Source organism: Andrographis paniculata, unplaced genomic scaffold (genome assembly GCF_009805555.1).
Source record: "Andrographis paniculata isolate CXL003 unplaced genomic scaffold, ASM980555v1 Contig15END, whole genome shotgun sequence".
NCBI lineage: Eukaryota > Viridiplantae > Streptophyta > Magnoliopsida > Lamiales > Acanthaceae > Andrographis > Andrographis paniculata.
Window position 1 is genome coordinate 723,605 of NW_026137435.1, and position 280,312 is coordinate 1,003,916.

At 31.8% G+C, this 280,312-nt stretch overlaps 39 protein-coding genes and 1 pseudogene across 77 annotated transcripts in view; 21 read left to right on the plus strand and 19 right to left on the minus strand.

The window, feature by feature from the left end:
- Positions 1 to 10,429: 10,429 nt before the first annotated feature.
- On the minus strand, positions 10,430 to 15,792 carry LOC127260179 (protein N-terminal asparagine amidohydrolase). Of its 2 annotated transcripts, none has more exons than XM_051287891.1 (9): positions 15,117 to 15,261; positions 14,482 to 14,667; positions 13,297 to 13,361; positions 13,114 to 13,213; positions 12,983 to 13,021; positions 12,714 to 12,896; positions 11,760 to 11,938; positions 11,496 to 11,615; positions 10,430 to 10,845 (listed from the first exon to the last, which is right to left on the minus strand). In XM_051287891.1, the coding sequence occupies exons 1-9, from the start codon at positions 15,132 to 15,134 to the stop codon at positions 10,728 to 10,730; spliced, it is 1,008 nt and encodes a 335-aa protein (XP_051143848.1). In that variant the 5' UTR covers positions 15,135 to 15,261; the 3' UTR covers positions 10,430 to 10,727. The 2 variants fall into 2 exon arrangements, with proteins under 2 accessions (XP_051143848.1, XP_051143840.1); XM_051287883.1 differs by lacking the exon at positions 15,117 to 15,261 and adding an exon at positions 15,671 to 15,792 and having other exon boundaries at positions 10,435 to 10,845.
- Positions 15,793 to 16,642: 850 nt separating this feature from the next.
- On the plus strand, positions 16,643 to 17,404 carry LOC127262927 (kiwellin-1-like). The gene has a single exon (XM_051291799.1). It carries the CDS (start codon positions 16,643 to 16,645, stop codon positions 17,210 to 17,212), a length of 570 nt encoding a protein of 189 aa, XP_051147756.1. The 3' UTR covers positions 17,213 to 17,404.
- A 1,550-nt stretch (positions 17,405 to 18,954) lies between these two features.
- LOC127260833 (protein EMSY-LIKE 3-like) lies at positions 18,955 to 23,019 on the minus strand. 2 transcript variants are annotated; one of them, XM_051288811.1, is made up of 10 exons: positions 22,737 to 23,019; positions 21,697 to 21,908; positions 21,490 to 21,599; positions 21,118 to 21,367; positions 20,818 to 21,030; positions 20,669 to 20,737; positions 19,845 to 20,087; positions 19,708 to 19,776; positions 19,558 to 19,612; positions 18,955 to 19,344 (listed from the first exon to the last, which is right to left on the minus strand). In XM_051288811.1, exons 1-10 carry the CDS (start codon positions 22,762 to 22,764, stop codon positions 19,298 to 19,300), a joined length of 1,296 nt encoding a protein of 431 aa, XP_051144768.1. In that variant the 5' UTR covers positions 22,765 to 23,019; the 3' UTR covers positions 18,955 to 19,297. The 2 variants fall into 2 exon arrangements, with proteins under 2 accessions (XP_051144768.1, XP_051144759.1); XM_051288802.1 differs by having other exon boundaries at positions 19,549 to 19,612; positions 22,737 to 23,018.
- Positions 23,020 to 24,174: 1,155 nt separating this feature from the next.
- Positions 24,175 to 30,403, plus strand: LOC127260826 (uncharacterized). The gene is made up of 8 exons (XM_051288791.1): positions 24,175 to 24,408; positions 27,044 to 27,541; positions 27,943 to 28,108; positions 28,202 to 28,252; positions 28,346 to 28,528; positions 28,672 to 28,771; positions 28,915 to 29,687; positions 29,773 to 30,403. Exons 2-8 carry the CDS (start codon positions 27,078 to 27,080, stop codon positions 30,157 to 30,159), a joined length of 2,124 nt encoding a protein of 707 aa, XP_051144748.1. The 5' UTR covers positions 24,175 to 24,408; positions 27,044 to 27,077; the 3' UTR covers positions 30,160 to 30,403.
- A 2,156-nt stretch (positions 30,404 to 32,559) lies between these two features.
- LOC127262395 (uncharacterized) lies at positions 32,560 to 34,050 on the minus strand. Its single transcript, XM_051291052.1, has one exon. The coding sequence runs from the start codon at positions 33,966 to 33,968 to the stop codon at positions 32,625 to 32,627; it is 1,344 nt and encodes a 447-aa protein (XP_051147009.1). The 5' UTR covers positions 33,969 to 34,050; the 3' UTR covers positions 32,560 to 32,624.
- Positions 34,051 to 36,746: 2,696 nt separating this feature from the next.
- Positions 36,747 to 51,495, minus strand: LOC127263429 (callose synthase 1-like). The gene is made up of 42 exons (XM_051292444.1): positions 51,266 to 51,495; positions 50,287 to 50,529; positions 49,996 to 50,096; positions 49,700 to 49,821; positions 49,523 to 49,616; positions 49,280 to 49,390; positions 49,073 to 49,189; positions 48,564 to 48,653; positions 48,384 to 48,475; positions 48,102 to 48,228; positions 47,558 to 47,695; positions 47,399 to 47,475; positions 47,235 to 47,328; positions 46,305 to 46,430; positions 46,096 to 46,210; positions 45,688 to 46,022; positions 45,512 to 45,564; positions 45,374 to 45,434; positions 45,198 to 45,279; positions 45,048 to 45,097; positions 44,872 to 44,958; positions 44,666 to 44,797; positions 44,501 to 44,595; positions 44,308 to 44,392; positions 44,076 to 44,236; positions 43,866 to 43,989; positions 43,689 to 43,786; positions 43,274 to 43,400; positions 43,023 to 43,174; positions 42,823 to 42,932; positions 42,613 to 42,735; positions 42,244 to 42,312; positions 41,963 to 42,152; positions 41,344 to 41,614; positions 41,153 to 41,268; positions 40,997 to 41,080; positions 40,313 to 40,425; positions 40,007 to 40,236; positions 39,121 to 39,918; positions 38,983 to 39,033; positions 37,229 to 37,414; positions 36,747 to 37,141 (listed from the first exon to the last, which is right to left on the minus strand). The coding sequence occupies exons 2-42, from the start codon at positions 50,468 to 50,470 to the stop codon at positions 36,893 to 36,895; spliced, it is 5,820 nt and encodes a 1,939-aa protein (XP_051148401.1). The 5' UTR covers positions 50,471 to 50,529; positions 51,266 to 51,495; the 3' UTR covers positions 36,747 to 36,892.
- A 5,333-nt stretch (positions 51,496 to 56,828) lies between these two features.
- On the minus strand, positions 56,829 to 63,918 carry LOC127261857 (citrate synthase, mitochondrial). 3 transcript variants are annotated; one of them, XM_051290289.1, is made up of 20 exons: positions 63,777 to 63,918; positions 63,480 to 63,551; positions 63,272 to 63,334; positions 62,828 to 62,869; positions 61,977 to 62,042; positions 61,799 to 61,864; positions 61,603 to 61,716; positions 61,328 to 61,391; positions 60,824 to 60,906; positions 60,192 to 60,241; positions 60,034 to 60,111; positions 59,763 to 59,891; positions 59,634 to 59,676; positions 59,355 to 59,441; positions 58,915 to 59,016; positions 58,493 to 58,600; positions 58,342 to 58,392; positions 57,955 to 58,028; positions 57,310 to 57,361; positions 56,829 to 57,226 (listed from the first exon to the last, which is right to left on the minus strand). In XM_051290289.1, exons 2-20 carry the CDS (start codon positions 63,528 to 63,530, stop codon positions 57,131 to 57,133), a joined length of 1,419 nt encoding a protein of 472 aa, XP_051146246.1. In that variant the 5' UTR covers positions 63,531 to 63,551; positions 63,777 to 63,918; the 3' UTR covers positions 56,829 to 57,130. The 3 variants fall into 3 exon arrangements, with proteins under 3 accessions (XP_051146246.1, XP_051146254.1, XP_051146238.1); XM_051290297.1 differs by having other exon boundaries at positions 63,480 to 63,661; positions 63,777 to 63,904; XM_051290281.1 differs by having other exon boundaries at positions 63,703 to 63,892.
- Positions 63,919 to 69,412: 5,494 nt separating this feature from the next.
- Positions 69,413 to 70,400, minus strand: LOC127262669 (VQ motif-containing protein 25-like). The gene has a single exon (XM_051291472.1). The coding sequence runs from the start codon at positions 69,998 to 70,000 to the stop codon at positions 69,542 to 69,544; it is 459 nt and encodes a 152-aa protein (XP_051147429.1). The 5' UTR covers positions 70,001 to 70,400; the 3' UTR covers positions 69,413 to 69,541.
- Positions 70,401 to 77,492: 7,092 nt separating this feature from the next.
- LOC127262373 (uncharacterized) lies at positions 77,493 to 78,161 on the minus strand. Its single transcript, XM_051291027.1, has one exon. It carries the CDS (start codon positions 77,906 to 77,908, stop codon positions 77,633 to 77,635), a length of 276 nt encoding a protein of 91 aa, XP_051146984.1. The 5' UTR covers positions 77,909 to 78,161; the 3' UTR covers positions 77,493 to 77,632.
- A 2,835-nt stretch (positions 78,162 to 80,996) lies between these two features.
- On the plus strand, positions 80,997 to 83,371 carry LOC127262157 (B3 domain-containing protein Os06g0112300-like). The gene is made up of 4 exons (XM_051290699.1): positions 80,997 to 81,143; positions 81,643 to 81,825; positions 81,954 to 82,012; positions 82,788 to 83,371. Exons 1-4 carry the CDS (start codon positions 81,072 to 81,074, stop codon positions 83,035 to 83,037), a joined length of 564 nt encoding a protein of 187 aa, XP_051146656.1. The 5' UTR covers positions 80,997 to 81,071; the 3' UTR covers positions 83,038 to 83,371.
- A 2,464-nt stretch (positions 83,372 to 85,835) lies between these two features.
- Positions 85,836 to 88,040, minus strand: LOC127263138 (E3 ubiquitin-protein ligase RZF1-like). Of its 2 annotated transcripts, XR_007841377.1 has the most exons (3): positions 87,031 to 88,040; positions 86,526 to 86,577; positions 85,836 to 86,028 (listed from the first exon to the last, which is right to left on the minus strand). XR_007841377.1 is itself a non-coding variant. In XM_051292120.1 (2 exons), the coding sequence occupies exon 1, from the start codon at positions 87,959 to 87,961 to the stop codon at positions 87,059 to 87,061; it is 903 nt and encodes a 300-aa protein (XP_051148077.1). In that variant the 5' UTR covers positions 87,962 to 88,040; the 3' UTR covers positions 85,836 to 86,028; positions 87,031 to 87,058. The 2 variants fall into 2 exon arrangements, 1 of the variants encoding a protein (XP_051148077.1); XM_051292120.1 differs by lacking the exon at positions 86,526 to 86,577.
- A 5,388-nt stretch (positions 88,041 to 93,428) lies between these two features.
- Positions 93,429 to 94,092, minus strand: LOC127260303 (uncharacterized). Its single transcript, XM_051288025.1, has one exon. It carries the CDS (start codon positions 94,046 to 94,048, stop codon positions 93,614 to 93,616), a length of 435 nt encoding a protein of 144 aa, XP_051143982.1. The 5' UTR covers positions 94,049 to 94,092; the 3' UTR covers positions 93,429 to 93,613.
- A 2,368-nt stretch (positions 94,093 to 96,460) lies between these two features.
- LOC127262265 (uncharacterized) lies at positions 96,461 to 97,277 on the minus strand. Its single transcript, XM_051290881.1, has one exon. The coding sequence runs from the start codon at positions 97,186 to 97,188 to the stop codon at positions 96,823 to 96,825; it is 366 nt and encodes a 121-aa protein (XP_051146838.1). The 5' UTR covers positions 97,189 to 97,277; the 3' UTR covers positions 96,461 to 96,822.
- An 11,023-nt stretch (positions 97,278 to 108,300) lies between these two features.
- LOC127262833 (non-specific lipid transfer protein GPI-anchored 13-like) lies at positions 108,301 to 109,124 on the plus strand. The gene is made up of 3 exons (XM_051291668.1): positions 108,301 to 108,641; positions 108,724 to 108,837; positions 108,921 to 109,124. The coding sequence occupies exons 1-3, from the start codon at positions 108,311 to 108,313 to the stop codon at positions 109,067 to 109,069; spliced, it is 594 nt and encodes a 197-aa protein (XP_051147625.1). The 5' UTR covers positions 108,301 to 108,310; the 3' UTR covers positions 109,070 to 109,124.
- A 1,049-nt stretch (positions 109,125 to 110,173) lies between these two features.
- On the plus strand, positions 110,174 to 114,377 carry LOC127261672 (GTP-binding protein BRASSINAZOLE INSENSITIVE PALE GREEN 2, chloroplastic). Of its 3 annotated transcripts, none has more exons than XM_051289971.1 (6): positions 110,174 to 110,493; positions 110,734 to 110,853; positions 110,961 to 111,118; positions 111,189 to 112,483; positions 112,759 to 112,926; positions 113,331 to 114,377. In XM_051289971.1, the coding sequence occupies exons 2-6, from the start codon at positions 110,786 to 110,788 to the stop codon at positions 113,658 to 113,660; spliced, it is 2,019 nt and encodes a 672-aa protein (XP_051145928.1). In that variant the 5' UTR covers positions 110,174 to 110,493; positions 110,734 to 110,785; the 3' UTR covers positions 113,661 to 114,377. The 3 variants fall into 3 exon arrangements, with proteins under 3 accessions (XP_051145928.1, XP_051145939.1, XP_051145935.1); XM_051289982.1 differs by having other exon boundaries at positions 110,179 to 110,493; positions 110,793 to 110,853; XM_051289978.1 differs by having other exon boundaries at positions 110,180 to 110,493; positions 110,793 to 110,880.
- A 366-nt stretch (positions 114,378 to 114,743) lies between these two features.
- LOC127261690 (uncharacterized) lies at positions 114,744 to 118,432 on the plus strand. Of its 4 annotated transcripts, none has more exons than XM_051289999.1 (12): positions 114,749 to 115,063; positions 115,374 to 115,562; positions 115,673 to 115,742; positions 115,822 to 116,018; positions 116,086 to 116,161; positions 116,248 to 116,331; positions 116,419 to 116,498; positions 116,566 to 116,752; positions 116,843 to 116,893; positions 116,991 to 117,149; positions 117,234 to 117,366; positions 118,116 to 118,432. In XM_051289999.1, exons 2-12 carry the CDS (start codon positions 115,402 to 115,404, stop codon positions 118,286 to 118,288), a joined length of 1,371 nt encoding a protein of 456 aa, XP_051145956.1. In that variant the 5' UTR covers positions 114,749 to 115,063; positions 115,374 to 115,401; the 3' UTR covers positions 118,289 to 118,432. The 4 variants fall into 4 exon arrangements, with proteins under 4 accessions (XP_051145960.1, XP_051145956.1, XP_051145951.1 ...); XM_051289994.1 differs by having other exon boundaries at positions 114,750 to 115,063; positions 115,382 to 115,562; XM_051289990.1 differs by having other exon boundaries at positions 114,750 to 115,063; positions 115,400 to 115,562.
- A 2,766-nt stretch (positions 118,433 to 121,198) lies between these two features.
- Positions 121,199 to 126,518, plus strand: LOC127262064 (serine/threonine-protein phosphatase PP2A-2 catalytic subunit). The gene is made up of 11 exons (XM_051290570.1): positions 121,199 to 121,552; positions 122,745 to 122,801; positions 123,104 to 123,187; positions 123,929 to 124,000; positions 124,194 to 124,265; positions 124,575 to 124,615; positions 125,035 to 125,101; positions 125,298 to 125,492; positions 125,582 to 125,668; positions 125,758 to 125,865; positions 125,962 to 126,518. Exons 1-11 carry the CDS (start codon positions 121,460 to 121,462, stop codon positions 126,025 to 126,027), a joined length of 942 nt encoding a protein of 313 aa, XP_051146527.1. The 5' UTR covers positions 121,199 to 121,459; the 3' UTR covers positions 126,028 to 126,518.
- Positions 126,519 to 128,294: 1,776 nt separating this feature from the next.
- Positions 128,295 to 132,525, minus strand: LOC127262937 (uncharacterized). The gene is made up of 7 exons (XM_051291806.1): positions 132,005 to 132,525; positions 131,848 to 131,934; positions 131,467 to 131,742; positions 130,539 to 130,703; positions 130,232 to 130,285; positions 129,932 to 130,078; positions 128,295 to 128,941 (listed from the first exon to the last, which is right to left on the minus strand). The coding sequence occupies exons 1-7, from the start codon at positions 132,164 to 132,166 to the stop codon at positions 128,564 to 128,566; spliced, it is 1,269 nt and encodes a 422-aa protein (XP_051147763.1). The 5' UTR covers positions 132,167 to 132,525; the 3' UTR covers positions 128,295 to 128,563.
- A 6,147-nt stretch (positions 132,526 to 138,672) lies between these two features.
- On the minus strand, positions 138,673 to 143,466 carry LOC127262222 (RNA polymerase sigma factor sigB-like). Of its 2 annotated transcripts, none has more exons than XM_051290823.1 (7): positions 143,118 to 143,466; positions 142,038 to 142,327; positions 141,079 to 141,690; positions 140,352 to 140,582; positions 140,145 to 140,285; positions 139,302 to 139,502; positions 138,673 to 139,213 (listed from the first exon to the last, which is right to left on the minus strand). In XM_051290823.1, exons 2-7 carry the CDS (start codon positions 142,137 to 142,139, stop codon positions 138,929 to 138,931), a joined length of 1,572 nt encoding a protein of 523 aa, XP_051146780.1. In that variant the 5' UTR covers positions 142,140 to 142,327; positions 143,118 to 143,466; the 3' UTR covers positions 138,673 to 138,928. The 2 variants fall into 2 exon arrangements, with proteins under 2 accessions (XP_051146780.1, XP_051146771.1); XM_051290814.1 differs by having other exon boundaries at positions 143,096 to 143,466.
- A 1,675-nt stretch (positions 143,467 to 145,141) lies between these two features.
- Positions 145,142 to 150,683, minus strand: LOC127262032 (uncharacterized). Its single transcript, XM_051290517.1, has 7 exons — positions 150,348 to 150,683; positions 150,078 to 150,250; positions 149,924 to 149,976; positions 147,102 to 147,216; positions 146,801 to 146,923; positions 145,580 to 145,730; positions 145,142 to 145,496 (listed from the first exon to the last, which is right to left on the minus strand). Exons 1-7 carry the CDS (start codon positions 150,666 to 150,668, stop codon positions 145,311 to 145,313), a joined length of 1,122 nt encoding a protein of 373 aa, XP_051146474.1. The 5' UTR covers positions 150,669 to 150,683; the 3' UTR covers positions 145,142 to 145,310.
- Positions 150,684 to 152,915: 2,232 nt separating this feature from the next.
- LOC127262053 (glycine-rich protein A3-like) lies at positions 152,916 to 156,207 on the plus strand. The gene is made up of 3 exons (XM_051290559.1): positions 152,916 to 153,079; positions 154,576 to 154,877; positions 155,657 to 156,207. Exons 2-3 carry the CDS (start codon positions 154,586 to 154,588, stop codon positions 155,875 to 155,877), a joined length of 513 nt encoding a protein of 170 aa, XP_051146516.1. The 5' UTR covers positions 152,916 to 153,079; positions 154,576 to 154,585; the 3' UTR covers positions 155,878 to 156,207.
- On the minus strand, positions 155,942 to 160,449 carry LOC127262020 (pentatricopeptide repeat-containing protein At5g14080). Of its 3 annotated transcripts, none has more exons than XR_007841053.1 (4): positions 160,132 to 160,447; positions 157,417 to 159,199; positions 156,987 to 157,346; positions 155,942 to 156,898 (listed from the first exon to the last, which is right to left on the minus strand). XR_007841053.1 is itself a non-coding variant. In XM_051290495.1 (4 exons), exons 2-4 carry the CDS (start codon positions 159,071 to 159,073, stop codon positions 156,788 to 156,790), a joined length of 2,004 nt encoding a protein of 667 aa, XP_051146452.1. In that variant the 5' UTR covers positions 159,074 to 159,199; positions 160,132 to 160,449; the 3' UTR covers positions 155,942 to 156,787. The 3 variants fall into 3 exon arrangements, 1 of the variants encoding a protein (XP_051146452.1); XR_007841052.1 differs by having other exon boundaries at positions 155,942 to 156,889; positions 160,132 to 160,446; XM_051290495.1 differs by having other exon boundaries at positions 155,942 to 156,889; positions 157,102 to 157,346; positions 160,132 to 160,449.
- A 629-nt stretch (positions 160,450 to 161,078) lies between these two features.
- LOC127260497 (uncharacterized) lies at positions 161,079 to 162,677 on the minus strand. Its single transcript, XM_051288228.1, has one exon. The coding sequence runs from the start codon at positions 162,675 to 162,677 to the stop codon at positions 161,079 to 161,081; it is 1,599 nt and encodes a 532-aa protein (XP_051144185.1).
- On the minus strand, positions 162,671 to 166,052 carry LOC127262038 (glycine-rich protein A3-like). Of its 3 annotated transcripts, none has more exons than XM_051290547.1 (4): positions 165,886 to 166,052; positions 164,568 to 164,915; positions 163,563 to 163,767; positions 162,671 to 162,790 (listed from the first exon to the last, which is right to left on the minus strand). In XM_051290547.1, exons 2-3 carry the CDS (start codon positions 164,893 to 164,895, stop codon positions 163,577 to 163,579), a joined length of 519 nt encoding a protein of 172 aa, XP_051146504.1. In that variant the 5' UTR covers positions 164,896 to 164,915; positions 165,886 to 166,052; the 3' UTR covers positions 162,671 to 162,790; positions 163,563 to 163,576. The 3 variants fall into 3 exon arrangements, with proteins under 3 accessions (XP_051146504.1, XP_051146494.1, XP_051146486.1); XM_051290537.1 differs by having other exon boundaries at positions 162,673 to 162,784; XM_051290529.1 differs by lacking the exon at positions 162,671 to 162,790 and having other exon boundaries at positions 163,352 to 163,767.
- Positions 166,053 to 168,527: 2,475 nt separating this feature from the next.
- On the plus strand, positions 168,528 to 170,229 carry LOC127263251 (photosynthetic NDH subunit of subcomplex B 2, chloroplastic). The gene is made up of 3 exons (XM_051292274.1): positions 168,528 to 169,027; positions 169,327 to 169,770; positions 169,880 to 170,229. The coding sequence occupies exons 1-3, from the start codon at positions 168,611 to 168,613 to the stop codon at positions 170,072 to 170,074; spliced, it is 1,056 nt and encodes a 351-aa protein (XP_051148231.1). The 5' UTR covers positions 168,528 to 168,610; the 3' UTR covers positions 170,075 to 170,229.
- Positions 170,230 to 172,116: 1,887 nt separating this feature from the next.
- LOC127260270 (protein SINE1-like) lies at positions 172,117 to 178,342 on the plus strand. 3 transcript variants are annotated; one of them, XR_007840687.1, is made up of 5 exons: positions 172,117 to 172,440; positions 173,351 to 174,633; positions 174,713 to 175,157; positions 175,445 to 175,544; positions 178,238 to 178,342. XR_007840687.1 is itself a non-coding variant. In XM_051287984.1 (4 exons), the coding sequence occupies exons 2-3, from the start codon at positions 173,362 to 173,364 to the stop codon at positions 175,154 to 175,156; spliced, it is 1,716 nt and encodes a 571-aa protein (XP_051143941.1). In that variant the 5' UTR covers positions 172,117 to 172,440; positions 173,351 to 173,361; the 3' UTR covers position 175,157; positions 175,445 to 175,810. The 3 variants fall into 3 exon arrangements, 2 of the variants coding, with proteins under 2 accessions (XP_051143941.1, XP_051143937.1); XM_051287984.1 differs by lacking the exon at positions 178,238 to 178,342 and having other exon boundaries at positions 175,445 to 175,810; XM_051287980.1 differs by lacking the exons at positions 175,445 to 175,544; positions 178,238 to 178,342 and having other exon boundaries at positions 172,118 to 172,440; positions 174,713 to 175,305.
- Positions 178,343 to 189,715: 11,373 nt separating this feature from the next.
- LOC127260500 (aspartic proteinase CDR1-like) lies at positions 189,716 to 191,085 on the plus strand. Its single transcript, XM_051288235.1, has one exon. The coding sequence runs from the start codon at positions 189,716 to 189,718 to the stop codon at positions 191,003 to 191,005; it is 1,290 nt and encodes a 429-aa protein (XP_051144192.1). The 3' UTR covers positions 191,006 to 191,085.
- A 1,005-nt stretch (positions 191,086 to 192,090) lies between these two features.
- On the plus strand, positions 192,091 to 195,001 carry LOC127260668 (pentatricopeptide repeat-containing protein At3g03580). Its single transcript, XM_051288517.1, has one exon. The coding sequence runs from the start codon at positions 192,106 to 192,108 to the stop codon at positions 194,737 to 194,739; it is 2,634 nt and encodes an 877-aa protein (XP_051144474.1). The 5' UTR covers positions 192,091 to 192,105; the 3' UTR covers positions 194,740 to 195,001.
- Positions 195,002 to 195,751: 750 nt separating this feature from the next.
- On the minus strand, positions 195,752 to 197,075 carry LOC127260509 (aspartic proteinase CDR1-like; annotated as a pseudogene).
- Positions 197,076 to 201,000: 3,925 nt separating this feature from the next.
- On the plus strand, positions 201,001 to 204,162 carry LOC127262987 (cell division control protein 2 homolog A-like). Its single transcript, XM_051291890.1, has 9 exons — positions 201,001 to 201,055; positions 201,434 to 201,469; positions 201,564 to 201,748; positions 202,267 to 202,396; positions 202,702 to 202,872; positions 203,165 to 203,325; positions 203,401 to 203,476; positions 203,613 to 203,690; positions 203,779 to 204,162. The coding sequence occupies exons 1-9, from the start codon at positions 201,026 to 201,028 to the stop codon at positions 203,878 to 203,880; spliced, it is 969 nt and encodes a 322-aa protein (XP_051147847.1). The 5' UTR covers positions 201,001 to 201,025; the 3' UTR covers positions 203,881 to 204,162.
- A 3,647-nt stretch (positions 204,163 to 207,809) lies between these two features.
- LOC127262967 (uncharacterized) lies at positions 207,810 to 211,747 on the minus strand. Its single transcript, XM_051291851.1, has 9 exons — positions 211,712 to 211,747; positions 211,158 to 211,196; positions 210,882 to 211,063; positions 210,070 to 210,199; positions 209,484 to 209,654; positions 209,008 to 209,168; positions 208,859 to 208,934; positions 208,358 to 208,432; positions 207,810 to 208,269 (listed from the first exon to the last, which is right to left on the minus strand). Exons 2-9 carry the CDS (start codon positions 211,185 to 211,187, stop codon positions 208,150 to 208,152), a joined length of 945 nt encoding a protein of 314 aa, XP_051147808.1. The 5' UTR covers positions 211,188 to 211,196; positions 211,712 to 211,747; the 3' UTR covers positions 207,810 to 208,149.
- Positions 211,748 to 213,705: 1,958 nt separating this feature from the next.
- LOC127262803 (cell division control protein 2 homolog A-like) lies at positions 213,706 to 218,307 on the plus strand. 3 transcript variants are annotated; one of them, XM_051291643.1, is made up of 10 exons: positions 213,706 to 213,744; positions 214,169 to 214,249; positions 214,345 to 214,529; positions 214,820 to 214,949; positions 215,361 to 215,531; positions 215,792 to 215,958; positions 216,033 to 216,108; positions 216,200 to 216,274; positions 216,406 to 216,722; positions 217,997 to 218,307. In XM_051291643.1, exons 2-9 carry the CDS (start codon positions 214,208 to 214,210, stop codon positions 216,514 to 216,516), a joined length of 957 nt encoding a protein of 318 aa, XP_051147600.1. In that variant the 5' UTR covers positions 213,706 to 213,744; positions 214,169 to 214,207; the 3' UTR covers positions 216,517 to 216,722; positions 217,997 to 218,307. The 3 variants fall into 3 exon arrangements, with proteins under 3 accessions (XP_051147600.1, XP_051147591.1, XP_051147604.1); XM_051291634.1 differs by having other exon boundaries at positions 216,406 to 216,582; XM_051291647.1 differs by having other exon boundaries at positions 216,406 to 216,572; positions 218,031 to 218,307.
- Positions 218,308 to 218,983: 676 nt separating this feature from the next.
- Positions 218,984 to 222,645, plus strand: LOC127262975 (cell division control protein 2 homolog). Its single transcript, XM_051291863.1, has 9 exons — positions 218,984 to 219,089; positions 219,396 to 219,440; positions 219,528 to 219,712; positions 220,348 to 220,471; positions 220,953 to 221,123; positions 221,375 to 221,535; positions 221,613 to 221,685; positions 221,794 to 221,868; positions 222,324 to 222,645. Exons 2-9 carry the CDS (start codon positions 219,426 to 219,428, stop codon positions 222,462 to 222,464), a joined length of 945 nt encoding a protein of 314 aa, XP_051147820.1. The 5' UTR covers positions 218,984 to 219,089; positions 219,396 to 219,425; the 3' UTR covers positions 222,465 to 222,645.
- A 2,202-nt stretch (positions 222,646 to 224,847) lies between these two features.
- Positions 224,848 to 225,765, minus strand: LOC127260515 (uncharacterized). Its single transcript, XM_051288258.1, has 2 exons — positions 225,412 to 225,765; positions 224,848 to 224,967 (listed from the first exon to the last, which is right to left on the minus strand). The coding sequence occupies exons 1-2, from the start codon at positions 225,763 to 225,765 to the stop codon at positions 224,848 to 224,850; spliced, it is 474 nt and encodes a 157-aa protein (XP_051144215.1).
- Positions 225,766 to 228,658: 2,893 nt separating this feature from the next.
- LOC127262563 (AT-hook motif nuclear-localized protein 1-like) lies at positions 228,659 to 233,404 on the plus strand. 3 transcript variants are annotated; one of them, XM_051291300.1, is made up of 8 exons: positions 228,659 to 229,294; positions 229,427 to 229,482; positions 229,837 to 229,968; positions 230,084 to 230,245; positions 231,599 to 231,711; positions 231,846 to 231,886; positions 232,246 to 232,377; positions 232,528 to 232,639. In XM_051291300.1, exons 1-7 carry the CDS (start codon positions 229,210 to 229,212, stop codon positions 232,374 to 232,376), a joined length of 720 nt encoding a protein of 239 aa, XP_051147257.1. In that variant the 5' UTR covers positions 228,659 to 229,209; the 3' UTR covers position 232,377; positions 232,528 to 232,639. The 3 variants fall into 3 exon arrangements, with proteins under 3 accessions (XP_051147257.1, XP_051147275.1, XP_051147266.1); XM_051291309.1 differs by lacking the exons at positions 228,659 to 229,294; positions 229,427 to 229,482; positions 229,837 to 229,968 and adding exons at positions 231,413 to 231,454; positions 233,239 to 233,404 and having other exon boundaries at positions 230,161 to 230,245; positions 232,528 to 232,689; XM_051291318.1 differs by lacking the exons at positions 228,659 to 229,294; positions 229,427 to 229,482; positions 229,837 to 229,968 and adding an exon at positions 233,239 to 233,404 and having other exon boundaries at positions 230,140 to 230,245; positions 232,528 to 232,689.
- Positions 233,405 to 238,334: 4,930 nt separating this feature from the next.
- LOC127262579 (AT-hook motif nuclear-localized protein 1-like) lies at positions 238,335 to 243,137 on the plus strand. Of its 4 annotated transcripts, none has more exons than XM_051291347.1 (9): positions 238,335 to 238,419; positions 238,862 to 239,028; positions 239,161 to 239,216; positions 239,567 to 239,698; positions 239,817 to 239,978; positions 241,320 to 241,432; positions 241,567 to 241,607; positions 241,967 to 242,098; positions 242,248 to 242,358. In XM_051291347.1, the coding sequence occupies exons 2-8, from the start codon at positions 238,944 to 238,946 to the stop codon at positions 242,095 to 242,097; spliced, it is 720 nt and encodes a 239-aa protein (XP_051147304.1). In that variant the 5' UTR covers positions 238,335 to 238,419; positions 238,862 to 238,943; the 3' UTR covers position 242,098; positions 242,248 to 242,358. The 4 variants fall into 4 exon arrangements, with proteins under 4 accessions (XP_051147304.1, XP_051147286.1, XP_051147295.1 ...); XM_051291329.1 differs by having other exon boundaries at positions 238,354 to 238,419; positions 238,878 to 239,028; XM_051291338.1 differs by having other exon boundaries at positions 238,365 to 239,028.
- A 9,567-nt stretch (positions 243,138 to 252,704) lies between these two features.
- On the plus strand, positions 252,705 to 255,270 carry LOC127261324 (AT-hook motif nuclear-localized protein 1-like). The gene is made up of 6 exons (XM_051289635.1): positions 252,705 to 252,749; positions 252,919 to 253,170; positions 253,293 to 253,348; positions 253,715 to 253,846; positions 254,302 to 254,463; positions 254,896 to 255,270. Exons 2-6 carry the CDS (start codon positions 252,969 to 252,971, stop codon positions 254,935 to 254,937), a joined length of 594 nt encoding a protein of 197 aa, XP_051145592.1. The 5' UTR covers positions 252,705 to 252,749; positions 252,919 to 252,968; the 3' UTR covers positions 254,938 to 255,270.
- A 4,191-nt stretch (positions 255,271 to 259,461) lies between these two features.
- LOC127261332 (AT-hook motif nuclear-localized protein 1-like) lies at positions 259,462 to 267,779 on the plus strand. Of its 12 annotated transcripts, none has more exons than XR_007840906.1 (13): positions 259,462 to 259,607; positions 260,153 to 260,291; positions 260,400 to 260,455; positions 260,773 to 261,221; positions 261,307 to 261,583; positions 261,706 to 262,251; positions 262,713 to 262,874; positions 263,162 to 265,777; positions 265,886 to 265,941; positions 266,278 to 266,409; positions 266,686 to 266,757; positions 266,868 to 267,029; positions 267,418 to 267,779. XR_007840906.1 is itself a non-coding variant. In XM_051289645.1 (8 exons), exons 5-8 carry the CDS (start codon positions 261,358 to 261,360, stop codon positions 267,457 to 267,459), a joined length of 486 nt encoding a protein of 161 aa, XP_051145602.1. In that variant the 5' UTR covers positions 259,466 to 259,607; positions 260,153 to 260,291; positions 260,400 to 260,455; positions 260,773 to 261,221; positions 261,307 to 261,357; the 3' UTR covers positions 267,460 to 267,779. The 12 variants fall into 12 exon arrangements, 5 of the variants coding, with proteins under 5 accessions (XP_051145602.1, XP_051145631.1, XP_051145609.1 ...); XR_007840904.1 differs by lacking the exon at positions 266,686 to 266,757 and having other exon boundaries at positions 260,773 to 260,913; positions 261,036 to 261,221; XR_007840905.1 differs by lacking the exon at positions 266,686 to 266,757 and having other exon boundaries at positions 260,773 to 260,909; positions 261,036 to 261,221.
- Positions 267,780 to 270,262: 2,483 nt separating this feature from the next.
- Positions 270,263 to 273,360, plus strand: LOC127261766 (AT-hook motif nuclear-localized protein 9-like). Of its 4 annotated transcripts, none has more exons than XM_051290173.1 (8): positions 270,265 to 270,346; positions 270,668 to 270,782; positions 270,950 to 271,122; positions 271,242 to 271,297; positions 271,650 to 271,781; positions 271,905 to 272,066; positions 272,628 to 272,759; positions 272,913 to 273,360. In XM_051290173.1, exons 3-8 carry the CDS (start codon positions 271,023 to 271,025, stop codon positions 272,970 to 272,972), a joined length of 642 nt encoding a protein of 213 aa, XP_051146130.1. In that variant the 5' UTR covers positions 270,265 to 270,346; positions 270,668 to 270,782; positions 270,950 to 271,022; the 3' UTR covers positions 272,973 to 273,360. The 4 variants fall into 4 exon arrangements, with proteins under 4 accessions (XP_051146109.1, XP_051146130.1, XP_051146100.1 ...); XM_051290143.1 differs by having other exon boundaries at positions 272,918 to 273,360; XM_051290162.1 differs by having other exon boundaries at positions 270,950 to 271,107; positions 272,918 to 273,360.
- A 5,979-nt stretch (positions 273,361 to 279,339) lies between these two features.
- LOC127261789 (uncharacterized) overlaps positions 279,340 to 280,312 on the plus strand; it is a 2,563-nt gene continuing 1,590 nt past the window's right edge. Inside the window, exons 1-3 of the mRNA XM_051290193.1 lie at positions 279,340 to 279,631; positions 279,711 to 279,760; positions 279,894 to 279,999. Coding sequence (XP_051146150.1) covers positions 279,527 to 279,631; positions 279,711 to 279,760; positions 279,894 to 279,999 — 261 coding nt within the window. The 5' untranslated portion in view covers positions 279,340 to 279,526. The remainder of the gene's footprint in view (positions 279,632 to 279,710; positions 279,761 to 279,893; positions 280,000 to 280,312) is intronic.

Consider the following 280,312-nt stretch of genomic DNA (forward strand, 5'->3'; position numbering starts at 1 on the left):
TTTAAATTTTTTTAATTTTATTATCTAAAAATATTCACTTGTTACCCATGTGACGATGACAAATAAGACAAGTTAGCGCCAAATTAGAATTGACAAACTATATCATCAACAACGCGGCAATTTCGGTGACATACGATTATTTTTGCTAAATTAAAAAAAAAATTGATTGCGAACAATTTTTATATACACAATTCATTTAGAATCCTATAATAATAATAATAATAATAATAATAATAATGAATCAGGTGCAATTTTTTTTTCTTTTTTATTTTCAAAAGAAAAGAGTTTAGCCTATTTTATAATGTCGAAATAAACAAAGCCTTTGTGTTAGTGCCACGTTTTAGTTTTTAGGGTAAATTATATAAAAGGGAAAACTTAGTTTTTAGTCCCGTAACAGAATCTCTTTATCATTTTAGTCCCGTAAGTGGAGTATGTCGCAAATTAGTTCCATAAGTAAAATTTTTTTCGCTGTTTTAGTTCTCCGGCGCCGGAAACGCTCACGTGGCTGGCCGGAGGTGACGTGTCTGCCAGGTCAGCGACACCCGGTGGACTAGTGGATTTTTTTATATTTTTTTAAAACTTATTTTTAATTTTATTTGTATTTTTTAATTTATTTTTTTTATTTGGTTCAATTAAAACAAATTAAAAAAAATAAAAAAAATAAAAATAAATCCACGTGTCCGCTAGGTGCCGCTGACCTGGCAGGACACCGAGCGGACACGTCACCTCCGGAGAGCCACGCGGGCGTCTCCGACGCCGGAGGACTAAAACAACGAAAAATTTTCACTTATGGGACTAGTTTGCGACAAGCTCCACTTATGAGACTAAAATGATAAGGAGGTTTAGTTACGGGACTAAAAAAAACAGTTTACCCTATATAAAATATCTTTATGTTTTACTAAAACTGCACATTTATTATGTGAAACTCATTGTGTTAATGAAAAGTTTGCATGAAACACCCTCCTTATCCAAAATTGATGTTTGGTTCGAAATAAAGATCTAAATTACGTAAGTTTTATACAAATAAAAAACGTAAAATATTTTAAATAATTTTTTTTGAATAAAATACATAATTTATCAATAATTTATTTTTATAACTTTTATAAAAATTAGACAACTATTTGTCTCCAAAAACTATAAAATGATGGATTAATAAATTATTTATTTATTTAATGCAAAAAAATTATTTAAAATATTTTGTATTTTTTATTTGTAAAAAACTTGCATAATTTAGGTATTTATTTAGAACTAAATATCAGTTTTGGACAAGAAGGGTATTTCGTGTAAATTTTACATTAATACGAAAGAATTTTACGCAATAAATAAAAATAATTCTTTGTGCATTTTTATTTAAACAAAAAAAAAATTGTTATATAATTTACCCTAATTTTTATTTGTATGTCTTTCTCTTCTTCTTCTTCATTGACCGATACATAAAAACAAGAAAAAGACACCTACAATAATTGTTTTGTTTTGATTTGATTTGATTTTTGATAGGCTATTGCGTTATATATTATTGACACAAACACACGTACTGTGACTTTTTTTTCACCTGTGCTGTCAAATTCTTATTCAGACATCTTCTGCCAAACAAATGACGGTTTACTGTCTCATTATGGTGTGGTGGCGTGGGAATATACAATTATTCATGTAACCGTGAGATTATGAATTTAAATTTTCGAAGCTTTTGGATCTTGTCTGTCGTATATAATTTATTTTATCGAATATAATTTATAAATTATTTGGTTAGATCGAAAATAACAGCTGTAAATTCTTATATCATATAAAAAAAAAAAAATAAACTATTTACTGTCATTTATATATAATTTTATACTTTTTTTCGTCCGCTGCACCAAAATTATTATTATTATTATTTTTAGATTTGACAATAAAAATAAGAACATTTTAAATAAATGAAGGGAGTATTAAACATTTGTGAAAGTAATCGGTTTCTTTGCACAAGATTTTCATTTGGCCTTATATTATTATTTTACAAAAATCAATATTTAATCTAAAATATTACTTTCGTCTACCGCTTATCTACTCATTTATTTTTTTTCTGTTAATTGTTGATTGGCTTCGCTTATAGATAAATAATTAAATGATGTTGTATCGAAACTGCTTAAATTTTTAAGTGAAATAGTTATTTATATCGTCTAACATAATATTAGAGCTTTAGGTCTAAGCAACTGGTCAGACCCATATTTTAGAATATTAGTATATTATTATTAAAATTTAAAAATTAAAATTAAATTTTAGTTTATATTTATTTATTTTTTCATAATTATCCAATTCAAATTTAATTTTAAACTTAAAATTTAAAATCCAATCATATATTTTTCTTATCTATTGTTCCGAAGCACAAGCACGAAGCACAAGCACAAGCACGCCGTACTTCATCTTCTCAAATTCATTCGTAGCCTACACCTCCCCTCTTCTCTCTTTATGAACATTCGGTGCCCACCTACTCTATTTTCTCTCTTTTTCTCTTTATGAACATTCGGACACTACCGTGAAGCGTCGTAGATCCGCCTTTCATCATTTCTTTCTGAATCTGACACCGTCAAATCGTTGTCTTCAACCTTTTATCCAGCCGACATCAATACTATTAATTTTGTATAGTTTTTAATATATATATATTATAAAATATCACATCAAAATACTATCTAAAGAAAAACTTAAAAAATCTAACACTCAATTTCAAATTAATTTCAAATTACAACCAAACAAATCCCTGATAATTTTGTTAAATATGATTTAGGGTTTTCCCCTGCCAAAAAATGTATCAAATTTGTCAAGTGCAAACTCAAGTACCATACTGAAATATTAGAAGAAGAATCCAAATCTTATAAGTTCTATATACATAATTAAACTCTACTAACATGAAGTTTTTTGAAAAAAATTTAAAAATGAATTTGTGCGAGCTCCACCCGAAATGGACAATATCAAACCCCTAGTAATTTTGTTAAATCTATTTAGGGTTTTTCTCTACTAAAATATATAATAGCCGGGATTCGATGGCTTGGATTGCCAAGTGATGCAGCTCGTTCATAGTCTCTCGAGCATTCGACTAATGTTTGATTCTCCTTTTGCGTTGTAACTAATTTTGGCGTGTCTCCCATACGAGGGTACCTCTCGTTTGTTTGTCTTTATGCATTGATTGATCGGGGTATACTTGGCGTGTTTTTATTACTCCTTCCGTCCAATGTAATATGGGTGTATTACTGTAGACACGAAAATTTAGGTAAAGTATAATTAGTAAGTAATTAAGAAGTGTATTAGTAAAAATAATTATAGATTAAGATTAAGATAAGTAAATAGTTTAATTAAAATTAAAAAAATTATAAAATTTAAAATGCGATTAAAGTGTATAATTATATTTCCAAAAATAGAAAGGACAAGTTATGCGAGACGGACGAAAATAGAAAATAGGGACAAATTATCTTGGACGGAGGGAGTACTATTCTTTGGGTACTAATACAATAATTTTTTGATCATTTTTATCGAAGAAAAATTATATATCAGATTAAAATACTATTTAAATTACTTTCAAACTACAATAAAATAAATCCTAAAAAATCACAAAAATACATTTGGCATGACGCCAATCACATCAAAAAATAGTATTTATGTAATAATAAAATGAATATATATATATATATATATATAAACATCTTCAAATCATTCCATTCACCATTATTTATTGGCACTTAATTAAAAGAAAGATAATTGCATGTGACATTCTTGGCTAGCTCTCCTCACACACACCAATTGAAAGGCAAACATCATGATTTATATATGACACTTTGTAGTGCTTTTACACCCAAAATATGAAGTGCCCACTTGACTTTACTAACCTTTTTAGCCTATAAAATCATTTTCAATGTCATTACCAATCCAAATATTATGCATGAATACAACTTGGAAATGTCAAACCCTTATGTGGAATCCAATATTCCACACAAAAGCAATCCAATCACACATTAGAAGATTGTGCTATAATCTTCAATCTTTATTCAATCAATCCAATCATGACCACTTTTTGGTGAAAATGAAAAAAGTCCTTATGTGACAACAACCATGGCATTATTTATTGTTCCAAGATAGATAAGGATGTCCGGAGATGACATAACAGTGTTGGGGTGAACTCGTGATCTTGAAATTATATGTTTAAACTTCTTATATCTCTTAGGTTTTGTTTGCTACATTTATTTCGCCGAATGTTATATGTTTTACTGGCTTAGTTTAATTTGCAAGCTATTAAATTCAGTCGAAAGTTTAATTAAAATGCACTCAAAGAGTAATGGCTGCGGATTCCTATGTTATGCCAAAAAAAAAAAAAAAAAAGATGGATAAGGATGTAGGGTCGTATTCCTCAAGCATGCATACGTAATTGATAACATATGGCTTCTTGCTTTAAACAAACTTAGGAATTAAGATTGTAATAGCATCCCATTAATTTTTAAATATATCGTGCGACCGATCTAATAACACATCATATTTAGTGACTAAGTAAAGTTGCATATTACTCATCCGGGGTTTTAAAAGTCTTTATCAATTTTCTTTCGAAAACTACATAATATTCTATCATATATTTACAAATATAACATCTAAACTTTATCCGGGGTTTGTTTGGGGGATTTTTCTCAAATTTTACTATTCATTCAATTTTTTCTTCCAAAAAATATCAAATCAAAACCTATTTTTTATATTTTATATTATACTAAAAAATCAATTTTACATTCAAAATATCACATCAACACCTATTTATATCACACCATCCAACTATTCCCATTCAAAACTTTTACTATTCAAATCTCAATCCAAAATCCGATCCCCCAAACAAACACACTATAACACATCATGTTTAGTGACTAAAAAAAGTAGATGTTTCAAAAGTTGATGTTTAAAGAATATGTGTAATATTTAAAATTAAACATCTATTTTTTTTTTAATATAACATTAAAAATAATTTTATATTAAAGTATCACATCTACTTGTTCTAATTTCAAACTTAACTCTTAAACCCACGAACAAACACACCCGGGGACTTTACCGTTATCCATAAATGGGCCAAGCCCATACAAGCAAGTTCAATCGATGAGCCATAATACAAGGCCCAAATAACATCAAGGCCCATCGGATGTAAGTACAGCCAATTTAAACATAATCTCATACCATATATTACAACAACATAAGATATGAATGTAAACAAGGGTTTGTTTGCTCAATCAATTTTTTATCGAGACGATTCTCAATATATATATATAATACTTCATTTGTCCCATTCTAAAATAATCTTTCGGAGTTTTGTATTAGCTTAAGAAATAAATATTTTATTGGTCCGTAAAAGTGTGCAAGAAATTTTGACATTTTTATTCATTAAATTTTATGTATAAATTAAAGATATTTTTGTATTTATGTACCATTATTACTTAATTTACGTGTATATACTAAATAAAAAATAAATACTTTTTTAGTGTAACATACGAAAATGGTAAAAAAAAAAAAAGAAAGTACTTTGAATTATGACGGAAGGATGATATATTATATTATTTTACAAATAAGTCAATATTTAACAAAAAATATTATTATATATATTATCGGCACAATTTTTCATATTTCATATCAAAAAAATATCTCAAACTAAAACACTGGACAAACACAACCCATATTAAAAATAAGATTAAACATGTAATTTGCCATCTCTATATATTTCTCTACTGTATATACACTATTTTATTAGTAACTCAATATAAACTCTAATTTAATTTATTTTAATTCGTCGATGAAATTCTATGTTATATAAAATAATTATTTTAGTAAATTAAATTGCTCGATCAGCTAATAATTAAAACAAACATTCCAAGAACATAATTATATATAATTTAAAAACAAAAGTTTTTAAATTTGGAAAATAAGATGAATATTTTATTGAGTTGACTATAAACTTTTGAGGCAGGTTGAAAAATCCAAGTCTAATACTAATTTCTAATTTCAAACAAGATGATGAACAACCTCCATCTCTAACTTAATAAATTTATTTATTTATTTATTTGATGCTTGCACTTGCACAATCCATGTATACTTTTGAGTCGAATTCCAACTAAGAAATAATGAGGGGGAGATAAATATAATTGATTAATGTAATAATAAAAATAATAATATAAAAAATTTTGTGTAAAAAAAATATTACTTGTCTTCTCATCATAGGAACCATTACAATGTTATTATTCATGAATCATGAATCATAATCTTTGGAGGAAGATTTTCATGTATATATAATCAAGCAAATTAACATAGTGAGATCAGTACATTATAAATAAACAAACACTTCCTCCGTCCCATAAATATAGTCTTAATTAGGTTGGACACGAGATTCAACAAATACTGATATTATATTGGTAGTTGGTAAAAAGTATGAGAAATTTTTTTTTACCCTCTAGAGTCTATAAAATGTAATGGCAATTGTGTAATAAAAATGAAAAAGTAGATGTAAATTTATGGTGATATGGTTATTTATGAAAATAAGATTATTGTTTTGAAACGGATAAAAATAATAAATAAGACTATTATATTAAGACGGAGGAGTATGTTTTATGTATAAAATTACTAGTAGTATATGTTGTATTATATATTTATATTCAATATCTATATTATATTAATATAAATATAAATAATGTAATGTCTATTATTATATCATATATTATTTGTGACGACCGCTATCCAATCAGCATGACACTGATTTAACACAATCAGGATATATATACTATAACACGCTCTTGCGCGGTATACCGCGCGACTATTCTATAATGTAATGTAGTGAAACATTATTTATTTAAAATATAAACTGTAAAACAAAAATACAATTGAATTATTTGCGCTCAGGTCGGTTGGTCAGGTCGGTTGGTCTGGTGGGTTGGTTAGCTGTCGGATAGGCAGGTCGGAAGGTCCTCGGTCGGTTGGTCTGGTCGGTTGGTCCTCGGTCGGTTGGTTAGCGGTGGGATAGACAGGTCGGAAGGTCCTCGGTCGGTTGGTCTGGTCGGATGGTTAGCGGTCGGACAGACAGGTTTGATGGTCAGCAGGTCGGACAGACAGGTCTGATGGTCTGCGGTCGGATAAAGTAGGTCGGCTGGTCTGCGGTCGGATAGGCAAGTTAGCTAGTCCGCAGGCAGATAGATTGAGATAAGAAGGGTGACCCTGCATCTCTCTATGAGTTTTGAAATGTCAAAAATAGCAAGGATATTTCAACTTTGATAATTGTTACGCACAAAAAATAATAATAATAATAATAAGGATAGCAGGATCTTAAAGGAAGTTAGATACAAAGTCGGGTGGAAATGGAGAAAAATTTGCGCTCAGGTCGGTTAGTCAGGTTGGTTGGTCGGATGGTCAGGTGGGTTGGTTAGCGGTCGGATAGGCAGGTCGGAAGGTCCTCGGTCGGTTGGTTTGGTCGGTTGGTTAGCGGTGGGATAGGCAGGTCGGAAGGTCCTCGGTCGGTTGGTCCTCGGTCGGATGGTTAGCGGTCGGACAGATAGGTCTGATGATCTGCGGTCGGATAAAGTAGGTCGGCTGGTCTGCGGTCGGATAGGCAAGTCAGCTAGTCCGCAGAAGGATAGATTGAGATAAGAAGGGTGACCCTGCATCTCTTTATGAGTTTTGAAATGTCAAAAATAGCAAGGATATTTTAACTCTGATAATTGTTACGCACAAAAAATAATAATAATAATAAAAATAAGGATAGCAGGATCTTAAAGGAAGTTAGACATGAAGTCGGATGAAAAAGGAGAAAAATTTGTGCTTAAGTCGGTTGGTCAGGTCGGTTGGTCGGATGGTCAGATGGGTTGGTTAGCGGTCGGATAGGCAGGTCGGAAGGTCCTCGGTCGGATGATCAGGTCGGTTGTTTAGCGGTCGGATAGGCAGGTCGGAAGTTCCTTGGTCGGTTGGTCATCGGTCGGATGGTTAGCGGTCGGACAGACAGGTCTCATGGTCTGCGGTCGGATAAAGTAGGTCGACTGGTCTGCGATCGGATAGGCAAGTCAGCTGGTCCGTAGGCGGATAGACTGAGATAAGAAGGGTGACCCTGCATCTCTTTATGAGTTTTGAAATGTCAAAAATAGCAAGGGTATTTCAACTTTGATAATTGTTACGCACAAAAAATAATAATAATAAAAATAAAAATAAGGATAGCAGGATCTTAAAGGAAGTTAGACACGAAGTCGGGTGGAAAAGGAGAAAAATTTGCACTTAGGTCGGAAGGTCATCGGTCGGTTGGTCCTCGGTCGGATGATCAGGTCGGTTGGTTAGCGGTCGGATAGGCAGGTCGGAAGGTCCTCGGTCGGTTGGTATGGTCGGCTGGTCCTCGGTAGGATGGTTAGCGGTCTGACAGACATGTCTGATGGTGGTTTGCAGTCGGATAGGCAAGTCAGCTGGTCCGCAGGCGGATAGACTGAGATAAGAAGGGTGACCCTGCATCTCTTTATGAGTTTTGAAATGTCAAAAATAGCAAGGATATTTCAACTTTGATAATTGTTACGCACAAATAATAATAATAATAATAATAATAAAAATAAGGATAGCAGGATCTTAAAGGAAGTTAGACACGAAGTCGGGTGGAAAAGGAGAAAAATTTGTGCTCGGGTCGGTTGGTCGGATGGTCAGGTAGGTTGGTTAGCGGTCGGATAGGCAGGTTGGAAGGTCCTCGGTTGGTTGGTCTGGTCGGTTGGTCCTCGGTCGGATGATCAGGTCGGTTGGTTAGCGGTCGGATAGGCAAGTCGGAAGGTCCTCGGTCGGATGGTTAGCGTTCGGACAGACAGGTTTGATGGTCAGAAGGTCGGACAGACATTTCTGATGGTCTGCGGTCGGATAAAGTAGGTCGGCTGGTCTGCGGTCGCATAGGCAAGTCAGCTGGTCCGCAGGCGGATAGACAGGTCGCTTGGTGGGTGCGGCCAAGGAGTCTTTTGGTCTACCGATTGGTCTCTGGATTGGTTGGTTGGGCTATTTGAGTTCTGGAACTGGTGGAGGCGTTTGGCGAGGCGGTTGATGTAACCGACCAGACGACGTTCCAAAACGTTTCGTCTTGGGCGGTTGACGGCGGTTGCTGACGACGGTTCCAAAACGTCTTTTCAAGCCAGTACAAAGATAGGTTAAGGGCTAAATTGTCATTTTTGAAATGAGGAGCAAGATAGACTTTTCAAGTGGCAGATCCGTACAAACTCGTATTTATAAGATATAATATAAAAAGGGACATTGCATGTTTGTATACATCACAATATAATTATGTATTATATAGAAGATCGTGATATATTGTGTTGCATAAATATAATTCTTATGCTAAAATCAATAATATATCGTTGTACTATATATAATTATCTTATGTGATGTCAAAATATATACAATATATTATATTATTGTGTACTGATTTGATCCTATCAAGCTTGTGTAATATTTGAATGGTTCTTGATTGGCAAGCACACCCAACCAACCCCTTTTGGATATATATATATGATTGACTTTGATACCAAATCATCATGTCAAATGGGAAATTTTAAATGATTTTTAAGTTTTAGGGTCAAAGGGAGACAAAGCATGTAATGGGAAGTAGGAGAAAATTGATGGCCTGTAATGTATGTATTTCAATGCGATGAAACATGGTGAGAATTTACTTAAACACAGACAAATCCCATTGGGTGTGTTTGTTTGGGGGATTGGATTTTGAATTGAGATTTGAATAGTAAAAATTTTGAATTTGAATAATTGTATGATATGATATAAATAAATAGGCATTGATGTGATGTTTTGAATGTAAAATTGATTTTTAGTATAATATAAAAAAATGAAAAATAGATGTTTGATTTGATGTTTTTTAAGGGAAAATTTCGGATGAATAGTGTAAATCCAATCCAATCTCCCAAACAAACACACAAAATTTCATGTCCCGCCTGAGAAGACAAGTGTTTTTGGCGTATCACGGCGCCGCGGAATCAATCAGCAAAAAATTTCACTTCCGAAACAATTTGTATACACGCTCTAATTACAAAATTAAAATAATAAAATTAATTACGAGATTAAAAAAAATAAAAAAATCCTATATATATATATTTTTATGAGGACATATATTTTATCTGTTGATTGGAAAAAACAAACTTTTTCACGTATATATTTTATCTAGGACATACATTTATTTATTTGTGTATAGAATAAAATATATATATCTTTTAACCGGACCTTAATGGTAATGGTTAGAAATTTGTTATTTACCTATGATCTTTTTTTCAATATCTCAGATAATTCACATATTTAGGGTGTGTTTGTTTCAAAATCATCAAACCAATTTTCACTATTCGTCATCTATTTTTTAATTTTTCTTCGGAAATCAAATGTCTATTTTTTATTTTTTATATTATACTAAATATCACATTTTGTCGCATAAATCACTTAACGGTCAAAAATCTATCATTTGGTTAAATAATGTCGAGGACTATCTATATTTTATTCCTTAGGAACACTACTATTATTACCCTGAGATGTTTATAATTCAATATCTATCTTATATATTTAGACACCTTACATAATTCAATATACCTAAAAAAGTCAATTAAGCTACTGATAAACACATTCAATTAATTCACAGTTAAGCAAATTTGTCATTTGGCATGCAGCTAATAGTCACATGCTTAAAATGAAATCCAGAGGCAGTTAAAGAAATGCACATAAAAATTACTTACTTACTCGAAGGGATCGATGCGCGCCCAGGTTCCGTCGACAGTCCTCTCAAACACCCGGGGCTGCCTATGTGGGAAAGCTTCGGTCCAGTCCGGGTGTCGGATCAAGTAATCCCACTTCCTACGAGATTCAAGAAACTTTTTCGACATAACTTCATGTATTCATATTACCAAGCCACAGCATAGCAATTGCAGAACAAAAGCCATTATCATAGTACATTGCAATCTACTACGTAAATATTACCGAAAACCTTTGCATTTAAAATCTAGAGTAAACTGATTTCTTAGTTTCGTAAATGGACACTTTTATCATTTTAGTCTCGTAACTGGACTCTTTTATCATTTTAGTCTCGTAACTGGACTCCTTTATCATTTTAGTCCAGTAATTGAAACCTGTCGCAAATTAGTCCTGTAAGTGAAAAAATTTCGTATTTTTTAATCCTCCGGCGCCAGAGATGCCTGCGTGACACCAATATGGTTCACCGGAGAAGACGTGTCCACCAGGTAAACGACACCTGGATTTTTATTTTTTTAATTTTTAAAATTTGAAAATTCTTAATTTTTCAAAAAAGACAATAAATAATTTTATAATTTTTTTTTTTAGAAAAAATCTATGTGAATTGCAAAAAAATTCTACTTATAAGACTAGTTTGCAACATGCTTCAATTACACGACTAAAATATGATAAAGAGATCTAGTTATGGAATTAGAAATATTAGTTTACCCTTAAATTATCATTGTCGTGATTCAAGGAAAAATGATGGATGTTACCTCCTCTCATTATCCACGAACTCGGGACCCTCAGCTGAAGGTGAGGACGAGCAGAATAATAGTATTTCTGCATCGGAAAGGCTCTGAAGTTTCATAGCAATGCGCTTCTGCCTCATGGTCCTGGCAGAAGAGAGGACTATAAGTTTTGCAGAGTTACTACTGGAAATACCGAAATACGAGACTGCACAAAAAATGTTACGAAAAAATATGGAGTCTGTACGATATAGGGCCTGCTGCCATTGAAGAAAATTGATGAGTTCTCACCAAACACATGGAGCAATGGCGACACGGTCAGTGCTGGTGTCGTAAGTGTCCAGTAACCTTCCACTCCAAGTAGGATCTTCGAAATTTGCTGTCACTCGAATTCTTCGGACAATTTCATCAGGGCATCTTGTAGTTTTGTCGAAGCAGGCTGGGATGATCACCCCTGTGGAGGTTTCCACCTGAGGAAACATATGCAGAGGAAAATAGTGACAATGCCTAAGAAAATACAATTTCAAAAAAATTGAAGAGAGATATAAATCAACAGCCATGAAACTAATGTGACGGTGACATCAACTTCAATAAGCAATTGAATTACACATACAGGTTTTATTGGAATTATAAACTAACTAAAGAGATATATATATTGTTAAAATATATTTAAAAGTAATATATTATATTTATAGTAGTTATTTTATTTAAGAGATTAATAGGATTTTTTGCCTTATTTAAATGATTTGTATATCACTATAAATATATACGGATTCTTATGATTAAAATAAAGAATTTCAGTTTCATGTTCCAACATGGTATCAGAGCCAAATTCTCTCCAAGTATATCCATGACCCGTTATATCTCATATATAGTTTTATATTTTATTGATGTATCTTCTTTTATTCACGGTCATCCTAGTATTTTCATGTTGTCTCTGTCTCTACTACTCCAGTCTACTTTCGGCTCTAATGCCGTTGAGAATTCTGTTTCGACTTTATTGGCTCTGATACCATGTTAGAATATGAAATTAAAATTCTCTATTTCAATCGTAAGAATACATACATATTTATATAGTGATATACAAATCGTCTAAATAAGACAAAAATCATACAAATCTCTTAAATAAGATAACTATCATAAATATATTATATTACTTCTAAATACATTTGAACATATATATATATATTGCCAAAGATATGAAAGCTGATAGAGAACATTAATCTACCAGAAGCTGAAACTAACCACAAATCCATGAAAGATGGGGGATGCAATTCCTTTAGAATCCCATTTGGTGTTGTGCCAAAGAATATGAAGAGTTCCAATCTGAAACTTTTCACTTCGATTCCTCAGGGATTCAACTATCTTTGCACACAAAGGATAGGAATACCCTTCGAGTTCCGTTTGAATTTTTCTATGATTTGAATGCTGCAAAAAGTTTCGACAACTTTAAAATATGTTCCAAAATGCAAATCTCTGCCAAGGAAAATGCAAAGCAAGGAATTTGACCAGACTTGAGGTGAGATGTCATCAAACCCACCGATCAAATGCACCTGCACGACATGATTGTGCACATGTTACACCTTGGAAATGACAAACTGTATGTATAAGAATCACAACAAGCAGAATAAGATACTAGACATACATCATATAGAGCATCGGGGTCTTGATCAGCAACTAAAGATAGCATTTGAGTTAGGCCATTATTCACCACCTCTGGGGAATCCATATGAGCAGCAGATATCCTGCAATCAAGTTGAAGTTTGTATAACCTATTCACCACAATATCATTGAGTTCAAAGTTCGGTATCTTCCCAGTTGGACTTACATTCTGCTTTTGCGATTTCTTATGGCAACACCAACACATGTTGTTGCCTCATCAGTACCAACTACCTTGAAACAAGGGAAAACAGTAAATATAGTTCAGAGCAGCGCAAGCATGTAAGAAAAAAAAAGATGGAACAATAAAATGCTCCACCAGGTTATTGGACTGGAATCATTTTACGAATAGGAAAAGTAATAAGCATTGATGACTAAATATAATGTGCAAGACCTATTATATTCATTCGCCATTCGTTACAGATTAAAAATAGGTGTTGGATGTGATATTTTATATAGAAAATGAGTGTTGCATGTTATTATTTATTTATTTGTGAGAAATGAGATATTGAATAGTAAAACTGAAAAGAGAAGTGAACAAATCCCTAACTATTAGTATATGAAGTATTTGATAAATCAAAATTCAAAGTTGCATTGATTTTCCGGAAGGGAGTTTTTCTAATAAGGGTGATACAAGTTCTATAGATTTCTAAGCAAAAGAAATAAATTTATTCTCTCATTTCTACATATTTCAATATACTGCAAGCCAGGACTATGCAACAATGCAAAAAATCATAAGAAAGTAAGAAACTAAAATGTTGTTAAGAAATGATATTAAAATAATCACAATATTTTCAAGTAATGGTACTAATGCATTTCAGCTTAATCAAGTATGAGAACAAGTTTATGGAGGCATTCACCAGGCCCTTGGTTCAGTTTTACGGGCAACAGCAGAAAGTTGAGTCAGGACTGTTACAAAAGTGTGTTCAATTCCATAAATCACTTAAAGCAGACTAACTCCTAATGCCACGAATCACAACCCACTTACATCTTCCAGATTATATACTGTAACTTACATTTTTTCAGCAGAACCACTAAAATTCATGAAGAATAAATAATTTCTCAATGTCAAACTATTTACCAATGTCCTAATGTCAACAATAATGTGACTTTAAAAGAAGCAAGGATATCCTGGACACTAACTAAAAAGTTTTAGGCACTAGAAAATTAAGAAGCACCAGAGAGCCAAAGGGCATGAATTGTTCTCCTTATTATCTTTGCCTATAAACTTTTCAAAAATTATTCAGTGCTGGATGTCTAATTTCAACTACATTTATCCATTAATCATGGTCAACAATAAGATGGAAAAATTATAATGCATCATATTTTAGGCTAAAAAAGAAAGAAAACATACATCCACCAATGTAGGATCAACAGTTGCATATTCCCTTTGGAAGATGTAGACCAATTTGCCAACACTTGATGTTACTGAACTAGAATTTCCAGATATTGAGATATTCTTCTCTACCACAGTGTTGAAAGTGTTTGAAGCAGACACCAATAGTGGATGCTCCATTAAAGCAACCAAAGTATCCATACCCTGTATGATCACAAAATGATTAATTGAACACCCATAAAACATAATAGATATATCAAGCTGTTGGTAGGAAATACAAAGTCATTTTTAAGAAGGAAAAATGCTTAAATTACAGTTATAACAGAGCCCAAAAATGTTCCGACCCTGATTGAGGTGAAATTATAATTAAACAATACTCAATGAGCTCTAGAAGAATTCGAGCAAACAACAGATTGGAATGTAAACTGAACAACTTGATTAAATGCAGGCTATATTAATAAAATTGAAGCAACCTGTTTTACACTTATCAATTGATTTTCTTAGCAGAATGAGTAAATTATGAGATGATCCTAAGGCACAATCTGCTTTCAAATTCCATACGGTTAAAAATAGAATAAAAATCATACATACATAGGGTTAGAACTTGGTGGACATCAATACCATATTGTTAAAAAGACAAAAAATATTCCTACCAGTGAAGTAAACAACATTTTTCACATGGGATACATATAATTCCTTCCCAGTTTATGTTCCGGTCATATCACTTCACCAAATCATGCATTTCTTCTTCTTCTTCTTCTTAACAAAAAAGAGAAAATGAGCCTTGTTCCAGCGATATCCTCAAAACAAATCCAGAGCACAACATAGAAATACCTAAAACTCCACAAAAATAACACTTACAAGGCTGCTCTATTTTCGAATCTATCAAAAATTCTTAATAGAAGTCTATTGCTGTAATTCACAATTACTATGGCAAGTCCTCAACTGAAACAGCAAAAATCCTAAAATGCCACATTTAAAAAACACGCAACATACACGATAATGTTCTTGAGTTCTAGATAAACCAACAACAGACCACAAAATAGCGAAATTAGATCCCAATATCAATAATCGAACAAAGATATAGCTAATATATTTCATAAACACCTTGATTAAGAATAAAAACCGTAAGATTGTGACACGAATACAGTCTTCTGCTTCAAATCATGGAGCGAGGCGAAAAAACTTATAGTGGAGGCAACAATACCTGAGATGAGTCATCGGGAGTAAACGGAGATCCGTCCACATAGATCATGCTTGAGAAGAGAGAAACGCTATACCAACTGAGTGAACATAGATGCAAGGCCAGAACCAACACTCCAACCAAGCTATGCTTTTTTATTTAAATTAAATGCAGAAATATATATATATATATATATATATATGTTGGGTCTATTCATTTATTTTTTTTTACTATGATTTTTTTAAAAAGATATTAGTTTATATTATAAAGTATTATATTCAAATAAAAAAAATTAAAATTATATATTTAATTAAACACACTAATATTTATCTATAAATTTTAACTTCATTGAAACTATTAATTATTATTTATTTATTAGTTATCTTGTAACATATCATTTTTTTTAAAATATATTCATAATGTATTTCTACATCATATTTTTTAATTTTATTTTATCATTTAAATCTCATATTTTACAGAAAAAAAAATTATTAAATATTATTTAAATTCAAAATTCAGAATAATTTTTATTTTTTATTTTTAATTTAAACCCAAAGGCACAACTCTATTTACATAAATAATTAAATACTTCTTAGGTGCTGATCAACCATTTTTTTTAGTTTTTATTTTTTTCTCACAAACCCAATTTTTACCATTAAAAAAAATTATTCTAAATTCTAAAACATGTGTTTGTTCGAAAAAGTTTGCTAAAAATTTACTATTCATCCAATTTTCTTTTTTTCAAAATTCAAAATTTTTATTATTGCAATTTTATTTTTATTTATTTATTTATTTTTATAATAACAAAGAACACATATACTTCACTTTGGAACCCTAATCTGGATTAACATGAAAACTATTATTCCATTATCCAAATGGGTTTGATCACTTCATTGGATTTTTACACACTACAAAACTCTATATAAACATAAACATCCATCTTAAAAACTTATCCCAATTCAAAGAAAAAAAAAAAACTATCAAAATTGTACTATCATGAACAGCATCACCAACAAATCTCTTCTCCTTATCCTCATCATCGCCGCCGCTGCGACGACGGCGGCGGAAGCGAGGCTTCGATCGTGCAAGCCGAGCGGGAAAATAAAGGGCACGACGCCGCCGCCGGGACAATGCAATCAAGAAAACGATTCTGATTGTTGTAAGGATGGGAAATTCTACACGACGTACAAGTGCTCACCGCCGGTGTCGGGAAGCACCGGAGCGACTCTTACGCTGAATAGTTTCGAGAAAAATGGTGACGGAGGGGGGCCATCGGAATGCGACAATAAGTACCACTCGGATAATATTCCGGTGGTGGCCCTGTCGACCGGATGGTATAGTGGGGGGCGGCGGTGCCATAATAATATTACTATAAGTGGTAATGGGCGGAGCGTGGCGGCGATGGTGGTGGACGAGTGCGATTCCACGATGGGGTGCGACGACGATCACGATTATCAGCCGCCATGTCGTAATAATATCGTGGATGCGTCGAAGGCCGTGTGGAAAGCTTTAGGGGTTCCGGAGGATAACTGGGGGGAGATGGATATTACTTGGTCGGAAGATTAGTATACGTTTTTTCGATCGTTTTGGTAAGTTCTTATTTATTTGATTATGTGTTGTAAGTATGTTTGGATGATCGATGTTGTCAACGTTTATGTATTGGTATATTGACGATGATTGTGTACTGAAACTATTGTCTCTTTGGAATTCCGTCTTTTTTATTAAGGACTATGCATTATAATTATTTACAAAAATACATCTATTTACACATTTAATCTATTAATTTTTTTATTTTTTATTTTATTACTCACTAGTATATTTTACTTATATTTTATTTCACAATCAACTAATATAATTTATATTAATAAAATCTACATTCAACCCAGAAATCCAAATGAGCTTACATTTGAAAGATATTTAGCGGAAGGAGTGGTATAAAATATGCACGCACGATCCAATTACAATAAATAATTTTATTTACCCACAACTATATTATTTCTATTTTAAAATTAATAATAATTTTATCCTATTCTTTTTTATTTATTCAATTGTTTTTTTATTAACTTTTTAATAATTTTGCAATAATACTCTCATTTTATTTTTTTAATTTTATTTTTATATTATAATACTATTATTGTTTAATACAAATATAACAAAATAAAAGTCCAGTGTGTTTTAATTTTTTAATTTCCCATGTCCCTCTTATTTCTCTGATATTTTTTTTTAAGGTAAAATTACTTTATAAAATTTTATTTTATACAAAATAATATTTAAACTGAATATATCTTATAGCATAGTTTTTAAAAATATTCAAAATACATTATAAACTTATTTTTAATTAAATATATATTACAACAAAACAACCCTAAACTTTAGCTCCTAAACTATTTTTTGAATAATAATAACAATAATAATAATAATAATAAAATAAAGTGATAAACCCATAGCAAGATCAAACATGGAGTTTTAAAAATATTACTATTATATTGAAATAAAGTAAAAATAAAAATAAAAGGACTAAATTAACATTGTATGATATAAATGTAATGATATTTGTGTAATATATCGTAAATTGAAAAAGTATTTGTAATGTTAAATAGACAGTACAATTACTTTAAAAAAAAAAAAATGAATATTTTGTTAATGGATGAACCGAAACAGAAAAATGAATAGATCGTTAAAGGACAGAGGGAGTATTACCTTCACCCCATGTCACTAGTAAATCATAAATCAACTACCTACAACTAGTTATAAAAATGGGTAAATAAAAGAAGAACATTATGATTAAATAAAAGATTAACAAAAGGCAAAACATTGAAGAATGGCAATGATATGAATTCTTAGATCACTTGAAAGCAAATAACTAAACTAATCTAAAAAAAGGGAGATACTAAGATAAGTGAAACACAAATTCAATTGCAACCAAACTTATAAAAACTAAATCTAATGCTTAGACTATCTAACAACATTTATGCATTGTGATGATAGTGATAATCATCATCCTAATTACAATGTCCTTCAAATCCTTCGAGTTCTTCTCGACTATTTGGATGTGTGGTAATCTTTTTCACAAAATATCACACAAACTACCGCAAACCAAACACATCCTTAGTTGCATCTAGGGATTCCCTTTCATCTTTCTTAACATAGGCCTCAAGCTCAGAACTATTTGCTATTTAAAGAACCACTTCATAAGTCACCAAAACATGTTTACTATGAAGAATATATGCACTTTAATCATGTATGCTAAACTAGAAACAAAACAAAGCATTTTCAGTAACTTCGAAGAAATAAAAACAGAGTGAAGATGTAAGCAAACATGGATCAAAAAAGACAAAAGATGTAATTTACATGAGCACAAGTTAATGCAGCAACATAATTATATAAACTGAAAGCTAAAAGGGCTAACAAAGGGCAACCCCACCCTGCTATCCCTAATTCACTAATCATCCCAATATTACTCAATTCCAACTCAAATCATGCGCGCGCTTGTATCTATATATATATATATATAAACATATGCATGTATATAACATTATACAACAGACTTCCACAATCTGGGCTTCACCATAAAGATAACAATCAGAGAACCTACCAATCAGCCTTAGCCCAGCCCGGGCACAATGCCCCTGCCGTCATCCATTGCCTTCATCATTCTCTGTCCATTCCTTGCGCATGTGAAAACCGCCCACCCTCATCTGTTACAGAGTTTTTATAAACAAGAATGTGTAGTAGTTGTGAAAATCACTGAATGCAAAACTCCAACTGTATAGGATGGATAATGTAGCCATGTATAAAGTTGGGACTGAGATTCACGATGGTACGAATAGCAGTTTTCAAAATCCAAGCACGTAAAAAAGGAAAAGCTGCAGCGAATAGATAATGACACCGCAAAAACATACCACTCTCACCATCAGATAAATCTCCAAGCCTTGCAATAGCATCAGTGAGTGCCAGCTCATGCTCCTGATTATCCACCACAAGGTAAATATAATGATAAATACACCAAATATAGCAAAATTGGACGAGGTCTAATGGCTGATGTTAAATTGCTGTATCACCTTTAGAACTTTTTTCGCTTTATCTATCTCTGCAGGGTCCGGATTATTAGCCCCAAAAACCCTCTCAACCTGCCAAACTTCAGATGTTAAAGCATGTTCACTAGCATGAGTCCATGTAATACACCAGGTCTCACTACCTCTTTGATTAGAGTATCGGTGTGAAGCAGCTGAATGTCATCAGGCCCTTTCTTCCCAATGCCATTCTGCGTTTGAGGAAAGTCCTTTCTTGATTGACTTTTTGTCAACCCCCTTCCCCTTCCTGCACCTGGAGCATTGTCCCGCCCGAGAGGTCTATTCGTTCCATGGCCTGGTCCACCATATCCTCCATGGTGAGAAATTCCAGGATCTTCACCTACCCACTGTATATCCTCCGGAGAAATCTGCATGGATAAAATAAACTATCTGCATGAAAATATTGTCATTTTTACACTGCTGAAACCAGAATGAATGTGCTGCAAGTCGATCCTTGTTGAACAATTGAATTGTGCTTTGCAACAGATAAATGACTGAATTCCAAGCACTCCTTAACAAATTCACAGATTAAGTTTCGATCCTCGCTGCAGTTCATAGATTTACTGAACAAATTGATAGAAACATGTAAAGCCAATTTATCATCTACTGTAGAACATAGTTTTATAAATGTTTGAATACAAGATGTAAACAATGTAAGAAATTGAAATTTGCACAAGCTTCCATAGAAGTACATAGCAGACACCGACACCAAATGCTCTAAAAAATTTATCCAGAGTAGCTGAGTGATGCCCTCCCATAATTTAAATAGAAAATGCACCGTATTCTTACATGTAAGTGCATGCAGCATTACTATTTCAGACATCAGTGAAATTAGTAGAGAACTAAGTTCATAGCATCCAACATGCAAGAAACATTAATACTAACAATGCAGCCATGATATAGATAATAAAAACAGTTCTAGTAAAGAATACAGAGCATGTATTAACACCTCAGAAAGGTTGACCCATTCCCATGTTTCATTAGCACTGCCCATATCATAAACAAGTGCATGGCGACCCTGGAAAAGCGTACTGAAACAATATAAGACACAAACAAGCATAAACAAGGCATAAGAAAACTATAATAAGTTAAACATACCTCAACAGGATTGTAATCAGTTATCACAGCTTCATAAAAATTATTATCATCAGGCCACCTAGTTCTTACTTTCCTTCCAATCAATGGATCAAATGAAGCTCCTTCTACAGGTTCAGTTCCAAGGCCAGGAGGAGCAATGCGGTTGCCAAATTGACCTCTCCCAGCCGGACCAGGGGGATACTGCATTTTCATTGAGGATGTTCCTGAAGGCAGCTGCTCAGTAAATCAGATAATAACCTGAAATTAGCATCATGTGATGAGTGCAAAAGCTGAACTTCGAAAATGAAATCTCAAACTCACTGATTTATGCTTTTTGCCTTTTGCACCCATCATCGGTCCTCGCTTTGCTGCAGATGAAGATGGTTGGTTTGCTGCAGCCATTGTTTGCGGATGGAAAGAAGATGGCCCACCAAAAGACTGTGTAGGTAATGAAGAGCCTATCTTCTGTTTTTTCCGAGAAGCTGAGATGGAAGGACTAGGTAGGGGCTCATGGACAGGTTGACCTGCACCATGCATGCCCGGTTGATGCCCAACTGACTGCCTCCATTCCCTGAGCATCAAATTTTGGTAATATTATAGAGAGTGAGGGAAAAAAAATGTGTCACTTCAATACGATAGAAAACCAGACATAAGTAATAAGGAAGGAAACAACAGTTTTCATGAAGAAAAAACCTTATTCTTCGAATTGTTTCATCTGCATTAACTCTGCTTAGAAGATCCCTGTGTTCTTCATTTGACAATCTCAGCTCTTTCCTAAGCTCAGTTATCAAACCTTCCTTCTCCTAAAATGATACATTCAATACCATTTAACTTGATCAAATGAATGGGACCAAAAGACAGAATGAGCCATGAACGAGATGATCATAAAAGAGTATGTACCCATGTAATAGCATCTGCTTGGGCTTTAAACGCTCTTAGAACCGAACTGTATGCTTCTTGCTCAAGCTGGTGAATTTTAGCTTCCATATCAGTCTCATCGTACATCCTGGGATACGGCATGGAAGCCATTGGAGCAGGCCTTCCATTCCCTGAAATGCGACCTCCTCTTGAAATTCTATTTTGATGTGGTGGAGGGAAATCGTCATCGGTTCCTGTGGAAACATAAAAGTGAAATCTTTAATTAATAGTTTCCATAAATCGCACCCACCAAAAACCCCCAAACAGGTAGGGCCATTATCGCAAACACGTAGCATAATTACCTCAAATTGTAACAAACCAGCCCAAAAGGAAATAATGTAATGATGTTAAAAATGGAAAAGACATCCTTTTGTCGTGAGCAGTGAACAATATGATAAGATACAGATAATCAGGTTATCTATGCAAGTGAACTTGAGCAACATAACATAAGGAAAGTAGGAAACTACCACAAACATCTATCTTAATTACCTGAAATTGTAAAAACCAGCCTACAAGGAAACAATGCAATATTGGGGAAAATCGAAACACATCCTTTCAAGGTGTAAACACGAATGTAATGATGACATACTCAGGTTATGTATGCAAGTGAACTTGAGCAACATACAATAAATCAGTGACAAGAGTAATGTGATTCATTATAATGTCCACTATAAGATCAACAAACGGATAAGAACCATAATTAGAACATACTCAAATCCATATCTTCCATAAAAGAACGTAGCTTACAGTTCCAAACAACAGAAAAGCTAATAATGATTGGAGAGAACGGGCAATCAACAAAAATCAGCAAAATTGGCTCTTACAAGCGAATATCATAACCTAAACCCCAACCGCCATCACAAACCAATCCCACAAAAGGCATTGTTACAGGAATGCGTATAGAGCTTCAGAAACCCTAATTTCATCATTCATCCACAAATCCCAGCTCAAAAGGCAAATAAAAATGACTACGAAAGCGAAATTAACGCAAAATAATGCGAAACTTCGGCTCAAGCACTGACCACTGCTGTCGTAGGGCTCATAATCCATAGCCAGCTTTGGAAGAATTCCTGATTTACGGCGGCTCAATCTCACGAAACAGTAAAAGATACTTCGACAATTCAACTCAACACCTGCATCCTGGCGCAGCTAACACAGCATAAGCGAATCGATACAAGGTCGAATCGATCCTCCGCTAGTTGAGAGAGAGCATTGGAGTCGAGTGTGTGAGTGCGCGTCTTGGAGTCCGCCGCGGACGTGAAGTACGTTTATTAAATTTGGTTAAAATGGAGGGTTTGAGTTCCGCCTTCGTTTGAAATTCTGGTTGACTCGCCGGAAACAAATCGCTACGTCGGTCGGTAAGTTAAAACACGATTTCGTGGATCAACCACGATTTTCGCTGTTTTTTTTTTCTTAAAAAAAAGACCTAATTAATTTCGCTGATTTCATAAGTTTTTTGTCTGGACCGTTCTTATTTAACTTAACTATGTTTTATCTACATAGACTTAAGTGCCAACGATTTTCAAAACACTAATTTCTAAATTTTTAAAATTATAAATATATTAATTTATTTAAATCAGAGAAAATAATCATTTATAAGTATATTTACAATTTTTTTTATTAAGATTAACTAATAAAAATAATGGGTATATGCGTAAATTAAAAGGTTGATAAATAAAAATTCTGAAATAGTTTGTTTGTTTTGTGCTTTTACATAGTTTTACATTTTCATTTTATATGAAAATTTATTTGTTGGGGCGTTTCGTACTTACAATGAAATTACACAGAAATATGAGAATAGAAAATAAAATCGAAAAAAAAAAAGGGATTGAGGAGAGAATGAGATTTAATAGAACAAAATGAGTTTTAACCAGTGATAATTAATGAAAAAATATATCTGGTAAATTTTTTAAAAAAATTATAAATTATATATTTTTCAGTTCATCGAAAGATTGTCATTTTTTATTTTTATTTTCGTTCTATTTAATATAATAAATACCCTTTCAATTTACATTTTATTACACAAAAGTCATTACTTTTATATTACACAAAAATCTACGAGCAAAAAATAAATGACAACCTTGCACCGAAAAAGGAGAGAGTACAATATTTTTGTAAGATCATATTTTAATATAATTTTTTAAAAAAAACATAAAAATATTTAAATAATAAATTAAATGTGATTTTTGTTAAATTAAAATAATACAATCTAAAAAATTTATAAAAATTAAATACTAAAAACGAAAATATATATTGTAATATTATTTCTAAAACTTTAAAAGATAAATAAAAACAAAAAAAAAAAAATTGTAATGATTTTTTTTATATTTTCCTATTAAACACCGTTACATTTTTTTTTTTTTATATTTTAACTAAACTTTCGTGTAGATATTAGTTAATTATTTTAGATATAAAAAACAGTACGTCAGTCTTTTACACATTGCACAATATATATTCCATTTTCCCGAATCTAGACTCTTCGTCCATCTTTCTGCGCTTCGTTTCAGATCCACCGTCTCCATACCTTCGTCGTCTTCTTTCTTTTCCCCAAACTTCCAACTTCCAAGATTCGTTTCCTACCGTCGTCTTCTTCTCCTCTGGCTTCGTGCGTTATTCTTCTTCTCCGACTTCTCGCAGCTTCGTTGTGGTCGTCGTCTTAGCATCTTTTCCTTCTACGGTTTAATAGAAAGCTTTGTAAGTACAATGATTTTGATTTACTTTCTATTATCGATTTCAATGCCGGGGCTGCTACTGCTATTTGGGGTTTGAATTGTTTTGTGTTAGTTGTAATTAACTGTGATGATTTTAGATCATTCTAGGAATCTTTTCCATGTGACTATGAAGAGTTTGATTTTAATTGTTTGTGTGCATTCTGTTATGGTGCCAATGGTAGGTTTCGCCTTCTACTTATTTCTCTGGTTGGAATTGATTCTGTGATTTTTTTTTCTCAGTTTTTGTATGTTGGGAATGGATCCAAATTTTGGTCCGCATTTTCTATTCTTACGTGTGTTCTATGAATCCATTCAATTGAAAGCCTTCGTCTCTGTGATTACTGATTTGGTTCTTATGCATTTATATACATTGTTATGTGATTGAAGTTACCTCGTGTTAATGGATGAGATTAAGTAGTTATCTTGGATAATTACTCCAATTTCATTTCTTATGATCTTCTAATTTCTTGTATTGCAAAAATGCCTGTGGTTGGCCTGTTAACTCGCCACCAACTAGTGGTTGGGTTGGGTAAATTTTAGCCCACCCTGCTGTGGGCCAGCTTACTCTCACCAGCCAGCTGTTGGTTGAGGTGGGCAGTGGGCTAGCCTGTTTTGACGGCTCTAGCCCTGGGAAGGGATGGATCCTGAGTGGGTGCCGAGGCTCTCCATGCCCACGCCCAGCCCTGGTTGTGATGTTTGGGGCTTGAATCTAAATAAATGTGTTTATATACCTTTTTCTATGTAGATCTTTGAACAATGGTGTAACCGTGTCTTTATGTTTCATATGGATCCTTGTTTTCATTATTGCATGTATTTTTTTACCATTTATAAGTTTAGCATATGTCGGCATTTGTCTGTAGATTTTTTTAATGTGCGTTTTGGGAGCTTGGCTGCTGGTGGTCTGGGTGGGGTCCAGGGTGACGGAAGCAGCAGTTATAAATGTAGCTGAATCCATTTTAAGTTTTTTCTTGGGTCATATAAGTGCGGATGATGGTAGTGTGATGGTGACAAAGAACAATAAGATCGTAAGCCATAGATCACAGGCTAAACAATATAGGTGTAGCGAAAGACCACGTGTTATACAATAAATATAACCAACCATATGCATAATTGGTAGCTGTGAAAACAGATGTATCCATTTAAGTTTTTTTGGGTCATATAAGTGCTGATGATGCTAGTGTGATGGTGACAAAGAACAATGGGGATCGTAACCCATACATCACAGGCTAAACAATATAGGTGTAATGGAAGACCACGTGTAATACAATAAGTATAACCACGCATAAATGGTAGCTGTTAGATGTATCCATTTTAAGTTTTTCTTGGATCATATAAGTGCCGATGATGCTAGCGTGATGTTGACAAAGAACAATGGGAATGTGAGCCATAGATTGCAGGCTAAACAATATAGGTGTAATAAGATCATGCATTGTACAATAAATATACCATGCTTGAATGGTAGTTGTGGAAATAGATGTATGACTGTGGAAATAAACTAATATAGCAAATTTTTATTCAAGGATTCTGTAGACAAATACTACTTGGAGAACCAAGATGCACACATAACAAGATTGTTAAACTAAATGAAAGAAGATGAGTAACACTAACAATTTCCAAGCATTGGTTAAGGGGTGACGAATCACTTGAACCCTACATGGGTTGAAATCACAAAGAGAATCACCCAACTTAAATGGATGATTTTCATTTTGGTTGCAGAATCACCCAAACAATAAAAAAATGTCACATAAACTGAACCTTTGGAAACTTTATAGGCTCAACTTTCATACACAGTAGTAATTGCAGGATCTATAAATAATAAAGGAAGAGTAACTTTGTGGCCTATGCTCATTTAACTCAACTATATATTCTAAATTAACAAAATAAACAATGGAATCATATCTAGTGAATCGGAATTGAATCTGTTTCAGAATAGTGTTAGATGCACTCTTGAGCCGAATCAGACAAAAGTGAAAGGATACGCAGAACATGTGCTGGGTAGCTTGGTGGGCAAAGTGTACCTCTGGCAAGTAATAGCAAGCGGCATTAAGGTCAAAGAACTGGGAATCATGTGATTTCTCTCCCATCTTTTCAAGCGAGAAAGCTTGTTCTCAATTGCCTTTGTAATGTGTATGCCATATGCTGTGACAGATATCGATATTAATGCTTATACTTGGTGGACGATCTGTAATGACTTTTACGACTGTTGTTACTTTCATGAAAATTTGACTGTTGCTGAATTCTACATGTACTTGTTTAAATACGTTGCAAATTGATAACACATTGTCCCCATTTCTGTTTACACCGAAGACCCAAATTTTGTGATTACTGCAGATTTAGGTGGCATTATTTCTACCTACAATTTCAAACCTTTATTTTCCTTTTAAAAATTCATATAGAAACAGTGGCTTTATTATTTATACTGATAGAGATATATAGTTAGTGAGAACTTTGTTTCTGGTGTTTGGCCATTGAAAGCATTCATTGTTATTTATTTACTATTATTGACTTCACCTGTGAAAATTTTCTTCATTCTCCTATTGCATGCTAGAGTAAATTCTTTTTAGTTTTGTAGTACATAGTGTGCTTATCAACACACGTCTTGAAATGACTATGTGCAGAGCTTCCATTCGGTAAGACGCAAAATCACCAAACATGTGGAAATTCAAACCCTTTATGCATAAAGAACAAAATGGGCTTGAAGGTCGTGTCATAGACATTGGAAATTATAAGGTTCAGGTTCGAAATGCTATTGCAGAGGGTGGCTTCTCATGTGTTTACTTAGCTAGGGACGCAATACATGGATCGAAGCAATATGCATTAAAGCACATCATATGTAATGATCAAGAATCAGAAGAGTTGGTAATGAAGGAGATATCAGTTATGAAAACTCTCAAAGGACATCCTAATGTTGTTACACTCAATGCTCATGCTATTTTTGACATGGGTCGAACCAAAGAAGCTTTCCTTCTCATGGAACATTGCGAGAAATCCCTGGTTAATGTGTTGGAGAGCAGGGGAGCTGGGTTCTTTGAGGAGAAGCAGGTCCTAACAATTTTTAGGGATGTGTGCAATGCTGTCTTTGCAATGCACTGTCAGACGACTCCTATTGCTCACCGGTATTGGTTTTTAAGTTACTTTGTTATGTGCGGAAAGATTACTCCAATATTGAACAAGTTGTCTTCCTTCCAAAGCATTGTGCTTATGGTTATTTCCCTGTCACATATTTTTATTTAAAATATGGGTTGAAACATGAAATCCCATTAGAAGATTTCAAGATGTCTTTAATTAGAAATTTGATATACAGTTTATGATCTACTCGTGGCATTAACACAAAAATGCTTATTACAGGTAAGCTGAGCTTGTTTATATGTCATCACAAACACATTAGGCATAACTGGCATTTTTTGGAAGTTTCACTGGGTAGTTTGGTATTGATAATTTATGTGTTCACTCTTCCGTATATCCTCAGATTATTTCTATACTAATTTGTTTATCACTCTGAGTTGCATTTTACTAGAGATTTGAAGGCTGAGAATATTTTGCTGGGGCCTGATGGGTTGTGGAAGCTCTGTGACTTTGGTAGCATTACTACCAACCACAAACGCTTTGAGAAGCCTGAAGAAATGGGAATCGAGGAAGATAATATTAGGAAACACACTACACCTGCCTATAGAGCCCCCGAGGTAGATAATGATCTTTTTTCAAATTAAAGGTGATGTTGTCTCCTTTTGATAGCATCGTGCAACTCTGATATTTTCTCTCCTTCAATGTCTTAGATGTGGGATCTATTTCGAAGAGAGCTTATAAATGAGAAGGTGGATATATGGGTAAGTTGGACTAGGGATCATTTTTATTAGTCAATCAAAAAATGTTTTCACATCTTATGTGAGCTGGTAATCATTCGCCTTTGTTGTCTGCAGGCACTCGGCTGTCTCCTTTTCCGCTTATGTTACTTAAAGCCAGCATTTGATGGTGAATCGAAGCTTCAAATTTTGAACGGAAACTATCGCATCCCAGATTTACCCAAATACAATGAACTGCTGATAGATCTTATCAAAGATATGCTTCAGTCTTCTCCCGATGACCGACCTGATATCACGCAGGCAAGCATTTTGCTTGATTGGCCATTCATCTCCATGAATTTTAGGTTAGTTATAGATCTTTGCACCCATGGAAATCATGAGGGCTAAGGTTGCTGCATGTATGCCATACTGATAACACTTTATGCGGCCTGTTTTTGCTGCAGGTATGGTTTCGTGTAAATGATCTTTTACCAGATGGGCTTCGGAAGCCATTGCCTGATAGACCACCAGAATTGCCACAAAAAAGTTCCGATGTCCTTGTAGGTGAGAATATTCTGTCTATTGGAATATATTTATAAGTTATTCTTTGGTGTGATCAATTAAAATTATTTTAAGCTACGCCTGAATTTCAATTTCAATTTCGGTTTCTTGTTTTTGATGGATTTGCAAAATCATTGTACCTGCAGGGATGCCAAAGCCTGCAAACAAGTCTAGTCCAATGCCTCGTAGAAGCCCTCCTCCGCCTCCATCTTCAGCCTCTGATGCATCTCAAAATATCACGTCGTCAGCTTCAAAAAATTCAAGAACAAGCGAAAGCTCTGCTGCTCTTGGTTCTTTCTGGAACACACAGCATGCAAAAGATGCAGAAAGCAAAGAGGCTAAGAACAGGCCGAAGTACGACGAGGACACATCAGACCCGAAATCTTCAATGAGCGAGATTATTTGGCCTGACAGGCATCCCGTCTCTCATCCACCTCCAAGGATGGAGCAAAATTTTCAATCTCCCAATGTCCAAAAGAATTTGCAAGGAAGATCAGTCAATAGACCAACCGACTGCTCCCCCAAGAACATAAATCTGTTTCCAGACGACTCAGATCATATCTCCGGAAGATCCAAGCAGCCGAAACCAGAACTGACTCCCACCTTTCAAATGGATGCATCTAACTCATTTATTTCTGAGTTCGATGTCAACAAACGAAGTCCTGCCAATAATCCGCAGAAACCTGAGGGGAAGATGTTAGAGGCTGAAGTTGAGAAGCTTAAGGAGCAGCTAGAACGCGCGAATGCAGAGAAGGCAGAAATTACCTCAAAGTACGAAAAACTCTCGGCTATTTGCCGATCACAACGGCAAGAGATACAAGAACTTAAACAAGCCATGGCTGCAAAAGGTCCATCTCCGAGCCGAGATACTGTTAGAAACCTGACTCCTTCAGGAAACCAATCCTCCACCACTCCACCGGTATACTCTCTCTCGCCTAACACAATCATTATCCCGATTTTCTGCGAAATTATAAAAACTCATTTGTTTGTTTTGATTGTAAAAGATGAATGAGAAGAAGATTGAAGGAACAATATGGGAGCTACAGCAGGGCTTCTTCGAGCCTACATCTTCTTCAAGCTCAAATTCTCAGCAATGGCAGGCCTTTGCTGACGACTCCAAGGCGCAGACCACGCCGACAAACAATGGGCCAAAATCTGTTAGAACAAGAAACGGAAATGGTCAGCAGCAGAACAAACAGGCGGGCGGTGGCGCCAATTCTTGGGGGTTTGAAACCGATGCTTTTAAGGTGGCTCCCACTGCTAGTTCCAACATGAATGTACCACCTGTGGTGGGAACTTTGAGTAATTCTCAGCGGTTTGGCGAGGCGACTGCGACGAGGGTTGTTGATAGTAAGTTGGGATCCCAGCCTTCTGGATGGGCTGGCTTCTAGGTAATCATCTGATGGGATTCTTCGATTGATCGATCCGTAAGTAGGAAGATGAAGGAGGTGTGGCTGAGTGAGGTATGTCCTCCTGTTTGTTTGTTGTGTATTATATGATAAGGCTTGAATTTGCTGTTAATTGGATTTGAATTGCTGCTTCATTACCAGTGACTTACTGAGTATTGAAGAATTTTTTATAATTTGATTTGATTTGATTTGATTTGCAATAAACAGGTTATCTAAAATTCTAGTTTGCTCCGGCATCTTCAAAATTGAATTATATCGAACCTGTTTGTCCTGAAAATTTTTAGGTTCGGAATTGGTTGTTTTGATTTTTTCAAAAATCATGTCGATCCAAAACTGAGATGAAAAACAATTGGGTCCGGTTTAGTGTTGATTGAAACATAGAAACCATATAATCGGATAATTTGAAATTTAAATTCACCTGATTTTAGTTTGATTTTTATAATTAACATTATTTTTTTAAAAAAAAATCTAAATATATTATAGAATAATATAAAATAAAAAAAATTTAAAATTATGAAAATAAACAATATTTATTAATTATAAAAAAACAAATTTAGATTTTCTGATTTATTTTGGATCAAGTTTTTTTAGATAATATTATTATTATTATTATTATTATTATTATTTTTTTTTTTTTTTTTTTTTTTTTTTTTTTGTCTCTATGGAAGATTTTTCAAGTTCCTTCGAATTATGAGGTGACTTAGAAACAAAATTTGACTTGTACATAATTCGAGAAAATTCGTATTACGTTCGAATTAAGGATTTCAAATTAAAAATAATATTTGGATTGATAATTTTCTTGTTATACCCACAATTCAATTCACTTTTTAAATGTTCCCATTTGTTTTTTATCCCATAAATATTATATTCAATATTTAATTTTTTATTATTATGCAAAAATTTCAAATTTCTTTGGTTTCTGTCTGTGTTTCTCTTGTTATTTGATAGAATATTTTATGGGAGATAATATGATAACATTATTTTGTTTTTTCGAGTAACATGAGAATTACATTTCTTTTTTTTTTTCTCTCAATTTAATGAAGTATTATTATTTTTTTTTAAATTTTTTTTTCATTTGTCACACTGATAATTATTATTTTGTAATTATAATAAAAATAATTATAATAAAAATAATTATATATAAATAACAAAAAGTCCATTTGGTAAAATATATGTATGAACTTTACTATATATATTACAAATATTCTCATATTTATATTTCTTTACACCAATACCACCATACTTTAATTTTGCATATCATATTAATGTAAAATAATCTTTACATATCAAAACTATTATAAAAATATATACATAATATTTATTAAATTACTAATAAAAAGTAAATATTTAGTTTTTAAGTGGACGAAGTGAATATAAATAGTGGCTATGGCTCCATCTAGACAAATTTTGAGATTTTAAAATTTTTTAAAAAAATTTAAAATACTACAAAGTTAGTATTTGATGTGATTTTCTTATAATTAATAATATCAAAAATTTTAAAATAATTTTGTAAACAAAACTAAAATTCAACTGTTCATAGTCCATTTTAAGCCAAAAGTATAATGGGCCACATATTGGACCTAGTGTGAATGGAACAGATATAAAGCGAGTTTGAATAAATTGGGCTTTCGGATATGTTAATTGGGCCTATATCATTGGCGAAAATTCAATACACATTAAAAGTTAATTAATATTCCCTCATTTCCATCTAATTTTTCTATTTTAGCTCGCGTATTGTGTAATTAATAAGTAATTAAAAATTATATTAGTAAAATAAATTATGATTTAATAAAAATAATTATAGATTAAGATGAATAAATAATTTATTTAAAATAAAGATTATAAATTTTAAAATATGACTAAAGTGTATAATTATATTTTCAATGAAATGATACATTACTTAGGACGGCAAAAATAGAAAGAATTGACAAATTATGTGGGACAAAGAGTATATTTTAGGTCCTATTTAATACCCTATACTCTCACTTAATTTGTCAATTCTTTCTATTCTCTACCTAATTTGTCATTTTCTTTTAAAAAAAATATAATTATACATTTTAATTCAATTTTAAAATTCATAATTTATATATTTTTTTAATGAAATTAAACTATTTAATCATCTTAATATATAATTATTTTTATTAAATGTAATTATTTTTACTAATATATATTAGTTACGAAATATCTAAAACTTCATATCTAATCTTAAATGTCACAAACTAAGAGGGATTATCTTAAACGTAAATTTAAGAAGGTAAAATTAAATAAGCATTATATAATATTTTAAACCTAAAATCGATTCTTATTATAATAAAAAACAAATATTTAATTAAATGTATTTAAGGAAAAAGATTTGAGTAAAAAATACAAATTTTCCAAAAATATTTCAACCAAACACAAATTTAATCCAAATTCCAGTTACATTTACATGCATCAGATCACCAATTTCACTGTAGATCGACAGCAATCTTAAACCCTTCTTCTCCCAACAACAACTGCAGCATCGCAATTTTCAGCTCCGTTTCACTAATCATTTCCTCCTGACTCTTCCCGCCGGCGCCGGCGCCGGAGTCACTCTCCGGCTTAATCCCCGCCGCCACGCACTCCAAATGCGTCCCGAAGTTACAGTCACGGCAAAAGTAGACCCACGCCATATCGTGCACCGGATTGCTGCACACGTCGCACATAAACGTCACCTCCTCGCCGTCGCCGGCGTCGGCCGCCGGCGACGAGTAGTAAAGCGTAAGTGCGTGGGCGTGGTCTGGCCGGACGACCTTTTCCGGCCACCGGACGCAGTCGATGTGGAGGTCGTAGGAGCAGGCGGCGCAGTTGTAGACGAAGGCCTTCCCCTCCTTGAGGCAGGCGTTGCAGGTGAAGCCGCCGTTGTACGGCGGCGCCGCCAGCAGCCGGAGTGGGTGCTGCAGGTGCGATTTGTGCTTCACCTCCGGCGGCGACTCGAAGCACGTTTTGTGGAGATTGAATCCGCAGTGAGGCTCCGTACAGAGGTACGCCGCGCCGGCGACGTCGCCGCCGCACGCCGAGCACTCCTTTCCTTTCCTCTTCTCCACCTCCATCGCCGTCAGGACGTGCGGGTGGCTGAAATGCTTGATAATCGCCGGCGGCTTCGCGGGCGGATGCTCCAGATGTGAAATCACCGGATTCGGGTTTGGGGCGGGTGGATTTGTGGAGCTACTGACGACGATGCTGTAAATCGGGTCAATCGGCGGTGGGTAGATTCCTGTTTGGGGAGGGTAATTTGGTAAATTTGAATTGGATTGAACGGGAGAAGGAGGAGGGTAATTTGGTAAATTTGAATTGGATTGAACGGAAGGAGAAGGAGGGTAATTTGGTAAATTTGGATTGGATTGAACGGGAGGAGAGGGAGGGTAATTTGGTAAATTGGGATTGATGAAATTAGGGTTAGGGTTTGCGCAGTGGAGATGGAGGTCGAAGTCGCAGTGGGAGCAGGTGTAGGAGAAGCCATGGCCGGGGGCGTGGCAGGAGTTGCAGAAGAAGGAGGAAGAGGGGTAAGTGGGGAAGGGGGTGAGGGTGAGGGGGTGGGGTGGGTGGGAGGGGTGCTTCATGGAGCGTGGGGCTCTGAAGCATTGGTCGTGGAGGAAGTAGCTGCACTTCCAGCACACATGGACGTTGCCGGAGGCCGGAAGTTTGCAGCCGCCGCAAATGAGGGCGGCGGCGCCACCGGGGGGGAGGTGGTGGGGTGCCAGGCCGTGGTTGTGGCTGAAATGCTTGTTCAACTCCATTCCCACCCTTTCTTTCTCAAATGCATGCATTCATTCGATCGAATGGGTTTATAATACTATCTCTTATTATTATTAGAGTTTTGACTTTTTTCCCCCAAATTATTATGTAAAATTTTAATTTGAAAAGTAATTTTTACAATATCACGTGATAAAAAATAATATCATAAAAATAAAAGTAATTATTTTTGGCACGAATTTCACTGTAGTATGCATTTTCTTTATTTTTATAGTAAAAATATAAAAAATATAGTAAATAGTAATATAATTTTTTATTAAAAAAATGAACTTATTATTAAATAACTGAAAAAGTGTATATTTATTGTAATAGTAAAAGTTTGTAAGATTTTTTTTTTTTTGAAAATAATAGTTAGTAATTACTACTCCGTATATAATGAGATGTTAATTTTATTAAAAAAAATATATATTTCATGTGATACTCTTAGAAAATTTTTTTGCATAGATGAATAATTAATGACAAAAATTTAAAAATATCCCCTAAACAATAAACATAGCCCTAAATTTTGGTACAGAAAGAACATACACCATGTCTAATTACCATTTCATATATAAAAAAAAAATAATAATAAGAAGAAACAAACTAAAAAGAAAGCAACTCTATTCTTTTTTGTTTATTTGCATTAAATTATTTATATATAGTAAAATATTATTTTTAATTTTTTTTTTAAAAAAAGTCAATTTTTTTTTTTTTTTGGATGACGTGGGAACCCGCAGCCGCTACCCGAAAGTGTGCAAGGATAAACCCTGGCCGAACCTAATACCCTGCAAACCAGGCCCAACGAAAAAGTTACATTAAGCGAATCATGTGTGGCAAGTGACCTGAAGCGTGAACAAATAGTGGTTATGTTCACAGATTAAAGAATATGATTGATGCATTTGCTTGCCAAGTTGTGCGATGGTTCTTGGCAAGGTGGGAGTTGACTTTGTCAACGCCTTACTGGATGGGGATTCCTGGGGGCTCCTGGAGCTCATGATCTGCTCTAATCGAATCTGGTTGTTGTGTAATGAATGGTTACGATGATTTTTGGAGTTGAGATCCGGGAGCTCCTGAGGCTCGCAACCTTGCCAGTTGACTTTGTAATTTCTCAAAGTTGACTATAATTTTGAGTCATCTTTTGTCTGGGAATACGTGTTTGGTTGTTGGATTTGTTGACATTTTGTCATGAATTATTGAGTCTGATCCCATCTGTAATATATATCCTAAATCAAAAAAAGTCATTTTATAGTATGTAAACAATTTCTCTGCCCTATTCTATCTTCTTCCAATATATAAATTAAATAAGGAAATAGAGTTGCAGTCAAAAATATAATTTTAGAGAAAGGTTACTGCGTATGGCAATGGCTAGTATGATTCCGTTGAATCCGAGATCCCACCTAAATACATACTCCTTCCGTCCCAATACAATATATAGTCTTATTTATATTTTTATCCGTCCAAAAATAATAGTCTTATTTTTATAATCCCCGTAAAATTACATCTATTTTTTCATTTTTATTACACAATTGTCACTACTTTTTACACTGATACACTCATAATGACAAAAAGGCTTTTTATCTATATTTTTTACAAACTACTAATATAATATCAATATTTCTTAAATTTCGTGTTCAACTCAATTAAGACTATAGCTCTGAAACGGAGAGAATATTATATATATATATATATATATATATAGCTAATGTTCGATGTGAACCAAGGCAGAGCAACACAAAATCAGGCAAATTGAACCTTATATATGTGGTGTCTAGCAAGATCGTTGCTGTAAATATTTAATAAAATGAAAGGAGTGTATAAATATATATATATATATATTTGTTTGGGAGCGTGGATTTTAAATATACCATCATATATATATATATATATTTGTTTGGGAGTTTGGATTTTTAGTTGAGATTTGAATAGTAAAAAAAATTGAATTGGAATAATTATATAATGTGATATAAATAAACTTTTAATGTGATATTTTGAATGTAAAATTGATTTTTAATATAATAGAAAAAATATAAAAAAAAAGTGATTGATTCGATAATTTGAAAAAAAAAATAAAAAATTGATGAATAGTAAAATTTGGAGAAAATTCTTTAAACCAACGTCACCCATATATACATATCACCATATCTATGTTTTCAGCGACAATTAGAATGCTGATTTGAATAAATTAACCCATTATCTTGAAGTAATTGATATTAGTACATTAACATAAAGCAATTAATATTTCACCACAAAATATATAACATATGTTGTGTGAATTATATATTATGCTATGATGTACGATCCAATTAAATTTACTCAATTATTATATTTGAAAAAGTTATAAAATCAATATTTAATTATTACGTTCATTCAATACTTATCTACAATAAATATCAATCACTTTGTTACATTTTATGTACATTCTCCTTAATTTTTAATTAAATTCCTAAAAATACTTCAAACTATTTTCTTTTTCTTTATTTTTTCAATAAAATATTTTTTTTTAATCCGTATTCCGAACACAAATGGACTAAATAGGAATATTATACTCCTTCCTTCCGTCTCAATACATTAGTCTTGTTTACCATTTTTGTCAATTCCAAAACAATAGTTTTATTTCCATAAATAATCATATCACTGTAAAACTACCCATACTTTTTCATTTTTATTACACAATTGCCACTACTTTTTACTATAATACATCCACAGGGACAAAAAAGTCTTTTATCCATACTTTTTACCCACTACCAATATAATATTAATATTTCTTAAATCCGTGCACAACTCAATTAAGAATATATTTATTGGACGAGGGAGCATTAAAATTTGCTGATGATTAGCCCAAAGCAGAGGATCCAAAGAGCCATTCTTCCTTTACATTTATACAACACACTATATATATACACATACATATATATATATATACACAAACAAACAAAGACTCCATTGCTCACTCACTCACTCACTCTTTGTTGCTAGACGATTTATCCTTCTTGGGCCCGCCGAGAATGCGCGAAATCTGCAGCCCTCGACTGAACGCTTGGTTGAACAGCATTCGCGTCTGGAACTCCGATACGAAAGGAAACCACGCCAGGAACGCCACCGGCGTGAACAGCAGCAGCCCGATCACGATTTCATAGCCTCGCGCCAATGTCATCACCGATCTCCAGATTCCGAGTTTCACCACCAGTGGCTTCAAAGCTTGTGCGATCTGTAGCCATGGCATGTATGTTTGTTTATCGACAAAAAATGTCATAAGATGGGGTGGGTGGGGTTGGAACCGAACATGAATTCATACCAAGAGCAATCCCCAGCCGGTGGGCATGAAGGCGAGAATGCAGACAAGAAAATCGACAAATGTTATGTGAAGAACCGCGATCAAGGTGATCAGAATGCCAACGAATGCGATAAAGATAAGGCCCTTTATAATTCGAAAAGCGAGTTGAAAATCCGCGCTGAATTGCCTCCTTCCGACCGAGACGAGCTGTCAACATTAACCAATATGTTAGGTTTTAGGATGTCTTTGGGGGATCGGGACAAAGACGAATAAGGCGGCAGTTAGGGGTGAGCATTCGGTCAATTCGGTTTGGTTAACTTTAAATTTTGATTGATTTTTCGATTTGTAAAAATCAAAACCGAAACCGAATCAAAATTTGCAAAGCCAAACTAAACCGAACCCAAATCGAACAAACCAATTTTTTTGAAATTCTTATGACGATGCTTTAACTCATTCATTCAATTTATATTTCATCACCAATGCAGAATTCATCTCTAATTGCATGTTTCCAATAACTTACAAATGGGTCAACTACTGAAATACAAATATTTAAAGATCAAAATTATAATATTCCCTCCATCCCATTGAAAGATTGCTATTTTTCATTTCCCGTCCGTCCCAAACATAATTTAGTAACTGTTACCTAACATAATAAATATCCTTTCAACTTACACTACATTACAAAAATGTCATTACTTTTATATTACACAATACTAATAGGGGTATTTTTGTTTTTTTACTACAACACAATATAATATTAATATTAAAAAATCTACCTGCAAAAAGTAAACGGTAACCTTTCTACGGGACGGAGGTTGTATATATAAAGTAGGGTAAACTGTTTTTTTAGTCCTGATCCCCTTTATCATTTTAGGAATTCAATTGAATCGTGTCTGAAAATAGTCCCGTAAGTAAAATTTTTAGCTAAAATAATCTTCCGGTGCCGAACTCGCCACGCTGGCTGCCGTTGCTGACGTGGCGCTGACATGTCATCGCCGTAGATGCCACGTCGGAGGACCATTTTAGCGAAAAAATTCTACTTGCAGGACTATTTTCGGACAGAGTCCATTTAAATGTCCTAAAAATGACAAAGGAGGTCATATACGAGACTAAAAGAAATAGTTTACCAAAACATTTTGTAAAATAAAAAATAAAATAAATTTCACGTGTCGCTGACGTGGCATCTACGTGGTGACGACATGTCAGTCGCGTCGGCGTCACGTTAGCAACGGCGGACCAGCGTGGCGAGTCCGGCACCGGATGACCATTTTAACGAAAAAATTTTACTTACAAGATATTTTCAAACATGGTCCACTTAAAGTTTTAAAATGATAAAAGGGGTCACACATGGTACTAAAAAAACAATTGACCCTATAAAGTATAAAATTTATTTTATTTAAATTTCGGTTTTTTCAATTTTTTTGGTTTAAAAACTGAACCATAACCGAACTAAAACCCAAATTTATAAATCCAGTTCTAGACCGAATCAAACCGAACCAATTACCCAAACATGCCAAACCAATCTGTCCGAATCCAAAAAAAATCAGTTTTTTCGATTTGGACCGACCAATGCTCACCGCTAGCGGCAATTAGTCTGCTTCCGGGTTCAAATTAGCATCAACACAAATCAACAAGACAAACAATGCATGTAAATATATAACATAACATAATGTTACGTCATATAAAAGCACGTGCTGTCAGAATATGCGTGACAGTCAGCATGAAAACTGAAACAGAAACAAACACGACATTGGATTAATTCGAATGTTCGTTACCTTCATAATTAGAAAGACGGCGGCAATCACCAACCACGACAAGCCGTAAATCTGTCCAAGAAATCGACACATTCGACAATCAACACTTCGAAACAACAAATAGAGAAAAGTAGGAGCCAAGGTATCGAAAAATCATACCAAGAAGTTGCTCTTCCCTTTGGTGAAGCTCAAGTGATAGATCAATCCATACTGATAAATGAAAAACCGAAGCGACAACAAAATTTCGAAGATGATTCCGCGCAATCCCGAATGGAAGAGATGCTCTTGCTCTTTCTCCCACCACGACTCCCAACTCTTCTTCGGGGGCACGCCAATCCCCCCTCGATTATTCATCCATTTATTCCAATCCGTCCAATCGTCCACAATTTTTTGCCACTCGAACCCCGACGGATTGAAAAGGAACGGCGCAAACAGCCACGTTCCAACCAAGAACCATATCGATACGGTGATCAAAACGTACGCCACAACCCCCCGATACGCCCTCCCGAAAATATGATAGACGAGAAGTAAAACCATCAACTCGATCCCCTTCACAAAATGGCTCCGGGAATACAATCGATAGTTGTCCCCAAACTTCTCATGAAACACGACAAATCCTCGACCCGTACCTCTATAACGTGCGCCTCCATGAAGCAATGTCCGTCCGTAATAATGGGTCCTCGTCCCGAGAGAAAACGTGAAAAATACGGGCGCGAGCTGTAGTTGCATGAGGACGAAATCCGTTAACGCATTACGGAAACCTTTTTCGAGCCCGATCTCCATAATCATCGGCAAAGCCATTAGAAGTCCGATTTGGACGAAAGATTGAGATGCAAGAGCCACTTGAAGAGGCTTATTATCCCGAATCGCGGGATGGCTACTCAACCCTTCTTCAAGGCCACTTAGCACGAGATAAAGACGACCGTATAAAAATACGTACACGGTGAGGACCGTAAGCTGCGAAAAAACATTAATTAGTTATCGAATCACTTCTTTTCTAGCACAAGCGTAAATCGGTGACCAGACGTATGAATGTTGTGCATACCAGAGTACTAAAGTAGAACCCAACGGTGGTTAAATAGCAGGACAACATTCGGAAAAAGTCAAAACGATGCCCCAGTCGATAGATATCTCGACTCACGGTCTGCTCGCCGTTGCCGCAGGCGATCTTTGCTTCGAAAAGTGAGATTTGGTTGAGTCCCACATCCCTTCCTTTACCAACCTGTATGTATTCATGATGCGTGACGTTGCCTCCGCGAAGAGTGGAATTGAAACCTTTCGAGACGTGAGAAAATGTTAGAACGATCATCGTGATTAAATCTTTTCAGATTTGTTTTAAGAATATGGGTACCTGCAAAAATGTCCTCGCTCAAGTTGATGATTCTAGACGCTTTGCTGACGCCGCCTCTTGTCAAATGAAACAACCTATCGAATACATCTGGATGGCCATAGTGAAAACGAACCCTGGAATTGAATAACAGTAAAAATGGTAAGCTATTAGGAATACATAAACTGTTTTTATAATCTTGTATGACCCCTTTATCATTTTACAGAGTTTAAGTGGGCCATGTCTGAAAATAGTCCCGTAAGTAAAAATTTTTTCGCTAAAATGGTCCTCCGGTGCCGGATTCGCCACATTGGCCTGCTGTTGCTAATATGGGCTGATGCAGCTGATATGTTATCTCCATATAGATGTCACGTCAACCCTCATTTATTATTTTTAAAACTTTAAATGAACTGTCTGAAAATAGTCTTGCAAGTAAAATTTTTTTCTAAAATGATCCTCAAACGTGGCATCTACGTGGCGATGACATATCGGCCGCGTCAGCGCCATGTTAGCAAAGGTGGACCAATGTGGCGAATTCGGCACCGATGAACCATTTTAACAAAAAAATTTACTTACGGAATTATTTTCAAACATGGTCCACTTAAGTTATAAAATGATAAATGGATAAGATACTGTACTAATCAAACAATTTACTATATACATATATATATACAATTTGCGAAAAGAAGACTACATGGAATGACTTACTTCAATGGATTCGCAAGCAGCCGCTGGCCAATTGTCACGAAACTATTTTCTTGCATCGACATAAACCAGGCAAGTGACGAAACACTACATAGATACAAAACTCATACATTAAGACTAACAGAATCGGGATAGAAAAAATGAGTCGAGCAAACATACCTGCCGGTAAATATGTGCTCTCTAAGTCCAAGAATCGTCGGCTTCCTCACACCGTGCGTTTTAAGGAACTCTTGCAATAGGTTTCTCATTTTGAAGGCTTCCTCCATATAATTGTCCTGGAAAAAAAAACACATAACCATTGTGTTACTAATTCGTCACACTATTATCTCAACACGTCGAAAATAAATTACCTGATTCATATCAATCGTCTGCAAGCCTTCGCCGCGGGTGAAGATTATGGCATGGTTTTGGTTCTCCGGTTTGCCTTCACCGAGTATGGCGGGTCCCGGTAGCTTTATCCGATAAATAACCTGATCTAACTGATCGGGCTCAGATGAATCGACGGATTTCGGTGCAGCTTTGACGAGAGCTGAATAGTACACTTTCTCAACCATTTTACCCAATTTATCGCCGCCGGTTTCTTCAACTTCGTCAACATACGCTACCCGAATGGACGGGTACCTTCAAAATTATATAATTGTTAGATGAAGTAAATAATCGTTTCATCTAAAAGTTTAAGTTGTTAGGATACACATCATTTATTTATTTATCTACAAACTGGAGTCTACTAATACAGCCACCAAACTAAATTTGTCCGTGGACAATGACAAACGGGAGATGGTGGGACTCGAATTCGAAATCTAAGACTCTGATACTATTTTAAATGAAATAAATGACAGTCTCACCTAAAAGCTATGCATCCTTTATTTATTTATTTACAAATGGGAGTCTACCAACAATAATCATTGTACAAATTTTCATAGACTAACGCCCTATAATAAAAATGTATAACGATTCAAGAAAACGTACTTTGTCATGAGTCTTAAGATGTCCGTGGCGCGGCGATCGCCCGATCTTTTCTGAATCCCGTAACTTTGACAGGAGACCACATACGTGAACTTCATGTCGGCCACTGCCTGACATTGCGACAGCAAGGAGCTTTGATCTTTCATTTGTTCGTTGTAGCTATGTTCGATAGCCTTGTAGCCTTTCATTAATTCTGTTGCAAGCATTGAATGACTTACATTACATTCTCACAGCTCGGCAAATGGCAAAAAACTAACGAGGAATAAATTTATCGAGGAAAGGACCTTCTTCGTCCGCCATATCAAGAAAAGCTTGAAGTTCCAAAGCTTGCCGGTAATACATCATTCCTCTGACTGCACATAGGGTGTGTTTGTTTATAGGATTTTCCAAAAAATCTACTATTCATCAAAAAAAATTTCTCAAAAACATCAAATTAAACATATATTTCTCATTTTTTATATTATACTAAAAATTAATTTTTCATTTAAAACATCACATCAACACTTATTTATATGACATCACGTAACTATTTCAATTCAAATTCTTTTTACTATTCAAATTCGAACTCAAAATCTAAACCCCCAAACAAACACACCCTTTAATAACTCTTTCGACTACGGAAGTAGAGTAAAAACCAAAAAGCAATCGATTACCAGTCTTTGTCAATGTTTGTCCTCGATACGACGCCCATAGACGTAGCTCTTCCTCCAGCTGCGCATTCCCTTTTATATCGTCCTCGCTGCAACCAAGCCGCTGGAGAAAATTTTCCCATTCATCTGCACGATTTAAAAAAAACATCACCTCATATGGATAGTTACTAAGCTGTACATATCCAATACGTCGTCAAGTTCAAAAATACAAACCAGGGAAAATCTTTTGCAGGTAAAATAGTATCGAAACACCATCTTCATTCGGCTTTTCCAGCAAATCCATAGAGAACAAAACCTCTTCGTCGTAATAAGGAGTTAAGATGCTGCAAAAAATAGTATCACATGGATTCCGGGAATTAGAATGTGCTGACAACAGTAGAAGAACACTTATGCATTTATAAGAAGAGGCTTACGAAAAGGAGAGCATGTTGCGGACTTTAGGAGCTGCAGGCATGTCCATGAACAACGAATTCGAGAAGAATGAAATGCGTCTTCTTGCTTCTAAATTGGACGGCACATCCATAGCTGATTCCTTGACGGTCAGCAGCAGATGAAGCCGCCTAATCTGAAACGGGAAACAAGAAAGCCTTTCTTTAGCACAGATCAAGAATATCATTACATTACAGCCTCATTTCATATTTGGTTATGAATGCCAATTGCTCGCCTTCTCTTTCCAGGCTTCGGTTTCTTCCTTCACAGGAAAATTGAGTTCTCCGAAGTACTGATTCTGTTTTAGTGGAGTCACACCCTGATGCATACCGTAGTTGCCACCATGGCTCGAATCTTGCAAACTATTAACCGAAATGAATTAGAATTTTGCTCTCAGATTAACAGTAGCAATTGGAATATAGCAATTGGAATATACACTAATAAAATTTTAATATGAATGAAAGATGTTAGCGAAAATATGTTATTTTACTAGAGATAAAATCATCTCCATGAAAAATCGAAGCACCCGACTTCTCTTTGCTTAAAAAATCATAAATGAGAACTTACAAATACTCTTCGATTACTAATTTTAGTATTTTCTAAGAGTGTATAGACAGTGTCTATATAACACAATGGTTTTGTGTAATTACCTCGGAACCATGTCTAGCATTATGTCTCTAGTCACGACCTCGAGCATGTTCAGTAAGACGATGACCACTTCATCTTCTTTCTCTTTGTTGTTTTGACTCTGCGCCATAGAAAATTTATTTTCCGGATCTGCAATTAAAATCACGGCTGTGCACAATAACATTAACTAAAAGATTTACCAGAAGGTCTATTAGCAGCACAAATTGGTCGTAGAGGGCAGGGAGAGCACTCATATCTAGATCATTGATAAGACTGCCTTCTTCGATGTGCTCATCAACTTTGTCGAATATCTCATTTATGACACTAGAATGACAAAAAGAAGAAACGACGATCAAATGAGGTAATAAAATCAGAAGACACTTCGATTTTGTTACTTTAACTTAACTCACCGCCTGTCACGATCGGCCACAACCAAATGGTTGAGAATATTCTTACACGAAGCGTAGCACTCACGAATGGCACACCCCATGTACATGTCAGCGTTCAGTCGTTTATTAAGCTCTTTGTCTCTCCCAGTGCTATCTTTAGCCATGTCAAGAGCTATGGGAAGCTACAAAAAACATAACCTATAAGTTCTTAGCTTGAAATATATCATGAAGATCGTAGTTTCGGAATACCTACCTTACTAGCTAGTAGAAAAGGAGGCCACTGGATAAGGTCCAAGTCATGGTCGGCACTATATGGCACGAGCAACAAGCTCATTTCTCTGTTTGTTTCCATAATCCGAATCGAAAACAAGAAATAAAGTTACTTACAGAAAGGTATAAAATGATCATATATATGTTATGTTTTGTTTAATGGAGAATGCTTTAACCTATCATTTATAATATCCTCCTCTCGGAAGCTTTCGACTATTTGGTTCCATATTTGAGAAAATCGAGGTGCCCCTTTCTCTTTATTAGATTGAATCTGTAAAACAACACTGAATGTTATCTGCAAACGGCGATTGGATATAAACCGAAGTTGGATTTTCACTAACCACAGGATATTTCCGGGATAATGTGGCCTTCAGCCCCTTAGGCTTTTCATCTTTTTCAGCTGGGATCAAACAGGCATTGAGAGCTCCAGGTATTGACTCGAACCGAGATCGAAGCATTCCTAATGTCCGAATCTGACGAAGAACAGTGTAATTCAATGAGGAATTGAAGACAAGAATCAATGTTTATGTTAAAAATCTCAACCAACCTCGCCCAAACGGCGGAATGCTCCATATATACCGCCAAATATTGTGGACCATATAGCGTACCAAATCTGAGGGTCCATAAAATATACCTGGAGGAAACCACAAAGAAGCATTGTAAGCGAAGGTGCACGCGTCGAGTAAAATCAGATCAGCACAACAATGATAATCATGGACATACGATAATAATGGGAGCCCAAAGTGCAATCACCACTCCAATGTTGTTTCTTGCTGATACATTACCACAAAACACGAAAAATTAAGCACATCTTTTGGCCGTAAACTCACACACGAAAGCAACAAACTGAGGGATCTTGATTAATGGAACTACCTCGAGGGAAGAACTCGTGCCATTGATATCTGGTTATATGAACCTGCATGATTTCTTTAGTCGGGCCAACAAGAGGCATTATCTGCAGGCAAGAAAATGCATCAATTCAATTTTTTCTCCACAAAAATAGATTAATGTTTACGACAGTTTAACCAGAACCAGGATCAGAAAGGGACCTCGACATAAAAGCTGAACGCCAGCTTTGCTAGCAAGAGCAGAACCCAGAATAATGTATACCTAAAAAACAAATGAAAATGGTTAAATCATAGATATGAACGTATCTAATAGTTAATACGATTAGGATCAACTTATACTTGAAAACAGAAAATGCATTTTCTTGCATCCCCCTTCCGACGTAGAGCCGAGGCTACAGGGAACCAAAAAAAAAATCAAAGAGAGATCGTCAGCATGTAATCAGAGAAGTAAAAATTTACATTCAAACAGCAACTACTTAGTAAAAATATTTTCAAAGATAAAAAGGATCCGATACCTGTGACCACCACATCATTAGCCGCACGACTTTGTAGTCTGATCTTTCAAGGTTCCTCCGGATCAATGGAAACAAGAACAACAAAGCAGATAGCATATTGGGAGATAGGTAAATCAAGACTGCGACAATGAACAAAGGAGGAGAACCCGATCCATTCCCGAACCAGTTTTTAATAGTCTGTGCAAATCCAGGAGGATTTTTCCAACTGTATGCATAAGTCACTGTCAACACAATCACCCATGCTGCCGCAGAAACAACCTTCAGTATGTATCTCAGCTTCACGTGCAAGGACATACTCATCCTTGCTTTCCAGCTCATAACAACATCGAGAGAAGCTGTGATCACAATTTTGAGTAATTTTTAATGTCAGTAAACTTGTATACTAGGGGGGACAACTTTTTTTATTACCTTGTGCAAACTTTAGTATTGCTGCCGTAATGAAAATACTAAGCACTTTCTTGAACACATCCTCATCAAATACTGAACCTAGACTGCCACCATTCCAGGCGATGATGATCATCGCCTTCAATTCAAAATGCATCCAATCAAAATAACAGACAAGGAAACCTGTAGGTTGCACAGAGAATAAATTAATGTAAAAATTTTAGATTGGTTACCTGCAGGCACAAAATAAAAAAACTCCACATCCTGTCGAAACTCCGAAATATATGCCAAAATGAGCGTATCTCGACAAAGTTTATTTTTCTGATCCATTTAGGCCCTTTATTAGCAGATTCAATGTCCTGGGGATAGCAGATATCAATAAAAAGGTGTAGGGCAATACGACACCGTTGAATGATATCAGAGAGGACAGACAAACAGCAGTCAAAATATTTCAAGAAAACTTAAAAAGCTACAATTGCAAAGTCAAAATTGTTGCTATTATTGGATTGCCATAATTGAAACATGGACATGATTCAATGTAATACTGACCAGCATCAATTGAACACAGAAGATGTCGACAACAGGATTAAAGTTTTACACAAAGAATTAAAAATAAAGATCATAATGTGATTGGAACCATCAATGGATTTACTTTGGCCCATCCTTACCTTTCATTGGAAACTAATAACTCTTGAGTAAACAATATTTTCAGGATTACAAAGTTTTTAAGATGATCATGCAAATGCTCATACTTAGCAAGCTACCAAGCATCCTACAAATAATACATATTGTCAAAATAAGTTTTGTCATCGCCGAGGAACTGATGCCAAGCACACCCTTGAATTCAACCATGATAACCAAATTGCTGAAATCACAGGTGAGTTGATGGCCTCTTTATAGTTACTAATTCAGTAACATGACCTAGAATTCGCTAATTGGAAACAACTGCAAGGGTATCGAAGTAATGATAGATTCGAAATGACCTCACATAATAGATTGAATTGTGCAAAAAGGTGCCCACTATGTAATTTGAATTCTCGAGACACTATTTACATTAGTAATCTTTATCACCATCTTAAAGTGACAAGAAAGAGATCATGGGAATGTTAATCAATGTACTCCTTTGAAAGCAAAAAAAAAAAAAAAAAAAAAACTTTTTTTACCTCCCTTCGGTTTGCACGGATATGTTCTCTGGGAAGGCTGAAGAAATCAGCTTCAGCACGCATCGGCCAACCTAGTCTAAAACAGTTCACTGACCTACAATTCAATCACCAGTTAAGGTATGCATCACAATATCACTAAGAATGTAAAAGGGTCAAAATATTACCAGAAATATTCATTCAAATCATCATAGTTTCTCCATTTCGAATGTTTAGATATCCCGCCTTTACTTTGTCCAGCTTCCTGAGGAACATGAAAAATTACAATCAATCGAAAATGATATATAGTAACCTGACGTTCAAGAAACACAAGCTGGAAGCATTACCGTAGCTATGACTTTGTAAATTGGAGTCACAACTTTTTTCAGGAAAGCCTCTTCATCACCGCCATATGCAGGTTTGATATTCTCTCCTGTCAAGGAACTAACACTTCCAGCAAGCATGCCATATAGTTCAAATGCCATCTAAAAAAATGTGAAAAAGAGTGAAGTTAACATGCAGGGCTTGGATTAAAAAAGCAAGAACATAAAAACTGACCATCCCAATTTTTGTAATCAAGACCAAAACTTCACAAGAGAAGAATTCTAACATGCATTTTTATGACCAGAAAAGTTAAATATTGGAAGCTGTATTTTCATCACAGAGATTGCTACTTAACTATTTCATTTAGCATCAATGATGATCCAGTTACTGAAGCAGTATAAAATTTCTGATCATTACTTGTTTAAATCAAATGTTCATTTATAAGTTATAACCAAGTTTCCAATAACAAAACTCACAAATCAATTTGCAGGCATCATATGATGGGGAAAAAAGCAAACGAGGAGAAACTAAAAGTTTAGCAAGGTTAAAACTTCCAAGAATACATACATGATGATAAATGTAGCACAGGCATTCCGGCATGAATCTCAAATTTGCAGCTTCTCCCCAAATGAGAAGGTATAAACCCATATATAGCAATTTCCGTTGCTGAACTTCCTGTTGGATAGTAGGCAGCCTATAATAGAAAATATCGACATGTTACAAGCAAGATCAAGAGCAAATCATCAGTATCAAAACCTTCCTTCACAAGAATGTTTAATATGTATTTGCCAAAGTGAAAGGAAGTTTCCGGCTTTACGTAGATAAACCTCTACATTCATAAAGCCTCACCATAAGCTACTCTTGCGACCAAGGTACTTGCACCATTTCTTGTAGTTCTTGAAAAGTTTCTTCATAACTTCAGTCAGCGCCCGATCATCCAACTAACCGAAAGAAATGTCAAGCTACATCTAGTAGAAGAAAAGCATTATAATGTTAAGAACTCAAAGAAAACCAAAGAAACCAACATACCTTGGGTTGTTCATCCTGCTTTGGCTGCCTAATGTGCACATTGGCCAGCAATAAAATTAAGTGTTCCCTCTGATTCGCTACATTATCCGTCTGCACTCAATAAACATGCAATAATAACATGTAAGCATTTATCCCAATATGGGGAGCTCAACATTATGGATTACATGCTCCAATTGAATCGATCTAGACATCTTACTTTCATTTTTTCCTTTTAAAATGAAACCACCACTTATAGTAAAGAAGATTGCATTAACAAAGCTCAGTCATTTGGCCGTGTGCTAAATCCATCTTCCCAAAGAATATATCCAGAACAATTTTTCAGTAATGCAGCAAATCACGTTGTTAACATGTATATGGTATTACTTAAAGTAACTCAATTATGCATAAGGTTGAGCTTGGTAACCCAATTTCTAATACCAGAACTTAAGAGAAAATGTAAGTTTATATATTCATTCATTATGCTACAGATGGATAGTGAATATGTCGGCAAGATTCGAGTGTATATCCACCTGAAAGCCAAACATCTCCTTAAGCCAGTCTAAAATGTCTTCATCTTCTTTCTTCTTCTTCTCCTTTGGCCATGGAAGACCTCTTGTATTTCGAAGTGCAACTATAGAAGCTTGTATCTGGTGGACAAGAAAGTTAACAAAAGAAATTCGACAGATAATGTGGCGTACAAGTTCTCGGCTTCAAAATAAAACTGAACAACTATTGACCTCAGGGTATTTCCTTATAGCTTGATCTTTGCTTTCCCGGTCAAGTGGAAGTATGTTATAAGGCACATAAATCTGAGTCTTCTCTGCCACTTTTTTCTGTGTCTTCATAATCTGTAAAGGCATAGATATTCAGCATTAAAGTGTCGGATAAGTATTTCTACGTCGCGAGTTGGACCACAATGATTTTATTGAAGAAAGCTACAGCCTCCTACATGTTAGAAATGCAAGAAGGAGCAGCATTACCTCATCGCCCAAGTCAATCTCTTCCGTCTGATTAACTGCCTTTAGGACATCAAACAGAACAGCAGCTGTCTGGTATGCCTTTGTCAGCCTAGCACTGTATACCAAATTCAAAAATTTATGAGCTCAAAAAAGGTAAAAATGGTACGAAACTGGAATCAATGCTTCATCTGTATTTACCGATCTGCTTTATCAGCAGCCCTATCAAGAGCTTCGATATACTTTCTGTAGTAAAGTTGATAAAAACTCTTCATTTCACGAGCATCGCTCCCTTTTCTTGCCGATATTGTAGTATCGTTTTCCTTTCAAACAATGTTCAATTTTCTGTTAGAATCCTAGTATGGAAATTATTAAATTTCAGTTAAAAAATGAATACAAGAGATCACATTCAAGAACTTATCCTAAAAATAAACAAGAGTCAACTTTACTGCAGTGAAATTCAAAAGGCAAATTGTATTTTTAGTAACAAGATTTACCCGCTCGAGACGTTGAAGAAGTGCAGTTTTAAACTGGCGAACACCTCGTCCACTAGAAGTTGGATCTAATCGGTGAGCCTTCTCAAATGCAAAGAACCGACCTGATTCCATCATAGACATTGATAATCACCAGATATCAGATGAGCTAAATAGTTTCACTATCTTGACAAACTTTCATAACTTTTAATTCCTTAAAAGCACAAATGCTGACAAATACAAGTTAGAGTATGAATTCAATAAACAAACAAATAACTTATCCATGAGATGAAAATTAGGCATAATAAGACTTACAAAGGTAAGCGACCCGAGGATTGATGGGCTCAACCTCATTGGCAACCCGCAAAATTGGCGCAATCTCAACCAGAGATGATGGCACCACCTCACTGTCCATCGGCTCCCCTAAATTACCGGCAGTTTGGGTCCGTAAAAGCGGCCTTTGTGGCCGCAAATCAGACCCCCTTCTCTGATAAGCCATCTTATCCTTAAACCTTCAGAATTAGACTTGAATTCACCTTAATATGCCTGTAAAATAACCTAAAGAAAAATACACGAAACAAAAAATCAAACTATGTTCGATCAACCATTGTTTTGGTACTTAAACACATAATTCATCACAGAGCATATCCAGATTCAGTACTAGAAACCTCAATTCCTCAAATTATGTCCAGATTACTACAAAAACACCAAACCTTCCCTCCAGAAAAGCGATATTAAGAAGAAACCTCAACTACTCATATTTTCGAGATAACTACTAAACAGCAAACAACTTCACTCCAGCAAGAATGATGTAAGAAACAAGAAACCTAAAATCCTTGAATTCTCCAGACTATTCTAAAAAACATCAACCAATAAAGAAATAAATAAGTGACATAAACCCTGGAACACTTTCAAATCCGTCTGCAACACGAAACCACGTCGAATTGGTTAAAGACATGGATGATAAATACTCAAATTATTAAAAATGATCGTTTATGCAAGTGAAAGAACTGCAAATCTTCATCTATGAAACCTCCACGATAAAAGAACACAGATAAAAAGTTTTTCTATCTTCAAATGAACGAGTAATTAGTGATCAAACAAAATCAACCAAACCAAGAAGCAGCAGCAGAACCTCACTCTGAACACACACAGACAAACTCAAAATACTCCACACTCAAAAATAATTCAAACATTAAACTTTATTAAAGGAACTGAAGTAATCATCAAGAAATGAAAATCAATTTCCCAAACCACTTCCATCATAGCAAAATAAAAAACCCAAAATTTTTACCATGAAAAACACCAAGAACCATAACCAATTCCAGAGATATTGCTTAGCCTACATCGAAAAAGCAGGAGAAGCTGAGGACTTTGTAGCTAAAATATGAAAAAGCTGTGATTATTTTGTAGGGGCTGATGTGTGTGTGTGTGTGTGTGTGTGAGGAGTAAGGAAGGAGAAAAAGTAATCAGCGGTGAGAGAAAGACAACGACAACAATAATCAAAGAGAGAGAAAGAAGTGGCAATGCAAACGGATGTGTTTGGATGAAATCTCAAATCAATTTATTTATTCCATTTAATTAAAAGTTTATCATACTATTTAAAATATTGAATTAAACTTTTTCTATATTAAAAAGAATGTTTGTTAAAATTGGAATGTTTTCTTTAGGTTTTTTTTATGAATATATTTTCTTACGGTAGATATGAAAATTGATAAGTATAAAATTTTATTTATATTTGTTACCAAAAATAAAAATACTTTAGTTGAAGTAGGATGAAATTTTAAAAAAAAAAAAATAGACAATTGAAATAGAACGAAAGAAATATATTTTATTTTTACGATATTTATGAAAAATTGTGCATTAAAAATAAATTGAATGAACAAATTCAGCATTTCAATTTTTATAATGCAAGTTTCGTAAATTTTTTATAAAAATATTAAAAAGTATATCTGACTTTTCCATTTTTTTTCTTTATTGTTCATTAACTTATGTATAATTTATTTGTAGTAAATAATTTTAACTACTTATAATTTTATTATATTTATTTTAATAAATTATAATTAATTTACTATTACTTTTTTTCAGTTACACTGTTTTGTTATTAATTCTTTAATAAATTTTTTATAATACTTTATTTTATTTTATTTTATTTTATACTTATCCTATATTTACATTAAAATAATACTATTATTTTTTGGTATTTATGTTCGGATACTGTAGTATAATTAGTCCAAACGGAGAGAATAAATATTTACGAAAATAGTGTAACTGAAAAAGAAATTTTTTACCGAAAACAGTATATGAATATTAATAAAATATTAAAATTTTTATTAAAATATTTTTAAATGAATTTAAATAAACAAATCATATTTTTAAATGAATTTTCTAAAACAAACAAAACCTAAAGAAACACAAACATTTGTTACAACATAAAAACACAAGTTAACACTAAAATAATAAAAAACATATATATCTCTTTATTTAAACTATTTTATTGGCAAAAATATTTCTGGGAAGTTTGGTTTTAATTTTTTATTAGATATCCGTCCCATTTAAATTATCTTTTTATCTTAAACACAAAGTTTTAGAGATTAAATAATTAGTAAATAATTGTGATTTAATAAAAAATAATTATATATTAAGATTTAAATGACTAAATAATTTAGTTAGTGTACAATTATATTTTTAAAAATAATAATAATAAATTATGTGAGACAGACATAAATAAAAAATATGGAAAAATTAAGTGATACAGGTGAATAATTATTTCGAATCTTTATTTAAAAATTAGTATATTATCTCTGTTCACATTTAAAATTGAAATAAAAAAACCAAATTAAAATTAAAAAGAAACATTTTGAATAAATTAAAATTACAATTTTTTTACTATTGATTTGTGTAAAAATAAATTTTGAATTTGTTTGATTTTGATTTTAAATTTAATTTTTTATTTGAATTTGAATTTAAATAATGTTTCAATATAATTTTATGAAATATAATAATAATAATAATAATAATAATAATAATAATAATAATATATTTTTATTAATAAACATTAAGTAATAGGATACATATTTTCAATTTTATTTTATTTTATTTTTATATATCTATATTTTCAATATCTTCAGTTATAAAAAAGAAAGAATATTATCTTTCATATTTTTAAAAAAATATATTAAAGGAAAAAAGTGTTTTTTATTTGAAATATTTTTATAGGCATTAAAAATATATACCTAAAATTAATAAAACATATCAAATTATTCTTTGAAAATAAAATACAAATATAAATTAAACATATATATAGTCAAGATATTAATTTAATATGAAAACTGCATCGACCTATAAAGTCTTTAAAAAGAATTCCTCGAACTTTCTCGTTCATTATTATATTATAATATAAAATAAAATTTTAAAATAATCCCGATGTTATACAACATGAGGACGAAGATCCATTATATTTTATTTTTATTTTTTTATTTTATTTTTTGCTTATATTTTTAAGGTAAATTAATTAGTGAATAAATAAAATTGACAGCATTAATAATTGATAGGGGAAAAATCATTTTTATCTCAATATAAACAAAATTCATCTATTTTGGTCTCAATATAAAAATCGATCTCAATATAACTAAAATTCATCATTTTCTGTTTCAAGATAACCAAAACTCATCATTTTTTATCACAATATAATTTTTTTTTTTTATCAATTTTAGTCACAATATAACCAAAACTCATCATTTTTTGTCACAAATATAATCAAACTTTATCTTTTTTAGTCCCACCGTTAACAAATCGACAAAAAATGCTGATGTGGACTTGCAAGATTGTGCAAAAAATGATGAGTTTTGGTTATATTAAGACTAAAATTGATAAAGAAAAATTTTATATTGGGATAAAAAATAATGAGTTTTGGTTATATTAGAACAAAAATAATGAGTTTTGGTTATATTGTGACCGAAATTGATAAGACTTTTATATTATGACCAAAATTGATGAATTTTGATTATATTGGGACCAAAAATAATTTTTTTTTTCCCTAATTGATAGATGGGTGTCTATGTGTTTTTACTAATTAGTCCTTCCATCTATTAAAATTAAGGGATTTTAAATAATAATAATAATTTAAATTAATACATATAGTTAATTACATTATTTAAAGTTAATATCCTACTATTGGGTTTTTATAATTCGAAGAACTTTAAATTTTATTCTTTCTAGTTTCTCAAAAATTATAAAAATATTTGTTCTATCCGCTCAGCATTTTTCAATAAAACAATGTTTCATAAATATTATTAAAAAAATACAAATATACACCCATTAATATAATATATATATATATTATCCTTTCATAAAAAGTCAATCAATTCATCTAAAAACGATTAGTGAAGAGACCAATTATTTTTAAAATTTTTATGTCAAAAAATTTTGAACACATTTATTGTTAGAAAATTATTATATCGCGAAAATATAAAATAATTTAGAAAAATAAAATTCGATAATCAAAATAATTTATCGAAATAAATTCGATAATTACATCGAGTCGAAGCAGAATCTCTCTCTGACATCCTAATATTTCGAAACATAAATATTTATTTAATTTCAGATATAAATATATTATTTGAAAACATAAATATTTGAATGGTCTGTAACTGCCGGTTATAGTTCTGTTAATGTTTGGTCATAAACATTTATTTTATTTCAGTTACAAATATATTATTTGAATTTTTGAATTTTAAATAATTTTATGCATGTAATTATATTTTGAGTTGTATTTTTTATTCATAAAAAATATTTTTATTTTTACTTCAACAAAATATTTTATTATTTCGATTTATTCTGTAGCATAATAGACTTCTGTCATACAATTTTTATAAGACATTCAAAATCTCCAATGACAATTTTTAGTTCAAAAGCATCTTAATCAATGAATATACTTAAAAAAGTAATTTATACTTTAATTATAGTTTAAACTTCATAACTTTTAATTATTTAATATTAATTAAATTATTTAATTATTTTAACTTTAGTTTATAATTATTATTACTATATTATAATTATTTTTACTAATATATTTTTTAATTAATTATTAATTATTTCCTTATTTTCACATATAATGTCATATTATTGTCATTTGACATATTATGTCACTTTTTTTTAAAAAAAAAAATTATATATTTTAAATTTTATAATTTATATATTTTTAATTTGTATTATACTAATTAGTTATCTCAACATTAATTTATAATTATTTGTATTATGTTATAATTAATTTTACCAATATATTTTTAATTATATATTAAGTATATTCATAAATTCTTGTGTCTATAGTAACGGATTAATATAATACGTCCTCCATCTCAAAATTATAATCTGAGTTGTATTTGGCACAGAATATTGATATTATATGAGTAGTGGGTAAAAAGTACGGATAAAAGATTTTTTTTTGTCCTTGTGAGTGTATTAGTGTAAAAAGTAGTGCAATTGTATAATTATAATGAAAAAGCAAGGTAGTTTATAGTGATATAGTTATTTATAAAAATAAAACTATTATTTTGAAACGGATAAAAATGATAAAAAAAGATTATTATATTGAGACGGAGAGAGTATAATAATTTTAAATCTTCGTATTTATAATATACTTTGTCCAGATGGATGAGCATTATAATTATATCACTATTGCGTGGGGCTCAAGTTTTGTGTTTGTTTGGGAGTTTGGATTTTGAGTTGGAATTTGAATAGTAAAAATTTTGAATTTGAATAGTTGTACCATGTTATATAAATAGGTGTTGATGTGATGTTTTGAATATAAAATTAATTTTTAGTATAATATGAAAAATAAAAAATAGAGTTTGATTTCATATTTTTTGGAAAAAAAAAATTGGATGAACTATGTATATCCAATTCAATCTCCAACCAAGCACAAAAAAGTTCTTTGCCACGTAGGATCGGCCCAGTCCGTTTTTTTACTGTTTATAAATTAATAAAAGAATTCTGGATTGATTTCTCTTCATTATTTGAATTATATACTCACTATGTCGGTATGAATGTCTTTCATGTATGCAATATAATAGAAAAAGGAAATTCCTAAATTTTTGGTAATATAGTTAAACTATATTAATAGTATATTCTAATGATAGGTCAAATGTAAATATATTTTATTTTAATACGTGGGAAAACAAATTACTAAAAAAAATAGATAAGTTAATTTTAAACTGATTAAAATAAACAAATCCAATAGATCGATTTTTATCAAAGAAGATGATTATAATGTCATTTTAGTAATCTTTTAGCGTTTGTTTGGAAGTTTGAAATTTGAGTTGAAATTTGAATAATAAAAATTTGAATTTGAAATAGTGATAATATAAATAAATATTGATACGATGTTTTGAATGTAAAATTAATTTTTAATATAATATAAAAAATAAAAAATAGGTGTTCAATTTGATACTTTTGAAGGAAAAAAAATTTAATAAATAGTAATTTTGGGATAGAATCCCACTACCGAACACATCTAATTAAGATAATATTATATTATAGTTCAAAATGAAATTCTACAAAAATGAAAACATATAGTGGAGAAGAAAATTAATCGAAAATTCAATTGAAATAAACGTAATAACGGTATTTTAATTTAATGTATTTATTTATGACCTCCACACCATCAGACCATCTCTACCCTCTCTTTCACGACAAATAATATTTGGGATTTACACAGTTCATGTCTACCCTAACACACACATATCCATATATATATATATATATGTATGTATGTATATATGCTCTTTCTTTCATATTCAAATTAATTAACACGAAATAATAATATCAATTTGCCCAATTCAAGCAAGCAAGCAAAATGGTGATCAAATCATTTAGTCTTTAAAAAAATAAAATCAATTAAACCCATTCGAACAGGGAAACTTTCTACTGTCATGCTCACACTCAGAATGCACACTTTAACTATTTATTGCATTGTACAAATATTAGAACAACTGTCTATAAACCAACCTGAAGTCGGAGATCGGATCATATTGACCCGACCTTGTCTGCATTGCACAGAAGGCGACGAATGCTCAACTGCCCTTCTAACCTCAAGAAACCATTTATTCGAGAGTGAGTCAATCATTAAACAGCGTGATCTTTGGGGAGAGTGTCGAGCTTAGGCTCCTACTTTCTTGCAGTAATTTTCGAGCCATTCCATTGTGACACTCTTTGGTCGTTCGAGTGGCAGTCCGAGAGCTCGGTCCCATATAAGCTGATGAACGTAAGCATGTCAAAGAGTCGACAAATGTTTTAAAAGTTATGATATGAATAGATCGAGGTGATTTGGAAGGAAACCTGAGAACAAATTCCGATAGCCCTTGACACGCCGAAGAGAACAGTGTAGTATCTGTCGATATTGATGAAACATTTGACACATAAGGCTATGTAGTTATGGTTTTGGAAAAATTACATTGACCTAGCATTGCATTAAATAATACTCCCTCCATCTCAGCAAGGCTGAGCCATTTTGTTAGAGATAGATACCGTAAGTTATTAATAATAAGTTATGATACAATTTTATTATTTTTTATATAAATAGTATTATTGGTATTTTAAATATTTTTAGGATTAATATGAATATTGTAAATAATAAAATATTATATAATACAAATAAATAAAAAATATATTTATTTATTTATAATTAACTTAAAAACTAGTTTTATAAAATATAAGAAGTTTGAATATAGATAAGGAGATAAAAATAAAGGGTTTTGAGTGGGCCGTGTAAGAAGTTAAAAATTTAATTAAATTGATTTATATTTATTAAATATGTTTAAGATAATAAATTTACTAAAAATATAAATGGGTAATCTTTTGTCGGACAATAAAAGAAAAAGGGGTCACCTGCAGGAGTAATAAGTGGAAATATATATATATATATATAAAAAGCATCATTGTTTAAGTATTATTGCACCAAGGGAAATAGTTTATGAAAGTTACCTTGCTTCAGTTAAACCGTAGTAATTGAGCAATACTCCGCTGTGTGCATCCACATTAGGCCATGGATTTTTCACCTGAAAAAAATGATAATAATAACTTGAGAAATAAAATAAAATTAGGAGAAAGAAACTGAATAAAAGAGATATTTTCAAACAGGGAAGAAAATGCACACTCTTTAACAGCATTCAACTCAAAGTTGAGCTCAACATGTAATTGAGATTTACAAACAAAAGTTACAATCTGTCAATCTATATATGTATCTTTCTCAAATCCAGTTTGCTCAAGTAGGTAAATAATCCAATTAATTTATAAACAATTAATAACAACACAAGATCCCGTAAAATGTAAAGATGATTCTTTTCAAGTTATGAAGCAGAGTGGCATTACCTTGCCAAGTTCCAAAAGAATTGGAGGCACTACTTCATAGAGATTTGAAACCTGCAATGAAAATTCAAGGCGGAATATATTTAATTCATGCCGAAACAAGATGACGTATACATACCATTATTTATAATTTTCGCAAGTATGAAATAATAACCAGTTTAAATAGTGGATCTTCAGGCAAGTGCTTTAGAGCAAACTCTCTTTGGCATGTGTATCTAGGATCCGTCTTGCGGAGAACTCCATGTCCAAAACCAGGGACAACCTAAAACATCAATACAAATGATAGTAAAAACAACATTATTTCAAGAAAGGCAAGTAAACAATGACGTAAATACAAAACAAAGGCAACAGATTAAGAGAGAGGTACATTTCTAGAACACCATCAAGAAGCAAGTAATCAATGTGTAATGTACAGTTGGGGCATATATTATGGAGACCATAGCAAATGTGTGGTGAATAAAAATCATGAGGCTTCGAATTGGCTTAGAGCTTCTATTTCAATACTATTAAACATGAAAGTAAATTGAGACCCGTGTTGGGAGGGAGGAGGGAGAATATTTCGCATGTAGATATTACCTTCCCACTGTTGAGTGTTTTCCAGACATAATCTTTAAGTTCTACTTTGCTGACATTTTCCCCACACTCTTTTACCACGGATTTGATCCACAGCAAAACTTCCTGTAATTAGAAAATAAGAGAGATGTAAGCCTGCAATCATCTGCATTCTCCTATTTATGACCTGCTATATTTGTTTGGTTGTGTTTTAATTTTGGTTTTTGGTTTAAAGAGTAATTGGATTTAATGTTTTGTGAGAGAAAAAAATCATATTTATGGAAAATTGTAATGGTTGCATTGTAAAGAAACTGACAAAAAATTCAAAGAGACCAGAGCCATAACTTCTGTTTTCCTTGCTGTGTCTATATCCCGTTGCCTCATGCATAACATTATGGTGATTTTTACAATTACATGTTGATTCATATCTTCGAATTAATGTATATAGAGAAACATTAGCACACCTGATTAGCTAAGCCATGAAGAGGACCAGCTAAACCATTTAGTGCAGCAGCAAAAGAGAGATAAGGATCAGAAAGAGCACTAGCAACCTGTACAAAATACGATATCAAACATCAGAAAAATATAAGAATTATTAAACGGATGCTGTGAAATCTAAAAATCTATATATGTGCGCAATATAGAGAGGAGGTTATAGATGCAGCTTAAACCGAAGGCAACGAATGATGTATCAACCAACAATAGTATTTGTAAAAGCTAAAGTAAAGGGTGATGTTGCTTACCAGGTGACCAGTATGGGCACTGACATTTCCACCTTCGTGATCACTACATGGAGGAGCATAAATATGTAAGCTACAATAGGACTCAAATTGCAATTGAACAAAAAAATTGCATGAGATTGTAAAATGCACCTATGGATTGTGACATAGAGCCTCATTAGCTCTTGCATGGCTGGATCATCAAACCCTAGCATATGTGAAAAATTTCCTCCATAATCTAGGGAATCATCTGGTGGGATAACTTGCCCGTTTTTGTAAATCCTTCAAATTTATCAAATATATGTTACCCAATATAATTATAATCTGAGTAACCAATACAGGCCTGATTCATGTGAACACAGTATTGAAAGGTTCACATGGACGATTCAATTCAGGCGGACGAAGATATAATCCATTAACCAACCTGCGGTAGACATAAGAAGCTACAATTGGAACTTGAGCAATCAAACTAATACAGTCCTCATATGTGGCTTCCCAATACCTGTAGATACCATATATTGTGAGTTTATAAAGCTATATAACATATTCCCTTTTTAAGGACAAAATCTTTCAAGAACTCACTTAGATTTGTGTATTCCCTTCTCATATGCCTTTTGGAATTCACTTTGGACCTAACGCAAAACATGATGAATATTCAGTTCATACCCCCTTATACTAACAACACAATAACAGGATAGTTTTATGAATTAAAAACATTCTCAGTCTGGAAAACATTTTATTACAAAAATCAATATGGTAAAATAACAGTGTAGGAAGTGATTCGACTCAAGATAGTAGAAACACAAATTAGCACCATCCTTTTTTGTTGAAGAATCCAAATGCACAACAGTGTTGGCAGGGTCAGTAACAAATAGTAGATTTTTTTTATTTTCATTCTCTGCGGGTATGGAATACAAAAATCTGTCATAATAAATATCATGTATCAAAGCTCTTCACCCATGACTATTTTAGACTAGATCAAGCATTTGATTGTTTCAATAAATATTTCAGGAATAGTAAGAACTGGCAAAAATTCAATAAACACACTAATAAATGCAAATGGATGCCATGAAAACAAGCCCTTTTTCATTACAACATTGAATTTTCCTCGAGCAATTTTTTATCCTATCATTGGTATTAAGTTCAGACAAAATATCAGTAAGGAAAGGCATGAGGTACGAATACAAGTAAAATGCAAAAATCTAATTATCTACCTGAAGAGCCATGACACCAGTTGCAAACTGTGTCATGGGATGGGCAGTAATGGGCAAAGCATCAATTGTTTTATATACATGATCTGCAACAACAACCATGACTTTGAGTTTTTGAAGAGAGGAGAAACGAATGTTAAGAACAGAAGGGGGTGATAGACAGATAAGCATTGAAAGTGAAAGTTGAAAAGAAGTTCAGGAAAATGATGTTAACACAGGGAGGACATATATAAGCTTTTTTGTAAACTATGGGTGTAATGTAATGCAAAATTATGTAACAGCGCTGAAACGTTCAAATATTATCATGCATGATTAAGGGCATAACTAGATTCAGAGACAAAAAAATAAAAAACCAACTGGCCGCAGATCATAGAGTCATAGGCTAAGCAGCTGCTAAAGAGAAGCTAAGGGTAACTACCTTGATAAATTAAGTTGGCATAACTAGATGAGTGGCTTACAGGATGCAGTCAAAGATTAAGCAGCTAAAGAATATTTAAGGGTAACTACCAGGAACTTTAGCACGACTCCTCAGCTCCTTCGATAAAGAATCAACTTGCCCTTTAGATGGCACCTGAAGCAAAACAAAAGAAAATAACACATTAACTTTTGTGGAAGATTATAGAATATAGAGCATAATCAAGAAAAACAGACCATGCCACTCTTTTAAATTGTGGACTTAACCGAACAAAATATATCATTTCAAACTAATAGTTTCAACATGTCATAAGCTGAATTGAGCATAGCAAGAAGCAATGGAACAGAATAACATGTTAGCAACGCACTTTTCCTGTTAACAGAAGCCAAAGAAGTCCTTCAGGTAATGGTTCCCCTCCAGGCTTCGCTGCAGGCAACGATTTCTGACACTCGGGAATTGACAAGCCCCGAAAGCGAATTCCCTAAATCAGAGCATAAATCACTGAGAAACGCTGCAGGAGTGTTTAAGAAGTAGAATCATAAATAGCTCCAATGGATCTGTACCTCTTCAGGATCAAGTAAAGATGTCTCCCACAATAACCCTGTCATTCCTCTCATTCCACCAAGTACCTTAGGAAATTTACAAGTATATCATTTAACACCTGAATAATCAGTATAACTAATGCATCGATTAAATAGAAGGGTATCCAGAAGTAAAACACACGCACGCACCCATACACACCATATCAACAGTTATATTCCCCAGCTGAACGTTGCCATGCTGTGATTTCAGTTTCTTTAGGCGCTCCTGAGACAGTAAATATGAATTGGTTAGTCATTATATAAAGATTACCAAGAAACAAGGCCCCTCCACTGTTGATGGTTGGTCTGTTCATTGCACAAACAATAGACTCATACATATATATATATATAGTATTTCTATAAGTATTTAGAATTTATCCTTGGAAGAATTGATAACAGACTAAGAGTTCCACATAGAATCAAACAAATTGGATCATGGAGATGTCATCTTACTCTGTGATTGCAAAACTCCTTGCAATTGATATATAAAAAATATAGAATTATAAAACAAGGCAATCTATGTAGTTGGGGGATGAGTAAATCTACATGAACAAAATTTAGAATAGTTGAAGACAATGTTGAGATGGTTATCCTTACATACTAAACGAGATCAAAACAAATAAATAAATGCATTAGCTAGAGCGTGGAAGTCTAATCAACAAATGAGAAGATGAGACCAACATACAAAGAAAACAGACACTCCACTAATAGTAAAAGGAAAGTAAGAGACCTAGAACAAATGGGTAGAAAACAGTAAAAGAGACATTTTGATTAATCCTAGACAATAGTTTCTGTCTTAATAAAAAATAATAGGAACATGCAATCCACATAGCCAATCCAATGTACTAGGATTAAATCTTAGATGGAAATGAGGAAGACATCAATTTCATTCTGCAATTCGACCAGAACGCATACAGAACTGGATTTTGAGACCAGAATCAAATAGACAAAGGATGAATTGTAATCATCATATAGTGGCTACTCTCAATTCTTTTCATCCAGGACAATTACCTGCTGTTGTGGTATCAATTCCTTCAGCTCCGAATACAAGTCCTGTAGATAAATACATTAACACATGAGAAAATATTAGCTTAGTGATCCAAGGATGATAAAGACTGTAAAACCAAACAAAGCACATGACATATCAAGAAAATGAAAACATCATAACATTAAAATGCTCTAACTTCGATAAATCCAGTTCCCAATTCTTGCAAGTCAGCACAGCCACAACTAGGCATTATGTTGAGTCCCATTAAAGAATAACATGCTGTTCAATTACTATTATGAATATACATAATCCTTAATTTTGATATACTTGACACGGCACTGAAAGAGATAAACATCAATCTCAAATATGTCACTTTCAGAAACATTGACTAATGCACACAACCATCGAAATTGCCACCAATCCATATCGACAGTCGTCAAATACCAACATAAACAGAAATTGCTTACAACATCTGTGGAGGTTTGGACTTGAAGCCAACGTACAGTATTGCAGAAACCTGGCTGCTGAACCTGTTAAATGCATACAAACATCCATCAATTTTCTTTTTTCATCCTCATTTTTTAAAAAGCAACAAAAAAGAGATGTCATAAACATCCAGATCAAATGTAATCTTAAGTTAATTTTTGTTATCCTTTTACAAGGCACACTACTTACACTGCGAGATCGCAGCCTGGACAATAAAGAAACGCCCTTATAGAACACCATTGCTCACAATCACCAAACACCCTGCAGAAACAAGAATATAAATCACAAAATCAAAATCACAAGCACAGCCGCAGGCAGAGAAATTTAACGCCGCATGGCGCACACCAAATTGATCGATCTACAGCAGATATCTGAAAGATATTATCAAAACACGAGACAAGTGAATACTTACAGATTAACGATTAAAAAGCAGGAAAACGAGATTAATAGATAAAATTTGATTAGCAGATGATGAAGAAGGAAAACCTAGAAGAGAAAATGGTGGATTGGGATGGGAAAAAGGTTCGAGAGAGAGAGAGAGACGTGGACAGATTCGCTAACAGTGCGGAGGCAGAATTGACCAACGCGCAGCGCCGCTAGTGGTGGTGAATAGCCACTTTAGGAAATGTAAAGCAATGGCGTGTTTGGGAATTTTAAAAATAAGAATATTGAAATTTGAGGAATAAATTACTCACTGTTCAAATTAAAATGATATTTTTGTAGTTTTATTATAAATTAAAAAGTACACTATTTGTTTCATTTAATTTGTCTATTTTTTTATTTTTATTTGTTCCACATAATTTATTTTTTTTAAATATATAATTATACACTTTAATCGCATTTTAAAATTGATAATATATAATTTTTTATTTCAGTTTTAACTTATAATTATTTTTAAATCAGAGTTATTTTCACTCATACTCTTTTTAATTATTTATTTACTAACTAAACAATACCTAAAAATTCAGTGTCTAAACTAAGATAGACAAATTAATTGGGAAAAGGGAGTAATATTATTTCAGTTCCATAAAGTTAGCAATTTTGCACCTAAATTTGTAATATTAGTATTATACTCCTTTCGTCCATTTATAATTGTCTTAAAGTATATTTGCACGATTTTTTAGGTAATTATGTTTTTTTTAATGAATTGACAAATTAATTTATCCTTTATCATAAAGTAGAGATTAAAAGTGATAAATAAATGAAGAGTAAAAAGGCAAAGTTTGTGTTTAAAAAAAAGAAAATAGGACAATAGTTATTGGACGTCCCAAATAAAAAAATAGGAGATTAATTTTTGGACGGAGGGAGTATTAGTTTATAGTAAAATAATAATAATAATCTTATTCGATTATGTGATATAAAAGTAATGATATGTAATATATTATAAGTTGTAAGAGTATTAATTATGTTAGATAGGCAGTACAATTACTAAGTTACGAAATATTATCCTTTTTTTTAGAGGGACAGGAAAAAATAGTATTTTTTATGTATAAAATAATTGTATGTTTTTAATTTTAAGTAAAAATTAAATGGTGATTTGATATTAGTATATAATTTATTTATTTTTTTATAAAATAAAAAAAGAATAGTTTTCAGTGGAATGGACAATAATAATAAAAAATGATATTTTGAATTTTAACTAAAAAATATTATTTTACTTTTTATTTTTATTTTCCTTCAATGCAAAAACAAATAAAAATTGAAAATTATTATATTTAAGTTTTTATTGTTTAATTTTGTTAATTTTTATTAAATTTACTATTCTGATCTAATAAAAATTACTATAATTAAATTACTATTAAAATAAAAATTAACTAATTAAATATTATAATATTTTTTTTTAATTCTTATTTCACTTAAATTTTCTTCTATTTAATTTCTAGTTTTCTTCTATTCAATTCATTCTTCCCTTTTTTTTTCTCTTTTCTTTTTCTTTCAATCGATTGAGTTATCTATATTATTATTTATCTACAATTATATTTATAAACTAAACACACCCTAAAATATGTACGTTAAGGAAATTTCAAAATTTTGAATTTTAAAGATGAGTAAAATTTGACTATTTAATATTTCCTCTGTTCCATTACAATAGTCTTGTTTACCATTTATTTTTATCCGTCCCAAAACAATAATCTCATTTCTATAAATAACTATATCACTATAAAACTACTCTTACTTTTTCATTATTATTACACAATTGCCACTACTTTTTACACTAATACACTTACAAGAGCAAAAAAAATTTTTACCTATATTTTTTACCCACTACCACTATAATATCAATATTCCTTAAATCGAACAGAACTCAAACTATAATTTTGAGACGGAAGGAGTATAATAATATTTAAAAAATATGTACACATATTAATAAATATAATAAAAACTTTAAAAAGTTTTAACAAGAAATTTCTCCAGCGTTTGCCTTTATCAACTAATCTTATTTTTATAAAAATATCATATTAAATATTTAAATTTTAACTATTTATAAAATTATTAAAATATTTCAAAATTTTCAAATTATTATCTAAATAAAACTCCACATCGTTACGAATTTATTGCTTTCACTCAAATGAAATATTTTTAATTATTCTTTTAAGATGTGAGAGTTGCAATAATTATTTTTGAAATGTAATCCAAATAACATTTCAATTGAACTTAATAGTCCGCAAACAATCGCCTATAAAAAAATGATGAAATTGATATAATAAAGTGATTTGTGACTATCACATAATCAAACCCTCGAAACAATTTTTTGATTGAGTTTCTCACGTTGAACTAGGATTGTACATTTTATTGAATTTTAATTAATGTTTGTAGGAGGTCTGATCAAACGTATGAACATGGTGAAGAGTTGTGGCCCATTAAGCATGAAACAAATGATCTATTCTATTGCGGTTCAAATTAGATCAAGTTGGCGTATTTTTGAGGAAACATCGATTCTAAGGATATGCTTGAGATGAATAAGGAGATTTTAGGAGAATTGATTAGGACAAAATAGAAAAATCAAATTATGAAATTATTGAGAATAATTTCTTTTTTTTTTCATTTTGGGTCTTGTTGTGAATGTTGGATAGAGAAGTAACTATAATGTACATAAAAACAAAAAGGAGCGTAAGAAATGAAAGAGAGAATTGAGAGGGGACAAGGGAGTTGTGTTTGCATAGGTTGTAAGGTGAAATTTTGTGGGAGAAAACTCTATGTGAGCGAGAGAGTGAAATTTTCAAGGGCAATGATACATTCAACAACTTTGTAAGCTTGATTCATTCTTTCTTGAATATTAATTTTTCTGGGTTGATACCTCGAAATATGGTATTCGATGGTCGAAATTGGTTAACTATTATTTTTTTTTTTATTGCTATCAATCAGAGTGCACACGTTGTTTGAGTTATCTACGAACTATCCATGTGCAGTCGAGTTTATCTGGAAATATTGTGGTGTTGTTGTTTTGTGTTTGTTGAATTTAAAAGGGTTGAGACCAACAATTGGTATCAAAGCAGGCTTCTCGATGTTTTGAGAAGAGATCCATAACTATGGCCGGAAAAGAAGGCAGCTCAATTACAAAGTCTCCTCTACTTGATAGAGAAAATTATCAACACTTGAAAATAAAAATGAAAATTTTCATCATGTTCCTTGGAGAAGACGCGTGGGATACAGTTTTAATTGGGTGAACTCTTCCATAAAAGACGATCATGATCGGATGAGGAGCGAAAAGAAAAACATATTAGATTTTATTGATGTGATTGAGAAATAAAAGTACAATACACTTCAGAAGAAAAGACCCTCTTAAATGCAAACTATCAACGGTGTTGATCAATCCTTCTATCAAATCATATCAACGTGCAATATGGCCAAAGACGCTTGGGACGCACTGCGCGGTACATTTGAAGGGGATGATAAAGTTAGGCGATTTAAGTTGCAGATAATAAAGAGAGGGTTTGACAATTTAGATGAAGAATCAAGAGTCCGTGTTTGAGTACAACAACATATTCAAAAGCGTTGTAAGTCGTGCTCAAAGTCTAGAACTTGTGTATGGGAAAAGCAAGTTGGTGTTTAAAATAATGCGCACTACATCGGAGAAATTCTACAACAAGGTATCTACTCTTGAAGATTTGGAGAAAATTAAAACAATGTCTTTGAATGCTCTCATTGAAACTCTGCAGACGTATGAAGTGAATTACACTAAGCAGAGCACCAAACGGCAAATTGTTTTTTCAACAGAATAAGTAAACTCAGATGATAAACTTGGTCTAATCTCAAAAGAGTTATCTAAGATGCTTTAAGGCAAAAAGCTTCAACCTTATAGAGAAAAAATCTTCTCTTGGTGGTGTGTTGAATAAAATGGTAGAAGTGACCTTATATAGGCACTCCAACTTTAGTTTAATTTCGAGTCGAAATCGCCAATATTTAATGATTGGTAATCGCCGGGCATAAGTTTGGTAATGTCTGACCATAAACATCACACATAATTTTTGGTCATAAATATATTACTTGAATTTGCAAATTTCAAATAATTATTTATCATACATGTATTTAATTATAATTTTTTTGTGATATATATTTTTTAGGACTTCAACAAAATATTTTGTTGTTTCAATTTGACTTTGGAGCATAATAGACTTCGTCAAATCTAGCATTCACCAAATTCAAGTCTAACCCATGACCACGACCAAGACTTTGAGCCTGAGACATAACTCATGCTCGTGTAGTTGTGTCATTATCTGGTCCGGGCATGTGACACGCACGTCTGTGGCTTACTTGTATTCATATGTCTAACCACACTATCAATAACCATCATACAACACACATGCATTTTAACTCACCGAATAATCGATTTCGAAAATTATGAATTTAATTTAAAATTAAATTCAATCGATTAAATAATTAATCAATTTTCCAACAGAAATTTAGTTAATTGTAATCGAAATATTTCTTTGTAATCAATTTTTCTTGTCTTTGTAAGCTCCGACTCTACCTTTTAATTTTTCGAATTGATTTATCTAGTCTTGTAAACACGTTCCAGTCTTGTCGGATTCGATTTCTCTAATGAACACATTTCAATTTAGTAGAAATTCCAGCTAACTGTAACTTTTTTGAAAAATATATATTTGTTAGATTCTAACTCCGTTTAATTCGTTTCAAATGAACAAAAATCAAACATAGAGAATTTAACCATCTAAACATACTGAATTTAAGTGAAAATAAAATGATACATATGGAAGATGAGGTAGACGTCGACTTTGGTATCGAAAAAATCTTCTCGATAGTGAAAAAGAGCAGACATCAATTTCAGCCAGCACAATTTTTTTTGTGCCGGGCCAATCTGACCCGATTTCAAACCACCGTGCCAGCTAACATGGCCCAATTGCAAATCGGGCTTGGAAAGGCCAGCCAATCTGAGCCCGCCTAGGTGTGCCTTGTCAGACCGTTTTAAATTATTTTGTTTATTCTTTAAACTTTGAATTAGTTTAGAATAAAATATATTTAAATAGTAGAAGTGAAAAATTGAATTAGAATTCAACCCCTAAGAACTTTACCACGAAGCTATGTTTAATTTTATTTAAATAGTAGAAGTGAAAAATTGAATTAGAATTCAACCCCTATGAACTTTACCACGAAGCTATGTTTAATTTTTCTTAATTTAAAAATTAATATATATATAATTTATTTAAAATTAAATATTAATTTTAAAAATCTGCGGGGCCTGACACGGCGCAGTTCATTAACGCGCCGGGCTATGTACGGTTCGAAAATTTTTAAACTTATTTTTTGAGGTTTAAACACATTTTTTTTGTACCGTACTCGAATCGACTTTCGAACCGTATGTATTTTTGCCATCTCTAATTAACGGTTATTTTAGCAAATTGACTAAATAAACAGTATATTTATTTTTTATTACACTTGACTATATTATATTGGATAGAAAAAAACGGAAACAAAATATTTAAAGCATGTTTACATTCAATTTATATTATTCCCAACATTTAACAATTACGATAAAAAATTATTTTTATTTTTATAAATAATCTAAAAAGAAAATTAAAAAAAAATTATAGTATTTATATAATTTTCAATAAATAACAACAAAAATTTCACAATTTTATAAACATAAAAGAATAATCCAGCAAAAAAACCACAACCAATATTTACTTTAATCTATTAAAAAAAAAAAAAAAAAAACTATTTTCAAACCCACCCAAAAAAATCGAAAATTTGTCTGCGAAGATAAAAATGGTAACCGCAGCGATGAGTTTTCAACAGAGAGGCGGGAGCTCTGCGTCAAATGCATTGATTTCAGAGAGCAGATTTGGAAATTGATCCATTCCAATTCCATTGATGATAAACGCATCCGAATCTTCCAGAAAACTCAGAAACAGATCTGAAATCATCTCTCCTTCACAGAAATCTTCCTTCTCCGTCTTCACTCTCTCTGCGCTCCGCTCTGATTCCGAGCTCGTCGACGGCTTGTTTCCACGCGGCGAGGCATTATTATTATTACACCTCAGGTACGCTCTTCGATTGATTTCTGCGTCTGGTTTACCGGTAAGTCTCTGGACAAGCTCTCGGAAATTTTGCACATCAGTCGTTATGATTTCCGGTTCGATTAAGTGAATTATGCGTATCTTTGGCTTCAATTTCGAAATCCTGTGCGATTTGTGGTTAACCAGCGGCTTGAATCGAGCTGCATCTCTGTCAAAGGATTTAGGTACCATTTTTGAATTTTCCTTATCCTTTCTTCGTCTTCTTCTTCAATGGCGCTGATTAGAATATGGTTTCCGTGATGATCGGTAGAGTTGTTTGGTTGTTTATTCTTGTGTAGATTGATTATTCCATATTTATAGTACAGATGTTGCAGAAACAGCAGCAACTAGATACCTCAACTTGCTCCAAAATAAATAAATAAATTTCAGAATGCCTCTTAGAAGTAATGACTAGTTGATGATATTGTGAAGTGGTTGATCTTTAGATTTAGCTGAGTAAATACACCTAACGTAAGATTGAACAGTTCTTTGCTCGGGGTAATATTAGGGTGTGTTTGTTCGGGTTTGAAATTTGAGTTGGGATTTAAATAGTAAAAATTTTGAATTTGAATAGTTGTATAATCTGATATAAATAAGTGTTGATGTGATGTTTTGAATGTAAAATTAATTTTTAGTATAATATAAAAAATGAAAAATATGTGTTTGATTTAATGTTTTTTAGGTTAAAAAATTGGATGAATAGTATAAATCCAATTCAATCACCCAAACAAAGAGTTTGATTTTTTTTTAGGCTTGTTTATATAAAAGTTTTTGAAAGTTAAAATTTAATATTTGATCATAAGAAATAAATACTCCCTAAGTTCCAATTTAAAATATTTTTTTTGACCATTTTCGGTTGTCTGATTTATTTAAATTACAAACATATCATTAAACATACAATTATTTTATACAGAAAGTCAAAAGGTAAAAATGTCAAAATTTTTTACACACTTCCAATAACCAATAAAATATTATTATTTTTTAATATATTACAAAATTCCAAAAGGTCCATTTCAAAAGGGACAGAGGAAGTATTAATACTCCTTCCATCCTATGTAATATATATGTATTACTGTAGACACGAGAATTTAGGTAAAGTATAATTAGTAAGTAATTAAGAAATATATTAGTAAAAATAATTATTATTTAGTAAAAATAATTATAATTTAAGATTAACATAACTAAATAGTTTAATTAAGATTAAAAAAAATTAAATTTTAAATTTTAAAATATGATTAAAGTGTATAATTAATTTTCCAAAAAAGGAAAGGACAAATTATGTGGGATTGACGAAAATAGAAAATATGAACAAATTATGTGGGACGGAGGGAGTATAATCTATTTTTTAAAAAAATAATTCCTCCACCCTGTATAATTTTTTTCCTTTTAGCTTAGATACATATTAATAAATAATTAAGAAATATATCAATAAAAATAATTATGATTTAATAAAAGTAATTATAGATTTTAAAATAGCTAAATAATTTAATTAAAATAAAAAGAATTATAAATTATAAATTTTAAAATGTGATTAAAATATATAATTATGATTTTTTTTTTTTTAAAAAGACAATTATTTAAGACGATAGAAAATATAAAAAATTGACAAATTAAATAAAATAAACTAATGTATATATATATATATATATAGTATCGATAGGTATTGCTAAATATTATTTAAAATTTTGTATATAAAATAGAACTTAAAATTGTATACGTATGAATGAAAACAACGTGCCACTAATACTATTTACATATGCATGTGGCTTATTTGATCATCATCTATGCAGAGCCTTATTGCAACTGCATTTGAACACAAGTTGTAGCCACGCGCACACGGACACACACGCACATATATATATATATATATATACTCCCTCCGTCCCAGATAATTTGTCTCTATTTTTTATTTTCGTTCATCCCATATAACTTGTCTTTTCTATTTTTGGAAATATAATTATACACTTTAATCGCATTTTAAATTTTAAATTTTAAATTTTCTTAATTTTAATTAAACTATTTACTTATCTTAATCTTAATCTATAATTATTTTTACTAATACATTTCTTAATTACTTACTAATTATACTTTACCTACATTCTCATGTCTACAGTAATACACCCATATCATATGGGACGGAGGGAGTATTAATTTTTGGTGGCAAAACTATAAATTATTCGTTTGTTTACTCAGTATTTTTATATAAATTGATTTTTTTATGTGGTACGAGGAATTGAAATTGTATTTAGAATATATATGTATATATATGCATAATGAATGAAGCATTTTGTATCTTGTATAAAGTTTATTCTATAATTAATAAGGATGTGTTTGTTTAGGGGATTGGATTAAATCTTCACTATTTATCCTATTTTTTTTTCCAAAAAATATCAAATTAAACACTTATTTTTTATTTTTTATATTATACTAAAAATCAATTTTACATTCAAAACATCACATCAACGCCTATTTATATCACATCATATAACTATTCAAATTCAAAATTTTTATTATTTAAATCCCAACTCAAAATCCAAACCCCCCAAACAAATACATCCTAGCATGTACGGAAGTTTGTACTTTAGTTTGTAGTTATGTTCATGTGAATTGGATTATGATGTTTTGACTTTTGATTTAAATAATATTTTATATGATATTTTATTTGATGAAAAAGTAATTTTTTTTTAAAAAAAAATAGAATATGATAAAAATATTAAAAAAAATGTGTGTTTTTTTAGTTTGATTTGAGAAAAATTAATTTGAATTTGATATTAAAATAATACTCCCTCCATTTCGTATAATTTGTCTTTATTTTATATTTTTGTTGTCATTTTTTTTAAAATATAATTATACATTTTAATCACAATTAAACTATTTTTAGTTATCTTAATTTTAATTTATAATTATTTTTACTATATAATAATTATTTTTACTAATATAATTTTTAATTACTTACTAATTATATTTTACCTAAATTCTCACATCTCATATTATACAAGACGGAGGAAGTATTTGATATAATATTCTGTGAAAAAAAAATAATGATATATTTTATTTTATTTTTTGAAAAATACAAAATCCAAATAATAAAATAATAATAATAATAATAATAATAATAATACAATATTTGGGTTAAAGAAAATTATAAAATAATAATAATAATGCAACCTAAGTCAGAAGTTATTATAAAATAAATGAGTTACTTATTATTTATATTATTAGCACCAACATGGGATGCAAGTGGATATTTAATAATTTAGGTGAATGCACCCAACACAAAATTAAGTTCGTTAAATATGAATTAATATTGAATATGAACTTGTTTTCAAATTTCGTTTTCTAACTTAATTATCAATAAAATAAAATAAAAAAGTGTTATTTTTTATATAAAATATTTAAAACATAACAAAATAAACATTTTTATAGCTTCCAATTAATGACTAACAATAAAATCCTCAAAAATTTAATTTATGATTGAAGTTAAAAAAAATAACAAATAATAATAATAAAAAAAAATAAAAAACAATATGTTTAATTTTCCATTTTACATTAAATATAATTTTATCTAAGTATATATATTGTATTTTTTTAATAATATTAATTGGAAAGTATGTTAGAATTCTTTTTTTTTTTATTGAAGAATAAATATATTTTTTTTTTTCATAAAAAAAAGTACAAGTAAAATAATTCAAAAAAAAAAAAAAAACCTTAGAAAGTATTTTTTTTGTTTGTGATTTTATTTTAATTTATATTACTATCCAATTTATTTTTTTGAACAATATTATATATATACTACTTCCTCCCATCTTTTTCTCCATTAGTTCTATTTTTTTTTTCATCAGATTTATTTATCCTTTTAGAAAAGATGATTATATATTTTAATTAAAAATTAAATTTTATAATCAATAAATATTTTATTTTAATTAAATTAATTATTTTATTTTAAAAATAATATATAATTATTTACATTATGTAACCATTTTTTTTATTAACTATTTAATAATCATATTTTATCTAAATTTTTATATTTAAAAAAATCGAATATAAAAGGTGAGACTAAGAGAATATTTATTTTTATATAAAATATTAGATTAACTAATTATTATTTTTAATTTAAATATATCACAATAACATATATATTAAAAAAATAAAATACAAGGGCTTAAAAAATATATAGGCAATTCAAAATCTTCCCCACCTTCCACTTGCTAATATTTTAATCGTTGACTTCTGTTATCTATTCTTTTTTTGCTACACATGTTTCTCTCTCTCTCTCGCGTAAGTATAGTCTGAGTTGTATTTGGCAAAATATTTAATAAATATTAATATTATATTGATAATAAATAAAAAGTACGGGTAAAAGTTTTTTTTGTTTTTGTGAGTGTATTAGTGTAAAAAGTAGTGATAATTGTGTAATAATAATGAAAAAGTAAAAATAATTTTATAGTGATATGGTTATTTATGGAAATGAAACTATTGTTTTGAGACGGATAAAAATGATAAACAAGACTATTGTATCGAGAAAAAGGAGTATATGTTTTGTGGGAGTTAGAGAATAAATAAATAAATAATAGTGATAATGAAATGACGAGTGGTTGATGATTTAGGATTGTTCGTTTTTAAATAATTATTTATGAATTATTTAATGTTTTTTACATTTTTTTATTATTGAATAATTTACTGAAGTGTATGGATAACGATTGACTTTATAGACTCGAGAGTATAATACTCTATCCGTTCAAAAGTATAATCTTACCGTATTGGATACGGAATTTAAAAAATATTAATATTATATTAGTAGTTGGAAAAAAAAAAGTAAGGATAAATGATTTTTCTGTCCTTGTGAGTATATTAGTGTAAAAAGTAATGACAATTATGTAATAATAATGAAAAAGTAAAGATAGTTCTATGGTGATACGATTATTTTTGGAAATAAGACTATTATTTTGGGACAGACAAAAATAGTAAATAAGATTATTATATTGGGACGGATGAAATATATTTTATAAATTAAACACAAATCCAAGTAAAAAATATCAGAACATCAATTAAAACTCGATATCAGAACATAAATTAAAAAAAATATCAGAACACAAATCCTATTGACTTTAGACTTGAATAGTAAAATATCATAACATAAATTAAAACTCGTTCTTGATCAAATAGATATAAATTTCGATTACAAAAATGGTATTCTATTTGTCCCAAAATTATAGTTTGGGTTGTGTTTGGCACGAAATTTAAAAAATATTGATATTGTATTGATAGTGGGTAAAAAGTACGGATAAAAGATTTTTTTGCTCTTATGAGTGTATTAGTGTAAAAAGCAGTGGCAATTGTGTAATAATAATGAAAAAGTAAGGGTAATAAATAATATGATTATTTATGGAAATGAGACTATATTTTGGAACGGACAAAAATGATAAACATGACTATTATATTGGGACAGGAGAGTATATTTTTTAGTGTAACACCATATATATATATTATACTTTCTTCGTCTCACTTAAAAGAGTTTTTTTTGGGGGGTCTTATAGTATATTAATAATAATACTAATATTTTATTGGTAAATAAAAGTGTATAAATTTTTTTGATATTTTTACCTTCTAACTTTATATATACATCAATTGTATATATATATATATGATATATTTGTAATTTAGATAAAATTTACAAGTATTTTGGTATTAATATATTATTTTTTATTAAAATAAAAAAAAATACTTTTGAGCGAGACAAATAAAAATAATAAAAAAAAATACTTTAAGTTAGAATATATGTAGTATATATACAAAATACTTCCTCCATCCCAAAATTATAGTCTGGGTTGTGTTTAACACGGAATTTAAGGAATATTGATATTATATTGGTAGTGAGTAAAAAATGTATATAAAATATCTTTTTGCCCTTGTGAGTGAGTGTATTAGTGTAAAAAATAGTGGCAATTGTGTAATAATAATGAAAAAGTAAGAGTAGTTTTATAGTGATATGATTATTTATAGAAATAAAATTATTATTTTGGGACAGAAAAAAATGATAAACAAGACTATTGTACTAGGACGGAGGGAGTAGAACACTGCATTAACGTAATAAATACTCCATTCGTTCACTAGTAAATTTCTCATTTGATTTTTACATACAGATTAAGATAGTATAATATTTTATAGATATACTCCGTCCGTCCCATATTTATATATCTATTTGCTTTTTGCACGGAGTTTTAGAAATATTAGTATTATATTGTGATAAAGTAGAAATAAATGTAAAAAGACTAAATTAACCCTATTAGTATTGTATGATATAAAAGTAATGACATTTGTGTAATATATTGTAAATTAGAAGGATATTTATAATATTAAGTAGATAGTACAATTACTAAAAAAGAAAACGAATACTTTGTTATGGGACGGACCAAAATGGAAAAATGGATAGATTGTTAAGGGAGGTGGGGAGTATAATATAATGAATTATCGTAATATCTATTTTACATTTGAAGAATAATGTAAAAAAATAAAAAAAAAAAAATGAATATTTTTATATTTAATTATAAGATACGTTTACTAAAAAAAAATAAAATTGATTTGGACAAATTAAAATAATAAAATGAAAATTTTAGCCTTGAATAGGGGAGTATAAAATACGAACATTTGGCCAATATGATTCTCATTCAAAGTGTCAAAATTCAATGAGAATCATATGGTATAAAATTCAAAGTATTTATTTATTTTTTTTAAATTGTAAATTGAACATAATATTTTGTAAATAAAAATTATACTTTTTTTCGTCCTTTAATTATCTACTTATTTTTTCTATTTTGGTCTGTTCTAAAATAAAATATTCATTTTTTTTTAGTAATTTTAATACCTACATACTATTAAAATTACCATTAAACTTGCATTATGTTACAAATATATCACTATAATAAATTTTTATCTCGAAGACATTTTAAATTTTTTACCTTTATTCCTACTACACCCCTAACATATACTAATATTTCTAAAATTTGATAAATATGAGATTGAGTAATTACTATTCCCTCCGTCCCAACTCAAAGTACCATTTTTACTATTTTAGTCTATCGCACTCCAAAGTATACATTTCTAATTTTAGTAAAAGTAATTATACATCAAAACCAAAATACCCTTAACTTTTACATAAATTACAAACATACTACTACACATACAATTACTTTTTACATAAAGTTAAATAGTAAAAATGTTAAAACTTGTTATATATTTCTACTAACTAATAAAATACTTCCTCCGTCTCATAAGTAAATATCCATTTGCTTTTTGTACGTAGTTTTAGAAATATTAGTATTATACTGGGATATAGTCGGAATAAAATAAAAATGACTAAAATAACCTTATTATTACGTGTTATTACGTGTGATATAAAGGTAATGACGTTTGTGTAATATATTGTAAGTTATAAGGGTATTTGTAATGTTAGGTAAATAGTACAATTACTATAAAAAAAAAAAAAATTGATACTTTGTTATGGAACGGACTAAAATGAAAAAATAAATATTTTATTATGGAACGAGGGATTACTATTATTTCTTAATTTACTACAATTTTTTGTAATTAATCTTGAGAATTGAATGGTAATTTCTTCTTTATTACTATTATTATATAAAAAACTAACTTCCATATATATATATATAAACATTCTTTGTGTATATATTCATAGAGAGAATCCATATATATCCATGAACCAAAGCTTCTTCAATTCATCACATACACCAACAATTAATTAACACAACATATAATAATCAAACCCTAATTAATTAATTAACTAATAATATGAGGAGCTAGGAAGAACTAACGATCCCTACCACCACTGAACGACCGGAAAAACCCGCCGGCGGTCCACCTCGGCGACGGCGAGTCGGCGCTGGCGGCCGGCACGTCGGCGAGCGCGGCCGCCCATCGCTGGATGCTGAGCGACCGCGCCGCCGCCGGCCTGAAGCTTCCGACTCCGGCGGGTCTTCTGGAGAAGACATTAGAGGACTGTGAGAGGATCAGATAAACCAGCCCTTGCACCACCACGAACAGCCCTATCTTCCACGCCATGCTTCCAATTTCTTCCAATTCCATTTTCGATTTCAGTTTTAGTTTTTAATTTGAATCAAATCAATCGATTATAGCAGACGATATACATATATATATATATATATATTTGATGTTTCAATTGGCTTGTGATGGAAGAGAATCAACGGTGGGGATTTCTTCTTGCTTGGACGCTTTAATTTGTGAACTGGTAATGGGGATTAATCTGGGCCGTCCGATGGGTTGGGATGATCTGGCGCTGGGGTCCATGGAGCTTGCAAGAAGTGTGAAGCCCACGGAATAAAGAAAGTTGAGAATGTGCCATGGAAAAGAATGCTTGGGAATCATTTTATTTATTTAGAGGAGTATCCGACAAAGGATTGGTAGGTTTTGATGGAGATTTATTTTGGATTTATATGTACACACGTTTATTTCAAGTAATTAATTAAGAAAATATAATATGAAAAATAAAAAAAATTTAAAAAACATCGATTTTTTGGTTTGGATATTTTAATAACAAAATTTTGAATTTAAATAGTTGTTTGATTTAATATAAATAGATATTGACACAATATTTTGAATGTAAAATAAAACTTGGTTTTTTTATCTATAATTTTCTAACAAATTTATCTTTCCTTAAAAAAGTAATATACTACACATATTTATTATTTTTATACTCCCTCCGTCCCAAATACTATGTCTGCTACACTGTAGACACGGTATTTTAGGAGCGGTGTAATTAGTAGATAATTAAGAATGTATTAGTGAAAATAATTATCCTATAATATAATAATTATAAATTAAGATTAAGATAACTAATTAGTTTGATTAAAATTTTAAAAAAAATTAAAAAAATTTAAAATGAGATTAAAATGTGTAATCATTTTCCAAAAAAGAAAAGCGACATGGTATGTGGGACGGACAGAAACGGCAACGTGGACATGGTATTTGGGACGGAGGGAATATTACATACACAAATTTTTATACTTTACATAGAAAATATTATTTCAAACAAAAACACAAAACAAACAACCCCTAAATTTTTAGTGAAAATGAGCAAATAAGTTAAATTTAAAAGAAGACAAAAATTACTAACAAATATGGTGAGACAAATTATTTTGAATATTGTTTGTTAATAATAATAATAATAATAATAATAATAATAATGTTGGGACTGGGTCAACTTCATTATCGTATTTTTGTAGAAGAGGTTTTATTCGATAAATTTAAAAAGATTCGGGAATAAATTAACAACAAATAATAATAATAATAATAATAATAATAATAATAATAATAATAAACCATGGAATTTCTTTTATATTTTGTTTCTTTTGTGTGGAATCTGATTCAAAGATGGAAAGAGTGAAGGCTTTTTGAAAGAATTATTTTTCAATGAGTGAGATTTTCCAACTTTGTGTGCATGTACCATTTTAATTACTCAAAGTATTTAATAATAAATTTCTAAAATAAATTAAATGTCATATCTCACAAGAAAATAAAAATTCAAAAACATAAATATGCAACATTTAATAACATACATATGTGTAACTAATTTTCGCGGACGGAAAAACGTATTAATTAATAATATAAAATATGCTTAAAACAAATTACTTCGTAATAAAGAGTTTATCGTCATATTATCAAATCATTCTTTACGAGACAATCAAAGTGCTATATTGGAAATAGTAAAAAATTTGAATTTGAATAATTGTATGATGTGATATAAATAGATGTTGATACGATGTAAAATTGATTTTTAATATACTATAAACAATGAAAAATAAGTGTTTCATTTAATTTTTTTAGAGAAAAAATAGGATGAATAGTGTATTTAAAATTTAATTCCCAAACAAACACACCCTAAATATAATGACATTTTTTATTTTTTTTTTACAGTAATCTCATCTCACAAGAAAATTTTTAGGCCATTTAATTTAATTTGATAGAATAGATACAAAATTCTCATAAATTTTTATAAAGTTTTTTTTTGGATAGATATATTTTTTGAGTTTGATTTTATTTTTTATTTGAAAACTTTTGTTTGAATAATTAATTTGCATATCTTATTTTATGAGATGTATTTTATAGGAAATTGTAATAAATACAATACTTATTTTTGTAAAACAAAACTCCAAAATGCTCAATACACTACTTAAACAAATTTTCTTTTTAGGGATTTGTGCAATATTTTTTTTAAAAAAAAAATACGAAATTTTTAGGAAGTTATATATAGTATTATCTAAAAATAAAAGGGTCTTATACAATTATTAAATTATAGATAAAAAAAATAATTCAAAATTTTCAAATTATATATGAATTATATATAATTTTGCTTTTTTCACTCGAAAGTATTTACTAACTTAGAGTGTGTTTTTTTTGATTGAGTTTTGAAAAATTTGGTTTGAGTCTGATTTTAAAAATAATATTTGATTGAATATTTTGTGAGAAAAAAATATACCCTTCGTCTCATAATAAACTATTTATATTTTTCATTTTAGTCATGTCTTATAACAAAGTATCAATTTTTTTTTTTTTAACTGTCTACCTAACATTACAAATATCCTTGCAACTTATAATATATTCCACAAATGTCATTACATTTATATCACACAATATTAATAAAGTTATTTTAGTCATTTTTATTTTATTTCTACTATATCTCAATATAATACAAATATTTTTAAAATTATGAGCAAACGAATACTAATTATGGAACAAATGGAGTAAATTTTTTTTAAGAAAAAAATGTAGAATTCAAATAATAAATTTTGAAAAAATTGGTTGAAGGAAACATACCATATACACGGGAATTTAGGTAAAGTATAATTAGTAAGTAATTAAGAAGTGTATTAGTAAAAACAATTATTATTTAGTAAAAATAATTATAAATTAAGATTAAAATAAGTAAATAGTTTAATTAAAATTTAAAAAATTATAAAATTTAAAATTTAAAATTTAAAATGAAATTAAAGTGCATAATTATATTTCTAAAAATAAAAAAGATAAGTTATATGGGACGGACGAAAATAAAAAAACAGGGACAGGGACAAATTATGTGGGAGAAAGAGAGTAAAAAATAATCTTAAAAAGAAAAGAGGGAGAGTATGACGTACGGTCACTGATTCAAATAAAATTTAAAAATGATTGATGAAAACATGAGAAATGTATTGAATGAAAAGGGCAGCGCGAAGCCCAATAATTCAAATAACATATGTCAGCCCTAATCTTCCAGGGCATTCTTCTTCGTCTTCTTCAGCAGGCTTCTCCTTCTGCTGCACAAATGGTAAGTTCAGCTCCTTCCTTCCTTTAAAAGTAATTTTCATGCGTTTTGTTATTTCAATTCCTCACTATTTTCTATTTCATCAATTTTTTGTGCGCAAATCGTTTGGTAATATTGGTCGATTCACACCAAATCATGCGCGAAATAGTTGTTAAACCGATCGTTTGTTAGCATCGTATATCGCGATTTAATTTTCTGTTTCAGTTTTTGACTTCGCATTGGCGAATCATGAACTTCAAGCTCAATTGCTTAAGTAAATATAGAAATAAATACAAAAAAGTGATAATAGTCTTAGAATTTTGAGTATTCAAATTCCAATTCAAACTGCTCTTGTTATGTTTTTTAAGCTTTGATGGAAAGGAAGAATCTGTGTTTCGTTTGGGGTTTTGTTATGAGTTTGGATTTTGTGTTTGGATTTAAAATTGTAAAAGAAAATTGAATATGAACAGTAGAGTATAAAACGTGATATAATTAAATTGATTTTGATACAATATTCTTGTAGTTATCCGAAGATGAAGTTAACACAGAAACCCCTCAGATGAAGTGCAAGAAGATCCAAAACTCAATGACAAAGACAATGGAGTCTGTACCAAATGAGGATTTTGATGGCATTCCCTTCCTCTCGGGGAAGCCTTTTTTTGACATAAATATCACTAGATCACACACCTGCCCTCATTACAACCTGGTAATTTATTTATAACCATTTCATTTGTAATGAATGAAAATTAAAGCATGGATCCTTGTAAATTCTTTGATAGGAAAGAACTTGTGCAGATTTACTGATGAGGAACTGTGCCTGATTTGTCTCCACAGGTATTCCCGGCGCGAATTTATCGCAAACTTCCCCGAGCCACAGTTCCGGCCGTTCTTCGGTATTGTTGAGATATTTTGAATATTCATATCTATATTTATTAGATTAGATTGATTATTATCGAAGTACATATCATGCCTATTCGTAGGTCTTTCATTTTATTATTATTTAGTAGGGTAAATTTCAATACAGATATTTGTGTTATGTGTTTTTTTTGCACAAAATCCTTTATAGTTAGTTTATCGCATACTTAACTGTTATGATATAGAAGAATTTACACGAAATTTTCATTCCGTCCATAATTAATAGAGTGTTCAATCCTCACATTGTTTGTGCATGTCTTATAAAGGAATATGCCCAAATATTTTATGTAAATGCATAATTACTCTTCATAGTTATGAATAATTTGTTCGAAATAAATAATTTTTCATAGTAATGGTAAATGAAAAACACACCATAAATTCAACTCTACCTTCAAAAGTTGAAGTTTTTAGACGTGTCATCCTCGTTGTTTGTTTCTAGTTTTTTGTTTTTTACCATTACAATAAGTAATTGTTTGTCCCAAACAAAGTATTCGTACCTATGTGTCTCTATAAAAAAAAAAATTAGTGTACCCCTTTTATAATACTCACAAAAATAGAGCATGGGTTGGAGCGCCCCATTAATTATAGACGGTATGAGAATTTTATGATAATTTTTCCATATCATAACCGTTACTTATGCAATAAATTAAATATAAGGAATTTCATACAAAAAAAATATTATAACACTGTTGTTTGTATCGAAATTTACCTTATTAATATGCAATTCTAAAAATTTTCTGTGAAATGTAACAGGTACAAATGCAAGAACTGGCGAGTGTCTTACCAAGGATGTCTGAGCTACCCGAGGCTTGACGGCGGTTGGAGGATTTTTGCGAACGAGAACAAGCTGGCAGTCGGCGACGTTTGCATTTTCGAAGTGATGGCGAGCAGCGAGGTGAGTATCAAGTTCAAAGTTCATGTCCTAAAGAATGAAGTCCCTCCTGAACTCAGACAACCTACAGTTTCTTACGGTACGCCTTCGAATCCAATCGAGCTAGACTAGGTTGTCTTGGTATCTATTTTCAGTTGATCTTTATGTGCTTTCTTGTGCATTGAAGAGAAGAGATTAGGAAGATCAAATTTGTTGGTAGGCTATATAACTCGCAATTAATGATCATTTAATATGTTAGAATGTGACGACTGTAGGACGTGTATTTCTTCGCTAGTTTAAATTTTTAAGTGAGACGAGAATCTGACAAAATTGGTCGTATGTTAGTTTAAAAGGTTTGGCTTTAGCTCTACTGAGATTTTTAAGGTGTGTTCGAAGTATTTTAATTAGGGCAAAATTTTGAATCAAAAATAGGTTTAAAATGTTTTATGTTGTATGTATTTGTTAATTTCATATAGTATTTAATTAAATATGTTATATTATTGATTGATTTTAGAATATATGATTTGTGGGGACGAGGGGTAGCTTAATAGCGAAGCCCTCAACCTCTCTGCTATTTCCCCCTTTCTCTCCGTCCCGAAACTAAGTATCCGTTTGCTTTTTACACGTAGTTTTAGAAATATTAGTATTATATTGAGATAGAGTAGAAATAAAGTAGAAATGACTAAAATAACCTTATTAGTATGTGCGATATAAAGGTAATGACATTTGTGTAATATATTGTAAGTTGGAAGGGTATTTGTAATGTTAAGTAGATAGTACAGTTACTAAAAAAAAGAAATGAATACTTTGTTATGGGACAGACTAAAATAGAAAAATAAATACTTTGTTATGGGAGTATTAAGCTTTTTATAAAAAAATATATAAGAGAAAAAAACAAAAGAAATACACCCTAAACAAATGCATCCTTTATTTTAGTTAAATAATAAGTAATAAAATAAATCAATTAGAAATTATTGTCATATTATTATAGAAATAAGGTGTTGGGATCAGCAGTTGATCCAATAAGCTGTTGGGATATCAAGGCGTACTATTATTAGAGGATTGGGATCAGTTGTTGATCCGATAAGTCAGCATAGTGTTGATTTGACCGGATCAGTATATATATAAAGGTGATAAAAATTATTTATACATATCTCAGCATATTTATAATACTATAATATATTATATTATAAATCAATATATGTTATCTTATAATACGGTATATACCGAAATATGTATAAACATATGTTAATCGCTCCGGTCAAATCAGCACCATGGATTAGTATATGTTGACTTGACCAGATCGACGACAAAATCTGCCTCAACTGTACGAAATATTGAAAGGAGTGATCATCCTCTCTTTGTATGCATAGTGGTCATAGTGGCTGCAATTTTCATTTCTATTCATTTCAAAATTAATCAGTGACAATAATGGCAATTGTAAGCAAAAATAAGCAATGAATGATGATGATCGATGATCCATGGCAATGGACTTAAAGGTGACCTATAGTCCATTATATTCATATACAAGAATTTAAATATGTTTTTTGAAAATTTTAGAATAATATTTTCAATATGCAAATAATTTTTATATTTATAATTGAAGCTTACATTTTTTATTTTTTATTTATAACTATAGATTTTATAATTATTTTTTTCGAGTCGATTTCAGATCGATCATATTGAATTCGAAAGCATATTTGAGATCCAAATCTGACCTGAAAATTTAAACTTTTATATTTCATTTGATGTTAGAATAATTGAACTCAACCAAAATTAGCTAGGTTGAACATTTGGACTATCCCAACCGTTGTCATTCTTGATTTTGGAATTAATACATAAATCAATTATAATTTTAATTTAGGATTAATCGAATGATTTGAATTCTATGTAGAAGTGTATGTACACTAATTTTTGGAAATTCCAGGATGTCCAAATGAATCTAGCCAATCATTTGTTTATATAATAAAAAACACGTGAACATCACGTTGATCTTAAATTACTTTTGATCGAGATTACGTGAATTATATACATATAATTGATGACAAAATGACATAATCATCGAAATAAATATAGACGACAATCAACATGGTATCGATTAAATTATCGACTCCTAACTTGGTGTTAGACAAAAGCTCAATGCTAGTGATAGAATTTGATATATTGTGTTTGTTTGGTGATTTGATTAATTTTCTACCATTCATTCCATTCCCTCCACCCCCAAAATAAATCAAATTTTTATTTTTATTTTTTATATTGCACTAAAAATTATTTTACATTAAAAAAATAGCATCAATTTTTATTTATATCAAATCAAATAATTATTCAAAAATTGTAGTTTTTTCTTACTTGAATCAAACCCCAATAAAATCTTCCAAACAAACACAAAAAAATTTCAGAAAGAACAATATAAAATGTGTGTGTATATACGTACACAAAAATGATACTCTCTCCGTCCTAAATACCGTGCAACATTTGTGTTTGACACGAAAATTTAGGTAAGAAGTATTATTTTTTATTTGAGTGATGTTATGGGTTAAAGTAAAATATATATTAATATATGTATATAAATATTATTAATTATTTCTAAATTTGAGAATATTGCAGTGAAATTAGGACAAATAAAAAAATATGTTGCAGGATGTTTTGGAACAGAGGGAGTATTAATTAAATAACTACTCTACATAAAGAATTGATATACCAAAATTTTGGGTATTTTTCAGTAAGTCTGACCCTTCTTATTCAGAAAACCTCTAATACCATCAAAGAACATAGTTCACCCAAAATTTCTCAAACTTTACTATTCAGAATTTGTATTTCAAAAAATAATAATAATAATAATAATAACACAATCACAGATTAATTTAATAATAAATTTTGACAATAAAAGAGGCCTAAATTGACAGATAATTATAAAATAGCAGGTGAAATATTCAGAATTGATATATTGTTGGCTATTAGATAGCAAAATATGGCAAGATTCACATTTGAATGTTTAGCAGAGTCAGTCATGTTAAATTTACACTTCCATTACACCATATGATCCAAGGTAGGCTTATCGCCGGCCGGGCAGGGCCAAGACAGGAACAGCGAGGCCCGGCTTTTGCGCCAAATATACATCACCTGGAAACAAGAATTACCCAAAATGCAATTGTAAGGGAGATAATTTACAAGAACTTGTTGCAGCCACGCAAATTTAAAAGTTCGAACACAAAGCAGCAACAAGGCTACAGTCGAGACATATAATCCATCCGATGTTCATTCGCCAACATGACGAAATAACATTACAATGCAAGCAAATCTTATAAAATATATAGCCCACAATTACATTAACTTGAAATGTGTTCGAGCAGACAAGAACTTAATACCAAGGGAAAAAAAAAAATTCTGTCGAGACATCCTAGAATTAGAGCGCGAAAATCCAATGCTATAAATTAACCTCTAAACTACTTGTTATCATCAAAGAATGAAACTATTCTTTTACAAATCATCGAAAAAACATAAATTTTAGGCACGGCCCCTAAACAATATAAATCTTAACATATGATAACTTTGTTGAAAGTTTACTTAAGCATAATGTTCGAACTCAAAAAAAAAAAAAAAAAAGAATTTACACCTACCAGAACAAGCCAATTCTTTGCCCAAGCACCAAAACAGAATATGCTCGAATTCCTGGACGAAAAACAAATTATAATTATGCAAAAGCATCTTACATACTTTCCTAACGGCCCCTGCCTCTCGACATCCTGGCCAAATGCCAAGGAAGAAAATACTAAAACTCTTGATTGCAGCCAAATATTAATAAATTATCCAAAACCAAGAAGAGGACCGCGGATCGTTGACATGTCGATTTCAACAACAGACATTTCGGGACACAGCCCATATGCTAAAAACAAGTCGAAACAAGTTCACTAAAATTAACCATCCATTCAAAAGATACATCTTTTCGACAAGAATCAAGAAACTGCAACTAACACAAATGGTAAACAGATAGCAGTGGAATTCATTCGATTCGAATTAAATAAGCAAATGACATATCAAACTATATATTATCTGCAGATTATATATTGCAATTCAATTTAGGAATAGATTAAAGGGAAAATAGCAAAGGGCAGGAAGTTATACCTCTAATGTCTACCAAAACAGTATAAATTCAACTTCTAGAAAAGGCATCGCCGGCGCCGGCGGCATTGCCACCGCCGCCAGACCCTCTCTCCTCCGCGGGCCACCGAGGCCAACTTGAAACAGTCTCCACACTGTTTTCCCTCTCCGAATTTCCACCGCCTCTCTCCTCCACCTCCGCGATCTGCGTGGGGGAGAAAAAGTTCCCTTCGCTTCCACTCCCAATGTTTCCTTCATCGTTCCAACGATGGCGGCGAGCAATGTGTCTCAGAGTGTTCCTAAATCCAAACAAATCGACCTCATCATCCACCAGTTCTTCAAGCCTCACATGTCCGACGTATCCATTGCCTTCATTCTCCGCCCTCCCGTCTTCGACCGCCGGCGGCAACTTGAACCGGCAGACGGGGCAGGAATTGTTGATCTCCAGCCAGGGGACGATACAGTCGGAATGGTAGGTGTGCTTGCACGGCATCAATTTAGCGACGGAATCGACTACGAAGGGGTCCTTGCAGACCGGGCAGAGCATAGTTGGATCACTCTCGGCGGTGATGCTGACCTCCTGCAAGGAATCGATTGACGACTTCGGCGCCGGATCGGATCGAGGATTGGCGACGGCGGAGGTGGCGGTCAGGTGGTGGATGAGGCGGTGGAGGTAGGGACTGTTGAGGAGGAAATTGTCGTCGGGGGCGAACGTCGCGGCGGCGGAGGCGTTGTCCATGGAGAAAGCAGTTCTCGGAGGGGCGGCAGGCGGCGAATCGGAGTCGTCCATGTCCATCTGCTCGAGGGAATCGCGGTGGCAGTGAGGGCAGAGGAGGGCGTTGGGGGTGGGGGAGGGGGGGAGACCGATGCTCATGTCGCAGGAGTGGCACCAATAGGCTGGGTGGTAGAAGAGGCGGGGCGGGACGGCGGCGGCGGCGGGCGGCGGCGACGACATGGCGCGGCGGCGCAATCGGGTGTGGGTGTAGAAATTTGGGGATTTTTATTAGGGATTTGGCTTGGGCTGAGGTGAAGAAATCTGAAAGTTTGGTGCAGAGTGGGGCTGGTCCTCCAGGTCCAGGAGCTGGTGTGGGGTAGGGCCAACTCCAAGGCCGACCTTTGGTTAGGTTAGGTTAGGGTAGGTTACGGAAGACATTGAAATTGACAGTATAAATATATGGCGTGTTTTTGTTTGTTTTTATCTAGGCTTGTTTAAATTGATTTGATTAGCTGATTTGATTAGCTCTTTTGATTAAAATATTTGATAAAATAACGGTTTGATATTAGTTGTTTATACGTAAAATGATAATGGAGGACATTTCTATTTTATTTTTCTTTCTAATATATTCAATTATGTTTTTTTGAGTTTAGAATGTTTAAAATTTTTTGTTATTAATTATTGAAAATTGTAAAAGTGTTATAAAAGTATTTATTTTTATTACAGTTAGATTTAAAAAAATAATATATTTTTATTAAAATATATAAATAGTTTTTTCTATTGAAAAAGATAGTAAAAATAATAAATTTTTAGTGTATATATTTATTATGTTAGTTATCGATTAGTTTATTATATTTATAATTTTCAATAAATTTAATTTATTTTTAGTATAAAATTTATATAATGTAATTTTAATATAAAAATAAATTATTAATATTTATATTTTATATTTTATGTTGATTTTAATAAATTTATATATTTTATAATTAAAATAATTTTATATAAAAATTAATTATTTTAAATTTATAAAAGTAAAACTATACTATAATAAAATATTATAATATAATCATAATATATTTATTTGTGTAAAATGCATAATAAATTTTTAATGACATAAAAGGAATAAATTTTTTTTTTTTAAAAAAAAGTTATTTCAAAACGTTTGGTAAGTTACCTTTTCAGAAATTAGTTTTTTTTAATCCAAAAAGTTAATTTACCAAACACCTAAATTAATTTTTTGACTAGTCAAACAACTAAAAGTTGTTCAATAAGCTAAAAGCTCTTCAAAAAGCTATTTGCCAAACACCCTTGATATTTTCAAATAAAATTAATTTTTAATATAATATAAATGAAAATTAAAAAATATATATAATTTAAAATTTTTAATAAGTATTTGATAAAATACTCTTTTTCTTTCGCAATTATATTATAGGATAAACTATTTTTTAAGTTTTGTAAGTGGAGTCTGTCGCAAACTAGTTTATAGGTGGAAAATTTTTGTTGTTTTACTCCTCCGTCGGAGACGCCCGCGTGGCTCGCCAGAAGCCACGTGTCCGCCAAGTTAGCGACACCTGGCGGACACGTGGATTTTATTTTATTTTTTCATTTTTTTCATTTTTTTAAAATTTATTTTTAATTTTATTTTCTATTTTTAAATTTTTTTATTTAGTTCAATTGAAAAAAAATAATTAATAAAAAATAATAAAAAATAAAATAAAATCCACGTGTCCACCAGGTGTCGCTAACCTGGCGGACACGTGGCTTCCGGCGAGCCACACGGACATCTCTGGCGCTGGAGAACTAAAACAACCAAAATTTTTTACTTATGGGACTAGTTTGCGACATGCTCCAAAATGATAAGGGGTCCAGTTACTGGACTAAAAAAATAATTTATCCTATATTATATTTGTACTGGAGATGAGATTTAAGTAAGACGGGCAAAAATTAATTCGATTTGAATTTGATCCAAAATAATTGAATTTGGATATTTAATTAAATTGGTCAAGTTTGGATCCAAATTTTTAATTTGAAAATAACTCCTACTATTAGTTAATATTATTTTTAAATTGTACCAATTAAATTCAAATATTCATGGCCAATTTCATAAGATTAAAACTAAAATAAAATAAAATTTAAACTAAAATTCTATAAAATTAAGATTAATCAAAGAATTGTATTGTGTATTACTACGTAGTGTTTGTTAAAACGACTCTAGAATATTAGTTTCATTATATGACTAAATAGTTTTTACTTTTAATATGTATATATATTATGCATTTGAAATTTTTGTTAGTAGAAAATTATAATTTAAAAATTTTAGATTTAAATAAGTTGTACAAGTCAAATTCAAATTGACCCGATTAAAAAATGTCATATTAAGATTGCCCGTTAATTAAATGAGTCAGGTTCATTTCAAAAAAATTTAACTTGTTTATAACTGATTCGAATCTGAATCTCGACCTGATCTAATTCGTTTGCAAGCCCTAAATTTAAGTAATACTCCTTCCGTCCCATGTAATATGGATGTATTACTGTACACACGAATTTAGGCAAAGTATAATTAGTAAGTAATTAAGAAATGTATTAGTAAAAATCATTATAGATTAAGATTAAGATAACTAAATAGTTTAATTAAGATTAAAAAATATTTAAATTTTAAATTTTAAAATATGATTAAAATGTATAATTAATTTTCTAAAAAAGAAAAAGACAAATTATGTGGGACAAACGAAAATAAAAAATAGAGACAAATTATGTGGGACAGAGTGAGTAATTAATACTCCCTCAATCTAATTCTTTTGCTTTAAATTAGAGTACATTTTAAGGGATAGATGAAGTATTATAGTTTATTATTTCTTTCGTTAACCAAATTTACTCGTGTGTATATATATATATATTTCGTTTGTTCATTAAATTTATTTTCTTATTAATTTTGACAAAATCAAATATTTAATATTTAAATATTCCTTGTGTTCCAGCTAATTTGTCTCATTTAGCTTAGACACGAAGTTTTAGGCATTGTGTAACTAGTAAATAATCAAAAAATATATTAGTAAAAAATACATATAATTTAATAAAAATAATTATAGATTAAAATTAATATGATTATATAGTTTAATTAAAATAAAAGAAAATATAAATTATGAATTTTAAAATGTAATTAAAATATATAATTATATTTCCAAAAAAGTAAAAGACAAATTATGTGAGACGAACAAAAAAAAAAAAAAGACAGTTTAAGAAGAACGGAGAAGTATTATTTTATAATCAACACTTATTTATCATAATTGCTATTACTTTTACTCTTTCTTCGTTTTAAACAATTTTAAAAAATATATTTAACTATTTTTTTTTTATTTTTAAATAAAATATTAATTTTTTAATCTCTAAGTTAACTCCAAATATATTAATTTTACAGACAAAAAAAAATATATATTTTTGTAATAATATTTTCTCAAGAGTTATTGTTTGTTAAGTACTCAAACTTATTTGCAATATTTGAATTCGGTTTACCAAATAATTTAATTATTCGAATTTATATTTGTATTCAACTCACTTAAACTCGTTGAAGTTCTTTTTGGATATGTATGATATTTTCTTGTAATTTAATATAATATGTTATTTGATTTATTTATTTATTTATTTTTAACTAATAATTTCATATATGCATATATATTTATTACAAATAAATTATTTTAACGAATCGTTCGTGAATAAAATTCGAACTTATTCGTTAATAAAATGGTTTATTTATATTGTTTAACTTATTTCTATGCAAATGAACTTAAATCGAATCGAACCAATTGGGGTGAATTTGCTTTCAATTAAAAACAAGTGCTCTCTCTTTCTAACTGATTCTTTATTTAAATTAAAGTGGCAGTTTTAAGTGCTGATTTGTTTCAATCAGTATTAATAGTAAAGGCAAATAATTTAATTTTTATTATCCTAAAGTATATTTGCACGAGTTTTTTAGGTGGTTGTTTTTTTTGTTATGAATTGACAAATTTGTCTTTAATGGTATGGTAGAGATTAAAAGTAGTAAATGAATGGAGGGTAAAAATATAAAATTTGTGTTTAAAAAGAGAAATAGGACCATAGTTATTTTACGTCTCATATAGAAAAGTAGGACATTAGTTTGTGGACGGAGGGAGTATAATATTATATCATAAAGAAATATTTACTATGAAATTTTATATTTATGTTGTATAAATATATTTATTGTGTGAAAGTAATATTATCTTCGTTCGTCTCTAAGAGTCACAATTAACTTTTACGTCATTGTACTTGACATTAAAAATATTTTTATATTTATATAATTTTTTATACAAATATTATCCTATTAGTATTATAAGACACTAATTGAAGTATTTTTGCAATTTTTTCTTAATTCATACTACATTTTGATATAATAATTAATATTCAAATATCAACACGCAAAAAGTAAATGAAACCCTTAAAACCGGACTGATGCAGTACTTTTCTTGTTTCATTTAAAAGTATTATTTTTACTATTTTTATCCGTCTCATTTCAAAATATTTATTTCATAATTTTAGAAAAAGTAATAATAAATTAATATTAAAATACTATTAATTTTTACTTAAATTACAAACATACAATTACACATACAATTACTTTATACATAAAGCCAAATGATAAAAAAATGTCAAAATATCATACACACTTCCACTTACCAATTACTGATAAAATAGTATTCTATTTGTCCGTTTCTAAATGTTATATTTACCTTTTACGTCATTATAAGTAATATTAATATTATTCTTATATTTGTAAAAAATTTATACATATGTTATTCTATTAGTATTACAAGACACTAATAGAAATATTTTTGTAATTTTTTTTAAATTTGTACTGCGTTATGATATAATAATTAATACTTAAAGATCAACAAGTAAAAAATAAATAAAACTCTTAGAGTCGGACGGAAATAATATTATTATTAATCAAAATCGTATTATTTCTTAGTCAATGAGATTGGAGGGAGTATAACAACGTTGTTTGAATATATATTCGGGTGTGTTTGCTTAGGGGATTAGATTAGATTTTTATTATTCATTTTTTTTTTTCTAAAAAATATCAAATTAAACACTTATTTTTTATTTTTTTATATTATACTAAAAATTAATTTTATATTCAAAACATCACATCAACACCTATTTATATCACATTATATAATTATTCAAATTCAAAATTTTTACTATTCAAATCTCAACTCAAAATCTAAACCCCCAAACAAACACACTCGAAATATATTACTCCCACTATTATCCAATTGTGTGCTCATTTAACCGGTACGAGTTTTTAAAAAGATAAGTAAAAATAAAAATTTTTACTTTTTTTTGTAATAAAAAAGTTGAAAAAAACTGTCATTTTTTTACTCAAACTAAAAAAAAAGAAAGTGAAAACGGAGCAGAGAGTATGTACATCTATGCATTATATTTCATCCGTTCGCTTACAAAGTTTACATATTTCTATTTTGGGACGCTCAATTACAAAGTTTACATTTCATTAAATATCATATTTTTTTTCACAAATACCCTTACTTTACGTCACATAATTAATTTTACAAAAAAAAAGTAAGGACAAAAATGTTATTATATAATTTTTAACTATTCACTATAATTAACGTATTATTATTTCTTAAACACCGCGCCAAAAGTAAATGTAAGTAAACGGACGGAGGGAGTATTAAAGATAAGTCTTTTTTTTTGTTTTCATTTGATGATTGATTCATCATTGATTTATTGATTACAATTACAGGACATAATCATAATACATAACACAATACAAAAAGCAAATCAACACCAATAACCACCGACGAACTGTAGCCGTCGGATCAAAATCTGATCAAATCAGATCTGAAAATTTGGGGATTAGGGTTTCGGATTCGGAGAAGAAAGCTTAGAGGCTTCGAAGTCGGCGGCCTGCTTGAGGAAGCTCTGGTCGTCGTCTTCGAGAGCCATCTGTATCGGATTCGACCCCAATCCGTCGGCGATGGCAAGGAGGATGTTCCGGAGCTCGTCGTCGAACTCTTTCCGGTCGACCGTCCCGCTCTTGTCGCAGTCGAATTTCTCGAAGATTGAGTCGTAGAGCTTCGTGAGTTCCTCCGGCGGCGTGGCGATGTCGAGTCCGAAATGAGACTCGATTAGCCTCAGCGACTCGAAGGCTCGCCGGAGCTCCGATCTGGAGAGGACGCCGTCGTTGTTGAGGTCCAGGGCGGCGAAGGCCTCGCCGGCGCTCTTCTCGAACTGCGCCGCGTCGTCGACGAAGGTGCGCACCGTCGAACCGTCGATGATAACCACTCCCATTTTCTTTTTTTTTTATAAGTATTCGTTTTTTTCTTTATTCCTACTTGAAGGAAATACTATTAAATAATACCAAGGGCTCGAATATTTTATCCGTTTTACAGTACACACAAGAATTTAAGAAAATTTAAGAGGAATATAATTAATAAATAATTAAAATATATTATAATATAAAATTAAAATAATTAATTGATATAATTAAAATTTTTAAAAAAATTATAAATTAAATTTTTTAAAATAAAATTAAAATTTATAATTCTCTTAAAAAAAATGACAAAACAAATAAAACATCCGTAAATGAGAAAGTGGGCATGACAAGTAATAATAATAATAATAATAAAATTTAAATATTTGGGACACGAAAAGCGAAGAAAATAGAGATAATGAAAGGTTTTTCATTTTGGACCATAATTAATTAATTAATTAATAAGAATAAGAATAAAATGGTGTGGACGTTGATTTTGGCCACGTGCTAAAATTTGTTACTCCTGCAACTTTGAATTAACTTATTTATTTTGTTATTTTAATTTATTTATTTCATGTAACTATGGTACCTATTAATATTAAAATAAAAAATGTTTACATTTTACTTAGGAACGAGGTTTTTGGGTTTAAATTTTCGATACCTCCAAGTCACATAATACACATAGTTCATCTAGTGTGACTTATTTTGTCGGCCCTAATTTGCAGAGTGTTAAATTCGACCGAGGGTTTACTGAGCGTGCATTTTCGGATAACGACTGCGGATTTCCAAATCATCAAAATAATAATAATAATAATAATAATACTATAAAGTCTCGTCAAATATGATTTAGTGGTGTGAAGTGGATTCCTAACCTTAAAATTATATATTCAAACTTACAATATCTTATAAGTACATTGGAATGGCCATTTATACCTTCAAAATGGCTGCTAGAGAGTGAGTTGCAAGACCGGGGAATATGATTTTATATAATATTTTTGAATAAAATAAATATATTTTGAGGTACTTTAGATTCGAATCTGAATCCAATTTTGAATTAAATTCTTAAGATTTATTAAGATATATGAATCTTAGCGAATATGCCTAATATCAAGTTCGAATATAAACGATTCAGTATTATGTAATTTAATTCGAGTCTCGGATCCAACTAAACCATACTTATTGTTATCCCTAAGTGTGTGGGTGAGAATGAAATATGGTAAAGTTGATTAGGGTAAAGATAGTAACATCCATGAGCCAAGCCCATATCAATAATTAAGTAGGCCAAGCCCAACCTTTAAAAACTACTGGGCCAAGCCCAAAGAACCACAAAATAGCAATCAATAAGGCCCAAAAGTAACACTCGGTCACAATTCAAAATAAAATATTAAACAGAGTGTTCTTTTTGAACACACATATTTCTTTTAAAAAATTAATACATTAGATACATTTATTATTTTTATATTTTCTATATATTACATACAAAAAAAAAAAAAAAATTTCTATCAAACTATTTTACAAACAAACACACCCTAAGCATTTTTATAAATAAAATAATTGTTGGATATAAAAATTTTGAAGTAAACCCATCCCAACCCAACAAAATTGCATGTATTTGTGTTTATTTACTCTCTCTATATATACACATAATATCTTTGTGTGTATGTATTTTAGGAAATTTATAATAAATCAAAATAAAAATCCTAATATAGTTTACATCTTTTCTTTTCTTTTCATTTTGTGTTTCTCTTTCAGTCTTTTTTTTCTCAATAAATATATACTCCTTCCGTCCCATAACAACGTATCAAATTTTTAATTTTAGTCCGTTCCATAATAAAGTAGCTATTTTTTCATTTTAGTCCGTTCCATAACAAAATATCTATTTCATTTTTTTTAGTAACGATACTATCTACCTAACATTACAAATACATTTACAACTTACAATATATTACACAAATATCATTACTTTTATATCACATATACTATTTTAATTATTTTTACTTTATTTTTGATATATTCTAATATAATACTAATATTTTTAAAATTATGTTAAAAAACGAAGGAGGAATTATTTTAAATTGAATAATTTCCCCATTTCACACGCAGCCGAAATAATACAGCTCACAATAACTACTTTTTACATTTACACTTTGATCCCCAAAATATGGATTAATAGTAATCATAGCTTCACCGTTCTGCATTTACATGAATCTGAGCCAACCGTACAGAAATTATTTGAGTTAGTGACAAATTCATTACAGTTATGGCATTCATAAAATCCCTGGCCTTATACTATTATTAGTTCACCAGTCATTGACTCTGGTGGATAGAGAAATTAAAAGCAACAGTAAATTGAATAATTCTGCTCAATTCATCAAACATTCAACTGTATTTTATTCAAATAGTTATTTCATATAATTTTTTGTATTGAAGGAGAACAGAAATCGAGATGATATGAAACAAATAGTCGATTGAATTGACATGACTTGTGGCGGAATTGAAGCCTCCAAACAAATATGCAAAGTAATTAACCAAGTGAAACATGTACATTCAGTATGAAATATGCACAGAATCATAAGCTATGAAACAGAGTGATTCGGAAGTTCAGTGATAGCTATGGCCTCAATTCTTCTCATCAGCATATAGCAGAGCAGAACCAAACCAAAAACAAATTCAAAGAAGAAGAAGATCTACAACAAAAGTGAGATTAATTAAGCACCAAAAGTTGCGATATACACACTACACATACCGGATCCAACAGGAACATCTAAAACTATATTCCACAATCGAAGGCGCAGATCGTCGAATCGGATCGTCAACTGAGCAGAGGAAACCACCACTCTCGGAAATCGGACTGGTAAGAGATCATGAAGAAGAGCAGGACTAAGACCAGTCCAACTCCCCAGGGCGTTCCGCCGGCGCGGTGGAAGGAGTCCTGCTCCGGCAGGGGAATGAAGAAGAAGGAGCTCCAGGAGTCAATCGAGGAGAGGAAGTGGAGCGCGAGGAGCAAAAGGAGCGGCGACACCATTAGGAATAGCTTGACCTGGTCGAGAAGGCTTTCAAAGAAGGACTCGTAGGTGCTGTACCAGGTGACGCCAACGAAGGAGAATAGGATGAGGAGGAAGAAGCAGAGGTGGAGCGGCACCGCCGGGAAGGAATTGGAATTGTAACCGTTCGCCATTGCCGGTCGAGAACTGTATTTTGTACTGTGAAACTGTATTTTGTAGAAGAAGTTCAGACTGGCTGCGGCACTATTTATAGTGAGAGAGGGACCTGTTAGGTATTTGGGGGTTAGTTAATTATCACTATATATATACATATATATATATATATATATATATTATTTTTTAATTTTTTTAAAAATATATTTATATTTTTCACATAATATTATTCTTTCATAGTCTAAATTTAAACTACTTATTTTACTATTTTCGATATACCACTCAAATTATTCAATTTTTTATTTAAATAAAAAAAATTAATTATACACTAATATCAAAATATTCTTATTTTTTAATTAAATTACAAATTACAAACATGCATTACACATACAGTTATTTTATTCATTAAGTCAAAGACACAAATGTCAAAAAAAAATTACACACTCTCACTCACTAATAAAATATTATTATTTTTTAATCTATTATAATAATTGAGACGACGAAATATTTAATTTTATAATTTTAATATTTTCAAAATTTCAACCGAAAAAATAAACGAGAACTAATCTTTTATACGTGATGATTGTCTGCACGCGCTTTACCGGTAGTATTTTAAATGCACCTCCTATATTTGTTCATAACTACTTCAGAAGACAAACAACACACTAAATACAAAAATCAAAGTAAATAAAAATGGCAAGAAGATATCAAACTAAAAGAATATTACTTAAAAAAATTGATTGTTACTTAACTTTATTATTCAATATAGTAGTAACAACTGACAAACAAAATAAAATTAACAAAAAAAAATAGAGATCCTTGGAGTCGGAGGAATACTTTGTTTATAATAGTATTATAATGATATCTGTGAAAATAATTGTACAAATATGAGAATACCTTTTTTTTTTTTTTTTTTTTGATAACGTGAGAATCCGCAGTCGCTACCCGAAAGTGCACACTGGATAAAAACAAATATAAAAATACTTTTAATATTAAGTATAATGACGTAAGAAGTAAATGAGACATTTGGAGCCAGACGAGGGAGTACTATTTTATTATTACCTCTTCTATAAATTTTCTACTGTAATACTCACTTTATTTTTTATATACTTTAATTTTACATTAAAATAATATTATTTTTTTAATTTTTCTCTTCTTATATTATAGTATAAATAGCTGGACGAAGAGAATATTTGAGTAATTTATTCGACATATATATTTGCTCGACCTTATACTTTAATATTTTATTTTATCTCAATTAGTATTTTTTATATTAATTAAGTTGCAATGAATTTTTGTTGCACCTAAAATATTTTCCCAATGTTTAAAATATATTTGCTACTCCGTGCCTTAGCAATCTATAAAAATATATTATTGTGGTTGTGCCTAATCTATTAAATAATAATTATTATAATAATATTTGGGGAAATGGGAAGCATGTGCCGAGCGCGTGCGATCCAAATCATGCTAAAGAACTGAACGTTGAAATCTGTTTCATAAAAAACAAATAGATTAAAAATTAAATTAAATTAAATTAAGCGTGTGGTGTGACTGCATTATTTGTACATTTAAAATGCCTTATTTATGTATTTATTTATTTTCTTTTCCTAACGTTACTACAAAACACTAAAATGGACGGCCACAGCCACACACTATTTATTACCGGTTTGACTACTCCCTGATTGACACGCGTCACCGACCACAGCCCCCTCTTTTTACGTCAGCCCCAAATCAGGCACCCCCAACTCTGCTTATTTTTATTATTTATTATTACTATTATTATCATCCGTTTGATCTAAAATTTTAATTAAATTAATTAGTCTGATGTAAACCTAACATGTATGATAGATTTTCTTCAAGACTCAATTATTGAATAGAGTTAATACATGTGTGTATATATATATGGATTAGGGTTTGTTTCTTTAATCAAATTTTATTATTTGAATTCTGGCGTATTAAAAAAAAAAATAGATTTTATTCTTTTACAAAACATTTATTAAATATTATTTTAATATAAAATCCAAACCTATTTTTCCTAAATTCAACCAAAAAAAAAAATATCCATATAACTTTTGGATACCAAAATTAAGAAAAAAAATAAAATATTTCAATATTATTTTTATAAGAGTGAAATTAGAGATGTTAATTTAATTTTTTAATTAAATTAGACTGAATATAAGAAATATACATGTCCATCAGTGATAATATTGTAAATTTTGTTATTCTGAAAAAAATTTGAAAAAATACTTCAAATTTAAACACGAAACAAAAATAATATAAAATGCAAAACAAATACATCCATGATAGTAGAATTTTATTTTTATTTTTTTTAAAAAAAGTTTTATTTGTACCTTGGATAATTTTGGTATTGAGTTGTTTTAAATTTAAATTTATTTATAAAAAAATAGTTAAATATAATATTTTAAATAAAAATAATTTTACTTATTTTAAATCTAGAAAAATATTGCAATTTTTATATGACAATTTTTTTTTTAAAAAAAAGGGATATAAATAAACTTGAAAACAAATTATAACAAAGTTATTGCATGCCAAATTTGGGGGATTTGGTTTTATTAGCACATAAAGAGACTTTTATGAGGATCTATCAAATTAGTTATATATATATATATATATATATATATAAGAAAAAAGAATTTTAATTTGTGATACAATTTTTCATTTTATTAAAGAAAAATCATTAAAAAAAAAAAAGCAATAATTCTGTAGAGGATCCAACGTAAGATGTGTCATATTTCTAAACTTTAGTGTTGGAAATTCCAAATATTTAAATATTTGGCAAAATGAAACGAAAAAATTGTCCCGTAAATAATGACATGATGGTGTAGGGGTTGGACTTGTGACCATGAGATCATGGGTTCAATCGTAATAAAACTAAATATATGCATAAATTAATTACTTCTACAAGTTAGCAACTTCTTTAAAGATAAAAGTAAAAAAATCAAATATACTTTCAACACATTAAAATTAAAGATATGCTCAAATCAGTAAAAATGTCAAATAAACTCTATTTACTTAAGATTTTTTTTTTTTTTTTTTAAATTATGGAATGCAATTTTTACAATTCTTTATAAAATATTTTTTTATTTTCCTTATAGAATATTATGTTCAATTTACTATTATGCAAAAAAGAAATCAAAATAAGCCTAAAAAAATTATTTTAAAAAATAACTACAATCAACACAAATTATCGTCGTTATATAAAGCGTTTGATTTTGATTTAAAATCAAAACTAATATTATTTATTCTATAGAATTTTAAATTAAAAAATATGTATTATATTACAAAATATCACATCAAAGTACTAATTTACATTAAAATTGAAATAAAAACTAAAATTCAAAGCATAATCAAATAAAAAATCAAAAAGCTAGAGGTCACTTTACATGTTTTAATATTTTATACTACAAAAACTCTTATCATTATATTGGGCAGATATTTAAATAAAAATACAAAATAATTTCAACACAGGTAATTAAAATATAAAAAATTGATTTTATTTTCAATTTTGAGAAAAAAAAAATAAAAATAGTAAAGAGATTTAAAAACTCAAAAGCATCAATCAGTATATATTTCACATATTAAAGTAGTCATAGCACAATCACCTTTGTTTATGAAAACATCACTTATATTTTGACTACAAGAAGTCAAATTTACATATCAATGGCGTTTCTTTTAATGAATTTGAAAAAAAATTAATTTGAATTTAGTATAAAAATAATATTTGATAAAATATTTTGTGAGAGGAAAAAATATATTTTTTTCAAAAAATACAGAATTTAAATAATTAAATTTAAAGAAATTTTGCTAAAGAAACACATCTAATTTTTTAATAAAAATTTTACAGCTGAAATAGATGATTTTTTGAACCATTGTGTTGTCAACTCACGTTAACAGTTAAATTGATAATTGTAATATATAATAGAACCAAAAATAATTTTTACTCTTTTTATTAATATTTAATGGGAATTATGTCAACACAAAATTGGTGGGTAAATAAATATTTGAATAAAAAAATATTTTACCTTTATTTTTACTTTTTTTGGATTTTCTTTGAATTTTTTTTTAATAAATTATATATATATATATATATATATACTTTCTCCATCACTTGTGGCTTTAGAAGAATTTTATAATAAATATATATAAGACAGAACAAAATAGTTTGGTAATATATACTCACTCCGTATATATTCCCTTCGTCTCAGTACAATAGTCTTATTTATCATTTTTATTCATCTCAAAATAATAGTCTTATTTCCATAAATAACCATATCACCATAAAACTATCACTATTTTTCATTTTTATTACACAATTGTCTCTACTTTTTAGACTAATACACTCACAAGGGTAAAAAAGTTTTTTATCCATACTTTTTACCAACTATCAATATAATATCAATATTCCTTAAATTCCGTGCTCAATCCAATTAAGACTATATTTATAGGACGGATGAAGTATATAAAATCTTATTTCGAGGGGCCTCCCATTTCTTGCTAAGCCCTAAATTTGTGTAGACTTTGAATTTAGTTACCATGTTTAGCACCCGCGAAAAAAAAAAAAATTAAAAAAATAATAAATAATGTATCTAATTTTTATAAGTAAGAGGGTGTTAATTATAAATAAATCAATATATATATATATATAAGTAGCTCTAGAAAAGTTATTATTAGACTTAGATTTTCCTACCCTACCAAAATTAGAACGGATCAACCTCATTGTATAAATAATTTAAAATATATTTAGATATTATTGTGTATTAATGTGAATATAATAATTCAACAATCTTATAATATTATTATTATTATTATTATTATTAGATCTACAAGTTATATAGAATAATATCAAGACAGTGTGCAGTCTATAATAATCTAAAAATTAGGTAAGGACAAAAAATAGTACTACTAATAAGTAAAATACATTTCAGCAGGGGCGGAATCAGAACTTAGTAGGAGGGGGCGGGATAATTTTTTAAAATCAAAAATAATACAGTTATATTTAATTTATACATATAAAAATATATATTGATTTATTTTCGAGTTCTTATATTTTAAAAATTATGCTAGATATGATGTTGGTTAGATATAATCATTACTTACTAAATTGTAATATGATAAATATTGACAAATAATAATTAAATATTGTAGATATTTTTTATATTATTTAAAATTGCCAAAAAAATAATTATTATTTTTTAAAAAAATTACTTTTAATAAAAAAAAATTATTAAAATTATTTCATTCCCACGATTAAAAATTTGTTTGATTTAAATTTGAATTTAAATATTATATATTATTGTGATATTTTAAAATATATATTTATTAAAAATTATACAAATTAAATAATAATTTTGATTTAAAATTAAAATTGAGATTTTAATTTTCAGCATTTTTTATTATATTATATTATATATATATATATATTTAATTTTAAAAAAATGGTGTGGGGTGGGGTGAGGGGGGGGGGGGGGGGGCTGCAGCCCCCCCTTGCCCTACCCTAGGTCCGCCCCCTGCATGCTGGCATCAACAAATTAGACTCATATATCTACTTTTATATATATATATATATATATATCTTTATTATTTACCTTTTTAAATTGATTTAACAATATATTTTTTAACTATTTGAATTGTTAATTTGTAAAAGAAAAATAAAAATACATTAGATATATTTTTATACAAAACATTACATGGAATAATTATAAAAAAAAACCCACCAAAAAAATACATGTTTACTCTCTACGTATTTTGAAAATAAAAATAAAAATTTTAATGCATAATTTTTATAATATTTTTTTACAAAATACTATTTAAGCAATAAAGTCTTGAAGCTTAAAAAACTCACTAAATAAACATACATTTCTAATGAAATAAAAAACTTTGGATACAAACATACTCTTGATTGAATCAAATTAACATAGTATTGATTTGATTTAATTAGTATATATTATAAGACGGTAGATTCAATGCTGATTTGACTGGGTCTGTATATACCATATAGTGATTCTCATATGTTTATATATATGTTAGCATATACTGTGCTATAAGATAATATATATTAATTACTTCTTCTGTCCCAAACATCTTGCAATATTTTTTTTTTGTTTGTCCCAAACTCATTGCAATATTTTCAAATTTAGAAATAATTAATAATATTTATATACATATATTAATATACCCTTCACCTTATCCCATCACATCACTCAAATAAAAAACAAATAATTATTTATCTCTCCAATCACGTCACTTAATATTCAAATTATCTCAAATTATCATAGTTAATACTCCCCACCTAAATTCCCGTACAAAATACAAGTGTTGCACGGTGTTTGAGACGAGAGAAATATGTAAATTATAAGATACATAGTATTATAAATATACTGAAATATGTACAAATATATATTGATCATCTCTCTAAGATAGTTATATGTTGGTTCATACACATATTATAAATATATTATAATACTATATAATATATTATCTACTTGTATTATATAAATTGGTGATCTGCAATCCAGACTAGCAGTTGCATGTAAACTGATTCAACTAATTGATAACTTTTATCTATTCTTTTGCATATATATATATATATATATATATATATATAATGCACACACTAATACTATATATTATAACCAAAAAAATGTAAATTAATTATATATATATGTGTGAGAGTATGTACTTTTTTTTATTGCTATATATATACGATTAATAATAATAATAATAATAATAATAATAATAATAATAATAATATATTTAGAGAAGCTTATGCATTAAGGTAAGTGGGAAGGTGGTCCAAAAACGAAAGTAATAATAATACAGAGCCACAAAAAGGATGTCTTAAGGGCCGAAAGTGCAAACACATATTTGGTTCCATGCTGCAGCCAACCTATTTGGTTTTATGCTTTTTATCTTCAAAAGTTGGTTTTTTTTTTTTTTTTTTTTTTAATGACGTGGGAATTCGCAGCCGCTATTCGAAAGTGGGCACTGGGTAAACTCCCGGCCGAACCTAATACCCTGCAAACTAGACCCGACGGAAAAGTCACATACAGTAACAAATCCAACACTTACACCACCAGATCTTCCCTTACCGGACTTATTTCTTTTTAATTTTTTATAATACAAAATACTCATTAATAAATAAATAAATTAAGATTATTTCTGTACTGTTATTTTAATCGGATGTAAAGTTTCTAAAGTTACACTATTTATTTGCATACTTTTAAAAATTATTTTTAATACTATCTATAAGTAATAATTTTATTTTATTTTGAAAAAAAAAATCATGTCATACACTTACTTTTCTCGTAAAACTATTACATCATTTTTTACTATTTAATAATAATAAAAAATTAGACAAGATTGTTCAATGTTTCGAAAATCCAATTGTATTTTCGAGTTAACTCAGAGGCTCGCTTCCTAAAAAATAGTTCATCTGTCCCTAATTAAAGAGACATTTGGAGTTTTATAATAGATTAAAAAATAATAATATTTTATCAGTTAATAGAAGTGTGTAAGAGTTTTTTTTGACATTTTTACTATTTGACTTTATGTATAAAATAATTGTATGTGTAATGATATGCTTGTAATTTAAGTAGAAGTTAAAGGGTGTTTTGATATTAGTATATTATTATTTTTTAAAAAAATTAGATAGAAATACTTTGAAATAAGACAGACGAAAATGATAAAAATGGTACTTTGAATCGAGAGAGATGGAGTATTAAAAGTTGTATATTTACATGAATCACATGCAAGTTTAGAATTTAGACGTTACATTATTTACCGTGAAAAGTGTATTTTTTTGGTAATTCTCTTTTCCACCTTTTTCTATTTGAATTTTGTATTATTCAATATATACATATATATATATTCTTATAAAATATTGAATCGAAGAATATTTACATATAAAAAAAAAAAAACACTTTGATTCATTTTCTTTTAATTTTACATGGGCTCACAAGGTGTTTTGGTAGTAGGACAATCATAAATGTTAGAATTTTTTTTAATATTTTCTCTATTTAGCGGGATTATGTTAGAGTGATTTTTTTTTTTTTTTTGGAGTTTTTAATGATTTTGATCTCAAAGATTGCGTCAACAAAGCTTATGTCTTTCATGTCAAAAATACCTTTTAACATTTGCTTAGTTCCAAGAATGAGATTATTTTTATTTTTTTTTAATCAGCATTATTAGAAAGAATGGCGTGCAACAATGGAATGCGAGAAGAACAAATAGTGGTATGGATCAATTTTTGTAAAGTATCTCAAATAAAATTTCATCAATTACAAAACTAATAACATATGATTAAATAAATCAGAACGAAATACGACTAATAATGCTCTAGTGTGTTCGAATCACTCCCAAAAGTAAAATGACAAATATTTTTTCGAAGTAACACCATTATTGAAAGACCCATAAAATAGGATAAGATTGAGACAATCGACTGAGACAAGGCGAAAAAAAAAAAGTGTCAATTTTAGAGGGAAAAAAAAAAAAAAACTCTTTCAAAGATTTATTGATTAGGCCTATTCATAGTTTTTTCTACTCAATCGATTGTAGAAGCGTCTTTAGTTATGATTTCGAGAAAAGAAAATAATCGTAATAAAGAAATACAATATAGTTAAAAATCCAGAATATGAAAGTAACCGTAATTATGATAACATCCATAATTATTTTTATAGATATTTTTAATTATGGTAATAATAAATATAAAATAACACATAATATATTATGCATCGATAGGATTTTTTTTTATGAATTTATCTATTGAGCTCACCGTCGTGATCCAACTTATACCTTATTCATTCCTTTTTCTTGAAAAGCGTCACAAATTTTTTTGGCTACTATAATAATATACTAAAACTTTAGATCTGCTGAGTACTTTCGTTTGTGAATATATAATTAATGATTGTGTTTTCTTAACAGTTCGAGCTTTTAGGTGAAACGGTTATTCAACATTCAACTGTTAGGCTTTTTTTGTTGTTATTTTTCACCAATTTAATTTTATTTTTTTTGAACTTTTATTTTTCACAAGATCCAACCTAACCTTGAAATGAACAGAGTATGATAATTTCTGCTAGGTTTTTGTTGTTGTTATTTTTCACCAATTTAATTTATTTTATTTTTAACTTATATTTTTCACAAAATTATTAGTATTGTGGTTAGACCCGCAAAATATCTTTTATAATGAGTGTTTCTTTGTTATTTATTTTATTTTATATATATATATATGATAATTGGTAACGACTATTCTTTAAGAAGGTATCGAAAAGCTTCGAATTAATAACTTTATAATCGCAAATCCATTCAACAAATCAAATAATTTTACGTATTCAATTAAAGAAAAATGAATTAAACTTGTAGCATAGCACGGTATATATTGAAAGTAATATATATGAACGTTTTTTTTTTTTTTTTAAATTTCTCTGAATTTTTATTATTCATTAATTTCGTTTTTTTAAAAAAAATATCATATCAAATATCTATTTTTTTATTTTTTATATCATATTAGAATTAAATTTATATTCAAAATATCACATCAATACCTATTTATATCACAATGCTCCAAATTTTCACTTGATTGTCGGGTCGGTGTGTCTTTCTCTTGTTTCTATGTTGTCTCCTTAGGTTTGACTTTGATGTCGTGTGTATATATCAACCAAATTAAAAAGGTCCTTGATTGGCCATAAACCAAGGAATAAAGCAGTGAAATTGAAAAGAATTCACCTCAACGGTCAATAATAATAATAATAATCATAATAATTTTTTACTTAAAAATAGTTATTATTTTTTTTACTATTTCTTAATATTAAAAAGAAAATAAATAAATATATAAAAATAGAAATTCTCAAACTCGTTCGCCAATTGAACCGCACATATAGATTAATATCATTAAATGAAGACGGTAGAAGAGACGCCAAATTTATAAAATTGTAAAGGAGTTCAACGCAATTTTGAAAATATAAAATAAATTGGCTTAGTTTCATTAAATCAACGTATGAGTTTTGTACAATTTTGTCTAATAATAATAATAAGGATCGATAGTATTTCTTTTGTCTCACATATGTGTGCACATTGCTGCACATCTCATGTCATTTAAAAAAAAAAAAAAGAAATTACAAAATTTAATTTAATTTTAAATTTTTTAATTTGCAATTTTTAAAATTTTAATTAGACTAATTAATAATAGTCATTTAGAATTATTTATATTATAAAATAATTATTTTTACTAATATATTATTAATTATTTACTAATTATATTTATTCTAAATTTTCATATCTATAGTAACTCGGATACGATAGATAGTCGGGACAAAGAGAATACTACTTCTTCCGTCCCTTAACAATGTATCTATTTTTTTTTATCCGTCTCATAACAAAGTATAAATTTTTTTTAGTAATTGTATTGTCTGTCTAACATTACAAATACCCTTCAAATTTATAATATATTACACAAATATAATTATATTTATATCATATCATACTAATAAAAAGTAGTTTAGTCTTTTTACCTTTATTTCTACTACATTCCAATATAATAAAAGATCACATTTATCTTTTGCGTTATTGTACTTAACATTAAAAATATCCTTATATTTGTATATTTTTTTGTACAAATGTCATTGTATTAGTATTATAAGATACTAATAAAAGTACTTTTGCAATTTTTTTCTAATTTGTATTATATTTTGATATAATAATTAATTTTCAAAAATCTACACGCAAAAAGTAAATGAAATCCTTAGACCGGACAAAAGTAATACTAATATGTTTTAAATTTCCGTGCAAAAATAAATTGATAGATAGATATAAGACGAAGGGAGTATTATCTTTTCTTTATGTCCATATATCCATCCTTTTGCAACCTTTTAAATTATTATATGGATTGATATTCAAACTAAACACCGACCCAATCAAAATGGGGTTTTCTAGTATGTTGGACCAAGTTTCCAGGTATTAGGTTCGATTGGGGTTTACTCAGTATGTAATTTCGAATAACGGCTGCGCGTTTCCATGTCATAAAAAAAAAAAAAAGAAAGGTGGGGGCGGGGTTTTCTATGTCGTCTTCTTCTTCTTCAAATCGATATTTAAATCAAACCCACCCACCCACCCAAAATGAGGTTGTCTATGTCTTCTTCTTCTTCTTCTTCCCTGTTCTTGCTGTTCTCTCTAACCCTACTAACTGTAGCAGCAGCAGCCATGTCCTCCTCCTCCTCAGAGTGCCAACAGCCATTGCTGGAACTGTCGCCATGCTTGCCTTACGCAGGTGGAGCTTCTGAGACTGCTGAATCCCCCACGCCCGAATGCTGCAGCGGTCTGAAACAGGTGCTGAAGACCAGCCAGAAGTGCCTCTGCAGCCTCATCATCGACCCTGACCTCGCCGTCGCCATTAACGTCACTCGAGCTTTCGCCCTTCCCACTCTCTGCAATTCTCCCGCCAATATTTCCCAGTGCCCCAGTACCTACAACAATAATAATTATATTATTATTTCAGAGTATTAATTAATTAATTATATGATGAGATAGTATAAATGGTGCAGGTCTTCTCCACTTGGCTCCTGGTTCAGCAGAAGCCCAGATTTACGAATCTGCTAATAATAATAGTAATAATAATACTTACAGTAACAGCAGTGGCAGCCCTATCTCCATTAATGGTATGTATGCATGTATATTCTGACTGATAATACAGTTAGGGTTTGCGTACTGACATTTCTTGAAATTAATTAATTAATTACAGCATACCCTAATTCGGAGAGCACAACCGCGGTGACAGGGACAGTGGTGGAGTTCAATGCTGCTGCTCGTGGGGATTGGAGGCCGGGACTACAACTCCAGATCATTAATTGCGTTGCTTTGCCTTATTTGTTGCTCTATTGCCTATCATGATAAATTGATTATCATATTTTAGAAATAATACTCCATTCCAAATTTTTATGCTTACTTATTTACTATTCTCTCCATCCCACGTATCATGTTCACGTTGCCGTTCTGTCCGTCTCATATTTCATATCACTTTTCTTTTTTTTTAAAAATGATTACACATTTTAATTTCATTTTAAAATTTTTAATTTTATTTTTTAATTTTAATTAAACTAATTTGTTATTTTAATCTTAATTTATAATTATTTATATTATAGAATAATTATTTTCACTAATACATTCTTAATTATCTACTAATTACAAGCCTCCTAAAATACCGTGTCTACAGTGTAACAGACACGTTATGTGGAACGGAGGGAGTATTTTTTTTTTTTTGCCTTCTTAAATAAAAAATCACGCTATTCCATGTCACTATATTCGACATTGTTTAGATAGAGATTTTTGAAAATTTAAAAATTAGTGAAAAATAAAAAATAGTACTCTCTTTATTCCATAAGAAGAATACCAATTTTTTTTGTCCGTTTTTGAACAAGGATACAATTTTCTAATTTAATAACGGTACTACCTACCTAACATAATAAATACTCTTACAATTTACAATATATTACACAAATATCATCACTTTTATAAGGAGTATTTGATTTGATATTTCGTGAAATAAAAAATATAGTTAATGTGATATTTTTTAAAAAAATAAATAGTGTCAAATGAGTGAAAGTGCGTTATTATCATTTTTCTTTTTAGTTTGTCCACTAATTTATCTCATTATTAATTTTGACAAAAGTTAACAAATCAATATTTAATTATTATCATTCATTCAATACTTATTTACGACAAATCCCACTAACTTTATTACATTTTTTTTTTCTTCATTTACTTTACTTTTTAACTAAATTTTCAAAAATACTTTCAACTACCTATATTTTTTCAATAAAATATTATTTTTCTTAATTTTTATAAAATATTTTACATATTCATTTTTCTTATAGTACAAAATAGATATTTGATTAATAATAGAAATTGGGAAAAGTTGGCCAAAAAAGAACACACACCTCAATTTTTTTTTGGGATATGCTTCTTGACTAAGCGTCTATTTGAATCGAAAATTAACCGGTAAAACCGGTTCCCGGTTTGCGATATGCTAAAACCGAAAGTGATTCCGGTTCGACCGGCTTGCAAAACCGCCCTCTATTCTATCCTCCTTCAATTCAATTCAACCCAAACAAACGGCGGCTCGACGTCTTCCTTAATCCCTTCTTCCTCACTTCTGCTCGCCTCGCCTGTAATTTTCGCTCCTCCGAACCAACTCTGCGGTGGAGTGGCCTTGTTCTCCTCCTCCTCCTCGTCTTCCGTCGTCGCATTCTTCGTCTTCGGATACCTGAAAATCTGCTTTAACCTTTGAAGTCGTCACTGCTGGTGAAATAGTTGAGGTTTGTTCTCTTCTTCTTCAAGAACAATGTCACATCCTTCGGATTAATTGATAGTAAACTGCTAACTTCGTACAATTCATCTATTTGGATTATTCTAGATTGTAGCATCATCATTCTTGATGCGCTATGTGCAAAACAACTGCTAGAGTGAAATGTGCAATAGAAAAATGTTTTTGTTATGATTATCCGTTCGTAAAGTGATGGTTATTCACTGACATAAATAGAAATTTTAATACCCAGGTTTATCTTTCTTGATTCTGTTGAAGTTTGGGACACACTAAAGATTTCGCTTATGGCAGGTGCAAGTAAGTCGACCTTTTCTTTTGAAGTTGCGTCGGCATTTTTTTGTCTTCCAGAGATGTGAGTTTTGCCTTTTCGATTGCTAAGGTAATATGTTTTCTCTGTATTGTAATTATTGGCTGTGAATTGATAGTCGTTCCCTAAGAAATATGCATTGTTGTATTTAGAATTGATTTTACAAAGACAACCCTGGCAAGAGAATTACCAATGGCAGTTTTAGTGTCTGGATCATCTTTTTCTTCGGGTGCAATCAATCTGGCTATCAAGCTATCTTTGAGCAAGAAAACTGACGTTCGCCCTTTTCCCAACTCTCACTTTCTTACAGGTAAATTAACGATGCTTATTTTCTTACTTGTTACATTATGAATTAAAATTCCAAATTCATTTCTTTACAGGAATTAAAGAAAAGTTAATCAAGAACAATTTGTACTCAGTACACAGCAAAGGAGGAGCAATCATTGAGAAAAATTATGGGAGGAACTCGCATGATAAAGGCTTAGTTTCAAGTGAAGGAAGGGATGAGGATGAGAAATATAGGCTTATATGCCCTGGTTGTGGTGTGTTTATGCAAGATGAGAATCCAAATCTTCTTGGGTATTTCCAGAGGAGAAAATTGGACAAAAATGAGGAATCAAGAGATAATGTGGAGGATATGGTGGATGAGGATTTTGATGATTTTGAAGACTTGGAGGAAGGTGGTGATGATTTTGGGGATGACATTGAGGGAAAATTGGAAGAAGATAATGAGGATGGGATTGATTGGGATTCAGAAGATTGGGGATCAGAGTTTGAGGATGAAGAAGATGAATATTTGAAGGAATTGGATGGATTTGCTCCAGCTGGAGTTGGGTATGGAAACATTACAGAGGAGACATTGGAAAAGAAGAAACTGAAGAGGATTTCAAAGGCAGAAAGGAAGAGAATGGCAAGGGAGGCTTTAAAAGAGAAGGAGGAGGTGACTGTATGCGCAAGGTGTCACTCGTTGAGGAATTATGGCCAAGTGAAAAATCAAGTGGCCGAGAATTTGATACCTGATTTTGATTTTGATAGATTGATAAGCATGAGGCTAATGAAGCCGACGGGTAAGGCTGATGCTACTGTGGTAGTAATGGTGGTTGATTGTGTCGATTTTGATGGATCATTCCCTAAACGTGCAGCTGCATCCTTATTCAAAGCGCTAGCAGAAGGTAAAGGTGGAAGCAAAAAGTTGCCAAAACTTGTTCTTGTTGCTACGAAGGTCGATCTTCTTCCTTCCCAGGTTTCTCCTACGAGGTTAGATAGATGGGTTCGTCATCGCGCTAAAGAAAATGGGGCGCCTAAGTTAAGTGCGGTGTATTTGGTTAGTGCCAGGAAAGATTTGGGTGTAAGAAACTTGTTGGCATTTGTGAAGAGCTTAGCTGGGCCAAGAGGTAATGTTTGGGTGATTGGTGCTCAAAATGCTGGTAAGTCAACATTGATAAATGCATTTTCAAGAAAAGAAGGGGTGAAGGTTGCTAAGCTTACAGAAGCTCCTATTCCGGGGACAACACTTGGGATTGTGAGAATTGGAGGGATTTTGCCTGCAAAGGCAAAGATGTATGATACCCCCGGCCTTCTGCACCCATACTTAATGTCCATGAGATTGACCCGGGATGAGCAGAAAATGATTGAGATAAGAAAAGAGCTTCAACCTAGAACATTCAGGATAAAGGCAAGTTATTGAGGATGCATGATTCAGTTCTATTTACTTCCATGTTATTCTTTTATGCATGCTGCTTCTCTTTTTCAGTCCTTTTTTGCCACAATAATAGGCTAGTTAATTTTGGCAAAGAAGCTGTTAGATTGAAATTCTGGTTGATTTTTGCATAGGCCAATCTCAAAGTTAAATGCTGTTGTTTCTTTTCCTTTGTTTTTAATGGTTTCTTTAGTTTTGTTAGTCATATTTCCCTTGCAATTGGGTTTAATGTGGACTTCAACTATGTGCAGGCTGGTCAAGCTATTCATGTCGGCACCCTAGCTAGGCTGGATCTTGACAAGGCTTCTGTAGATACCATATATGTCACAGTCTGGGCATCTCCGAGTGTATCTCTGCACATGGGAAAGATCGAAAATGCTGATGAGATAAAGAGCAAGCACTCTGGAATTAGATTGCAGGTAATGCTTCTGACACACCTAATAAGATTAGATTCTATTATAAGATAAATATAACCTAAAATAGTGATTCTACTGTCTGAAATGCAGCAAGGGAATCTGTTGAAAGTGTTCCCATATAGTTCCAATTTAATTATTTCCAGATTCAACTCCATAAAATTTATCTAAGCTGAATATAACCTAGAAATGTGATTCTACAGTCCTAAATGTAGCAAATTATTGCAAAGGGAATGAGTTGAAGGTGCCCCCAATAGCTACAGTTTTAAATATTTTCCAGATTCTTAACCGTCTTGCCACTTGTCCATATTATAGAAATATTAAATGAAGAATCAAGAAATTATGATCTAGTCTATGATATGTGATCTTAAAATACACTTCCAGATTCTTATGTTGTTTCTTTGTTTCAGCCGCCAATTGGTGTAGAACGTGTTTCTGAATTGGGTGATTGGGTAAAGCGAGACATAAAGGCATCTGGAATAAGCTGGGATGTGAACAGCATAGATGTTGCAATTGCAGGCTTGGGTTGGTTCTCTTTAGGCTTGAAAGGCGAAGCGAACTTAACACTGTGGACATGCAGTGGCATCCTGATTACTCTTCGGGAACCTCTGGTCCTTGATCGAGCACCATTTCTTGAGCGGCCTGGATTTTGGCTGCCAAAGGCTATATCTGAGGCTATAGGAAATCAGAGTAAACTGGAAGCTAAATCTAGGAGAAATGATGTAGATGAAAGTTTGTGAATTACCTACTTGAAGAAAAAGACCTTATGACAAAGAAACATGACTTCATAACCCCTCGCAGAAGAGTTGTCGGCTTGTACCTGCTGCAGAAACTGCAGCCTGTGCAAGTTCAGGTTGCAACCAGAAAAATGAATGGCCAATGCTAAGTCCTGTACAACATATTTTCAGCTATGGGTCATCCTCGTTTTCTTTGTCATCTTGCTTACGTTGAACTGAAGAGACCAGAACAAGGGACCATTCTATGCTGTCTGAAGGTATCAAATGGGAAAACAGCTGTTATTTGGGCTAAAGAAACATGGCAGATTTCTTTCCAGTACCTAAATCTGCTTCGTAGTGAACCGTTGAGGAGCTATCACAAACTGTTTAGGCATCTATATATGCATGACCATATATGTGACTGTAATGTTATTCAAAGCGCTTAATGTTGGAAAATTATACATCAGTGTTGAAGTTTTGAGCTCTAAAGAATTCTTGCCATCTATCATAAGAATTTCATTCTCCAAGTTCCATTTGTATCCTAATTTAAATATATGAACAAATGATGGGACAACAGATTTGAGGATGCTCTTCTGGAGCCTATCCTATGAGGGATTTAAGGATTGGGTTTTGATATCAACCCACTTGACTGTAATCTGGCATACGGGGCTCATGCCATTCCATATCTTCAACTAGACTGCCATTGCTCGATTCCCCAGAGTTAAAGCTATAAGTTTGCCCAAAATAGTAAGCTGCTATCATATTAATACATTAATATATAATTTTTGACATGTTGGATTCTGTGCAGCAGTGCAGGTCTGCAGAAAAGTTTGGGATCGCACGTTTGATTGTTCTTGTGGGCTACCAAACAAAGTAAACAATCAAAGTTCAGACATTCAGACTGCAAAAAAACTGATGCTGCATTACATTGGTATTGGTTACTTCTTGGAAAAAACAAAACAAAGGGACAAAGTTCACGAGTGAAGCTGTCCATTAAAATTCTAAACTAGTCGGTTTTCCTTCAGAAAAAGAATTGCCACAGTAATAATATATGCATCGTTACATCATAACATGTCCATCTCTTTTAAGCTTGTATTGGTGATATAACATATTGCTGCAACAGCGTAATTAATGGAATTCTGGGTTAGTTTTTCCCAGCAAATGTAGAAGACAGAGAAGAGAGCCATATGTAGCATAAATAAGTAAAATCTTATTTCAACTTAGGATTATCATTTCTGTTATGTAGTCATTTAAGAGAAGTGGTTTACTTTTGGTTCACCAGAACTTCCAAAATTTGAAGAGAGTGCTCCTTTTTTTTATTTTTCTTTCTTTTCATTTTACTATTTCGACATTCCCGCCCCTATTCAAGAGAACACTTTATGCTGCAGACCAAAAGCTAGATTGGCTCTGCTTAATCATCCGAAGAGGTATGTAGTAGTTACTATCTTTGACATACATGGTTGTTATTTGCACTTGCAATATGTGTAATCAATTCAGGCATCCTTTTGTTGTTTCGTCTATTTTTATGTGTGTGCGCGTGTCTGTGGACGCATCGTAAAGATGAGATGAGATCGAATTGCTTTATCTTTGTACTGTTTCTTAAGTGTTTAGAGCTTGATCTTGTCAATTAAACAGTATTCTATATAGATTGTGGAAGCCATTTGTGTTATCATTTCAAGAATGAGTATTGTTATCTGTCTAGCTCTAGAACAACAGGGGATGACTTGTAACTAGTAGGATCTCAGGAATACGGATATCTTTAGATATGACAGGGGGTAGTGGGGATGCTGGAGAATCATGCTCCAAGCCACTTGGAAGGTTCACTGTGTTTTATTATGGGGTCGGGCATATGCTGAATGATATAACATCCACCTGTTGGTTCACGTATCTATTAGTCTTCTTGACAGACATTGGATTGCCTCCGAGGTTTGCTTCTTAGTACCTTAATCCTGTATTGTTTTGCAAAGACAAATCTTGGAATCCTGTATGAATCTTGTTCGGGTTTATCTTACTTCTTTCTTTTCCCTTTTCCACAGAAATGCTGCTGTGGTCATGCTCTCTGGTCAAATTGCTGACGGGTTCACAACCATATTTGCTGGCGAATTGGTACAAGGCATATCATCTATGATCTAAACAATACAGACACTTATCAGATGTTAATCTGTTTCGCTTTAATTATGAATAGATAGACAGATACGGGCAGTTTAAAATCTGGCATGGCGTGGGATCCCTCTTAGTTGCTGTTTCATTCTCTTCAGTCTTTGGCGGTTGCTTGCCTTGCAAAATCGTTGGATCTGATTCTCATTTTACACAAACCATCAGTTATAGCTTTTCGGCTGCAGTCTTCAACGTCGGCTGGGCAGCTACTCAAGTATCACACATGTAATCAAGATTTTTTTTGTTAATTAATTTCTTAAAATGATCGAATTAGAGGTTCCTCATCTTGTAGGTCGATGGTTAACTGCATCACTCTGAATTCTACGAGCAGGGTTGTGTTAAGTACTTGCCGTAACGCCTTTACAATGGTTAGAATTTCTCCAATTTCTCCAATCCTTTTTATTCGATAATATCCTATTATGATGTTTCCTTAACTGCAAATGTTCTCCGGAAGGTTGCAAATCTTAGTGTATATGGACTTGCTTTAGTGGTGTTCAACATTAAGCCGGGAAAGAAGATTCTTGATGTCGAGAATCAGGTGCATACATAACATGTCTGCATTTTCCCATCTCAAAATTTCCGACTGAGTTCACTTTCTTGCTTAACTGTGTATCCATTTGTTTAGTTCCATTGGATAGCATATGCATCGATCTTTCTCGGATGCTGTTTCGTGGGCTTATTTCATCTCGGCACGGAAGAGCCTAGGTAGTTTAACACACATAATCACTTGAAATCCATGATCCAAGAAACTTTACTTATTCATTTCTCTCAGGTTGAAAAGAGAAGCCCGCGAAAAAGGACATGCCCGAATTTCATGGACTTGCTGGTTTAGCCGGCTGCTGTACCATCAAGTAGCGCTTGTTTACGTGCTCACTAGACTTGTGGCAAATGTTTCACAATCATTCATTGCATTCTATGTCATCTATGATCTGCAAATGTCTCAATTCTCCAAAGCTTTGGTACCTCATTCGTCGTATATTCCCTTCTCCGCTATATCTCTTTGCTAACATTTCTAACAATCGATTTTGATATTTGCACGCATGCTTTAGGTTCCTGCTGTCATATGTACTTCCAGTTTCATTATGTTGATCCTCCTGCAGGTTTGCTCGACTCTTCCTCACCTTTATGGCTCCATAAACCTATATACATACACATATACATTGTCCAAAGCTACTTTCAACTAATTTTGTTCTGCAGGAACTCTCCTGGACAGGCAGACGGTTGAAGGCCGTGTACACTGCTGGAGGCATTCTGTGGATAATTTCTGGTATAGGAATCCTGTTTCTGCCGACTGCCATGAATCCCCTTATGTATGTTTTATCTGTAGTGGTTGGTGCCGCAAATGCCTTGATGATGGTAGGGGTAAATTTATATTATTTTCTGCAAAAATGTCACTCGGAAATAATCCCCAAGTGTAATTCGATTTCATGGAAACAACAGGTTTCTTCTACCGGCATGCAGAGCTTTCTAGTAGGTTATGAACTTAACGGATGCGCATTTGTTTATGGTTCGCTCAGCTTTATGGACAAGATACTATCGGGGCTGGCTCTAAGCGCGCTCGAATCATACCAAAGTGAGTATAAATAATACTCTGTCACTAAAACATACTCTCGGCTTTCCTTATTTGTTAGTTATAAGAAAAATGGCGGCGGTTATAATGTTAAAATTCAGCAGTGTGCTGAAAAGCACGTTGTGTGTTTTTTGGCAGAATGCAGTATCACAGACATCACATTGTATATGTTCATATAATACAAATATAATACATGAACTAACAAGACATGTAAGAATCTCATATAACACACAATAGTTGATTTTAGCGCATAACATATTCTTATACCGCACACATGTAATTATGAACAAACTACGCATGTCTTTATTACACACCACATGTGTTCTATGTAATAAGAATATATATTTGTATATATTATGGGTGTTGGAAAATCAACACCGTGCTGAATTTTCTGTGTTGTGTGTAATAAAGACATGTTGTTTGTATATATTATGGGTGTTGAAAAATCAGCACGGTGCTGAAGTTTCTAAATTAACACTAAACCATTCTAAAAAAATAGGTACATTTTCCTTTTTAGCAAAAAAAATCATATTACCTTTTACCATTTTAATTACTTTTTCAGTTCTCCGGACTATAAAAAGGTAAAAGGTACATACTATATTAAAACTCGTGCTCAAATCAAATAGTTTTATTTTTACATGACGGGGGAGTATAAAATTCCATCATGTTATGAAGTGGACACCATATTGCCGTAGACGTAGCGAAATAAAGTAAAGGATTGATTAGACAACGACATTGATTATTCTGTGCAGGGCCGAGTATGGAAAGTTTCAATTGTGATCATCCGAGTTCTCATCTTTCGATTACTAGATACAGTCTAGGCTTAGTCCCGGTCGTCTGCTCGGTTGTCGGGATCATGGTAACACCGGGCATGAAGCTTCCGGAGGCGTTCTCGACGTCGTTGTCGGATACATTATTGGCGTAGGGGAGGGCAGGTGAGCATTCTTGAACTTTTAGTTTTGTAACGATTTGTCTGAAATGAATTTATGAATTCTACGTATGTGATTTGTGAGTATTTTGGTTCATGATTTGGTATTTTTGTTATAAGGTAGAATGTCTGGTGTCTTTTTGTCACTTGTTTGTTAGTTTCAAGGATTCATTTATTTCAGTTTCTCGACTAGTTTTCAGGGTGAATGTAAGGCTGTGTTTTTTTTGCTGATTTTTTGTTTTTTTTGGATTAAAGTGGTTTTTATAAGATATTTTGTGAAAAATATATACTCTAGCCGTCCCGGTGCAAGGTTGCCGTTTTATTTTTATACGTAAATTTTAAAATATTAGTATTACAATGAATTGTAGTGAAAAAAGCGAAAATACCCCTATTACTAATAATGACAGTGTAAGTTGGAAGAGTATTTATTACGTTTAGTACCTGATAACCTTGGGATTGACGAAAATGATAACATTTCAATTGGCATGAGGAAGTATATTTTTATTTGATAATTGTGATAATTAAATAATAGGAAATTGAAAAGGGAGATCTTTGGTGGTTTGATTTTAACTTAAATTTGAGTTTTTAGTTTAAATAATATTTTTTGATATGATATTTTATTAAAAAATATTTTATATATTATTGATTTGTATTTAAAATTAGAAAAATAAAATTATAGGTGTGTTTGTTTTTGTGAAATTGTTGAAAGGAAAAAGATTTTATTGGTGTATTTGTTTGGGGATTGAATTTTAAATTCACTGTTCATCTAATTTTTTCAACCCAAAAATATCAAATCAAACACCTATTTTTTTTTTTTATATTATACTAAAAATCAATTTTACATTAAAACATCACATCAAATTTTATTTATATCATATCATACAACTATTCAAATTTAAAATTTTTATTATTCAAGTTCTAACTCAAAATTCAAATTCCAAAACAAACACACGAATGTGTTTAATGTATTAATTTTTTTTTTGAAAAATCGTGTTAAAAAATATATTGAAAGAACAAAGTTTGTATCTTCATAAAAATGTGGTATTATAAAATATTTATTAAAAGATTGATAAAAATGTGTAATGTGAGTAAAAAGAATTAGTATCAAATTAATTATTATTTAATAAACTAAAGGTAATAGAATTGTAATAAAATAAAATTATTTATTATAAATAAATATGTATAGGGGTAAGTATTCATTTTTAGTAAATATTATATTAAATATTTATTTTAAATATAAATATTATATAGAATAAATTATTATTAGTATTATTTTTATAAAAAATTTGCATGCGATGTAAAAAAAGATAAATATCGAAGAAAAAACTATTTAAATTAATAATGTGATGAAAAAAAATGTTTAATGAAACATTTTTAATAAATTGGGGATTTGTTCTTTTACTTTGCATTATTTTGAATAAAAATAAAAATATTTGTGTGTTAAATAAAAAAATATTATTTATTATGTCTAGTTTTTTTTATATATATATTATATTTAAATAATATTAAAACTAATTATCATTTCAATTTCAAATCAAAATCCAATCAATTTTAATATTCATTTACAAATGTTTTAAAATAATAAAAATTATTTCACCTTTAAAGCCACAATTTTCTAAAACTACTTTTATAAAATTTTATAATTAATAAAATAATTTCTTTATATATTTATATATATATATATATTGTAATGACGTGCACCACCCTAAACACGAGTTTATTTTTACTCAAATTGTTTTAGGGAATTATATATATATATATATGTGTGTGAAGATTTGAGTAATAATTTAATAATAGTTGATGTTGAGAAAAAACATATTTTTTATTGAAAAATAAATAAAATAAAATAGTAAAAAAATTAAAATAAAACTAAAAATAGTGCAACTATTTAGAGTTTGTTTGTTTTGTGAAAAAAATTTACATATATTTTTTAAAAATATTAATATATTATATACGTCAATTATTTTTGTACTTATTTATATAAATTTTTATATCTGGTATAAAAAATATATTTTCAAATCAAAATATAAAATAAATAAATTCTTACTTTTTCTTTTTACAAAAATTGTGTTTGGTTTAAATTTTAAATTTAATTTTTTATTATTTAATTTATATAATTCTAAATAAAAATATACCATATTACTTAAGTTTATAACTAAGTAGTTAAATTAAAATTAAAGAAATTATAAATTAAAAATTTTAAAATGAGATTACAAATGTGTAGTCATTTTTTAAAAAATAAAAGTGACATGAGATGTGAGACTTACTGAAGAATAATGTCGACAAGAAGGTTGCCATTTGATTTTTGCGTCAGTGTATTTAACATTAAAAATATTCTTTGTATTTGAATAATTTACTCGAAAAATATCATTGTATATGTATTATAAAATACTAATAAACGTATTTTTGCTTTTTTCTTTTGATTTATATAATAATTAATATTCAAATATCAAATATGAAAAAAATCATGACAACCTTCTTGCAGGACAGATAGTATATTTAAATTAAAATTCTAATAAAAAAACTCAACTCCAAACATACTTTTTGAATTTATTTTATTTGGTTATAGTATAAAATTATTTAAAATTATATATTGATTTAAAATTTTAATTTAATTAATATTTTGTCAGCAAAAGTAATTCATGAACTATTATTCATGAATGATTTGGAATGAACAGCGTTGATTTTGAGTTGGTGGTTTGAATAAATTGTTAAATAATATTTTAATTTAATATTTTATAAAAAAATATATTTTATTAAAAAGATATCAGATAAATATTTTTAATTTCAATTGAAAATAATAAAAACACAAAACCTTTAATTTTGTTGTTATTTTTTTTTTTTAATTTAAAAATTATTTATATCGAGGATAATAAATAAATAAATTTGAAAAATCGCAACAGCTCAGCACATCATATATTCCTCTCTCTCTCCTCTCTCTCTCTCTCTTCTCTCTCCCTCCACTCTCACACACACTCCTCCGCTAGTTCCCTCCTCTCCTTTCCTCTTCTCTCTCTCTCTCTCTCTCTCTGCATCTCTCCGCTGCCAATTTGCACTTTGCTCAAGCGTGGATACTTTCCTGCTTTGTGTTTCTGAGGTGGTTTCTTTTGGCTGAAATCGAGGAAAGGGGCGGCGGCGGATCTGTAAGCAGGCGGAGAATAAAGCAAGATGAACGCGGATCTGATGGCTGCAAGCACGAATGGGAATCTGGACGAGCAGATTACTCAGCTCATGCAGTGCAAGCCTCTGTCTGAACCCGAGGTTCTCTCTATTTATTTTTATTTATTTTTTGAAATTTTTCTGCTATATAAATAAATATATATATATATCTCTTTAGTTTTAGCCTATTTTTCTGCTCGAGTTTGTTCAGATCTGGAAGATGTAGTGAATTTAGTAATCTGCTGTGTCGGATTCATCTAATCCTTGATATATATTGGTTATGGTGACGGAATTTTTAGTTTACCACAAGTGAATAGGGTTTTCTGTGCGGCGATAGGAAATTGGGTCTACAGTCTATTGTTCTGTGAGAACAGCATATTTTCGAGCCATAATTAAAAATTTTGAAAACTTTCATGATGGGGGTGAAAGCAATTGCCTTGAATAAGTTGGGAGAGGAAAACCTAGATTAATCTGTTTTTGCCCTAAAAAAATAAGGAAAAATGAGGCTTATCTGATTACTTTAATCTGGAGGCATGAGAGCGAGATTTGTCATCTTTGGCTAATTAATTGTGGGGATTGGCATATATGTGTATTAGTTGATTAGAGAATTGAGAATTGGGCAAGAAAATCTTGGGGAGGAATGTGGAGAGTGATTGCTTGGATAAGTCCCTTTCCTGAGTAAAAGTGTTATATGATATACAGCTGCCTTTTTTGTGACCTCAACTTATTAACTGAAGATCTTATATGATTTTTTGCCATGTCTGTGCATGCTGTTGATTGTTTCTATGGATAATTCTTGGCTCCGATTTGTCCACTTGTCTACAATTATTTAACATCGACATTTCACAGTAGTATTGAGAAAAATAGCTGGATTTTCATTGCTAGACTCTTTTTTTTTGTTTTAGGCAGACATGGAAACAAAAATCGTAATTTGAAACTTGTTGATTAGACACTTTTGGTCTAAAAAAGGACCAATCCCATCAAGACACACAGCTTGGTGCACCATTTTTAGATGTAGAAACATGGTTGGCTTATAAAGTTGTAGAGGTTTTTGTTCGTGTGAAACATGTTTAAACTTTACATTCTGGGAGATCCTTGTTAACGTAGTTGTAGCTTATTATAGAAATAAGTTGATACGATTCTTAATTGTTTGTAGCTCTTAGTGATCAATCATTTACTATGGTCTTGTTGTTTGTGCTTTTTCTTCTATCTTTGATTATAATCTTTCCCTTTCTGTATTATCTCTGGACACAAAATGGGAAAAACTGATCCTGTTCGCATTTTGTACGTATAGGTCAGGGCCTTATGTGAGAAGGCTAAAGAGATCTTAATGGAGGAAAGTAATGTTCAGGTATCACTTTCGGATCTGTTTTATTCCTGATAGAGCATGAATTATATTAATACTTGCTGTCTTTGGAACCAAACACCTAAACACCCTGTATTTTTTAGGGTACTTCATTTTAAACATATTTTGTACAGTAATGTTACAGTATAAAACGGTATATTTTCTCACAAATGAATTTTTTTGGATTGTCATATCACATCAAGGACTTCTACCTGCTGACATATTTCACTTTCAATTTTCTGAGGTGTATAGATTTACTTATTTTCTTCAGGCACTATATATACATTTTCTTTTGTTACTGTATGCAGCCAGTGAAAAGCCCTGTGACAATATGTGGTGATATTCACGGACAGTTTCATGATCTAGCTGAACTTTTCCGCATTGGAGGGAAGGTATTGTAGTTGCGTATGACAAACATGCTTGTATTTGGACTTGTTTCATTGTATTGAATTCTTTTTTCCATAGGAACAAATTGAGGCCTATTATTAGCATTTAACTACACACACACACCACAAATATGCGTATGTGGGTGGGTCTATGATGGTTTTTAAGTTCAAAAACATTTTTGGTCATTTTTAATATACTAAAGAGAACTACCTTTCATGTTTGTTGCATCCAGCATATTATGGTATTTCACTATTTTTGTAATTGTTTAGGTTAATAGTCTTAGTTATCTAAGGGTGTGTTTGTTTGGGGGTTTGGATTTTGGATTGGGATTTGAATAGTAAAAATTTTGAATTTGAATAGTTGTATGATGTGATATAAATAGGGTTTGATGTGATGTTTTGAATGTAAAATTGATTTTTAGTATAATATAAAAAATGAAAAATAGGTGTTTGATTTGATGTTTTTTGGGGGAAAAAATTGGATGAATAGTGGAAATTCTCCAAAATCCTTCAAACAAACACACCCTAAATGTAATTAGGTTTTATAAAGGTCATGTGCAAGGATATATAATAGTAAGTTGATTTTACACCCTCTTTTTGTTATGTTTGATGAAGTTGAGACTCTCTGCTTTCACCCACACAGTATGTCTTATTATTGATTTTTGTAATTTAATTTCATTCATTATATCTACTGCAAACTTGTTAAATAATTGCCTGCTCTAATGTAACCTCAATATTTTCTGGCAGTGTCCGGACACAAATTATCTTTTTATGGGAGATTATGTTGATCGTGGCTATTATTCCGTTGAAACTGTCACTGTAAGTGTTGTCTGGACGACATTTTCCTTGGCATTTTCATTAACTTGCATGTGTTCCAGTTGTCATATTAGTTTCTTCTGAAATGATGGTTCTCTGGCAGTGGGCAGCAGTACCATTCTGCCTGCTTGTGTACTGCAAAGTCACCATAAAGTGATTGCCTCTGAAGATGCTTAAAAGATTGTTATTTTTGCAGCTTCTTGTGGCTCTAAAAGTGCGCTATCCTCAGCGCATCACAATTCTTAGAGGAAACCATGAAAGTAGACAGGTATTTTTGTTTTATATCTTTCATGATAGTTGTGTTTAAAATTTTCTTTTACTCTAACTAGTATGTTCGGGAATAATTAAGCTCAAGTTCTGACAAACAAGCTGCTTTGAATGGTTTTAACCTTCCTCTTATTAATATCTTATAATTTATATATTTGATTGGTTTAAGTTTGTTAGTTCCAATGATTTATACGGTTTTAACCTTCCCGCTGCCTTGTTTCGAATGTATAATATTAATTCTTAGTTTTTGAAATAGTGATATATCATGTGCCATTGTTTGAACTTATCAATAATTTATTTTCTCATGCAGATCACTCAGGTTTATGGCTTTTATGATGAATGCTTGCGGAAGTGAGTAATTTTGTTACCTTTGGTCTGCTACCAGTTCGTTCATCTTTGTTATATTTGTATATCTGAAGAGGCTTAGGATTGTTATGATAAAGTGTAACTGTAAATGGAGATTCCACTCTCTAAAGAGGGTTCTGATTTATGTGTTTGTAAATTTGATTAAACAAGGTTTTCATAATGGGATATTCGAAAGTTTAGTGGAGAATATAACAACAGATGCAGATTTTAGTAATATTTGCATTTACTCACACAATCTAAAGATGTTCCAATCCTAATAATTTTTCTATTGTGATGTTCCACTATACTTAAGCAAGTTGATTTTTTCTACTTATGTTGCACTGTTGCCTGAAACATATGTAGTTCTTAATCTTTTTAGCATCTTTCTAATATTTGATACCTTTAAAATCTCATCAACGTTGTAGGTACGGAAATGCTAATGTATGGAAGATATTTACAGATCTGTTTGACTATTTCCCTCTGACTGCATTGGTTAGTAAGCTTTACAGTTTTTTTAGTCTCATCTTTGCTGTGGATAGATATTTCTTCTTGTTTTACACAATCTTTGTCAGGATTTAATTTTTGGTTTTCTTGATCCATGTCTTATACCCCGAATGGAATGAATTCACTCTTATTTAACCAAGTACTTTTATTGTCTGAATTCTGAGGTGATGAATATGTGGTGTAGGTTGAGTCGGAAATATTTTGTCTGCATGGTGGATTGTCCCCGTCTGTGGAAACCCTTGATAATATACGAAACTTTGATCGTGTGCAAGAAGTTCCACACGAAGGTCCGATGTGTGATCTTCTGTGGTCTGATCCTGATGATCGATGTGGTTGGGGCATCTCACCCCGTGGTGCCGGATACACTTTTGGCCAGGCACTAGTTCTCACTTTTAAGTAGTTTTCTTTAATTTATTTACTTAATTTGTCAAAAGTATTAAGCATGTGCAAATTATATGTTCACAGGACATATCCGAGCAATTCAACCACACAAACAATTTGAAGCTCATCGCCCGAGCCCATCAGCTGGTTATGGAAGGATACAATTGGGCCCATGTAATTGTTGCAATATATAACTTTAACAATACAATATCCCGAAATTTAGTGCTTGTAACTTTGTGTCTGATTCTGACCGCTTACAACAGGAACAAAAGGTCGTCACTATCTTCAGCGCACCGAATTATTGCTATCGCTGTGGAAACATGGCGTCCATTTTGGAAGTCGATGATTGCAGAGAGCATACCTTTATCCAGGTTGAGCCTTTGTTCCTCTCCTCGTCAAATTATTTATTTCAATTAATAATACGATCTCTATTTTGGTGCATATGGTGATTAACATATAATCTACAGTTTGAGCCAGCCCCGAGAAGAGGGGAACCGGATGTGACTCGAAGAACTCCCGACTACTTCTTGTAGAATTGACAGGTAAGCATATATCGATTGAGTTGCTTTCATGTCTTTTTCTTGATAATCCTGTCCCTCGGTGAAGGTAATTTGGGCACGAGGGGGCATGGGTAATAGATGATATATCTAAGTTATATGTTGTAATTGCGCTCGATCACATTTGATGAGGCAGAGGAAATCGGGGTAGGGGATTGTGCTGTGTATCGATCTTGTTTTATATTTTTGATGTGTTCAGTTATTTCCTTTGCCGTGTGGTCTTGGTCGTTATCGTCGTCGTCGGCATCTTATCTTCTTCTTCTTCTTCTGTGGTTTCGAGTCGAAATTAATCTTTTTTGTGGCTCTCAGTTAATTGTCACTGCAAAATTGTGAAAACTGAGGACGTTTATGGATAACTGGTAACTGGAGCTTACCAGTAGAATGAATTCTATAGCTATGGCTGAGATGAGGTGAATAGTACTAGTATGTGACTTTTATCTAATTAATTATTTATTTATTTTCATGAATTTAACTTGTGTTCATTTTGGATTTCTATTCATGTTTGCTATTTAGGTCACTACTGTATTCTCTTGGCAATGAAAAAATAAGGTGAAATTTACATTATATTACTATATAATTATGTGATTAATTAAGTACTATGTTTATTTTGTTTGATTAAATATAAATTTTAGTACAAATAGTATTTGAGACAAATTAATTCTATTTATTTAAATAAATTAATTGTTTTTAATTAGTATATTATTGTAGCTGTTTTTCCTTAATCTCACCAGGTTGGATAATAATATAATCTATCCTAACCATTAAAAGTAAAGGCAGGCATACTAAGATTATAGTTATAGGATTATGTGTGATCATTTTATATGTCCACATTTCTATTTATGTATCTCACTTATTGTCATTTTTTTTTTTTTTTGAAAAGTATTATACATTTTAATTTTATTTTAATAATTTTTAATTTTTTTTAAATTTTAATTATACTAATTAGTTATTTTTATTTTAATATAAAATTATTTTTATTAATATATTTTTAATTATTTACTGATTAAAATACTCCTAAATTATCATCTGGGTATTAGTTTGTATTGTATTTGTATTATATTGTCTTGTTTACCATTTTTGTTCATTTCAAAATAATAGTTTCATCTCTATAAATAATTATATCACTATAAAATTTTTCCTATTTTTTTCATTATTATTATACAATTGTTACTATTTTTTATTTTTTACCAATTATCAATATAATATTAATATTTTTTAAATTTTTTGCCCAACACAATAAAATTATATTTTGGGGACGGAGGGAGTATTATCATCTAGAATTGATTTCAATATATAAAATGTATTTGTATAAAATATTTTACTTAACACTTCATGTGCTATTTCTATTTATATCATATGATATATGTCTATAATACTGTGCCCATTTTTATAAAATCAAGAAAGTAGCCCATTAATATTTATAGTAGCAAATAACATACAATTCATGACGAAGTTAAATAACACTTAATTTTAAATTACAATCAAATCATTGCCATAATTATGTGTTAATAGTAATAACTTAATATTGTTATATTGCTCTAAAAGAGTTATATATATCACAAAACTTCATACAATTAACTAATTACTCAAAAGGGCACGGATTTGATACTGATCAATCTATATTGCTGATTTAATTCAATTTACATATAGAATAAAATATTAATATTAAAATATCATTAATTTTTACATAAATTACAAATATATAATTTCTACTACAAAATTTCTAAGGGCTCCTTCAAGGGGAACGGAAAAGAGTATATTATAACAAAATATGCATTATGTTATAAATATACTATCTTGTATATATATATTATGTGTTTGCTCGGGCTTTGGATTTTGAGTTGGGATTTGAATAGTAAAAATTTTGAATTTGAATAGTTGTATGATGTGATATAAATAGGCCTTGATGTGATGTTTTGAATGTAAAATTTATTTTTAGTATAATATAAAAAATAAAAAATAGGTGTTTAATTTGATATTTTTAGAGGTAAAATTTTGGATGAATAGTAGAACTTTTGATAAAATTCTACAAAGGAACACACCCATAATATACTCTCTCAATCCCAATGGAAAGGGATCGTACGGCGTATTAAAAGATAATATTTTCGTAATTTAAGAAAAATTTAAAAGGTATTTTGTATTAATTATGCCTTTTTTTTTAAAAAAAATAATGTATATTTTTATTATTTGGTCAAATTAGCATGTAACAAAAAGATACTCTGAAAAACCAAATCTACAAACTCTAAAGACAAATGTAAATCGGATCAGAACAAATTCAGTACACATTTGTTCGATGCAAGAATTAAGTTAAATACAAGCTTTCACATTCAAATTTCTACCTTACTTTCTCACAACATTACCATCTTCATCATCATCAGCAAAACTTCCTAATATAAACATACCTAAACGAATCCTACCATGTCCTACAAACACCCACACATCACAAACCCGGCAATTCGATCGATTGATCGATCGAGCTAGCCCATCGACAAGTCTCCACAGCCTGATCGTGTCACGGGCAATTCGGATTCCTCCCGGGCCCTCCGTAGTAGAAATAATTTCCCCAATCGCGGCTCTTCCCGAGCTTGACGTCGTAGCACGACGACTGCTCCGTAAAAACATCGATATCTTTTGGCGCCCTCAAGTTGTTCGACCCGTCGACGATCTGGATATTCCTCATGTAGCTGGCCTTCCCGAATCCCTCCTCGGGGAAGTGCCCGCTGCCCATTTGGGTGGTTGTGTGCTGCCCGTCCGACTGCGAGTTCACAACTTCACCTCCCCATTCGATCATCGATGCGCTGTCTGATAAGTACGCGAACAAGAACCCCGGCCAGTATCCTAGGACATGGTTGTTCCCAAACTGCATCCACCAGTTGCCCTCTTTCGGATCCTACCAAGATTTCGCGGATCGAACAATGTAGGAAAACTATATGAGATCTTGCGGCATTCGAGATTCGAATGTATTGATTCGCGACTAAGGATGTAATAAGAGCAAGTTTGTATTCGGCGACGGTTACCATGCTGACTGGGTCAGTACATATCACTTTGGTTACCGTATTCATTGAATTGATTGAGTATAATCAATATAATACATTATACTCTGATTTCAGTACAGTAATACAATAAGCAAATTATAAAACACAATACAATATATAACTTACATAACTGTTACTACAATATATATAGATAGCATAACACATTATATAATTTTATATAGCATAATATAAGTTAATTTCAGTACAATATATAATTCACACAACACATATTTCTATATAAAATAGGATATGCTATTTATCTTGTGACAAAATGCTAATTGCTTCTAACTTGATCGTATGCTATCCGTCTTGTGATGAATTATTCCTTACTATGCTAAATTGATCTAATTTCTACCGCCCAACAAATATATATATAGAGAGAAAAGAAAAATTGCAAAAAAATATCTCTATGTATACCTCACTATTTCTATAACAAAATATATCCTACATGTTTGCAAAAGTTGTTATTTTTGTCATTTGGCCGTGCACGGCCAATGTACGGCCAAATGATAGAACTAGCGAATTTTACAAATATGTGGAATATATTTTACCAGCAAATAAATACTGGACAAAAGTGGGATAGTTTTTGCAAGTTTCCATATATATATATATATATATAGGTGGTGTGTTGCATTGTATTGTATAAATATACTTTTTGTGTTGAAATCAATGACATGCAACAATATATGTGTGTTCAAATAACACACACCAGATGTGTTATTTGATAATATGTGCTATCATTTTGTTTTTTCATCCGTTGATTAGAGCAAATCAGCATGATGTTAATTTCACTACCAGATAAAAAACATTAGAAAAAAAAGACAAAAAACAGAAAAAAAACCAACCTTCCAGACAAGTATGCTGATGTCGTATTGCGAATTGCCGTAGCCGGAAATAGGGTGGATGCTGGCCCCGAGCGCAATATCGTTATTGATCTGAACAAAACCCGAGCACAGCAAGTTGTAGCATCCCGTGGCCTGATAGGCATCGCTCTGCCGGATAGATTTTTTTTTTTTTGCAACGAGACAACATTAAATCCAGACAATGTAATATCCCTTACTATATACATTGCTAGCTGTACATAAGAACAAGGGGACAAAAACATCGATTTCTTGGAATGGAAAGCAATGTATCGACAAACTCACAGTCCAGTACGTGAAAAGCCTCGTGTTGTTATCTCCATACAGATCAGGACTAACCTGTTTTCATCATCGTTAGAATCGAATGCATGAGCATATCATGTAAGAAAGCTTGTAGGATCAAAGTTGTGATAATTGTTTTAAGAAAATTAGAAAATTGCATTATACGATCAACAAAATTGACAACATAAAATAAATTCGATAGACTTAAATCTAATTAAACTAATTTATAGATAAGATAAAATCTAAATATAAATTTACTAAATTTAAAACTGAATATTTAAAATATCTTAACAAAAGTTATTACACGAACCTGCCAGCCGGCCTCAATGCTGTTTAGATCGGATGCAAAAGAGCCGCCGAGAATCCAAAGTTGAGACAGGCTGAATTCGTTAGGCTGCTCGATTCTCGGAGACCAAACGTTTATCGTCGCCTTGGCGCCGTAGAACTTATCATCTTGGACGTAGGCTATGGCATGCTAACAATGAGGGACCAAAAATGTAAGGATTGCACATAAACATAAGCTAAATTGTATAAAATCCGCGTGTAGTTTCACAAAATTGTGCAAAACTCCTTGTACTTTCAAAATTGCGTCAAACTTTATCGTGATTTCATAAACTTAGTGTCTAACTTCCGTGATCGTGCTTATTTAACGGTATTTGACCTACATACGTCGAATTTCAGAATACTAATATCTAAACTTCTAAAATTATAAATATATTCATTTTTTTTATTTATTCTGAAAGAATATTAAAAAAACTTTTAAAAGAAGAGAAAAATGAGTATATTTACCGTTTCTTTGGAGATTAAATAATAATAATAATGAATAGATTTATAATTTTAAGGATTTAGAAATAAAGTGCAATTCAATTAAATAAAGACACCTAGAGGGTTAGAAATAGAATTATAAAATTGTTTGATGCAGTTTTGAAAGTACAAGATTTTATGCAATTTTGTAAAATCACAATGAATTATGTGCAATTTAGCCAGAAACATATGATTAACCTTAACTAATACTATCTTAGTTAGTCAAATTTATTGTCGCTTTCATTTTTCTCCGCTAAATTTATTTAATTATTGATTTTGACAAAATAAATTGTCATTATGTTTATCGTATTCTCTTCTAGTTTCTTTAATCTATAACTTATTTTTAAAAAATATTTCAAACAGTTTTTTTATTATCACTTTTTCAATAAAATATTTATGTTTTTATACTAATCATTAATTAGAATTTCGACTACCTGATGGCCGTTTTGAGTGACGAGGTTGGGCTGAGGGGAGGCAGAGGATGGGGTGGGGATGCTCTTATGGCTTTTCTTACCATAAGCTTTGACAGAGGATGCTCTTAGGACATCCTCTGCTCGTGTTCTTCTTACAGGGACGGTTCCTCGAGGACATCTCCCGTTGATGTGCCATAGCTGAGTTATTGATTGCTGCTGCTTCGCCATGGATGAGTTTTTGAGCGCTAATTTGCCGTCGATGAATTGGTGCCCTTCCGGATGAAAGCTAGGGTTCATCTGTCAGTGATTTGCAGTTCGGACAATGCAAGACGATGACAATTAAATAGCTAATTAATTAATCAATTAAGAATGATATATATATATATGTATGTATGTGTGTACCTGAGGGGTGTGGGATTTGAGGAAGGGATGATCGAAGGCGGGCTGTTGGGAGATATGAACACAGTCTATTGTATCGCCGTCTGGGCTCTGTTGCACAAATTAAATTCAAATTCAAATTCAAATTCAGATTCAAATTCAAATTCAATATTATACTGGCCTGGATGGACTTGAGAGAAGGCCTGTTGAGGCGGGTCAAGTGGCGGTGGAGTTGAAGATTCCGGCGAGGAGACGCCGTCGCTGACGGCGGCGCTACGAACAGAAAAAAAAGCAGCAAGGAAGCCACTCTCACTCTAACTCTAACTCTCACCTCGGCATCCATAATTATGAGTAGGAGTAGCTCAATCAAACAAATTAACACTAACAAATCATAAAATCACTCACTCTCTCTCTCTCTCTCTATATATATATATGTTTTACTGTGGATTCACGAAAAGGTTGATTGGCGATTAAGAACAAATTAAGCAAACTTTTTTGTAGGGTGAGAGAGAAAAGGAAGAGGAAAATTCAATCCAATCCATTCCAATCAAATCAACTCAACACAGGAATACATTCACACACTGTAGTCTGTAGATATATATATATATATATATAAAACAAGAAGAGAAAGACGACGACGCACAGCACAGCACCGCACAGCACAGCACAGTTCCCTGCCGACGCTGGGAATGTTGTTGTGATGTAAATGTAAATATATATATATATATATAAACAGAAGAGGTGAGAGAGGTAAAGGGAATGGATTAATGGTGTTGGTAAGGAAGGGAAGGGAAAGTTAGAGAGAGAGAGAGAGAGAGAAAGGGAGTTAGTTGTTGAAATCAATTCGTTGTCCGGTCCCTCACTGTCAGAGGGGAGTGTCTGTCCTTTTCGATCGATCCATAATCCATTTCCATTTCCATTTCCATTAATCCATCGGAGTGTAGAGCAGAGGGAACAGTAGAGTAGAGTGGATTACTCTCTCTCTCTCTCTCTTAATCCCATCCGTCCATCTCCATGGTTAAATATGGCTGGCTGGCCACCTTATCAACGGCTCAGAATTCGTATAAGGTATTAATTCCTGAAATCAATTCCACCCTATCGAACATAAAATGGTGGGAATATATATATATATATATATGTAAATATGAAATAGCGTAAATGGTAAATTATATAACATTTTCTTATATTTTAATAAAAATATACAAAATATATTGTGTTTTATTTATTGCATAAAATATCTCTTGTGTTAGTATAAAATTTGCATAAAACACTCTATTTGTTTAAAATTGATGTTTGATTTTAAATAAAGACTTAAATTACGTGAATTTTATACAAATAAAAAACGTAGAATATCTTAAATAATTTTTTTAATAAAATCAATAAAATAAATAATTGATCAATCATTTATTTTTATAGTTTTTATAAAAATCAAATAACAATATCTTCAAAAACTATAAAATGAAAGATTAATCAATTATTATTTATTAATTTTATTCAAAAAAAATATTTAATTATTTACGTTTTTTATTTGTATAAAACTCGCGTAATTTAGATATTTTTTAAAAATTAAATATCAGTTTTGGACAAAAAGATGTTTCGTGCAAATTTTATATTAACATAAGAATGTTTTGTGTATTTTTACTAAAAATACGATGGGTGTTATATAATTGATCCTAGTGTAAATGTGCACCAGTATATCAGACAAAATCTGAAGAAGATTACAAGTTCATCTTATACTATTACATCATTTTTTAATAAAAATTTTTCAATTGTTATAAAGTTTGCTGTGGAATTTTGCATAGTAACTATGTTGGGAATTCTTTTATCTTGAATCTCAATGAGTTTTCTAAAATATAATTCTCACAAAAAAAAATTAGTAGGTGTTACAAATATAATAATAATAATAATAACAATAATAATAATAATGTTATATTGCAAGAATATACTTATTGAAATAAATTCGATATCACAATAATTATTTTGAAATAAATTTTAATAATCAATTTATCGAAATAATTCGATAATCACGTCGAATCAAGGTAGAACTTCTTTTTGTAAAAACGAATACGCCCCGGTAGTGCCTCCGATTCGTGGCACAACGTTTCCAAAGATAAAACGACGTTTGTCTCCGAATTAGATGGCACTCCAATATTTCAGAGCTCCGACAAACTAAAATAAGCAAACCAAATTATATCACACGTTAGAGTATTCAAACCCACTTAATACACAGACTTACGTGCATCATTATTTATCATAATAAATGCATCATGCAGCATGTGCATATGCATTCTATGCTGGGACAGAACTACACCAGGGCTTGGGGGGTCAAAGCCAAATTTGTTATGATTTTTTAAATATTAAAAATATTAATTTTTATACCTCCAAAATTATTTAAATTCATATATAATTCTGTCATTATTATTTAATTAAATTTATTAGCTAAATATTAAATAAATTATAACATTTTGCCACCGGGATTTAGATGTTAGTTTCGTCACTGATTTTATGTAATGCATTCATTTGCTTGAAATAATGCAAATATAAAATTGTCATGCATTATGTCATGCACGTAAGTGAGTATTAATTACAATAATGCATGTATACAATTGTATTTTCGGGTTTTTTTCTTTCTTTTTTCTTGAGCTTCGATTTCAACTTATTTGATCCGGGTAAGCGGCGCGCCAGTGGTTTTCCGACATTTATATGCCTAAATCATATCTTATAACCATTATAAAAACCATATGCATTTCAACTCACCGAATAATCAGTTTCAAAAATTATATAAATTAAATTTCATCAATTAAATAAATAATCGATTAACCGATTATCCAATAGTAGGTTAGTCAAAACAATAATCAATTTAAAGGAATTTAGAACAGTGCTAATTAATGAGATATTTGGAAGAATTTCCATAGCAATCTTTAGCTCATATCACAACCCGCTTCGCACTAACTCTAAGCCTTCAAAATAAGATAATACCACAAAGGAGAAAAATAAAAAAATTTCAACACCAAATCACACAGTCCCACATACGAACAACAAAAGAAACACAAAACTTAAAAAGGAAGGACACTTGACAGTAATCCAACAAAGAACACAATTTATTGTGTTCATCGTATACCCGACCAATCACCTTCCGCCATGTGTATTTAAACTTTTTATTTTATTAATTTTTTTAAAATTTTTTAAAAATACACATAGCGAATAATGATTGATCGGTATAGAAGTGGCACAATACACATAGCGAATAATGATTGATCGGTATAGAAGTGGCACAATACATTGAGGGTAGAGTAATTAAACCCTATATATATATAACCAAGGAGATAATCGATAAGCCCCCCAAGAATTAGAAACAAACCTACCACATTGAGTCAAAACATAATCGAACAGAACCGAGGGAGATGAAGTCGACCATGGCTAATCGCAATAGAAAAGGAATAGAGAAGATTTTGGATGAGATCGAACTCAAATAGGTCAAGCACGGAGGATGAGATTGAGTTAAAACATAAAAATTATATTTCAAAGTAAAACACTAAACAAACACATCCATTATGTTTAATTGCAGTAAGTTTGTAAATATTTTTACGGCTTTTGACGCCAATTAAAATTATGAAGGAAAAATCAATGTCAATATACTAAAATTGACACAAATCTAACATATCATGCTCTATAAAAGTTTTTTTAGTTTAAAGTTCGATCAAAATAATATTTCAATTTGACTGGTAAGAGATGATCTAGTGATACGAAGGTGGATTCGTGACCACGTCATTCAAACTCCGAATGTCCCAAAGTTTTGCCTACTAATATATTGGTATTAATTTGACAATCTTGCTATGTGTATAAGATATATATATATATATATTATGGTGGGGTGGGGTGGGGTGGGGATAGGTAGGTGTTGAAATTGGAAGCTCAAAAGAACATATTGTGAAAGGTCCCATGCCATCATGCATGTTGCTATATATGTATGTTTGGTCCAAAATCATTGCATGTGACATTTTATTTAGTTGACTTTGCCAACCACAAAATATTAATAACTAAACTAAACTTGGTAAAAATTCATCACTTTCCTCCCACATTCATTGGCTTTTGACCTTTTTACAATTGAGAAGATATAAATCCATTTCTTTTATATATATAATATATATATATATTCATTTTGTTTTTTTATGACAGTGCTTAGTGGTTAAGATGCTGATTTGATTAAATCAATATCCGAATATCAAGAAATCAACATCCAATGAAAGATAGATAACACAATGTTGTGTACATAAAAATATATGTCTTGCGGTATACATAATGCACGTTATGGTATACATATGATTATTGTGTTGAGAATTAATAGCATATTGTATTGTACGTTGTATTATCATGTGCTCTCATTACTTGTGTCGTTTGATTTGACTACGACAACACCTAAATTGGACAGTAAAAAATATTAATATTTTATATAAAATATATAATGTAAAAATATTTTGATAAATATTCTTTAAAGTACAAGGAATATGTTGTAAATAAGATAGTACTCCTTCTGTTTCAATTTATTTTTTCAATTTTTATCATTTTTACATAATTTTTCATTTTTTTATAACAAATACTTCATCCGTTCCATAAATATAGTCTTAATTGGATTGGACACGAGATTTAAGGAATATTGATATTATATTGGTAATTGGTAAAAAGTATGCATAAAAGAATTTTTTGCCCTTGTGAGTGTATTAGTGTAAAAAGTAGTGGCAATTGTGTAATAAAAAAAAGTATGAATAGTTTTATAGTGATATGGTTATTTATGGAAATAAGATTATTGTTTTGGAACGGACAAAAATAGTAAACAAGACTATTATATTGGAACAGTGAGACTATTATATTCAATATACATTTTCCATATAAAATATTATTATAACAATTATACCTATGCAAAACACCAATTTTCATAATAATAATAATAATAATAATAATAATAAATTCTTGGTGTAGGTAGACTCGTAGCTATAAAGTCATGAATTCAAATATTCAATACCATATGTTTTTAATATGTACAAGTTCGGTTCAAAACAAACAATATCATGTTAACAATTTATAATTTTTTTAATTTTTTTTAATTTGGTCTGTTGATAACAAAGTATCTATTTTTTTTTAAGTAACTGTACTTTGTATTAAAGTTAAAAATATTTTTACAACTTACAATATATTATACAAATGTCATTAGGTTTATATCATACAATACAAATAAGATTATTTTGGTATTTTATATTTTATTCATACCACACCATAATATAATACTAAAAAAATAAATGAATACATAGATAAAAGAGGAGGGAGTAAGTAAATTACAAATTTGCCCTCTTGATTATGTTTGCTGGTTAAGTTCACATTTATATTGTCCAAATCTATACAGTTAGGCATTCGACAAAATAATAAAAAGCTAGATTAATATTTTAAATTAATTTGGGCCATATTAATTTACCTTAGTGTAACTTTCTATTGTTTGGTGGGTCTCCATGTGCATGCATGCATGCATGCTTTTCAACATAATAATAATAATAATAATAATAATAATAATAATAATAAGTAAATAAATAAATTAGAGGTGTGTAGTGTCGGTGGGGGTCAATAATATTGAATAAGAATATTCTAGATGATGCATTCATTCATTACTTTTGGCCTAATCTTTGTTGATTATACTCCTCCGGCTCATATACCGTGTCCGTCCGCTACACTGTAGACACGGTATTTTAGGAGGGATATAATTAATAGATAATTAAGAATATTGTATTAGTAAAAATAATTATCTTATAATATAAATAATTATAAATTAAGATTAAGATAATTAATTAGTTTAATTAGAATTAAAAAAAAATTAAAATTTAAAATGAGATTAAAGTGTGTAATCATTTTTCAAAAAAAGGAAAGTAACATGGTACGTGTGACGGACAGAAACGACAATGTGGATATGATATTTGGGACGGAGGGAGTATTATATATAAAACGACTTTTTACATGCCCATGTGTCCTTCCAATTTAATATTTTTAAATTAAATAATATATATATATACCATCCATATTAGAAGACATCAATTAGTGATTCTTCCACTTGTTAATCGTGGACAATAAACCACACCAAAAGTATCCCAACTTTCCTTTTTCCTTTTCTTTCTTTAATTTGGTGCAACACAGCACAACCACTTGGTATTAATGCAGCAAATTAACATATGAAAACACAGTGATAGAAAAGTCCAACCATACCCACTTTTATTTCAATCACCACATAATAATAATAATAATAATAATAATAATAAATAATTTTGGGCTTTGGCCTGCTGAGGTGCTTCTGCTTCTCAACTCTAATTGTGAAAAGATTATACAATTTTTTTTTTATTATATACTAAATTTATGTACAATTTATTTATATAAAAAATAACTTTATCTATTTATAATTTTATTAAATAATAAATAATAACTAATTTATTACTAATTTTCTATTTATTAAACTGTATTTTTTCAATTATTTAATATATTTTTTATAATAAATATGATAATTTCTTCATTTTTGTGCCAAACAAATCCATAGACCAATGGAGTATTTTGTTGTATTTATTGTGAAAATAACAATAATAATAATAAAAATTAATAAAAACCATGGTGTCTGAATATTAGTATCAAGAACCAAAACAATTACGGTGTGTTTGTCCAAGGGTTTCACTTTTTTTGTTTGAATTTTTTAACAGTAAAAGATTAATTTAAATACTGATATTTTAAATGTAAAATAAATTTATAATATAATATAAAAAAAAAATAATAAATTATTTATTGTGATATTTTTTAAAGAAAAAAAAAAATGTCATAGAACACAAAAAGACACAACCTACATTTGAATAAAAAAGGAGGTTCAAATTGTTTGTTCTTGCCTTTGCTTTGTCTTAAAATTAAGCATAACATAAGGATCAAGAATGAGAGGGTGTTTCTAACATACAACACAACACAATTCAGGACATACTAAGCCACAACATCAAGATCAAAATCAAGATCAAGATCGAAGTCGTAAATCCGAATCGAAATCAAGATCAAGATCGAGGAACAGGTTCCCGCATTGCACATGGTCTTAAGTCGCGACGGCGTACTGCTGCAAAACCTTAATTCTCTTCTTGTTCTTGAGCTTCCGGAAGGCGCTCGTTTCGATCTGCCTCACGCGCTCTCGGCTCACCCCCATAATCTCCCCGATTTCTTGCAATGTCTTCATCCTACCATCCTCCAGCCCGAACCTCCATCTTACAACCTGCTTCTCTCTCGGTCCTAGGCTGTCGAGAACCTTCGCCAAGTCCTGTCTCATCAACTGCTTCGTCAGCAACTCCTCCAACGTCTCAGCCTCAGGATCCGCAATCACTTCCTGACAACCAGAATCGAGCATTCCGGTGAGCTGGTGAAATATCGTCGTAAATATTACATAAGACGTGTGTTAAGGAGGTCCGAATTACCGAGGGTTTGAGGTCCTGGTTTATCCCGACTTTCTGGTCGAGAGATTTCGGAGGCTTCGGGGATAGCATGACGGCAGAAAGACGTTTCATCGATAGACCTGTTGCTGTGGCGACTTCTTCGTCGTCGGGATCTCTACCGTTTTCGTTGTATAATTGTTTTCTCGCCTCTTTAACTCTATACGTCGCCTCGACCATGTGGAACTGTCGAAGGAAGCAGTAAACATTGAGCGATTTTACGTTTAAGTAGGGGCGGAGAAATTTACCAAACATACAGAAATACCGACTTATCGAACCATATCGTGTCGAAAATACCGAAAATTTTGATACGATATCGGTATGTATTTTCGGGTATTTCGATATAATGCCGTACTGATATTATTTTTATTAAATTATTTAATTAATATAAATAATAATTACTAATTTTTTTTAAATCATAACAAAAAAATATGCAGACTATTGAAGATTTATTGATTTTTTTATAATATTTTTGTGGCGGAGAATGGTGATATTTATTATTATTATTTTAATTATTTTGAAATTTAAAATTATATTTTTGGTACAATCGGTATATACTGGTATCGTACCGAAATCAAAATTTTCGGTATAAGCGGTATATTTCAGTATTATACCGAAATTGAAATTTTCGGTATAAGCGGTATATACCGGTAGCGTAACGAAAGTTTCGATATACTGAATTTCGGTATACCAAAACTTTCGATACGGTACCGGTATATATTTTAGCCATACCAAAAAGTTAGGTACGGTATCGGTATTGATCGATATTTTCGGTATGTCATCCCTACGTATCAGGGCGTTATAAGACAAAAGGCGTCGAATTCTTACAGGTAGTCGGATTGTCCGGGACTGGTCGGAAAGAGATTTCCGAACGGCTTGCTTTATCCACCAGTGCGCGTAAGTTGAGAATTTGAAGCCTTTCGAAGCATCGAATTTCTCGGCTCCTCTTACCAGTCCTCGGCATCCTTCCTGAAAATGCGTCGACGTGAATGTAAGAAGTAGGTCGGATAAAGTAGTGACAAAACAAATTACTACCTGAACTAAATCTTGAAGATCCATCCCGATGCCCTGGTAATTTTTTGCAATCGAAATAACGAGGCGTATGTTGCTCTTAATCATCTTATCTTTGCATTGAACGCCGTAATTTATCTGCTCCCTCAAGGTTTTCTGATCCATGCCGGCAGCTGCAGCCCAATCGGAAAATGCAGGCTCGCCGCCGCACCTTTCTCTAAGCTCTTCGTGAAGCCTTTCCAACTTCATTAGAACCTAAGTTTGCGTCGAAAGAACATATCAAATAAAAACTAAGCCATGTATTAAAAAAATTTAAAGATTTCATGAATCGAACAAGAAGGGACTCAAGACATAAGAAATCAATCAATCTATCAAAAACGAAATTATAGTTTTCTTTGATCGAATTTAGAGATGAGTACAAAACAGATGAAAAAGATCACATAATTCATATGTGGGACAAAAGGGGGTTCAAACATCGCAACTCATCAAGAAGCGCAATAAGATTTAGCTAAGTACGGCAAAAATTACAATGGCAAGACACGAATGCAACAAAAATACCAATAATCAAATCAATTGGGTGTAAACTTTCCACAGATCAAGTACAAATATGCAGGGCTAGCATAAGAACAAGTCAACTGACATTTAAATCTGGTGTATAGTCTCAATACCAATACGAAGAATCCATAATGCAGCATTCGATATTTTTCCAGAAGTAGTATAAGAAGCTTAAAAATGGCGAAAAGGGTATTACCTGAATCCCTTTAGACAAAACCTGTTCTTGGGAAGCAGTGAGCAGCCTAGAAGTACTTGTAGTACCTCTTAAGTAACGCAACGGGTCAGAATAATCTATATCCTGTATCAAAGGACGTTTTTTCCGGCTTGAAGAAGTATATTTTAAAGGCACCGCATTAGCCACAGCTGCCGCTGCTTTTTCTGCAGCTCTAGCTCTCTTGAACTTCCTCTCTCCTCGACGATTTGATCTGACAGCTATGCTATTCGAAAGTTGTGACTCGAGAAATTCAAGTTCTTGGATACTGGGCTCTATATCATCATCATCAGATCCTGCAGAAGGGGTAGACGACGTATAATATTTTCCCAACTCAATTTCGGAAACTTCAGACTTTCTTCTGATAGCAAGATGATCGAGTCGGCTTTTCTCTAAAATTGAAGTATCTAATTCAGGTGAATCTCCGACAGAAGTAGCATTCTTCATGGATTTAATATGATCGGTCATCATGGCTGCATCTTTTGCTAATTTGACAGCAGCTTTAGCTAAGGCAACAACTTCAGATGCAGCGGCAGAGAGATCAGCTCCATCACTTGTGAGAATCATCTCCTTACCTAAAGTTTCCCCAATATCTATCTGCAATTACGTTATAGTTAACGAACACAGCAATTGCTAATATCACTACAAAATATTTTGAAAGAAAAAAGTTGGGGTCCGGTTAAGAGAAGAGTTGGAACATTTTCTGATATAAAGATCAATTAGAACATTGCCCAAATTAAAATTTTATTAATCCAACATAAGACCTAGAATTTGATCGAAGAGAAGGTAGATAACATTTAAATAGACAAGCAAATCCAGTGTATGCTAAAAGGTCAGACAATTGAAATGTGTCTCTAAACAATAAAGTCGAACAAAAGGAACGCCATGTTTCCTCAAACAGGACAACAAAGATGAAACAAATCTCCATAATCTTAGAATTTTACCTTAGGAAGAGATTCAACTGCTCGAGCATATGCTAATTCTTTCTCAGCAGCTGTTGGAATCGGAAGAGTATCTAAAGAAGGTAATTTCTCCAATGCAAGCATTGCTGCTTTTGCTGCTGATATAGATGTCGTCCATAACCTATCAGCAGGAACAGAAACTGGAATGGATTCTAATGATGATAAATTTAGCTTCTCAAAATCGAGTCCTGTGGCTGTTTCCGTCAACGTTGGCGCAGATGCAGCTGACACGACACAATGTGCCCGAATATTAATAGCTTCTCTACTTTTCGCTGCATTTGATTAAATTATCAAAGTAAGTTAAATAATCCCAAACATGTAATTTCCAACGATGAACTGAAAAGATAAACTACCCTATGAAATCACAACTTACTGCTTTCTTGCATTGGATGAAATAAATCGAAGAATCAAACAGGACTATGTTAGTGTTCAAATCCCTTCGAAGAACTTTTACTGTAAAGAAAACTAAAAACATCCCAAGATAATGGAACATAATCGAGGCTAATTATTCGATGCATAAGAAGACACTAAATGAAGAACAATAACAGCTACAAACAGAATTTTACAATCTTCATACTAAATAGGACTTCCACTATTAACCACCTACATTGCTGAGGTCTTTGAACAACAGTTCATCTGCATTCGAAAAGCAAAATCTATGGTCGAAGACAACAATCGAAAATGAAATGTAAAGAGTGAAATAAATCTCATTCCATTACTTATCCATGTTGATGGAGACCTATTTGAAAGCTCTATTTATCCATCACTTTTTTCACCCTCGAAACTATCGAATCAAATATATTTTCACAATCACAAAACATTATTTCCAAAATTTTCCAAAACTCCAAAACTGAATTAGTTAGATTATTTCTTTCTTAAACATATTCATTTTTCCTCATACACACAATAATATACAACAACGAATACAGAGAATCGTCCAAATCCTCGATTGATTCAAAGTTCAACAAAATCAACAATAAACCATATGCATTCATCAATCATCACATAATCTAACAAAAACAATCAACAGAATGACTTACAGCTATGTAACTTGGCCTTAACTGCAAAATTGTCAAGCGAACACTTGAACTGCGGCAACAAGCACGTCATCCTCCTCCTCCTCCACAACGCTCAGTCACGCACACGTACTCGAATGTACTTTTTCCAACTCCTCACACATTTCATCAGCCAATCTTTTACTTTTCCAACGAAGAATTCCACCCTTCACTGCGGAACTTCGCCTGTGCATCAATGGAGAAGGAGAGAAGGTCCTGCGCAGACCGAAAATTAAATTGGAGAATCTACAGCAAAGCTGCCCCCGTCTGTGTCGACAAGAACGACAAATGAAGCGGCAGAGGAAGGAGATAAACAAATGGATAAGAGAATTTGGGTGTCGCCTCGAAGAAATGAAGATAATGAGGAACATCAAACAGGTCTTCGATTTTGAATCATGGGCCTTTAGGCAGATCAATTTATTTCTTTGTTCATACCTTAAAGCCCAAGAATGATTTCGATAGTACCTTGCTCAAGTTTGATAAGTGTGTTCACTCTTGTCTTCTATTGTATTTTGAGATATATATATATATATATTTATATATTATTTTTTATAATATTAATAATAAAATACTTTATTCGATGGAACAGGAAATGTAATTTTAAAAAATCATATAAAATTTATTTTATTTTATAAAAATAATTCATATGATTTGTAAAATCACAGTTAAAATTATGGGGAATAAAATATCCGAAATTCAAAATTTCGATCAGAACCAAATTGAAATTCATAATTTGGTTATGATTGAATCTTTTGTAAATTCCTAAAAATTCAAACTAATTTGAAATTCGAAATATTATATTTTAATATTTTAATTAAAATAAGAACTAAAAATAATTAATTATATATTTAATATACTTATTTTTACTTATTATATTTATATATATTTAATGGTATAAAACAATTATAAAAATATGAAAGAAAATATAAAATTTTAAAAAATAACAAAATATAGAGAATTTCGGAATTTTCGGTTCGGTTCGAATTTTTTAGTTCGGATTTCGATTATTTCGGATCAGATTGATTTTTGCAAAAAATTTGAATTTTCGAATCGGTTTGGATTTGATGAAATCCGAATACTCACCCTAGTGAAAATGATAAGAAATCAAAATATTTTTTAAAAATTGTATGCACAAATTTCAATAATGAAAAAAGAAGAAAGATATAAAAGTTTAATTTAGAAGCACATCAAATTTGAGTGTAAAAGAAGAGACGGCTATGTAATTTAGAAATGTTTGAGGAATAAAATAAAGGTGAAATATGTGTAAGAAAATGAATATCAATTTTTGTTAAGGTTAAAGATTTGTTTACATAATTTCTATTTTTTTATATTATTTAATATCACAATTTTTTTATAAAAATATATTCCCTCAATTTTCTTTGAAAGAGATTTTTTGGAATTTTATAATAAATTAAAAAATAATAATATTTTATTTATATAAATTAATTCTATGTATATATTTATAATTTTGTAATTTATCGTATATTTATAATTTATATAAAAATTAAAAATAATTTGATATTAATCTATGATTATTTTTAATGAAGAAAGTTTAAATGGAACATAAGAGTATTATTTTTATATAATAATTATTTCGTCCTAACATATTTTTTGTTATATATATTGGGAGTCATGTCCTTAGTATTAGTAAATAGTGGAAGAACAAGCTCCACAATTTCAATGATTTTTTTCATAATTATCAAGATTAAACAGAGATCTCAAAAATAAATAAATAAATAACTATTCAAAAATTTTAAAAGACCACAACCTGAATATACTACCAAAATAAATAATTTTCATTAAAAAAGAGAAAAAACTACATCATTTATATCTTATTAAATATTATTTCAATTCGAATTTTCATTCTTTCCAACCCCAAAACTCAAATTGAAATCTTAAATCAGCTGGAATATATATATATATATATATTCAATTATGGCCTCTTACCATAATAGCAACCTACAACTTTTCAAGACTGTAATTTAGAGAGAATGGAATAATAAATGGAGTGGAACATAATATAATAATAGTCATCAAATTGTGTGTTCGTTTGATCGAACACATATTTAAAAAAATAATAATAATAAATATATAAATTTTTTACTTTTTAAGGTTAAAAATAATATATTTTTACTGAAAAAAAAAACGAAAATAAATTTAAATAACAACAAAAAATTTGGTACCCGTAACTATTATGGTGTTAGTGAAGCAGGTGATGTATCCATTGATCAACAATGGCAGGAGATCCATACCATGGCCTTGTTTCATCATCTGCTCCAATGGGAGAGTGGTAAACTCCATCCAGCCTTATGTTCAGGGCACCTTCTAGATGTGCAGACATCTCCGGCACCACTCCGTCGCCCCAGACATCCGCCTGTCCGCAAACCTAATCCATTACAACCTTATTATGTATCGTATTGTATAATTTGTATTGTATGGCAAGATCCAACAACTGCTGTCAGGAATTACCTGCTTATACCCCTGCCCGACAAATCGAGCTTCAAAAGTAGTTGGTGGTGACGCTGATGCAACAATTCCGGCCATTTCCTCGACCGGCTGATCGATTTCAGACATAATGGTTGTGTTGCCGCTGCTCAGTAAACGAGCCCCTTGTATGTACCTGTCGTATACGGTGCAATTACCATTTTTATTTTTATTGTTTTTTTAGCGCGAATTTATTTTTCTTTCTCGCTTGTAAACTTATCATTAGGGACCGAAATAGGACAGATAAAACTTTGGCTAAACAGACCACACCTATTTTGAAAATTAAGACCTGAGTCTGGCCTATTAGCATGTAATAAAATGATTATAAAGTTTGAGTCTGGCCTATTTTTAAGTCTATGTAGTCTAAAAGTCTATTTAAAAGCTTATATAATACTTCCTCCGTCCGCCTCTAAGGATCATATTTACCTCTTGCGTAGTTAAAAATATCTTTGCATCATTTTTTATACAAATGTTCTTCTATTAATATTATAAGACACTAATGAAAGTATTTTTGCAATTTTTTACACAAAAAGTAAATGACATTTGGAGCCGAACGGAGGTAGTAATTAATTTTCTATTTTTTAAAATTCAATATTAGTAAAAAAATATAAATGCAATTATTATTGTATGTATATATATAATTATAGTTAAAATAAATCAATTTTATATTTGATTATTATCACTAAGGGTGTGTTTGTTTGAAGGTTTTGTGAAGATTTCCACTATTCATCCCATTTTTTCCTCTAATAAATATCAAATCAAACACTTATTTTTCATTTTTTATATTATACTAAAAATCAATTTTACATTCAAAACATCACATCAACACCTATTTATATCACATCATACAACTATTCAAATTCAAATTTTTTACTATTCAAATCCCAACTCAAAATCCAAACCCCCAAACAAATACACCCTAAATTAATTTTTTTTAAAAAAGTATAAATACTTAAAAATATAATAATTTTATATATTAAATCAAAATTATATATATAAATAAATCGGCCTTATAGGCTTAAAAGATTTTTTTTAAAGCCTTAGTCTATTCTAATTAATTCAATAGGCTTTAAAATAAGCTTAAATCGAACGTCTGGTCTATTTTCACCCTTAATTATCATATAGCAATGTAAAGTAATATATATATATATATATATAGTTCTTTTGCTGCAAGGAGTCACCTGTGAATAGGATTTTTCAATTTACCTCCCTGCAATGCATACGAATCTTAGTTCTGGAGTGTAGACAGCTTTAGCACAATTCTTTTCGATGTAATCAAGAAGGCCCCTCGTCTGGTCGATGACTCCTGATACACCTTTAGGTGGTGCACTGATGTAACCATGCAATGGAAAACAAAATTGTTCTTAGTTCATCAAGATTTCAACTTACTAAAGCATATTATAAAACAAGAGTGCATTTGACATAGAAGGAAATGATAATTCGATTTTTATGTTGTTATCATAATATGATGACTAAATTATGAATGCATTCCAGAAATATTACGTACAGGTGTGGGGTTCCTAGCGTGAGCAGCAGGGAAACATCTGAAATCCCGAATTCTTGCATGTAAACACGAGCAAGCCATCCTCCGGCCGAGTGCCCAACCAAAGATAAGGTTGAACCTACACAAAGATTTCGCTGTTTATGGATGTAATAAGTTGTTTCAAGCAAGAAAAAAAGTTCATTGCTGCACAGATAACTTGGTTCTACCCTTAATAAACACAATTTAGGATGGAAAAATCGAAACCGGAAATAAAATAAAGGAATGAAATCTGAACATTAGGGGCTAAATTGAGAAGGCTCACACAATTTGAGAAGAACTCGGGTGACTGACCAGAACATAAAACTAGAGAGAAACACCAATCTTGTTTGAAGTAGACCTATTATTCAATCTAAGTCAGGTATTTTATTTTTGAACTCGACTCAAGTTTTTTATAGAACTGAACTCAAGCTCGCTTAATTACATAAACAAGCTCAAGTTCAAACTCAAGCTTGTCAGAAAGTTTTTAAATCAAACTCGAGCTTTGTCTAATGTAGATTAAAAAAATATATTGCCTTGTCAAGCTTTATTGAATCTTGTCGAGTCGCACCTAGATAAGTGAGCTGAATTCCATCCAAGAATATATTTGAGCTTCCAAAAGCATCCAAGCAAGCAGAAGAGACCAAGAGATATTGAGCAGGAGAAAATGCAAAGCAGGGATTGAGTTTGAGCCAAACGAGTAGTTGGCTAATTCTAAGCAGAAAGGAGTTCCACTTAAATACGACTCGGGCAGATCTCTGCTTAAATGTTGGTATGTGTTCTATTTAAATGAACTCCTAAGTGGAAGAGCAAGGGATCATTTGAGCATTAGTGAATCTAAGTAGAACATAAATTAATCTGAACAGCCTGGTTTGCAAATCCAGTTTCATTTCCATGAGCTCCATACTTATTATACCCTTCTTTCGAGCTTCAGTAAATCAAAATAAAATTAATCAAACCAAGACTAAGTTGGCATAATATAAGAAACCTTCAAAAGAAACTTGTCCATAACTGCCTATAGGTCTTAGTGGCATCCATAAACGATCAATCATAGATCAACACCGAACAAACTTGGTTCTTTTTTTTTTTTTTTACTGAACAAACTTGGTTGAGTAACATACTTTATGGGATTGATTAAAAGAAGGGAAGCAACTGATGAGGAGAGAGAGAGAGAGAGAGAAGACTATTTTGAAGTATTATCAATGAGCTAATTAATTCACTGATGAATAAATAGTAGTGTTAATAAACTAAAGGCTTATCAGTGATTATGGCCTCAGCCTATAAGGATTTTTTAGTTCAAGTTCTTGTCCTTTGTCTGACTAGAAACAGAGTGAAGTTCACCTTGACCTATGAGTCATTAATCTTACTACCATCACCAAAGAAAGAAAAAGTTTAAATCTAAAATTAACATACAAATTCCAAACAGATGTTAAATGCATAGTGTACTAAGAGGTTTAAAATATAAAAGCATAAGTAGGTGAATCAGTGTTAGAAAGGGGCTCCGTTATCTTATAAGCCAGACTATCGAAAATGAAGAATTTCTTCAATCCTCTACAGCTTCTTGGATCATTTCTCATTGTTCTGTCCAATAGTCTTCCTATATTTTCCTTTGTGCTTTTTGACAAACAGATTTTACTAGTTCACGCCGTATGTGATAGATAGGACAAAACTTTAGATGGCACAATAAGTATGTCAAATGCCTTTCGTCCATGTTTAGATGTTCAGAGTTATAGAAGCCCTGTTTATTGCGAGAGTCATGCCTAATAATCTTTGGTATGAAAAAAAGTAGAGGTTATAGAGATGGAATTCTTCTTAAAAAGTAGCATTAACCATGGAAATCATTTGATTCTTTTGTGCTTAATGTCACTACCCAAAATCATGGGAAGGGTGTACTTTTTGAAACAGAAAACTGCTTAGAACCATAGCTATTGTTAAAATATATTTAGAAAATATATATTATATTTAGGATAGTTTTTTTATTTAAGAGATTTGTCTTGTCATATGTAGAGTTCATATGATTGAAATAGAAAATTTCAGTTTCATATTCTAACATGGTATCAAAGCTAAATTCTCTCTATGTACATCCATGACTCGTTACATTTTGTATATGTCTTTATATTTTATTGATGTATATGTTTTTATCCACGGTCATTCTGCCATTTTCATATTGTCTCCGTCTCTGCTACTTCGATCTCCAAAATGAGTTCTACTTTCGATTTTAACGCCGTTGAGAGTCCTATTTTCGACTATAACTCTATTGAGAGCAGCGAGTCCTATCTTCGACTCTCTAATTCTGTTGTGAGCGAATGAGTTCTGCTTTCGACTTTAGTTTTATTACGAATGAGCGACTGATGTTTTGTTTCCAACTCTAAAGATGTTGATAAATATGCTTCCTATGGACGGCTACACCACTTTTGGTCCATCTTGACAAATTCAAATTCGTTCGTGGAATATCTCGACTACATTTGCTTATGACAAACTAAAGCTTATTCAATCATATCTTGAATTTGAGGAGATGTGTTAAAATATATTTAAAAAATATATACAATTATATTTATAGTATTCTTTTATTTAAGAAATTGATAGGATTGTTGCCCATGATTGAATAAAAAATTTCAGTTTCATATTCTAGTTACTATAATAAAGGCAACTAGCTCTAATTGACACACTGCATGAAACCATTAAACACTAATTGGTATAGCTCATGTCACTAAAACAATAATATGAACCAAACTGATGGAAATCATGACCATTTTATCAGCACATTACTGCCATGAAATCTGCAAAACGTTATCGCAATGAAAACTAACCTTGAGCCAACTCCTTGGCCTCATTAACAGCTGCTTCAACCCTCTTAAGATACCTGCCATTAAACATAAGAAAACATTGAATATTGTTGCCACTGTAACATCAGGCGTAACAAGAAGAAGAAATGAACATCATAAGAACACGTGAATGGCCGACCAATCGAGAACTGGTCGAGGGCGGAGCGACCCTCGCCAATAATTCGAGTCCAGCAATCCAGCAGCATTTCTCAGCCAATCAATTCTCGAGACCTTCGCAATCACCGTCGGCACGCCATAATCGCTCAAAATTAGGGCTAACTTCTGGTAGTCATTTGTATTATTCCCCAATCCCTACAACAAACAAATATAAAATCTCAGAAATGATTCCAATAATGAACATCAATAGAACGCATGCTCCAGACTCCAGAGAGAGAGAGAGGCCATTAACCGGAAGAATGACGGCAGGGCGGCGAGCGGCGGAAGTGGAATTTTGAGAAGAAACCGAATGAGTCCTAAACAGAGCACAGCGACGTCGGGCGGAGGGTAGTGGAGGAAGTGGGGCGGAGCATGCGAAGAGCGCCGCCATCTGCCGCCGGGGGCTGAATGGGAGGCAGTTACCGATGGCGGAATTATGTGGTGGCAAATGATTTGGTGTGGCCTTCACTCTGCCGGAGACATGATGGCATGAATCCTTCCAGTCCTGCTCTTCGAACGTGGATTGTGTGCGAAACTTTTTAGGCCTGTCGTCCAGTATTTTGTCTCTCCACATATATATATATATATATTATTTATTATTTATTATTGTTACTCTCGACATCCATCTCATAACAAAGTATTAATTTTTCTATTTTAGTCTATTCATAACAAAGTAACTGTACTATCTATCTAACATTACAAATACCTTTACAATTTATAATATATTACACAAATATCATTGTCTTTATATCACACATACTAAGGTTATTTTAGTCATTTCTACTTTATTCCTATTATATCATAATAATACTAATATTTCTAAAACTACTTGTAAAAAACAAATGAATACGTCTTTATGGGACGAAAGGAATATTATTTTTTAAAATACTCACTTCCTAATATAATAGTTTCGTTTATCATTTTTTTCCGTCCCAAAACAATAGTTTCATTTCATAAATAATCATGTCACCATAAAATTATTCCTATTTTTTCATTATTATTACACAATTGTCATTACTTTTTACACTAATATACTTACAAGGGCGAAAAAGTAATTTGTCTATACTTTTTACCAACTATCAATATAATATCAATATTGTTTAAATTCGGTATACAACACAATAAGACTATACTTTTGGAAGGAATAGAGTATAATTATATTATCTTCTTAAACCTGATTCCAAATGTTTAGTTTACTTTTTACATATTGATTTTTAAATATTTCATCCGTCCCAATAGAATTGTCTTTTTTTTTTTTTTTTTGTCTGTCCAAAGACAAATTGTCTTTTTCTTATAACAAAATTATTTCTACTTTTTCAAACTATCTATAATTATTACTCTAACCTACTTTTTAAAATCATTCAAAAAGGAAGGGTATTTTAGTATTTTACATTCTATTTTATACCAACGTGCCCATTCCCAAGATATTTTTAATGTTAAGTATAATGAGACAAAATGTAAATGGTATTATATTTTAATTATGTTTTAATTATATTTTAAAATTTATATTTTATACTCATTTGTTTTAAAAATATTAATATTATATTAGAAAAATAAAGTTAAAAAAAATTAAACTGCCCTTATTAGTATTAGTATGATATTGTAGATAGTATCGTTACTAAAAAAATAATACTTTGTTATAGATGGACCAAAATAAAAAAAATTGATAAATTGTTAACCGATGGGATAATTTTTTTATTTTAATTAAATTATTTAGTCATTTTAATTTTAATTTATAATTATATTTCCTCGGACGGAAAGAATATTTTTTTAAAATATATATATATAGGACATTGATTTTATATAAAAAAATTAATATATATAATTAAAAAAATTAGAATATAAATTTAATACATTAAAAGTTATATTATAAAAAAATATATGCAATATAGGTATATAAAAAATAAAATTTTTTATAATAAAATAAATAACAAAATATTTTTTATTAATTTATAATTACTATAAATTAATTTTATAAAAGAGATTAAATTTTAAATGTAAATAAAATTATTTATTTTTAGGGAAAAAAAAAAATAAAAAATTTTAAATAATCTATATTTACGATATTATATGTTATTTTAGTTAATTAAATTGATTTATATTTATAAAATAAGTTCTAATTTAATATATTTTATTAAAAATTGAAATATGTCAATTATTTAAACATACATATCAAAATTTTTACTGTCCATTCGTTACATTACTTTTAACCCTATACTTTTAACCCTAAATATATAAAACACTAATTCTGCATTGTAAAATGGGAAGATTAATATTATACAAATTTTATTAAAATTCTGTATTGTAAAATGGGAAGATTAGTATTATACAAATTTTATTAAAAATTATGAAATAAATAAATGATAATAATAATTTTATTTCTATATCGTATAATTACTTCAGATTTTTTTATTTCCTCGCACAATTGATTCATTTCTTTTTCAAAAATAATTATAATATATTAAATTTTATAATTTAATTAATTTAATTAATTATTTTTATTTTAATATACACTTATTTTTATTAATATAGTTTTTAAATTATTTTTTACAAATGGAGTACTACATCTTTTTTTTTTTTTTTAAAAAAATTATTTATTTTTTCATTTTAGCATGTCCACAAAGTATTCATTTCGATTGTACTATTTATTTAACGTTATAAATACTTTTACAACTTACAATATATTATACAAATAATATTACTTTTATATCACTAATTAAAATTATTTTAATAATTTTTAATTTATTTTTACTATATTTTAATATAATAATAATATTTATACGTAGTTATAAGGAAAGATACTTACAATTTTATTCAGACGGCCGTATTTATTATTTTCCCGATATACGAAATGGATGAAGTCTACGCGGAGAAGGAACGCGTGATGACTACACGTGGCGAAGCTCAACGCCCAACGTTCCCTCATAAATACCGAGTAATCGATCCACACCGCATCGGTACCGAAGATATTCTCGACCCAGAGAGGTAAATGAATCTCAATCTCAATCTCCTTGATTCACAGATTATTGTTGCAATTCCGATCTGGTTGTTTTTGTTATTTGCTGCTTGTCTAGGTTTGTCATTTTTGCAGAAGAAATGTTGAATTATGTCTTGACCTTTTGTGGATCTGTTTTTGTTTAGATGAATTCGTATGAGCCACGAGATTATTATTAATTTTTTGATTTTTTATTATCTAGTTGCTTACTTGAGTCAATTTTGTTCGCATCGATGGGGATCGTGATTTTTTGGATTTATTGGATCCATCACCGTCGTTATCTGGCAATTTCATCATTCGTGTGCATTTTTTGGATGATTTTAATATTATAAGATGAATTGCAGGCGCAGATCTTTCGCGATGTGCAGCAATTATAACCTTTCTGTGTTTAAGTCACATTATTTGAGATTTGTTCTGTTTATAGAGGAGATATTAGATTAGATAAGGACATAAGGTGGCATTCAAGAGTTTCTGTTTGGTGTAAGGATCGTAGATTTGTTTTTGACACAGCTAATTCTTATCATTCTATGAGCACGTTGAAACATTGAGCATAAATTTTACGATTGATTGCTCCAATATGCTTTCCAATTGGAGTAAGAATGGATACTGTGAAACCATACGTTTGATGATGACACATTTTTTTACCTCGATTTTGATGATCCATCTTGTTCATTCTGTGAATCTTTTATTTAGTCTAAGAAAAGCATAATTTTTACAATTGATTATCCCAATATGCTTTCCAATCGGAGTAAGAATGGCTACTGTGAAACCATTCATTTGATGATGACACATTTTTTGAGCTTGATTTTGATGATCCATCTTGTTCATTCTGTGAATCTTTTATGCAGTTAAAGAAAAAACATACATTTTACGATTGATTATCCCAATATACTTTCCAATCGGAGCAAGAATGGCTGTTGTGAAACCATATGTTTGATGAAGATGCTATTTTTGAGCTTGATTTTGATGATCCATCTTTTCATTCTGTGAATCTTTTATTCAGTCTCAGTCAAAGAAGAGCATAAATTCTATGATTGATTATCACATTTGATGATCCATCTTGTTCATTCTGTGAATCTTTTATTAAGTTAAAGAAAAGCATAAATTTTACGATATATTATCCCAATATACTTTCCAATGGGAGTAAGAATGGCTACTGTGAAATCATACGTTTGATGATTACACTTTTTTGAGCTTGATTTGACGATCCATCTTGTTCATTTTGTGAATCTTTTATTCAGTCAAAGAAAAGCATAAATTTTACGATTGGTTATCCCATTTGATTATCCCATTTGATTATCCATCTTGTCCCTTCTGTGGATCTTTTATTCAGTTAAGGAAAGCATAAATTTTACTATAGATTATCCCAATATACTTTCCGATCAGAGTAAGATTGGCTACTGTAGAACCATATGTTTGATGATTACACTTTTTTGAGCTTGATTTTGACGATCCATCTTGCTCATTCTGTGTATCTTTTATACAGTTAAAGAAAGATGGGAGGAGGAAAGGACAAGCACAAGGACAAGCATGATGATGATACTCATGACAAAGGTTTAATGTCTAATCTAGCATCTTATGCTGTGGGAGCTGCAGGACATCACAATCAACCTCATGGAGCTTACCCTCATGGATATCCCCCGCAGGGCTATCCGCCGCCCCAGGGATATCCGCAAGGCTACCCCCCACAAGGGTACCCTCCGCAAGGTTATCCTCCCCAAGGAGGGTATCCTCCGGGAGGCTACCCTCCAGGAGCTTATCCAGGTCACCATCCTGGATCTCATTCAGGTATCTCCATGTTTGCTGTTGAATAAACAACCAATGAGTGTTCGCATTTCTTGGCTGCATCCGAGTTTTTTACTTGACGGCTTGTGATTGGTTCTTGGTTCTCTATCATAATGGTTTGGTTTCATCTGTTTGATCGCTGTGTTATTGAGCAGACTAATGAGAAAAGAGAAAAGTAATTGTTTGATTTGATAATTTTTTAGGGAAAAAAAGTTGAATAGTTAAAGTTGTGGTCCACAAAAGAACACAACCTCAAAGTGTGTTTGTTCGTGGGTTTGAGTTTTTGGATTCAGACTTTTGAATAGTAAAAAATTAAATTTGAATAGATATTTGATGTGATATAAAAAAGATGTTATGTGATGTTTTGAGTAAAATAATTTTGAAATATAATATTAAAAAAGAAAAATAACTATTTGATTTAATATTTTTGGAGAGAAAAAAGAATCTGAATATCTGTGGTAAAATCCACAAAAGAACACAACCAGACGTTAGGGTATTTCAATCTGTTCCATTTGGCTAGTTGATTAAATGATGAACATTTGCATGTATGTTGGAACTTTCATTAAATACAATGTCCCTTTTGTATGTGGAGAAACTTACATAGACATAATTCCTACATGGTTGTTAAAATCACCGAACTATTATAGGTACGGATCAAACAGTTACTCCAATAATCGATTACCTTGTCCATTGTTGCCCCTTTTTCTCTCCTATATTCGATTTGTTACTTTTATTGAGAATTACAAAATTTTCAATTTTCAAAATTTACATAAACCTCGTAGGTGGTGGAGTAGGAGCAGTCCTAGCTGGTGGTGCCGCAGCAGCAGCAGCTGCTTACGGCGCCAACCACCTGATGCATGGCGGAGGTTATCACGGCGGCCATGGTGGCCATGGCAAGTTTAAGCACAACAAGCACGGCGGAAAGTTCAAGCATGGCAAGTTTGGTAAAGGAGGAAAGCACGGCTTCTTTGGAGGGAAGCACAAGTTCAAGAAATGGAAGTGATGACTCGAAGACAGTCGAGGTATCTACTTCGAACGAGTAATCTGCTGCAACTACTACATTTCACTTTTTAACTGCAAGATTTTCGGTTTCGGGTTTTCGTTGGATTTCCTGTTTGGTTTGGTGTTGTTTGTGTTTGGTTACAGTTTATTATTTTAGCAGTGCTGGATTTGATTCTTCTCTCTGGGTACAGCGAGAATGTGTTTTGTGTATACAAATAATGCAAAATTAGCAGCAGCTGCAGTAGATCTATCTGTTTTGGTGATTTTAATTTCGTGTAAGCTTTGGTGTTTTTCTTAATAAACTTGTGTATATAATACAAGTCTTCTGATAGATAGATGTGTTTAGTAAAATTGTCTGATGCTATATAAATAGTAAATTTATTCTTTTTTTTTTTTCTTTAATTTATCTTAATTTTTAATTAAAATTTTAAAAATAACTTATCTATTATCATTTTTGCAATAAAATATTTATTATTTTTTAGTCTAAAAAATTAGCCAAGAAACATTATAGTTTATATTTTCGATATGATCTATATATCTCACATTAAAAGAAAAAAAAAAAAAAAATCTTCGGATCAAAACACTAAACAAACAAACCATCTAAAAGTTAGTTTATCACACCATTTGTGATACATATTCTACCCAAAAAAATTTCGACAGGATCCGATTTTAAATACCTAATTAGAAAATATTCCAAGAAATTAAATACCATACCTCTGTACACTAAGGGTGTGTTTGTTTGGGAAATTGGATTAGATCTTCACTATTCATTCCATTTTCTCCCCAAAAAAATCAAATCAAAGACCTATTTTATTTTTTTTATATTATACTAAAAATCAATTTTACATTCAAAATATCACATCAACACCTATTTGTATCACATCGTACACTATTCAAATTCAAAAATTTTACTATTCAAATCTCAACTCAAAATTCAAACCCCCAAACAAACACACCCTAAGCTTTTCACAATTCCGGCATCTTCTATCCATTGATTGCCTCACCTCCTCCACCTGCATTACCTTAGGTAGCTTCACTTATCAATGGCGAAGAGACAAATTCAATGGCTAAAAAGAATGCAAATGAACAAAAAAGCAACTTATAGCTTACTCAAAATTGAAGCCTTTTTTCTTCCTGTATTTCTTCATTTATTGGATTGGCCATTGATCCCAACAATATATACATATATATATATATATGGATGTTATATAGCAAGCTTGGATACCTTCACTATTTCCACCAACAGCATCTCGATCGGGTCCGGTTTCAAAGAAGATGGAAGCCATGCCGAAGCTAATTCGATTCGAATAGCATGTACCACTGCAGGGAATTTCTCTGCAATCCATTGAAGGTGTTTGGTAGCCATTGGAAGCTCTCCAATGTTAGCCAAATGTCTCAGTAAAGTTAAATTCGACTCCTGATCGTAGGCAACGCCGCTTTGCAGCAATTTACAAGCCCGGCGATGGAAACCTGTCGACAAACAGACACAGATAAACCTCACCAAAAAAATCGAATTTTACCTAAACTTGATATGATTCACCTGATTTGCATAAACAGAGAATGAATCCAGGCAGCAATCTGTTTCCGAGTGTTGCGTCCTGTTCGACAGATTTGTCGAAGATTCGAACAGCCATTTCGAGATCTTTCGCTTCGCAAAGGCTCTGAAGGAGAATTTTGTACGTCGACTCATTAGGTTCCGTTCCTTTAACAAACATGAGATCGAACAGGCGACAGGCGTCTTCAACTTGTCCTAGCTCAGAAAACTTTTTAATGAGGATGTTGTAGCTCTTCAAATCGCCACAACAGCCGCTGGCGAACATTTCATCCCAGAGGCGTTTCGCAGGCCGGATTAGATCCTCCCTGCAGCAAGCGTCGAGGAGAGAATTGTAAATCGAAACATCTGGAGACAGGCCTTTTTTCTTCATCTCCTGAAGAACCCGATAACCTTCTTTGATTCTTGCAGCTTTGCAAAGGAACGAAACCATCACAGAATAACTCTCCATGTTGTAGAAGTAATCTTTTGTCGACAAGAGCTGGAAAACTTCTACCAACTCGTCGCCTTTCTCTAGCTTGCAGAGATTTTCGCTCAATTTGATCAATGTTCGAAGAGCTGGGAATCTTTCTTTCTCGACCATAAACCTTAAAAATGAGACGGCTTGTAAAGGGTCGGAAGCGGATGCAGATCCTATGAGGACATTCAGAACATCGTCGTCCATTGGGAAATTTCCGAGCACGATTACTTCACCCAATTCCTTAGCTTCATTTATCAGCCGCTCGGAAACAAACTGAAGAATAAGTTCTCTGTAGTCATCCATTCTCGGCGCCACGCCTAACTTACGCTTCTTTTTCAGAACCATCTCGACGTCAACCACATCCCCGATCTCGCGCAACGCCTCGGCTACAATTCTGTATGCCATGAAATCAGGCTTGCAGTTTCGTTTTCTCAACTCTTCTAAAGCAGATGCCGCCTCCTTCGCTCGAGAATCCATGCACAATCCATGAACTGTTAAAAGAGCAATGATGGATCCGTCGAACCCCTTGGAGTTAAACTTCTTAAACTCGTCCAAAAAGTTAAAAATCTCACTTAATCCCGTCTTTCTGCAAGCTCGCCATAAGAAAACCCCAAAACCAAGTGTACTCAAAGGAACGCCTCTCTTGACCATTTCATCGAACACCTTATATGCATTCGTTACATTCCCTTCAGACGACAATGCTGCTAGAAGTGAGTTACAAACTTCAGGCCCGATCTCCCGGACTGCTGCGCCAATCTCATTAAACACCAAGAACGCCACATGGGTTCTCCGTCCTGAGATAAGTGAACTAATGATCAAACGATGAACAGAAGGATGCAATGCAATCCTCTGCACCCTGGCTTGCTTCAAGAGCTTGTCAATGGAGCTGTACTGCCGAGACATGGAGAGAGATTTCAGCACAGATTGGTAAGAGACAGAGGAGTGACTGAATCCAGGTTGCTGGGCAGCCCAATTGAAGAATCCAAAAGCAAGGTGATGATTGCCGAGGAGGAAAGGATCGATCACTCGTCCAACAAGGGTCGGAGTGAGGAAATCTCGACAGCCAAGCTGATGCAATGTTTGTTCCAATGACGGGGACCAAATCTGAACCGGTGACATTTTGTTGGCCGCCATAACCAATGCCCGGCCAATAACTCCCGCCAATTCAGCTGCCGAGTGTCTCATTTCATTAGCACGAGTGGATGATGGACAACAAAGTGACAGGAAAGGAATCGACTTATTGGACCAAAAAAGGAGAAAAAATTGGGGAAACACAGAACTCTTTCTTCATCCCTTCCATTTAGTGATTATCTGAAACCAAAATGAGATTCAAGATGAGAAAGAAATAAGAAGATACTATCCTTAAAGGCTGGTTAACAGGGCACCATAGATGCTCTGTGGAAGCCAAACAAAGTTGCAACAAAAATGAGTAATTCATTCGATAAATACAATATTTTGGCAGGCGCAATTATATGTCAGATACGATAATGACTGAATGCATACATCAAAAATAAATATGTAGTAGTGAATCACAACCTCAGAAGTTCATTCTTCATGTTTATTAGCCTTTTGAATATCACCATTGTTGGTTTTCTTTAGGCACTTTCGGATTTAGGTGAGCACAAGAAATCAGTAAGAACATAGGTGTTAAAATGCAGACACAAGAGTGATCAAGTGTTTGTGGTGAGATCATTAAAATGCTCGGAAATCCCATTAGCCATAGTTAGAGGTGTCGGATTAAAACTATCAATATTCTTTATCATCTTGTAAATAGTTAGAAGCAATATCTATAGAAAAATGGTTCAAATTTGTAGAATAACAACTCAATGAAACTCAAATTTCAAAACAAAACAAAAAACACATCAGAATAACAATTCATTCTAACTCAAATGCAACAAACACATCAAAATGAAATAGAAACTAAACAGAAAATTTGGGAAAAACAGAAAACGCATTCAAAAAGCAGCAATAAGATACCTACTGGTCTGAAATTGGATTAACAAAAAAACACATCGAAATAAAATAGCAACGCAATCTAAAAAGGAATAAGATATCTTTGGTTCGAACTTGAAACGGCATCAAACACATCAAACTTGGCAATACAACATTTTGGCCACCATCGAACACTCGATCAAACGAATATAAATTGAAATAACAGAAATACACTCTGCTATACCACCAACATATTGAAAATGTTACATAACAGCAAAGCAATTCAAAATTAGTGCAAATATGGAACTTACAAAGCCTCCAAAGAAACTGAAGAAAAAGAAGACGACGACGACGAAGCTGGTGGTCTGGTCCTAGCTGAAGCCGAATACGATGAAGATGAGGAAGACTGGTAGGAGACGAAGGGCCGAGTGAAGGTTTAGGATTGGGCTTGGCCGTGGGCCGACCCGACCCGACCATACCTGATATGACCCGATCCACCTCAACATACCACCTGCTTGGAATCTTGGATTGATCTTATTAAATCCATTTTTATTGATGAGAAATTATAGCCTCTTTTTTATTCGGTATGTGTTTCAATTTTTTATTATATGATTTTCAAAATTCACATTTTTTTAAAATTATTAATAAATATATATATTTTTTGCAACTAAAATATAAAATCAAATTAAAAGTATTTTTATTACACTTAGGGAGTGCTTCTTTGATTTAATTTAAAAAGATTTGATTTAAGCTTTGTGTTTAAATAATTTAAAGGGATATTTTCTAAGGAAAAAAAAAAAGAAAAGTCCAAATACTAAAAAGTTTCAAATAATTGTATTAAAATAGTGTTTGTTTATCATTTTTACCTGTTCTAAAACAATAGTCTTTTTAATTGCCACTATTTTTTACACTAATACACTCGTAAAGACAAAAAAAAAAAAAAAAAAAGTCTTTTATCCCTATATTTTACTCACTACCAATATAATATTAATATTTTACGTCAAACACATCGGGACGGAGGGAGTATTAACACATGAAAAATGCATAATTGGAATGGAAACAAACAAAGAAAAAAAAATGATTTAATGGACACATGAATCCATTCCTAAATCAAATCCATTTCTTGAGTCAAAGTTAAAAGAAAATTGAAAATGACACATATTTGCAATCAAAATATGAAGGGAAGACTCTCAAGTACAAAAGAAGTTTTGCTAAAAGTGTATGAGAAAATACACTTACTTCTGCCACGTGGCAAGAATCAGGTGTAGAAAAATATGTCATCTGCGATGTTGACATTAATCTCACCGAGTTTGACATTCTCGAATTGGGTCAAATCTTCATCCATCCCGCCTTCCGTATCACCAGCACCAAAATTCGACGGCTTAGATTCGTCCACGTGTCCACCAATCGGATCGTCCACCTCCTGCATCCGCCGCGCCGCCGCCCCTTCCGCGCAGAACAGGTCGCCGCCTTCCACCCCGCTCGCCACCACGCACCGCTCCTCCGGTTCCGCCGGAGGATTTTCCGCCGCCGGCTCCGGCGCCGGAGAACTCACTGAGGTCTGCGAAGCCTCCGCCTCCGCAGACGGTGACTGACCGCCGGCGGAATCGCTGGATTCCGGAGCTTCCCCGACGCCGATTTCCGATAATGGAGAGGGAGAGGGTACTTCCGGTAAATTGAAATCCGTCGAAATGACCGGAATAACCTCCGGCACTGGACTAGGGTTGAGATCCGACGCCGACGCCGGCGCCGGAGAAGGAGCGCTGGGAATTGGAGGCAGGGAATTTGCGAAGTCGTCGGAAACCTGATCGACGATTGTTGGATTTTGGGGAGGATCTTCGACGTCGTCAAATGAATTCATGATCGGGAGCACGATTATCCACCGGCTACGATAAACCTCTGTTTTTCCGACGACCACGCCGCCGACGGTGAGGGTGCCGTCGACGGAGTCGACGGCGAGGGTTTTGTTCGGAGCAAGAGTAACAAGCTCCGTTCCAATGGCGAGATCTGCAATACGGCGTCGTATCGGAACAACGTGGTGATGAAAATCGAATCGGAAACCGCCAGGTTTCAGAAACAAATTCCGATCGGAAACGGCAAAAATTGTAACCGACGGCAACGACAGCATCTCCGATCTGGCAACGGCCATGGCCGCCGCCACCGTGGTGAAGCCTGCGCGGCGGAGGCCTCTCATCGCGTGGTCGAGGAACGTCCGATTGACGCGGCGGCGACCTTCCTGCTCCATCGTACGGACGTCGGAGTTTCTGGCGGCGCTGCACCTGGCGGCGAAGGAAGGGTCGAGGACGCCGTCGATTCCATGGACGGTGAGACGGTCGTCGGCGTAGAGGTCCGGCTGGCGGATCTGGACGGCGTCGAGAGGGTTTCTCAACGGAGAAGACGAAATGAGGACGTCGCCGCCGTAGGGGCTGCGGAAGACGTAGAGGCAGTTATTGTTGTAGAGGGTGGGGAGCTCATCTCCGACGTCACGTGCCGAGATGGCGGGCCACGTGAGGACCAGCGGCGGTTTCAGAGTGTGGTAGAGGAGGAGCGTGACGGAGGGGCGCGGCGCCGGGCGGCGGTTGTTGAGGAACATGGCGGTGGCGGAGGCGAAGGCGAAGTCCGGCGGGGCGAGAACGGTGCCGGAGAAATTGGAGCTGACGAAGGAGAGGGAGACGATGACGGAGGCGAATAGGGAGTAGCCTCTGCTACGGAGGATCTCGGCGGCGACGAGGGCGGAGGACGACGGCGGTGGGAGATTGACGCCGGTGGGGTCGGCGGAGGAGGCTGCGGAGCAAGAAAGGAGGAAGAGGAGGAGGAGGGTGAAGAGGAGCTTATCCATAGCCATAGCCATGGCCATTTTTAGGGTTTCTTGTGATTTCTTGAAACTCTTTGTGTGTGTGTTTTTGTGCGAAATGAAGGTTTTGAAGAAGATGGGTCGGCCATAAGCTCAAACTGCACCTGCAACTGTAACTGCAGCTATTTAACTAAGAAATTTTACAGTTTAAAGTGGGTCGGGTTTTACCAGGGTCCGACCGACCCGACCCGACAATCCCTCTGGACTAGGGATTTCCAATTGAAAGGGGATATTGTGTAGGTTGTGTATGTTCGGATTTCGTAAAAGTTGGATTTTTTTAACCCAAAAAATATTAAATGAAAAAATAATTTTTATATTATATTTAAAATATTATATTAATACATATTTATATTTTATATACATTTATTTAAATCTAAAATTTTACGATCCAAACTTCAAATTTTGAAAGTCCTAAACAAAGATACTCCTTAATATTGGGACTATGGAAACAACCCTTCTACAGTCTACTCACAAATGAAATGTTCCAAATATTCCTAAAAATTATTGATCATTTACCCATCTAGACTGATGATCTTTTTTTTTTTTTTTTTTTTTTTTCTTTCTTTTTTCTATTTCTTGAATTTGTTTAAAATTTATGGTTTACCTTTCTTTGAGTTTAAAATTAGGCAACTTATAACATGACTAGTCATCTAACCTCTTCATCGACATCGAGTTACTAACACACAAAAGTTGTCTCATTACATAAATAAAGGAACAATCAAGAATCATATTTACAAAACCAAGTTTGGAAACTATAATAAGAATACGAGTTTAGGGGGCCATACAAGACCATACTTTCCTATATATTTCCTCATGATTCATCAAACTAAAGACATCGTAATAATACGAGTGTGTAATAACAGAGGATGCTTTTAAAAGAAACCAAACCTGATTCTGTTGCATCACCACTTCCATCTCTTGAACTTGTGCTTTCCAAACATGCCGTGCTTCCAGCGTTTCCCAAACTTCCCGTGTTTGAACTTGCCATGATGGAACATACCATGATGATATCCACCATGTGTTAAGTGGTGAGCCCCGTATGCAGCGGCTGCTGCAGCTGCACCTCCAGCTACAAGTGCTCCAATTCCTGGACCTAAGACAATTTGTTCATCATAACATTAATAATTTGTTGACCAAACACACCAGGAGTCAACACCGTAGGTAACTCAATAGCTAGATAATTCTACTACAAAGGTTTTAATTCTGAAAATTGGAAGAAACATCCACAAAGTGTAGGCAAAGAGGAAAACACTACAAGAATGGTTTAAAAAAAAAAAGAATATGAAGGTAATCTCATAGGCAATGCTTGATGATCAAATACTCTGTCCATTTGAGAAGTTACAAGCAAATCCCACCAACAATTGTAAAAGAGTTCGATTGTATGGTATTCTACTTTAAGCCTCTTGATTTAAATGGCCTGCCACCAGCTTGATGACCAAGACAATTATAGAGATGCTCTTTTGTAGATTTCTCACAAAATTTTACTATTCACTTTATTGTTTTTTTTCAAAAATATCATTTTTTATATTATACTAAAAATTAATTTTACTATTAAAAAATCCAAACCAAAAAATCAAATCCACAAACAAACATAAGGGAACAGTCAAGATTCTATCAATAAAAAATGTTATCAAATTATCCTGCTTTCCTTATTCTTTTACAAGATTACAGAACAGAAACAATGTTAATCTTGTGCAACTCAACCACTTATAGTGTAACATAAAGAACACAATTCATGAAGACGGTTTCCTACAAAAGACCATGCTTTTGGCCGATAAAGACAGTAACCGAAAAAATGATGAATGATAATAATAATCCAGGATCACATGTAGCAGAAAAAATAAATGCAACTATCACACTTAAAATCTAATTCTACACTTGAAATAGAGATACCTGAATGAGATGGACCTGGATAGCCAGATGGAGGGTACCCATGATGGGGAGGATACGGTGATGGCACATGTGGTGCCCCTGGGTAACCAGCCGGAGGAGGAGGATAGCCAGCTGGTGGGTAGCTTGGTGGAGGATAACCAGCTGGAGGATAACTGGGTGGGTAGCCCTGAGGAGGATACCCTCCTGGAGCATAGCCAGGTGGAGGAGGATAGGATGGGGGGTAAGCTCCATAAGGTGGACGATAAAGCCCACCTCCAGCGGCATATGCAGCAAGATTAGAGAATAACCCTTTATCCTGGTTATTGTTGTTGTTATTTCCCCCTTCCATTCTTTCGATTGAATTAAAAACTATGCACAGATAAATTGATTCAAAAAGCTCAAGTCACTTACTGTAAGAAACCATGATATGCTTTAAGTATATGCACATAACAAGAGCACATTCACAGGCACCCAGTGATATATCCATGCCATCCATATTAACAGTGAAAATGTAATAAAAGAAAGCACATAATTATTAAACTATCCATAGATAATTTTGGCCTTTTTCTCAATTGGTAATCGATCAGAAATTAAAGATGATTTCAAATACATAAATGCCCTACTAGTTTATATCAGGATGGATATTTCTGAGAAATTTTATAACCTTGTGTAAAACAAAACAGCTATGTATTTCAAGATTTTTCATAACTAAACATTTCTATCAGCAACCCTGACAAGAGATTGTTTAATGAAACGACCTTATCCATAACTATATAATGATGAGTTCTAAAATTCTTCTCAAAGCCACAAAAGAGACAATCTAATGAAATCACAAACCTTAAAATAGTTGTATTATGGCAGCAATATCTAAAAGTTCATCAGCCACACAAGATGCTGAAATGAATTTCATACCACCATATATAAACCTACCAGATAATACAAGCATACTCAATAAATTATGATCAGTTTCTCTTTCGAAACAAAGATTACTCAAAAGTTAGGGAAATAATTGGTTAAACCACACTCCATTTTTTTCCTTAAAAAAAAACATATATATTCAAAATAAAAAAAACGTTCGGTGGCAAAATTAATCGCCAAATAATCACGAACATATCAGTAACCAACAAAAAAAAAGGGGAATATATTTCCACACAAACAGCCATAGAAATTAAGAACATCCAAAATCATAATCGCAGCATACCAAACCAACCTGCGTGGGTGGGAACAATAGGAACACAAAATTCAAATGGTCAATCAGAACAAATTTAATAATCACAAATCAAAAAACCTAAATACAATACAATACTATATAACAAGAAAATCAGAATCATTGACCAACCTAGTCCAAATTCAGTCCAAAATTACAGAGAGATATGGCTGCGAGACAGAGAGAGGCAGATGAAGATTTCGTTCGGCCTGGGGTGAGAAATTTAAGGGAATTCAGCAGAAAGGCCCTGGTGGCGCAAAGTAGCGTGCATAAGCCCTCAACCATATTCCATATATAGTTATTATACTGGGAAGGAAGGATATGATATTCATCTGCCCCACGCGTTCCTTACGCGCGTACGCTTTCCAATTCTTTATTACTATATGGTACAAAATCATTTACATATATATTATCGGTGTGTTTTTTTGGAGATTGGATTTTATATCTACTATCTATTTAGTTTTTTTTTAAAAAAAAAATTAAATCAAATAATTATTTTTTATTTTTTATATTATACTAAAAATTAATTTTATATTTAAAATATTACATCAACATCTATTTATATCAAATTATATGAGTATTCAAATTCAAAATTTTTACTATTCAAATCTCAATTCAAAATCCAAACCCCAAACAAACAAACCTTAAGAAAGGAGAATACCGTCATTTTACGACATTATTTATTTTTAGAAAATATTACATTAAGTATTTATTTTTTAAATAAAATATTACATTAAAATAATAAAATTTTTATTTTTAAAAAAATAATACATTAAATATTTATTTATTTTTTTTTATAAAATATTACATCAAAATATTAAATTTTTTCATTTTTCCTATCGAAACAAAGCCATTCGAAGATTTTAGTTTGTTTGACCGGCGTTTCAAATGAATATATTAATGTAGGGTGAGTTTATTATTTATCACCTTTGATTTTATTATTTAAAAATTATTTTTTTAAAAAATATTTAATTAAATATCTATTTTTTTATTTATAATATTAAATTAAAAACTAAATTTATATTATAAACATTACATTCATATATATATACTATTTTAATTTAAAATTTTATTATTTAAAATCAAAACTAATATTCAAAATCAAAATTATATATATAAACACACTCAATTATTTATAATAAAAAATAATATTTTTTTTTATAAAATAAAATGTAATAATGATAATAATAAAAAAAAACATGGATTGTGTTTGTTCTGTGTTTTGACATTTTTTATACCGTCCTGCGAGAAGAGTGACGTTTGCTTTTTACACGTAAATTTTTTAATATTAGTATTAATTGGATTATAGTAAAAAAAAACAAAAATACCCGTATTAGTATAGTGTAATATAAAAGTAATGACATTTATGTAATATATTGTAAGTTGAAAGGGTATTTATTATGTGAAGTAGGTAGTACAATTACTAAATTAGGAAATTGTAATCTTGTATTGGAGCTGACGAAAATAAAAAATGCTAACTTTTCAATGGGACTGAAGGAGTATAAAACTTGAAAAAATGTGTGTGATAATATAAATTAAAAAATATGTGTAATATATTAATTTTTTCTAGAAAAATGTGTTAAAAATTTTGGTTAAAAGAACAAAATGATATATTATATTAATGTGTGCATATATTTTTATTTATTTAATAATATTTATGAGAAATTGTTTAATTGAGAAATATTTAGTAAATTGATTGTATATTAATAATAGTTTTAGTATTTAAAAATTAGTTTATTGTAAAATTAATACCAACATATTAATATAAATAAATATAAATATAAAATTAATATTATAAATTTATTTTACATTTAAAATATTAAATCAAATTTCTATTTATATAACAACAAACAATTATTCACAAACAAAAAGACTCAAAATAAATACTTCATCTGTTCCACGTTGGATGTCTGGATCATTGTATACACAAAAATTTAGAATAAATATAATTAATAGATAATTAAGAATGTATTAGTAAGAATAATTATTGTATAATATAAATAATTATATATTAAAATTAAGATAATTAATTAGTTTAATTAAAACTAAAAGAAAATTTAAATTACAAAATTTAAAATAAGATTAAAGTGTATAATTATTTTTTTTTTTAAAAAAAAGTAACATGAAATACAGGACGGAACAGAAATAGTAATGTAGACATGGTAGGTGGAACTTGGGATGGAAAAATTTACCGAATATACCGAAATACCGACTTATCGTACTGTATCGTGTCGAAAATACCGAAAACTTTGGTATGGTATCGGTATAAATTTTCGGAAAGTTCGATATTTTGGTATGATACCGTACCAATATTATTCTTATTAAATAATTTAATTATTAATATCAATAATATTTATTAATATTTTTTAAATCATAAAAAAATATGTAAACTATTGAAAATTTATTGATTTTTTCATAATATTCTTGTGGCGGAGAATAGTGATATTTATTTAATTTTTTTTAATAATTTTGAAATTTAAAATTATATTTTCAGTATAATCGAAATCAAAATTTTCAGTATAAGTGGTATATATATATATGTATTATACCAAAATTGAAATTTTTTATATAAACGGTATATACCAGTACTGTACCAAAAATTTCGATATACCGAAAATTTTGATATATTGAAACTTTCGATAAAGTACCGATATTTATTTTCGTCGTACCGAAAAATTTGATACAGTGTCGATATCGATTTGTATTTTCAGTGCGGTACAGAATGTCATCATGGGTGGAACAGATAGGAGTATAAAATGAGGATACGTTGAAGCCATGAGATAGAGATAGAGAGGCATAATGTGCATTTGATTTGCTTCCCTCCTCTGAAGTCTATTCTATCATTATATGATATGATATGGCAGCAGTTCTTCTATCCTTCTTCTCACCTCGAAATGTCGCCGCCACTGCATCATCATCTTCTTCATTGCCATCCACCACCGCCACCACCACCACCTCCTCCGACGCTCTTCTCCAGAAATTCGGCCGGAAAGGCATCAACTTCTCAGACTCAACAGTGGAGCTCACCGTCCGGAATGGCAGCTCCCTCAAGCTCCACATACCCACCGCCCACGTCTCTTCCTACAAACCCAAAGTCTACTGGAAGGACGACGGCTTCGAGGAGGTCCTCTACACAATCCCACCCTCCGAATCACAACCTTCTCGAGGCGGCATCGCCTTCGTCGTCAATGATTCCGACGATTCTTCCAACCGCCGCTCTCCTCCTCAATGGACTGTCAAAGACGTCGACTCCGACTCAATCGATGCTCTCCAGGTAACATCCATGGCGGTAATCAATATCTCACATATACTCATACATATTTCTGCAAATTTGACCTAAATCGCCCAGGAACGATAGAATAATCCCCAATTTCGTTCAAATCGAATTAACTAACTAATTACGGTTAGGGCATATAGATTTGTGCAAATTTGACCTAATTGCTCAGGAACGATTGATTAATCCCCCAATTTCGTTCGAATCGACTTAACTAACTAATTAGGGTTAGGGCATATAGATTTGTGCTCAATTGCCCGATTTCTTTCAAATTAGATAACTAATTAGGGTTACCGCAGGTCGAATTGAGCTGCACGATGGGGAATCTGGAAATGGCGTACGTGGTGTCGCTGTACCCTGTGAGCACAACAGCAGCAGTGATAATGAAGAACACAGGAGAAAAAGCCCTAAATCTGAACTGCGCCATACTTACCCATTTCAGATTTAAGGGCCGAAAAGGTAGCGGAATCGAGGGATTCCGGGGCACCTCCTACTGCACGCACATTCCCCTGTCCTCACCCTTTCAGATACTCTCCCCTGCCGAGGCCGCCATGGCCGAAGCTCCTTCAGGCTTCTTCAATTTGGGATGGGAGCCTGAGAAGAAACCAGGCGTGTGGACTGTGCAGCAGGCCCCCATAACAGTGCTGAGGCATAAAATGAGCAGACTGTATGCTGCCCCGCCCGCAGAAAGATCTCGACCCTTTTATAACACCATCCCGTCGAAATATGAAGTGATCGATCAGGTTCTTGATCATTGATTGATTTATATGTGTGTTATTCTTTCTTGTAGATTGATTCATCTATGCAATGCAGAGAATGATATTTGGAGTTGTTTGTCGTCGTAATTTGCAGGGGCGCGAGCTTTTCTTTCGGGTGATAAGAATGGGTTTTGAGGAATTTTATGTGTCGAGCCCTGGTTCTTGTTTCGACAAGTATGGTAAGGAATACTTTGCGTGTACAGGGCCGGCGTCGATGTTGGTTCCTCTTCCACTAAAGCCTGGTGAAGAGTGGAGAGGGGCACAGATCATACAGCATGACAATTTGTGATCCTTATTACACTATTGCAGTATTCGGCGAATCGAAAAAAAATCCGGAAAATTTTTACTCTGTTCTATTGTTCTTGTTCTTCTTTCTATTTCATGTAAGCTATGGAATGTTCATACTGTTGAAGTAACCTTCGTTGATGTGCTCTGTAGATAAAACGTTTTCTTATCTCAAATCGGGAAAGTATTGTGTGTGGCAGACACGACCTAGAATTTGAATGAATGATGTGTTATATATGTATTACGTTAACTTAGATTCTATATTGTTTGTAATTATGGAAAAAGTAAACAAACATTATTTATTCTATTTTTTTTCTAAAAAATATCAAATCAAACATTTATTTTTTAATTTTTATATTATACTAAAAATTAATTTTATATTTAAAACATCACATCAACACATATTTATATGACATTATATAACTATTTAAATTCAAAATTTTTACTATTCAAATATCAATTTAAAATTCAAACTCCGAAACAAACCTACATTTATTATTTTTATATTATCTGTACATTTTGTTGTATATCAACAAAAAACATAACATCTCTTAGGACATCTCCAACGGGGCTGCATTTTTTGACCTGCATTTTTTGAGCTGCAGCCCCATCTCTCCAACCATGCACCAATGGTGACATCAATGATGTTTGCTACAGTGAAACACCGTAAAATCATGTTGTATGTGTTTTTTTTTTTTTTTAAAAAATTTATTTTTATATTAATTCTTTTATTCTTTTAAAACTTTTTTAAAAAATTATATTAACTATAAATATAAAAAGTGGTTTAAAATAATATATAAAATGAAATATTGAAGAATATTTTTTTGGAGTAAAAAATAGAGTTAAAAATTGGAGTAAAAATACTACATTATTAAAGTTAAAACTGCATAAATAGAATTTTTGGATTGAAGATACCTTAAAATCATTGGACAAAAAATAGCCTATTTTGGATGAACTATGCATGCAATATCTATATATAATTCAAAACATCTTTAGAAATAATTTTAAATTAAAATAAAAATTAAACTCAAATACAAATTAACTAAATCATATAAAGTAATTTTTTTAAATGAATTTGAGAAAAAATAGTTTAAATTTAGTATTAAAATAATACTTGTAAATATTCTTTTAGAAACCTACAATTCAAATAGTAAACTTCAGATAAATTTGACAAATTAAACACACCTAAATTACTATAAATCTATTAGTAATATATAGGCATTAGATCATTATATATATATACATATAGATATTGATAGATTTGCTCCAACGGTTCAACCGTCGGTTACAATTGGTTAAAATGTCAAACTTTTGAATGACGATTTCGATTTATAAATAACAGATTACGATTTGAACGGTTGATTTATATATATTTATTTTAATATTTCTTTTTAATTTTTTTTTAAATTTAAATTTTATTTAAAACCAATTAATTTCGATTTTAATTTTATTTAGATATATATAATAATTATTTATTTATTGTATAAATTCATATAAATAATAGTAATTCATTAAATTATTATAATATAAAAAATAATTAAAATAATAAATTTAGTAAATAATAAAATTAAATTTTAAAAAAATAAATAAAAACAAAATAATATAAATATTAGTGTATGAAATAATAAGATAATTTAAATTAAATATATAATAAAAAATTATAAAATATAAATATAAAAAATAATATTATATTATTATTATTTTTATATCATTAATAATTATTTAATTTTATTAAAATATTATATGATTTTATTTTATAAAATTTTAATGATATATACAAAAAAAAATTAATTATAGACATACCATTATTATTATTATTATTATTATGAAATACAGTTGCCCTAATCTATACAGTTACGCATCCACCACTGATCCACAGCTGCCGCAGCCCGCCCGACCCGTTTTCTTCTTTCTTTTTCATCTTCAATTTTTTTTCCTTTATTCCTTCCTTCGTCCTCCGGTGGTTTGAACCGGTATGAGAAAATCACAAATTCCGACGGTTTAAATTTGGTTTCGATTTGAACCGTATTCACCGGTTCGAAAACCGGCGGTTCTGAACCGAATGGCTCGGTTCCGAACCAAATGGGCAAGTGTAATTAGTAAGATGATGGAGAAATTGTAATTTAAATCAAAGGTAGAGAGAGAGGGACAGCGGGCGGGGGAATTGTAAAAAGTTTCAAAATACAAATAACTTCGATGAAATAAAAACCGCCCATCCCACACAAATCTCGCATTCAAAACCCTCTCATCTGCTCCGCCGCCAACGGCCGCGTTTCTCTCCGGTCCCCTCTCCGCAGATTCGATCATAGCTCATTTCTTCGGGTGAACTGGTGGGCAGTGGAAGCTAATCACTCGTCCTTCGATTGTCCGGTAGAAATCTTTCTCGTTGATTTTATTTCAGGTCCTTTTTTTTTTTTTTTAAATTTTATTAATTTCTTTAGTTCATATGATACGGTAGTGCGAAGAAATTGACCTTGTGAATTTTAATTGGTTGTTGGAATGACTTTTGTTTTTTTTTTTTTTTTTTGAAGGGAAGAAATGGAATCTCGGAAACAATTGATTATTATTTTTAGATCCATTGCATATTTTGACTTTGTATGATTTGATTTCCGTAGTTGAATTGATGCTGTGGAAAAACTGAATCTTAGTGGACATTGAAGTTTCTTATAATTAATCATTTCTTTGTGTAGTCCTTACGATTTTTGATCAAGAAGCTGAAGAAACAGTGTAAGTTCACCGTCTTGTGATATTTGGTCAGGCCTTTTCTCAGCATAAATTCCGTAGGAAACAAAATTAGTGTGTAAAAGATAAACAAAATCACCCCACATATTGGTATCTGAAAGTTTTGTATCAGGTTATGGTAGCTCAAGATATTCTTGAAACTACATGATTGCTCAAACCCGAACCTAGGTGCACTGAAACAGCATATTTCAATGCTCGGTAGTTAGTAAAATTCTTGTATGTATATTTGTATATGCCTATTCACTCTGAAAGTTGAGCTTGAGCACCCTCTTATCTCCTCTCTTATTTAGTTTATTGTCATTAGTAAAGTGGGACTTTGTTGATTGATCATTCTCTATTTATATTGAATCTGGACAATAATTGAAATCTATAGTTTGCTCATGATTTCAAATGATATGGAACAGATTCCTAAAGTTTTGTTTTCTGCTTTAATCGACAATTGAAATGAAATTGCTTCTATGTGTGATGAAGAAGAAGTTAACAGATAAAATGATTCGTTGACTGTTTCTTAATGTACACTCATCTTTTAATGTTTCAGATAATAGTACGATGGGTAGAAGTCCAAGCCCGAGAATGGGAAGGGGTCTAAGCCCGCAGCTTCGTCAAGAATTGGAAAACCTCGATAAAGATGCTGCAAGTAGCAAGTCAGCAATGAGAGCTTTGAAGTCGTATGTGAAAGATTTGGATTCGAAGGCAATACCTCTCTTTCTTGCTCAGGTTTCGGAGACAAAACAATGTAGCACATCATCTGGTGAGCACACAATATCACTATATGAGGTTCTTGCTCGAGTGCACGGATCAAAAATTGTCCCCGAGATTGACAACATAATGAGCACAATCGTGAAGACCTTGTCCTTGAGTTCCGGAGCTTTTGCGCTTCATCAAGCTTGCTCAAAGGTTGTTCCAGCTATAGCTAGGTATGCGATTGATCCGACAACAGCAGAGGATAAGAAGAGATACATAATCCACTCTCTATGCAAACCCCTTTCCGACTGTCTTTTGGCTAGCCAAGACAATACATCCTCTGGCGCTGCTCTGTGCTTACAGGCGCTTGTTGAATCCGATAATTGGCGATTTTCTTCGAGTGAAATGGTGAATGAGGTTTGTCAGAGAGTCGCAGGGGCTTTGGAGAAACATTCGCAGACGAATTCGCAAATGTCCTTAGTTTCTGCCTTGGCTAAACACAATTCTCTCATTGTCGAAGCCTATGCTAGACTGTTGGTAAGGTCCGGACTGCAGATTCTCGATGATGGTTATTCTGAAGTAAATTCTCAAAAACAGTTGTCGGCAATACACATGCTCAATTCTCTGATGAGATGTTTGGACCTGAAAAGTATATCGTCTGAACTCGAGCTGGTAATGAAGGAAATGGAAAAGTGCCAGTCGGATCGAATGCCATTTGTAGCTCGAGCAGCCTTCGAAACACTGCAGCTTGCAAAGAAATTATGTGCTGAAAATGGCGCGAAAACAGTAAGGAGGATGGTTAATTCTGGTGACCAATCTCCGATTTTCACTACATCGCCCGAGTCGCATACTGTTGCATCTTCTGTCGGATATAATTATGGCATCGAATCACCCAATTCGATATGTCAAGGCCAGCACGGATTGAGTTACCAACGCAGCGTCAACCGAAGACTTTGGCGAAAGTTTGAAAATGGAATTCTTGATATCTCTTTAAAAGACGGCATTTTCTCAGATATAACTCGAGGGAGTGATGATTTAAACGCCGGATTCGATGAGAACGACTGCCTAAATTTCACCGGCTTTCTTCAAGGAGACGCAGAAAGTGGAAGTGTAAGAAGCCGCACCCCGAGCCCTCAGGTAAATATGCATCATTTTTTAATCAGTCGAACTTTAGAACAAGATTCATTTTAATTTTTACCTTGTGTTTATGATACAGCGATCGAATGCTCGTTCTAACATTGACGACGTGAAGATCTTCACTACCCCAAGGAAGCTCATCCACTCACTTCAGGATCAAGAAAACTCCAACTCGGCCTGCTGCAATGGACATAAAAATATTAGGAAATTCGCGTGGACGCCTCCTGCATCAGGGCATGAACAGATTGCCTTTTCTGAAGATGTCGATTGTCAGAATGGCGAGCACTTCCACGAGAAGCCGGAGTCAGTTTCTTCGACAGAAGAAAATGGCAGAGGCTTGGTGATGTCGAAAGAGGCAGCTCCAGAAGTGGAATTTCGAAAGAAAGGTGAAGACAACTATGGTTATTGCAGCAGCAGAGGCAGCATTGCTGGTTGTCTTTGCGTCGCATTTCTTGCCGCGACGATGATGTGTTTGTTGGCTATTGGTAATGAGGAGGATTGTTGCATCCCTATTCCAACTTGAGGTTTGTTCTGCTCTTCGAATCTCTTTAACTTTGTTGCTCATATCACATTCTTGTACTCTTACTTCCTCCTACCTTAACAAATTTGTTTGGATTTATGTATTAAATTGGTACATTCATATGATATGTTGGAACATCATCTTCCTAGGCTTCTCTTTATGTCTTTTTCTTTTTTCCTGGTTAACTGTATTGAATATAACAGGTGAGATTTTTACTTATATACTCCTTTCTTAGTATTGTAAATTCTCCTTTTTCTTATTTTTTTTATTTATAACATGGAAAATCCGCAGCTGTTGTTGAAAATACGCATCGGGTAAACCTCCGGCCGAATTTGACAAGACAAATCACACTGGGGAAATCATATATGGCAGATAAATACGAAAGCATCAGGTTTGAACATATGATTTTACGGTCAATATTGTAATTTGATTATTTAAGGTGTGAGTTAATGCTGCATTGAGTTTGGCTTATAATAGTGCTATTTAACAAATAATAATAATAATAATAATAATAATAATAAATCTGTTGTAGTATTTGAGAAATTTATTGGACTATATAAAACATTAACGTGTGCTGAGTACATTTATTACTATGCATTAGAGAAAAGAATGAGACACCTCAAAAATGATTTCGAAATCAATTATGAGGTTATTATAATATTTTTTTCGTCTCCCAACAATTGTCATATTTTTTTATTTAATAATCGAGATCTCACTTTACAATAAAATTGTTTCTATTCTTTTATAACTATCCCTAGTTATTACAGTAATTTATTTTTTAAAACTCTTCAAAAAAATAAAAATAAAGGTAATTTAGTTTTTTACGTTCTATTTTATACCAATTTTCAATTAAATACTATTATTCATTTGTTATCCATGCTGTCAAAGTTTTGACTCAAACTTCTGGTCATTGCTATCTATCTATATATATGATATATAGATAAATACATTTCTTTGTTTTCCTATAAAGATTTAATCATTAACAAACATATTTTTGTACAAAGATCTACAATGTACACACAAATGTGTCTACATGTGTATATATATATATATATATATATTAACTTTGGCGACATAATTTGCACACGAAGTAGGAATCACTTTCTTGTCTTTCTAAGAATCAAGAATGCTTGCAATATCAAATAGTTAATATGTAAAGCCTTGTTCGAATTGTTCGGTGTTCAAAGCTAAAATTGTTACGCTTGCCCGGAATCAAGCGATGTCCACCGTAGTGATGTAATTTTTGATTCAGTTGGATGTGATGATGTCTTGAAATATGTCCAAATCAATCGCAGCTTCAACTCCATAATTCTCCTCGCCTTCCTTACATATATCTTGGTTTCGGAAACTTTGTATGGTTATTGCTTTTGATTCCATTTCTATATGCCTTGGATCTTGTGAGTCTTGAAAACTTTGAGATAACAAAGAAGATACAATGTGATGTGATGTAATGTTTTGAATGAGTATTATATATATTGAATGTTGTAATTTATATATTTTTTGGAGAGGAAATAGTGGTCGAAAAATTGAAATACTCGGTAGATTGAATATTATAAACATCTATGGGTGTGCTTGTTTGGGGAATTGAATTTTAAATTTACTATTCATTTCATTTTTTTACCCAAAAAATCAAATCAAACACCTATTTTTTATTTTTTATATTATATTAAAAATCTATTTTACATTTAAAACATCACCTCTACACTTACATCTATTTATATCACATCATACAACTATTTAAATTCAAAATTTTTACGGTTCAAATTCCAATTCAAAATCCAAATTCCCAGACAAACACAATGTATCTCTACTTTCATATTTTTCTAAGCCAAAATAATACTTTACCTCAATAGTTTGAAATGGATTACGAGGGAAATTGATTTATGAGGACCATTTCAAGTTTATTTATTTATTTATTTTTTCTTTCTTTAACATGTGCACGTAAGAGAAAATTAGTTCAAACAATAATTTTTATTATATGTTTTAAGAAAAAAAAAAGATAATTATAAAACGAAAACAACATAAAATTACAAATCAACACAATTTTTTCAAAATAATATTTAAACAATTTTTAGCATGCATACATATTCTTAAATTGAAATAAAATGAACTTTCATTAATTATCAAATCTCACAATCATGCATAATCACACTATTGCCATCACCACTGCCTAACCAATTACCGACCACCTTGATAGTCTATGCCGGTGTTATTACATCCACCATTACCACTTAACCTCGACCATTAATCATATGACGCCATCGTGTTAAATCCCGCTCCACATGGATAATCCACGCCCATATTGGGTACTGATCCATCCCAAAGTTAGTAATGGATCCGGGCCAAATCTCGACCCTTTCTCCGCTAGTTCCCCTTGATGTTCTCTAGGTGAGAAGAAACTTGTTGGCAATGGAGTTGATATATATTTGGATGTCTGAATGAATGGATTTTGTCTCTTGTAAGAACACTACAATGCCGGCCTTCACTTCTGTCAGGGTGCAAAACTTGCTTGCTTTCTTAAGAAGCCTTGATCGATCGGGCTTTGAGAATTCACTTGAAGATTACTCTTTTTCTATATCTTTTTTATAGGAATCTTGCGACGGTTAGGCTTTTACCTCCATGAATATATAGCTTGATCTCTAGAAGTGGTCATAGTGTCGAAGATGAAATAGAAGAAAAAAAAACAGATAGGTTTGCAAGAATTTAATGAAGAAAATAACAAAAAATAAAATAATGCATGGTAATATTTTTATGTTTATTTTGAATGGATTTTCAAATATTTATATTAGTTTAGACATTCATGACTATATATATATATATATATATATTATAGGAAAAGTAAACTGATGTCCCCTTTCTACTTTTGATTTATGCAAATTTGGTCATATGAATGAAGGTAGAATAAGGACATCAATTCACTTTTTCTATTAATAAAAATATTAATCACGACAGTCTAAGCTAGTATAAAAATTAAGATATCGATGCATGAATAAACATACACAAGTATTACCAATGCACTTTTTTTTTTTTTTTTATTTGTTATCTTCTTGTATATATTCTTACAAACTTATCTTTTTTCTTTAGCTTCTGTTTCGACACTATGAGCACTTCTGGAGATCAAGCCAAATCGTCATAGTGTTAAAAAATCCGGTTGTCGCAAGATCCTTAAGAAAAAAGATATAGAAGAAGAGAAACCTTCAAGTGTCTTTCTCAACGTACCAAATAAAGCTTTTAAGAAAGCAAGCAAGCTTTGCACTCTAACAGCAGTGGATAGCGGCGTCGGAGAGTTCTCATCCAAAGACAAAGCTCAATTGTTTGGACATCCGAGTATCAACTCTATTGCCCAAAAGTTTCTCCTCCTATAGAAAACATCAATAGAGATGATTAGAAGAGATATAATCGAGACTTGGCATGGATCCATGACTTACCTTGGGAAGAATGTGAAATGCCTATTGGATTATCCATATTAAGTGGGGCTGAGCACAATGATGCCGTATAATCAATGGTCGAGGCTGAGTGGAGATGGTGGCGGTAATGGCAACGACAAAGACTATCATGGTGGTTGGTAATTGTTTAGCCGATGATGATGACAATAGTATGAACATACATGATTGTGAGAATTAATAATGCATGAACCTCTATTTTATTTCAATTTTTAAGAAAAAAGGTTAATGTATGCATGTTGAAAATTATTTACATTTAAAAAAATATTTATTTGTCCTTTTTGTTTACTAATATTCGATTTACTAAGCATTTTTTTTTCCACTATTTTCTCTCAAAATATAACAGTCAACACTTACATTAATTTAAAATATCACATCAAAACTTACCCTCACCTTCGTATCTAAATGATTTCAAAATCTAAAATAACTCAATCATAAAAAAACCAACTAAAGATATAAGTAAACACATATGTATAATACACAATGGTTTTCTCTATTTATAATGTGTGGGGCGATGAAATTTATAATACATAAAAATTTGCCGAATTTAGATTTCGTATCCTTTTTTATCAAATTGAAGATCTAATTGTACATTTTTCTATAATTCATGCAATAATGAGCGTATCTGAATAGATATTTAACTTTCAAATCGGCAATAATACATTAATGTGCATGTATGATAATAGTGAAATGATCATATGTTGCATAAATCAGAAAAATAAAAAAAAGTATACAAGAACACAAGAATTTGATGACCAAATTCGATTATGATGATATATGTCTGAAGGTGGCCAAACTAAATTTTGCAATAATAATTTCAAAGTACAAGTTATAGAGAATAAATCAAGTATATAAAATAAGACTCCATACAACTCATCGAAGTGACAAACAAACCATGTCTAGCTCGAACTTAGGCTTCACAACAAACCATGTCTTATCCATTTTCATCTGGTTATGATCGAACTTAAGCCAAGCAAAATGGCTTCACCTTAAATTGCCACATTTTGTGCGGACTTTTCTCTTTGATCTCGATTGCAGGCTCTAATAGCAATTTTACATCTTGTCTCATATGCCAAAACAAATAGTTTTTGTTTTGACTTTGATTCACCCTGTCTTCATGAAACATTGAATTGAATCCAATTTCACTAAGATTTAAACTACTAATTTTCTCTACCTTTAGAACGTGTTTACTTTGAATAATTATGGTCGATAATATTATTTTATTCAATATAACCACTTATTTACTTTAACATATTAAAACCCCGAATGAATTAAAACCTCATATAATAATACACTAATTAGGGACAAATTAATCCTACTTGATGGGTGATATTAATTTATCTCAAGTAATATTTGTACTAAAAATTGTTATTATCTTATATTTAACCAAGTAAAATACATATGATATTAGATGCTACTTTAATGCAAGGATGAAAAACACTAAATATACTTTAATTTTTAGATGCCTCATATAAATGTATATATACTTTAATTCGTTTTTCATCTAAAGATACAATATGTATGTACACACATGATACGTTTTTGTCGTAAATATTACTCCCTCTGTCCCAGATACCATGTCCACGTTGCCGTTTCTATCCGTCCCACATACCATATCACTCTTTGGAAAATGGTTACACACTTTAATCTCATTTTAAATTTTTTAGTTTTATTTTTTTTAATTTTAATTAAACTAATTAGTTATGTTAATCTTAATTTATAATTATTTATATTATAGGATAATTATTTTCACTAATACATTCTTAATTATCTACTAATTACACCCCTCCTAAAATACCGTGTCTACAGTGTAGCAGACACACGAAGGGAGTATTAAAAAAATTTAATTTACACATATTAATACAATATATATAATATATATTTCATCCGTTTAAAAAAAATAAATCAATATAAATTCTTATTTTTTATATTGTCAATACAAAATTCCATAATTAATATAAAAATACATTAATCCAAAAATATAAAATAAATAAACCCAAATACTTCATTCCTCGCATTTTGTTATAAAAACACTTAAAACTAAAAATACTTTAAAAAAAAAAAAAAAGAAAAAAGAGAGAGAGAGGCATATTGAACAATAATTTATAGTATTTTAATTGTGTATCCTTTCAGCAAATTGGTAGCCTATATTAAGGGAAATATCTACAAAATCTTTATGAATAAACGTTCATAAACGGCAATAATAAATTATTATGCATACATAATAATTGTGAGTTGACAATGCATTGAATCTTGCTTATAATAGTGCTATTTAACAACAACAATAATAAAAAAAAATGTATAGTATTATTTGAGAAATTTATTGGATCATATAAAAAATTGACATGGTGCTGAATTTCTAACTCATTATGTGAATTTGTTACATATTTATTCATTGAACAAGAAAGAAATAATTGCTATGTGTCATATCAACGACAAAATTAAAGATGCTAAGAAAATGTTAGACCAATAATATATATAGTTATGGTTCAATATCGACCTTGGAGTGATGATAGTACGTTCTAGGAACTCACATAAAACTAGAGCGGGCAATGGATCGATTCGTGTCGGGTTGAATACTTTAAATGGGTTAAATTACTCAACCATAATTCGACACGTTTATTATCGTGTCGGGTTCGGATTGACTTGTGTTAACTCATAAGTCGAAATTTTTTATTCAAATTAAATTAGTTTTTGTTGTGTTATGTTAATTTTTATTGGTTTGAGCGTAAATTAGGTTGAATTATTTAAAATTGAACTTAGTTTAAATTAATTTATAAGAAAATTATTAAATTATAATTATTTTACATATATAATAAATATATTAATCAATATTAATATACTATTATAATCGGGTTGTCGTGTCGGGTTCGAGTTGAGAGCCCAACCCTAACCCAACCCGTTTATTATCGTGTCGGGTTCATGTCGACCCGTATACATAAACAGGTTGAAATTTTTGACCCAAATTCACATAAAACTCCTAATAATTATTACTTTCTCCCGTTCAACAAAAATGTGATTATTTCTTTCGTAATTTACGAAGAAATTGTAAGCACATTATTTTTTTGGTGGACTAAGGAAGTAGAGTGTATTAGAGTACAGTTCTTTCAAATTTTGATCGGTTACACTATCATAAAAAATGGCCGGAATAAATTCCGAAGCTATTATAATATAATTTAAATGATATAAATCAAATAGCTTCCAAATTTTCACTGATCAAATCCCTGGTCATTGACTCATTGCCATATATACATATACATAAATCATTACTTTTTGTATAACCATAAAGATTTAATGATTGACAAACATATTTTTGTACAAATTAAAGGTCTACAATCAATGCACATAATACAATAAGGTTTCAATTGGCACACACGTGCATACACAAATATGTCGTTCCTAAAGTTCACGTAGCCAACGTAATTTCATCTCTAATTCCGTCTCTAATATCATTAATACCGAAAAAAGTGGATTTAAGAACGAAAAATTCTCGTTAAAAAATTGATATTTTTTGTAGTGATATATATTATTAACTTTGGTGACATAATTTGCATACGATGTAGGGATCAAGAATGTGTTGGGACTGGATCAATTTAACATTAGTATGATATTGTCCGCTTTGGGCTGAGCCCGCACGGATTTGTTTTTGGATATCCTTTAAAAGACCTCATACTAGTGGTGGAGTTCACTTGAGACTTATAAAGTGTAGAATTTTTTTCACAACTCCCGATATGGGACTTGGGTTTGCACCCCAATGGAATGCTTGCATTAATATCAAATAGTTAATACATGCAAATTTGTGAGAATTATTCTATTGTTCGCTTGCTTGGAATATTCGAGTGAGTGAGTTTGTGAAGACTCGAGTTTTGAGTTGAAGTTCAACAAACTAGTTCGAGTGAAGTCTTTTGAAGGAAGTCATGTAAACTTTTTTTTTTTTTTTTTTGATGTGGAAATCCGCAGCCACTACCCGTAAGTGCGTATTGGGTAAAACCCCAGGCTGAACCTAATACCCAGCAAACCAGGTACGACGGGAAAGTCACACTAGACTTTGATTCGGTGGGATGTGATGAAGTCTTGAATTGAGTCCAAATCCATCGCAATTTAAACTCCGTAATTCTCCTTGCCTTCCTTATAGATTTGGGTTTGCGAAACTTTGTAAAACTATTGATTTTGATTCCATTTCTAGAAGTATACCTTGAATCTTTTGAATTTGAATGTTTTGAGATAAAAAAGAAAGTACAATGAGATGATATTTAATTTGATATTTTGAATGAATATTATATATATATATATTTTTTTTTTCTTGAAGAGGAAATGATGGAGGAAAAATTGAAATAGTCGGTAAATAGAAAATTATGAAAAGATATAAATGAAAATACTAGTAAACGCAAAGTTTCATATTTTTGGAAGCCAGTGTAATACTACACCTCAATAGTTTGGAATAGGTTATGAGAAGTTTAATATTGATTTTGTAGAGTTTTCTCAAATTTTATTAAACATGTTTAATAGAACATTAATCCAAACAATAATTGTCATGATATATTTTTTTTGAAAAAAAGTATTATAGAATACGAACAGAAACATAAAAAAATATACAAATAAACATTATGTTTTAATAAGATATTTAAACGATTTTCACTATGCATACAAAAATCATTATTCTTAAAATGAATGAATACAAAATTTCACTAATTATTAAATCTCACATCTTGCATGATAACATTATTGCCATCACCACCATCTCAACAATCACCAACTACATCGATAGTTTTTGCCGTTGCCATTACTGCCACCATTGCTGCTCAGCCTCGACCATTGATCATACGGTGCCATCGTGCTCAGCTCCATTCCATATCGATAATCCACACCCACATTGGGCACTAACAGAGCAGCAATGGACACTTCACATCCTTCTCAAAGTCAATCATGAATCCTGCCCAATCCTCGACTCTCTTTCTACTGATTACCTCTATTGATTGGATCGGGGAAATTGTTGGCAATGGTGTTGATGCTTGGTTGTCTGACTGAATGGGTTTTTTTCTTTGGGTGTGAGCACTACGACACCCGTCTCCACTCCTGTCAATGGCAAAGCTCGCTTGCTTTCTTATTAAGGTTTGTTGATGCTTTGAGAAAGTGATCATTTGAAAATTGCTTTGATTTTATATGTTTTCTATTGGGATCTTGCAATGGTTGAACTTTTACCTCTCTGGAGATTTGGATTGATCTTAAAGAGTACTCATTGTGTCGAAGATAAGACAGAAGAAAAAGAAGATAGGATTGTAAGAATATAAAAAATAAGATAACAAACAATCAAACGATGCATTGGTAATATTTGTATGTTTATCCATGCACGAATGTTCTAATATTTATACTAGTTTAGACATTTATGAATCATGATGAGAAAAGTAAAATTATGTCCCACTTGTACTTTGTTTCATTCAAATTTTGTTACGGTAGAATTGGGACATCAATTCAATTTTTTTAATAAAAAATATTATTTATCAAGAATGTCTAAACTAGTATAAATATTAGGATATCCATGTATAAATAAACATACACAAGTATTACTAATGCATATTTGTTTTGTTTGTTATCTTTTTGCTTATGTTCTTACAAACCTATCTTCTTCTTCAACTTAAGGTTCGACACTATGAGCATTCCTGAAGGTCAAGCCAAATCGTCATAGCAGTGAAAGTATGGCTGTTGCAAGATTCTTATGGAAGATAATAGAAGAAAAGCAACTTTCAAGTTAGTTTTTCAATTTGACAAACAAGGGTTTTTAAAAAAGCAAGCGAACTTTGCACTTTGACAAGATTGGATGGCAGTGTTACAGGGTTCTCGTTTAAAGACGAAACTTATTTGTTTTTGACATTCAAGTATCAATTTCATTGCCAACAAGTTCCTCCTTACCTAGAGAACACAATACAAGTAATTAATGGAGAGAGGATCAAGACTTGGTCGGGATCCGAGACTTACTTTGGAAAGGATGTGAAATGTCCGTTGTTGCTCCGCCCGTATGTCGACATGAATTATACATATCATTATATATACATATATATATATATATATCATCCAACACTAATATCCATTCAAAAATCACATCACAACCTACCCTCACTTTTATCTAAACAATTTCAAAATCTAAAATAACTCATTATATAAAAACCAACCAAATATATAAGTAAATATGTGCATATAATTATATATATACACTCAATGGCTTGCTCTATTTATAATAGGTGGGGTGAAGAAATTTATAATACACAAAAATTTGCCGTAATTAAATTGCGTATCCTTTCATCAAATTGGAGATCGGATTTTATAGTTTTCTATAATTCATTCAATAATAAGCATATCTAATTAGATATTGAACTCTTAAATCGGCAATAATATATTAATGTACATGTATAAAAAATATACCGACGGTTAGGGTGCTGACGAGGTAAAATCAATACCATGCTGATTTGATTAAGTTAGCAAATCAATACGAAGCAATTAACAATTCGTCACAAAGTAGATAACATATATTATGTGCTATATATTATACTCTCTACGTCCCAATTCAAAGTACCACTTTTATCATTTTCGCCTATTTCATTTCAAAGTATTCATTTTCTCTTAAAAAAAAGAAAGTAATTAATACACTAATACTAAAATACCCTTAACTTTTCGTTAAATTACAAATATATCATTACATATGCAATTATTTCATACATAAAGTCGAAGAAAAAAAATGTCAAAAACTCTTACACACTTTCTCTAACTAATAAAATACTATTATTTCTTAATCTATTATAAAACCCCCAAAAAAACCCAATTGGATTAGGACGGAGAGAGTATTAATATTTGCTACTTTATTTATAGATATTTGTTAATTGAATCAAATTAATATTATGTAAACCTGGGCAACATCTAGACCCCAAAATTTTGAAAATTTTTAAAATACTTATTCATTTATTTTTTAAAATCTAATTATTTATAAAAATATAAATCAGTAGGGGTTTAATTTTTTTATTACCTTACTATAATAAATAATAATCAAATTTTTATTACTTTTTCTACTTATCTCACTACTTTATTATTATTATTCATTCATTCAGCTTATTTTTTTACCTACAATGCTTTTATATTAAACTACTATTATTTTGTATGTTTGGACATTCTGGCAGAATTACCAGGAGGGAGTATATTAAAATCCTAGTTAAACTAAAATTCAAATTAAAACTCAAATTTCAAATCAAAACCAAACAAACCTTTTGACTCTTTATTCTCACTTTTTTTTTTCTTTTTTTTTTTTTTTTCTTTTTTTTTATGTATAATATAAGCTTTTGTTAGAGAGTTCATTGTACAATAAAAAAAGAGAAAGAAAAAGAAAAAAAAAAAAAGAAAATTGTTTCATATGTCTAAAAAATGTAAGGTTAAATTTTTATAACCAGTTAACCCATTGTTCTTCATATAGAAAATTCAAGGTTAACTATTAATTTCCTTTTTGCTATGGTCCTCTTATTACATGTTTTTGGTTGATATATATATATATATATATATATATGTATGATATTTGACGATTGTCGAATCAACTCTCGACTACAATACTCTTGATGAGACAATTGCAGAATTTTCAAAGATTTGTTTGTGAATAATCACAACATTCTCTAAAGTTTAATGCTCGATTATTTTTATTAATTAAGAAGCCATTTAATTTGATATAATCACATTGCTATATGTCGAAATATGCATGGATTTGTGGGTTAGTTTGGTCAAAGAGTTTTAATATATACATATATATATATTTATTTAAAAAATTTAAATGAGATATCTTGATAGGATCTAGAATTTAATATGATGTTTAGAATAGAGATATTTGATATGATAATAGCTAATTAAGGTAAATTTTCTAATTTATTGAGATATTGAAGGGTTGGGATTTAAAGAGATTAGATCTATAAAATTTACTCCAAAGAAATTTGAAATTGTGAAATAATGGAGAGTTTAGAGTGACTTTTTCTTTTGTATTTTGAGAGAAAATAGTTTTCATCTTGAGTGAAAATGTGAAGAAATTTCGGGTTTGCTTCTTTTTAATTTTATTTTTAAACATATTTCTCCAAAAAATTAATATACTACACACACTCATTATTTCTATATTATCTACCAAATTTCATATAATCTTACATTAAAAAAATATTTTCAAACCAGAACACAAAACAAACACACCCTCCATGACTAGTTCGATGACAATTATAGAATCATAGTGTAAAAACATTATTTTGGTGATGGGTTGGTCAGATTGCGGTATGTTTGTTCTCTCTCTACCTATATTTTTTAATTACTATTGCATCGTTAATTACTTCATATACACAGTTCGATTATTTATAAATATATAAGTATTTTGTATTTAAACCAAAATTGATCAAATATCTAAAACCGTTAAATGTCTTTCAACCTAAAGATTAGGTTAACCGAAAATTCAGTCAACAAAAAATATTTGCATTATTTGAAAACAATTCAATAAAATTATAAAAATTCATATTAACCAAAAATATTCTCATTCAAACTTAATCGAACCAAACTACAATTATATTTATATTTAACCGTTTAAATATAGTAATATAAATATAAATAATATTTAATTTATATAATATAACCATTAATATACATTTTTAAATATAATAATATAAATAAATTTAGCTCGATTCAGTTCATTGAAAAATAATATAAAAAAAAATGAGTATAAAATTGACGGACAGAAGGAGTAATAATAATATAAATAAACTATTATTTTCCCTTATGTTGATTTTTATATAAGATCAAATATAGATAAAACTCAGACAAAAAAAAAAAAAAAAGATAAAACTCTACATAATTAAATGTCGACCATTTCAATATTTTCCGTTTCATTGATCCTTTCGACAAGGCAAGGCAAAAGAGGATTGTTTTCTATCATTTTTTTGTGACGAAAATACATTAAAGATAATAATAAAAAAAAGAATTGACAAACAAAATTATGTGGTTCATCGACGAAAACGTTGGCTACGTCCACGAGACAGAAGATGAATAATCTTATTACAATTTCAGAATGCTAACATGCAAAAATTTACATCATAATGAGTATTTATAATAACTCAAATCAAACATAGCTGGCTGAATTCAAGGCATCCCAACATTTTTCGAACCTGTACAAATCAGCAAAATGACAAACAAATATCGAAACGCCGTATTCAAATAATTCCAACATCATTCAAAGCAAGTTACATTACTCGATAAAGAGACTATATTTGTACATTATTTTCTTGTGAAACACTCCCCATTATAATTTCATTTTGACTCTACTCCCCATCTTTATTCAATCTCAATCTTTACAAATTATAGCACGTCACTTGCAATTTTGGATTGAAAATTACTTTGAAAGTAATTGCTGATTTTCAACCATGAAATCCCTATCAAAGCCAAAGTATTTTCTTTAATATGATCCCACATGAAGAACATCAAGAAAAGTTGGATATTGTTATTCCACACTCACAATCAAGAAATCTGCCCTTTTGGAAAAAAATAGCAAAAAATGATGTGCATAGACAGCTCTATTTACACAACCCCATTAACATTTTTTTTAAAAAAATTTTATTTTTTAAAATTAAATTGAGAAGTAGTGGTTTTACAATATACTCTCTCATAGAGAAAAATACACAGTGTGTTCATTTTGTGTTTTTAAATGAATGTGTAATTATATTAGGTGTGAGAATCATGTCGATAATATAAAAAATACTATTATTTTATGTTAAATTGTTGACTCTTGTGCATAAATAAAATATCACTCTATTTGTCCGCCTCTAAGATCATATTTACCTTTTGCGTCATTGTACTTAACATTAAAAATATCCTTATATTTGTCTAATTTTTTTTTATAATGTCCTTTTATTAATATTATAAGACACTAATAGAAGTATTTTTGATTTTTTTTTAATTGGTATCACGTTTTGATATAATAATTAGTATTTAAAAATGAACACGCAAAAAGTAAATAAGACTCTTAAAGTCCGACGGAGATAGTATGAATTTGTTCGCACATTTTCTTTTTCCGACAGGATTCCAATGTATATATATTATTCTCTAAAAAATATCAATATTTAATATAAAATATTATTTTTATATTATCGATATAATTTCCTATACTTTACATAAAAAAAAAAAACTCAAATCAAAACACTGAATAAACAAACCCTATATATGTTATATACATTGTGTTAAAATATATATGTAATATTTTTATAATATTTATAGGGAATCATGTCACAAAAAAAAAAAAAAAGTTGGGTAAACAAGTTATGTGTATTTATTTCAAATTAAAACAAACACACCTACACCTTTGAAATAATTAAAAATATAATTTTGAAAAAGAGTTTTTATTTTGTACACGAACCTAATTATTTTATTTATAAAAAATTTAGGTTATGTTTCACTATATACTTTAGTTTGAGTATTTCAATAATAAAATTTTTGAACTAAAATAATTATGGGATATATACTATTTATCTAATATTAATCAACAAATGTAGAACCCAATATTTTATGAAAATATTATATTTATTATGATTATTTGTTCTTTTTGGTAATTGGGTTCTATATTTTTAGTTTTATATATTTCATTTTTAGTTTTACAAATATTCTGGAAATGAAATTCAATATTCTAATATGGCTTTATAAAGTAAATATATATGCTTTCAATATATTATTAATACACATTCAAACAGATTTATAGTATGTAGACTTATATACTTTAAGAAAAAAAATAATATCAAAGAAAATTTAATTTATATCTAAAGTAAATAAAGGGAAAATAAAAAATAAAAAATCCAGATATAGTGAATCATAATCACCCTTTTAGGCAAAACAATCTTTTAAAATTTTCTTAAAAAATCGAACCTTTGTGCCTGTAATTCAATGCAGAGTTTCTTCACGCATCCAAATTCACACCTCTGGTAATCTTCAATTATTTTTATTTTCCCATTTCAAGAATCACATTTCCTCAATATATATATATATATATCCATTATCAGATTTCCTTCATTACAAAAACCTTAAAATTTCACCAAACACAAACTCAAAACACATACAAGAAACTTCCATGGCAGCAAAACCCTCAACCAAAGCCCTAACCCTAATCTTCCTCATCTTCCTGTCCAATCTTAATTTCAACGAAGCCGCAGGTTTCAGCGTCGATCTCATCCACCGCGACGCCTTCCTCTCCGATTCTCCGGCCAACTCCTCCGATCGATTTCTCCATGTTCGAAATGCTCTGCGTCGTTCACACGGCCGTGTTCGATCAAAAGCCTCCGCCGACGTCCTTCCCGACAAGGGCGCGTATGTAATGAAATTCTCCGTCGGAACGCCGCCGTTGGAGACAGCGGCCATCGCCGACACCGGCAGCGATCTGACGTGGATTCAGTGCAAACCTTGCAGATTATGCTTCCCGCAGAACATCCCACTCTTCGACCCTAAACGCTCCTCCTCTTACAAAACCGTTCCCTGCAATTCCGACACGTGTCGAATCGCCGATCTTCAGACAGCCTGCAACGGCCGGACCTGCACCTACTCCGTCCAGTACGGCGACCGGTCGTTCAGCAGAGGCGACCTCGGCACCGACACGATTAAGCTCGGCGACACGTCGGTCCCCAATATCGTCGTCGGCTGCGGCCACTTCGACCAGGGCTCGTTCGGCTCCGGCACGGCGGGGATCGTTGGGCTCGGCGGCGGAAAGACATCTCTGATAACGCAGCTCGGGAAGAAGATCGAACACAAGTTTTCTTACTGCCTCGTACCGTTATTCAGCGAGGGTAGTAAGAAATCATCGAAGCTCAATTTCGGTCAAAACGCCGTCGTTTCAGGCGCCGGAGTGATTACAACTCCGATAATCCCCAAATCGCCGGAGACCTTCTACTACCTGGATCTGAAAGGGATGACGGTGGGGAATCAACGGCTGGATCTGGTTCCATCCAACGGCTCAAAAGAAGGGGAAGATTCCGGCGCCGGAAACATAATCATCGACTCCGGCACGACGCTGACGTACATTCCGACTGAATTTTACGGTCAGGTGAGGCAATCTGTGAAGCGGCAAATGAAGCTGAAGGAGATTATGGATCCGGCGGGGCAGCTGGACCTGTGCTTTGAGCTGAGGGAGGGGGAGGAGGCGGCGGTGCCGGCGATGGCGGCGCATTTCCGGGGGGCGGATGTGGAGCTGAAGGCGGTGAATACTTTTGTGCAGACGAGCGAGAGGAGTTTGTGTCTCGCGTTTGCGGAAGCTTCGGGTCTCGCCATTTATGGGAATATTGCGCAGGGGAATTTTCTGGTGGGGTATGACTTGCAGAAGAAAACGGTGTCGTTTAAGCCCACCGACTGTGCCGCCGGCGGCAAGTGATATATATATTTATATGTATATGTATATGTGTGTGTGCTGCTGAGAATTAGGGTTTTATTCCCTGTCGCTTTAAGTTGTGTATTGCGTGAAATTGATTGGTGGCCAGGAATGGGAGATGGCGTGGATTTAATAATAATAATAATAATATTGTTGATGAATTATATGCATGCAAATTAATTGTAAGGATGGGAAATTGAGTACCTTTATGTTAAATTATAAATATGGAAAATTGCGGGACTATGACCAAAATTCAGTAATATTTTATGTAATCTAAATAATCCATCCTGTCTTATCCAAATGTTGCAATTTTTTATTTTTTTTTATTTTAGTATGTTCTAAAATAAGGTTATTATTTTTTAATTTACGAATTATGAATATAGTAGAAATAAAATAGAAATGACTAAAATAACTTTATTAGTACGTGTGTGATATAAAGATAATGATATTTGTATAATATATTGTAAGTTGTAAGAGTATTTGTAATGTTAGGTAGATAACACAGTTACTAAAAAAGAAAATTGATACTTTGTTATGGGACGGACTAAAAAAATAAATACTTTGTTATGAGAGAGAGTATAAATTTTCGAACCAAATTAAGGGTGAGTTTATTTTATATTTTGATTTGAAAGAATATTTTTTAATATTAAGTAAAATAAAAATAAATATGTGTAGTCTTCTAATTTTTATTCCTCTGTCCCTTAACAATCTATCCATTTTTTCATTTTGGTATCCGTCCCATAACAAAGTATCCGTTTCCTTTTTTTTTTTTTTTTTTTTTTTTTTTAAGTAATTGTACTATCTACCTAACATTACAAATACCCTTTTAATTTATAATATATTACACAAATATCATTACATTTATATCATACAATACTAATAGGGGTTAATTTAGTCTTTTTAGTTTTATTTTTACTTTATTCCAATATAATACTAATATTTTTAAATTTGGGTGAAAAAACAAATGGATAGATAGATTGGGGAAGAAGGCCGTACAAAAATATGTGTTAAAAGTTCTTTGGAACAAAAGAACAAAGTCAACATCAAAACCTATATGAACTACCAACAATTAGAACAGTTGCGTTGGTTCCATTCCAATTCCAATGAATGCTGTGAAAATCAGAGAAATCTACACTTCAATCTCCAAACACTTATCATCAACATCAAGCAAGAGAGATCTCCAGCAAATCCACTGCCTCCTAATCGCTTTTGGTTTCTACAATTCTCCATTTTTCGCAGGCAAATTAATCTCTAAGTACTCCCAATTCAAGGATCCAAGTTCATGTTTATCAATTTTTCGAAGAAATTCTCTGACGAGGAATGCATATCTGTGGAATACGATTATTAGGGCAATGATCCACAACGGATTTCACTCAAAAGCTTTAGAGTTCTACGCGGAAATGGGGAGACTGGAGGTGCCGCCTGATAAGTACACATTTCCTTCGGTGATCAATGCGTGCGGAAGTTTGATGGATTTCCAGAGAGGAAGGGAAATCCATGAGCATGTCTTGCAGTCCGGATTTGAATCCGATTTATTCATAAACAATGCGTTGATGGATATGTGCTCACGGTGTAATGAATTGGGGTATGCCCGAAAGGTGTTCGACGAAATGCCTCTTAGAGATATTGTTTCTTGGAACAGTTTGATTTCGGGGTTCACTGCAAATGGATGTTTTCTGGAAGCTCTGGAAGTTTACAATCGAATGCGTATGGAGGGATTCGTGCCCGATTCCTTTTCGTTTTCGAGCGCCCTTTTGGCTTGTGGTGGAATTGGGGAGGTTGAAGAAGGTGAGGTGATTCACGGATTAGTCGAAAAGCTCGGAGTTTGTCACGACGTTGTTGTAAGTAATGGATTGCTTTCGATGTATTTAAAGTTCAACATGTTAGATGTTTCCCAGAAAATATTTGATGAGATGGTTTGTAGAGACGACGTTACTTGGAATACGATGATATGCGGATTTTGTGAGTCGGGATTGCACGAAGAGTCTGTAAGGTTGTTTATGAAAATGGTGGGTCGATTTGAACCGGATATGTTGACAATCACGGCAGTTCTTCGTGGTTGTACTCACATCGAAGATTTGAAGTTGGGAAGATTCATGCACGGCTATATGGTTAGTAATGGGTATGAGTGCGACACCCTGGCTGGCAATATCCTTATCAATATGTACGCCAAATGCGGCGATTTATTGCAGTCGAGGAAAGTTTTCGACAGCATGAAAACCCGGGACTTGGTGTCATGGAACACGCTTCTTAACGGTTATGTCGAAAGTAGGTTTTATGAGGAAGCGATGGCGACGCACAAAAGAATGCGGATGCATTTCCAGCCCGATTTCGTCACTTATTTGACGCTTCTTTCGATTTCTACCGATACAGAGGCGCTCCACTGTGATGTAATAAAACGAGGATTCGAACACACTCAGATTGTCGGAAATGCTATTCTTGATGCGTATGCCAAACGTGGCGAAACAGGGGTATCGTTGAAACAGTTCGAAAGCATGAAAACACGGGATATAGTTACGTGGAATTCTATCATCGCATCGTCTGGCCATTCCGAGGATCGTAGTGTCGGGTTCAAGATTCTTCGCCGGATGAGAGATGAAGGAGTCGCGCCGGACGTACCTACGTTCTTGAGCGCTCTGCCTTTGTGTTCTTATCTCGTCGCGAAACGACAGGGGAAGGAGATGCACGGCAGCATTTTGCGATTAGGTTTTGATTTCTCCACTCCGGTTGGGAATGCTTTGATCGAAATGTATTCCAACACCGGATGTTTGAGAAGCTCGATAACGGTGTTCAAAGAGATGAAGGCCCGGGATTTAGTTTCGTGGACGGCGATTATTTCGGCGTACGGAATGTATGGCGAAGGAAGAAAAGCGCTTGAAGCTTTCGAATGTATGAAGTTATCCGGTATCGTTCCCGATCACATTTCCTTTCTGTCGATTATCTACGCCTGTAGCCATTCCGGTCTAGTCGAAGAGGGAAAATCTCATTTCGAGGAAATGAAGAGAGTTTACAAAATCGAGCCGCAGATCGAACATTATGCTTGTGTCGTCGATCTATTGTCGCGCTCGGGGCATCTCCGCGAGGCTGAAGATTTCATCCTCTCGATGCCTACGAAGCCCAACGCGAGCATTTGGGGCGCGCTATTAAGCGCGTGCCGCGTGACCCAAGACACGGAAATAATCGACCGCGTGGCACGGAATGTTCTTCGACTAAATCCAAACGATCCAGGCTACCACATCTTGGCATTGAACGCGTACGCGGCAATTGGGAAGAGGGATCAAGTGCAACGGATTCGAATCTCGTTAAACGACAAAGGGCTCAAGAAAATCCCGGGATGCAGCTGGATCGAGATTCAAAATAAGGTCTATTATTTCGGAGCTGGGGATCGATCTTTTGAACAATGTAGAGAAGTTATCGAGCATTTGGATGCGCTGTCGGGTTTGATGGCAAAGGAAGGATATGTTCCTGACGTGAAATTTGTTTTCCACGACGTCGACGAGGATGAGAAGCTCGCCATGCTTTGCGGGCATAGCGAAAGGCTTGCGATCGCTTTTGGCTTGTTGCGCACAAAGGCGGGTACGCCGTTGTTGGTGATGAAGAATCTTCGGGTTTGTGGGGATTGCCATACTGTCGTCAAGTATATATCGAAAATCGCGTGCCGGGAAATATTGGTCCGGGATTCGAATCGTTTCCATCGTTTTGAAGATGGGAAATGTAGCTGTAGAGATCATTGGTGATGGAGAATCTATCCCTATATATGTTTAGTCGGTTCTTGATGACTAGATCTGTAAACGAGTTGAACAGAGCTGAGCTTGTCATGTTTGAATTTGGACTCAGTTCGTTAAGGATTAGAGCTCTATTCGTTCGTTAAGAGATACGAGTTGAAATTTTGTTTGAGCTCAACTCGTTAAAAATTTGAGCTCTGTTTGTTCGTTAAGAGATACGAACTGAAATTTTGTTTGAGCTCGACTCTGTTAAGAATTCGAGTTCTGTTCGTTTGTTAAGAAATACGAGCTGGATTTTTGTTTGAGCTTAGCTCATATAACACCTTTTTTTTTTATTAATGGTCGGCTTGGCTCGGTTTGTTAAGAGATATTTTATTTTATTTATTTAATTTTTTTTAAAAAATATAAATTCAGTTAATAATAATTATAATTTTTATTAATAAATTTCAATAGAAAATAGAACGAAATATAATATTTATAAAGATATATATAAATATTAATTATAAAATTACTAATTTAATTTTTCTAACAAATATCGAACGTTCGCGAACAAGCTCGAGCTTGTTCGTGAATATAACGAGCCAAAATTTGTGTTTATGTTCGGCTCGTTTAGCTTAACGAATGAGCTCTTAGTGAGTCGAACCGACACAAGTTAGCGAAGTGTTCGTTTATATTACCGGTCTAGTGATGACAATAATGTGATTTAAAAATTATAAAGGAGTTTAATGCAATTATTCTTTACCGTATTTTTTAATAAACTAAAGAATCTTATGCAATTTCTAAATTACATAAGAATATGATGCCGAAATTTTTAAATCATAGAATTATAAGCATTTTTACATTATTATTATTATTATTATTATTATTATATAATGCACGTCATAGATGTCCCATTACTGGCCACCAATCACCCATTACTGGCCACCAATCAATTTCACGCAATACACAAAGCAACAGGGAATAAAACCCTAAAATTCTCAGCAGCACACACACATATACATATAAATATATATATATATATATATCACTTGCCGCCGCCGGCACAGTCGGCAGGCTTAAACGACACCGTTTTCTTCTGCAAGTCATATCCCACCAGAAAATTCCCCTGCGCAATACTCCCGTAAATGGCGCCATGCCGGAGACCTGGAGATCTTGCAAAAGCCAGACACAAACTCCTCTCGCTCGTCTGCACAAAAAAATTCTTCGGCTTCAGCCCCACATCCGCCCCCCGGAAATGCGCCGTCATCGCCGGAAAAGACACAGTCGCCCCCACTCTCGACCTAAAGCACAGATCCAGGACCCCCCCTGGATCTAAAGTCCCCGGCAGCTCCATTTCCCTCCTCACAGCTCGCTTCACCTGAGAATAAAATCTCGCCGGAAAATACGCCAGCACCGTGCCGGAGTCGATAATTATGTTCCCGCCGGCGTCAGATTCCTCCCGCTGTTTTGAGCCGTTGGATGCTGAGTACGGATGCAAATCCAGCCGTTGATTCCCCACCGTCATCCCTTTCAGGTCTAGCGTGTAGAAGGTCTCCGGCAATTTGGGGATGATCGGAGTGGTAATTACTCCGGCGCCTGAAACGACGGCGTTTTGACCGAAATTGAGTTTCGACGAATTCTTACTACCCTCGCTGAATAACGGTACGAGGCAGTAAGAAAACTTGTGTTCGATCTTCTTCCCGAGCTGTCTTATCAGCGACGGCTTTCCTCCGCCGAGCCCGACGATCCCCGCCGAGCCCAGCCCGAACGTGCCGTGGGCGTGATCGGCGCAGCCGATGATGAAATTGGGGAGTGACGTGTCGCTGATTTTGATCGTGTCGGTGGCGATTTCGCCTTTGCTGACTGACAGGTCGCCGTACTGGACGCCATAGCCGCAGGTGTTGTTTTTACAGGGAGCTCGCATGTTTCCGATTTGTCTGCACGTGTCGGAATTGCAGGGGGCGGTAATGTACGAGGAGGAGAGATTGGGGTCGAAGAAGGGGGAGTCTTGTCGGAAGCATTTGGAGCAAGGTTTGCACTGTATCCACGTCAGGTCGCTGCCGGTGTCGACGGTGGCCGCCGTCGGGAACAGGCGGCGTTCCGACGGAGAATTTCATTACATAGTCGCCCTTGTCGACAACGACGTCGGCGAAGAATTTTGATTGAACACGGCCGTGTGAACGCCGCAGAGCATTTCGAACATGGAGAAATCGATCGGAGGAGTTCGCCGGAAAATCGGAGAGGAAGGTGTCGCGGTGGAAGAGATCGACGCTGAAACCTGCGGCTTCGTTGAGATTAAGATTGAACAGGAAGATGAGGAAGATTAGGGTCAGGGATTTGGTTGAAGGTTTTGAGGGTTTTGCTGCCATGGAGGTTTCTTGTATGTGTTTGGGGAATTTAAGGTTCTATTAATCAGGGAACTTTGATAATGGATATATATATATATATATATATATTGAGGAAATATGAGCTTAAAATGGGAAAATAAAAATAATTGAAGATTACCAGAGGTGTGAATTTGGATGCGTGTGGAGAAACTCTACTTGCATCGAAGTGCATGCATAAAGATTGGATTTTTAAAGATGATGGTAGGTTGTCTGTTTCGAGAGGTTTGGATTTTGGATTGAGATTTTAATAGTAAACAATTTTAATTGGAATAGATATACAATCTTATGTTTTAATGTAAAATTAATTTTTAATATAATATAAAAAAATAATAATAATTTTTTGATTTAATATTTTTGGAAAGAATATTTAACTGTAAATAATGGAAATATTTCAAAATCCTTGAAACAAAGACATCCTAACAAGTTTTGTCTTATTGGATATTTTTTTCCCCTTTATTTACTTTAGATATAAATTAAATTTTCTTTAATTATTTTTGAAAGTGTAAATCTAAGTACTATCTAAGTCTAATTGTAGTCTTGGATCATATAATGACTTGTAATATAAGTAGAACAAGATAAACCATCACCTTTAACTTTGTATCACCTTTAACTTTGTACTAATGATCTTAAGATCAAAAGAACTTTTGAATTTCATTTCAAGAATATTGATAAGAATATCAGTGAAATATAAAAAAATAAAAAATGTAGAACCCAATTGCCACAGAAAAATAATAAAAAATAGTACTTTCTCTGTCCCAAATTAAGGTGCAACATTTACTTTTAACACGAGTTTTTAGGTGGGTAATATTAAATAAGATAATTTAGAAATTAGGTGATCTGATTGAGAGAGAAATATATATTTTATTTTTTTATTTGGACGATATGAGGGGATAAAGTGGGAGATATAAATATAATTAATTATTTCCTATTTTAAAAATATTGCAGAGTATTTAAGACATACCAAAAAAGAAATATTGCAGGGTGTTTGGGACGGAGGGAGTATAATATTTATATAAGTATATGCAGAAGATAAATTATATAGATAGTTTAATGATATATATTATTTTGATTCAAAAATTTATTATTAAAAACTCAAACTTCATTAAAGGAGTATTATTTTGTCTTAGTTTGCAGGATACTATGTTCGGCAATGATTTACCGGACCTTATAAAAAAACAATAACAATAACAATAAAACAACAAAAAATAAAACACAAATTGAGTAGTAATAAAATATTTATTTTTAATTTTTTAATAAATTATTATATAAATAGATATTAATAAAATTCATATTAAATAAATGTATAAGTCTTCAAATCATTTTTAAAATTAATAATTAGATAGTGTTGATAAAAGGAAAATATTAATGGGTTTATTTTATATGGATGTAAATATAATTATCTTATAATTTTGTACTATATGTTTATACTTCTTTTGTAAAGATTACAAGTGTGTTCTTTTTCCTAAAAATGACACACATATTTTCTCTATTAAAAAATTAATATATTACATAACATTTATTTTTATATTACTTATATAATTTCATATACTTAAAAAAAAAATATTTTTATTTTACAAAAACCAAATACATCCCATATCATAACATTTGAAATAAAACAACTCATTTGTTGGACCATTATTATTGTCTTTTATTATAATTTATATACTTATATATATATATATTATACTCCATCAATCCCATAACAAAGTATCAATTTCTTTTTTTTTTAACTTTACTATCTACCTAATATTATAAATACTCTTACAATTTATAATATATTACACAAATGTCATTACTTTTATATCACACATACTAATAAAGTTATTTTCATCATTTCTACTTTATTCCTGCTTACATCCCAATATAATACTAATATTTTTAAAACTACGTGCAAAAAATAAATTGATATTTAGTTATGAGACGGATGAAGTATTTGTATTATATTAATATAAAGTATATGCTATTACTTCATATTGTATATTTTCTTTGGCGGCTATTAATGTACTGACAAGTCAAATCAACATCATATTAATTTAACTAAGTTAGCATATTAACTTGAAATAATTAATATTTTATAATAAAACAAATAACATACTGTGATATATATAGAAACATGTGTTGTGTTGGTTATATATTATGTTGAAATCAACATATATTAGGACACGGCGAATTATATAACGTTATGTGATATATACAGTATTAATATTTGTTGTGTGGATTATATATTATATTGTGTTGTATAATTTGCTTATTGTCATAGTGTTCTAAAATTAATATATATTATGTTACATGTAATTACATAGTATACTTTCAAAATATCTTCGTTAATGTTTGCAGACAAGACTCGTGTCCGTTCGTTAAAAATTCGAACTCGTTCGTATTATTCAAATTCAGTTTGTTCAGAAATTTTAATATTCGAGTTCGTGTTCAGGCTCTCGTTTAGATAACTATAATATTTTATTTTTTAATTTATATATATAATATTCTATTTATTTATTTCAAATAATAATTTTATATATTTATTTTCGAATTAATATACTTATTATTTAGTTTTTATATATTAAAAATTTTATATATTTATTTTTTAACAAACGTACGTGAACAAGGCTCAGGCTAGTTCGTTAACAAAATGAGCATGTTTATATTGTTCGGCTTGATTTGTTTATATTCACAAACGAATTCAAACCAAGTTTTTATAAAAATTCATATAAAAATTATTATTATTATTATTTAAAAATTACTGTTAAATATGACAATATTTATTCACAAATTTTTTTTCTTAATAAAATTATCTTTTATTTATCATTTTTCATAATTAATTCACTCTTTTATTTTTACTCCTAATACACAATCTCATCTAGATCAATTTATCCAATTTTTTTTTACTCTATTCGGCATGAATTGTCTGTTATCAAATATAAAAATTAATTCCTATTCAATTTTTTATTTTTTATTTTTTATTTTTTTTTATCATTTTTATGAAATTTTATTCTCTATATCGAACACGCCTTACTCTATGTCAATAGTTTCATTTATTATTATTATTATTTTTTTTTCATTTTGTTACACTTCATTAATCTTAGATTTTGTTAAATCAAATAATAATTTCAATAAAAAATTTATTTTAGTTAAATACAAACCCAAAATCCAATCTCCAATCAACACACCCTAAATATGGATGACGATCTGACCGTTACAATTATAGGTTGACGGTTATTTATTTATTTTATTATTATTTTTATTACCGTTTCTTTAAAAATAAAATTAATTTTGGCTCCATTTTGTTTTCACATTGTTCGATTTGAGTTTTCCGCAGAGAAGGTAAGTAGTCTCTCTCTCTCGCTATCCCCAATTTTTGATGCGATTCGTTTGGATTCCATTGGTGACGCCAGCTTTGGATGCTTGATTGTCTTTCGTATTCTGGATGTTGATGTATTTTAGTATCTTTTTTTTTTTTTTTTTTTTTTTTTTTTTTTTTTTTTCATTTCGGAATTTTGTTTTAGTTCTTTCTCTGGATAATCAGGATTTGTGCACTGTGTGAATGCATCGTTTTTGCTTAATTGAAAGTTCAGGCGGTGAGAAGATTACGCTGATAATCAGTTCGATATGATTTCGTATAGTTTTTTGGAAGTTCGAACAGTTAACGAATTTGAAATTGAAGCTGAATTGCGTCGTTCAATGATCTGAAAGTGCAGTTCCTTTAATGGCTGTTTGGCTAAATAAGTAGTGTTTCAAAGATTCTTGAATTTTCTTTGCTGTATACATTCTTTCCTTTAAAGATTTTCTTTAATTTCCATTTCATTTTATATCCCATTTTGATTTCATTTGTGTGCTGTTGTTGATCTGTTACTGTTTCTGGTTCCTTCTGTCCAGAAACTAAATTCATAGTTATTTGTTTATTTATTCAATTTTATTTCCTGTAGCCGATTGCTATGAATCCTCCAATGGTCACATTCACTACGGTTAGTATTTACCTATTGTACTACTGAATCATTTTGATTCTTTTATGCCTTTTCTCTAACTTGTGTAATTGTGATCACCTTTATGTTATTCTGTTTGAATTTGATACTGAAGTGTCATTCATTGATCAGAAAATTTGTGGAGTTCTATTCGTTTATTCTGATAATTACAGTTCCATTAAAGCCTAACTTGAATTGAAAAGGGTATTTGGGTTGATCTTCAATGGCCTCTTTGGCTAACTAAGGAATTCATGTTTCAAAGATTTTCTTCAATTTCCATTTTATTTTCTGTCATTCTGATTTCCTTTGTGTGCTTAAGTTGATCTGTTTCCAGTTCCTTCTGTCAAGAAACTAATTTTATTTATTTTTTATTTCCTGTAGCCGACTACAAATCCTCCTGTGGACGCAGTCAGGAGGGTTAGCATTTACCTTTTGTACTATGGAATCATTTTGATTCTTTTATGTGTTTTTTCTAACTTTTGTAATCTGTGATCATCTTCATGTTCTTTAGTATGAACTTCTTGATCTAGTTGGAGAAGGTAGAAATGGAGAGGTCTATAAGGCCGTGGACCTGAAACTTACGAGGCTTTTTGCCATTAAGATAATTCCTTTCCATAATAAAGAGTCTGGTTTTCCATCTGATGTCATGAGAAAAATAGCTTTGATGGCGGAGTTGGAACATAACAACGTTATCAGGTGATAACAGGGTTAAGATAATTTCTTTTCATAACAAAGAGTAATGGTTTTCTCATGTATTTGGTTGATAGTAGCACTGTCCACTCCATCTTTCATTTCTTTCGTTAGTAGAATAGTGATCATTCAATTAAATTCTATCATAAAACATGTCGAGAAGTGATTGATCTGAAAGAATTTTCATATGAACTGAGATGATGAAATTTTACTTAAAAGTGCATTTAAGCATTACTGCAAAATCAGAAGCAGGCAATGAAAAGTCTTGATTCTTTGCTTGTATTCATTACATAGTTTATCCATTACTTGGTTTTTGTTAACAGAAGCAAGAACTTAACTACTTGATAGATAGACATGTCTTACTATCAATAACTACACATTTTGTTGCTCGATATCATTCAAATTTGTGTAGGAATCGTTTTTGTCCATTTTAGTTAATCATACAAACAGGGAATTTCATTACATTTGCTGTTGAAAAGAAAGACTCCAGCAAATGTAGTAAATTTGTGGGTTTTGGTGATCAGGATACATACTGTGGAAAGGCTGCCAGGCTATTCATATGGCTGTAGACTTGTTATGGAGTACGGAGAATCGAACCTTTCCAGGTACATCGTAGAGCATGCGAAAAGAGGAATACCTCCAGAAAAGGCAAAAGTGAGTCATTTCTTTTTTGCCCTGAAGAATGCTCTTTTTTATTTCGACAAGCATTATCTAATGAAATATTGATCATCTGCGGCGATCAACATGCTTTCATGATCGTAATTTAGCATGTGCTAGTTATTGTTATTATACTTTTTTAATTGATAGAGGACAATTATTCATCCAAATTTCTGTAAACTTTCGTGTGGATTTTAATGTATTGTTGTTTCCATGATAATCACACATAGTTCATTTATAAGAATGCAGAAATTTGTTCTTTATGACTACTTCACAGTTATCATTGTTTTCTTTTCTTGCAGCTATTTCTTTTGCAGATACTTCAAGGTCTCAAGCATTGTCATTCTCGAAAAGTTATGCATCGAAATCTGAGACCTGCAAACATACTACTAACTGCCAACGAAGTAATAAAGCTATCTGGTTTTGGTAGCAGCGACGCATTTGATGTTCCTAATCTACAAAATAATCACAATGTATGTTCACATCTCTCTTTCACTTGCATTTATATCGAAAATCATGTTACTTGTTTTCCAGAGATCCACAATTTTTTCGAACAATTTCTTAATGACTGTAGAAATGCATGAGTACTAGACAGTACATTTTACCTTTATTATCGCAGCAGCTGTTTCAGAACTCGATTATATTGGATTTTCTTGAACAATACTGAAACTTTTTCTGTATTTCACGAAATTCTGCCTACTGAAAAATTTATTATGCTAAAAACCAAAATGTGAAAAATGAAACACCGACTCTTGTCGTGTTTAGGTTGGAATTCTTCGGTACAGGGCACCTGAAATGCTGCTTGCTCTGCCGTACACCAATTTGGTCGATATCTGGGCTGTGGGTTGTGTTTTCGCTGAGCTTGTGGCATCAAAACCTCTGTTTGATGGAACTTCAAATCCTGCTGTAATGATGAGCATAGGCAGGTTGAATTCAGTCGATTAAATTCTTCGATTTTTCCTCGGAAAGGTTAGAGCTGAGTTTTGGCCTTTTTTCTGAAGCATATTTGGAGTGCCGACTCCGGCAGATCTTAAGGGAGCCTCGTCATATTTTGACAACAAGCTTGGATTATATGAGGTAACAGAAACTCTTATCATTGAATCAAGCAAGTCTTTTTCTAAAATTCTAATTTCATATCACAGATCATAACTGTTCTTCGTGTGTACTATATAATCCAATCCATATGCTTCTTTTTTTTCCCTGTTGGGAATAGCCAAAAAATGTCGAACCCAGGATAAGCCTTGCCCGTCTTGTTCCAAACCTCTCGAGAAAAGGACTCGACCTTCTACAGGTAACTTTGAGTCTTTCTTCCTCATTGGTACCGGAAATTTGAATTCAAATAAATAACCAACTATTCGAGCTTTTCTTGGCTTCTGCAGAAGATGCTGTGCATTAATCCGTGTAGAAGGATTACTGCTGCCAATGCTCTGCGGCATCCATTTTTCAAAGATTTGCACGCAGAACGCGCGAGGACTCCTTAAGATCAGTTACAAAAGGTAACAAAAATATAAGAATCGAACCCTCTTTTTGGCCTTATGTGTTTTTTTTTTCTTTGGCTTAGGATGCACTTCAGAACTAAGTGTACACACTATCTCGAATGTGCAGTATATCTCTTTTAGCTTCTTTTCTTACAGTTGTCGTTACGACAAATAGATCTTAAGATCTGTTAAATGTAGGTAGACGATTTCTTACATTCTATGAACTCTTTCGGAATTTGGAATTATGCTGAGGTAAAAAATGCTCACAATTTAATATCAGATCGACTATATAGCTAGCTAATTGTTTGCTTTATTATTCGTACATATTTCTGCTCATGGAAATTGAACATAATATGAGATTATGATTCATCCAAACAAGAAAGATAATTTCCTCAAAGCGCACTCGAAGAATAGTAGATCTCGCTATAAGAATATTTTGATCTGTTTTTTAATAATTTATTGTATTATTAATTGTGTTTATTCTATCAAAAATTAATTTTTATAGTTGTAATCGTATATGATATATGTACATATATATTTAATAGGAGTATGGTCTATTATTGAGCTATTGGATGTGCTATGTGGTTTTGATGGTCAAGGGAGGATATGTCCCCGACATAAATTTTTTTTTTGCACGATATTGACGAGGATGAGAAGCTCAACATGCTCCGTGGGCATAGTGAAACTTGCGGTTGCTTTTGATTTTTGCGTACAAAAATAGGTACGCCATTATTAACAAAGAATCTTCGGGTTGCCACACCGTCACAAAGTATAAATCGAAAATCATGTATCTATCCCTGTGTACAAAGGAAACCTTACGCTTTCTATCGAGGAAATTCTTCTATAAGTTTCAACATTTCAAAAGCCTTTTTTTCCAGTGATAAGTGAATTATGACGGCGCGTTTGGTTGGTATATATATTTAGTTTTTCTATTTGAATGTGATGTTTTGTAAGAGAGAATGATATACTTTTTTGTAAAGAATCGTAAAAGATAAATAATTAAAGTATTAAGAAAATTATTTCCAAGAGAACATACCATGAGTTTTCAAACTTGTTATTGTAAAAATATTTGAATTTTAAGATACATAATTAGATTTTGTTAATATTTAATTTATTAATTTTATATTTCATTTTATTTGTTGTTATATATTATAGGATGTGCATTTATTCATTTTTTTTTTAATGTTTAGAATGTTGTACTCCCTGCATCCACAATCTAATGTCCTACTTTTTCTATTTGGGACGTTAACAACTATTGTCCTATTTCTTTTTTAAAACACAAATTTTATATTTTTACCTTTAATTCATTTATTACTTCTAATATCTACTGTACACTTAAGGGTAAATTTGTCCATTCATAACAAAAAGACAGTCACTTAAAAAACCGTGCAAATATACTTTAGGACAATAGAAAATGGACGGAGGGAGTATTATTTTTCTATATTTTTTAAAGCATTCTATTTAATGTCTTTATTTCCGTAGATATTTTAATTATATATGTTATATTTATTTGAATGTATACAATACTCATATTTCATACTTCATTTATTATTTTTAAAATATACTCATCATCCAAACTTATTCTTATTTTTTTTTCATTTAAATTTATTTCCGTTTTTCTTTTTAGTAAAAAAATACCATTTATTTATTTTCTTTAAAATCCGTGTTCGATCAAATAAGCATAAAATTGGATGATGGAGGAAGCATTAATTATACATAAGCTAGTGCACAACACAATTTACAAGCTAGTATAAAAGTACATGATCTATATTATTATAATTATAATTTTCTACCCGAAATCAAGAGCGAATAGAAGAAGTATATGAGCAGAGTGTGTAATGTGTTCAATCTGTTGAGGTACAATCCTAAAATCTTACTCCCTCCGTCCCAGATACCGTGTCTGCTATACTATAGACACGATATTTTAGTATGAATGTAATTAGTAGATAATTAAGAATATATTAGTGAAAATAATTATCCTATAATATAAATAATTATAAATTAAGATTAAGATAACTAATTAGTTTAATTAAAATTAAAAAAAATAAAATTTAAAAATTTAAAATGAGAATAAATGTGTAATCATTTTCCGAAAGTGACATGTTACGTGGGACGGATAAAAACGGCAACGTGGACATGGTATCTGGGACGGAGGGAGTAATAATTTTTATTTTTCGACTGGATTAATCATAATCCCATTTTATGTTTCACTGCCATGAACATAAATATGTAAGAATAAACCAATTATACAACTAGCTATGTAATTTGCAAGCTATTAAATTTGATTAAGAGTTTAACCAGAGCGCAACCAATTAGTTATATAGTTGATCTGATATTAAATTGTGAGCATTATAAATGTAAGAAATCATCTACCTACAGTTAACAGATCTTAAGAGCTATTTGTCGAACGACAACTGTAAGAAAAGAAGCTAAGAGAGATGTACTGCACATTCGAGATAGTGTGTACACTTAGTTCTGAAGTGAATCCTAAGCAAAAAAAAAACACATAAGGCCAAAAGAGGGTTCGATTCTTATTTTTTTGTTACCTTTTGTAACTGATCTTTAGGATTCCTCGCGCGTTCTGCTTACAAATCGTTGAAAAATGGATGCCGCAGAGCATTGGCAGCAGTAATCCTTCTACACGGAATAATGCACAGCATCTTCCGTAGAAGCCAAGAAAAGCTCGAATGGTTGGCTATTTATTTGAATTCAAATTTCCGGTACCAACGGAGAATAAAGACTCAAAGTTACCTGTAGAAGGTCGAGTCCTTTTTTCGGGAGGTTGGGAACAAGACGTGCAAGGCTTACCTTGGGTTCGACTTTTGTTGGCTATTTCCAACAGTGAAAGAAAAGAAGCGTATGGATTATACAGAAGTGACAAAAATAAGTACGATCTGAAAATTCGGTCCGAATCTGGCAAAAAAAAAAAAATCGTGCTTAGGTCTAAAAAAATAGGCTCGAATTTTTTCGGGCCGTGCTCAAGCCTATAAAGGTCAGACCGTGCATTTGTCAAAAAAAATAAGTGGTATTTATAAAAAAATAATTTTATTTTTATATGTATGAATATGAATGGCATGTTAGTACTCCATTGGCACGCTGCGTTATTGTAAAAACATTTGAATTTTAAAGTACATAATTACCGTTCAATTTATTTTTTGTATATTTCATTTGATTTGTTGTTGTATATTATAGGACATGCATTTATTCATCCTTTTTTTTTAAATAAAATAAAATAAAATAAAATAAATTTTTGAATGCATTATTTTAATTATTTTTCTAAAACATTCTATTTTATATCTTTATTACCATGAATATTTTTATTATATTTGTTACATTTATTTAAACTTGTACAATACTTTTATGCACAAAAAATTTCATACTTTATTTATTATTTCTAAAATATATTTCATCAGTCTCAACTAATTTGTCCATTTTAGCTGAAAAATGGAGTTTTAAGTATTACGATAATCAGTAAGTAATTAATAAGTATATTAATAAAAATAATTATAGATTAATATTAAAATGACTAAATAGTTTAATTAAAATAAAAAAAATTATAAATTTTGAAAATATGATTAATTCTGTTATAATTATATTTCAAAAAAGAAAAAGATAAATTAAGTGGAATGGACAAAATAGAAAAAATAACAAATTATGTGAGACGGAGTAAGCATTAATTATAGATACACAAATAACTTATGTCGCTAGTATAAAAGTACATAATCTATATTGTTATAACTTTCTACCCGAAATCAAGCACGAATAGAAGAAGTATAAGGGCTATTAATCCGAGTGTGTAATGTGTTCAAACTGTTGAGTACAATCCTAAAATGTTTATAATATATTTTTTTTCTCGTCGGGATGAATTATATTCCATTTATGTTTCATTGCCATGGACAGAAATATGTAAGAATAAACCAACAGTCCAATTATCTATATAGTTTGCAAGCTATTAAGTTCGGTTGAGAATTTACCCAGACCTCAAACAATTAAGTATATAGTTGATCTAATATTAAATCGTGAGCATTATAAATGTAAGAAACAATCTACCCGCAGTGAGCTAATCTTATTAGAGCTATTTGTCGTAACGGCAGCTGTAAGAAAAGAGACATACTGCACATTTGAGAACGATAGTGGGTACACTTAGTTCATACTAAGTAAAATATCACAAAAGGCGAAAAGGGGGTTCGGTTCTTGTTTTTTTATTACGTACCTGTTGTCCGAAGCTGGAATATATGCACTTTGATTTTCATATGATGGAGTGAAGGATGTTTAAGAATTTAGTTCGAGGATTCTGCGGGCAAACGTTTGCGTAAAGAAATTTCTGAAATATGGATGCACCAGCGCGTTCGCAGCAGTAATCCTTCTACATGGATTAATGCAAAGCATCCTCTGTAGAAGCCGAAAACTCGAAAGGTAAGGCTATTTATTTGAATTCAAATTTTCGAGTACCAACAAAGATGAAATACTCAATAGTTACCTCTAGAAGGTCGAGTCCTTGCTCCGAGAGGATGGGAACAAGACGTGCAAGGCTTCTCCGGTATTTAATGGTTGGCTGTTCCAAAGAGGGAAAGAAAAAGAAGCATATGGATTATATAGTACATTCCAAGAACAATTATGATCTGTGATATAAAGTAAAAACTATTTTTTGTAGTCCCGTATGTAACATTCTTTATCATTTTAGAATCTAACTAGACTCTATATTAGATTAATCCCATAACTAAAAAATTTAAGCAGAAATGATCCTTAAATATTGTCCACTTGTCATCTACACAATCTCCGACGTGCCACAAACGCTGTCATGTCAGCAACTCCGATGCCTGAGGATCATTTCTGTCATTTTTTTCTATAATTGTGGGACTAAATCAATACGAGATCGAACTACGGTTCAAAAATGATAAGGGTCGTGTACGGGACTAAAAGAAAAATACCCCTTATATAAAATTAGAATATTAGGAAAAACTAAAAAAGATTGTGTTACCTCCTCTATTGCAAGCGTGTTGAGAAAATATGATGAGGCTCCCTTAAAATCTGTCTCAGTCGGCACGCCAAATATGCTTCAGAAGAAAGGCCAAAACTCAGCGAAACTTTTGAAATAAAAATAGTAGAATTCAATTGATTGAATTTAACCTGAATATGCTCCTCAGTACAGCAGTATTTGAAGTTCCATCAAACAGAGGTTTTAATGTCAGAAGCTCAACAAAAATACAACCGACAGCCCAGATATCGACCAAATTAGTGTATGGCAGACCAAGCAGCATTTCAGGTGCCCTGTACCGAAGAGTTCCAACCTAAACACAGCAAGAGCTAATGTTTCATTTTTCGCTTTTGGTTTTTAGCATAAGAAATTTTCAGTAGGCATTATTTTTTGTAATAAAGAAAAAGTTTCAGAGAAACTGTATTGTTAGAGAAAATGCAAAGTTCAATATAATCAGAGGTTCCGAAACAGATGCTGCCATAATAAATTGTAGATAAAATGTACCTCTAGTACTCTGATGCACTTCTACAGGCGTTAAGAAATTGTTTGAAAAAATTGTGGATTTATGGAAAACAAGTAACATAATTTTCGATATAAATGCAAGTGAAAGAGAGAGATGTAAACATACATTGTGATTATTTTGTAGACTAGGAACATCAAATGCGGCGCTGCTACCGAAAGCAGCTAGCTTTATTACTCCATCGGCAGTTAGTAGTATATTTGCAGGTTTCAGATTTCGATGCATAACTTTTCTAGAGTGACAATAGTTGAGACCTTTCAGTATCTGCATAAGAAATAGCTGCAAGAAAAGAAAACAATGATAACTATGACGTAGTTCATATAGAATAAATTCCTGCATTCTTAGGAATGAACAATAATACATTAAAATCGAGTTGAAAGTTCACAGGAATTTGGATGAATAAGCATCCTCTATTAATTGAAGTAAAAAGGTACAACAACGATAACTACCACATACTAAATTATGATGAAAGCATGCTGTGGAGTGTTTATACGGAGAATACAAATTTTCCGAGAGATCACTGGAGATATATCATGATCAAATCACAGATGTCATAGGCAATACAAGAAGTTGCTCGGAAAGAACTACGTATATTAATTAAGTTTAACATAATACAAATTTTGATAAATTTTTCTTTAGATAAAGCTTGTCTAAATAAAGTAGAACATTCTTCAGGGCAAAAACTATGACCCACTTTTGCCTGTTGGGGACATATTCCGCTCTTCGCATTCTCTCTGATGTACCTGGAAAGGTTAGAGCTTGCGAACTCCATAATAAGCTTACAGCCATATGAATAGTCTTCCAGCTTTTCCACAGTAAGTAGCCTGATCACCGAAACCCACGTAAATATAATACATCTTCTGGAGTCTCCCTTTTTAACGGAAAATGTAATGAAATTCCCTGTTTGTATGATTGACTACTACGGATAAAAATGACTCCTACTCCATTTTGAACGATATAGGGCAAAAAAGTGTATAGCTATTGATAGTAAGACATGCATGTTCATCGGGTTGTTAAGTTCTTGCTTCTGTTAACAACAATTGATACAAATGATTGCTCCATAAATAATCTTAGACTCACTCTGGTGGAAAACTATGTAACGAATTCACGCAGTATTGTCTTACATTCACTTTAAGTTAAATTTCATCATCTCAGTTCATATTCAAATTCATTCAGATCAATGACTTCTCGACATGTTCTGTGATATAATTAAGTTGAATGATCACTATTCTTCAAAACAATCTCTCTACTTAAATAGTACTCGACGCATCCACTAACGAAATAAATGAAAGACGGAAAAAGACAGTCTATCAATCAGAATCTAATTTCTATTGCCATTATCTAAGTTATAAGTGGAACATTAGTTCTGCTCATGAGCCTAATTTCATAGGTATGCAAGCGGTAACTAGTAGGCTAAGGAAGAAATATTGATAAGAATCATACACTGAAATTGTGCTTGTGCTAATGCTATTATCGACCAAATACATGAGAAATGAGAAATATCACCTGACGACGTTTTTATGTTCCAACTCCTCCATCAAAGAGATTTTACTCATGACGTCAGATGGAAAAGCATTCTCTTTATCATAAAAAGGAATTATCTTAACGGCAACAATCGAATTAATCTCACTCTGGGCCTTATAGACCTCTCCATTTCTACCTTCTCCAACTAGATCAAGAAGTTCATACTGAAGAACATGAAGATGATCACAGATTACAAAAGTTAGAGAAAACACATAAAAGAATCAGAACGATTCTGTAGTACAAAAGGTATATGCTAACCCTCCGGAGTGCGTTCATAGGAGGACCCATAGCAATCGGCTACAGAAAGAAAAATAAAAAATTAAAAAACTGAATTTAGTTTCTGCACAGAAGGAACGGGAAACAGAGCAACTTAGGCACATAGAGGAAATCAGAGTGGCATAGAAAATAAAATGGAGATTGAAGAAAATCTTGAAGGGAAAACAATATATACAGCAACGAAAATTGAAAAAACCTCTGAATTTCAATTCAAGTTCGCCCTTAATGGAACTGTAATTATCAAAATAAAATTATTGAGTAGAACTCCTCCCACAACTTCAGATCAATGATTTACACTTCAGCGTCAAATACAAATTTGCTAACTGTTCGAACTTCCAAAAAACTATACGAAATCATATTGAACTAATTATCTGCGTAATCCTTTCACAAATTTAACTTGAAATTGAGTGGCTATAATCATCTCAACGCCTGAACTTTCAATTAAGCAAAAACGATTCATTCACAGTGCATAAATCCAAATTATCCAGAGAAAGAAGTAAAATAACATTCCGAAATGAAAAAAAAAAAACAGATACCAAAATACATAAACATCGAGAGAATACGAAACACAATCAAGCAAGCATCTGATGGAATCGCATCAAAAATTGGAGAGAGAGAGAGAGAGAGAGAGGGATTACTTACCTTCTTTGCGGGAAACTCAAATCAAACAATGTGAAACCAAAATGGAGCCAAAATTAATTTTATTTTGAAACACGTAACTAAATCGAACCGTCAAAATAAATAAATAAACAAATAAATAGTACAAGAGTATTATTTCAATTTCTTCAAAAATTGGAAACAAATAGGCTTTGTTTATATAGAAACTTTTGGAAGTTTTTGAAAATTTGAAAAAAAAAAAGGTAAAAAATTAGTATTTAATTTGATATTTCGTGAAAGAAAAAATATATTTGATTTAATATTTTTTTAAAAATAAAATAAAAACGTTAGATGAAGTAAATAATCTACTCACCTAATAATTTAAGCTTTTAAAGATACACATCATTTTTATTTATCTACAATCGAGATTCAACGAATACAAATAAACACAAGACGTTACCTATTTTATTTTTGGGAATGACTACTGTACAATTCCATACCGATAGCCTCAATCTGTACATGAAAATGTAATATATTACTCCATTCATTTCGTAACAAAGTATTCATTTTTTTTTTTATTTTAGTCCGTCTCATAACAAAGTATTTATTTTTTTGTTAGTAACTGTACTATCTACCTAATATTACAAATATCCTTACAACTTACAATATATTACATAAATGTCATTATCTTTATATTATACTATACTAATAAAGTTATTTTAGTCATTTTTACTTTATTCCTACTACATCCAAATATAATACTAATATTTCTAAAATTACGTGCAAAAAACAAATATATACCTAGTTATGAGACGAAGGAAGTATGTATTTTCTCTTTGTATTATTATAGATACAATTATTTTATATACTCCCTCCGTCCCATAACAAAGTATCCATTTTTCCATTTTAGTCTGTCACGTAACAAAAACAAAAGTATCTATTTTTTTTTTTTTTAATTAACTGTTACTATCTACCTAACATTACAAATACCCTTACAACTTACAATATATTACACATATGCCATTACCTTTATATCACACATACTAACAAGATTATTTTAGTCATTTATACTTTATTCCTACTATATCCCAATATAATACTAATATTTTTAAAACTACGTGCAAAAAGCAAATGAATACTTCTTTTCGGGACGGAGAGAAAATAGTAAAAACTGATTAATATTTTAACTAACTAATAAAATATTATTATTTTTTAATTTATTATAAAATTTAAATAAACTTTCTTGATTTGGGACGAAGAGAGTGTATGTCTCTGATGTTAATGTCATATATTTTGAGATTAATTATAATATGTATCGTGTCCTATATTTTGCATTGTCAATTATATTAGGGGGACAATAGTACCTAACTAATGTTCTTTATTATGATTATTTTTCATATTAATAAACTTTTTTAAAATTGCACAATTTTTATTTTTATTAGTCATCAACATGATCTTTAGTCCTCATTAAGTTAGGATGAGAAGTTTATTTGAAACACACTTTATATTTATATTAATGGAAGTAAATTTCATGAAGTAAATAAAATACAAAATATAATTTATCAGTTCCATTGTAAGCTTGTCTTTGACTTTTTGCATGTTAGTCTTTTAATATTAATTATTATATGACATAAATGAAGAGAAAAAGATAAAAATATATTTATTAGTCTCTTATAATATAAATACAGTTACATTGATAGAGTAAATAATTCAAATACTAAGGATATATATGTAATTCTGCACAGACGGAGGGGGTATTATACTATTTTTATAAAATATTAAGGTATAATACACAATTAGGTTAACGGTTAAAAGTAGAAGTTAACTGAAATCCACGCGTCAGTCTGTAATTGGTGCAGTTTATTGAGACCCGTTGCCCTTATTTATTATTTTCTCTTTCAAAATAAAACTGATATTTTCGCTCCATTTTGGTTTCACATTCGTTCCTCGCTTTGAGTCTCCCGCGCAGAAGGTACGTAGTCTCTCCGATTTTCCCCAATTTTTGGATGCAATTCGATCTGCGATGCTGCTCTTCTTCTTACGCGAGCTTTGGATGCTTAATTAGCCTTCGAATTCTCGGTGTTGATGTTCGTGACATTGTTTTTATCTGGTTTAATTTGTTTATTTGTAGATTTCGCAATTCCATTTTAATTTTTCTTTAGAAACCTAGGGTTTATGATTGAAAGTTCTGGTGGTGATGTAGAAGCACGAATTGATCTTGTTGATGATTATAGCCACTGGATTCAAGTTGAAATTGGGGAAGAGAATCTGTTCAATTTGTATTATTATAGAATATTAGAGTGAACGAATTGGAATATGATACTGAATTGTCATTTCTTGCTCTGAAATTCTGTATCAGATTAGTCCTTTTTATTAATAGTTGTTTGATATTACAGTTTCATTTAAGCTGAAGTTGAATTGAAAAGCCGCTTGCTATGACTGATCAGACTGATACAGCAGAGGCGTTATTCTCGAGGGTTAGTATTTACAGATTATTCAACTGGTTGCACTAGCAAAACCTTTTTGTGTGTTTCTCTAACTTGTGTAATTTACATATATATTTGCTCTACAGTATGAACACCTTGAGCCGCTTGGACACCGGGGATGTGGAGAGCTCTTTAGGGCCGTGGATAGCTACCTTAACAAGATTGTTTCGGTTAAGCTAATCCATTTTCATGATAAAGAGCACGGTTTTGTATCTGATGTCTTGAGGGAAATCTCTTTGTTGATGGAATTGAGGCATGTCAACATTGTCAGGTGAAATTTTTTGCTAGTATTTCGTTGGTTAGAATTATCACAAGCACACTTACAGTTTACGATTCCTATCAACGTTTCTCCCTCATTCTGCTAATAATAGCATTGAAAAAGGCTCGAAAATCCCAGTTTCTTCCTTGCATACCTAAAGGAATTGCCATTATCAGAAGAGCTAATGTTTCACTTAGAACATAATAATGTTATTAGAAGTTAAGCCTTGAATGACTCGATAAAATGAATCGTCTTATCATCAATAACCATACACTCTGTTCCCCTGACATTAAAATGAGCAGGCTAATCGCAGTGGAAACAGTGCCAGGCCATCGAAACGGCTGTAGACTTATTATGGAATGCGGACAATGTAACCTTGCCAGTTACATCAAGGCGCATATATTCGAAGGAATAAATCCAGAGATAGCAAAAGTGGGTCATATCTTTTTCCCCTGAAGAATGCTCTAATTTATTAGACAAGCATTATCTATTGAAATTTTTCTAAATTTGTAATTTGTTTACTTTCAATGACATAGGTAGTTCTTTCCTAGAAACTTCTTGTATTACCTATGAAATTTGTGATTTGAACATGATTTCTTTGTGGTGATCTGACTCCCGGGAAAACTTGTATAGTTTAATATATGCTAATTATAGTTGTTCCATTAGTTATATTTAGTTCCATTCATGATCATTCAAACTTCTTTTACCTTCAGACTTGATTTTAATAAACTGATCTTTCGATGAAAATTACATATAGTAGTTCCTTTTGAAGAATATAGGATTTTTGTTCTATATCAGCTAATTTACAGTTAGCATTTCTTATTTTTTATTTTTTTCTCGCAGAATTTTCTTATGCAGATACTGAAAGGTCTCAACTATTGTCATTCAAAAAAATTTATGCATCGAGATCTGAATCCCCGCAGTATACTAATAGCTGATGAGGGAGTAATAAAACTATCTGATTTTGGTCTCTCTGTGGCATGTGATACTCCATGTTCAAAATATTCTCTCAAGGTAAGCTTACATCTCCCTCTTTCACTTGCTTTTATATTGAAAATTACGTCAATTATTTTCGACAAAACAAAATTTTGGAACAATTTCTGAATGTCTTTAGAAATGCATCTGAGTACTGAAGGTACATTCTACCAACAATTGATTATGACCGCAGCTGTTTCAGAGTTCGATTTTATTGAACTTAGCATTTTCTTTAATAACAGAGATCTGCTTACAGAAAATTTATTCTATTACAAAAAAAGTGACAAAAATGTCTTTAGGTTGGATCTCTTCGGTACAGGGCTCCTGAGTTGTTGCTCGGTCTCCCTCTCCCATACACTAATTCAATTGATATATGGGCTGTCGGATGTATTTTTGTGGAACTTGTGACACGAAACCCTCTGTTTACTGGTACTTCAGAAGCTACTGTAATGGAGAGCATAATCAGGTTAAATTCAGTCAATTTAATTCTGCTATTTTTGTTCCAAAATAGTCCGCTGAGTTTTGGCCTTTCTTCTGAAGCATATTTGGCATGCCAACTGAGGCAGATTTACCGGGAGCAGCAGGATATTGTCGCAACAAGTTTGCAATACAGGAGGTAACAGCAACTCTGTCATTGAATCAAGGAATTCTTTTCTAAGATTGCAATTTGTATCACATATTTCTTTTCTTTTTCCTATTGGGAATAGCCAACCATTAAATCCAGGAGACATCTTGGAAGACTTGTTCCCAGCCTCCCGAAGGAAGGGCTCGATCTTCTAGAGGTAAATTTGAGTTTGTCCTTTCTTTTTATCGATACATGAAATTTGAAATTCAAAAGAGTAAATATAAATTGAAGTTAAAGTTGAATCATGGTTGTGTATTTTAAGTTCATTCAAGAATTCGGCTTCTGCAGGAAATGCTGTGCATTAATCCGGATAAAAGGATTAGTGCTGCCAATGCGCTGTTACATCCATTTTTCGAAGAATTCGGATTGAAACCCAAAGAACTCCTGCTACAGGAATAAGCTGAATATCCTTTGCGCCATTATCCGAAAATCCGAATGCAAGCTTCAACCACAAGGTACTAACAGGCATGAACCTAACCCTCTATGTGATCTTTGATGTCTTTTTTGATCTCTTTCTTAGGTTCTTACAATGATTCCTACATGTTATGAACTCTTTCTGAATTTGGAATCTTGACAAGGTGAAAATCCTCCAAGTTTAAAAGCAGGTCTGTTTTGTTAGTTCTATGGCCTTATTCTTACACATTGCTATCACCTTGGGGTATAAAATAGGTGCATGATTCATTCAAATGAAAAAAGAAAAGAAAATTATAATTTATATAATAGTAATACTCCATACAGGATAATTATGTCATATTTTTTTAGCCCAATCTTATGAATAATTTATTTAGCTAAAATTGTTCATAACTCACCCGTGGTTTCGAAATTTAGCAAAAAATCTCTATATACTTTAAAAATTCCATGACACCTTATACTTTAAAAAACGTTGCACGAAGATTAGAAGATGATTTTCTATCTGTATGTTTTGCATAACTGGTTTTTATACAATATTTTTTAAAGTACAAGGATATTATACAATTTTTTAAAATAAAATGGAGATTTACGGTGAATTTTAAAACCACATTGGATTTCGTGCAACAATTTTTAAAATTTTAGGAGCGCTATATAATTTTTAAAATAAATGAGAATTTACGTTGAATTTCGAATCTACAAGGCAATTTTGCTATTTATTTATAGTAAAAAAAATATAATCATCCATAATTTTATTATCCATAAATAAACAACAATTATTTGGTTATAGTTTTTCTATAAGCTCATTACTTTTTTAATAAGACCTTAGTAAAATTTTCATATTATCACTACTTTACTTTTACCTACTCAACTTTTATATAGAACATCTTACTTTTCTGAGTCGTGGATGTCGAGTTAGTTGGAGTGTTAAGTTTAAATTTTTATTTAAATAGTATTTCGATATAATATTTTACGAGAGAAAATAGTATATTTTTATTGAAAATTTTGGGAAATAAATAATACTCATTCCGTCCGTCTCTAAGGGTCACAATTACTTTTTTTTTTTTTGGTCATTTTACTTAACATTAAAAATATCGTTATATTTGTATATATATATATTTTTGTACAAATATCTTTATATTAGTATTACAAGACACTAACGAAAATATTTTTGCAAGTTTTTGTTGATTTGTATACGTTTTTGATATAATAATTAATATTAAAAGATTATAAAATATTTCATTATCCTCCTTTTGACATATTATCACAAACTCTTTGATCCTTACAATGAATAAATGAGGAGAATTATACACATTTATATTTTAACATACATACCTAAATACTTTGCATTGATTTTCTATTTAATAATTTGTCATATGTTAGCAAGGAAAAATATCTATAAATATTATTGTTTTTTCATGATTATGTATGTTATATTTCATAAATTTTTATGATTATGTTTTATTAATAGTAAAATCAGGCGAACCTAATACCCTGCAAATCAGGCCTGACGGGAATAGGCGATCATGTGTGGCAGGTGACCTGAGGCGTCGGGGGTTCATACGGTCACAAATCCAATCCCTACACCACCAGACCATCCCTTACGAGACGAAATTTAGGATGTGTTTTGGTTGTATATTGGGTGGTGTAGTTGGAAGTTTGATTCTAATGTAAAATACAACGGTGTTTGATTGTAAGTTAAATTATGATAAAATATGTATTTTGTATAGAATAAAATTAAATATGTTTTGAATGTTGTAAAAAATATATAATATATATGTAATTCCGTGGATAGTAAAATTTTATATCTCTTCATCTCAATTTAATGTATATATATTAATACAACATAATATTAACTATGGCGAAAAAAATTTTCTTATATATTATCACAAAGTAGTTTATAAAAATTCGAAAATCTATATATATATTTATTTAAAAAAAAAATAAATATGACTATTGTATTGGTATAATATTTGAATGGTAAAATTTTGAATAGTTATTTTATTGTATTGACCTAATATTTGAAATATAAAACTAAATTTTGATTAAATATAATTAAAAAATAGGTATTTGATTTAAAAATATACTTTTTTCGGCCCAATTTTAAAGGTCTCATGTATTTTTTTTTTTTTACTTTAACATTAAAAATATTTTTATATTTGTATACAAATATCATTATAATAATATTATAAAAAATAATTTTATCATTTTTTTAATTTATTCAATATTTTAATATAATAATTAATATTTAAAAATCGATAACAGACAAATGTGACCATTTGAGCAGAATAGAGAGAGGTATGATAATTTTGGAAAAGAGATTCTGCAAAACTAAAATCCAGACACCCAAAATAAAGTTCCACGTGTCAGACAATAATTGGTACAGTTTGTTGTGTGCCGTTGCCTGGTTCTTTTCTCTTTCTCAAAGCTGGTTTTCGTTCGCTCCATTTTGGCTTCACACTACACTGCATCAGTTTCTCGCCGCCGGCAGAGAAGCTACAAAGTCCCACCGATTTCCCCAAAGTCCCACCGTAGAATTTTGATGTCTTTTGGATGTTGAAAAGGTTAGGGAATTTTGAATTTGACTCTATATCAAGCTTCCTAGATCTTAAATTCAGTGATTATTCGGTTTTTTTACAGCACTCGAAGCAATCAGTCAATTAGAATTTGAATTGAAAAGTGTGCTTAGCTGAATCTACAATGGTTTCTTCTTGTAATTAGGTTATTCAGAATGTTTGGAATGCTTTTTCGATTTTGTTCTGTATACTGTTTCCGCTGCCAATTTTATTTCCTTCTCAGTTCCAATTTCTTTTATTTGTGTTCCTGGGTTCAGATTCGGTTTTCAATATATGTTTTTTTCCTTTTTGCAGCTGACTCACAAAATTTCATTGAAAGGCACAATGCTCAACTCAAGAGTTAGCTCAACTGTTTTTTTTTTTTTTTCTTGTTCTTAAATATGATCTGTAACTTGTAATGTTTGTGATTATCTGGTTGTTATACAGTATGAACTTCATAATACTATCGGAAAAGGTGGATTTGCAGTGGTACATAGGGCCACTGACCACGAATATGAAAGAGAGGTTGCTATTAAGGAGATTCACTTTTCTAATACAAAACATGGATTACCATGTGAGATCATGAGGGAAATCTCTTTGTTGAGGGAATTGAGTCATCAAAACATTGTCAGGTGATCCATTTCTCTTACATGTGGTTGATAGTTGCCACAAGTTTATGATACCTATCAATAGCTCTGTTTTTCTTCTAATTGTAAATGGAAGTGTAGGTTTGTGAAAACTAACCAAAATTTTGAAAAATCCAGAAATTTTCAAATTCCAAAGTCAAATATGCTTTTCAATCTCTTGTTATATCTCTTGGTACTTAACAGAATGTTTGGGACTATTATGATTGATTACCAATTTTTTTCAGCATTCATTTAATTCTTTTGTAGCATACATCGATAAGAAGGTAAATGACCTGATTGTTAATGTGGATTGCGATGATGATAATTGATTGAAAGACTTTTCGGATGAAAAAGTGGAGACTAGAAGCCAGCCATAAATATTCAAGTTTCTTTGCATGTGGATATTGGACAAAATTGTCCAACAGCCACCTAAATTTTCAGCATCCAGCGTAGTGTTCTAGCTCAAACTAGCGAATAACAGAAATATCTTAACATCATTGGATAGTCAATGTGTCCTAAATCATGTATATATTGCAAAATTCATAGTTTTGACGACTTTTGAGCCAACCCAATTTGAATTTCTACTATCCAAATAAAAGATCCCGTAAATGATATATGGTTTCGTGGACTTTTCTGAGCAGGTTATTCAATGTGGAGAAACTGCCATTCAATGCCTGCAGGCTTGTGATGGAGTACGGGAAGTGTGACCTTGCCATGTACATCCGGGGGCATGCAACTACTGGAATCAACCCAAATATGATAAAAGTGAGTGATATCTTTCTACCTTTAGATAGTTTTGGCATAGATCGACGACAAGTATTGTGTACAGGTCTTAAACATTTAATACTATATTTAGTTCCTTACAGGTAAACTCCTGTAAGTTCCAATAATATTAATGATTGGAACATAAAGCAATGTCTTAATGAATACTATCAACATTTTAGTAATCCTGGCCATGGTACGGCGCACTGCTGCAAACTTCATCAGTATTATTTGTACTCGGGATGAGAATAGAAATATTTTATAGTTGATGAAATTCCAAATAGGAAGACAATGGGTGCTTACCATGGCTGCGTTGTATGAAAAAGATGTATACTTCATTTCGACAAATATACTAAAGGATTTGTTTTATATCTGATTATCATTGGAATCTTTTTCCGGTCCTGAATTGGATGTTGGCTCAATACACATCACCTACGTATGTAAAGTTATTCATAAATTGAAATTTCTCTTTATCATCCCGCAGACAATTCTTTTGGGCATACTTAGAGGTCTCACCTATTGTCATTCTCAAAAAATTATGCATCGAGATCTGAAACCTCGTAATGTAGTCATAGCTCCAGATGGAGTCATTAAACTAGCTGATTTTGGCCTCGGAAGAGCATTTGATGTCCCTCATCCAAAGTATTCTCGCAATGTACGTTTACACCACACCTCTCTTTCTCTATCTGAAGATTTGCTTGATTATTTTTCAAAGCCATCTGATCTAAGTATTAAGTTTCATATGTTCCAACCCTTCGATTATGGTCACAGCCCTCCGACTGTGTTATTATTATCTTGCTGCATTTTCTATTACAGTCTTCTGATTTCTTCGGTTTCTTGGTTTTTGTTCTAGTTGTATGTAGAGCCAAAAATGAAAATAACTTTACAGCATTTTCTTGTGTTTAGATGGGAACTACTCCTTACAAAGCACCTGAGGTCCTGTTTCAACTCCCGTACACTAATTCAATTGATATGTGGGCTGTCGGTTGCATTTTTGCTGAGCTTGTGAGACTAAAGCGACTGTTTCAGGGGAAGCTATCAGGTGATGTAATAAGGCGAATTGTAAGGTAAAATTACGTACTAAGACTGAAGTCCGCCCTTTTATCCCCAAAGCATTGCCTGATTTTCGACCTTTTTTGTGAAGAACATTTGGGATGCCACAGGAGAAAGACTTGCCTGGAGCTGCAGAGATATGTCACAGAAGTAAAATAACAGAGGTAAATAGCAAGTCAGTCTTTCATCAAATCAAAGAATATTTTTTTAGTATTCATTTTTATCTTTTCTAGTATTCGTATATGCTAATTTTCTCTTCATATTGGGAATAGCCGGATGATAGATCAAGAACCGGCCTTGAAAGTCTTGTTCCTGGCCTCGCAGCAGAAGGACTCGACCTTCTAAAGGTGAGGCAATGTTTAGCTTCACTTTCTCTCTTGGAAACTACTCCCTCAGTACACAAAAATTAGCACATTTGGAGTTGGCGGAGATTAAGAAAAATGCATAAGGGTATCTTTTGAAATTTAGTTAGTAATTAAATGAAATAAACATAGAATGTAATAAAAGTAGTAGCAATTATGGTAAATAAGTGTTGGTAATAGTTAAATGTTGAATATTTGATTTTGCCAAAATTAGTAATGAGATTAATTTTAACGGACATTCGAAAAAGAAAAATGAAAGTAAATTTAGTGAACGGATGGAGTACATTCTAAGTCCAAAAGAGGAGTCGATAATGTAGCTGCTGCTGTTGAAGGTTTTTTGTGAGAGATAAAACAGAATGTTTTCGCTTACAATAGGAATTGATCAGTACATAAGTAGTAGTTAGTAATTAATCGGGTGGTTTCTCGATCTTGTCGTGCAGAAGATGCTGTGCTTGAATCCACACAAAAGGATAAGTGCTGCGGATGCACTGCTGCATCCATACCTAAAAGAATTCAACATGAGTCCGGAGACCCTCCTCGACCAAGGTTTGGATCCCTTCGGCATCTTTGAGGAGTTCTAACTGTGAATGTGACTTTCGAAGAATATAATTCATGTACAGCTCTCATTATGTACTCTAGTAAATGTCTTTTGAGGGGCTCTATGCAAATGATCTCCCTCTCGACTTACGGCATTTTCCTACCAAAAATGTGTCGGAAATTTATGCTTTGTTTTTGGTGTGTTGCTGTTCTACAGCTGGATACTCTCCCTTCACGAACACCCTTTTGACCATAACAATACTATTTTGCTATTTAGGATGTTCGGAGTTTCAAAAATAATACTCAATCCGTCCTCTGGATAAACTTTTCGTTTTGACTTTTGCACGCGAATTAAGGTAAATTAATATTTTATAAATATGTAATGTAATGTAATAAAATAGTATAATGTTCATTTTACCTTGAAAAGTAATATGAAAAAAAGTAAAAAATAGAGTATTTTGGTATTTAGTTGAGAGTTATTTAAAAAAAAAATGAAAATTTTGATTTGGATAGACTATAATGAAAAAATTTAATTTAGCAGTATTTTAATTATAGTGAGTAGTTAAAAGTAATGTAAAAACAATTTTGCCCTGCTTGTTGGTGTAAAAGTATGTAACAGTAAAGCAAGAGTATTTATGAAAAAAAATATTAAATTTAATTAAATAGTTACTTGAATTGAACAACCAAAAACAAAAAATATGTATTTTGACTAAATAGAGGAAGTATTAGATATGGGTACTTAGTACTTACAATCCATATGCATTTTACACTCTCAATTTATTTACCAAATAAAAAATATCATTATTTTTAGTCAATATTCAAATAGTAGACTTATCCATTCCTTGAGGATGAAAGGAGTATAAAATATATACCAATTATAAAGATCATCTGAAGATGCTAAGTAATGTGGCGATATAGATATTTCATTATCCAGGCTGATCCTGACTTTGGAAGCGGTTTAAAGTGTGAGTTCTATTTTTTCTAGTTTTCTAATGTAAACTATTTTGTATTCTATCTCTTAAACTAAGAACCAGATAACCTATAATATTTCCTCCGGTGATATTCTATTGATTTACCTGTCTTGCACCACCTTTCACAAAGGATTACAATAGTCCAATTGACCGCCACGACTTCATAAGACTTTCGACATAAGACACATCTGCATATTTTAATCACGAGGACAACGAGGAATTCCCAAAACCATAACCAATACCCAATGCTATCCAATTCACTCGACCGCCAATAAGACTCCGATACAAGTAATTAGTACTAGGCTATTGTCCGCGTTGACACAAATTTGTTTTTAAACTTCCTCCAAAAGACCTCGGGGTGCGTTTGACAATTAGTTGTTAGCTGATTCAATTAGCTGGTTTGACTAGCTGATTATGTATAAAATAAATAATTATGTTTTAAAGGTAAATAAGGAATAACCAAAATTTAAATGAAAAAACTCGCTGGGTAGACCAACTTTTTAGAAATTAGTTTTTGAGTCCAAAAAGCTCTTTCAAAAGCTAATTTACCAAACACCTAAATTAGTTTTTTGACTGGTCAAACAGCTAAAAACGGTTCGATAAGCTCAAAGTTCTTCAAAAGCTGTTTTCCAAACACCCTCTTCATCCTAATTGAGTTGGCCTAGTACTAATACACATTACCTTTTAAACCCATTAATGAAATGCATATCTAAATTATGTACTCCAAATATGTTAAAAATATTTCCATGTACAATCCTTATAAATTAACATTCCTCGTAATTAAGCTTACCATATAATTCACACACAATTAGAGTTTGTCTTATTACACCATCTTTAGCATATTAACATATTTTTTTTTATCAATTACAACTTCTAATGGGTAAATCTAATAAAAGAATGGCCAGAAAACTAGAAACAAATTGAATTAATCAACATATAAAAGTTTGAACACATATCATTGAGATACTTTTCGAGAAAGTCGCAGGGCGCAACCGAAGAAGCGGTAACGATGATTGCTATTATGTTACAAGTTTGTTATTACTGATCGATTTGTTCTTCAAAGAGTGAGTTAATCTTCCTCCATTGTCGCATCAACAACTTATTAGAAGACACTATGAAGGATTGAAATCGATCGCTGAAACTTAACATGGTTTGATCAATTCTTCCCAAAATTTATTCCGTAGCGAAATGATTATCCCAACGAATCTCCCGGAGTTTGCTTAAAATTTGCCAAATACCTATGCCAACATCATATTTTGCGACAAGAGCTCAAATCATGCTAGATTTGATCACGAAGTAGGATTTTTAATCGCTCGCATATTGCATTTTTAAGATATATGTCAAATAATCTAGTTTATAAGAACGGCTCGCCCCTAAACTCTATACTGACTCCAATGGGAACAGGCTGATCGAATTTATATCCTCGTCTATGTGGAACATAGTTTTAATTTATTAATTAGCTGGTTGAGTTCTGCCATTTTCTTCCCAAGTAGCTGCTGATTTCTTGCCTTTCTTTCAATATCTCGCCGAACTCCACAGATTTTCTAGGAGCAGCAGCAGAAATATGTCGCGAAAACTTCAATAAAAGGTAAGCGAAATGTTTTTCGAGATTTCTTATTTTATTTCAAAAGGATTGAAATAAAAATTTGATTCAAGTAATATTTTGATGCGATATTTTATTAGAGGAAGTTATGTATATTAATTTGAAATCAAAACCACACCAGAAACTATTGTATTAGTTTTCATCAAACTGCAATGCATCCAAAGAGCTTTCAGTGTAAATTTTGAAGAACATTTTGTGCCTGATTATGCAAAAATTAGTTATTATATATGATATATATGATGCAATTTTCTTATCTTTGAACAAAACGAGAATTTTATCTCGAAATTCAACATGGCATAGATTACAATATATATATATTCAAAATGCCAATCCATTTAACAAATATGGTGAGAAGAAACAATACTTTCATACAAATAAATTAATGATAGATAACTCATCTGGCATTGTAGTTCAGACCAAGGGCATCTCGGGCTCCTTCGACGAGGCGAAGGAGGATCGTTGGCTGCCGGTGGCGGGGGTGGAGGAGGAGACATTTCTGGCGGTGGGGCGGCGCGAGATTTGGCGGGCGGCGACGTCATCGGCAGCCGAATTTCGGAGGATGCAGGCCTTGAGGCAGGTGTAGAGATATGTAAGGAACCAGAAAACCCATGGCGAGGCGACGAAGAGGATGGCGACGGTGGGGTACCACGGCTGCGACGCGGACGGGGCGAAGACGTAGATGACGAGGAGGACGCCACCGGCGGTGACGAGGAGGAAGAAGATGCAAAACACCAAAGGTACTCTGAGATCTCCTTCTCTTTCATCCTCCATTACCAGCGGCCCAACCCTAATTATTCTTTGAGTTCTTCCCCAATTCAATTCGATTCGATTCAAGATTGGGATTGGAATTGGAAAGTGATGATTGGCATGGAGATGTGCATGCAGAATGATTCGAATTTGTTGATTAATAATTTACCAGAAGATTTTTGTAAATTGGTGTTGGTGGAAATGCCTGCTGCAGATTGAGGTTTAATTGTTAATGTTTGGGTGTGTGAATTGAGAAAGAGAAAGTGCAGACAGGCATTGGCATTGGCATTGCACACGAAACAGAATAATGGAAAGGGATCATCAATAATCGATGTTAGAATTTGGAAGAGAAAGAAAGAGGAAGGCAAGGGTTAGGGAAGGCCTGCCCTCTCCTAATTAATCCTCATCGTTGGATCTCATCTCCTCTCATCTACTTTGCCATTTTCATTACTCCAACCTTTTTTTCTTTTTAAATTCATAAAATAATATATATACTCCTCCGTCCCATAACAAAAGTATCAATTTTATTTTTTATAACTGTACTTGTTTACCTAACATTACAAATACCCTTACAACTTACAATATATTACACAAATGCTATTACCTTTATATCACACATACTAAGTTATTTTAGTCATTTCTACTTTATTCCTATTATATTCCAATATAATACTAATATTTTTAAAACCACGTGAAAAAAAAACAAATGAATACTTCTTTTTGGGACAGTGGGAGTATATATTTTTACTGTATAATTAGATTAAAACATAGTATAAGATGTATATATATATTTTTAGTAAATTATACCCTTTTAAAACATATTTGAAAATGTAAAGCAATTTAATTAGCTTCAGCTTGTTTTGAGCAAAATTGTATTCTTTCCATCCCACTTATCATGACCATCTTGTCCCACGTCACTTATTTTATTATTTTTTTTTAAATTTTAATTAAATTAATTAATTTTCTTAATTTTATTTTATAATTTTTTTATTATACGATAATTATTCATTAATACATTTTTAATTATTTACTAATTACATAATAGTATTCTGTAAACCATTGCATATAATATACTCCTTCCATCCCACATTGGATGCTTTGGTTACCGTAGACACTAGACTTTAGGATAAGTATAATTAGTAGATATTTAATAATGTATTAGTAAAAATAAATAAATAAGTGATAAATTAAGATTAAGATAATTAATTAATTTAATAAAAATTAAAAGAAGACACAAACCAGCAACATGAAAATGGTAGGTAGGTGGGAGGGAAGGAGTATTTTTTTAAGGGGATATTAGCTATAATATCTACAAAATTTTGTATGCTATTTTTTAAATTTAAACACATAAGTAGCTCATAACGATTTAAAAAAAAATAAAATTTTTATTGAATAATTAATTTGTCTTAAAAAATTATAATCATATAAAAATGGTGTTGTTTTATTTTTTATTTCAATTATTTTTTCCTTTTAAATATACAAATTTAAATAATATAATTACGAAATTAGGGTTAAGGTTTTGTTGGGTGCCGCCGCCGTGCCGTACGGTTCCGCCGCTTGCTTTTTAATGATATTATAAGACTTTAAATAATTAATTTAAAACGTGTTTTAATTTTTTTAATTTTAAATTAATTTAATAAAATTTTTACTCAAATAGTGTATTTGGGGATTGAACTTACAACCCCAAAATCAAAACAAATAAAAAATTTTACCTTTAAACCATATCTTAATTTTTGTCATTATATCTTTAGTTATTATATATATATATATGTATAAAAATATAGAAATTTAAATATTAATTTTAATAAACCAAGCTGGACCCGGCACAGCTCGACTTTCATGGGACTGGGATCGGCGAGGTTCATTTGCGTGCCAGGTTGCACAATTACCCGAAGATATTGGGCTTATTTTTTTAGGCCCTAGCATGACTTTTTTGTGCGAGATTCGAGTCGGATTTTCGGGCCGTGGCTATTTTTACCGGCTCTACTAAAAACCCATCATGTTATACATATATATATATATTAGTTAGATTAAATTCGGTTTTAGTAATTAGGTTATTTTTCAGTCATTCGATAGCATTAACTCATTCCGCATTTTCTTATTGAACATAGCATATTGGCATATTCTTTGAGATCGACCTGATACTCACCAATCAAAGAGATATTTTTAATTTTGATAAGGTTTTCAGAGTTACTATACGAACATGCATGATATTTATTTTCATTTCTCTACATATATCATTTTTTTATATTCTACCTCAAATATACTTTGAAAATCTCCTAAAAGATTTCGTTCAAAGGCTTAATGTCTAAAATCAGTTATTTGCATAATTTCGTTACTATTCTTTGGATGCTAGATTTGGTATCAATTGTGTAAGAATCTCGTATTTCATGACAAACTAAACACGTTGATCTGTATTTTCCTCGTAATATTGGAACAAAAGCATTATTTTCTTCTAAATTCTAGTCATTCACGAAGGCTATATATTGTGATACATATGAGTAACATGTACTACTAACTTTATGTGTAGTTGTAGATTTTAATCATGAAATGCAATTATTTAGAATTTCTTTGTTGACAATTTTGTTTTATTTACGCAGGAATTTAATTTTATTTTTGACGATGAAGACCCTAAACTTCCAATAAAATTGTATGACCAAAAACTAGGTGGAGGATTGTTAATTTCTACATGTGATATTTGAGGCCGAAATTGATCCAAAGGCCAAGTAAGAACCAAGCCAATTTTCTAAGGCCCACGGACCCACTTCCGAGATTAATCCACATCCGTCCGATGGAGGGTTTTTTGTAACCTATTGATTCCGACCTAATATATATATGTGCTATATGCGCAGCCATTACTCATTCATATCTTCTCTATCATCTTTCATTCTCTCTCAAGGGTTATTCTCTCATTTTTTTTTTCCTCTCTAATCCTCTCTCTAAGGTAAGTCCTCTCAGTTCCTAGCTGTGTATTTTGTGAAGTTTGAGAACCGGTGATCTTGTTTCCGGTGACGCGGAGATTGATTATATCTCCTTCGTCCCTTTGTTTGCTTGATTTTGTGAGTGGTGTGTTCTTGTCAACTGTAAGTCAAATAAATCTAGGGTTTGTCATCAAAAGTAGATCGATAGTTGCGAGAGGATAGGAGCTAGTGAGTTGTTTGATCGCATCTTTGGGTGTCGGCTCTTGTAATATATTGTTTGAATCGTTTTTAAGTGGATGTACTAGGGGCAAAGCCACTATACAATTTGTTAACTCTAAGTGATTTTGATTTTTCATAAAAACTTACTTTATACTATCTTTCATTACATTTTTTTATTTGATTTCTTGTGGTTTTCATTGTTAAAATCTATTTTTAGTTCATATTGTAATTACAATAACTTTTCAGTCTTGGAAGGTTTTAGTTTGCAGATTAAACTATGACCACCATAAAGAAATAAAATCTTATCTCCATAAAGGATTCCGAGGCAATGACGCCGGCTGCATACTCCAACCCAACAACTGTGGTTGGGTGGACCTGCCAACATGCTAGGAAACTTAGGCTCAACCCCTTAGGTAACATTATTGAATGTAAAACATAAGATCTAATCTTCCAAAGATTTTTATTATGTCTTTGCATTTGAAATTGTGATCTAAGTATATGAATTTGATTGAACCTTAAACACTTTTGACACATTATGCTTGCAGGTTCAACCAATTTCAAAAGATTCAAACAACATATTCTCAATTTCAACGGTGGAGAGGTTAAATATTTCAACATACTGATAATTTCTCTTATGCAAATTCTTGACAATTGCATGAGTATTAAATGCTTTAATCAGTTTTGTATGATTTACTTGAATCATAAAAATTGACAATTGCATGAGTATTACAATAACTTTTCAGTCTTAGAAGGTTTAGATCATTGAACATGTCATTGATCGCTATACTCGTAATATAGTATGTTTATAAAAATGAACTACATTGAATATTATACGTGTACATCTAATAATATTATGTCTTTCCATATCCATTCAATTATACTTTTTTTTTTACCTTAATGATAGCTCCTATCACTTCCACTTGTAATGTGCTGAACTTATTGACATATTTTTCAGAATATTCTAAGAAAAATTAGGGATGCTACGACAACAGAACCTGGGGTTGTTTCTATGAAAGAAACCAGTTGGACCTTATCATGGGCCACAATATGCCTTTCTGTGCAATATTGCGAACCCACAATATACAAGGTTTCTTAATTTAATTCTCCATTCTTGTTTGATTCGAGGTTACCTTTTGGTTTGTCTACATGTGTTTTTATTTATCTATTGCCTTGTTTTTATTTATTTATTTATTTTTGTGTAGGGTCTATTTGAAATTGTTTCAATAGTCGGTACATTTGTTCCGTTTAAAGATGGAACTGTAAGTGACAAAAAGGGAAGGATGAATACAACATTACTTTGTCCAGATGGAAATCTATTCAGTGGTAGAGTAGAAGATCCTGTGATTACTGTAACTCCTGGACAGGTTAGTTCGTTTCTTGAAAGCTCTTGGATTGGAATCATTTAACTTGTGATAAAATTAATTGTGGGTTTAGTTGAAAGATTTTAGTTGATTTTTACTATTCACTAATTTTTTTTTTCAAAAAAATAAGTTAAATCAAACACTTTTTTGTTATTATTGATATTATACTTAAAATCAATTTTACATTAAAACTTCACATCAAATGATTATTTTTCATAAGTTTCTTTCTATCTAAATTTTTGTTCTCCTAGCTTTGTGTTTGGTTTGCTGATTTGTTTATCCATTATGATTATTGTAAATTTATAGGTGTACCAGATGAACATTGAACGCCTCACAATTCTATATTGTCTCTATACAAATCTACACCGATCATTTATCAAATGTTAGAGTGCGTGTATATATTCTACTCTCTCTGTACAAATTTTAATCGATCGTTTATCAAATGTGAGAGTGTGTGCCTATATATATAACACAAACATTCTCTATCAAAAAAATTTGATATCTCATGATATCATACATCCAAAGAAGATGAGAAAAACAAGCATTACCTCTAACCAACATTTACTTCTATAATGTTCACTCCCACTAGTTGAAGTAGGTTTTGTATTTTTACAGTAGTTTTTTGCTGTGTCATTGTCCTTCTTTTTACAAAGCTTCTTTTATCTGTTTTTTTTTTTTTTCAATACCCACCCTATTTGTCTTAGACATTCTCTTAAACATAGGAAAGAGCTCCAAATACTCAATTAAACACTTGCAAGATGGTTGTAGCACAAGAAAAAAAAAAAAAAAAAAACTTAGAAGGATTTCAGGATGACACTGACAAAAAAGAAAAAAACACTTCCAATTCTAACATATTATTAGACTAGTTTTGATATTCTTATAATTAGATAGTACTTATAATTATTTTATTGATATTATAACGTCTTATATAATTGTTTTTCCATTGAACAAACCCAAAAAAAAAACTCAACTCAAAGCCCATCAACCAACACACCTAAACACATCCTAAGAACTTATTATTATTGTAACATATGTATATAGTTTTGTGGGCCGATAGATTTTATTTTTCAAAAAATAAATAAAAAATTACTCAACCCTCTGAATTATATATATATTTATATTAGAATCACATTATCTTAAAATCATCGAAACCCTAACTGTAAAGTGCAGGCGTCTTCTTCCTTTCTTACTCTTCTAGCTTCTTAATCGGAGGTAAGAAAAGTGCAAATCTGTGCTCCATTTTTGTAGAGTTATTCTATCTAACTTCGCGATCTTATGAGCTTTCTACTCGTTGGCAGATTTGATTGTCCATTTGGGTATTGCAATTTTTTTATTTTTTATTTTTATTTTACACAGATTAGTTTCGAAGTCGAAGGTTTAATTTTCTTGTTGAACGATGGCGCGCACAAAGACAACTCACAGAGAGAGGACTGTGGCGCCAGCCAGGAACCTCAGGCCCACACCCTCAGGTTAGATTATTGAATGTAAAGCTTAAGATCTAATCTTCCAAATATTTTTATTGTGGCTTTGCATTTTTGAAATTGTTATCTAAGTATATGAATTTGATCTAACCTTAAACACTCTTGACAAATTTTGCTTGCAGGATCTATCGAAGTGCATATCCTCACCGTCAACAAAGGGGAGGTAAATATTTCAACATACTGATAATTTCTCTTATGCAAAATCTTGACAATTGCATGTGTATTAAGTGTTTTAATCTGTTTTGTACTACTTACTTGCATCATAAGCATTTATACGTGTGTCATATAATGATGTGCCATGCGTCGTCAAGATGAAGATCATTGCACTTATCATTAATCGCTATGCTTGTAATTAAGTATGTAGTTACATACATGAAGTACATTGATTATTTATGTTGATGATGATTAATCTCCGTTATACATTTGTATTTCCATAGCCGTTAAACTACACTTTCTTTACCTTGATGTGAGCTCCTATCTTTCCACTTCTAATGTACTAAACTTCTAGGCATATTTTTTCAGGATATATTCAGAAAAATAATGGAAGTTGCGACGATAGAACCAGGGGTTGTGTTCGTGAATGCAACCGGTGGGATCTTGTCGCTCGCCACAATCTGCCATTATGGGCAAGAATGGGAACACTCAATATATGAGGTTTCTTAATTTACTGACATCTATATTGTTTTTTCATTCTTGTTTGATTGGGGGTTAACCTTAAATTTGTTTACTTATATTTTTATCAGATTTTTTGTTATTTATTTATCTATTTAATTCCTTTAATTATAATTATTCATTTTTTTGTAGGGCCAGTTAGAACTTGTTTCAATGGTTGGTACATTTGCTCCATTTAAGGATGGGGTTCTAAGTGGCAAAAAGGGTAGGATGAATATCACATTACTTTGTCCGGATGGGGAGCTACTCAGTGGTAGAGCAGAAGGTCCAACTATTGCTGCAAGTGCTGTACAGGTTAGTTTTTTTCTTGAAAGATGGTCTTGTAAAATTTGTTATAAAATTATTTGTGTGTTTGGTTGAAATATTTTTGTTGTCTTATACTATTTATCAAATTTGTTCTTTCATAAAATGTTAAATCAAACACTTATTTTTTTATATTATAGTAAAATTTAATTTTAAATTTAAAAATATCATATCAATACTTATTATATCACATAATGTAATTATATCAATTCCTATTTTTTTTTTTTTTTCTATTCAAAACCCAAACCGAAAATTCAGACCCCAACGAAACTAAAATGGCAAAGTTTTGCAAAAACTATTGTGATTTTTTCTTTAGTGACTAAAGTTGCTATGTAAATAATATCTATACATCTAATACAATTAGAAGAGTGCTTATCCAATAGTGCGTCAAGGGAATATCTGATTTAAAAAAAAAAAAAAAACATCATTCATTCATCAAGTGTGCAATTGATTGTGGCGGGAGTTTGTTTATCACGGTATCTGATCACGGTGTGTCCCTTTCTTTTTTCTCATGTGAATGTTCTGTTCTTTCAATTGCAGATCAAACTTTCTTGCTCGTCCCAGGATGAGCTATGAGGGAGGGAAAATTTAGCACTTTGATAACTTGTTGTAAATTGAGAGTGTTGTAGTTGTGTTGCTGTAAACTTAATGTTCTCTTGATATTTATTTTGGAGGACGTTGTTGTTTATTGTATATGATGCTCATATTCTAGAATGTTAATTTTATACTTTTCTTTGCTTTATATTTTCTTGCTCTTTGTCTTAAATGTTTGTAAAAATATTGTATTTCATGTTTCAATCTAATACAACACATTTTTGCTGGTTGCTCTACATCAACTTGCATTATCTTTTGCTAATAATGATACACCACTTGTAAGTTGCATTGACATACCTGGGTATCTACCAATCATCCTCGACAAGGAATTTTATACGAAAAATTGATTTTTGCCGACAGACGGTGATGCTTGGTTGTTTGACTTTTAAATACGCACATATTTTATTTTAAAGTTATTAAAAGCTTGATTTAATGCTAGCATTTTATATTGTATTAAGTTGCTACATTGCCAAATTGTTGACATGGTGGGCTCCGTGTTGCCTAAGCGATATGATGTTTGCCTTTTTTTTTTTCTTTCTACTAGAGACAGATAGAGTGTTGATGATGATTGTGCGGATTGTATATAGATGTTTGATCAAACATGCGTTCTAATTCGTGTGCATTTTAGTGTTCTCATATTGGATTGCACATTGGGTATCTGGTTGCGCTGACGATGTGTAGTGAATGTGTTTCATCTATGTGATTTCTGTTGGCCTTTTACTTTTGTATAGATGAATTCGACTTGTAATGCTAAAACGATTAACTATTTCATTATATATATATATATATATGGAATGACCTGTATGACAGTGTATAGATTTTAATTTGAAAATAGCTTTTAATTAACAGAAATAATATCTGCTTCTCGTGAAGTTGGATGTGGCAATTTTCCCTTAGATCATAAATATGATATGGCATATCATCAGCTTCACAAAAAATATGTTATATAATTATAATAAACGATGTTGTAAACATGAGATAAACGGGTGCTGCTTTAATTATTTTAGATGTGCCGAGCCTTTCACTAAACTATTTAAAGTAAAGATAGAAAACAATGTTAAACTCATTGAACTCGAACTAATTATAAAGAAATCTAATTCAAAGTTAAAATTATTAGAAATGACACCAAATTTTTTAAACTTTTGTAAGCTGGTATATGAAAAATATCGTGTAAGATTACAATAAGTGTTGTTCAAATATTTTAAAAGAAATAATTTTTAAAATTTCTTGAACAAACTATAAAATTTTAAATAGTAATAATTATTTTTTAATTTAAAATTATTTATCAATAATAATAATAATAGCAATTAGATAGCACTTATAATAATTTTCTTGGTATTATAAGTCTTTTAATTAAATAATTATTTTTTTATTAAAACAACCCAGCAACCCATCTTAAAAAATCATTAACCAACACACCCAACTAAACTTATCATTATTGTTCCATATATATAATTAATAGTGATGGCCCTATATATTTCATTATAAAAAGCTAAATCAAAAATCTATTATTTTTCAACATCACTCAGCATTGAATTATATATATATATTTATTTATTAGATTCACATTCTCATCAAAATTATTGTAAACCCTAATGGTATAGCATGCGCTTCGTCCTTGCAAATTTCATATATGAAAAGTGCAAATTTGTGCTCCATTTTTGTGAAGATTTTGCTATCTAAGTTGGTGAGCTTCTGAACTTTGTATCTCTTTAGATGGGTTGTTTGGCCATTTTGGAATTGTAATTTTTTTTTCACTGATTTTAGAAAGATTATAACTTTTAATTTGAAGGTTTAATTTTGCGAGTTGAATGATGCAAGCATAACGATAGCTTCCGTAAAGATGACTATGGCGCCGGCCGGCCAGGAAACTCAGGCTCAAACCCTTAGGTAATATTATTGAATGTAAATTTTAAGATCTAATCTTCCAGAGTATTTTGTTATGTCTTTCTATTTTTTAAATTGTGATTTAAGTATACGAATTTGATCTAACCTTAACCTGTCTTGACAAATTGGGTTCGGGTTCTACCAATTTCGAAAGATTCAAACTACATATTCTCACTTCAACAAAGGTGTGTCGAACATGCTGATAATTTCACTTACGCAAACTTTTCACATTGCACATGCTTTTAAGTGTTTTAACTACATCGTAAACATTTAAATGTTTAGCATATAATGTTATGTTACGCCACTAGTGGTAAAGGTGTAAATCATTGCATTTGCCATTAATCGCTATGGTTGTAATTTAGTGCGCAGCTACATAAATGAACTGCATTAATTATTTGATTTGACAATAATTCTCCATACTATATTTTTCTTTCCATAGCCGTTACCACTTGTAATGTAGTGAACTTGTCATATTTTTTCAGGATATATTAACAAAAATAATGCATATTACTACAACTATAACAACTAGTGGTAACGGCTATGGAAAAACAAATATACGAGGTTTCTTAATTTACTTATTGATTTTTCATTTTTGTTTCATAGGACTATAGGAGGTTACCTTTTGGTTTGTTTACTTGTGTTTTATCGGATTTTTTTTATTTTTTTATTTTGTGTCTGTATTTCTATAATTTTTTCTTCCATCTGTTATCTTGTTCCATTTTTCTTTACTGACATTGTATTTAACTACTTGCCATTGATGTTACTCGTTGTTACTACTATAATCATTGAATTAGGTCTTTTGTGGTGTGCCAAGTCAATGGGCACTGGGGAGCACAGATATATGCTGACAATCAGCGCATCCGGCTAGGAACCTTTAAATCTGAAAATAGAAGCCGCCATGGCATATGATAGCGCTGCCATCCGACTCTGCATGGAACTTCCCGTAGACGGACACTACTCTCAACGACCCAAACTTTTAGAGCCAGTTCAGCACCCAAGTTCTGCTTGGCATGATCAGAGATGGGTCTTACGCTGCAAGGTTTTCTGATTTCTTACAGACTCAAGATGGCAATCGACACCCTACTTCACCGAGCTCCACATCATTATCTGGGATCCGCAAGAAGCAGCTTTTCCAAAATGGACTGACACAAAGTGAAATAGAAGCTCAACTGAGTTGTCTTTGCCAAACGATATGCAGAGAAGTACTTCTCGGGTGTTTCCAATTGCACATAGAAAAAATATGAGAGGTAGTGCTAATTTGGGGCTTCTTCGACTGTTCCTTGAGGTCCTGGAAGTTCCGGTACTTCGTCCTGATGGAAGTCAATTCAATGGTATAGTAGAAGGACCATCATCACTCCATCTCCTGTACAAGAAAGCATTAAAATGCCCAAGTTTAGCAAAAGATGTTGTGAATTTCAATTTTTTTTTTTTTTTTTGACTAAAGTTGCTATGTAAATAATAGCTATGCATCTAATAATCTCTAATGATTGGGTAAAGTAGAAGCAATGCATACATTTAGATTAACCATTAGTGTGTCAAGGGATAATTTGATTGAAAACAATTTTCTTTCATCAAGTGTGCCATTGATTGTGGCCGGAGTTTGTTTATCACTCTTTATGATCGTGTTGTGTCTCCCGTGGTAAGACTTTGGGCTGCATCCTCCACCCGAGCGGCTATGGGTGGGTCGAGCTCCTAACCTGCTGCCAGGCTCAACTCCTCAAGTAATTAATATTATTTAATGGAAAGTATATGATCCAATATTTCAAAGATTTTTATTATATCTTTGCATTTTTTAATTTCGATTTAATTCTAAGAATATAATTGAAAGTCCACCTCAACTTTAGTGTTGCCACATCATTGCACATGCCCTCCCGTGCCCTTTTCCGATGCTGGTAGATTGAAATAACGACTATGGTCAAGTTATTATCTAAAATTATATACCGTAATACTAAGCTTTAACTAGCGGAAAAAGATTTACAATTTTCAGTAATTTTTAAGTTAATTGTTGTGAAATTGACAACAAAAATACGATAAATCTATAATTTGAGAGTAATATAAAAAATTAAAGAGAAACAATCTATGTGGTTTAGGATAAATACCTTCATCCATGAAACTCAAACAAATAACAACACCGAACAGTCCAACAATCGATTGAGGTGGAAATAGCACAACAAAATAACAAACTCCAATTAGTTTCTTGCTATGACGTCTGTGGAGGCATAACTGATTTTCCAATATTGATTTATTGGCTAACTCCATCTCATGGCTACACATTCCTCCGACATACATCCAACTTCTTTCTTAAAATATTTTTTATTTGGGCAACTTTTGGACTTAATAAATGAGCTTAATTCCAAGCCAATCACAAACCGATCAACTTCAGGCCCAATTTTTCAGAGATCGAACTGACACTCACCAATCAAAGAGATATTTTTAATTTTGATAAGGTTTTCAGAGTTACTATACAAACATGCATGATATTTATTTTCATTTCTCTGCATATATCATTTTTTTATATTCTACCTCAAATATACTTTGAAAATCTCCTAAAAGATTTCGTTCAAAGGCTTAATGTCTAAAATCAGTTATTTGCATAATTTCGTTACTATTTTTTGGATGCTAGATTTGGTATCAATTGTGTAAGAATCTCGTATTTCATGACAAACTAAACATGTTGATCTGTATTTTCCTCGTAATATTGGAACAAAAGCATTATTTTCTTCTAAATTCTAGTCATTCACGAAGGCTATATATTGTGATACATTCACGAAGGCTATATATTGTGATACATATGAGTAACATGTACTACTAACTTTATGTGTAGTTGTAGATTTTAATCATGAAATGCAATTATTTAGAATTTCTTTGTTGACAATTTTGTTTTATTTACGCAGGAATTTAATTTTATTTTTGACGATGAAGACCCTAAACTTCCAATAAAATTGTATGACAAAAAACTAGGTGGAGGATTGTTAATTTCTACATGTGATATTTGAGGCCGAAATTGATCCAAAGGCCAAGTAAGAACCAAGCCAATTTTCTAAGGCCCACGGACCCACTTCCGAGATTAATCCACATCCGTCCGATGGAGGGTTTTTTGTAACCTATTGATTCCGACCTAATATATATATGTGCTATATGCGCAGCCATTACTCATTCATATCTTCTCTATCATCTATCTTTCATTCTCTCTCAAGGGTTATTCTCTCATTTTTCTTCCTCTCTAATCCTCTCTCTAAGGTAAGTCCTCTCAGTTCCTAGCTGTGTATTTTGTGAAGTTTGAGAACCGGTGATCTTGTTTCCGGTGACGCGGAGACTGATTATATCTCCTTCGTCCCTTTGTTTGATTGATTTTGTGAGTGGTGTGTTCTTGTCAACTGTAAGTCAAATAAATCTAGGGTTTGTCATCAAAAGTAGATCGATAGTTGCGAGAGGATAGGAGCTAGTGAGTTGTTTGGTCGCATCTTTGGGTGTCGGCTCTTGTCATCTATTGTTTGAATCGTTTTTAAGTGGATGTACTAGGGGCAAAGCCACTATAAAATTTGTTAACTTTAAGTGATTTTGATTTTTCATAAAAACTTACTTTATACTATCTTTCATTACATTTTTTTATTTGATTTCTTGAGGTTTTCATTGTTAAAATCTATTTTCAGGTCATATTGTAATTACAATAACTTTTCAGTCTTGGAAGGTTTTAGTTTGCAGATTGAACTATGGCAAGCATAAAGAAATAAAATCTTATCTCTAGAAAGGATTCCGAGGCAATGACGCCGGCTGCATACTCCAACCCAACAACTGTGGTTGGGTGGACCTGCCAACATGCTAGGAAACTTAGGCTCAACCCCTTAGGTAACATTATTGAATGTAAAACATAAGATTTAATCTTCCAAAGATTTTTATTATGTCTTTGCATTTGAAATTGTGATCTAAGTATATGAATTTGATTGAACCTTAAACACTCTTGACACATTATGCTTGCAGGTTCAACCAATTTCAAAAGATTCAAACAACATATTCTCAATTTCAACGGTGGAGAGGTTAAATATTTCAACATACTGATAATTTCTCTTATGCAAATTCTTGACAATTGCATGAGTATTAAATGCTTTAATCAGTTTTGTATGATTTACTTGAATCATAAAAATTTATACGTTTACCATCTAATAATATGTCAGGCATCATCAAGGTTTAGATCATTGAACATGTCATTGATCGCTATACTCGTAATATAGTATGTTTATAAAAATGAACTACATTGAATATTATAGGTGTACATCTAATAATATTATGTCTTTCCATATCCATTCAATTATACTTTTTTTTACCTTAATGATAGCTCCTATCACTTCCACTTGCAATGTGCTGAACTTATTGACATATTTTTCAGAATATTCTAAGAAAAATTAGGGATGCTACGACAACAGAACCTGGGATTGTTTATGTGAAAGAAACCAGTTGGACCTTATCATGGGCCACAATATGCCTTCTTGTGCAATATTGCAAACCCACAATGTACAAGGTTTCTTAATTTAATTTTCCATTCTTGTTTGATTCGAGGTTACCTTTTGGTTTGTCTACATGTGTTTTATTTATCAATTGCCTTGTCTATATTTATTTATTTATTTATTTTTGTGTAGGGTCTATTTGAAATTGTTTCAATAGTCGGTACATTTGTTCCGTTTAAAGATGGAACTGTAAGTGACAAAAAGGGAAGGATGAATACAACATTACTTTGTCCTGATGGAAATCTATTCAGTGGTAGAGTAGAAGATCCTGTGAATACGGCAACTTCTGGACAGGTTAGTTCGTTTTTTGAAAGCTCTTGGATTGGAATCACTTAACTTGTGATAAAATTAATTGTGTTTAGTTGAAAGATTTTAGTTGATTTTTACTGTTCACTAAATTGTTTTTCCAAAAAATAAGTCAAATCAAACACTTTTTTGTTATTATTTTTGATATTATACTTAAAATCAATTTTACATTAAAACTTCACATCAAATGATTATTTTTCATAAGTTTCTTTCTATCTAAATTTTTGTTCTCCTACCGTTGTGTTTGTTTGGTTGATTTGTTTATCCATTATGATTATTGTAAATTTATAGGTGTACCAGATGAAAATTGAATGCCTCACAATTCTATACTGTCTCTATACAAATCTACACCTATCATTTATCAAATGTTAGAGTGCGTGTATATATTCTACTCTCTCTGTACAAATTTTAATCGATCGTTTATCAAATGTGAGCGTGTGTGCCTATATATATAACACAAACATTCTCCATCAAAAAAATTTGATATCTCATGATATCATACATCCAAAGAAGATGAAAAAAACAAGCATTACCTCTAACCAACATTTACTTCTATAATGTTCACTCCCACTAGTTGAAGCAGGTTTTGTATTTCTACAGTAGTTTTTTCCTGTGTCATTGTCCCTCTTTTTACAAAGCTTCTTTTATCTGTTTTTTTTTTTTTTCAATACCCACCCTACTTGTCTTAGACATTCTCTCAAAGATAGGAAAGAGCTCCAAATACTCAATTAAACACTTGCAGGATGGTTGTAGCACAAAAAAAAAAAAAAAAAACTTAAGATGGGTTTCAGGATGACACTGACAAAAAAAAACACTTCCAAGTTAACATATTATTAGACTAGTTTTGATATTCTTATAATTGGATAGTACTTATACTTATTTTATTGATATTATAAGGTCTTATATAATTGTTTTTCCATTGAACAAACCCAAAAAAAAAACTCAACTCAAAGCCCATCAACCAACACACCTAAACACATCCTAAGAACTTATTATTATTGTAACATATGTATATAGTTTTGTGGGCCGATAGATTTTATTTTTCAAAAAATAAATAAAAAATTACTCAACCTCTGAATTATATATATATTAGAATCACATTGTCTTAAAATCATCGAAACCCTAACTGTAAAGTGCAGGCGTCTTCTTCCTTCCTTACTCTTCTAGCTTCTTAATCGGAGGTAAGGAAAGTGCAAATTTGTGCTCCATTTTTGTAGAGTTATTCTATCTAACTTTTCGATCTTACGAGCTTTCTACTCGTTGGCATATTTGATTGTCCATTTGGGTATTGCAATTTTTTTTTTTTTTTTTTTGTTTTTATTTACACAGATTAGTTTCGAAGTCGAAGGTTTAATTTTCTTGTTGAACGATGGCGCGCACAAAGACAACTCACAGAGAGAGGACTGTGGCGCCAGCCAGGAACCTCAGGCCCACACCCTCAGGTTAGATTATTGAATGTAAAGCTTAAGATCTAATCTTCCAAATATTTTTATTATGGCTTTGCATTTTTGAAATTGTTATCTAAGTATATGAATTTGATCTAACCTTAAACACTCTTGACAAATTTTGCTTGCAGGATCTATCGAAGAGCATATCCTCACCGTCAACAAAGGGGAGGTAAATATTTCAACATACTGATAATTTCTCTTATGCAAAATCTTGACAATTGCATGTGTATTAAGTGTTTTAATCTGTTTTGTACTACTTACTTGCATCATAAACATTTATGTGTGTGTCATATAATGATGTGCCACGCGTCGTCAAGGTGTAGATCATTGCACTTATCATTAATCACTATGCTTGTAATTAAGTATGTAGTTACATACATGAAGTACATTGATTATTTATGTTGACGATGATTAATCTCCGTCATACATTTGTATTTCCATAGCCATTAAACTACACTTTCTTTACCTTGATGTGAGCTCCTATCTTTCCACTTCTAATGTACTAAACTTCTAGGCATATTTTTTCAGGATATATTCAGAAAAATAATGGAAGTTGCGACGATAGAACCAGGGGTTGTGTTCGTGAATGCAACCGGTGGGATCTTGTCGCTCGCCACAATCTGCCATTATGGGCAAGAATGGGAACACTCAATATATGAGGTTTCTTAATTTACTGACATCTATTGTTTTTTCATTCTTGTTTGATTAGTGGTTAACCTTAAATTTGTTTACTTATATTTTTATCAGATTTTTTGTTATTTTATTTATCTATTTAATTCCTTTTATTATAATTATTCATTTTTTTGTAGGGTCAGTTAGAACTTGTTTCAATGGTTGGTACATTTGCTCCATTTAAGGATGGGGTTCTAAGTGGCAAAAAGGGTAGGATGAATATCACGTTACTTTGTCCTGATGGGGAGCTACTCAGTGGTAGAGTAGAAGGTCCAACTATTGCTGCAAGTGCTGTACAGGTTAGTTTTTTTCTTGAAAGATGGTCTTGTAAAATTTGTTATAAAATTATTTGTGTTTGGTTGAAATATTTTTGTTGTCTTATACTATTTATCAAATTTGTTATTTCATAAAATGTTACATCAAATACTTATTTTTTTTTATATTATTCTAAAATTTAATTTTAAATTTAAAATATATCAATTACTTATTATATCAGATAATGTAATTATATCAATTCATATTTTTTTTATCTATTCAAAACCCAAACCGAAAATTCAGACCCCAACGAAACTAAAATGGCAAAGTTCTGCAAAAAATGATGTGATTTTCTCTTTAGTGACTAAAGTTGATATGTAAATAATATCTATACATCTAATACAATTAGAAGAGTGCTTATCCAATAGTGCGCCAAGGGAATGTCTGATTTAAAAAAAATAAAAAATCATTCATTCGTTAAGTGTGCCATTGATTGTGACGGGAGTTTGTTTATCACGGTATGTGATCATGGTGTGTCCCTTTCTTTTTTCTCATGTGAATGTTCTGTTCTTTCAATTGCAGATCAAACTTTCTTGCTCGTCCCAGGATGAGCTATGAGGGAGGGAAAATTTAGCACTTTGATAACTTGTTGTAAATTGAGAGTGTTGTAGTTGTGTTGCTGTAAACTTAATGTTCTCTTGATATTTATTCTGGAGGACGTTGTTGTTTGTTGTATATGATGCTCATATTCTAGAATGTTAATTTTATACTTTTCTTTGCTTTATATTTTCTTGCTCTTTGTCTTAAATGTTTGTAAAAATATTGTATTTCATGTTTCAATCTAATACAACACATTTTTGCTGGTTGTTCTACATCAACTTGCATTATCTTTTGCTAATGAAACACCGCTAGTAAGTTGCATTGACATACCTGGGTATCTACCAATCATCCTCGACAAGGAATTTTATACAAAAAATTGATTTTTGCCGACAGACGGTGATTAAAGTTATTAAAAGCTTAATTTAATGCTAGCATTTTATATTGTATAATAAATATTAGTTAATTATAATTAGTAAGTTGCTACATTGCCAAATTGTTGACATGGTGGGCTCCGTGTTGCCTAAGAGATATGATGTTTTGCCTTTTTTCTTTCTACCGGAGAGAGATAGAGTGATGATGATGATTGTGCGGATTGTATATAGATGTTTGATCAAACATGCGTTCTAATTCGTGTGCATTTTAGCGTTCTCATATTGGATTGCACATTGGGTATCTGGTTGCGCTGACGATGTGTAGTGAATGTGTTTCATCTATGTGATTTCGGTTGGCCTTTTTCTTTTGTATAGATGAATTCGACGTGTAATGCTAAAAGGATTAACTATTTCATTATATATATATATATATATATATGGAATGATCTGTATGACAGTGTATAGATTTTAATTTGAAAATAGCCATTAATTAAAAGAAATAATATTTGCTTCTCATGAAGTTGGATGTGGCAATTTTCCCTTATTAGATCATAAATATGATATGGCATCATCATCAGATTCACAAAAAATATGTTATATAATTATAATAAACGATGTGGTAAACATGAGATAAACGGGTGCTGCTTTAAATATTTTACATGTGCCGAGCCTTTCACTAAAACTATTTAAAGTGAAGATAGAAAACAATGTTAAACTCATTGAGCTCGGACTAATTATAAAGAAATCTAATTCAAAGTTAAAATTATTAGGAATGACACCAAAATTTTTAAACAGTTTGTAAGCTGGTATGAAAAATATTGTATAAAGATTAAAGGAAGTGTTGTTTAAACATTTTAAAAAAAATAATTTTTAAAATTACTTGAACAAACTATAAAATTTTAAATAGTAATAATTATCTTCATTTAAAATTATTTACCAATAATAATAATAATAGCAATTAGATAGCACTTATAATAATTTTCTTGGTATTATAAATCTTTTAATTAAATAATTATTTTTTCATTAAAAAAACCCAGCAACCCATCTTAAAAAAACATTAACCAACGCACCCAACTAAACTTATTATTATTGTTCCATATATATAATTAATAGTGGGTGGGCCTATATATTTCATTATAAAAAGCTAAATTAAAAATCTATTATTTTTCAACATCACTCAGCATTGAATTATATATATTTATTAGATTCACATTCTCATCAAAATTATTGTAAACCCTAATGGTATAGCATGCGCTTCATCCTTGCAAAATTCATATATGAAAAGTGCAAATTTGTGCTCCATTTTTGTGAATATTTTGCTATCTAAGTTGGTTAGCTTCTGAACTTTGTATCTCTTTAGATGGGTTGTTTGGCCATTTTGGAATTGTAATTTTTTTTTCACTGATTTTATAAAGATTATAACTTTTAATTTTCACTGGGTTCGGGTTCTACCAATTTCGAAAGATTCAAACTACATATTCTCACTTCAACAAAGGTGTGTCGAACATACTGATAATTTCACTTACGCAAACTTTTCACATTGCACATGCTTTAAGTGTTTTAACTACATCTTAAACATTTAAATGTTTAGCATATAATGTTATGTTACGCCACTAGTGGTAAAGGTGTAAATCATTGCATTTGCCATTAATCGCTATGGTTGTAATTTAGTGCGTAGCTACATAAAATGAACTGCATTAATTATTTGATTTGACAATGATTCTCCATACTATATTTTTCTTTCCATAGCCGTTACCACTTGTAATGTAGTGAACTTGTCATATTTTTCAGGATATATTAACAAAAATAATGCATATTACTACAACTATAACAACCAGTGGTAACGGCTATGGAAAAACAAACATACGAGGTTTCTTAATTTACTTATTGATTTTTCATTTTTGTTTCATAGGACTATAGAGGTTACCTTTTGGTTTGTTTACTTGTGTTTTATCAGATTTTTTTTTTATTTTTTTTATTTTGTGTCTGTGTTTCTATAATTTTTTCTTCCATCTGTTATCTTGTTCTATTTTTTTTTACTGACATTGTATTTAACTACTTGCCATTGATGTTACTCGTTACTACTATAACCATTGAATTAGGTCTTTTGTGGTGTGCCAAGTCAATGGGCACTGGGGAGCACAGATATATGCTGACAATCAACGCATCCGGCTAGGAACCTTTAAATCTAAAAATAGAAGCCGCCATGGCATATGATAGCGCTGCCATCCGACTCTGCATGGAACTTCCCGTAGACGGACACTACTCTCAACGAGCCAAACTTTTAGAGCCAGTTCAGCACCCAAGTTCTGCTTGGCATGATCAGAGATGGGTCTTACGCTGCAAGGTTTTCTGATTTCTTACAGACTCAAGATGGCAATCGACAGCCTACTTCACCGAGCTCCGCATCATTATCTGGGATCCGCAAGAAGCAGCTTTTCCAAAATGGACTGACACAAAGCGACATAGAAGCTCAACTGAGTTGTCTTTGCCAAACGATATGCAGAGAAGTACTTCTCGGGTGTTTTCAATTGCAAATAGAAAAAATATGAGAGGTAGTGTTAATTTGGGGCTTCTTCGACTGTTCCTTGAGGTCCTGGAAGTTCCGGTACTTCGTCCTGATGGAAGTCAATTCAATGGTATAATAGAAGGACCATAATCACTCCATCTCCTGTACAAGAAGCATTAAAATGCCCAAGTTTAGCAAAGGATGTTGTGGATTTCAATTTTTTGACTAAAGTTGCTATGTAAATAATATCTATATATCTAATCATCTCTAATTATTTGGTAAAGTAGAAGCAATGCATACTTTTATCTTAGCCATTAGTGTGTCAAGGGAATATTTGATTGAAAATAATCTTCTTTCATCAAGTGTGCCATTTGATTGTGGCCGGAGTTTGTTTATCACTCTATGTGATCATGTTGTGTCTCCCGTGGTGAGACTTTGGGCTGCATCCTCCACCCGAGCGGCTATGGGTGGGTCGAGCTCCTAACCTGCTGCCAGGCTCTAATTAATATTATTCAATGGAAAGTATATGATCCAATATTCCAAAGATTTTTATTATATCTTTGCTTTTTTTAATTTCGATTTAACTCTAAGAATATAATTGAAAGTCCACCTCAACTTTAGTGTTGCCACATCATCGCACATGCCCTCACATGCCCTTTTCTGATGCCGGTAGATAACTACTATAGTCAAGTTATTATCTAAAATTATATACCTTAATACTAAGCCCTAACTAGCGAAATTTTTTTTACAAATTTCGGTAATTTTTAAGTTAATTGTTGTGAAATTGACAACAAAAATATGCTAAATCCATAATTTGAGAGTAATATAAAAATTAAAGAAAAACAATCTATGTGGTTTAGGATAAATATCTTCATCCACAGACAGAGGCGGGGAAAATTTCATTATCAAATGAGCAAATAAAACCAATTATCAAACTCAAACAATAATCGCACCAAACAGCCCCCGCAATCGATTGAGGTGGGAATAGCACAACAAAATAACAAACTCCAATTAATTTCTTTCTATGACCTGGGTGGAGGCAGAATTGATTTTCCGATCTTGATTTATTGGCTTAATTCCATCTCATTGGCTAAACATTCTTCCCACGCACTTATTAATATATTTTTGGTTTGGGCAACATCTGAACTTAATAAATGAGCTTAATTCCAAGCCAAGCACAAGCTGATCAACTTCAGGCCCAAGTTTTCTTATAATACATTTATACTCTTTTTAAATATAAAAATGAAAACAAAATAATTAGAAAATTAGGGTTTAAGTTTGGTTTGGCGCCGCCATGACTTTTTGCTGTGGCACCAAACCCTAGGGTTCTCTCAGGTTATAAATACCCCAACGCGCATACAGCATACGTCCTGTACGGCAGATCTGGCCGCTTGATTGGTGCCTGAGGAAATTCTGCTTCAATATCTGCCCAGTGGACCTGTGAAATGTAGTAGAATGGATATTATATTATTTTCTCGTTCTTTTTCTTATTTCAAACGATCTGTTGGAGTTTGTGAGATGATGAGGATTCTATTCCCTTTCTCTGGATCGACCACCCACCCCGCCAGGCTCAACTCCTCAGGTAAGTTATATTATTCAATGGAAAACAGAAGATCTAATCATCCAGGGATTTTTATTATTGCTTTGAGTTTTTTAAATTGTGATCTGAGTATAAGAATTTGATCGAACCTTAAACACTAATCCTGACAAATTTGATTACAGGTTCTTCCGAGAACTTCAAACTATATATTCTCACAGTCGATGAAGGAGAGGTTATATATTTCAACATACTGGTAACTTCTCATATTCCAACTCTGGAGATTGCATGTGTTTTTATTTTATTTTGTATGATATTCTTGCATTATAAGCATTTATATATGTATCGTGTAATGTTATGCCACGCGTCGTGAAGCTGTAGATCATTGCACTTACTATAATTCACAATGTTTGTTTAGTATGTAGCTACATAAATGAACTACATTGATTGTTTGCTTTGACAATGATGGTCAGTAATATGTTTATCTTTCCATAGCAGTTGAACTATACTTCATTCCTATGATTTCCCCTTGTAATGTAGTGAATTTATTGGCATATTTTTCATGATATATTAAGAAAAATAATAGTTGTTATAACAACCTGTGGAACCTTTTCTTGTGCGACAATCTCCCTACCCGTGCAACATGTAGAACCCTCAATATATAGGGTTTTTTAATTTACTTACATCTATATATTGATTTTTATTCTTTTGGATAGGAGGTTACATTTGGTTTGTTTACTAGTATTTCCTTGGATTTTATTTATTTAACTTTTTTCTTGTGTGTGCACACGCTTCTGTAGGTTGTTCTTATATTTAAATTTTACCCTTTATTTTAAAAAAATATAATTTCATATTTAATCTTCATGTTATAATTATTGGTACCTTTCGATTAGGAAAATGGTTCCCTAGTTGGTTGTCTATCTTTAATTATAATTTTTTTTTTGTGTGTATAGGGTTTGTTTCACAATATATCAATGTGGAACTTCATTTGGTGGTATTGTAGAAGGTCCCATGATAGCTGCCTCTCCATTACAGGTTAATTACTTTCTCGAAAGAAGGTTGTCGATTCGCATCACTAAAAGTCATGATTAAATTATTTACTGATTCAGTAATTTTTGTAACAGAATTAAAATGCCCAAGTTTTTCAACACCGGTCACGGACTTTGAGAGCCTCTTTTCCAACACTGCTGCAAAAAGCTCGTCTACCAGCGACATATCTGACTCCGGCAGCGGTTCCCATCCTGCAGTAGCCTCAGCTTCCAAACTCAAAGGTGTGGTGTGCCAAATCAATGGGCACTGGGGTGCAAAGATATATGCAGACCATCAGCGCATCCGGCTAGGAACCTTTAAATCCGAAACTGAAGCCGCTATGGCATATGATAGCGCTGCCAACCGACTCCGCAGCCCTGGAACTTCCTGTGGACGGACACCACTCTCAAGGAGCCAAACGTTCAGAGCCAGTTCAGCACCCAAGCTCTCCTTGGCATGATCAGAGCCGGTACTGCTATTGGAAAAGCAGCCAGAGCTTTGTCTTCACTCGAGGAAGGGACGGATTTGCAAAGGAAAAGGGGTTGATGCCGCGGGATTATGTCATATTTTCATCCTACAAGTGTGGTGATAAAAAGTATGCATGATCGACGTAGCCTATAAGGATCGGGTTGTGCAGCTATGGGTCTGAGTAGCAATGAAAATTTAAAAAGCCCAAAAATGGACAATGCTTGGGTGGGACATGAAGGCACCTATAGAAAGATGGGATTCAAAGAGGCAGCAAGAGGATTAGTACAGCCTTACTTCGTCCTGATGGAAGTCAATTCGTTGGTATTGAAGAAGGTCCCATGATAACTGCAGCTCGAGTACAAGTTAATTCTATAGTCGTTAAAGCAGGATTTCGTCAAGAAATAGAATTGTATTATTTCGTCCAGTAAATGTAAATATTCGGAAAATTAGAAGCGCATGCTTACATTTAGCTTAGCCATTAGTGTGTCAAGGGAATATTTGATTGTAAACAATTTTCATTCATCAAGTGTGCCATCAATTGTGGCCTGAGTTTGTTTATCTCTGCATCTCCTTTGCAGGTTAGTTCCTTTCCTGAAGCAGCATTAAAATCCCCAAGTTTAGCAAAATATCTTGATTTCAATTTAATGACTAAAGTTTCTATGTAACTAATATCAATGCATCTAAGTATTTGGTAAAGTAGAATAGCATGCATCGATTTTCTTTGCCATTAGTGTGTCAAGGTAATATTTAATTGAAGACAAATCTTATTCATCAAGTGTTCAATTAAATGTGGCGGGAGTTTGTTTATCACCATATGTGATCATGCTGTCTCTTTCTTCTTTTTGTGAAATCATAAGTTGAAATAAATACATGTAACCTGATCATTGTCGAAATATGTAATTTATCACATTTTTTTTTTTCCTTCAATTGCAGATCCTACTTTGTTGCTCACCACACCGCAAGGATGAGACAGAGAAATAGATTGAACTACGTAAAAAAAACATCACATCAATTCATATTTCACTATAACAAGTCTTTCTAAAATCATGAGGCGTTCACTTTTAATTTTTTTTTTTAAATACTGAAGTATTCAAAAATTATGTACTTTAAAATTCTATGAATTTTATGAAATTCTTGTTGAAAATCATGAATAAATGATACATGATAAAAATGATAATATTTATTAATATTATTAGAATCTATTAAATAAATAATAATAATTTCAAAAACTAAAATATATTAGCGAATAATAATAATAATAATAATAATAATAAAATAAATAAAATTTTAAATTTAAAAACATAAAAATTAAAAAATAAATAAATAAAAAGTAAAAATTATTCACATATTTACCAGGTCAACAACACGCGGCCTTTAATAATTTGTATATTATATTTTTATAGATATTTTTAAAATTTTATTATAAAAATTAAAAATTATCCATGTATGGGGCACATGACGCTGACTTAGCAGAAATGTATATAATTTTTATTTTTTTAATTTTTTAATTTGTAATTTTTTTATTTTATTTATTTTTTATATTTTAAAATAAAATAAAAATTAAAAATGATCACTAAAATAAAAAGGGTTCACTTACGATACGGGGATGATTTGAACCTAAATCACTTGACAATAATACAGTGTGAAATCTCTCATTATCATGAGATTTTTGATAAATTTTAAAAATTATTATTATTATTATTATTAGAAATAATAAACATTATAATAATATTTATTAATATTACTATAATCTTTTAATAAAATAATAATAATTTCAAAAACTAAAATATACTAGCGAAAAATAATAATAATTTCAAAATTTTAAAAATATAATAGCAAATATTAGCAAATTTTTAAAAAATATATGGTTTTAATTGAAATTATTAATTATTTCTTATTTTCTTTTACATCATAAAGTAAATTTTCAAATAAATTTAGTTAAAAAAGATATGGGGAGGATTTGAAACTCAAATCATTTGACCATGGGACATTATTCGTCTCCATACTTATTTTATTTCACCATTTAACACAAACTTTTTAAATTAATAATGCTTATATACATATATAAAATTAAAAATTTTAATATATAAAAATAGTATTATGCTACAATTACTATACATCATTAATAAAATATATATTTTTTATTTTAACTATTATATTTTTTGGTATTTTTATTTAATTATTTAAATATTTTTTAAAATTTAAAAATATGTTTCATATAAATTTATACTAATTATATAAACTAATAACACAATTATTCTACAATAATATGAAATTCATATAAATCTATAAATAATCCAATTAAATTTATAAAATTCATTTTAATCAATATATAAAATTCATCAAACTACGTATAAACTTGGTGGATTTTTTAAATCTATATAAATCTATATAAATCAATAGATTTTTTTTAATTCAATCAAATCTCAAATGAATACACTTCTTTAGACTCAAGATATTCTTTTTGGTGATCAAAACCAATATATAGTATTGTTAGTATTATTTTAGAGCATAATCAAGGTTACCACAGCGCCTTGGCCTCCTAGTGCACCAGTATCACATGACAACTCGTCTCACTGTTTGACATGGCCGGCGGCCTGGCATCACCAAACCTAACTTGAATTGTTTGAGTCAGTACATGACCCAGCTTGAATTTAAAACCCGAAAACTCCGAGGTTGCTGGTACATTTATTTCCTCTTCTCGTCCTATTTGCCTTTGTTTTCTCCATGCGCCATCACTGCCGTCGTTGATCAGTATATGCAAGGTTTTTTGTATACTTATTTCTCTTTTCATACCAATTTATTTTGTTGATTTTATATCTAATTTTCTTGATTATGCATGAGTACTTAATAGTTTTTCATAGATATTAATAATCGTGTTTTTGAAACTTTTAAGTTAACATCTTTGATATTTGGTATTTTATTAGTGATGTTTAATACTTTGATGTTTTAGTAAGATGATATTCTATTTTAAATGTATTAAAAGTTTAGTGATCTAAGGTTAGTATTTTATATTTTGTATTTTATATTAAATATTAGAAATTTATCATTGATAAGTTGGCCAATTCATCATGGCGGGCACTATGTTAACTAGGCGATATCATAGTCCCTTGGTGCCATGCCCGCAATCCAAACATAACTAACCTTGATTGCAAATTTAATAGTTGCATTTGACGTATATCTTTTGTTCGTCTATGTTGGTTGTAAAAGTGTTGATGCTCACTGTGTGGATTGTACACGGGTTTTGGATCAAAGGGTGGAATCATAGTTTGCATTTTTTGGCTATAAACTTTGCAATTTCTAGGGTATCAAATATATTGGTTGGTTGGGTATACTGATATTTTTAATACCGAACAGGCTCCGGCCAATTCATTTATTTGGAGTTGGGTCCAATTATTCGAGTATCGGGTCCGGGTTAGGTCTCGGGTCAAGTAGTGGATCCTACTTGGACCCGGACCCGATTAATATACTATTAATATATTAATTATATATATAAAAAAATTAATTTTTAATAATATAAATTATATTAAAAAATGTTTTTAGTTTTTTTTATTATTTTATTATAATATTTTTGAATAAAATATATAAATTTTAATATATGTCGAGTTCGGATCCGGTTCGAGTCCAATTTTAAGTTAAATATTAAGAATTTTAAAAAAAGATTCGGGTCTTGTCGGGTATTGTTCGGGTCGGGTTCGGGTCGGGTCTTGGGTTCCAACCATCTGTATTCTGGCCGGGCCGGGTCGGGCCGGGTCTCGGGTCTGGCTGGACCTGAGCCATTGCCATCACTACCGTCTTGCCTACTTCTCAGCATTGTGTAAACCCTACAGTCCAGCCTCTTACTTCATCTTCTCCGTTTCGTAATCCGAGGTAAAAAACTGCTAGTCCATTTTTGTAGAAGTTTTTTTAACTCAATTTCTGATCTTCTGAACTTGGTGTTAGACGAGTCATTTGGCGATTTGGGATATTGTAAATTTATAGATGTGTATTTGCCTTTTATTCTCGCTTTGTTCCTCAATCTTTGTATGTTTTTACACAGATACTTTACAAAGTAGGAAGGTTTAATTTTTCCATTTTCTTCCTCAATCTATGGCGCGCACAAGGCAAACCCCATACGTCTTCAGAATGTTCTCCACGCTAAGGCTGCGGGGTGCATCCTCCACCCCAGGCGCGGTGGGTGGGTCGACCTCCAACCCTGCCCCTGCCGCTGTGGGTGGGTCGACCTCCAACCCTGCCCCCGTCGCTGTGGGTGGGTCGACCTCGAACGCTGCTGCCGGGCACCACTACTCAGGTAAGCATAAGATCTAATCTTCTAGAGATTTTTATTATCTCTTTGCATTTTATAAAATAGTGATCCAACTATAAGAATTTGATCAAACCCTAAACACTACTTCTGACAAATTTTCCTTGCAGAGTCTTCCAATGCCGAAAACTGCAAAATGAAGATTCTCTCAGTCAATGAAGGAGAGGTACTTATATATTTTGACATACTGATGATTTCTCATGTTAAAACTCTTGAGATTACATGTGTTTTTGTTAACTTTGTATGATTTGCTTGCATTACAAGCATTTATATTTGTATCGTGTAATGTTATGCCACGTGTTGTGAAGGTGTAAATCATTGCACTTTCCATAAATTGCTATACTCGTAATTTTGTATGTAGCTACATAAATCAACTGCATTGATTGTTTGCTTGCTTTGATGACGATGCTTTGTCACATATTTATCTTTTCATAGCCGTTAAACAACACTTTATTTACCTTGATGAGAGAGCTTGTTTTATTCATACCACTTTCCACTTGTAAGATACTGAACTTATTGGCATATTTTTCAGGATCTATTAGCAAAAATTTTCAATGCTACTACCACCGAACCAGGGATTGTTTTCGTAATAACAACCACTGGGACATTATCCCGCGCCACAATCCGACTACCTGCGGAACACGGCGAACCTAGAATATACGAGGTTTCCTAAATTACTTACATCTATATTGACTTTTCATTCTAATTTGCTAGGAAGGTACCTTTGGTTTGTTTACTTGTGCTTTCTCGGATTTTGTTTATTTGATTATTTTTTTGTTTATCTGCGTGCTTCTGTAATGTTTTTTCATCCATCTGCACTCGTACAGAAAATGTTTCATTTAAATGACATTTTATTCAACTACTTGCCTTTGATGTTAACGATTTTATGGTTGCACTTATATTCAATTTGGGAATGACACAAATCATTGAATTGGATGTTTTATCAATTATATGGCCAATTCAATGCTATGCTAGGAATTGCACTTTTTTTAAGTACAATTAAATATTTAATCTTCAAGTAATAAATATCGGTACCTTTTGATTAGGAGCATGTTTCTCTAGTTGGTCTTCTTTCCTTATTTTATAATATATATATTTTTTATGTGCCTATGTGTATAGGGTCCGTTTCACATTCTTTCAATGGTCGGTTCCTTTGTTCCATCTAGAGGTGGACTTCAAAGTGGCAATGATGGAAGGCTGAGTACAGCCTTACTTCAGCCGGATGGAACAGCATTTGGCGGTATAGTAGCAGGACCTATGATCGCCGCATCTTCTGTACAGGTTTGTTCCTTTCTTGAAAAGAAGGATTTTGATTGGCACCACTAAATTTGTGATAAAATTAACTACTGATAGAGTAATTACTGTAGCTGAATTAAAATGCCTGAGCTTAGCAAAAGATGTTGATTTTAATTTAATGACTAAAGTTGCTACATAACTAATAAAATATACATCTAATATTCAATAAATTAGAATAGAATGCTTACATTCGACATAGTCATTAGTGTGACAAGTTAATATTTGATTGGAAGAATTTTTTATTCATCAAGTGTTCCACTGTATGCAATAGTGTTGTGTCTCTTTCTTTTTCTTGTTTCTCATGTGTTGTTGTGATCTCTCTTATATGTATTTGTGAAATCGGACTCCAAAATAAATATATGTAGCCAACTCATCCCATAAATGTCTTTTATGACATTATCTTTCCTTCAATTGCAGATTGTTCTTGGTTGCTTGCCCCATGACGAGGGTGAGTCGTGAGAGAAGTAGAGGAAACCACCTGCAGAGTTTGATTCTTCATAAATAAAACTGTATATGGTGCTTGTAAACCGAAAATGTTGTCTTGATATTAATTCTATAGAAGATGTGTTGTTGGTTGTATGTTATGCACGTGTTGTAGCATGTTATTTCATATTTTGTGGTGATTATCAGCAACATATACTATTTAAATTTAGTTTTACTTTAGAGCATTATAATCATGATTTTCATGGCACCTTGGCGTCCTGGCAGTGCACCGGCAGCAACAGGCAGCTTGCCTCACCGTTTTGCAAGGCTGGCGTCTTGGCATCACCAAACCCAATTCGAATTGTTTTGGCTCAGTGTTTCTTTATATTAATAATTATGTTTTCAACACTCTAAGTTAATTTTGTATTTTGATGGTGATGTTTCAGTACGGTTATATTTTATTTTAAACTTATGAAAAGTTCACTGATTTAAGGTTTACCATTTTTTATAATATACTAATAAATATTCGAAATTTATAATAGGTAAATTGCCATTGCCAATTTGTCAACATGGTGGCACAGTGTCATCTAGGCGATATGATAATCCGATGGTGCCATTCCTGGAACTTCGAAGTAACTAACCTTTATTGCAATTTGTATACGTGCATTTGAAATATGGCTTTCCTTCGTCTATATTGGTGGTTAGATTGTTGATGCTGACTCTGTGGAATGTACATTAATTGGTTGTTGGATCAAACCTGTGTTACATCTATAATCAGTGTTCCACTATGACCAATGAATGAAGCAAATAGAAATTGTGAGTTGTTAAGCGAACAAGATCTGTATAAGCACCGGTGTATTTACATGGAGCTAATGGATATAAGTGATAGCAATGTGAGGTTGTATATTTGTAATGTAAACAATGGGGAAGATGTGAGAAACTTTCTCATTGTGGCCAACACCTATGAAGTGATTCAACTTTTGAATGACAGTAAAGGATGAATTAAACGAATTTATGCTTATAAGAAATAGGTGAGTGAAAGGATGAATGTGGTCCCAGCAGTTACTTAGGCATGTATTGTTGGTTTTGTTGGCACTTAGTCACTACTCTATAAAATAGTAATATTAGGAAAAAGAATTTCGGCAGTGGAAATGGGAAGTTACGGGCATCATCTCAGCAAGATTCTACCATAGAAGAATTATTCAACAGTAAAATTTGAAATTTTCAAGATGATTGATTTTTTCAAAAAAAAAAATATATATATATTAAAAATTTAGATGTACTACCGGTAATTGATATTGATATTCAACTCTTTAACAGTTCATTGAATTTGTTACTTTATTTCTCCACTTAAAAATTTCTTAAGGGTTATGGTGAATCATAAACTGAAGCCTACGATGCCATGTCAAAACATTCCGTTCAATTCTAATCTCAAAATTTGACATGCAAATTTTCTATCTCAGCCCAAAAAAGAAAAAGCCCGTATTATTAATCTTTTATTGAAATGAAATAATAATTTAGAGTTCGTAAAAAAATTTTCTGAAAGTTTTCTTGTGTAAGGTGAAGAATATTGGAAACGTTAGACTCCTAAAGAGAGGTCCACTTTAAAAGAAATCCAAACCATATCCAATCATTTATTGCACAACCAAATCTTTCATTCTTGTAAGTGTATAAGCACTTGAAATCAATCGAGTCGTCAAATTCCAAAATACTATGATATCCCAAAGAGTGTCATTCCTACCAACAATAGACTCTTACCTTTTTATGATTTTTCTCCATTAACCGGCATTTAAGAAGCTCAATCTTCTCAAACTAATGTAAAAAGCTCAATTCTCTCTATTCCCACTTTGTTACTTTAGCTTCTTTCAAAGAATTACCGAACTTTCACACTTAAAAACATTTGACTCCACAAAATTTTCATAATCATGACTGTGTCGCCTAATCCCAAGGTATCATTAAAAAGGTATGTCGGTAGCATGAATGGTCTTTTTTATTCGTTAGAAAAACAATTTTAGTCAACTTTATCACAAATGACTACACATCTCAATACTTCTAGATGTTTTGGCGTACCATCCATTCAATCACTCATTATTTTTTTACATTTAATACAAATCTTGTCAAAGAATTCCCCACATGGTTTTATCATTAGTGGACATTCTATGATCTAAAAAAGTATGTAATAGTTGAATTTAACTTTGATTTAAAAAGTTATATAGAAAGATGAAGATGAACTTCAATAAGTTCTATTCTTCCATATTGAATTCAAAATCCCTTGTATATTTCTCTGGTATTTTAGATCCATAAAGGTTTTCGACAAACCAAACCCATTGTTATTTTTTCAAGAACTCAATCAATTAGTGGAATCTATTTCAAACTCAATACTATGATCAACAATTGGTATCGTATCTAGTTAATACAAACTTCCTTTTCTTTGTTTTGGCATATGAAACAAAAATGCTGAGTGCTGTCACGCTGTCATACTGACACCATATGCAATGTGTATAAAGGATGGTGTCATTAGCTGCAGAGCTTGTTTTGTTCCATTCCAACATGCTACAAGAATGACCAAAATGGATGGTGGAATGGTCAACTTATTATATGACATGTTGAAAATATTAGAACAGAATTTCATGTGAAAATATGAAATGCTTGGCAGAACTCAGTCAACACACAAGATAAAAACAACATTTATGGAAAGTTGGAGAGAGAATCAAATATAACGAAATTGAAAAATAATAATAATAATAATAATAATAATAATAATAATAATACTTGAATTTAATAAATTATTTTAATTTCCAAGCCGAGGCTAGAACAAGTGCACCTGAACACCCACATTTGCTCTGGAAAGTCCATCAAAGCTTTAGTGTTTCTGCATCATCACACATGCTCCTCATATGCTATTTTCCAATTCCGGTAGTAGAAATGACTGTGGATGAGTTAATGTCATAAAATTATATACCTTAATAATGAGCGGCAACTAGTGGAGAAAAAAATCACAATTTCTCATAATTTTTAAGTTAATTATTTTGAAATTGACAGAAAAAATACAATAAATTCTTAATTCAAGAGTAATGTAGAAAATTAAAAAGACAATTCTTCACACTTGAGTTGTTTAAATTAGATTCTTGATAATATTATGGAACTTAACTATCTATGTCTATGCATGCATTGCATTGTTAACAGGTATAGGCAACAATTATGTACAACAGAGCCTTATCTACCTGCTTAGTTACGAATTGAATTTAACCTCAATTAAAAAAAAAAGATCAGAGGGATAGGGCCACTAGTTAAACAAATTGATAATGATTAATAAGACATATGTGTTTGCATATTGGTCTGGTGACAACGGCTTTGCTTAGAAATATTGGTTATGGATGTAAAGTTTCGTTGTAATCCCTTAGGTCAAATACCAATCAAGTCATGAGTCAAAGGAAATACATAAACACCTTGCTCAGTCCTCTATATCACTTAAATACCGACTTACACTTCACAATCACTTATATCCATTGTTTCATCCAATTTCTACCCTGCTACACATATATTATTGTTTTTAAAGTTGGACTAAATTATGTTTTAGAAGCTACATTATTTTTCAGCCCTTCGGTTGTGTTAATTCATTTTACTTTTTTTAATCAAACTTATCAAATTCTCATATTCTCTTAGTTCGACTTGAACACGCACCGGTCAAAGAAATTTTTTAATTTTGACGATGTTTTTAGAATTACTATGTAGGAAGATCTATTATATTTATTTTTATTTTTATACTTATATTATTTGTTATACTTTATCTTAAATATATTTTAAAAATCTCGCAAAACCTTTTCATCAAGGGCTTAATCCCTGAAATCAGTTATCTGCGTAATTTTATTACTATTTTATGAATAGTAGGTCCGGTATTCAATTGTGTAAGAATCTTGAATTTCATGATCAAACTTGTTAATGTACATTTTTATTTCATTAGAGATACAGTGGCTAGAGAATTAATAAAAATTGGAGAAAAGTATTATCTTCCACTAAATTTGAGTCGTGCATGAAAAGTATATATTGTAATACATATTATTAACATAGTACCTATTTTTGTTGTAGTGGTAAGTTTCAATGATGTGTTGCAATTTTTGAAATTTATTTACTGCCTATTTTGTTTTATTTAGGTAAGAGTGTAATTTTATTTTTAGCAATGAAGGCCCTAAACACTCAATGAAATTTTAAGACAAAAAGCTAGGGGAAAGAGTAAGATTAATTTCGACATGTGATATTTGAGGCCCAAATTTATCCAAAGCCCAAGTGTAAGAACCAAGCTAATTTTCTAAGGCCCCACTTGTCTGGCTGAGTATTGAATCAGAAGGCTATCGAGAACAAATGGGCTAATAACTAGTAACCTCCTGGAACATTCCAGAATATTCCAGGAATGCCGGGATTGCCCCTTGACCAAGTTGATGTCTATCCAAATAGACAGACTTTATCCTTGTCAATTTTTTACATAGACAGAGCTTATCCAAGATATACTATAACATGTGTTAGGCCCAGCCCATTATAGAGTCTATATATAGAAGAGTCATCCTCATTTGTAAACTACCTGAGTTTGAGAGAAATACACATCTTACTAAGTTAAGTGAACCTTGTGCTTGTTTTCCTTTCTTTCCGTATTTTGCGCTTCCGTGTGAGAGCCAAGGAAATTATAGGCCCGCGGGAAGGTGTTCAAGGTGAGGAACCATACAAGCCATTGATTCTGATCTAATATATCTACTATATGTTGTACATGCGCAGGCAATACTTATTCATATCTTATGTTATTCTCTCATTCATATCTTCTCCTTTCTCTTTAATCTTCTCTGTAAGATAAGTTCACTCAGTTCTTGTGAAGTTTGAGAACAGGTGATCTTTTTTCCCGTGACGAGTATACTGACCGTGTCTCTTTTGTCCCTTTGTTTGACTGTTCTTTGAGTGATTTTGTGATTGATGTGTTCTTGTCCACTCTTAGTCAAATAAATCTAAGGTTTGTCTTCGAAGTAGCAGTAGATCGATAGTTGTGAGAGGATTAGGGGCTACCAAGTTGTTTGGTCGCATCTTTGGGTGTCGGTTCTTGTAATCTTGTGTTTAAATCGTATGTAAGTGGGTTTATTAGGGGCTGAGTTACGTTACATTTGTTTTTTCATTTGATTTCGTGTGGTTTTCATTGTTAAATCGTTCTATCGGTCCATATTGTCATAAGAGTAACTTTTCAATGTTGGAAGGTTTAATTTTTCAGATTGAACTATAGCACACATAAAAGAAATACAACCTCGTCTCCAGAAAAGGCTCTAGAGGCAACGGGCCGGCTACATACTCCACCCCAGCGGCTGTGGGTAGGTCAACCTCCCACCATGCTGCCGGGCCTAACTCCTCTGGTAATTAATATTATTCAATGGAAATCATAACATCTAATCTACCAGAGAATTTTATTATCTCTTTGTATCTTTAAAATTGTGATCTAAGTACGCAAACTGTGCTTGCAGGTTCTTCCAATTCGGAAAACTTCAAAATGAAAATTCTCACAGTCAACGGATGAGAGGTTATATATTTCAACATATTGATAATTTCTCATATACCAAATCTTGAGATTGCATGTGTTTTAAATCTTTTTATCTGACTTTGTATGATTTGCTTGCATTATAAACATTTATGTGTATCACATAATGTTATGCCAAGCTTCGTGGTGTAGATCATTGCACTTCCCATAAATCGCTATGTTCATATTATAGTAAGCATTGATTATTTGCTTTGACGATAATGCTCGGTCATATAGTTTTCTTTCGGTAGCTGTTAAAGAATAATTATTTCCTATCACTTCTATATGTAATGTAATAAACTTATTGGCATATTTTTCAGGATTTATTAAGAAAAATATTGGACGTTACTACCATTGAACTAGGGGTTGTTTTCATAATAACAACAACCACTGGGACCTTATCACGCGCCACAATCCGCCTCCCTACCAAGTTAGCGAACCCAAATTTGTTAGTTGTGTAGGTATACTAATATTTCTAATATAAATAGGCTTGGGCCAATCCAAACTTGGTTAAATAGGCCAAATTTGTTCTGAAAGATTAGTCTATTGGGATGAAGATATATATATTTTTATATATATACAGGCCTAGGTCTTGCCTACTTCTCATCATTTTGTAAACCCTAAAGTCTTGCGTCTTCCTTCATCTATTCTTAATCGGAGGCCAAAAGCAAGTCTGTGGTCCATTTTTGTAGAGGTTTTCGAACTAAATTTCTGATCTAAACCCTAAAGTCCTGCGTCTTCCTTCATCTTTTGCCATTCTTAATCGGAGGTAAAGAACTGCGAATAAGAAGTCCATTTTTGTAGAGGTTTTCTGAACTAATTTCTGATCTCGTGAACTTGGTGTTTTTACACAGATACTTTACAAAGTAGGAAGGTTTAATTTTTCCCATTTTCTTCCTCAATCTATGGCACGCACAAGGCAAACCCCATACGTCTTCAGAATGTTACCCATGCTAAGGCTGCGGGGTGCATCCTCCACCCAAGCCGCTGTGGGTGGGTCGACCTCCAACCCTGCCCCTGCCAATGTGGGTGGGTCGACCTCCAACCCAGTCGCTGTGGGTGGATCGATCTCCACCCCAGCTGGCGTGGGTGGGTCGACCTCCAACGCTGCTGCCGGGCACAACTCCTCAGGTAAGCATAAGATCTAATCCTCTAGAGATTTTTATTATCTCTTTGCATTTTATAAAATAGTTATCTAACTATAAGAATTTGATCTAACCCTAAATGCTACTCCTGACAAATTTTCCTTGCAGATTCTTCTAATGCCGAAAACTTCAAAATGAAGATTCTCTCAGTCAATGAAGGAGAGGTACTTATATATTTTGACATACAGATGATTTCCCATGTTCAAACTCTTGAGATCACGTGTTTTTGTTTACTTTGAATGATTTGCTTGCACAACAAGCATTTATACGTGTACCGTGTAATGTTAAGCCACACGCCGTGAAGGTATAGATCATTGCACTTGCCATAAATTCCTATACTCGTAATTTAGTATGTAGCTACATAAATCAACTGCATTGATTGTTTGCTTTGATGATGATGCTTCTTCGCATATTTATCTTTCCATGGCAGTTAAACAATACTTTATTTACCTTGATAAGAGCTTGTTTTATTCATACCACTTTCCACTTGTAATGTGCTGAACTTATTGGCATATTTTTCAAAATCTATTCGCAAAAATTGTCGATGCTACTACCACCGGACCTGGGATTGTTTTCGTAATAACAATCACTGGGACATTATCCCACGCCACAATCCGACTACCTGCGGAACACGGTGAACCCAGAATATACGAGGTTTCCTAAATTACTTACATCTATATTGACTTTTCATTCTAGTTTGCTACGAGGGTACCTTTTGTTTGTTTACTTGTTCTTTCTCGGATTTTGTTTATTTAATTATTTTTGTGTTTATTTGCGTGCTTCTATAATATTTTTTCATCCATCCGCACTCTTACGTAAAATGTTTCATTTAAATGACATTTTATTCAACAACTTGCCTTCGATGTTAACCATGTTATGGTTGCACTTATATTCAATTTGGAAATGACACTAATCATTGAATTGGATGTTTTATCGATTATATGGCCAATTCAATGCGATGCTATGAATTGCACTTTTTTTAAGTATAATTAAATATTTAATCTTCAAGTAATAAATATCGGTACCTTTTGATTAGGAGCATGTTTCTCTAGTTGGTCATCTATCCTTATTTATATAATTTTTGTGTGTGTGTGTGTGTTTGCCTGTGTGTATAGGGTCCGTTTCAAATTCTTTCAATGGTCGGTTCCTTTGTTCTATCTAGAGGTGGACTTGAAAGTGGCAATGATGGAAAGCTGAGTACAGCCTTACTTCGGCCAGATGGAACTGGGTTTGGCGGTATCGTAGCAGGACCTATTATCGCTGCATCTTATGCACAGGTTAGTTCCTTTCTTGAAAGAAGGTTTGCGATTGGCACCACTAAATATGTGATAAAATTAATTACTAATCCACTATTTTGACAAGTTAATATTTGATTGAAAAGATTTTTTATTCATCAAGTGTTCCACTGTATGCAATAGTGTTGTATCTCTTTCTTTTTCTTCTTTCTCATGTGCTGTTCTGATCTCTCTTCTATGTGTTTGTGAAATCGGACTCCAAAATAAATATATCTAGTCGGTTTATCCCAGAATTATGTCTTTTATGACATTCTTTCCTTCAATTTCAGATCATTCTTGGCTGCTCGCCCCATGACGAGGGTGAATCATGAGAGAAGTAGAGGAGACCACATGCAGAGTCCGATTCTTCATAAATGGAACTGTATATGGTGCTTGTAAACTGAATATGTTGTCTTGATATTAATTCTGTAGAAGATGTTGTTTGTTGTATATTATGCACATATTGTAGCATGTTATTTTGTATTTTGTGGTGATCATCAGCAATATATATTATTTAAATTTTAGTTTTACTTTACAGCATTATAATCATGGTTTTTCTGGCACCTTGGTGTCCTGGCAGTGCACCGGTAGCACCAGGACAGCTCGCCTCACCGTTTTGCAAGGCTGGCATCTTGGCATCACAAAACCCAATATGAATTGTTTTGACTCAGTACATTACCAGACTTAAATTTAACCCTCCCCCAAAAACCTAGGTTGCCGCTACATTTCTTTTTTCCCTTCTCATCCTACTTGCCTCGGTCTCCACCCACCATCACTGGCCGCCGTCGGTCAGTAGTAAAGGTTATTTGTATGTAAGGTTTATCTGCATGTTTATTTCTCTTTTACTCGAAATTTATTTTGTTGATTTTATCTTATTTTCTTGATTTGAGAACTTTATAGTATTTTTTTATAATAATAATTATGTATAACAAAGCATTGTCTACCTGTTTAGTTATGAATTGAATTTAACCTCAATTAAAGAGAAAGATCAAAGGGATAGGCCACTAGTTAAACAAATTGATAATGATTAATAAGACATATGTGTATGCTTATTGGTCTGGTGACAATGGCTTCACTTAGAAATAATATTATTGGTTATGGATGTAAAGTTTCGTTGTAATCCCGTATGTCAAATACCAATCATGAGTCATAGGAAACACATAAACACCTTGACTTGTCCTCTCTATCACTTAAAAACTCGCTTACACTTCAAAATCACTTCTATCCATTGTTTCATCCAATTTCTACCCCGTTAGACATATTTTATTATTTTTAAAGTTGGATTAAATTATGTTTTAGAAGCTAGATTACTTTTCAGCCCTTTGATTGTATTAATTCATTGTACTTTTTTTAAGCAAACATTTCAAATTCTTATTTTCTGCACAAGTCAAAGAAATTTTTTAACTTTGACGATGTTTTTAGAGTTACTATAGACAGACCTATGATATTTATTTTTATTTTTATACATATATTATATTTTATACTTTATCTTAAATATATTTTAAAAATCTTGCAAAACCTTTTCATCAAGGGCTTAATCCCCGAAATCAGTTATCTCCATAATTTTGTTACTATTTTTTGAATAGTAGATCCGGTATTCAATTGTGTAAGAATCTTGAATTTCATGAATTTTCACTTCATGAACACCCTGAACACTCAATGAAATTTTAAGACAAGAAATTAGGGGGAGTACGGTAAATTTCGACATGTGATATTTGAGGCCCAAATTTATCCGAAGCCCAAGTGTAAGAACCAAGCTAATTTTCTAAGGCCCTACTTGTCTAGCTGATCCACGTCTGATATTGATCCACATCCGTCTGATGGAGGTTTTTTTCGTGACCAACATGGAGCTAAGTACTAATCAGAAGGCTATCGAGAATGAAGGGACTAATAGTAACCTCCCGGAACATTCCAGAATATTCCAGGAATGCCAGGATTGCCCCTTGACCAAGTTGATGTCTATCCAAATAGACAGATTTTATCCTTATCCATATTTATATAGATAGAACTTATCCGGATATACTTTAACATGTGTTAGGCCCAGCCCATTGTAGAGTCTCTATATATAGAGGTGTCATCCTCATTTGTAAACTACCCGAGTTTGAGAGAAATACACACCTCACACTAAGTTAAGTGAACCTTGTGCTTCTTTTTCTTTCTTTCCATATTTTGTGCTTCCGTGTGAGAGCCAAGGAAATTATAGGCCTACGGGAAGGTGTTCAAGGTGACGAACCATACAAGCCATTGATTCAGATCTAATATATCTAATATACGTTGTACATGCGCAGCCATTACTTATTTATATCTTATGTTATTTTCCCATTCATATCTTCTCCCTTTCTCTTTAATCTTCTCAGTAAGGTAAGTTCACTCGGTTCTTGTGAAGTTTGAGAATTGGTGATCTTGTTTCCTGTGACGAGCAGACTGATCGTGTCTCATTCATCCCTCTTTTTTAGTGTTCTTTGAGTGATTTTGTGAGTGATGTGTTCTTGTCCACTCTTAGTCAAATAAATCTAAGGTCTGTCTTCGAAATAGCTGTTGATCGATAGTTGAGAGAGGATAAGGGCTATCGAGTTATTTGGTTGCATCTTTAGGTGTAGATTCTTGTCATCCTGTGTTGAAGTTGTTTGTAAGTGGGTTTATCAGGGGCTGAGTTACATTACATTTTTTTCATTTGATTCCGTGTGGTTTTCATTGTTAAAATCGGTTTATCGGTCTATATTGTCATTACAGTAACTTTTCAATGTTGGAAGGTTTGATTTTTCAGATTGAACTATAGCACGCATAAAGAAATAAAACCTCGTCTCCAGAAAAGGCTCTAGAGGCAATGGCGCCGGCTGCGTATTCCACCCCAGCGGCTGTGGGTGGGTCAACCTCCCACCCTGCTGCCGGGCCCAACTCCTCTGGTAATTAATATTATTCAATGGAAATCATAAGATCTAATTTTCCAGAGAATTTTATTATCTCTTTGTATCTTTAAAATTGTGATCTAAGTATGCAAATTGTGCTTGCAGGTTCTTCCAATTCGGAAAACTTCAAAATAAAAATTCTCACAGTCAACGGAGGAGAGGTTATATATTTCAACATACTTATTATTTGTCATATACCAAATCTTGAGATTCCATGTGTTTTAAGTGTTTTTATCTGATTTTGTGTGATTTGCTTGTATTATAAGCATTTATGTGTATCACATAATGTTATTCCACCCATTGTGGTGTAGATCATTGCACTTCCCATAAATCGCTATGCTCATATTTTCATAAGTAGCTACATAAATGAACTACATTGATTATTTGCTTTGATGATAATGCTCCATCATATAGTTTTCTTTCCGTAGCTGTTAAACAATACCTCTTTCCTATCACTTCTACATGAAATGTAATGAACTTATTGACATATTTTTCAGGATGTATTAAGAAAAATATTGGATGTTACTACCACTGAAGCAGGGATTGTTTTCATAATAACAACCACTGGGACCTTATCATGCGCCACAATCCGCCTCCCTGCGCAAGATGGCGAACCCAGAGTATATGAGGTTTCCTAAATTACTTATATCTATATTGACTTTTCGTTCTTGTTTAGGAGGTTATCTTTGTTTTGATTAATTGTTCTTTCTTTGATTTTATTTATTATTTTTGTGTTTATCTACGTGCTTCTGTAATTTTTTTCATCCGTGTGCGCTCTTTAAGAAAATGTTTCATTTCAATTGGCATTTTATTCAACTACTTGTCCTTGATTTTAACTATTTTAATGGTTTCTATTATATTTAATTTTGGAATAACACTAATCAATGAATTTGATGTTTTATCAGTTATACGGCCAATTCCATGTGATGCTATGAATTTTACGTTCTTTTAACCATAATCAAAGATTTATTCTTCAAGTAATAATTATTGGTACCTTTTTTATTAGGAGCATGTTTCCATTGTTGCTCATCTATCCTTATTTATAATTTTTGTGTGTGTGTGTGTGTTTGTGTGTGCCTGTGTGTAGGGTCCGTTTCAAATTCTTTCAATGGTCGGTTCCTTTGTTCCATGTAGAGGTGGACTTCAAAGTGGCAATGATGGAAGGTTGAGTACAGCCTTACTTCGGCCTGATGGAACTACACTTGGGGGTATTGTCGAAGGACCCTTGATCGCTGCATCTCCTGTACAGGTTAGTTCCTTTCTCGAAAGGAGGTTCTCGGTTAGCATCACCTAATATGTGATCAAATTAATTACTGATTCAGGAATTACAGTAGCTGAATTAGAATGCCCAAAGTAAGCAAAACATGTCAATTTCAATTTAACGACTAAAGTTGCTAAGTAACTAATAACTATACATCTAATAATTTGATAAATTAGAATAGCATGCTTATATTTGGCTTAGCCATTAGTGTGACAAGGTATTATTTGATTGAAAACAAATTTAATTCATCAAGTGTTCCATTAATTGCATCGGGAGTTTGTTTATCTCTGTATATGATTGCGCGGTGTCTCTTTCTCTTACTTTTTACTCATTGCAGAAGTATGTTTTTATCACATTCTCCTTCCTTCAATTGCAGATCGTATTTTCTTGCTCACCCCACGGAGAGGATGAGTTTTGAGAGAAGCAGATCGTTTGTGAATCCATCGATTGCAAATCCTCTTATCACCCCACATAAAAATCTCGGTGGTGCTTCAAAGCATAGTTCAATTGTCCATAAATGAAGTGTATATGTGCTGGTAAACTGAATATGTTCGGTGTATATTTATTCTATAGAGGAGGTTGTTGTTGGTTGTATATGATGCCCATGTTCTAGCATCTTAATTTGTATTTTGCGGTGATCATCAACAATATGTAGTATTAGTATTTTAGGGTGTGTTTGTTTGTGGCTTTGTATTTTTGGGATCGGATTTTTCAATAGTAAAAAGTTGAATTTCAATAGTTGTTTAACGTGATATAAGTGATATTGATGTGATATTTTGAATGTAAAATAAATTTGTAGTATATATTTTGAATGTAAAATAAATTTGTGCTATAATATAAAAAGTAAAAGTAATTATTTGATTTGAAAAATTTTGAAGAGAAAAAAGAATCTTAAACATACACCTTAAAACCCATAAAAGAACATAATCTTACTTTTATTACAAAGCATTATAATTAAGGTGTTCATGGCACCTTGGCGTCCTGGCATTGCACCAGCACCACCAGGACAGCTCCCCTCACCATTATGCAAGGCTGGCATCCCGGAATTACAAAAAAACCCAATTGATATTGTTTTGACTCAGTACATGACCAGATTTAATAGGTACTAAAGCTTGTAATCGTGTTTATGATGAAGTAAACACACATTTTTTTTACCAGCTGAATGAAGCTGGAGATCGGAACAATTCTTACACATCTGATAATTATCTTTTCTTTTGAAAATACTCTTAATAGAACTGCTGTGTGCTTCTTATTCCAAATGTTAAGTTGGATGTTCTCCAAGCAGACGACCATTCTTCCTCCAGTTCATAAACATTGAGAAATGATTGGACATCATTAGCTTCACGAAACACAATGCCCTTCATGTTCTCTATACTTGAATATTTTGAAAATTACATATCGGTATGTCACTATATTAGATGAGGTGCTAAATATGAGATAAACGAGTGTTGTTTTGAATGTTTAAGCTCACCAAATTCAAACTATTTCCAAACTCAAGTCATCACAAAAGCCCAATTCTCCCTATTCCACTTTGAAGCATTTCACTTCAATTTTTCTTCCATATGGAAATTGCTCATAATCCAAGTGATGAAACTTAATCCCAAGGTGTCGTTGAAAAGTATGTCATTAACATGACTGGTCATTTTTATTCTCTACAAAAACCTTTTAGTCCATATTATCTCAAACGACCACACATCTCAAAGATTTCCGGATAATTTGATATAGAACCTTTTTGTACCATCCATTCAATCACTCATGATTTTCTTACATTTAATACAAATCTTGTCAAAGAATTCCCCACGTGGTTTTATGTAATACCCCCGGGGTTGGGCTGGTGCTAGGCCAACTCCCATGGATAAGCCTGAGTTCAGGCCATCCAAGGTTGAATATAGTTTAAATGGATTGAATAGACTATTTGTATCAATAATATGCACATTCTTTTTCGGAAACCCTACTGAAAGAACTCTAGATTAAAACGTGTTTTCTGTAGAGTAATTTGAGGATGGCTGACCCCCTAGGAACTCTCCCAGAGACGCATGAGTGAAGACAGAAGTGCGTTGGAAGGACTCTATGTTGATCTGCAGGGCAGCTTCGCATGGCTTGCGGACCGGGTGTCACATTTCATCATTAGTGGATATTCTGTGGTCTAGAAACGGATATATTGGTTGAATTCAACTCGGATTTGAAATTTGTATAGAAAGATTAATGAAGATGAATTTCAAAGTTGTACTATTTCGTACTAATTCAAAATCCCCTGGATATTGATCAAGTGTGATAACATTTATTCCTCTGAACCACCTCACAATTATACATAGATTTCTGCTAACATAGTAAAACCACCTCGCAGATTTCCTTTAGAATATTATGGCCATCATTCATTGCAACAGATCTCTGGCATAAACACCACACTCCGTCCTTTCCATCGTTATACACTCGCTTAGGCTTCACCATCATTTCTATCCATTGTTTAATCCAATTTAATTCTAATTTAATAGCTGGCTTATTGTTCAGTCATTCGATTGCGTTAACTCATTGCAATTTTGTTTACTTGAACATAACATATTCGAATAATCCTAGAGTTCGACCTTGCCACTCAACAGTCAAACAGATTTTCTTTTTTAATTTTGATGAGGTTTTCAGAGTTATTACACGACACAATACTTATTTTCATTTTTCAACATATGTCATTTTTTATATCTTCTCTTAAATATATTTTTTAAATCTCCAAAAAACTTTCGATCAAAGGCTTAATCTCCTAAACAATTATTTGCATGATTTCATTACTATTTTTTGGATAGTAGATATGGTATGTAATTGTGTAAGAATATTGTGTTTCATGACCAAACTAAACACACATTAATGTACATTTTCATTTCATTAAAGATATAGTTGATAAAGAATTGAATAAAATTGGAGAAAATTCCTTCCCAATTTTATCCTAATAATATTGGAAACTATTTTATTTTATATACGCAGGAATTTAATTTTATTAAATACCCAATGAAATTGTACGGCCAAAAACTAAGATGAGGACTGTTAATTTCCACATGTGAAATTTGAGGCCCAAATTGATCAAATTAAAGGCCAAGCATAAGAACCGAGACAATTTTTGCTTCCGTTCGAGATTAATCCACATCCGTCCGATGGAGGGATTTTCTGTGACCTGTTGATTCTGATCTAATATATATATATATATATGTATATTGTATAAGCTCAGCCAATACTCATCCAAATCTTCTCTATCATATCTCATTCTCTCTCAAGGTTATTCTCTCATTCTTCTTCCTCCTAATCCTCTGTCTAAGGTATGTCCTCTCAGTTCTTGGCTTCCGTATTTTGTGAAGCTTGAGATAGGAGACTGATATTGTTTCCGGTGACGAGGAGACTGATCTTGTCTCCTTCATCCCTTTGTTTGACTGATTTTGTGAATGTATACTCTTGTCCAAGTCAAATTGTTAGATATATTTTGAATCTAGTTTGTCACTTCGCTGAGTTTATTTGAATAAGCTTAGAGATACAAAATTTGTTCTCCGTTTCTGCCCGTGAATAAATTTGTATCTTCTTTATATTTTTTTGTTTGTTATACGATCATAAATCCTAATCCGTCACAATACAAATAAATCTAGGGTTTGTCTTCGAAAGTAGATCGGCATTTGCGAGAGGATAGGAGCCAGCGAGTTCTTTGGGTGTCGGTTCTTGTCATCTATTGTTCAAATTGTCTTTAAGAGGATGTAGTAGGGGGTGAGCCACTATACACTTTGTTAACTCAAAGTTTTTTTTGACTTTTAATGAATATTAGTTTACTATGTTACATGACATTTTTTTTCATTTACTTTTGTGTGGTCTTCATTGGTAAAATCGATTTATGTGTTCTTATTGTCATTACATCAATTTTTTAAAATTGGAAGGTATAATTTTGCGGATTGAACTATGGCACGCATAAAGAAATAAAACCTTATCTCCAAAAAGGCTCCCGAGGCAATGGCCCCGGCTGCATCCTCCACCCCAACAACTGTGGGTGGGTCCATGTGCCAACGTGCTAGGAAACTAAGGCCCAACTCCTCGGGTAATATAATTGAATGTAAAGGATAAGATCTAATCTTCTAAAGATTTTTATTATGTCTTTGCATTTTTGAAATTTTGATCTAAGTATATGAATTTGATAGAACCTTAAACACTCTTTACCAATTGTGCTTGTAGGCTCTACCAATTTTGAAAGATTCAAACAGCATATTCTCACTGTCAACGAAGAAGAGGTTAAATATAATGATAATTTCTCTTATGCAAACTATTGACAATTGCATGAGTACTAAATGCTTTCTTCAACTTTGTATAATTTACCTGCATCATAAACATTGATATGTGTATCATCTAATGATACGCCAGGCATCGTCAAGGTGTAGACCATTGTACTTGTCATTAATCGCTATGCTCGTAATTTAGTATGTTTCTATATAAATGAATTACATTGAATATTTACGTTGATGATGATTAATCTTTGTCATATATTTGTCTTTCCATAGACATTCAACTATACTTTCTTTACCTTGATGATAGCTCCTATCACTTCCACTTGTAATGTACTGAACTTATTCACATATTTTTCAGGATATACTAAGAAAAATAAGGAATGTTATGATAACAGAACCTGGGGTTGTTTATGTTAAAGCAACCAGTGAGACCTTATCATGCGCCACAATCTGCCTTCCTGTGCAAAATTACGAACCCACAATATACAAGGTTTCTTAACTTACTGACATCTATATTGATTTTTCACTCTTGTTTGATTGGAGGTTACCTTATGGTTTGTTTACTTGTGTGTTTTATTTAATGCCTTGTTTAAAAAATCTTCTTTTTGTGTAGGGTCTGTTTGACATTGTTTCAATGGTCGGTTCATTTGTTCAATTTAAATATGGGATTCTAAGAGGCAAAAAGGGAAGGATGAGTACAACCTTACTTTATCCTAACGGAAATCTATTCAGTGATAGAGTAGAAGGTCCCATGATTGCTGCAACTCCTGTACAGGTTAGTTCATTTCTGAGGTCTTGGATTGGTATCACTAAATTTGTTATAAAATTATTTAATGATTCAACAATTAGTGTAGAAGCATAAAAAATGACCAAGTTTAACAAAAGATGTTGTGGATTTCTATTTAGTGACTAAAGTTGCTACTTAAAAATAAATAATATGTATACATCCAATTATTCATTATAGAGTGCTTAGCCATTAGTATGTCAAGGGAATATTTAATTGAAAACAATTTTCATTGATCAAGTGTGCCATTGATTGTGGCGGGAGTGTGTTTGTCACTGTATGTGACCGTGTTATGTCTCTATCTTGTTTCTCATGTGTACTTTGTTCTTTCTTCTCTGTAATTTTCAAATCCTACTATGATTAATCGCTATGCTCGTAATTTAGTATGTAGCTCTATAAAGGAACTACATTGATTATTTATGTTGATGATGATTAATCTTCTCATACATTTGTCTTTCCATAGTTGTTAATCTATACTTTATTTACCTTGATGAGAGATCACTCCTATTACTTCTAGTTATAATGTACTGAACATATTGGTATATTTTTCAGGATATTTTAAAAAAAATAATGAAAGTTGCGACAATAGAGCCTGGGGTTGTTTTCGTGAATGCAACTAGTGGGACCTTGTCACTCACCACAATATGCCATCATGCACAACATGGCGAACACACAATATACGAGGTTTCTGAATTTACTGACATCTATAGTGTTTTCATTCTTCTTTGATTTGAGGTTACCTTTTAGTTTGTTTACTTGTGTTTTATCAGATTTTTATTAATTTATTTTATTTATCTAATCAATGCCTTGTTTATAATAGTTTTCATTTTTTGTAAGGTCAGTTTGAAATTGTTTCAATGGTCGGTACATTTGTTCCATTTAAAGATGGGATTCTAAGTGGCAAAAACGTAAGGATGAGTACAACCTTTGTCCCGGTGGAAATATATTCAGTGGTAGAGTAGAAGGTCCCATGATTGTTGCAACTCCTATACAGGTTAGTTCGTTTTTTGAAATCAAATACCTATTTTTTATTGTTTATATTATACTAAAAGATCATTTTTACATTTAAAAGCATCAAATCAATATCAATTTATATCTCATCATAAAACTACTTCAATCCAATTTTTTTTATCATTCAAAACTCAAACTCAAAATTCAAGCCCCAACGAAACTAAAATGGCCATATTCAGCAAATGATGTTGTGAATTTCTATTTAGTGACTAAAGTTTCTACGTAAATATTATCTATACATCAAAAAAAAACTAGAAGAGTTCTTTTTCCATTAGTGTGTCAAGGGAGTATTTGATTTAAACAATTTTCATTCGTCGTGCCATTGATTGTGGCAGAAGGTTGTTTATCACGGTATTATTTTGTATTGTGTCTCTTTCTTCTTTCTCATGTGTAGTTCTATTATCTATATTTTTCAAATACTACTCTGAAATAAATACATTTAGCCTGCTCATCCTAAAAGTTTGTCTTTTTTCACATTCTCTTTCCTTCAATTGCGGATCCTACTTTCTTGCTCGTCCTACGACGAGGATGAGAGAGATAAATCAAACCACACGTAAGTCTGGGGGGTGCTTCAGATTCTTTTTATGGAAACTGAAGAGTTTCACCATAGCAGAATTCAGTTGGGCAGCACATCTTCTACGAAGAAGTGAAAGCATTGAGGAGTGAAAAATTGGCACTCTGATAACTTGTTGTAAATGAGAGTGATATAGCTGAGTTCTTGGTGAACTTAGGGTATGTTTGGCAAGTTGATAGCTTGTTCGATTAGTTGTTATTTATTAGCTGATTTGTTTAGCTGGTTTGATTAGTTCAATATATTGAACAGCCTGTAATTATATTTATGATGAAATAAACACACATTTTTACCAGTTGAATGAAGCTGGAGATCGGTTCAATTCTTACACATCAGAGAATTATGTTTTATTTTGAAAATACTATTACTAGAATTGCTATGTGCTTCTTATTCCAAGTGTTAATTTGGATGTTGTCCAAGCGGACGGCCATTCTTCCCCTAGTTCATAAACATTGAGAAATGAATGGACATCATCAGCTTCACGAAACACTATGCCCTCCATGTTCAACACTTGCACGTTTTGAAAATTATATATTGTTATGTCATTATACTAGATTATATTACGTGCTAAATATGAGATAAACGAGTGTTGTTTTGAATGATTTAGATATGTTGAGCCTTTCGCTCAAACTATTAAAGCGAAGAAAATAACGTTGAGCTAACCGAACTTAAACTATATCCAAACTCAAGTCATGAGCAAACCCCAATTCTCCCCATTCCCACTTTGAAACCAACTCATTCAACTTACTTTAGAAAAAAATAAATAAATAAATTAAGTATTGGACATGTTACTTTGCCTAACCTTGATACTTAAAACATTTCACTCCACAAATTTTTCATTCATGTGAAATATTCTCATAATCTGGACTGTGTCACTTAATCCCAAGGTGTCATTAAAAAAGTAACATAAATGGTCCTTTTTATTCTCTAAAAAAACATTTTTAGTTAACTTTCTCTGAAACGACCATGCATCTCAAGACTACCAAATGGTTTGGTATAGAACCTTTTTGTACCATCTATTCAATCACTCATGATATTTTTGAGTTCAATAAAAAATTTGCTAAAGAACTTTCCATGTGGTTTTATCATTGGTGGGTATTCTATGGTCTAGTACATATATCATTTTTTTTTTTTAATCTTAAACATGTTTAAATATTTGTTGTATATGTGCAACCATTACTCATTCATATATTCTTTGTTATCTCTCATTCTCTCTCCACGGTTATTCTCTCATTCTTCTTCCGCTCTGTAAGTCCTCTCGGTTCACGCCTTCGGTATTTTGAAGTTTGAGAACCAGTGACGAGCAGACTGACCGTGTTTCCTTTGTCCCTTTGTGACTATGTTTGAGTGATTTTGTGAGTGTGTGTTCATGTCCATTCTAAGTCAAATAAATCTAGGGTTTGTCTTTGAACAGTTGTATATCGATAGTTGCAAGAGGATAGGAGCTAACAAGTTCTTTGGTCGCATCTTTTGTCGGTTCTTGTCACCTTGTGTTCGAATCGTCTTTGAGTGGGTTATTAGGGGTTGAGCCACTATACACTTTGTTAACTCAAAGTGGTTTTTATTTTTAATGAATATTTAGTTTACTATTTTACACTACATTTTTTCGATTGATTTTGTGTGGATTTGATTGTTAAAATCGATTTATTGGTCTATATTGTGATTACAATAATATTTCAAAGTTGGAAGGTTTAATTTTACGGATTGAACTATGGCATGCATAAAGAAATAAAACCTATCTCCAGAAAGGCTCCCGAGGCAATGGCACCGGCTGCATCCTCCACCCCAACATCTGTGGGTGAGTCAGCTTCCGAGAATGCTAATTAAGAAACCCAGGCTCAAGTCCTCAGGTAATCTTATTGAATGTAAAGAATAAGATCTAATTGTCCGGAGATTTTATTATGTCTTTGTATATTTGAAATTATGATCTAAGTATAAGTATTTGATCAAATCTCAAACACTCTTGACAAAATATGCTAGCAGGTTCTACCAATTCCGAAAAATTCAAACAACATATTTTCAATGTCAACAAAGGGGGGACTTTCTGGAGACGAGGATTTATTTCTTTATGCGTGCCATAGTTCAATCCGCCAAAATTAAACCTTCCAACTTTAAAATGTTATTGTAAAGACAATATAGACCAATGAATCGATTTTAACAATGAAAACCACACAAAATCGAACAAAAAAAAAAAAAAATTGTGTAAAATAGTAACTAAATATTCATTAAAAATCAAAACCATTTTGTTAAAAACAAAGTGTACAGCGGCTCAGCCCCTAATACACCCGCTGGCTCACAGACATTCGAATACAAGATGACAAGAACTGACACCAAAGATGTGACCAAACAACTTGCTAGTTCTTATCCTCTTGCAACTATCAATCTACAGATGTAAGACAAACCCTAAATTTATTTCACCTACGATGACAAGAACACACCACTCCTCAAAGGACAGTCAAACAAAGGGAGCAACGAGACACAGTCAGCCTGATCGTCACCGGAAACAACATCACCAGTTCTCAAACTTCACAAAATACAGAATCCAAGGACGGACTTACCTTACAGAGATGAAGAAGAACGAGAGAATAAACCTTCACAGAGAATGAGAGATGAGAATAATGGCTGCGCATATATATATATATATATATTAGAACGGAATCAATGGGTAACAAAACAAAACCCTTCATCGGACGGATGAGGATTAATCTCGCAAGTGGATCAGCCAGACTAGTTGGACCTTACAAAATTGGCTCGATTCTTACACTTGGATTTGGATCAATTATCACATGTCAAAATTAACAATTCGGCCAAAAATAAAATTTAATTCCTACGTAAATAATTAAAAAAATAAAAAAAAAATTCAGTAAAGAAATTTTTTAAAAATAAGATAAAATTGCAACACATGACTAAAAAATAAAACAAAATTGTAAATTCTGCCTATAGGTAAAGAAAATTATTATTTTTAGACACATTAAATCGGTTACACAGCGTAGGACAATATGTCCATGTCCTTATTTTTTTCTTCCGGCATGGGAGAAAAACACGTGAAACTCATGTGCACCTATGCGGAAATGCTGTTGTGGATTTGGACAATGTCGGAGCTGAGTTGGCATGTGATATGGTCAATAGGCGGCGATGATGTGGAAAATTGATTTTATTTTTTTAAAAATTAATGAAATACTTTTTTACTTCAATTTAACTTGATTAGACGAAATTGCAAATATCTTATTTTCAGTATGGTTCAATTGGACTGGATTGAAAAAAAAATACAAATTTCAGATCGAATATTTATTTTTGTAATATGTTATACTTTTTTACAATTTTTTTATTTTAGTCTATTTTTTTAATCATAAATATATGCTCTACAACGGCTCTTTAGATACTTACTGGCTATAATGAAATTAAATTAGAATATTATGTAGATTGAAATTATACAAATGATAGAAACTATAGAAAATCTACTAATCTTATATTTTCACTTTATGTGTGTCATATATAAGTTAGAAATCTCAAATTCAACATATTGTAGTATTGTCACTAAAGCTTTAAGAGAATCTCTGTGGCGTAAGGTTATGTTATACTCCCTCGGTCCTAATTTTACCATTTTTGTCACTCTCAAAACAATAGTCTCATTTCAATAAACAATCGTATCACTATAAAACTATCTTTACTTTTTCATTATTATTACACAATTGTCACTACTTTTTACAATAATACACTCACAAGGGAAAAAAAAATTTTATCCGTACTTTTTACTCACTACCAATATAATAGCAATATTCCTTAAATTTCGTACCGAACACAACCCAAACTATAGTTGTGGGATGAAGGGAGTATAAAAATACTCTATTTGCACAATATTGTTGCTATTTTTGGATAGTCAATCTGATATACAATTATACGAGAATCATGTATTTCATACTCGAATGAAACATATTGATGTAAATTGCACTTTATTAGAGATATAGTGGCTAAAGGGCTAGAAAATTTGGAGAACAATTCTTCTCAACTTAAAATCCTACTCATATTGGGATAACATTGTTGTCTTCTATTAGGGTGTGGTTGTTTTGGGGATTGGATTTTAAATCCACTATTCATCCGATTTTTTCCCCTCAAAAATATTAAATCAAACATTTATTTTTCATTTTTTATATTATACTAAAAATCAATTTTATATTCAAAACATCACATCAACACCTATTTATACCACATCATACAACTATTCAAATTCAAAATTTTTACTATTCAAATCTCAACTCAAAATCTAAAACCCCCAAACAAACAAGTATTTCTGAGATTAATGTGTTATTGTAGGTCTAATCATGTATTAACATATATTTGTTTAATTTATTTAAGAATTGCTTTATTTTATTTTAAGAAAAACTTGGCTATGATGATTCTAAATCTTTGGTAAGAAACTATAATCAAAATTAGGTAAACGATTGTTGAAGTTTTGGCACATAAACAGTTTAAAAGTAAAAGGAATAAATCATTTGTTGACATTATATTTATATCTTGTCAAAGAATTTCTCATATGATTTTAGACACTGAGGAAAAATAACTATTTTTTACTATATTTATTATTTTTTAGGTTAAATATAAGAAAAATTAATATATTTGTAATTTTAGGGGTTTAGAAATTTATATTCTAAAATTTATTCGCAATTTGGACGCATTTAGGTCAAATACCGTTAAATAAGACAGCCGATGGAGTTAGACGCAGAGTTTATGGAAACACGATAGAGTTTGAAGCAGTTTTAGAATTACAGGGATTTGTCACAATTTCATAAAACTACAGGTAGATTTTGTGCAGTTTAGCATTTTTAATATATTATACAAATATCATTATTTTTTTTATTATTCAATACTAATAAGAATATTTCTTTTAACTATAAATAAATATAATATTAATATAAAAAATGTATGTGAAAAAAAGGACAAAAGTAGTACTCTCTCCTTCCCATATAATTTGTCCCTATTTTCTATTTTCGTCTATCCCACGTAATTTGTCCTTTCATTTTTGGAAAAATAATTATACATTTTAATCATATTTTAAATATTATAAATTATTATTTTTCTTAATTTTAATTAAACTATTTAGTTATTTTAATCTTAATCTATAATTATTTTTATCAAACAATAATTATTTTTATTAATATACTTTTTAATTACTTACTAATGATAGTTTACCTAAATTCCTATTTTATACTCTCTCCATTCCAATACAGTAGTCTTGTTTATCATTTTTGTCCGTCCCAAAATAACAGTCTTATTTCCATAAATAACCATATCACCATAAAACTACCTTTACTTGTTCATTTTTATTAGACAATTGCTATTACTTTTTACACTAATACATGTCTTTTATCTATACATTTTACTAACTATCAAGAATATAATTCTGAGAAGGAAAGAGTATGTATCTACGGTAATGCGCCCAAAATATGTGAGACGATGGAAAAATTACTTTTTTATTGAATGAATTTTTTTTATATTGACTGTAATTAATAATAATAATAATAATAATAATTTATAATTGAAACCAATGTCAATTTCTAAGAGAGTGTGTCTGGTTTGTGTTTTACTAATAATCCTATTCAAACTAGTTATAAAATGCCATAATTAAATATTATTTAAATTAAAATTCGAATAAAAAATTCAATATAAAAGTATGTTTACAATGAAAATATAGAACTGAACAAGCGAGGTAAAATTAAAGGCAAGTTCAGGTGCGGTTCTACAAGAAGAGAGTTCGCGTTTCATACAAAATCAGCTTTTCCGTTGAAATCTATCCATCGGAATCTCGTCTCAGACGCTGCCGCGTCGGGGAGCGTTGTAGATCGGGGAGGCAAAGCAAGATTTAATAAACATGGTTGATTCCGGAATTTGGGGGAAAACAATTTTGATTATCATTTCTGCAGTTCTTTTACTGTGTTGCGAAGAGGTTCTGGCAAAATCTCGAGTGCCATTATCGGTGAGTAGTAATTTTTTTACAATTATCAGGAAGAATGCAGAAATCGAGTTTCGTAATTTGTTAATTTACCTGCGAATAGGAGGAAGAGATTCGGCAGAAGAAAAACGATTGTTATGCGGACATTGAGAGGTATTTAGTTGTGCAAATCGATGAGTTATTCAAGAATTTTGTTGAAACAAATCAATATAGTGTAATCTCGTAGCTGTTCTTCTTCTTTATGTGGTTAATTTGGCTGCTGATGTATGGTCTTTGCCACTTGAAGTGGATTATGGGGTGAGCGATGCAAGTCTTCCATCATAGCCAAGGAGAATTGTGCTCTGCAATGCTTGTCTCCGGTTTGTTATGAGCTCATCTACGAGAGTGATCCGGTGAGATTTTAACTACATACTAAAGCTACACAGAGATTAATTAGATCTGGATAATTGTCATTCCTATGTGGACTCCATGCTTTTCAATTCATACTTGAACTGTTCAATTGGTTAAATCTCCATTGGAATTCCAAAAGCTTAGTCAATCTGTGCATTTGTGATTATTGTGGAGTAAGATTAAATTGGATAGAGTTATATTATACTTTATAGTTGATGTTGAGGAATTTTTGGAAGACATGGATAGAGAATCAAACAAATAAGCTAGATAATCGAATGGATCGCTTAATGAATACTTTACATAAGTTATAATTTG

What these genes read in the sequence shown, in the direction of transcription:
- LOC127260179 (XM_051287883.1), bottom strand. Translation starts at nt 15,718, where the DNA reads ATGATCTATGTGGACGGATCTCCGTTTACTCCCGATGACTCATCTCAG. An exon ending in GCCATTGCTCCATGTGTTTG is followed by an intron (nt 11,616 to 11,759) that starts GTGAGAACTCAT and finishes CTCTTCTGCCAG; the next exon opens with GACCATGAGGCAGAAGCGCA. An exon ending in TTCGTGGATAATGAGAGGAG is followed by an intron (nt 10,846 to 11,495) that starts GTAACATCCATC and finishes TGAATCTCGTAG; the next exon opens with GAAGTGGGATTACTTGATCC.
- LOC127262927 (XM_051291799.1), top strand. Translation starts at nt 16,643, where the DNA reads ATGAACAGCATCACCAACAAATCTCTTCTCCTTATCCTCATCATCGCC.
- LOC127260833 (XM_051288802.1), bottom strand. Translation starts at nt 22,764, where the DNA reads ATGGATTATGAGCCCTACGACAGCAGTG. An exon ending in GAAACAATTCGAAGAATAAG is followed by an intron (nt 21,368 to 21,489) that starts GTTTTTTCTTCA and finishes TTTGATGCTCAG; the next exon opens with GGAATGGAGGCAGTCAGTTG. An exon ending in AATGGGTCAACCTTTCTGAG is followed by an intron (nt 20,088 to 20,668) that starts GTGTTAATACAT and finishes TTATCCATGCAG; the next exon opens with ATTTCTCCGGAGGATATACA.
- LOC127260826 (XM_051288791.1), top strand. Translation starts at nt 27,078, where the DNA reads ATGTGGAAATTCAAACCCTTTATGCATAAAGAACAAAATGGGCTTGAA. An exon ending in ACCGACCTGATATCACGCAG is followed by an intron (nt 28,529 to 28,671) that starts GCAAGCATTTTG and finishes TTTTTGCTGCAG; the next exon opens with GTATGGTTTCGTGTAAATGA. An exon ending in AATCCTCCACCACTCCACCG is followed by an intron (nt 29,688 to 29,772) that starts GTATACTCTCTC and finishes TGATTGTAAAAG; the next exon opens with ATGAATGAGAAGAAGATTGA.
- LOC127262395 (XM_051291052.1), bottom strand. Translation starts at nt 33,968, where the DNA reads ATGCATGCATTTGAGAAAGAAAGGGTGGGAATGGAGTTGAACAAGCAT.
- LOC127263429 (XM_051292444.1), bottom strand. Translation starts at nt 50,470, where the DNA reads ATGGCTTATCAGAGAAGGGGGTCTGATTTGCGGCCACAAAGGCCGCTT. An exon ending in GCACGAGTTCTTCCCTCGAG is followed by an intron (nt 45,098 to 45,197) that starts GTAGTTCCATTA and finishes GTAATGTATCAG; the next exon opens with CAAGAAACAACATTGGAGTG. An exon ending in GAGCGAGGACATTTTTGCAG is followed by an intron (nt 40,237 to 40,312) that starts GTACCCATATTC and finishes ACGTCTCGAAAG; the next exon opens with GTTTCAATTCCACTCTTCGC.
- LOC127261857 (XM_051290289.1), bottom strand. Translation starts at nt 63,530, where the DNA reads ATGGTGTTCTATAAGGGCGTTTCTTTATTGTCCAGGCTGCGATCTCGC. An exon ending in CTTTACTTGATCCTGAAGAG is followed by an intron (nt 61,717 to 61,798) that starts GTACAGATCCAT and finishes GCTCTGATTTAG; the next exon opens with GGAATTCGCTTTCGGGGCTT. An exon ending in GAGTCGTGCTAAAGTTCCTG is followed by an intron (nt 60,907 to 61,327) that starts GTAGTTACCCTT and finishes TTGTTGTTGCAG; the next exon opens with ATCATGTATATAAAACAATT.
- LOC127262669 (XM_051291472.1), bottom strand. Translation starts at nt 70,000, where the DNA reads ATGGTACCTAAATCCTTTGACAGAGATGCAGCTCGATTCAAGCCGCTG.
- LOC127262373 (XM_051291027.1), bottom strand. Translation starts at nt 77,908, where the DNA reads ATGGAATTGGAAGAAATTGGAAGCATGGCGTGGAAGATAGGGCTGTTC.
- LOC127262157 (XM_051290699.1), top strand. Translation starts at nt 81,072, where the DNA reads ATGTCAGCCCTAATCTTCCAGGGCATTCTTCTTCGTCTTCTTCAGCAG. An exon ending in CTCCTTCTGCTGCACAAATG is followed by an intron (nt 81,144 to 81,642) that starts GTAAGTTCAGCT and finishes ATATTCTTGTAG; the next exon opens with TTATCCGAAGATGAAGTTAA. An exon ending in ACAGTTCCGGCCGTTCTTCG is followed by an intron (nt 82,013 to 82,787) that starts GTATTGTTGAGA and finishes GAAATGTAACAG; the next exon opens with GTACAAATGCAAGAACTGGC.
- LOC127263138 (XM_051292120.1), bottom strand. Translation starts at nt 87,961, where the DNA reads ATGTCGTCGCCGCCGCCCGCCGCCGCCGCCGTCCCGCCCCGCCTCTTC.
- LOC127260303 (XM_051288025.1), bottom strand. Translation starts at nt 94,048, where the DNA reads ATGGGAGTGGTTATCATCGACGGTTCGACGGTGCGCACCTTCGTCGAC.
- LOC127262265 (XM_051290881.1), bottom strand. Translation starts at nt 97,188, where the DNA reads ATGGCGAACGGTTACAATTCCAATTCCTTCCCGGCGGTGCCGCTCCAC.
- LOC127262833 (XM_051291668.1), top strand. Translation starts at nt 108,311, where the DNA reads ATGTCTTCTTCTTCTTCTTCTTCCCTGTTCTTGCTGTTCTCTCTAACC. An exon ending in CAATATTTCCCAGTGCCCCA is followed by an intron (nt 108,642 to 108,723) that starts GTACCTACAACA and finishes TAAATGGTGCAG; the next exon opens with GTCTTCTCCACTTGGCTCCT. An exon ending in CAGCCCTATCTCCATTAATG is followed by an intron (nt 108,838 to 108,920) that starts GTATGTATGCAT and finishes AATTAATTACAG; the next exon opens with CATACCCTAATTCGGAGAGC.
- LOC127261672 (XM_051289971.1), top strand. Translation starts at nt 110,786, where the DNA reads ATGGCAGGTGCAAGTAAGTCGACCTTTTCTTTTGAAGTTGCGTCGGCA. An exon ending in CTAGAACATTCAGGATAAAG is followed by an intron (nt 112,484 to 112,758) that starts GCAAGTTATTGA and finishes AACTATGTGCAG; the next exon opens with GCTGGTCAAGCTATTCATGT. An exon ending in ACTCTGGAATTAGATTGCAG is followed by an intron (nt 112,927 to 113,330) that starts GTAATGCTTCTG and finishes TCTTTGTTTCAG; the next exon opens with CCGCCAATTGGTGTAGAACG.
- LOC127261690 (XM_051289999.1), top strand. Translation starts at nt 115,402, where the DNA reads ATGACAGGGGGTAGTGGGGATGCTGGAGAATCATGCTCCAAGCCACTT. An exon ending in GCTACTCAAGTATCACACAT is followed by an intron (nt 116,019 to 116,085) that starts GTAATCAAGATT and finishes CTCATCTTGTAG; the next exon opens with GTCGATGGTTAACTGCATCA. An exon ending in GCCGTAACGCCTTTACAATG is followed by an intron (nt 116,162 to 116,247) that starts GTTAGAATTTCT and finishes GTTCTCCGGAAG; the next exon opens with GTTGCAAATCTTAGTGTATA.
- LOC127262064 (XM_051290570.1), top strand. Translation starts at nt 121,460, where the DNA reads ATGAACGCGGATCTGATGGCTGCAAGCACGAATGGGAATCTGGACGAG. An exon ending in TGGAGGAAAGTAATGTTCAG is followed by an intron (nt 122,802 to 123,103) that starts GTATCACTTTCG and finishes TACTGTATGCAG; the next exon opens with CCAGTGAAAAGCCCTGTGAC. An exon ending in AAGGATACAATTGGGCCCAT is followed by an intron (nt 125,669 to 125,757) that starts GTAATTGTTGCA and finishes CGCTTACAACAG; the next exon opens with GAACAAAAGGTCGTCACTAT.
- LOC127262937 (XM_051291806.1), bottom strand. Translation starts at nt 132,166, where the DNA reads ATGGATGCCGAGGTGAGAGTTAGAGTTAGAGTGAGAGTGGCTTCCTTG. An exon ending in GGCTTTTCACGTACTGGACT is followed by an intron (nt 130,079 to 130,231) that starts GTGAGTTTGTCG and finishes TCTATCCGGCAG; the next exon opens with AGCGATGCCTATCAGGCCAC. An exon ending in TCAGCATACTTGTCTGGAAG is followed by an intron (nt 128,942 to 129,931) that starts GTTGGTTTTTTT and finishes AAATCTTGGTAG; the next exon opens with GATCCGAAAGAGGGCAACTG.
- LOC127262222 (XM_051290814.1), bottom strand. Translation starts at nt 143,165, where the DNA reads ATGACGTGCTTGTTGCCGCAGTTCAAGTGTTCGCTTGACAATTTTGCA. An exon ending in TTTTGTCTAAAGGGATTCAG is followed by an intron (nt 140,583 to 141,078) that starts GTAATACCCTTT and finishes ACGCAAACTTAG; the next exon opens with GTTCTAATGAAGTTGGAAAG. An exon ending in ATCTTCAAGATTTAGTTCAG is followed by an intron (nt 140,286 to 140,351) that starts GTAGTAATTTGT and finishes ACGCATTTTCAG; the next exon opens with GAAGGATGCCGAGGACTGGT.
- LOC127262032 (XM_051290517.1), bottom strand. Translation starts at nt 150,668, where the DNA reads ATGTGGAGAGACAAAATACTGGACGACAGGCCTAAAAAGTTTCGCACA. An exon ending in GCCCTGCCGTCATTCTTCCG is followed by an intron (nt 150,251 to 150,347) that starts GTTAATGGCCTC and finishes TGTTTGTTGTAG; the next exon opens with GGATTGGGGAATAATACAAA. An exon ending in ACGCTAGGAACCCCACACCT is followed by an intron (nt 146,924 to 147,101) that starts GTACGTAATATT and finishes TGGTTACATCAG; the next exon opens with TGCACCACCTAAAGGTGTAT.
- LOC127262053 (XM_051290559.1), top strand. Translation starts at nt 154,586, where the DNA reads ATGGGAGGAGGAAAGGACAAGCACAAGGACAAGCATGATGATGATACT. An exon ending in CCATCCTGGATCTCATTCAG is followed by an intron (nt 154,878 to 155,656) that starts GTATCTCCATGT and finishes TAAACCTCGTAG; the next exon opens with GTGGTGGAGTAGGAGCAGTC.
- LOC127262020 (XM_051290495.1), bottom strand. Translation starts at nt 159,073, where the DNA reads ATGAGACACTCGGCAGCTGAATTGGCGGGAGTTATTGGCCGGGCATTG. An exon ending in TCTCTGTTTATGCAAATCAG is followed by an intron (nt 157,347 to 157,416) that starts GTGAATCATATC and finishes GTTTGTCGACAG; the next exon opens with GTTTCCATCGCCGGGCTTGT. An exon ending in TGTTGGTGGAAATAGTGAAG is followed by an intron (nt 156,890 to 157,101) that starts GTATCCAAGCTT and finishes AAGGTAATGCAG; the next exon opens with GTGGAGGAGGTGAGGCAATC.
- LOC127260497 (XM_051288228.1), bottom strand. Translation starts at nt 162,677, where the DNA reads ATGGCCATGGCTATGGCTATGGATAAGCTCCTCTTCACCCTCCTCCTC.
- LOC127262038 (XM_051290547.1), bottom strand. Translation starts at nt 164,895, where the DNA reads ATGGAAGGGGGAAATAACAACAACAATAACCAGGATAAAGGGTTATTC. An exon ending in TCCAGGTCCATCTCATTCAG is followed by an intron (nt 163,768 to 164,567) that starts GTATCTCTATTT and finishes AAATTGTCTTAG; the next exon opens with GTCCAGGAATTGGAGCACTT.
- LOC127263251 (XM_051292274.1), top strand. Translation starts at nt 168,611, where the DNA reads ATGGCAGCAGTTCTTCTATCCTTCTTCTCACCTCGAAATGTCGCCGCC. An exon ending in ACTCAATCGATGCTCTCCAG is followed by an intron (nt 169,028 to 169,326) that starts GTAACATCCATG and finishes GGGTTACCGCAG; the next exon opens with GTCGAATTGAGCTGCACGAT. An exon ending in AATATGAAGTGATCGATCAG is followed by an intron (nt 169,771 to 169,879) that starts GTTCTTGATCAT and finishes CGTAATTTGCAG; the next exon opens with GGGCGCGAGCTTTTCTTTCG.
- LOC127260270 (XM_051287984.1), top strand. Translation starts at nt 173,362, where the DNA reads ATGGGTAGAAGTCCAAGCCCGAGAATGGGAAGGGGTCTAAGCCCGCAG. An exon ending in GCCGCACCCCGAGCCCTCAG is followed by an intron (nt 174,634 to 174,712) that starts GTAAATATGCAT and finishes TTTATGATACAG; the next exon opens with CGATCGAATGCTCGTTCTAA.
- LOC127260500 (XM_051288235.1), top strand. Translation starts at nt 189,716, where the DNA reads ATGGCAGCAAAACCCTCAACCAAAGCCCTAACCCTAATCTTCCTCATC.
- LOC127260668 (XM_051288517.1), top strand. Translation starts at nt 192,106, where the DNA reads ATGAATGCTGTGAAAATCAGAGAAATCTACACTTCAATCTCCAAACAC.
- LOC127262987 (XM_051291890.1), top strand. Translation starts at nt 201,026, where the DNA reads ATGAATCCTCCAATGGTCACATTCACTACG. An exon ending in GAACATAACAACGTTATCAG is followed by an intron (nt 201,749 to 202,266) that starts GTGATAACAGGG and finishes TTTGGTGATCAG; the next exon opens with GATACATACTGTGGAAAGGC. An exon ending in TACCTCCAGAAAAGGCAAAA is followed by an intron (nt 202,397 to 202,701) that starts GTGAGTCATTTC and finishes CTTTTCTTGCAG; the next exon opens with CTATTTCTTTTGCAGATACT.
- LOC127262967 (XM_051291851.1), bottom strand. Translation starts at nt 211,187, where the DNA reads ATGGGTCCTCCTATGAACGCACTCCGGAGG. An exon ending in GTACTGAGGAGCATATTCAG is followed by an intron (nt 208,935 to 209,007) that starts GTTAAATTCAAT and finishes TTTCTTCTGAAG; the next exon opens with CATATTTGGCGTGCCGACTG. An exon ending in ACACGCTTGCAATAGAGGAG is followed by an intron (nt 208,433 to 208,858) that starts GTAACACAATCT and finishes TCTTTGGAACAG; the next exon opens with CCAACCATTAAATACCGGAG.
- LOC127262803 (XM_051291643.1), top strand. Translation starts at nt 214,208, where the DNA reads ATGACTGATCAGACTGATACAGCAGAGGCGTTATTCTCGAGG. An exon ending in AGGCATGTCAACATTGTCAG is followed by an intron (nt 214,530 to 214,819) that starts GTGAAATTTTTT and finishes TAAAATGAGCAG; the next exon opens with GCTAATCGCAGTGGAAACAG. An exon ending in GTTCAAAATATTCTCTCAAG is followed by an intron (nt 215,532 to 215,791) that starts GTAAGCTTACAT and finishes AAATGTCTTTAG; the next exon opens with GTTGGATCTCTTCGGTACAG.
- LOC127262975 (XM_051291863.1), top strand. An exon ending in AGTCATCAAAACATTGTCAG is followed by an intron (nt 219,713 to 220,347) that starts GTGATCCATTTC and finishes TTTTCTGAGCAG; the next exon opens with GTTATTCAATGTGGAGAAAC. An exon ending in ACAGAAGTAAAATAACAGAG is followed by an intron (nt 221,686 to 221,793) that starts GTAAATAGCAAG and finishes TATTGGGAATAG; the next exon opens with CCGGATGATAGATCAAGAAC.
- LOC127260515 (XM_051288258.1), bottom strand. Translation starts at nt 225,765, where the DNA reads ATGGAGGATGAAAGAGAAGGAGATCTCAGAGTACCTTTGGTGTTTTGC. An exon ending in AGGAGCCCGAGATGCCCTTG is followed by an intron (nt 224,968 to 225,411) that starts GTCTGAACTACA and finishes CTTTTATTGAAG; the next exon opens with TTTTCGCGACATATTTCTGC.
- LOC127262563 (XM_051291300.1), top strand. Translation starts at nt 229,210, where the DNA reads ATGACGCCGGCTGCATACTCCAACCCAACAACTGTGGTTGGGTGGACC. An exon ending in ACTTAGGCTCAACCCCTTAG is followed by an intron (nt 229,295 to 229,426) that starts GTAACATTATTG and finishes TTATGCTTGCAG; the next exon opens with GTTCAACCAATTTCAAAAGA. An exon ending in GCGAACCCACAATATACAAG is followed by an intron (nt 229,969 to 230,083) that starts GTTTCTTAATTT and finishes ATTTTTGTGTAG; the next exon opens with GGTCTATTTGAAATTGTTTC.
- LOC127262579 (XM_051291347.1), top strand. Translation starts at nt 238,944, where the DNA reads ATGACGCCGGCTGCATACTCCAACCCAACAACTGTGGTTGGGTGGACC. An exon ending in GCAAACCCACAATGTACAAG is followed by an intron (nt 239,699 to 239,816) that starts GTTTCTTAATTT and finishes ATTTTTGTGTAG; the next exon opens with GGTCTATTTGAAATTGTTTC. An exon ending in CCTCAGGCCCACACCCTCAG is followed by an intron (nt 241,433 to 241,566) that starts GTTAGATTATTG and finishes TTTTGCTTGCAG; the next exon opens with GATCTATCGAAGAGCATATC.
- LOC127261324 (XM_051289635.1), top strand. Translation starts at nt 252,969, where the DNA reads ATGGCGCGCACAAGGCAAACCCCATACGTCTTCAGAATGTTCTCCACG. An exon ending in TGCCGGGCACCACTACTCAG is followed by an intron (nt 253,171 to 253,292) that starts GTAAGCATAAGA and finishes TTTTCCTTGCAG; the next exon opens with AGTCTTCCAATGCCGAAAAC. An exon ending in TCTCAGTCAATGAAGGAGAG is followed by an intron (nt 253,349 to 253,714) that starts GTACTTATATAT and finishes CATATTTTTCAG; the next exon opens with GATCTATTAGCAAAAATTTT.
- LOC127261332 (XM_051289645.1), top strand. Translation starts at nt 261,358, where the DNA reads ATGGCACGCACAAGGCAAACCCCATACGTCTTCAGAATGTTACCCATG. An exon ending in TGCCGGGCACAACTCCTCAG is followed by an intron (nt 261,584 to 261,705) that starts GTAAGCATAAGA and finishes TTTTCCTTGCAG; the next exon opens with ATTCTTCTAATGCCGAAAAC. An exon ending in TCGCTGCATCTCCTGTACAG is followed by an intron (nt 267,030 to 267,417) that starts GTTAGTTCCTTT and finishes CTTCAATTGCAG; the next exon opens with ATCGTATTTTCTTGCTCACC.
- LOC127261766 (XM_051290152.1), top strand. Translation starts at nt 271,023, where the DNA reads ATGGCCCCGGCTGCATCCTCCACCCCAACAACTGTGGGTGGGTCCATG. An exon ending in CTCGGGTAATATAATTGAAT is followed by an intron (nt 271,123 to 271,241) that starts GTAAAGGATAAG and finishes TTGTGCTTGTAG; the next exon opens with GCTCTACCAATTTTGAAAGA. An exon ending in TTGCTGCAACTCCTGTACAG is followed by an intron (nt 272,067 to 272,627) that starts GTTAGTTCATTT and finishes TATATTTTTCAG; the next exon opens with GATATTTTAAAAAAAATAAT.